Below are 282,995 nucleotides of genomic sequence, written 5' to 3'. Positions count from 1 at the left end.
AAACAACGTGCATCTCTGTGTTACAGACTTAGAGGCAAACTGTGAATTACTTCTCAGGAATAGGATAGGTTTGTTTTCAAAAGTGTCTCTCTGAGGTATTTCAGAGCCCACTGTCTTAAATAATATATCTTGGTATCTGATACCATGAACTCATATACTCATTGATCTAGCATTCAGAGGAGGATTAGAGCTGTTTTTGTGTGTATGTGTAGTGCTAGGAATCAAACTCACTGCTTCACATATATACTAGGTGTAAGTGTTATTTAAAAGAATAGAACTGATAGAATATATATAATATAATATATTATATATAATATATGGTATGAGTTATATTTATATATGACTATATTTATATTTATATATTTATATATTATATATATAATATATGGTATGAGTTATATTTTATTGGCTTGTAGATTGTGATCTGGATACTCCAACAATGCCTGTCTCCTGACAGAAAGGCTAAGAACCAGTTATTGTTTACTAACAAGACTGGTGTCTGAGACGTTCCAGTCTGGTTCTGGAGTCCTGGAGGATTTCTAAAGAGTCTTCCATCTACATTGGAGTCCCTAAGAAGTAGGTTCTAATACCAGTGAAGGAATGCACTCAGTAGCAATGGTTAGATGAACTTGCCAGTGAGAATGAGGGTGAGCAGGTTAAAAAGCAAAAGCTTCCTTCTTCCATGTCCTTTTAAGTAATTGCCACCGGAAAATGTGGCCCAGGTTTGGGATGGGTCTCCCCACCTCAAATGATCAAATCAAGGACTCCCTCTTAAGGCATTTGTCCAGCTACATGAATTTTAGTTAATTATAGATGTAGTCAGGTTGACAACCAAGATCAGCCATTATGCCAGCCAAGTGCTATTCCCCTGGAGCATTCTTGAGAAGGACATTCAAAATTGATACTGGCCTGGTATACAGGTAGAGGTAAAATTTTGCCATAACTTCACAGAGATTATTGTTTTTGTTTTGTTTTGTTTTGTTTTGTTTTAAGGCACCTCATGTCCCTTAGTACAACTCTAGGTGCCCTGAGACTTCCTGAGGTACCTCTTGACCTCAAATAAGCCAACAACTAAAGGTTAGGTCCCAGCTTAGGGGACCCACGGAATCTAGTCATAGCTCATCTGTATTATCTGTCAAGTCCCTGTCATACCAAGTGTCAGGTGTTTGAATGATGCTCTTGAACCTGAGGTGTTTGAAGTGGAAGGCTCTGACAGCAGCATATAGAGGGTTGGAGCAGACAGACAGATCCGAGAGCCAAGGAATTCAGCAAGCCTGGTGCCCTTAGGGAGGTTATGCTGTAAGTTAGCTTCCCACCCTATTCCAAAACATCAGACATAAGCTTATAAAGAGAAAAAAATGGCTTGCTGCTCAGTCTTGGAAATTCTAGTCTATAACTGAGTTTAGATCATGGCAGAAGCATGCATTCCTGGGAGGAAAAAGGCAGGAGAGAGATCCAGGTCAAGGAACACCCTCAGTCACCTGAAGATCTCCCACGTGGACCTAACTATTAGGCAGGCCCTAAGATTTCACCACCTCTCAAATGTGCCTCTGATACATGAGATTTGGAAAATACTTAAGATCTAAGCTATGGAACCAGACTAAGGAGTCAGAGGAGAGAGAGCTGATCTGAGTGGCCTGTTGGCACAAGAGGAACAAGGGCTCTTTCAGTGGATGCATGTTGAGGGCCATGTCTCTGGGGAACAATGACAAGTCAGAACTCAATCCTGTTTCCAGGCTAACAATGTCAGAACAGGACCACCAGCCACATCTGCCTAGTTTAGCTTATTACTGTGTATGGAAGATTAAGATTAGGAAACATGGCAAATTCCTAGTTCAGTACAGTGTGCCTTTCCAGGGCTAATGAGACTTCTGAGCAATGATCATTCTATCTCAGAGTTAAGGATGAAGAAGTAAAGAAAGGGCTCAGTTATGGGATATTTAATCACACTGTGAACTGTGACATTTCACTATTTAAATAAAATCAACCATAGGTCAAGAGGCGGAGCAAGCAACCACTTGACTGGAAGTAAACATAGGGCATGAGGGTAAGTCTAGAAGTTGGGGAAGGGAGGGAGGGACGGAGGGAGAGAAAAGGGAAAGCACAGGAAGTAGAAGGGAGGGACATCTGGTTGGAGGAGTTTTTCTTCAGACAGCATAAGAAAGAGCCCTCTTTCTGGGACCACGGCAGAGGAGGAAGGTCAGTCGGCTGCTTCCTCTGCCTCTCTGAGCTAGCAGGTTTTCACCCCAGCATCTGGTTCCTGGATCTTTATTGCTAAACTAAAAAGATAAGAGATGTAGTTAAAACAACGTTTGCCTCCTTACTTGGAGGCTGTGGCGGGACACAAAAGCTCTCTTGGCCGTGGCCTCAGCATCAAGGTGGTGGCAGCTGCAGAAGGTATAGTCAGCAGCTGAGGCAGAAACAGCATCAGGTGCAGTTGCTGCATCTCAGATTAAGAGGAAGTGGGTGGTCACCAGTCAAACCAGAAAAGCATGCCATCAATACAAGTGAAGATGGAAAACAGACACAAACTCTCCAATTCTGAGAGACAAGAAGAAAGGTTACAATGGGAATGAAGAAGAAAACTGAGGTAACATGCCCCAGGAACTACTGAATCTCCATGTACCAGGACTCACCAGGAAGAGGTGCAGAAACACCAGAAGCCCATACTGTCACCAAGTGGTTATGTGATGCATCAATGAAAACTCGGAGACAGTGTGCACAGAGTGGCTTCATGTTTATGTCCTTCTTGATCATCTTTAGAAATCCAATACTGAGAACTGGAGGGAGGGAGAACATTATTGCTTTTGTTTTGGATGACATTTAAATATTGGGCTGGGAGCAACAGCTTGGCCGGACAGAGAGCAACAACAAGGCTGAATTCTGCTCACGTGCCAGATGTAGATCCCAGACTCCTCTGGAATAAGAGAGGAGATGGAAAAATTTGGCCCATTAAGCAGACATTCTGTCATGCCAGGTGTCAACAGCAGGACATAGCCACAGAGTCACAATCCCACTTTCCTCTCAGAGGAACCATGAAAGTGTGAATTAATTATAGGAGACCTTGAGTTACCCTCTTATAGTCCTGGAAAATTTTAGGCCCATATTTTCCAGCTCTGTCTCCATGACTCTTTCATGATTCTTACATATACAAGAAGATGATCTTCCTGTTAGCATGGCTTTTAAGTTTCATTAGTGTGTTAGCCGGGCGGTGGTGGTGCACGCCTTTAATCCCAGCACTCGGGAGGCAGAGGCAAGCAGATCTCTGTGAGTTTGAGGCCAGCCTGGTATACAGAGTGAGTTCCAGGAAAGGCGCAAAGCTACACAGAGAAACCCTGTCTCGAAAAAAAAAAAAAAAAAAAAAGTTTCATCAGTGTCTCTGCTTCCACTGACCTTGTCTCTCACTCCCATACAAGTGTAAGTTTTACTAGGAATATTCGTGGACTCCTGGTATCATTGGTGGGAAGGGGGAGGAAGACCTTAGGAGAGGAGGGATAGAATACAGGTGATATGAAGAGGAAAAAGGTTTAGATAAGGACATAAGAGTAGAGCAGAGAACAGTACAGAGACATGGATGACACTAAGGGTGTTTGGAAAGCCATACAGAAACCTAGTAATTGAGATATATATAATTTACATAAAATAGTTTATACTATATAGTCACATAAGAGTTCAGTGTGTGTGTGTGTGTGTGTGTGTGTGTGTGAGTGTGTGTGTGTGTGTGTGAACTTAATTGGAGTTGTGCTACACAGGGGGTAATGCTCCTCCCAGAAGCCATTGGTTGCCAACTTAAAAGCCCAGTGCTATGTGTAAGACACCTCCTTATGATTTGCTGGTTAGGGATATCACAGAGGCATCCTCCCAATATAGGATATTGTTGTTGGTCTTGATTTCCCACCAGAGCCTGAGGATAAGACCCTGCTGCTGAAAATGCCCCATACTGCTGTGGGATGTTCTGTATGTCAAATGTGTTTCTCTGATTGGTTAATAAATAAAACACTGATTGGCCAGTAGTCAGGCAGGAAGTATAGGTGAGACAAGCATAGAAGAGAATTCTGGGAAGTGGAAGGCTAAGGCAGAGAGACACTGCCAGCCACTGCCATGACAAGCGAGATGTAAGGTACTGGTAAGCCACGAGCCACGTGGCAACTTACAGATTTATAGAAATGGGTTAATTTAATATATAAGAACAGCTAGCAAGAAGCCTGAGCCATTAGGGCAAACAGTTTAAATAATATAAACATCTGTGTGTTTATTTGATAAGTGGGCTGTCAGACTGCCAGGGCTTGGCAGGACCTGGAGAGAAAACTCTAGCTACACCATACTTTGGTCACAGGACTTGGAGAGATCAAGTTGGCACTAAACAGGATGCTTTCTTCCCACTGGCTAGTGTTCATAGTCCTGGAAAGTGCTAAGTAGGCTTCTGAGTGACGAAGTCATCAACAATCTTACCCACCTGTGTCCCTTCCTCCTCCCGTGTTCACAGTAATGGCTAGGGTAGCAAGATGTGCCCATGATGTAGCATGAATGTTATTGGGGCAACCAAACTCTTTCTAATTGGATTTAAGACCCAGTGTACAAGAGGAAACACATGTCTGATACTTTAAGTCCCATGGTTGCGGAGCTAATGATCCCTTAAGGGTGAACCTCATACTGCTTTTCTGCTAAATGGACATAATGTCAAACTTTCTAAACTTGTTTCTCTATGAATTTCTCAGACCTCACCAGAGAAGTTTCTTTGTGCATTGGATGGCAGTTAATTAAAACAAAACAAAACAAAACAAAACAAAAAAAACAAACAAAAAAACTCACAACCGATCAATGTGCAGAGAATAAGTGTCAGTAGAGGGCTCAGCAACAAACCAAACATCTGTAATTACCACCCCGCCCCTAGGCTCAGTGGGAAGCATTTCAGTAAAGGGGTAGGGGGAAATTGGGAGAAGCAAAGGTTATGAATAAGTAGAAGGAAACTGAAGCATCAGACATCATAGGCCTGTGGCTCTCATGACCACAGTGCTGTGCGTGCCTGTGTGAGACCTGTGTATGACCAGCTAACCAACATCCTATCATGGAAGGAAGAGAGACTCACAAGTTCCTGCCCCTAACTGAGGAGATACTGACATTGAAGGATTCTACAGGAGAGTGTTTTCTTTAAGGGTACGCCTGGTAGGCCAATCCGTGCTCTAGTGGGTAAGTATGTGGTCAACACGAATTTAGTTCAGTGAGTTGTTACAAAGAAAAGAAAGAGGACACAAGGTTGGGCGAGGTTGGGGAGGGTGGCAGTGGACCTGGGAGAAATTAGGGTGAAGGACTGGGAGGTAAATGTGATGGAATGGTGTGTGTAAAACATAAACTATCACATTGCTCTTCTGCCCCAAACTCTACAGTTATATGTCATCTCCATGAAAATCAAATCCAACCACTTGGCCATGGTTGGCATGGACACATTTCTGGTTCTTTCTGGCAACACTGCCTTCTATGTCCCAGGCCTCTGACTCTTGTCACTGGCAGGACAGGGTTGGTCATTGCTGTTTCTGCACCTCAGATATTCTTCTTCAAATTCCCTGCCAGTCTCCACTCAAATCTTATTTCTTAGAAAATGTTTTTTCTCTTCCCAGTAAACTAAATGGCAGCCTTAATCAAGGGAGGAAGGCCAGGAGTGGAGAGCAGAGCAGGAACACCGTGTAGCTGGGCTATCAATATCTAGGTAGAAGCTGTATTTCCTGGTCATGCTTCTGGCAAAGCCTGTCCAAGTGACTGTAGCATGTATAGACAGTGATTTAGGAAGCACACATGATTTTGGAGGAGGTTGGAAAGAAATTTCTCTGTGTCTACTATGCCATTTTTGGTTTTGAGTTATTTGAATATAACTGACCCAGAAACAAAATCAAACTTTCAAGCACAAATATACCACACACAGGGAGAAAGCTCTTGAAATAGTAATAAGGACCTTGATGTAAGAAATACAAGCTGTGTGTGAGAGAAGAGCTCTGGGAGGCACAGTGCCCAATCAGCAGGATGCTGCAGTACAAAAGGATGCAGCCAAAAAAGAGAATACTTGATTACTTCTACCTGGCTTGACATTTTTGCCATTTGTGGAAGTGTGGGAACATCCTTGCCTGGCAGGCTACAAAGTGAGGAGTGTGAGGAGGTGGGGCAGCCAGCTCTGTTCATTTCCTTGGGGAATTTCCACAGCCCTGTGCCTGGCTCCTCCTCAGCAGACTCACCAACAGATTTTTGTCAGCATACTGGATGACTGTCTCAGGAGCTCACTGAACCAAGCTTGTGGGTGTGGCCAAGTTATTATAAGAACCGTCTGAGGAACTGGACTATGGCAAATCTACATGGGTACCTTTTCCTTTATGGGTAAAGCTATATGGCAGGTCAAGTTATGTGCTTTGTCGGGAAGCAGGAGATCAGGCCAGAAGGAACCAATGCACTGGACTTCTTTCCAGGCTGCTCATGTCCCCAGTTCCCCAAGAACAGACTGGGCCTCCTCTCTAATCACACCCATGTCCTAGGAGATTCTGGTTAGCTCCATAGTTTAGACATCACGAGATGCTCACAATTAAAAAATTTTATTGTTTTATCCCAGACTTCTGAATTTACAACACCTATATCTGTATCTACCAAATACACAGAGGATTCTCCTGAAATAGCACTAAGGACCTTGATCTAAAGGAGATCTAATCTATCTATGCATAGAAGAATGGACTGCAGCCCTCTGGGAAATGGCCCAAGTTGTTTTTGCCTAGGTGTCATAGCAAGAAAAGAGTAACTAGGACACTCACAAAAAGAGAAGTCCAGTGAACATGAAATACTGCCAGTTAGCATTAACTAATTTTATTCACGTATATACACACAAACATGAACACAGAGATTGTTGAGCCATCTCAAAGCATGCCATAGACATATGTTTTCCCCAAACTGCAGTGTATAAGTCTCATAAGCAAGGATCTCACCCTATATCACTAAATGGTTCTTGGGAAATGCAAATCAAATTATGTAATTCCTTTGCTAAAAATTCTCCAAAGGTTTCCCTCCACGTGGAATGAAGGAAGAGAAGGATTTGGGTAAGAACAGGTGTTAGGCTCGAGGGAGTGCATGGGAAGAACAGGTTGGAGAGTGTTGGGAGCAGGGCACAGCAGGGAGTGAATGCAAGGAGACAGGCATGCACTGCACATCTAACCCCAGCAAAGCATGCTGTGTCCACTAACAGGAAATCAGCAGCCAGCGGGACAGGGGCAAGGACATGAGGGAACTTTGGGAAAGGATGGATTTTTGTGTATCTTGATTATGATGGTTATGAAACTGAATGTGCCTGTTTAAACTTAGCCCCATAAAATGAAGGAGCTATGCTTTATAACTACGTGAGAATTAAATCTCAATACACAGGACATTTAAAAATATTCTTTTTGTGTTCGCCAGCTTGTCTTGGTTTCATTTCTGTTTTTATGATGACATACCCTGACAAAAAGTAATGTAATGGGAGGAAAGGTTGGTTGGGCTTACAACTCTACGTGGCAATCTACCGTGTGGGGGAAGCCAAGCAGGAACTTGAGCAGCACATCACGTCACATTCACACCCTAGATCAGAGGGAAATGAATGTACTCCCACTCCCCGCTTGCTGCTCATCTAGTTTTCCCACTGTCTTACATAATTCAGCACCTCCTGCCTAGGGAATGGTGCCACCCACAATAGGCTGTTCTGCCTACATACATGAACAGTCAAGACCATCCCCTACAGACAACCCCATAGACCAACCTGATGATAAAAAGTACTCTGTGAAGACTCTTCCCAGGTGATTCCGAGTTGAGGCAAGTTAACATATAACTATCATAGCGGCTTTCTGTTACTGTAACAAAATGCCTGAGGCAACTGACTTTAAAAGAGAAGTTCACTCTGGCTCATTGTGGTGGAGGTTTCTGTCTGAAGTCAGTAGCTGGGGAGAAATCAAGAGAGAAGGAAGGAGCCAGAGTTGGTCCTAGTCTCCCTTGAGGAATGCCCTTGAGAATATAAAAACTGCCACCTAGATCCCACATAACAGCTCCACAACCTCCCTACAGCGTCAAGTTGGAGACTAATTCTGATCCAAACATTAGCATTTTTCCTACAGAAATTTTAGTGTCAGTGCATTGTAACTGAATTTTTCTATAATGTGTTTTTCAATTCAAACAGCATCCATTCCCACTGTATCAAAAAGACTGCAGCAATGAAGTTTAATGCATATAGTGATTTATCTACAGTTAGGCCCTAAGTTAGTGTGAGGGGTGTGTGTATGTATGTGTGTGTGTTTGTGTATGTGTGCTTGTGTGTAGGTGTGTGTATGTATGTCTATGTATGTATGTATGTATGTATGTATGTATGTGTGTATGTATGTGTATGTGTGTGCATGTGTGTGTATGTATGTGTATGCATGTGTGTGTGTGTGTGTGTGTGTGTGTGTGTGTGGTGTGTGTTGGTGTAAAATCAGCATCTATCAAAGTAAACTAAATACAATGGTTTTGACATCAACAGTAACGAGCTCTTACATCTATGTAAAAATCACAAAGGAGCGATATTTTGGAGGTAATAAATCAAGGAATTGAATGTGAAAGCTGTGCTTATGTCCTACTTTATTCTGAGAAGCTGTTACACTGGGAAAAGAGGTCTAGCATAAAAAATCGAAGAGCCTGCTGCTTTGTTTCAGACTTCTTACCCATGTGAAACAAGGCAGATGTTTCCTGACTCTGAAACTGAAACAGTGGTGGGGGTGCCATCCTCAGTGAAAGAGCTGATGTCTTGAGCTTTTATTTCAAGAACAATGGTGGCTGCACCGGATTTAATTTTCAACAGCTGAGCTCTTCAGAATTTCAAGATAAGGTGCTGTTTATGAAAATATGAAATAGGGAGAGAGGCCAGTGAGAGGTGCCTTTGTGAGTAAAGACATCTGCAACCAAACCAGGGGACCTGAGTTCAATCCCCAAGCCCCTCATGCTGGAAGAAGAGAACTGATTCCCATAAGTTGCCCTTTGACCACCACTGATGCGCTGTGGCACCTGCGTACATGCAGGTGTGCACACACACACAATAAATGAAATGTAAAGACATGAAAAGAAGATAAAATTGATAGTATTCCATTGTGCAAACGTGCACAGTGCACCTGTGGGTTACAAAGCAATGGAGAGGAACAACCTTCAACAGCAGCTGTGCACAAAATATCAAATGGCTCTCACAAACAGAAAGACCAGATGCAGAAGGGCACCATTCATCCAGCAGACGTGTAAAACCTGGAGAAACTACTTCATGTTACAATGTGTCTGCTGCAGAGGAGCTAGGTGGTGTTGGGGTTTTTTGGCTCTTTTGGGGGGGCCCACCACCCAGCTCCCAAATAAATCACACTTGGAATCTCATTATTACTTATGAATGCCCAGCTTAGCTTAGCTTAGTTTCTAGCCAGCTTTCCTTAAATTAGCCAGTCTGTCTTTTGCCTCTGGGCTTTTCCCACTCTCTGACTTCTGTAATTTTACTCTGTGGCTTGCTGGTTGTGTAGCTGGGTGGCTGGCCCCTTGATGTCCTCCTCTTCTCTGACTCCTAGTTCTTCCTTCCTCTCCCAGACTTCTCTTTCTATATATTCTCTCTGCCTGCCAGCCCCACCTATCCTTTCTCCTGCCTTGCTATTGGCTGTTCAGCTCTTTATTAGACCATCAGGTATTTTAGACAGGCACAGTAACACAGCTTCACAGAGTTAAACAAATGCAACATAAACAAAAGTAACACACCTTAAAATAATATTCTACTACAGCTGGGAGCTGGCTACTGAAGCAGGGCGTGATGGGGATTTCCTGGGATGGGCAGTAGTTACACAGATATAGTCTGTACTATTTGTTGAGCTGAGGAGGTCATTGTCAACAGATCACACCCTCTCATATCATACTTTAGCTGGCCCACAGCTAAAACTCAAAGCATGCATCCTCTCCCTTTCCCATGCCTTCTCATTGACTAAGGTGTAGCCTTTTAATTTAGTGTCAAGGTGCCCAGGACCAAGAGTGTCTTGGAAGATCTTGGAGCTGCAGATAAGAAAGGTGTACTAGAAGGACTATCTACCAATACCATTAGTGTTCTCTCTGAATTTCTATTTTTGTGACTTGGTTCAAATTTGAGCAGTTTCTCTGGGCTCTGGTGTGCATGGTGCTCCTGTGTGTGGGCGTGCCAAGTCAGATGGTATTCCTCATTTCTAGCTTGTTTTTGAGACAGACTCTCTCAGCGGGACCTGGGGCTTGCTCTTTATGTTTGGCTGGCTGGCCAGCAAGCACCGGAGATTCTCCTGTCTCTGCCTTCCGAGTACAGGGATTACAAGTCCTCCCCACTATGCCCAGATTTTACACGGGCTCTGGGGATTAAACCTGTGTCCTCTTGCTTATGTGACAAACACGTTAGCAACTGAACCCCCTCCTCCGCGCCCTTTCCCCTGCCCACCGCCATGTTCTTCCATGTTGCATTGGTTATTAAAGTCACCAAGTTGGGGCTACCTGAACTGTCAACACAGCAGCAGGTCTCCAGGTCAAGATGTTCAAAATGGCTGACAGGGTGTGGATCGGCATGCTTTTCCTCCCATGATCCCTTCAAATGGTAAAGACAATTTAAAATAATAACTCAGAAGTGCTGGGGACTCAATAGAGATGAGGAAAAGCCTTTGAGAAGCCAAAGATGTTGAGAAACTGGCAAAGAAACAGTAGAGGGGTTGGATTGGCTGAAAGAACCTAGGAACCCTAGTGAAGCCTAGCCTCGAGGTTTTACCTGGGGCCATTGTTTCCTTGTTGTTGAGCTTTAATAGATCTTTGTATATTTTTGGTGGAAGTCTTTGATGAGACATTTGCTTTGTAGCTATTTTGTCTTAGTCTGTAACTTGCCTTTGATTCTTACAGAGTTTAAGTTGATCTAAGTGTAATGTACCATTGTTTTACATTGATCTTAGCTATACAGGTTTCCACCCATCTTTGCTTGGAGACATTCTATAGTACTGCATATAGTATGTCTATGATTAAGTTCAAGTAATCTTTGGGGTATCTATTGATGTTTTTCAAAGACTTTAAAACTTTTAAAATTCTGTGTTTGGGTGTGTCTGTGTATGAGAGTGTGCACATGAGCTCCAGGTGTCTGCGAAGGCCAGAAGCCTCAGATCTACCCAGAACTGGAGTTACAGGTGGTTGATGAGCCACCCAGTGTCAACACTAGGAATTGAACTCAGGACCTCTGCAAGGGCAGTGCAAGCTCTAACTGCTGAGCTCTGTCTCCAGGCCCCTGTCAATATTTAAGGAAGAAAAAGCAGGAGAAGGAGTAGAGTTTCTGCCCTCCAGGCCCAATGAGAACACTGGGGCGTAAATCCTCAGGATTTGTGAAGCACTATCCATTTCATAACCACTCTCCTAAGTTAATTATCTAATTAATCTCTAAGGATGATAATTGATATGACTTCTTTTGAAAACTTTCATTATTTATTAACAGTAAAAAGCTGATGGAGAGATTTTTGTCTGGGTTTTTGGAGGCAAACTGGAATTCTTTGGAAACCAAATTCCAGTCCTCTCCAGGTCTATTTACTGAAAATCAACAGAACCCAAATTCACTGCAGCAGGTGGAACTTTGGGAAGATTACCTCCCTGCCACAGTCTCCTCTGGATAAGATGGGTATCATGAGAGTCAAGATGGGGTAATTAATTTTTCATTTTTATTTTAAAAGTGTGCGTGTGAGTACCTGAGAGCAGGAGCCCTCAGAGGCCAGAAGAGGGGGTTGGGGCTCCAGGAGCTAGAATTACAGGCTGTTTTGAGCCACTGCAGGTAGGTGCTGGGAACTGGACTTGGGTCCTCTGCAAGAACAGCAAGCGCTCTTCACCACCATGCACCTCTCCAGTCCAAGGTAGGGTAATTCTGAATGCTATTGAAAAGGACTTAGCCTGGATCCAAGTACATGGTAAATGCTCAGGAAGTTATACATGTGCTCCACAAAGAACTGAGGTATTTTGTTAGAATGAAAAAGAGACACAGACGTGTGCTTGTATTTTTCTCTATGTCCAGATGGACACGCAACAATGGTCTTATACATGGTAACTGCTCAAGGTTCTCTTTCTTTTGACCTCTCCGTCCTTCTGTTTCTTCGTCTTTTTACCCTTTCTTTCTTTCTTCTAGACTTTCACTGCCAACTCTTTCTTAGATTTTCCTTATTACTCAGAACAGTGAGGGAGCCCATAATCGGCTGACTCATCTTGTGGGAACTCTTTGTTCTAACGAAGTGTCAGAAACAACCCTGGCCTCCCGAAGGCCTCTGGATTTGCTGTTTTCACCAAATTTATATCATGTCTGCATCTTTGCCATGATTTTTTAAAAAGATTTAAAAAATTATGTGTATATGTGTACGTGTGTATGTGTGGGTATGTGTATGGAGGTGCCCAAGAAAGCCAGAGACATCTACTTTCCCTGGAGAAGTCAGTTGTGGAACCATGGAGGAGAGTTGTGTCCTTCTTGATAGTCCCTAAATGATAGAGACTTTGAGCTACGTGTCTGTGAACAGGTGATCATGGTTCTCAGAGTCAGAGCAGAGTGCCTAAGAGCAGAGGTGGGATCTAGCCAAGCCTGCTTATATGGAGTGAGGTGGACACCTAGTGATACACATGTCTGTAATTGTGTGGCATGGTGATTAAGAGTAAGTGGTGAGGGGCAGGTACAAATGAGTGTAATCACTACACTAACAGCTCATTTTTATTTCCCCTTGCAACAATGCCAACTCACTATTACCTATGATCATAGGCACTGTTAACAATTTTCTGATGTCACGTCCTGTTTAAGTACATCTCATGAGCATACTCAGATGCAGGCACACACAACACACACACACACACACAATGTAACATACACATTCACATGGGCATCCATATGGGTGACAGCTTGTATTGCCTGCAAACCACAATAATCACCAACATAGCAAGCTACTGCTAAAGGCCCAACAGCGGCACTCAGATCCTTGGAGTAACCAACCACCACCTAATTGGACTTAAGGCCTGCTCCATAGGGAGGAATTCACGCGTGGCACTGTAAACTTAGCCAACACCATGGCTGGGGTGGTCATGGAGCCCTAGAAGAGAACCTGCTACCGCAGCTTCCCCAAACCAGTGTAATTTCTAACTGCATTATGAATACTTGCCCCTGTACCCGCAGTGTGGCTCTCAGCCTTCATCAAAGATGCTTCTTTTTATGGCAGATGGAGACCATTAGAGAAAGCCACAACTGGTCAAAATGCAGAGAGCTACTGACTGTGGGGTGCCTGGCCTGAATTAATCCACTCACAATACGGCTCCTACAGCTAAGGCTCAGGGAGCAGGAGAGAATAGGGGCAGGCAGAAAGACTGTCGGAACCCAGGGACAGGACATAAGCCATGAGATACTTTCTTCTGAAAGAGAGGGTGGGGGGGAGAAAGAGGGAGAGGGACACAAAGGTGTTGCGGCAGAGAGAACGGGTGGGCCAGGGGAGAGTTGCAAGGGTGAGTTGAGGGAATTTGATCAAGACTGTATGAAACTCTCAAAGAATTAATGAAATATTGTACATACATACATGTGTGTGTGTGTGAGAGAGACAGAGAGACAGAGACAGAGAGACAGAGAGACAGAGAGAGAGAGAGAGAGAGAGAGAGAGAGAGAGAGAGAGAGAGAGAGAGAGTTAGTTAGTTAGCTTTCTGAGCTCCTTCTTACCCCCAAAGAGATGCTTCCTTTCTGGTGGACAAGGTGGCTAGGAGGAAAAGGCCCTGCTAAGGGCCAGTCCCGGGCTCCTTTCTCATGGGGGAGGCAGGAGGGAGGAGACCATGAGGAACAGGATCAGGATCCCCATCACCTCCCCCATCCACACTCTGATCAGAACAAGAAGCCCCCCCCCATGTCCCCTTTGGAAAGAGGAAAAAGTAAGATGCTTGGATCAGAGAAGGCATACACTCCTTGGTTCCCTAAGAGTATCCAGGGAGTGCAGAACTCCAAGTGGCTAAACACTTGCTAAGGAGCCGGGCCAGGCGCTAAAAGGATAGCTCACTGGTTAAAGGTAAACTACTCTTGAAGAGGACCTGAGTTCAAATTCAGTCTCCAGCACCCACATCAGTCACTGTCATTGAGTGCTGACAATCTACAACCCCATCTCCAAGGGGATCTGATGTCTTTGGTTTCCACAGGAACCTACACACACACACACACACACACACACACACACACACACACACACACACACGGGTGGGGGGGACATATAATAACTAAAAAAAATTTTTTTTAATTAATCTTAAAAATATCCAGGCCCTGGAACTGCACACAACTTTCAATAGAGGAGAATATGTTGTTCTTGGTGCCTCAAAAGCATGTCTAGAAAGTGGCAGCGTCGTGGCATCTGAAGTGTGTGGAGCAGGCAAAAGCTCGGTACCATAGCAGCTTCAGATCAAAACCCAGAAGCCATTTTTACTTGAAGTGTTTTCATTAAAATATATTTTACAACCCAGTCCCCCAAAACCTCCAAAGCAAAGCATCTTGGAAAAAACTAAGTATTGAAAAAAACTGATAAAGTCTGAAGCTAGATGGGTAGTTGTTTTGCTATTTCAAAAATGTATAGTTATTCGTACAGCCATGGCGGAGATCTTTTGCTGGCATAAATGTGGAACTGCCATAACAAAGAAGCTCCAGGAGGCAGGGATAAATAATGGCAGTTGACGTCACCCTCACGCAAGTCTGGAGTGTAGAGTCCAGGGGGTTGGAATGACTGCTCAGTCATGCAGGGATCCAAGTTCCTTCCCTCATTCCTGGACCTTGCATCCCCCAGGGCATTGTTGTTAACTGTGGTCAAAGCTCTGCTACAGACAAGTCCATATTCCCAGTCACAGGTAAGACTGAATGCAAACCTCATTTTCTCTGATGCCAGCAAACAGAAGTTGCATATATCCCTTTTTGGGGAGAATGAGCAATTCCTGATCATGCTTAAAGTGCATTTGTTAGACCCAGTCCTTTCGTTTGAAACATGGATACAGTGACATCTCTTCCCTGTGTCCTATGAGTAAATAGCTCTTTTGGCTGCAGCAGTTCAAGGATGCTCAATTATTTAATTCTTATTGCTTTGAAGATAAAAATGGCTCACGCAAGCTCAAGAAAAATAAGGTTGATAAGGATCCTGGAGGGTGTGTGCTTGTGGGAGGCAGGTTTACATGAAACTTTACAAAAACCCAGCAGAGGAGACACATTTGTTTTCTTTTCCTCCTTGTGGGGTAGCAGACTGCATTTTCGAAGACAGCTGCCTCTACATATCCACTCCAACACACTGTTCTTACAATGTGACAGCAACACTCTTATCATTGAGCAGTGAGGCCTGAGTTCTCTTCCTGCACCTTGGCTCATCCCGTGACTGCATAGACGAGGTCCAGGTGAGCTCAGCCAACCCCAGAGCCCTGGAAGGAATACAGGGGGCTATTTATCATGTAGCACTAGAAAATGAGAAAATGATCTTGATTTCAAATTGTCTCCATATCCCTTTGTCCCCATTCTTTATTTCAGGTTCTTACCATGGCTTGGTTCTTATTACAGGTCCCTTCAAATCCCTTGCAGGATTTAATTTAGTTACATTTAAAAAAAAAAAAAAGACAAAAACAAAAAACCTGGGATGGGAACATGAGCAAACAGGTTGGTAGGTGGAGGAGGGGACAGCAGAGGGGGAGAATATTGATAGACTACTTGGAATGGGATGGCATTTCCAGGTCAGGTAAAAACCTGGCACAAGGGAATCTCCCAGGAATCTGCAAGGAAGACCCCAGCTTAGACTCCTAACAACAGCAGATACACAGCCTGAACTGGCCATCGCCTGTGACCAGACTGGTGCCCGGTCCAATTGTCATGAGAGAGGCTTCATCCAGCAACTGACAGATAGATGCAGACCTTCAGCCAGACATTAGGCGGAGTTTGGGGAATCCTGCAGAGGAGGAGGAGGAGAAAGGATTGTAGGAGCCAGAGGGGTCAAGGACACCACAAGAAAACTCACAGGGTCAACTAGCCTGGGCTCACAGGGGCTCAGAGACTGAACTGACAACCAGGGAGACTGCATGGGACTGACCTAGAAACTCTGCATGTATGTTACTTATGTAGCTTGCTCCTCTTGTGGGACTCCTAACAGCAGGAACAAGGGCTGACTCCAACTCTTTCACTGGCTTTTGGGACCTGAAAACTCACACTGGGATGCCTTGCCCAGTCTTAATACATGGGAAGGTGCTTAGTCTTACTGCAACTTGATGTGACATGTTTTGTTGGTACTCATGGGAGATCTGCCCTTTCCTAAACAGAAATGGAGGAGGGGGTTGGAGGTGGGAAAAGAGAGTGAAAGGAGGGAGGGACTGGGAGGAGAGAGGGGAGGGGAACTGCGGTCAGAACGTAAAATAAAAATATGTATTTTTATTTTAGGAAAAGGGTTTAAAGCCAAATATGTAAACACTCTAGTTTTAACCGTAAAAATTACTCATCCGTTTCAGCAATCAATGAGGAATATACTTTCATTTTGTATAGAGCAGTTCTACATCTCTTTCCCTTTTCCTTCCTATCTCCTTCCCCATGCCTCATTTATGAGATGGTCTCATGGAGCCCAGGCTAGCCTTGAACTCCTGACCCTTTAGTCTCTAACCTTCCAGGGCTAGGGTTACAGGCATGTGCACAGTGAGTGCTTTGTTCGACGCTTTCTGTCCTCCCCCAAGTAGATCTGTTGTAGATTATTTTAAGATGTGTTATATTCATTTATGCTGTGGAACATCTGTTTAATGATGCAAGGATGTGTTGCATTCCTTTATGTTGCATTTGTTTAACTCTGCGAAGCTGTTACTTTGCCTGCCTAAAACACCTGATTGGTCTAATAAAGAGCTGAACAGCCAATAAACAGCAGGGCAGGAGAAAGGACAGGTGGGGCTGGCAGGCAGAGAGAATAGGAGAAAAGAGAGGAGTGAGAAAATAAGGGGCCAGCCACCCAGCCACAGAGTAAGAGTGATAGTAAGATATACAGAAGAAAAGGAAAAAGCCCAGAGGCAAAAGGTAAATAGGGTAATTTAAGGAAAGCTGGCTAGAAACAAGCCAAGCTAAGGTTGGGCATTTATAAGTAAGAATTAAGCCTCCCTGTGTATGATATATGTGGGAGTTGGATAGTGGACCCCTAACAGAGCTAAAGAACTCAAAGAATAAAATAACAACCAACAACTTGGTCTTTTTCCTGAGGACATTTCTAAGAAAATTATGACACTATGGGGTTCTTGATAAGCACCATGTGACTAATTCATTCAATAAATATGTCGTGAGCACACACCTACTGGAAAGTCACTTTATGCAGACTGGAACACCAGGTGGCAACCTTTCCAAGACAAACTTTCAGTTTACCAAAGTCTAACTACTGACCTTTGACCCAGATTAAAAGATAACCCATACAAACCAATGGCACATCAGCAAGTCCTTCAGCGCTTTCAAAGACTGAAGAATATCTGAGGCAACAAAAGACAAAATAAAGCAGATAACCTGACGGGCAAATTAAAGCTCAACAGAAAATGTGTGCAGGAGTTTAATGTAGGTTCATTCATCTGTGAATGAATGCAGGAAGAGGTTATTCAAGGAAAAGTCACTCCTTTTGGAGAAATGGCCACTGGTAGGTTGTTGATGCTCCAGCAGGTGGACTCACACACATGGGCACATGGGCAACATTAAGTGGACTCAGAGGATTATTCACAACAAAAACAGAATGCATGAAGTTGAGAAGATGGCACCAGGGACCTCTCCAGGGAGTTGTTGATGGGATGAAACTGTCAATGGATATAATCAAAATATATTATCTAAACATATAAGCTCTTCAAAGAATAAAAAATATTTTAAAAGGTACTCGTTGAGATAATGTGGTGGTTTCAATAAGAATATCCCCCATAGGCTCATATAATTGAATGCTTAGTCATCAAGGAGTAGCATTATTGAGAGGATTAAAAGGATTAGGCAGTGGGGCCTTGCAGGAGGAAATGCATCACTGGGGGTGGGCAGTGAGGTTTCAAAAGCCCATGCCAAGTCCAAAGACTTTTCTCTCTGCCTATGGATCAGCATGTAGTTTCAACTACTGTTCCAGAGTCTGCCGGCATGCCACCATGCTTTGTGCCACAATGATAATGGGCTAAGCTCTGACACTGAAAACAAGCCCTTGATTAAATGCTTTCTCTTGTAATGGTTTCCCTGATCATGGTGTCTCTTTACAGCATTAGAACAATGGCTAGATAGTTAGGCTGTGGTTCAAGTCATATAGTTCAAGTCAGGAATCAGTTGTAGGCCAAATTTAACATACACACTATCTGATGTATTTTTTTATTTTCCCAAAATATTTTTATTAATTATTTGAAAATTTCATACAACATACCTTGGTCACACTTGCTTCATATTCCTCCCTGGTCCACCCACACCCTTGTGCCATTCTCCCCCAGAATAGAAAAAATACACTACAACAAGTCAAATATGTGTTGCCCATATCCTCATTGGAGCATGGTCAGACTTGTAGTGGCCAGCCACTTAAAAAGGAGTCCTTCCCCAAACCCCCACCTGAAGCCATGAAATATGAAGAGCTACAATTAAGCATATTTATTACAATTTCCAAGGACTCTCTTCAGTTAGGTCCTGTCTAGAGAGTGGCACAGAAGCCTTCAATGTCTGTCATTTTCAGTTATGATTCTGCAGTCATGGACACTACTACAAAAGAAGCTTCTTTGACAAGAAATGTCAGTGGCAGTACAGATCACAGACTTCCACATGCTTTCCAGCAGCAGAATGGATCAAAGACTTCCACATGCTTTCCAGCAGCAGCACAGGTCATGGTCCTCAAGATTTCTGGTGACAGCTTAGATGACATCCATCTGGTCCCTAACTTCAACACAGATCACCAACAAACATGTCTGCAGGAGGCATCACTGATCAATAACACCAGGATGCCTTCTTGTGGCAGTACTGACCACAGACAACAACACAGTTTCCATCAGAGGCTGGGTCATGGATATCTAAGTGGTCTTCAGCAGGCGGCCCAGAGCACGAATATAAACGTGGTTTTTGGTGGTAGCAAGGACAAAGATGTCAACATGGTCTCCAGCACCAGGATGGCTTAACGACATCAAAATGGTTTCTGCTGGCAGCTTGGATCATGCATATCGACCTACTCCCCAGCACCAGCACAGAGTACAGTCATCATTGTCATCATTATGGATTCAAGTGGCAACGTGGACCATGGACATCCACAAGGTCTAAGATTCCAACACAGACTATGACCATAAACATGGTTATAAACGGCAGCATGGATGAGTGACATCAACATAATTTTAGATGTTAAGTCAGATAATGAACATCAACATCGTTAACACAGGCAACAGGGATCAGTGACATCAACATGGATGGAAGTCTGTGGCAGATCATGTACATCAACTTAGTTTCCAGTGGCAGACTGATCACAGAAATCAACATCGTATGCATTGTCAACACAGGACACTTACATGAACTGGGTCTCAGGTGATAGCATGCACCACTGATTTCAGCATTGTCTCAGATGATTGCAGACTACAGACTACAGTATGGCTACAAGTGGTAGCAGGGTTCAGTAACATCAAACACGCAGATCAGTGACGTCAACAAAGTTTCAGACGGTAGTTCGAATCATGGATACCAGCAAGACTAAGAGAGGCAGTGAGAATCAGTCACATCGATATGGTTGCCTATGTCAGTACAGATCAGGGATATCAACTTAGTTTCAGGTGGCAGTCAGATCATGGAAATCAATATTGTACAGATGGGCGACACAAGAAACTTACTTGAACTGGGTCTCAGGTAGTAGTATGGATGAATGACTTCAACATTGTTTCAGATCACAGTGTAGATTGCAGACATCAATATGGTTACAGGTGGTAGCAAAATTAAGTAACCTCAACATGGTTGACAGCTCCAACACATCAGTAACATCAACAAAGTTGTGGAGAGTAGGTTGGATGATGAACATCAATGTGGTTAGAAGATGCAGCAAGAAACAGGGACATCAACATGATTTCCTGCAGCAGCATGCATCAGGAATGTCAAATTAGTTCTGGATGGCATGTGGGATCAAGGAAATCAACATTATTCATGTTGGCAGCACAGAATACTTACCTCAGTGTGGCCTCAGGTGGCAGGACAGAACATGGACAGCAACATCGTATCCAGGGGCAACAAGGACCACAGGCATCAATATGGCTTCCAGAAACAGCAGGGATTGAGTGGTAGGGCAGATCATTGGCAGCAACATAGCTAACAGAGGCAGCAATGATTGGGGTCAGCAAAGTGTTTGCCAGTGGGCATACAAATCAGTGATATCAACATAGCTTTGGGGGGTAGATCAAATCCCAGACAACAACATGGTTAACAGAGGCAGCACAGATCTGGGACAGCAGCATGGTTACTGGTATCAGTATGGAACAAGGACAATCACCTGGTCTCTAGTGGTGGCAAAGGCAAAATGTATCAATGTAGCTTTCAGAATAAGAAGGATCATGGAAATGACAAGGTGTCCAGCACAAAGAGAGACTAGATGCATCAACATGGTTACCAGTGGCAGCATAGCCTCTGTTGGCACATTGAGACAGGGACATCAACATGCTTACCAGAAGTCAGAAAGATCCATGACATCAGCAAAGTTTTGAATGGAAGATTGGATCATGGATATCACCATAGTTAAAACATGCGGCAAGGATCAGTGACATCAATATGGTGGCCTGCAGAAGCATGGGTGATGAAGTACAACTTAGTTTGGGATAGTAGGTTAGATCAAGGAGAAGAACACACTTCACATTGGCAACAAAAACATTTACCTCAGCATGGATTCAGGAGTCAGGACAGAACATCGACATCAACATCATATCCAGGGGCACCAAGGACCACAGACATCAACACGGCTTCCAGAAGCAGTAGGGACAGCATGGTCGGTCAGATCATGGTAATCAACATGATAAACAAAGATGCAAGGATCAGTGATATCAACATGGTATCAGGGACAGAATGAATTATGGATATCAACTTAGGTTCAGACCATAGGTCAACTCATGGAAATCAATAGTCTTCATGCTGGCAACACAGAAAACTTACCTCAGCATGGTCTCAGGTGGCAGAACAAACCATTTAACATCAGCATCTTATCCAGGAGCAAAACATACCACAAGGCATCAACATGGCCTTCAAACCAATAGGAACAGCATGGTAAGGCTCACGACAGACATCAACATGGAAAAGGAGGCAGCAGGCAGCAGTGACATCAACAAGGTTACAGGTGGCAGCATGTACTATAGATAGCAACATAGTTTCAGATGGCAGCTGAGATCACGGAAAGTAACATTCATGAAGATGGCAACACAGAACTCTTGAATCAACATGGTCTCAGGTGACAGAAGAGATGATGGACATCAATGTCATATCCATGGGTAAGAAAGACCACAAGCATCAATAAGGCTTCCAGAAATAGTAGGAATACCATAGTAGGTCCATCTGATAATGGACATCCATTTGGTTAACAGAGGTACTTGGGATCAAAGACATCAACATAGTTTTAGGTGCCATCATAAATTATGGATTTCATCTTACTTTTGGATGGTGAGTTGAATCTTGGAAATTAGCATTTTGCATATTGGCAACACAGAACACTTACTTTAGTGTGGTCACAAGGGACAGGAGAGATCTTGGAAATCAACAATGTATGCAGTGGTAGGAAGGACTATACACATCAACATGGCTTCCAGAAATAGTAGGAATAGCATGTTAGGTCCTATGTTAGACATCAATCTGGTTAACAGAGGCATGTGGGATCAATGGCATCAACGTGGTTGCAGGTGGCAGGCAGCATGAATCATGGATATCAACTTATTTTCAGATTGTAGATTAAATTTTGAAAATTGACATTTTCCTCATTGGCAACAGAGGCAACAGGGATCAATAAAATGAGCATGGATGCAGGTGACACCAGGAATTATGGGTATAAAATTAGTTTCCAAGACTGATGAAATCTTGGAAATTTAACATTTCAATGGTTAAATCTTGGAACTTAACATTCTTCAAGTTGGCAGCACAGAATACATAATTTAACAAGGTCAAAGACAGCAGGAGAGATCACAGGAATCAATATGGTATCTACTGGTACAAAAACAATGGGCATCATCGTGGATTCCAAATGTGGTAGGAATATCATTATAATTCCAATCATAAACATCAACATGTCTAACAGAGGCAGGAGGGATCAATGACTTCAACATGTTTGGAGGTGGCACCATGCATTGTGAATAGCAACTTAGTTTCAGTTGGTATTTCTTTTCTTGGAAATTTATTATTCCTCACGTTGGCAACACAGACACTTACATTAGTATGTTCATAAGGGGCCAGAGAGGTAATGGCCATCAAGATGTTATCCCATGGAAACAAGGACCACAAGCATCAACATGGCTTTAGAACCAATAGGAATGCATGGGAGTCCATTCATAGACATTAACAGTGTTAATAGAGGCAGAAGGGATCAATGGCATCAGCATGGGTATAGATGGCAGCATGAATTATGGATATCTGCTAAGTTACCAAAGGTTCATTAAATCTTGGGAATTGCCATTCTACACATTGGCAATAAGGAACACTTACCTTATCTTGGTCACTCATAGCAGGAGAGATCATGGAAATCAATTTGGTACCCAGTGGTAAGAAGATCATGAGCATCAACACTGCTTCCAGAAGTAGTAGGAATAGCCTTGTACATCTGATCACCAACATCCACATGTTTAACAAATGCAGCAGGGATCAATGATATCAACTTATTTGGAGGTAGCAGCATGCATTTAGGATATTAACTTAGTTTCTGTTGGTATTTCAATTCTTGGAAATTTACATTCTTCACGTTGGCAACAGAAAAGTTATTATGGTCATATGAGGCAAAAGAGGCCATGGCAATCAAGATGTTATCCCATGGTAACAAGGACCACTTATATCAATATGGATTTCAGAACCATTAGGAATGCATGGGAAGTCCATTCATGGACATCAACAGGGTTCACAGAGGCCCAAGGATCAATGGCAGCAGCATGGTAGCAGGTGGCAGCATGAATTATGTGTATCAACTTAGTTACCAACGATTGGTTAAATCTTGGAAATTAACATTCTACACATTGGAAACAAGAAACACTTAAATTAACATGGTCATAGGCAGCAGGAGAGATCATGGAAATCCACCTGGTACCCAGTGGTAAGAAGATGATGAGCATCAACACTGTTTCCAGAAGTAGTAGGAATAGCATTGCAGTTCTGATCATGGGACATCCATAGGGTTAACTGAGGCAGCAGGGCAAATCCACCTGGTTTCAGGTAGTAGCATGTAGAATGGATAGCCATATAGTTTCCAATGGTAGTTGAGATCAGAGAAATTAACATTCTTCATGTTGGAAAGACAGAACTCTTGCATCAACATGTTCTCAGGTAGCAGGACAGATGATGGACTTCAACATCAGATCCATGGGCAAGAACAACCCTGGCATCAACATGGCTTCCAAACGTAGTAGTAATAACATGGTAGGTCCACTCACTCATGGACATTCACATGATTAACAGAGGCAGCAAGGATCAATGACAGCAACTTGTTTGGAGGTGGCAGCAAGTATTCCAGATATCAACTTAGTTTCAGCTGATATTTCAATTCTTGGAAATTTATATTCTTCACATTGGCAACACAGAACACTTACCTTAATATGGTCATAAGGGGCCAGAAAGGTCATGGCCATCAAGATGTTTCTCATGGTAACAAAGAGCACATGCACCAACATGGCTTACAGAACCAACAGGAATGCATTGGAGGTGCATTCATAGACTTCAACAGGGTTAACAGTGGATACAGGGGTCAATGGCATCAGCATGGGTGCAAGTGGCAGCATCAATTATGGATATCTGCTTAGTTACCACTGCTTGTTAAATCTTGAAAACTAACATTCTACATGCTGTCAAGAAGGAACACTTACCTTAACATGGTCACTAATAGCAGGAGAGATTATGGAAATCAACCTGGTGTCCAGTGGTAAGAAGATCATGAGCATCAACACTGCTTCCAGAAGTAGTAGGAATAGCATTGTACTTCTGATCATGGACATCCATAAGGTTAACAGAGTCAGCAGGGATCAATGACATCAACTTGTGTGGAGGTAGCAGCATGTATTCAGGATATCATACTAGTTTCAGTTGGTATTTCAATTCTTGGAAATCACATTCTTCACATTGGCAATAGAGAACACTTACCTTAATACGGTCATAGGGGTAGAGAATTCATGGCAATCAAGATGTTATCCCATTGGAAAAAGGACCACATGCATCAAAATGGCTTGCAGAAGCAATAAGAATGCATGGAAAGTCCATTCATTACTATCAACAGGGTTTGCAGAAGCAGCACTGACCAATAGCAGCAGCATAGGGGCAGGTGGCAGCATGAATTATGCATATCAACTTAGTTACCAACAGTTGGTTATTCTTCGAAATTACCATTCTACACACTGGCAACAAGGAACCTTAAGGTGGTGACTAGTAGCAGGAGTGATCATAGAAATCAACCCGGTGTCCAGTGGTAAGAAGATCATGAGTATCATACTGCTTCCAGTAGTAGTAGGAATAGCATTCTAGTTCTGATCATGGACATTCATATGATTAACAGAGTCAGCAGGGATCAATTAAATCCTCATGGTTGCAGGTGCCAGTATGTAGAACGATAGCAACATAGTTTAGATGGTAGCTGAGGGATCAGGGAAATTAACATTCTTCACATTGGCAACACAGAACTCTTGCATCAACATGGTCTCAGGTAACAGGACAGATGATGGACATCAACATCAGATCCATGGGCAAGAATGAATCCTGGAATCAACATGGCTCCCAGAAATAGTAGGACTAGTATGAGAGGTCTGCTCATGGTCATCCAAATGCTTAACAGACACAGCAAGGATTGAAGACATCAACTTGTTTGAGATTGCAGCATGCATTCCGATATCAACTTAGTTTCAGTTGATATTTCAATTCTTGGAAATTTATACTCTTCACATTGGAAACAATACTTACCTTAACATGGTCCTAAGAAGGAGAGGTCATGGCCTTCAAGATGTTATCCCGTGGAAACAAGGACCTCATGCATCAACATGGCTTTAGAACCAATAGGAATGCATTGGAGGTCCACTGATAGACATCAACAGGGTTAATAAAGGCAGCAGGGATCAATGGCAGCAGCATGGTAGGAGGTGGCAGCATGAATTATGGATATCATCTTAGATACCACTGCTTGTTAAATCTTGGAAATTAAAATTCTACACATTGGCAACAAGGAACACTTACCTTAACATGGTCACTCATAGCAAGAGAGATCATGGAAATCCACCTGGTGTCCAGTGGTTTAGAAGATCATGAGTATTACATTGCTACCAGAAATAGTAGGAATAGCACTCTAATTCCAGTCATGGACATCCATATGGTTTACAGAGGCAGCAGGGATCAATTAAACCACATGGTTTCAGGTGACAGCATGTAGAATGGATAGCAGCATAGTTTAAGATGCTAGGAGCTGTCAGCAGGGAAATCAACACTCTTCACCTTGGTAAGATGGAACTCAACATGGTCTCAGGTAACAGGACAGATGATGAAAATCAACATAAGACCCATGGGCAAAAAAGAACTCTGGCATCAACATGGCTTTCAGAAATAGTAGGAATAGCATGGTAGGATAGCTCCTGGACATCCAAGTGTTTACCAGACACAGCAGGGATCAATGACATCAACTTGTTCAGAAGGGATAGCATGCATTCTGAACATCAAACTAGTTTCAGTTGGTAGATCAATTCTTGGAAATTTACATTCTTCACATTTGTAATATAGAACACTTACCCAAATATGGTCATATGGGGACACAGAATTTAAGGCAATCAGGATGCTATCCAGTGGTAAAATGGACCATGTGCACCAACACGGATTACTGAACCAATAGGAATGTATTGGAGGTGCATTTGTAGACATCAACAGGGTTAACAGTGGATTCAGGGATCAATGGCATCAGCATGGGTGCAAGTGGCAGCAAGAATTATGGATATCTGCTTAGTTACCAACATGTGGTTAAATCTTGGGAATTACCATTCTATATATTTCCAAAAGGGAACACTTACCTTAACATGATCACACATAACAGGAGAGATCATGGAAATCAATCTGGTGTCCATGGTAAGAAGATCATGAGCATCAACATTGCTTCCAGTAGTAGTAGGAATAGCATAGTAGTTCTGATCATGGACATCCATATGGTTAACAGACAGCAAGGATCAATTAAATTCACATGGTTTCAGGCAGCATCATGTAGAATGGATAGCAACATGGTTTCTGCTGGTAGTTGTGATCATAAAATTAATATTCTTCATGTTGGCAACACAGAACTCTTGCATCTACATGGTCTCAGCTGATAGGGTGAATGACAGACTTCAACATCAGATCCACGAGCAAGAAGAACCCTCATCAATAAGACTTCTAAAATAGTAGAAATAACATGGTAGGTCCACTCATGGACATCCATATGTTTAACAAAGGCAGCAGGGATCAATGGCATCAACTTGTCTGGAGGTGGCAGGATGTATTCTGGATTTCAACTTAGTTTCAGTTGGTATTTCAGTTCTTAGAAATTTACATTCTTCACTATGGCAACACAGAACACTTACCTTAGTTGGTCATAAAGGGCCAGAAAGGTCATGGCATTCAGGATGTTATCCCATGGTAAAAAGGACCACATGCATCAACATGGCTTTAGAACCAATAGGAATGCATGGGAGGTCCATTCATGGACATCAACAGGGTTAACAGAGGCAGCAGCATGGTTGCAGGGGGCAGCATGAATTATGCATATCAGCTTACTTACCAATGCTTGGTTAAATCTTGGAAATTACCATTCTACACATTGGCAACAAGCAACACTTAAACATTAACATGGACAGGTAGAAGGAGAGATCATGGAAATCCACCTGGTATCCAGTGGTAAGATGATCATGGGCATCAACATTGCTTCCAGAAGTAGTAGGAATAGTGTTATAATCTGATCATGGACATTCATATGGTAAACAGAAGCAGCAGGGAACAATTAAATCCACATGGTTTCAGGTGGCAGCATGTAGAATGGATAGCAACGTAACTTCATATGGTAGTTGAGATCAGGGAAATTAACATTCATTATGTTGGCAACACAGAACTCTTACATCAACATGGTCTCAGGTGCCAGGACAGATGATGGACTTCAACATCAGATCCATATGCAAGAAAAAACCCTGGCTCAACATTGCTTCCAGAAGTAATAGGATAGCATGTAGGTCTGCTCATGTACATCCACATGTTTAACAGAGAGAGCAGGGATGAATGACATCATCTTGGTTGAGGTGGCAGCATGCTTTCTGGATAACAACATAGTTTCCCTTGGTATTTCACTTCTTGGAAACTTACATTCTTCACGTTGGCAATAGAGAACCATTATCTTAATATGATCATAAGGGCTGGAGAGGTTATTGCAATAAAAATATTATCCTAATGTAATGAGGATGACTTGATCAACATGGCTTCCTGAAGTATTAGGAAGAGTAAGGTATGTCCATTCATAGACATCAACAAGGTAAACAGAGGTATCAGGGCTGAATGATATCAACACGGTTGCAGATGGCAACATATAGTTTGCATATCAACTTACTTTTGGATGGTGGGTTAAATATCAGAAATTAATATTCTTCACATTAAACACAGAAAACTTCCTTTATATGGTCACAATGGCAGGGGGAGATCATGGAAATTTAAGCCAGGAGTAACAGTTCAAGGTCATCTCATCATGGCTTCCAGAAGCAATAGCAATTATGTGTCCATTTGTGGACAACATGGTTAACACAGGCAGCAACGGTCACAGAAATCAACACGGTTGCAGGTGGCAGTATGAAATAAGGATATATACATAGTTTGGATTATAGGTGAAATCACAGAAATGAGCATTCTTCATGTTGTCAATGCACAACACTTACCTTATCATAGTCACAGGTAGCAGGAAAGATCCAGAAAATCAACATGGTATTCAGTTTTAAGAAGGACCACAGGCATCAACATGGATTCCAGAATCAACAGGAAGAACATGATATGTCTGATCATGGACATCATCATGGTATACAGAGGCAGCAGGGATCAATGACATCATCTTGGTTGTAGTAGACAGCATGAAATACAGATATCCACTTAGTTTCTGATGGTAGGTTAAATCATGGAAATTAACATTCTTCATGTTGGCATCAATGAACACTTCCATCAACATGGTCTCACATGGCAGGATAGATCATGGTTACCAACATCATTTCCAGGAGCAACAAGGACCACAGGCATCCACATGGCTTCCAGAATCAGTAAGGATAGCATGGTAGGTTGGATCATGTACATCAGCATGGTTTGGCAGCAAAGATTTGGGACATCTACATGGTTGCCAGTGTCAGCATGGATCCTAAATATCAACTTAATTTCAGAGGAGTTTGGATTAAATAAATCAACATTCTTCATATTGGCAACAGAGAACTCCTGCATCAGTTTGGTCTCAGCTGACAGAACATAGCTTGTACCTCAACATCATTTCCAGGGGCAACAAGGACCACAGGCATCAACATGGATTCCAGAAGCATTAGGGACAGCATGGTAGGTTGGATCATGGACATCAACATTGTTAAGAGGCAACAGGGATCACTGACATCAACATAGTTTTGTGTGACATCTTGAATCCTAAATAGCAACATCATTAATAGAAGTAGCAAGGATCAGTCAGATCAACATAGTTACTGGCAGAAGCGTGGACCAGGAACATCAACATCGTCTCCATTAGTAGCAAGGACCAAGATCATTAACATGGCTTAGAGAATCAGTATGTATCCTGGATATTACATGGTCTCTGGTGGCAACAAGAACTATGGGCATCAACATGCAGCAGCAGCAAAGATCAGTGACATCAACATAGTTTTGGATGGTAGTTCGGATAATGGACACCAACATGGTCTTTGGGAAGTGGCCTGATCAAGGACATAAACATGGTGCCTAGCAACAGCATAGACCGTGGACATCTCCATGCTTTTTGGTGGAAGCTTGAATCATGGACATCACTCTGGTGGCAGCAGGCATCATGGACATTCTTTAGCACTCATATTACTTCAGTTTTAGCCATGTTATTGTTAACATTGTCAGTGCCTTTCAAAAGGATAAATGTAACATAGCAAAATGTATTTTTGGTTATATGTTTGATTATGTTTAATATAAACATACAATATCAAACAATTTTGTCATTTGAAAAATTTTTTCTGACATTAAAAATCTAGACTTAAATAATCTCTTCCTCCAGGCAGTGGTGGCGCATGCCTTTAATCCCAGCACTCAGGAGGCAGAGCCAGGCATATCTCTTGTGAGTTCAAGGCCACCCTGGGCTACCAAGTGAGTTCCCGGAAAGGCGCAAAGCTACACAGAGAAACCCTGTCTTGAAAAAAACCAATAAATAAATAAATAATAATCTCTTCCACTTAAATTAACTACGCATTTCTTGCTTTCCTTTTTTAAAAATCTCTGCATTCCACATATGTACAAACCATCTTTGAATCCTTGACATGACTATCACTGAGGCTCATTCTTGAGGACTTATTCCTACATTACCCATGATTTCAAATTACAACAGGGTGTAAACTGTTAGTTCTACGTGCAGATCAAGTATAAAAAAATATTTCCAGAGATTTCAAACTTATACTCTTTTAGTATCATTTTCAGCAATGGTAACAACTAGGAAAATATATTTGCCTATCAAATTCATCTAAAGAAAACTGTCAATTTTTAATTAAAATTGATAATGAGAACCTGTATAAAATAAATTTAAGAAAGCAGCTGTGTGATAACATGACAATCTGTGTTTAGGCAATTTATTATCCATGTAACTTAATAACTGAGAACAGAAGTAAAAGTGCTATCTATATACAGCTTCCCATGGGCTTACAGTCAATGTTCAGAACTGTATGTTCTTCTTGTTCTATGTCTCTTACTCTTCCTACAAATGAAAATGTACTAAAACACATAATGTGTAAATTTATTGTTTTGCTTCTCTAAAGTTTTCTTAGAAAAATTAACCAGCTTGATATAAATGCTAGATTTTCTTCTATACAGGTAATCTATTTAATATTTGTTTTCCAAACATTTGTGTTTCACTTGTATTATCTGAGCTGTTCCCTTATATATAACCCTTCTTTGTGCTTTATATTTATTTGTTTCACTTACTTTCCTTTCCTTTTGTTGCTTCATATGGTCTTGTATTTTATGTTCATTCTGGTAGTCTTCCAGTTTTTCCTCTGTTGATCATTTGTCAAATGATATACTGCCTCAAACATCTCCCCTTGACTTCAAACACTTGACTTTATGTTGAGAAAATGCTAGTAGAGAACAGTAGGTGAGAGCTCTTGTTTTAGAGAAAGGGCAAGGAATTCAGAGAGTGCTAACAATAACTAACAGTGAGGGCCTACCAAATGGCCCCTAATTATAATGTATCCCCTTGAGAATGAGGAGATGTTTATCTCTGTGGGTAAATTTCAGTACAAATCTGAGGAATACTCAGGTAACTCTGGCAAGCACAACTTACAAAATGTTTTCAAACTTCATGTCTGATTCAAAAATCATAGTACAACGAGAAAAGTAAATCAAGGATTTTTATGTTTAATAACTGAAATATATCAGAAGACAAATAACCTGGTGTTCTTACCTTACTAAGAAATTACTCATATGAAAGTTCACTGCTTTCATTATCGTTCACAATTTTTAAATTTTATTACATTTCAGGTACTGTGATAAATATATAATGACACGAAATTTTAATTCTCAAATAACTAGTTTAAGCAAGGTAACTATTAGAAAGATACGAATCTTGAGTTATTCAATGTTAGGGAAAGTTTCTCAAATGTTTATGGTGATCAGATTCCTTTATATGACTATTTCTGTGGTCTTTGGGCAACCACAGAAACTGGATATCTATATATTCGTTTTAATACAATAGAAATACTGTCCCTACCACAGAGAATTGTTCTGAAAGTTAACTAAAATGTAGACATTTATAAGGCATGTTTTATAATACCTGATATGTTGGTCAGCACTAATTAATCAACCCTTAGGCAAGCCACTCACCTATGAGATACTGTCTAAATTAAGATTAATCTGAGATTGTCTTTGAGGGAGTAACTTGATTATGTTACTTGATACAGGACAAGCCAAGAGTGAAGAGACAAAAGAGTAAATATATATATCATCAGTGTTAGGCTCTTGAATTTCCATAGGGCCTGATAAAGCTTAAAAAATGGATATGGCTCCTTTCAGAAGTTCTGCTAGAAGAGGCAAGTGACTCTTCTCCACCTAGAGAGTCCTGTCACTAGGACACAGGTCTGGGGGTACAATCCATGCCCCACCACCCCACCCAGTGCTGCCTCAGCTGCAGGCCAGCAGGGAATACTCCTGCAGGCAAGCCTCCCCACCGACACCCCCCACCCCATGAGACCCCACAATCTACAAGATCCACTCCTTACCCCAAATCCACCCATCCTCCTACAACTTCAGTGGCTCCCTGAGACACAGAATCTGCCAGCTCTGACTGGACCAAGAGGTGAGTGACTCTTCTCCCATCCAGAGTCCTGCCTCTATGACCTAAGCCCTGAGACACAATCTGTGCTCCCCACTCCCACCCATTGCTGCCCCAGCTGTCAGCCAGCAGAGAGACTCCTATAGGCAGGCAGCCCCACCAACACCCCCACTGGTCCCTGCAATCTACAAGACCCACTCCCTACCACAAACCCACCCAACCCCCTACAACCTCAGCTACTCCCTGAGACACAGAATCCCACCAGCTCCAATTAGACCAAGGGCTCCAAATGGACTGAGAGTGGCCCCCTCAGACACAGATACAGCAAGCACAGATTGGACCAAGAGCAGCTCCCTCAGACAAAGATACCTCTTGCACCTATTGGAGGAAGAGATGGGTAGACACCAGTGAATAAATAATACAACAACATAAAGAGCACAATGGTACCACCAGAACCTAAAGTTCTACAACAGCAAGACTGAACATCACAACACAGAAGGAGCAGAAGAAAGCAACCTTAAAATAATTTTCTGAAGATGATAGAGGCCTTTAAAGAGGAAATGAAAAATTCTCTTAAAGAAATTGAGGACAAGACAGACAAAAAAAAAAAAAAATCGGAAGAAATCAATAAATACCTTCAAGCAAGCCACGAAAACCAAGAAAAAGCAATTAAACAGGTGAAGGAAAAGTTCAAGACCTGAAAATTGAAACAGAAAAAATGAAGACACAAACCGAGGGAATGCTGGAAATAGAAAATCTGAGTAACTGAAAAGGAACTACAGATGTAAGCATAATCAACAGAATACAAGAGATGGAAGAGAGACTCTCTGGTGTGGAGGATACAATAGAGGAAATTTATTTGTCAGTCAAATAAAACACTAAAGCCAAAAATGTCATAACACAAAACATCCAGGAAATCTGGGACACCATGTAAAGGCCAAACCAAAGAATAACAAGAATAGAAGAATACTAACTCAAAAGCACAGAAAATATATTCAAGAAAATCATACAAGAAAACTTTAGCAACTAAAAGAAGGAAATGCCTATGAAGATACAAGAAGCTTACTGAACACCAAATAGACTAGATCCCAAAAAAAGTTCCCTCGCCACATAATTAAACCACTAAACATACAGAATAAAGAAAGAATGTTATGAGCAGCAAAAGAAAAAGGCCAAGTGATTTATAAAGGAAGGCCCATCAGAATAACACCTAAATTCTCAATGAAGACTCTGAAAGCCAGAAGGTCCTAGACAGACATTATGCAGACACCAAGACACCACAGTTGCCAGCCCAGACTATTATACCCAGCAAAACTTTTAATCACCATAGATGGAGGGCACAAGATATTCTAAGACAAAACTAGATTTCAACAATACCTATCCACAAATCCAGCCCTACAGAAAGCACTAAAGGAAAACTTCAACCTAAGGAAGTTAGATGCACCCACAATAACACAGGCATAGATAACCCCACAGAAGCAAATCCCAAAGAAGGTAAATACACACACACTACCACCAAAAGATAACAGGAATTAACAATCACTTGTCATTAATATCCCTTAATATCAATAGACTCAATTCATCTATAAAAAGATACAGGCTTAAAAGGACACAGGCTAACAGAATGGATACAAGGTGCATATAAGAAACACACCTCAACTTCAAAGACAGATACTATCTTAGAGTAAAAGGCTGAGGAAAGACTATCCAATCAAATGGACTTAAGAAGCAACCTGTAGTAGTTATCCTAATATCTAATAAAATAGACTTCAAACTAAAATCAACAAAAAGAGATCAGAAGGACATTACATATTCACCACAGTAAAACTACACCAGATTGAAGTCTCAATTCTGAACATTTAGGCCCCAAATACAAGGGCACCTACATATGTAGAAGAAAAAAATACTAGAGCTTAAATAGCACATCAAAGACCATACACTTATAGTGGGAAACCTCAACACCCAACTCTCACCAATGGACAGATCTGCAGACAGAAACTTAACAGAGAAATAAGGGATCTAACCGATGTTACGACTTAAATGGACTTAATAGATATCTACAAAACTTTCTACCCAAACAAAGAAGAAAATACCATCTTCTCAGCATCCCATGGAACCTTATCTAAAATTAATCACATACTCAGTCACAAAGCAAATCTCAATGGATAAAAAAAATTGGAATAATTCCTGTATTTTATTGGGCCACCATGGCTTAAAGTTAGATTTCAACAGAAAAAATTATAGAAAGGCTACAATCTCATGGAAACTGAAAAATGATTCATCACCACTGGTCAAGGAAGAAATAAGAAAGAAATTAAAGACTTCTTAGAATTCAATGAAAATGAATGTACAACATACCCAAACTTATGGGATACTATGAAAGCAGTGCTAAGAGGGAAATTCATAGCACTAAATGCCTACATAAAGAAGTCGGAGAAATCTCACTCTAGTGACTTAACAGCACACCTGAAATTATCAAATTGAGGGCTAAAATCAATAAAATAGAAACAAAGAGAACAATACAAAAAATTTAATGAAACAAAGAGTTGGTTCTTTGAGAAAATCAACCAGATAGACAAACCCTTATCCAAAAGGCAGAGAGAGCACATCCAAATTAACAAAATGAGAAATGAAAAGGGAGACATAACAACAAACAATGAGGAAATGCAGAGAATCACCAAGTCATACTTCAAAAAAACAAACAAACAAACAAACAAACAAACCTGTACTCTACAAAATTGGAACATCTACAAGAAATGGGTGACTTTCTGGATAGGTACCACATACCAAAATTAAATCAAGACCAGATAAACCATTTAAATAGACCTATTACCCCTAAGGAAATAGAAACAGTCATTAAAAGTCTCCCAACAAAAAAAAAAAAAACAACCCAGGGCCAGATGGTTTCAGTACAGAATTCTACCAGAATTCAAAGAGCTAATACCAATACTCCTCAAATTGTTCCACACAACAGAAACAGAAGGAACATTGACAAACTTTTTACAAGGCTGCAGTTACCCTGATACCCAAACCACACAAAGATGCAATTAAGAAAGAGAACTACAGACCGATCTCCCTCATGAACATTGATACAAAAATACTCAATAAAATACTGGCAACCGAATCCAAGAACACATCAAAAAAAAAAAAAAATCCACCATAATCAAATAGGTTTCATCCCAGAGATGCAGGGATGATTCAACATAAGAAAATCTGTCAATGTAATCCAATATATAAACAAACAGAAAGAAAAAAAAACATATGATCATCTCAATAGGTGCTGAAAAAGCCTTCAAAAATCCAACACCACTTCATGATAATGGTCTTGGAGAGATCAGAGATGCAAGGAACATACCTAAAAAAAAAAGTAAGCTATCAGATGGAAAGTTAATACCAGGTGAGTTTATAGTAATAGTCCTCTAAATATTGTACAGACTTTGATATAATGGTCATGAAAAGATAATGCATTTCTTAATAACGAGATTCTCCTGATCTAGTGAAAGTTATAGAGGCTCTCCACACACAAACATTTCCAATGACCTACATTGGAATTTTTTTTCCTTTCTTCACTCCTATACTGTTTTGAGTTAATGTGGTTCCCATAACAAGGATATGTAGCCCAAGGTAGAAGGTAGGAATCACATTAAACTAAAATCTATTGTTGCTTGCTGGGGACTTTGGGATCCTAGTACTGACACTAGCAATATAGAATGTGGTGTACTGAACAGGCAAGAAGGAGGCATTCTTGGAACATGATAATATAGGGCTTTGTCAATTAAAGTGGCAGGGGCAGGAAGGGGTATTTCAAAACTTGGAGAAGGTGTGTTATTGTTATACTCTAATATGGTTAGTCTTCATTATGAAGTTTAATAGTATCTGGAATAATGTGAAACCATGCTTTTGAGTGGGGTTGTGAGTACATTTCAAATCATCACTAATCAAGTACTCTCTAACAGCAGCCCAAATGCAAGGAGATCTAAGGAAAAAGCAGTACTGCTTGCCTACCAGGCTTCACTCTTTGCATGTAGGTATGTATGTATACTGGATGCTTGGAGAGCATCAGAATCCAGATTCACCAGGCTCCAACACAGATTGAAGACCAGAACCCTCTGGAAAAGTTCCAGATTGGGACTGCTGCTGAAAACTGTTCCTGAACAGTTTTTGGGATTCTTTTAAAACTACCCAGTCATTATCAGTTGTAAGCAATTCTAGTCCATATACTTTATAATAAATACATATTTTATTGGCTACGGTCTTCAAGAAAACCTTGAATAATAAATTGTTATACTATGTTGTATCTGTAAAGTAGAAAGAGCAACCATGGACTGATAAGAATCAAGCCACTGAGAAAGTAATTGAGTCTAATAAAAATGCTAACAATAGGGGAAGGAAATGTCAAGTAGGGTGAAGAAAAGTGTCAATTATGACACCTTGGTCATCCTTGAAGCACTGGATGCTATAGTCTGCCTCAGTAGACTCATTTTTAAAATAAAGTATCCTATTTGCTATGACAAACGAATATCCTAAAGATGTACTTAAATTTAACAAAACTAATTTGGGAAATGAGAATGCCCATCAAGGTACCCTTTATCAGGTGGTGCACTCCTTCATCTACCGATTAATAATAAATTGTCAGGAGTCCCCCTGCCCATTTTCTCGCTGATCCAATGACAAGTTTCTCCACTTGTTGAGACTGTATTACACATACATAAGGGGCTAGCATTTCTCAATGATGAAAAGACAGGAAATACCAAAATGTCTGACCATTTACTCTAAGGTGGGCTCAAATATGTGGTTCAATTCTTTGTAGCATGAATTCTAATTGGTCTTAATAATAAAAACCTGGAGCAGACATCAGGGTAAATGAAAGATCAGAGACAAAGGAGCAAGCCACAGACACCACTTACCTCACCAACTACTCAAACCAAAAAAGTGGGGGTTCCTGTCTCCTCCCACCTTATATTTCTCTCTTCACACTGCTATATCACTTCCTGTCTCCACATCCCTAGTACTGGGATTAAAGGCGAGTGCCTCCCAAGTACTGGGAACAAAGGCATGAGATCCCAAGTGCTGGGATCAAAAGTGTGTGCCACCACTACCTGGCCCTATGGTTAACTAGTGGCTAGCTCTGCACTCTGACCTTCAGGCAAGCTTTATTTGTTAGGGGACAAACAAAATATAACTACAATTCTTGCCTTATAGTTTCCTTCCTTTTCCACTGGAAACCTGACTGCATCTTTTATCTCTTGGCTCTCCTGTTTCCCAGATACTGCTTCTCCTAAGACAAATGCCAAATACATTAAAACCGACATGTTCACGGCTCTGCTTTTCAACAACCCCACTCAAAGCACCTTTAATATACTACTTATAAAGTCCCCCAGATGCCATCAATCTATTATAATCACTATTTAGAAAAGAAGTGCCCATTTTTCCTGATTTTCCTTGTTAATTTCATCCATGCATATGAAACTAAACAACACTCTACTCCAGAATTTTGTCTGCTTTAAAAATGGAAGTAGTGTATTAATAACCCCTGTGGGTAGATATTTCTGATCAAGATTTTATGTTACACACAGACATTTTCATATTAAGTATATAGTACTGCTTTGTTTTCACTATTATGTAATGTTTTTCATAAATACATTAAAATATTTTGTTCATTTTTGCTAAAAACCAAAATTTTATTGGAAAAGCATGGATTAATTCTATTTTTCTACTACAATGTGATGGATATTGTTATATTCATCTTGGTACAAAAACATGCAATTTCCCTCTAGTGGAAACACCTAGATCATGTCATCATAGGATAGAAAACATTTTATCTTCACAATGTAATTCCAAATTATTCAAAACTAATTGGAGGGCTGGAGAGATGGCTCAGTGGTTAAGTGCACTGGCTGTTCTTCCAAAGGTCCTGAGTTCAATTCCCAGCAATCATATGGTGGCTCACAACCATCTAAAATGAGATCTGGTGCCCTCTTCTGGCAGGCAGAACACTGTATACATAATAAATAAATAAATCTTAATAAAAATAAAATAAAATAAAAAAGAAAACTAATTGGAGTAACTAAACTCATAAAAAACATAAAATCCTCTTTTCCACATAATTGGCAGTATTTATTTTTCGAATAACTTCTATATGAGAGATTTTCCAAATTAGCTTACATGAAACTGTATTTCATAGTTTTAATTCCAATTTCCTTGGTTATTAATGAGCATTTTGTAGTTTTACATTTATTGGTATCACTCACATTGGTGAGTTCTTTGATACCTTTGAAATACTTATTTTTATTGCATTTCTGTCAATTATTCATGATTTTTGCTGGTAACTAGTGAAAGCCAAAAGGGGGCCTTTAGGAGGGTACATTAAGTGAGGGAGTATGGGGAATTCTAGGAAAAATTAGAGTGTCAGACTTTGGTGATTAGAAAGACTTAGGCAGGTAAGAAAACTGAAATATGAACTAAATTGGGGGTGCGGAGAGATCTCAAAAAAAGGGTGGATAAAATCTATATCAAAGCTTGTGATCCCATAATCCAATTAAAATACAATTGGAGGGAGAGTAAAATTCATGGGATATGAAATGAAAAAGAAGTATAAGGGAGTTAAAAGATTAATGAGGGTCAAGGAAATGAGGGAGAAGAGAGAATACTGTGGTGATTTAAAAAACTATGGAGGCACTAAAAATATTTTATGGAAACACATCTTAGGTGATTTCCAAATACAACTTAAAATGAGTTCAAACAGAATTACCCTGCACGCATCAACAATTTCACTCCCACAAAACACAGGTTATGAAATGAAAATCACAACGTAAGAAATAAGACACCTCACCTTGAAGGACTGGCCATGGAGGCCTCAATACCAGGCCTTTAACCCCAGCACTTGGGAGGCAGAGCTAGGCAGATCTCTGTTGAGTTCGAGGCCAGCCTGGTCTACAGAGTGAGTTCCAGGACAGGCTCCAAAGCTACACAGAGAAACCCTGTATTGAACAACCCCCCAAGAAAACAAAATGTAATAACAAATATTTTTCCCACTGTCCTTGGTTACCCACCACAACTTCACAATAAACTCCCAATGATAAAGGTGCCACACAATTTAGCTAAGACACAGAGAAATCCATTTCAAAATCACTGGAAAACTAGCTTCCTGCTGGCTAGCTTTCATAGAGCCAGAATGGGATTGGGGATCAAAGGCACCCATGTACTTACCCAGTGCTGGGGACTACATGCTCTAACACTGACTTGCCAGACAAGATTTGCCCACTGTTGCTATGGTTCCATCACTATTATGAGGTAACCACCTGCTTTCTTAGTGCATTGGAGACCTGCCCAACATAAGGAGATTTCATGCTTGGTACTGTAACCATAGTCAAAGGCTCATGGCTGGGGAGTTCATAGGTCACAGGATAGGACCTATTGGAATTTTTCTCAGAAGTGATGCTATAAAATTGCTCTCTAAATATTTCTGTTTATACCCATAGATTGCTCTCTACCTTGGTCAAAAACAAACAAACAAACAAAAAAAACCAACCTTTTTGAAGTGGTCAACAATCATTCCATAGACCAACAATTTGCCAATGGGCAGAGAATTAAGTGACAGTAAAAGCAAAATCCCAAATGGACAATGATGCCACTTCCCACACCCTCCTAGTCTTAGGGAACATCACACAAAGAGGAAGTAACAAGAATGTCAGAGACAGAAAATGAGGAGTGTCCTAACATGCTCTCTTCTGGACATGATATGGGTATTGTGCTTATGAACCCACAGTATCTGTGGTTACCTAGAAACCCATATAAGAACAAGCCATCCAGAAGTTTGGCATTGATAGGGGAGTGTGTTCTCCATGCTTTGCCCCTTATGAAGAGCACTCCGCAGTTGGTAGCAGTTAGAGGAGGATGTTCAAGGCTCTAGTGGCTATCCTCACATCAAGGCTCAGATGAGCAGTACAACCTAGTTTTGGATATTAGGTGCAAGAACACACTTCACATTGGCAACAAAAACATTTACCTCAGCATGGATTCAGGAGTCAGGACAGAACATCAACATCATATCCAGGGGCACCAAGGACCACAGGCATCAACATGGCTTCCAGAAGCAGTAGGGACAGCATGATCGGTCAGATCATGGTAATCAACATGATAAACAAAGGAGCAAGGATCAGTGATATCAACATGGATATCAACAAAGGGACAGAATGAATTACAGATATCAACTTAGGTTCAGACCATAGGTCAACTCATGGAAATCAATAGTCTTCATGTTGGCAACACAGAAAACTTACCTCAGCATGGTCTCAGGTGGCAGGACAAACCATTTAACATCAGCATCTTATCCAGGAGCAAAACATACCACAAGGCATCAACGTGGCCTTCAAACCAATAGGAACAGCATGGTAAGGCTCACGACAGACATCAACATGGAAAAGGAGGCAGCAGGCAGCAGTGACATCAACAAGGTTACAGGTGGCAGCATGTACTATAGATAGCAACATAGTTTCAGATGGCAGCTGAGATCACGAAAGTAACATTCATGAAGATGGCAACACAGAACTCTTGAATCAACATGGTCTCAGGTGACAGAAGAGATGATGGACATCAATGTCATATCCACGGATAAGAAAGACCACAAGCATCAACAAGGCTTTCAGAAATAGTAGGAATAGCATGGTAGGTCCATCTGATAATGGACATCCATTTGGTTAACAGAGGTACTTGGGATCAAAGACATCAACATAGTTTTAGGTGCCATCATGAATTATGGATTTCATCTTACTTTTGGACGGTGAGTTAAATCTTGGAAATTAACATTTTGCATATTGGCAACACAGAACACTTACTTTAGTGTGGTCACAAGGGGCAGGAGAGATCTTGGAAATCAACAATGTGTGCAGTGGTAGGAAGGACTACACACATCAACATGGCTTCCAGAAATAGTAGGAATAGTATGGTAGGTCCTAGGTTAGACATCAGTCTGGTTAACAGAGGCATGTGGGATCAATGGCAACGTGGTAGCAGGTAGCAGGCAGCATGAATCATGGATATCAACTTACTTTCAGATTGTAGATTAAATTTTGAAAATTGACATTTTTCTCAATGGCAAAACAATGGCAGCAAAGATGGGCATAAACTTCCTATCGAGGAGTAAGAAGGACCACAGGCATTGACATGGCTCCCAGAAATAGTAAGAACACCATGGAAAATCCAACCATGGATATCAAAATACTTAACAAAGGCAGCAGGGAACAGTTGCATCAACTTGTTTGCAGGCAGCAGCATGAACCATGGGTATTAACTTAGTTTTAGATGGTAGTTTAATTCTTGCAGATTTACATTGTTCACTCTATTAGCACAGAACATTTACCTTAATGTAGTCATAAATGTCCAGACAGGTCATCCATTTCAAGATGTTTTCCAGTGGTAACAAGTGGCATGATGGGCATTGTAGTTAAGAGTTTTTCTGCCTGGCCCACAGTCAGGACAAATCTCTCTCACCTGCCAGGCCCATAGATGCTCAGAACCAACCAAGTAAACACACAGAAACTTATATTGCTTACAAACTGTATGGCTGTGGCAGGCTTCTTGTTATCTACTTCTTCTATCTTAAATTAACTCATTTCTGTTAGTCTATACTTTGCCACATGGCTTGTGGCTTACCAGTGTCTTTACATGCTGCTTCTCATGGCAGCAGCTGGCAGTGTCTCTCCCCCAGCCTTCCACTTCCCAGAATTCTCTTCTCTCTTGTCCCGCCTATACTTCCTGCCTGGACACTGGCCAAACAGCATTTTATTTATACAGAGTGATATCCATAGCAGGGCATCAACATTGCTTCCAGAACTAATAGGAATAGCATGGAAGTTCTGATCATAGACATCAACATGGTCAACAGAGGCAGTAGGGATCAATGACATCAAGTTGTTTGAGATGGCAGCATGCATTCCAGATGTCAACTTAGTTTCAGTTGATATTTCAATTCTTGGAAACTTACATTCTTCACATTGGAAAAAATAATACTTAACTTAACATGGTCCTAAGGAGATGGAGAGGTCATAGCCATCAAGATGTTATCCCATGGAAATAAGGACCACATGGATCAACAAGGCTTACAGAACCAATAGGAATGCATTAGAGGTCCATTCATGGACATCAACAGTCTTAACAGAGGCAGCAGCATGGTTGCAGGTGGCAGCATGAATTATGTATATCAGCTTACTTACAATTGCTTGGTTAAATCTTGGGAATTACCATTCTACACATTGGCAACAAGCAACACTTACATTAACATGGTCACAGGCAGAAGGAGAGATCATGGAAATCAACCTGGTATCCCGTGGTAAGAAGATCATGAGCATCAACACTGCTTCCAGAAGTAGTAGTAATAGCGTTATAATCTGATCATGGACATTCATATGGTGAACAGAGGCAGCAGGGATCAATTAAATTCACACGGTTTCAGGTGGCAGCATGTAGAATGGATAGCAACATGGTTTTCAATGATAGTTTAGATCAGGGAAATGAACATTTTTCATGTTGGCAGCACAGAACTCTCATATTAACATTGTCACAGATAGCAGGACAGATGATAGACGTCAACATCAGATCCATGGGCAAGAAAGAACCCTGGCATCAACATGGCTTCCAGAAGTAATAGGAATAGTATGATAGGTCTGCTCGTGGTCATCCAAATGTTTAACAGACACAACAGGATCAAAGACATCAAGTTGTTTGAGATGGCAGCATTCTGGGTGTCAACTTAGTTTCAGTTGATATTTCAATTCTTGGAAATTTACATTCTTCACATTGCAAACAAACAATACATACCTTAACATGGTCCTAAGGAGACAAAGAGGTCATGACCATCAAGATGTTATCCCGTGGAAACAAGGACCACATACATCAACATGGCTTACAGAACCAGTTATTTTGAGAGTCTCACTGAATCTAGAGCTTGTCAATTGGCTAGATTGGCTGGCAGGAGAGCCTCAGGGATCTGCCTGTCTACTCCCGGCAATCCCTCAGCTGTGGGGTTATAGAGGCATGCTGCCAAGCCTGGCTGTTAGGTAGGTATTGGGGATTCAGAGGTAGGTTCCTCATGCCTGTGCAGCCAGTTTCCCAGTCATCTTCCCAGCCCACTAGCTTACACATTACTAGTCAGAAAACTTTCAAATACAAAGGTGTTTATGTTCTACTTTTCCTAAATGCAATCACAAGCCAATGTTTATCTATCTATTAATCTCTCAAGGCAGTGCTTGACAGCACATCAGAGCCAGCATCTAACTGAGTATTTGCATAGTAAGGATTTACTGAATGAATGAAGGAGAAGGTATTTAGGGGAACCGGTGTGATAACAGTTACTTAACAAGCACATTTAAACACTTGGCATGAACAAAACATTGTTTTGGGTGTTACAGAGAATCACTAAAAGTAGAAGACACTGTTCTTATTCATGACTTGACACACACTATGTTGTTTGCACCCAGAAGCTCTTAAAGTGATATGCAAACACTTGTCAACGTACAATACACAATTGTCAGTTTGCTGCTATTGAATTCTGGCCATGCACCCAAACTAAGAAATACTAGCAACTGCATTAAATCCTTCCAGGGCTTTCGGAGCCAGGAGAAAATGAAAAGTAAAACTTCCCATCTTTTCTGACATTAACTTCTAATTATAAAAGGTGAATTCACAACGCAAAGTCATTTTTGAACAAGTATTCAAAGGTGCAGATTTTGAAACTTTACCATTTGTGTGTGCATGCAAAGTGCCACAGAGTCCACATGGAGACCTGAGGACAACTTTGTGGTTCTCCCCTTTAAATTCAGGGTGGCAGGCTTAGGTGGCAAATGCTCTCCAGCTGAACCATCACCCCAGCTCCCAACCAGCTGTTTTCAATAGAAATAAACAAACCAAATGACACACCAATGAATTTATATGCTTTTACAGAGATTTGACTTTATTTACTGCTTTACAAATTTTCTCATAGAAAAACTATTTTTTAAAAAAACATAACATTTTCATATTCATGTTTATAAACAACAGGGGCAGCATCTGAAGAACTTTCAGGTTGGGAGATCACATGACTATGAAATACAGAACGTTCAAGGAAAGGAAGTAGGAAAAAATACAGAAAGGGGAAATACAGAGACATGCTCCCTTAGACACAGACAACACAGACCTGAGACAGATTATATAACATAGGAAAGAGACGTATTTAGCCCAATCTTTGTTCCCTAGAGCTGATATTTGTGTCTGAATGGTCTGGGACTCAATGCACTTAAGGTAAATACTGGATTGCCTTCAAAGTTAGCCAGAAGCCCGTTTTGATTTTTAGCTTGAATTGAATATAGCTTTTTCCTATATGTAGTGTGTACATCTGAAATGTGTGTGTAGGACACAGGACAAGCCTCAGGACTCCATCCTCTCCTTCCAGCCAGTGAACTATGGCCATTGACCACAGGTCCTCTGGTTTACCTTCTCCCTCGTCCCAGATTCAAAGTTTGAGCAACAAAAAACTGACAGTGTTAAAGTTCATCTTCTGAATCTTGGTCACCGATATTCTGAGGTTGTCTCTTAATTTTGATTATTAAATCAATGGTTAGTATTTTCGTCAAACACTGAAAAACTGAAGTTAGTAACTGGTATTTACCAGCTACTGGCTCCAAGCCTGACTGACCACTTACCATAGGTTGGTTGGTCTGCAGTGCATGGAGAGATCGCATATACAGGTGTGGGAAGCTGTCCTTTCCTTTCTTAGACTTGTAAAGGATTTTCGGGATGCCTAAAAGTGCATTAGCTATTAACCTACTGACCAGGGCTTCATCTGACTGCCGGCATTGTTTGGCATAGTTGAGAAGATAATAATGCAGCAAGATCTCAAAGTTACCACCCACTGGCAGAGCACAGCCTGCTGGGATAGTTGATGAACAATAACCCTGGGAGGTGTCAAGTGACTTGTATATCACTGGCAACGTGTACCCCTTGCCAGGATTATTGGTGACCTGTACATTTTCAGAAGTTTCTGTTCCAGTGTCTTCTGCTGTAGGATTGCCAGTGGAATCATTCTCAATTAACAGTTCAGGGTTATCAATTACCCAGTTTTTTTCTGGAGACAAGCACTTCAGTATTTCATCTGTGTGAGATGTATCTATTGGTGTCTCCTTGTGTGCCGACCATGGCATATGTGTTTTTACTTCAGTATCTGAAGCCACCAAATTTGAATATACTTTTAAATATGTCTGAGTGTTTTCCAATTTATTCTGGCTTTTTACTCTTGTGTCCTGATACTTACCATTACTTTCTCTGCTACTGGTAGAAGTAAGAGGACTTGGGTCACACTGGTCTTTGGTTTGTATAATGTAATTTAGATCAAGGTCAGAAAATAAGTGCCGAAGCATCTTTGACGCTCCATGGAAAGCACTCTCGTGTTGTTGAACAAGACCCAAAACCGGCCCACAAAGGATCATACAGTGAGGTATAAACGCGCATGTGCTAATCAAGCCAAGATGAACATACCTTTTGGATCTAAGGATGAGGGGCTTACAAAATTTCACCGAAGTCATATCAGAAATTTCACACAGTGAGGTGACCTGTGGTAGAGCACATGGAAGGAGACCAGTGATCCTCTGGACAAGAGAAACCTCTTCAGATGACAAGCACTCCACCACCGATATGCTATTTAATCTTGCACAGTAAATAACCAGGTCTGGTTGCTTCACACTAGACAGGAGCAGTTTTATATTCTGACTATGCAAATGTTTCATCACTGCCTCTGTCCTTTCCATGATCCAACACTGAGATGCCTGAAACTGTGCTTCTGAATTTAGACTAAACTCTGATCCGGACAATGAGAACAGAGGCTGGAGGCTTTCCGTTACCAACACCATCCTTATGTCACCATCTGCTGGGCAATACACAGAAAAGTCTCGGTGCAGCACGAGGCCATCCACAATTCTAGAATCTGAAACAGGAAGGCCTGTCACACCAACAGTCAACTCGAAAAAACAGTTGTCCACCAACTCAAATACTTCAATCCCCCTTTGACAAGCCATACACTTGAAAACGTAGTCACACGTCAACTGTGAAATAAATTTGCAATTGTTTCTTCCCACTCTTCCACAAAAGTACGCCTCCAGGAGTGACTCTAAAGAGTGCCTGCACAGTGTTCTTCCTTTAGCAGACGAAGAAAAGACAGACAAATAGTGCCTGCTTAAGTCCTGGTCCACGATACAATCTAGTATTTGTGTCTGAAATGTCAATAGAGCCTGAGAAATAGATTTCCACTGACAACAGTTTCTCCAATGCCTTTCATGGGTCTGAAGATTTGCAGAAGTGAATGCATCTTTTTGTTTTTCTCTGATTGCATGAAGTCCTCTGAGTAAATGGCAAAGAAAAATAATAAAGGTTTTAGCACCATCTCCTGTTTTTTTAAGGTGACTGGAAACACACGCCACTATCATCCTGTATAGGGAGGGGAGGGAAAAAAAGTAACTCAGATTTTATACATTGGTGCCACGTTAAACTCATGTTTTCCTGGCTACAGACATAAAGACTATCGTCTTGTTGACCCACAGCCTCCTTATCTTTACTTTTTACTTTTCTATACTACTTTGTTCTGTTCTGGGCCCCCAGGGGTGGGGAAAGAGAAATGTTCTAGGCAGTGGATGAGGTCTGGGACCCAGGACTGGTCGTTTGGGCGGCGCTCTGACCTGCCGTCTACTCTGGTCTTACAGTGTTTGTATTCCAGGTCCGCAGCCTCAGGACCGGATGAGAGGCTGAGGGAGCCTGCGGGCCCGGCGGGCGGCGGGTGGCGCGAGGTACCTGGCCACGGGATGCTCTAAGTGCAGCGCCTCCAGGAGGCGGCCTCCATCCCGGCTGAGCAGCACCTCGCCGGTGGCCTTCGTACACAGCACTTGCCCGCCCTCGGGCCCCACGCAGCGGCTGGCGATGGTTTCCAGCGCCTCGGCCACCCGCAGCGCCGCGGTCACCGACCCCAGAGACGCCATGGGTCCGGGACCCCGCCAACCGCTTGGGCTACCCAGAGGGCGGGAGGTCAGGACCGCCGGAGGGCGGAAGCGGAAGAGGCGGGAAAAGAGCCGGAAGTGCAGTCGGACGGCTGGCGTGCATTGGCCATCGCCTCGCGTGGCGGACGAGCCCCCGGGGCTCCGCAGTGGGGCGGAGCCCGCCGGGCGGGGGCGGAGCCTGCAGGCCTCCCTGGCCACGCCCCCTAGGTCTGCCCCGGGAAAGGCTGGGGACCAAGGCACCTGGGTGCTTTCTGGTCCTTCTCCTGCAGGGCCCAGATCTATTGCTCTCCTTCAGGCAGACAGTTTTAGGATGCAGGGCGGACGCGGAGAGCGTGGCCACCGCCATTTTTAGGCTGACTTCCGCTGGGGTGTGCGATCTTTCCTGCCTTCTGGTATCTGAGAAATGCCAACTAGTTTAACCACTCCAGCAAATTAGATGTTTGCCCTTTCTTCACATCGATGACTAATAATACGATCCAACACTCATTAACCTCGCTATTGGATACAACCCCCAAACAGAAATGTTCCCTATTAAAACACAGGCTTCAGGGAAAGCATGAGCTCTGAATTCACAGCTGAGGTGGTCCTTCCAGTCAATCATCTGTGACATTCAGCAAATAACTTATGTGGTCCCTGCTTTCCTCATTAAAAAAAAAAAAGTGGATACATATACTTAAAAAAAAAAGTTCTGAGGTAGATACACTAGAAAGTACTTTGTACAGTTTCTAACACGGAGCAAGTAGTCAAGTACTTGTCATTTACTCACAACATTCTTAAGGCGGATCATAACTCTTGGGCTGTTATATCCATAAGAATGCAAATCAAACATGTCAATATTAGCAAAGAAGTGGTCTTGTAGATACACACTGATGTTTAACACTGAGGGTTTTTTTCCTAAACCATATTCCCATGCAAGGCAGAACATTCTCCTGTTATTTCTAGAATCAGCAAACGGATTCTGAGGGGTAAGCTAGAATGGGGAGAGAGGAGGAGGAAATCAGGAGTAAAACTGTCCTGGAGCTTATTTGAGGTTTACTCAGTATGGACTCCTCACTAACAGGTGACTAGAGGGGACAACATTTAAATGTTCAATGGTAATTTTTTCCTGGTTGCATTCATCACTTGTCATTATCGTAATACAGACTTAAGTAGTGGGTTATTTCAAACATTTCAATACTACAATCAAGCTTCTACTTGAGTGCACTGTGTAGGTATGATTCAAAACGTTTTTAGCTTTTCAGAAAGGTTGTGCTTTCATTCTTACAGTTTAGTTCTTGAGGTTACCTAGAAACTCTGAGTCTCATTTTTAATATATGAAATATGTATAATTTCCACTTATTTTGAAAAACATACATTAGGGATTAGGTTAAATCCCTGTCAAGTCTGCCACTTTGCATACACACCCCCAAACAAAGCAAAATAAGAGAGGATTAATTTAGTTACTACATTATAACGAGTCACTGGATCAGATTGCTTTTAAAAAAAAGTTTATTTAGAATACCTACTTATAGAAGTTAACATAATTTTACAGATCATTAGAAAAATTCTTTTCTCTCTGCAAACATGACAGGTTAGGAATAATAGATTAGAAATGTATACATTACAAAACCGCCTGTTACTATCTATACATTTACTGTGCACCTTAAGAGAATTGAACTGAAACTGCAGGTAACAACACACTTATATCCTATCATACAAAACTGACCAGTGGTAGTGCTTGACTTTATAAACAGCCATTAACTGATGTATTTAAAATTAAATGTGTATTTAACATGCCAAAAGGTGAATATAAACCCAACCGAAGGTCTGTGGCTCATCATTCAAATGTTTCATGGCAATTTTTTTCAAATAAAGAATTTCAATATTATGGTAGTAAAATAACTTTCATGATAAATGAAGAGGCTAATTTTTCTAAATACTTCATAAAGTATAAACACATTCATTTTTGTCAAGGTTTTCCTGTGGCTCTCACTAAATATGTTAATCTTATGAATAGACCCTGGTCCTGCACAATTTTAACAGTCCATCTTCAATTAAAAATTATAACAAAATAGTATTGTAATTGTAACAAAAAGTGGATATACTAAACCCACAAAGTACGTAACAAAATGAAACCAACTTATGCAGCGGTGGCAGGTTTACATTTTAAAGAATCTCTTTATACAGATAGTCAAATAACAAAGAGGTTGAAATGTAAACTCAATGAATTATGGGAGGTTCCCCCCTATAGGTCAAATTGGAAAGTTTGATATAAACATGAATATTTTATTTATATTTAACATAATTCAAAGTAACCTGTAGGCTCATGTATGGCTCTTATGCCATCATCCCTGTACATAAGACAAAAAAAGCAAAACAAAACTATTTACTGCTGACTAGAAATGCCAAACACCGGAAAAAGATGGAATTTTACACATTTGTTTTTTAAAATTTTGATGAAGATATTCTTCAAAAAGTTAAAACTGCCTTCCACAAAGTTCTGTGAATATGGCACATGTTGACACCCAAAACAGTGTGAATTCCATCAAAAAGGCACTGTTTACAATACTCAGAATTAAGTTTACTTCAATGACATCTGAGTAAGAATATAGTTGAAATCGGTAACTAGACAACCCCTTATAAAAGCACAGCATGACTGTTTACAGTCTTCAGCTATAGAAAAGGAAATAAAGTGACACACAGAAATGACCTTTTGTAACAAATAAGCCCATGAATACTTGGAACACACTATAGTTCTGTAACACAAAATAATAAAAGTATTTCCTTAAAGGCACAAAAGCATGAAACAGGAAATGAGGATTGTATCTTACAAGGCCAACTGCTCAATGGAATGCAGTTGTCAACTGATCTGTGACAAAGATTACCACTGTACCTTTCTAAGTCATACCAAAAAAAAGCAGCAATAAGAACAGCCAGTTAAATATCTATTACTGCAGCACACTGACATCTCATATGCCTATGACTATATTTCCTAACCAGCAACATCTCTCTAAATGGGGGACAACTCAAGACATTTAACAACTGAAAGATGAAAATGTCAATAATTATTACTACTCATCTAAATTTTCATGTGAGAAAACAAGGTTTTAGATAAATGAAGAAAACTGGACATAGCGTCACAAACCACATGGAGTTTTCAGACAGTTTGGAAGAGTGAGTCATACACATTATGAAACCATTTCTGAAGAAAGATAACCCTCAGATCAGAATGTTCAAAGTCAGGTCACACAGCCTGGCTAGACTCAATGTCAACTCTACACTGTTCGAAGGAATTCTAGAAGAATCTACCGGTTCCTGAGTTTTGTATTCAGTTCACAGAAAGAAACCCCTACAACTAAAAGCGTCAGAGAAACATCTGATTGAACATAAGCTTTCAGTGTGTAAGAAACAGTCACCCTGTTCACTAGCTTCTGACTCCTTGGGTAAGGACTCATTAACATCAGCTCTGAAGTGAAATTAAAAAACAAAACAACTACCTTTCCAGCCTCAAATACCAATACAAATAAAGTACTGTTCAGACCACATGTGACAATACAAAAGAGTAAGACAGAGCCCTAAGGCAGGTCACCAACAATCTAACATTTCAGGGTTTAACGATGGAACAACTTTGAGTGATCAACCAATTAAGTTATATATAATATAAATTAATACTAATTTAAAATCATATAAAGGTCAAGTTGTACAATATTTACAAAATATCACATCAATGAATAGGCAGTTGAGCAAAATATTGGTAGTAGAATATGAATACAAAAAATGTATTGACAAATATGAAATATAACCCCAAACTCCATAAGAATGAAATACCGGAGACAGGTACACCTTGCTTATGCTGTTTGAAGTTTAAGATATTTTCCTATGAAGTACAGCACTGGTTTACTAAACCCAACCGTGTGGGAAATGGCTTTTCGTGGGACCCGAAGGGACTGCAGATAGTCCTAAGCAGCTGTAGCACTGGGGCAGTCTCCTCTCGGCTTTGAGTCCTCACACAGAGTTGAGTGACTGCAGCTCCATCTCAGCTGACTGACTTGCACCTAAGCCTCTCCCTAGCTGAGGGCAGGTGTAGCCAGACCAACAGCTCTTTCTGAATTTTTCACTGTATAAACTCTCTGTAACCTGTAGTTTGGAGGAATCTAAATTTTATGACATGTTCCAAAACTTAATTAACCTTTTAAAGAAGTGGTTTTTTTTGACAATAATAAAAAGTCAAAATATTAAACTGAAGAAATAGGCAAAAACCTTTAGTAACAAAACCTGCCTGAGCCTGGACAAAAGGACTTGTACAGAACTGTGACTGGGAACAGGACGATGGGAGGAGATGCTAAATTCCCTAACTTCATATTCTCAAAGGCTCAACTTATTGCACATTTAAGCAAGTGGATTTGAATGTTCTTTAAATAAAGGCCACTGCAGTGTCTTTTCCTACTGCCCCCCCCTTTTTTTTTTTTTGGCTTCTAAAGTAAAATATTAGTTAGAATTTTTCTATTTACTCACTGAGCACTCCAGTGTCAAAATGAATGCTAAAATGTTTTCCATAAAGAAATACCAAATGATCAGGATTTCACATACCCTATAAACACTAAATCCTGGACGACGTCCTAGACTAGCTGACTTAATAAAACCAGGAAAGGAGGGCAAACAAACTTGACCATTTGTTAGCAAGTGCTTAAGGTGGGGCTGTAACACACAGACCCATGTAGCTCCAGACCAGTCTTCAATATTGGTGTGTGTGTATATATATATATATATATATATATATATATATATATATATATATATATATATATATATAACTACGGATATACCTACATCTGTAACATTAAGTTCTAGAGGTTAGAAAATCCTGTGTAAACTCTTAAAAACTTTCTACTTGTTCCTCACAATATATTAATTCTGACCACTCACACTTCTTTCTTGGTGTTTCTAAGACAACCGAGCTAGATACCTTGGAGATTGTTTTAACAGTATAATATATTGAATTAGTCATACTATATCTATTATCTATCATTTCCCCACTGTAATTCCTTAATAAAGGTTGTATGCCAGTCTTCTGAAGAAAATAGTTGACTATACATATATTTATAAGATTGATGGCATTTCTGTTATGAACAATGCTATCAGAATATTTCATAACATACAGCAGAACACAGAAACTACTGTCAGGTAAGAGTTCTTGTGTACACATGTGGATTTATTATACACACATGTAGGCACAGTCTCACAAAAGTGTTCTGGCACTTAACAGGTAGTCAATTTTAACACCCAAACAGAACAGCTCTTGTTTCTGCTTAAGGATAAAGACTTGAAAGTAGCAGTCACTTCTACATTTATCTCCTAGTTTTGTTTGTTGGATTTAGAAAAATTGTGATACTTTAATAAAGAGCAAACCAATTTGAACACTGGTCCCAGGCCAAATCTGATCTTTCCAGTTCATTGATTCAACTGTTAGAACTTCTACTTAAACATGAAGTTTATTATGACTTGAAGCAAAATCAGAAGGAAAATGACGAAGTAGTCTTTCTGTTGCAGAAAATAATCTGTAGCCGGTGTACTTGAAAGTAAATGATTTCGAAGAGCCATAAGGTTTCTACAAAATAAACAATAAATTTGATAATTATTTTTCAGAAATGTTAGTACAAAACATCATTATTATAGTTATTATATTGTTACAAAGTGTCTATCTATATTACCTCAAGTAACTAGTTCAATCAATTACTACTCTAAGATCTGAGATGCCACTGTGCTTTTAAGTACATGTATTTACTTTATGACATTAAAGAGAATCATCACAGTGCATGTGAAGAGTCCTGGTCTCAGAGCAAGCATTTCAGTTATTTTAAGAAGTGAGACATTACAATTACATATTAGCCAAACACAAAGGGGACCACAGGAACAAGCAAGTCCGTCAGCTTTCTCAGAAACAACCCTAGCTCCACACCCAACACAGCTACATTCCTAGCATGTTACTAGCAGTGAAACATTTTACCCTCAGAAAAAAACCCTCACAACTCCATCTCCCCTAGTGGTTCAGTGTGGGAGGAATCTGTAAGCTTCAGACTCAGGCACCAGAGGCCAGGGCTTTGTTTTTAAACCTGCGCAGTGTCTAGAATGTAAAGTCTGCATGATCTCCCTTCACGGTGTCTTTACTCCTCTGGACACAGACAACTGTCTCTGTCAGAACACATTACCTTTTGATCTCTTCCTGGGTTTGTTTTATGGACTCAATGGAACTCTGAATGTCTCCCAGGTCTACGCCCTTCTTTCTCCGCGTGCTTGGTTTTACAGACTGAGCTAAAAGACATTTAGCATGAAGTTGAAGTCACAATCTATAGTTGAATTCAATGACTTGTACAATAAAAATTGTTCTACACATTGAATTGTCTACAGATTAACAAAATAAATATTCTGCATTTTTAAAGTCTCGAACATATCAAAGCAAAACTGGAACACTGCATAGAGTATTCACAAATTACTTGTAGAATCCGTTTTATTTTTTAAATTTGTTAAAACAGGCGAAAAGAATTCATTTCAAATCCGTATTAGTTTTGGGAAAGGAAGTCTCCTCTCCCCAGGCGCTGGCCCAGACCGGAAGTACTCAGCTTTGTGAGCACCTTTAACTCCTGCTACTCCTAACTTCAGTCCCACTCCAGCTGTGCTCCCATCTCTCGCTCCAGCTTTCTCTTTTCAACTACGGTTAACGGGACGCCCCAGTTCCACACAGCTGTAAGGCATCAAGTGGCCGATAAACACCATCCGACATATTACAGGAAATATAGTGGTATTGAAAAGAAAGCCAATGAAGGAATTAAAACTATCTCTGCATCAGGTACCATTCCGCATACCTATCCTATGAGCTCTGTGACCTTGTACAGGCTGATGAGTTCCAAGGTTCAGAGTTCCTGTTTGGTCTCCTCTGTTGTAAAGGACAGTAACACTGTCTCTTTCTGCTATCACCCACATCCCTGTACTGCCAGCCTAGTTCGGGATGCTTCCCCGAACCCAGACTGAGCCCCTTTCATCTAAGCCCGTCCTCACTTACCATCTATGTCCTTATATTTACTATTTATTACTCTGGTGTTGCCTCTGAAGGTAAATTAGGCTCCCTAGTTTAGTGTGAACTCACAGACACTGTGTTTAAGCAGATTTTTAAAAATTACTTTTCCACTTTCCTGCCATGTTGAAGACGTTACCTTAATCCCTTCTTAATTGTATCTCTATATAGTTTGAGACAGTTCACACAGTATCTGACTTGGTCAAGACACTATTTAATCTAGTAGTTCATGAGTTTTACATATTTATATTCTCACTTGTCTGCATCTTCCAAACACTACTAGTTAATTTAGGAATGAGAAACTCTTGAAACACGAACTGACTCAAAACTTAAAATCTGCTTCTTCAACTCAATCCACAGGTTTTCACAGAAAAGCCAAAGGGTCGGCTCTGTAACGCTTTTCTCTCTGCACCCGCCCGTCTTCATGCCTTCACCTCAGAGTCAGTTCATCTAGAGTCCGAAACAGCATCCCACCCACCTCCTGTCTCCATACAAATGCTCACATTCTTGAATTAATCTGAAGACCGACCGCTTACATACACCTCACAGCACAGCAAAAGACTTCTTTAAAGTGTGCTCACAGTCAACAGTGTGTGCTAAGTATCTTTACCTTCACTTCCAGATGAGTCCTGGAGGTCGGGCTCTGGGGAAGAATAGCCTTTCGCCACTTTCTTCTGCTGCCTTGTTGGTTTGTGCTTCAGTTTTGGAACACTGACCTGAAAAGAATCTCATTGCTGTCAGGTGAGTTCGCACTACATCCTGTAACTAAACCACCTGTACAACTGTCGGAACCACTGATGGATTGATGTTTGGGAATCAAAGCACAATCTAATGATATTTAACAAGTAAGACACACTGCACTTAGCATTCCACTGTCTTAGTGGGTTTTAACTGGGCACAAAGACTAAAAAGAAGAAATGTATGAAGTAATTTCCCTCCCATTCCGGACCGGTATACACTCAATCTCTCCTTCCCAGAGCAGGTGCCATGGCTACTAGTTTGTATATTCTTCCACTGATAACCTGAAGCGTATACAAACTACCACAAATACAACCCCCAACAGCTGTATCCATTTTATATAGCATCTCCAGTGTTTTCAACAGCAGTGCTGAAAAAGCATTCTTATCTTGTTCTCAATGTTAGAACATTCTCACTGGGCGATGTTAGGTATAATTGGGTAGTTTACGGCAAACAGAAAATATGCTACCATTTTGCAGTACACCTAAACTTACTAAAAACATCTATGTGCAGGCAGGCACAATATTCAGATGTGTATTAAACATTAACTGTGGAACAATAAATTGCAGAATAATATGTAATAGATTTATAACTTTGGTCACCAGCCCACACTTAAAAACCTAAATGCAAGAGAAGAAAGGAATCGCAAAGGTGAGGTAATGTGCATGCTTGGAAATAGAGGAAGTCGATGGTCACACATCTGTAACTTCATACGGAACTTCACCAATCCAACACAAGGATCCCTGGTTACTCCTTGGACTAACTGTATAAAACTGTGTAGCTGAACCTGCAATACATGTGGATAATGTACACTAAGAAAGCACGACTCAGCCTACCCTGCTGTAAATACTGGAGTCCTCAAAATGACAAATGGGGTCAGCAGTGAGAGATGGATGAAGACTCACTGTGACCTATAGTCTATTTAGAAGGAAGTACACATCTCATGTGTCTCCACCATATCAGTGAAACATGATTTAAAAACATTGTACACCCCAATCTCAGCAGAAGCAGAGGCAGGTGAGTTTCTGTATTTGAGGACAACATGGTCTACAGAGTGAGATCCAGGCTAACCAGGACAACATAGTGAGACCCTGTCTGAAAAAAATAAATCCAAACACAATTTTTAACTTGAAATTGTGATAGCGCGTACGTATGATAGAGTTCTGCCATTTTGAAACTACTCTATACACTCTACTAGCAGTAATTATCTCAACGTTGACAACAGCCATCTGCAAGAGTCTGTAACTGCTCACTCTCTTCTTCCTCAGGTCTCTGGGAGCCTGTAATCTACTTTCTGACTCTGGGAATGTGCCTGCTTGGAAACTGTAGAACATTTGTCCTTCAGAGTTTGTCCATGTGGAAGCATGGAGCAGAGTATTTTATGCACAAATAACATCCCCTTGTATGGACAGACTGCTCTGTTTATGCATCTATCTGCTAATGGGTCCTGCCCTGCTGCTCTCGCCCAGCCACTGTGAATATTCTGCAATGAATACTGTTACATCGCATTTCCAGCTCTGATTTTCAACTCTTTTGGAGCAGAAGAGCTGGGTCACGTGGTAATTGTGCGTTCTATACTCACTTAGGACCTCTAAACCATGTTTCCCCCTGGCTGCAAAGTTTTACATTCCCATCAGCAACATACTGGGCTCTGGTTTCCCCTTATCTTCACCAACACTTTATTTTCTATTTTAATTTTTTATCACAAATTAAGTGGGAAGAGACAGACTAATTGTGGTTTTGAGTTGCAGTTCATATACTAATTTTTATGTGGTTTTGGCCATTTGTGTATCTAGTTTATGTTTATGTTTTGTTTAATCTAGTCATTTGTCTTTTTTTTTTTTTTAACCAGCATGTCTTTCATTAAGTCAGGGATTCTTTTTCTTCTTTTTTTGAGCTGAGGATCGAACCCAGGGCCTTGCACTTGCTAGGCAGGCGCTCTACCACTGAACTAAATCCCCAACCCAGTCAGGGATTCTTTAAATATTTTGGATATTTAAACGTTGTTAGATAAATGATTAGCAAATTGTTTCTTTCGTTCTGCAACTTGTCTTTCTGCCTTCTGCACGGCATCATCCGACGTTTAAAAATGTTTACGGAAGATTCACTGACTTGTTGGTTTACTTGTGTGGGGGTGCTTTCCTGAACCTACATATGGACCACACGTGTGCCTGGTGCTGGTGGAGGGCACATGGGGCATGAGAGCCGCTGAAACGGGAGTTCTGGACAACGGAGGGCTGGTGCTGGGAGCAAACCCAGGTCCTCTACAAGAGCAGCAAGTGTTGTTGACTGCTGAGCCGGCTCTCTATCGCCACAGTTTAGCTCTCTGGTTGCTGTTGCTATTAGTGCTTTTAGTGTCTTATTAAGAATCTATTTCCAAAGACAAGGTCATGATGACTTACACTGTTTTCTAAGAAGTTTATAGTCTTACCCCTCATTTTACATATAGATCCATTCTGTACAGTTGCTTTCTGTACAGAAGAAGTCAGGTGGCTAGGCTCAGTACCGATTGTTCAAGAGACTAGTGTTTTTCCAAAGAGTGGGAGAAATAGTTGTCTAAAATAATTTTCAACACTTTTTTGAAATTTTATTTTATGTGTGAGTGGTTACTTGAGGCTGTCTCCACACACACATGCAGTACCTGAGGCAGCCAGAACAGAGTGCAGAGGCCCTGGAACTAGAATTGTAGATGGATGGAGCAGCCGTGTGGGTGCTTGGAATGGAACCCAGGCCTTCCGGGGAAATACCAAATGTTAACTACTGAGCCATCTGTCCAGCCCCTCACACGTAACTTGTACGGGTTTAAACTGGACTCACTTTATGCCACTGGCCTCTCTACGAAGCCTATCTTTATATCAAAATGACTGCTTTGATTACTGTGGCTTTGGGATAAACTCTGAAGTGGAATATACGTCTTACAACTTTGCTCTAAAACAAGCAAACAGAAGAGATTGTTTTACAATTCCAGTGAATCTGAGGACCAGCTCTTCCACTTCTAGACTGTTTTAGGGTAGCACTGTTTCGGGGTAGCAACATGAACTCTTCTAGCCTAAGAAAATAGGCAATCTCTTCTCTTACTCGTGTCTTACTGAAATTCCTTGGCAATGCTTTACAGTCCTCACTGTACCAGCCTTCCCCATCTTAGTCTCATTTACTGACAGGACTGTACTCTTCCGAATGCTGTTGTAAAGTGAACGGCTGCTTTCTTCATTCCCTTTTGCAATTCCTCACTACATAGAAACACAAGTGTTACTTGTGTGTCCATTTTAGACCCTGCGATGCTGCCAGTCATCCATGGGTGGTGTTGGCATCTGGAGCCTTTAATTAAGCATGTTTCATCCATTTCTGGCCCTGATCTTGTGGACTCCAAAATTCATGCGACTCACCAGAGGGTGCTCCTGCGGACTCTGAGGGTCTGTTTACTTTTCATCCATTTCTTCCCCCTCTCTCACGCCGGGTAATTTGAATAGTTTTATCTCTTGCATCACTGATTCCGCCTTGTACCTACTTAAATCTATTGTTAAATTCTCCAGCACCATCTTCCTACTTCTCTACTTTTCAGCTCTCATATTTTGTATAATTTCTTCTTGTTGACACCGTCAGAAATGAGGGTCTCCACATTTGCCCTCTAGGTACCCCAGAGGTGGGGTGTGTGCACGTGCCTGCGTGTGCGTGTGCGGTCTGCTGTTCCTTCTGGCACCAGGGACTTGCACTGGAACACAGACCTCACAAGACTGTAGCTGTGTCCAGGAAGAGGTGAGGCAAGGACTTCTACAATGCTACTGTCTTCCTGCTGCTTGGAAGCCCCTCCTGGTCCTTCCCTCCCTTAATTGCTGCAAATGTTTCAGTATTTGGAGAGTTCTGGTAGATTCTGGTTTTGTTTTTTTGGGTTTTTTGGTGTTTGGGGTGTCAAGAGCTTGAAGCTGCCTGTGATGTCACTTTATTAACCTAAATTTTTAAATTTTAGATGTAATTGTCATGATACTAAAGATTTAGCAAATTTGAGCCAGGTGGTAGTGACACACACCTTTAATCCCAGCACTTAGGAAGCAGAGATAGGTGGATCTCTGTGAGTTTGAGGCCAGCTTGGTCTACAGAGCAAGTTCTAGGACAGGCTCCAAAGCTACAAGGTTTTGGAAAACCCTGTCTCGAAAAACCAAACCAAACCAAACAAACAAACAAATAAAAAAACAAATCGAAAAAGGAAAAAAGAAAAAAAAAAAAGACATAGGAAATTTATAAGCCCATCAGACCTACCTACTTTTATGTTACATACCATTGGAGTGCGATGTTTCACTTTGGTCTGGATAACACCATCTTTTTCAAATTGTATCATATCATTAAGTGGGTCCCATGGTCGGGTACTAATTAGAAAAAAGATATTTAAATAGCTACAGAACTTTATTTCTTCTTATTAGATTATCATTAAGTAATTATAAAGGCTGTTCTAATCTTAAGATTTGTCTATATCTAATCTTCCAATTCTTAGCTTATTTGGAAAACTAACTACTGTGATAGAATGTAAAGTAAATAATTTCACACTCTGAAGCCAGGCATAATGGTACACACCTTTAATCTCAGCACTGGGCAGAGGTTTGTGGAACTCTAAGTTAGAAGTCAGCCTGGTCTATATAGGAAGTTCCAGGACAGTCAGAGCTACATAGTGAGACCCTGTCTCAAATAAATAAACAAAAGAATAAATAAAAATAAAATTTTACACTATGGGCTGAAGAGGTAGCATAGTGGTTAAGAGCACCTACTGCTCTTGCAGAGAAACAGAGTTCAGTTCCCAAAACCCACACAGTGGATCACAACCATCCATTTCTCCAGTTCTAGGGCCTGACTTTCATGGGTTCCTTACACGCATATGGTATTCATAAACTCAAAAAAGCTGGCATACACACACACACATAAATTGTAAAAGTCTGTAAAATAAAAGTTCACCCTAATTCCTATGTTGATAATAAATATACTTGAAATATAAAGGCAATAAATTATGCTAATATATTTTTTGAAATAAACGTTGACATTACTTACTCTGAAAACTTATAGTGCCATTCTCCTGTGAGTGGATCAAGTTCAAATAACTTACAAGCCCACTCTTCATTTTTTGTTTTCCGATCCCTGGCAGCTTGTCTTTGAGCTTCTTCCAAAACATACTTTTCTTGAGTAGCTTCTGTTTGGTCTTTGGCATTTATAGCTCTTGTTACTCGCTGCCAGAGTCTATTATACATGTAAAAATAATGTTTCAGAAAATCAGATCTCTATAGATTTTAGTCTCTGTTGGGAGCAAACACTGCTCACGTGGATTTCTGCCTTTGACCATGCTTATGCTCATACACTTAGAAACGAGCCAAGAAACAAAGCCCAATGCCCCGAACCGGCAACCACCACTAAGTGAGGGCTGATTTCTTCTTGGCAAGATCCCATGGTTCTTAAACACAGTGAAAACTGCTGACTGAGGCTGACAGGACTATAGGGAAGAAGTCTTCAAAGTACATTTGAAATCACTCTTTAGACGACTCTGACGCACACTACTTAGGATCACAGGATGATCCACAAGAGGGCCTGGCTGCATGAATTATCAGAGAACTTTTAAATTCAGTCTCTAGGAATAGGAACAGACTCTAAATGCTTCCTAGATTTAAATACACAAATACTATTAAGAACCACTGATGTACCAAAAAATAGCATGAGAAAAATTATTTCCCCTATTAAAACAGCTTTTTCACCAGCTAAATGAGAGTACAACATCTGTATCTCATCTGAGAGGGCAACATGTCAGAACTGAAACAGGCCTTGAAATTTGTTATACATAGGTTATTAATTTTCTATGTCATCCACTTAGCTGATGAAAAAGTTTCCTTTTCTAAGTCTTATTACCTCGTCCTTAAAATATGTAGAGCTGGACTAGGTAGAGGATGCCTATGGTCCCAGTACTGGGAAGTAGAGGCAAGAGGATCAGTAATAATAATTTAAGGTCAATCTCAGCTATACAGCAAATTCAAGGCCACTTTGCTCTGCATAAAACTACAGATTAAAAAATAAAAATTGTTCAACTATATACATACATCAAAAATGGCTGCATATCCCTTTGGACAGGGAGCATCGTGTGGTTACACCTGAAACAGGACTTTAAAAATTGATGCATACACATTTTCCAGTGCTGACAACCTGTATTTTATGTAGAAAATAAAGTCATGTAGACTTGGTTCACAGAGTAAGGACTCCCGGGTATCAACTGCAGAGTAAGCAGTGTTTATACACAAAGAGATATAAACAGCAAGTTTACTCCAAAGTGTTAGGAGTTCTAGAAAGAGTGTCATGACTGAAAAGCAGAAGCAATGACCTCAACGACGGTATGGCCTACTAATTCAAGTCCTCGGAAAGCAGGGCATGGAGTAGCACTATTCCTGTCTCAGAGGACAGAACAAGAGTAGCTGTTTTCTCTCCACGTCACCTTCCCACAGTGCACAGCAGACCAGAAAGCAGATGCCAGGGAGAAACTGACAACATGAACTGTTCTATCACTTTATGCAAACCGAACTCAGAGCACTGGAGGGGAAGAGAGAAAGAGCAGCCCGTCGGAGTTTGGAGCCGCAGAGAAACAAGATGATCTGTGCAGTCTTTATGTCACCTTCACCAACACAGAATGCTCTCAGTCTCACAAATGGCAAACTCTCTTACTGAATTAACTCAACAGCAGATAAACTAGTGTGACTACACTATTATACAATTTGAAATACTCCTTAATGTTAAGGTTAGCTTAAAAAAAAATGGTAGACTTACTTCTCTGATTCAAAATCATCCTGTTCTTCAAATTTTACAGTGTGCCTTATTAATCGCCACTGCTTAATGTCAGGTGTTGGATTCCAGAAAATCTCTGAGTTATCAGTCTTTTTGTCATTAATGAAAACTTCACTATCCTATATTTAAAGGAATTAAACATCAATATAGTTATTTTTGTTTAGAAGACTACAAAGTACAGCAATACACTAATAAATTCTTTCTGCTGTTAAATTTGAAAAATATTTTAAAACAAACATAACTAGTCCATTTCTCAAAGTCCCAAATTCTTTCCGTCTGCATGAAAACAGTAGTTTAAATATGTAATTCTAATCCATTAGGAAAACCAGCTGACTACCTAGAACGCTCATGAGATGTTATAAGTTTCATTTAACAAATTTCAAACGGACAGGCAAAGTCTCAAGCTTCCTGTCTGAACTGTTGTAGAAGAACACGGTGTGCTGCTGTGGGCAATGCAGAAAATCAAATTGCTGAAAAACTTCGGAGACTCTTAGCATTAAAAATTGAACTCAACCTTAGACATTTGATGGTTTTAGAACATCTGTTTTTCCAGGTATGGTGGCACATGCCTTTTATCCCAGCACCCAGGAGGCAGAGGCAGATAGATCTCTGTGAGTTTGAGGCCAGCCAAGGCTGCAACGTAAGAGACCTTGTCTCAAAATAAAATAAAATGACAAAGATGGCTTTATCATTGTTCCAAATAATAATCAGATAGGAAGTCAATTAAAACATCTTCCAGGGACCAGGAAGAGGACTCTCATGCTGATGACCTATTCCTGAGACCCACACAGTGAAAGGAGAAAACACACACACACACACACACACACACACACACACACACACACACACTCACACACAACATTCTCACTCCCCCACACACACACACACACCACATTCACACCAATTTTAAAAACATTTTGCAGAACCTATGTAGCCACTGGCTGAGTCTCTAAACCTGGCTTCCTTTTCTTTCTGTACTTGCTTACTATAGTGCAGAATAGCACTCAGTGTTTGTAGTGAAAATGCACCTAAGAAGTAGACCATGACCCGTCTCAGTCACATAAGCTCCTTGGAAGAAGGTACACAGATGGGGACCTGGGTTGGCAGAGATGAGGTCATAGCCACTGCTGCCACACACACTGCACCTTCCCACCTTCCTCCAACAGAAACCCGACTCTGACTGGACCAGCAAAGTTCTGCGCAGCCATGGGCCCAGGGCTCACTGCCTACTATCCAGATGCTCTGGCTGTGTCTCCTTCCTTTTCAAATGGGCACATCCTATTTATGTGTCAGCAAGATAGCACAGCTAGTGAAGGTGCTTGCTACCAACTCTGATGGCCTGCACCTGACTCCTGGAACCCTCACAATAGAACGGGAGCATTGGCTTCAGGAAGCTATTCTCTGTCTTCCACATGTGTGTCATGGCACATGCACACACACAGATTAAATAAACATATACAATGAAAAATGGGTATCTATGTACCAATTTCATCAAGTCCAACTAAATAGTAAATGATAAATACGAGCTACATTCTTAATAATGTACACAGCACGTATCATACGACTTCTACTCATTTAAAAGTCTTACAAACATAAAACATTTATAAAACAAAGTGTCATGGGCAGCAGAGCAATACCAAAATATCCACTTTTTAAAAAAACGTATTTACTTATTATATATACAGTGTTCTGTTTGCATGTCTGCCTGCAGGTCAGAAAAGAACACCAGATCTCATTACGGATGGTTGTGAACCACCATGTGGTTGCTGGGAATTGAACTCAGGACCTCTGGAAGAACAGCCAGTGCTCTTAACTGCTGACCCAAATATCTCCAGCCCCCAAAATATCCACTTTTAAGATGAAGTTTATTTAGTGATACTTTTACAATAAAATCGTCCATTTTCTCCATCAGATAAAATTATTTTTGCAATATAATATATAAAAGTACTTACCCAATGGCCTTCCAAAGTAGCTAGGACTTCTTTTCCCAATTTAAGTTTCCCTGATATTTGGTTAACATAATCACTACTTCCTAGAAATGGCTTTAAAACAGAAAATATTGAGCATTTTAGTTTATATTTGCAAATATTATAGAAAACCAAATATCAAAGAAAAAAATAATTAAATAGTTACCATATTCTTGAAAGGAAAAACAGTGAAATTTAAATTTAAATTAGAGACTTTTAAAAAAATTAATTTGAATTTTGACTATGAAAAATATAGCTAAGACAGACTATGAAATCTAAATAATTCAGAAAGAAGACCCAGGGGTATGAAGACCTATGACCTGTGCAATCTGAGTGCTGCTCTTCAGGACTGAGCCCCATCAATGTGGCAAGACACCAAGAAAAAGAACTGAGAAAACAGAGGGAATTTAAAAATTTGAAAACAATCCTTCAAAAAATAAAATCACAAGGAATACACTTTGGGTCCCTATAACTGGCTTACTAATGTCTTTCCTTAGGGACACAGTTTTGATGCTTTGGCATTTAATGACATGAGTAACTCTTTAAGACCACTTTTATCAAGCAAAGGGCACAGTATCAAATAATCCTTAAGAATGCCTTTTCACTAGAAAAGAGATTCTGGTCACTGGAATATCAACAAGGAAGTAATTAGCAACACCTATTATTATAGTCCCTATTTTTATCTGAACACAATGAACTAAGTGATAACTGACATTGTCACAAGGTTTCAAATTTCCCTTTTGTTGAAGCAGACAGAATTTTCCAAAGATGGCTTCTCTTGAAACCTACTCACTTCCTCTCCAGCCCCCCACCCCCCCTTGCTCTTTTTCAAGGAGACCTTTGCCAGCCTCCCACAGAGAAGTGCGTCACCGCCCCACCTCCCGAGCCTGGGTGGGTGTGTGGCTCTTCAATGAAGACATAGGATGTGCTGTAATTTGGCTTCTAGACTAGTGATGATGGGGGACAACTGAATCCTCAGCGTGCTGCCGAGACCTGGTGCTGCTAAAGACCTCCAGCTGCCTCAGAGCTGACATGCTATCAAGCAGCCAAGTCACATGAAAGGCCACATCAACAGGTCCTCCCATTAACAACAGCCCTGGCTCCAGGCATCACACTCATAAGTGTACAAGTCTTTCGTGGATTCTGGTCTCAACTAAATCACTCATATTCTTCAAGATTTCCTCATGTTCAACCTTTTTCAAGAGAAAAGCCATCTCCAATACTCCCCATGTAATTTTTTTCATTAACATCTGATGAGGATTTATTCTTAAGCATGTGAGCTAAAATAATTTTTATACAGAAATAATTTTTTTATACAGAAATAGTAACTAATATGAAATTGTCTTACTGTATGCAACCAGAGTCTCTCAATCCATATCTACCTTCTGGAGTTTTCTAAAGCAATGTTTTAATTCACAGAGATGCTTCAATCATTGCTTCAGTCTTATTTGCTCTATAGCACTGTTTTATCATTAACACTAAGAAGAAATGGTGGCTTTCATGTTGATTTGTATCTTCTCAGGCTGTCTGTCTCAGGCTGTACCAAGACACTCACAGAGAATGTCCCTGGACCTATTTCTCTCGGACCTGGCAGAAGCCATGTTTTTATATTTAGTTCTTACTCCAGAACTAATCTGTATTTTTTCTTCAGTATTTGTAACACAGCTTTCCCTTAAGTAGACGACACCATCATTTACCAACCTTTAGCTTAAACTCAAGTACTGCGCTGTACCCAGTCTTCTGACAGGTGATGTTGACAGTTCCCCCAAGCTCCAGCGTCATTGTGCCGTAGAGGATACCTAAAGAAAAGAGAAACTTGACAAAAGCTGAGGACAGGAGCCGGTGACAGAAATAAGCAGCTCTGCAATTTGATATACAGGAGAAACCTGAGATCTGAGGCCTCCTGCCTCAGCAACAGAAACTTGGAATACAGACACAGAGTGTTAAGGACCTACAAGCGCATACTCGCATCATGCATGCTGGCAATGTTACACTCTTATTTAAAGTGCAGAGGTGGGCCAATGAGATGAGTCTGAAAAACCAGTCCTTCTTCGGCAGGATATTTTGTTCATGTGTTTTGTACTGTTGTGCTGTTTGGTTGTGGTTGTTGATGATGCTTTTGCTGTTGGAAGCTGACCCAGGGCACACTGAAGTGCTGTGGTACAGTGTTCTGAAGTGTAAAGCTATGCTGGACCTTCCACATGCTAACACTTCACTCAGTTGAGGGACGGTGTTAGCCGACAGTTCAATGGCAGTAAGTCAGTAACACATAGTGACTCCTACATGTCCTTCAGTGTCAGCACACACAATACAAGGCCGCGTGCCCACTGGTTGGTGGGAACACTGCAGTAAGTATGTACCCTCACTACCTTCCCTTGAAAGCACAGTTCAGTATGAGCCAATTCAGCGTCAGTTGTCACTTTATACGACATAATCACTACAAATCACAAGGCCCAACTCCAGATAAGCAAAACAACAAACAAACAACCACCACAGAAATTTCAAAACTTTCACACAAGATAAATGCAAGGAAATTCCATTATTATAACTGAATTTCTTACAAGGTATGTATCACAAAAATAGGTGTGACTATTATGTGTGAATTAATTCACCATAGAAATAGTCAGAAAACAGCAATACTCTGAAGTAACTATGGGTCAAGGTTTTCAAACAAATATGTCTGACTATCTCAAACAAAACAAATTCTATTCACATACATTTACTTACAAACAAAAACAAAACAAAACAAAAAAGCAAGAAGCAGCTGCTCTAAGTCTGGAAAAGACTTACCTTTGCAATGAGCATATGGCATTGTCATTACGTAATCTTCACCTCGATTCAAGAAAGTCAACCGTGCTTCTCCCTCTAATATCGCGGAAAGAGAGTTTCCTAAAAAAAATATTGTTAAATTTCACAAAACTAATACGACCAATTCAAAACAAAGTATATTTGGGAAATTTACATTTCTCCAGGAGAAATATTTAAAATACTTCAATTGTAATTCATGTGTGATAACACGTATTCATCACCTCATAACTAAAACATTACTTCATTCATATTCCCAATCTTATAAAATTATAAAATTTTCAAAAGGCATTCAGAGGTATTTATTTAGGAAAGTCAAATGAAAAAAAATCCAACAGCCAATAAAATACTGCTCTATTGGAGCTCACTAAGTTTCCTGGGGGCTGTACCCAGCAGGACTGCATGAGAGGTTGACTGGACCACGGGCCTGGGTACCAGGTGACCGTAACTAGCAAGGGGGAGGTCTATTGTTCCACCCCTTGGCATTGTTATGAATAGACCTCTGGAATAAAGTTATGGGCCGGTGAATAAAGGTCCAGGCCCACCCGAGTCTCCCCTGTGTTTTCTCTCCGTTTCTCTCCCCTCCATTTCTAACTAAGTCACTTATACCTCGTTCCTCAAGAGTCCCTGGGGTACATAAATGTGGGGGCTGGTCTCCCACACTGCTTCATTGTACAATTTATTTGGACTCTTCTGAATCAAAATATTAATTCTAAGTCACATATAGGTAAGTCTCAACTTTTAAATGTTTATAATTGATTCAATAATCCTATTAATGATTTTAAAATCTGCATAATCCAGGTGATAAAATGCCACAGTGACTTCTTTTAGCTTGTCTCTATGTTTTTTCTTTCCTTAACATCTGCATCTTTAATGGAGTATAACTAACATACAACAAACAGCCTATTTCCAGCATTAAGTGTGATAGTTATGTGGTACCACATAGAGGATCCCTAATTATACCACGAAACTGGCTTGGTGGCACATACCTGTATCTACATTGGGGAAGTAGACACAGCAGGACTGGGGCTTCTGCATCAGCCTGAACTACACAGAAAGACCATCTCAAATGACTGAGAGGTGGGAATGTAGTTCAGCAATGCAGCACCTGTCTGCATTACTAAGACACCCACCCACCCGCCTGCCTGCCTACCTACCTACCTGCCCACCCACCCACCTAAACCATCATCCTAAAAGGTCCTCATTATCCCCAGGGAAACACTAACATTTCCTATCATTGCATTTTTACCAATTCTAGTGAGTATTGTAAAATATGCCATTTATATTTGGCTTATTTTCACCTAGCACATATTTTTCAGATTTGTCTATGCTATTGTGTCAAGCATACTTTTTTTTTTTATTGATAGTCAGTATTCTATAGTTATAAGAGGTCTATAGGAGTTGATGTTAGGTTCGGTTTATCAGTGAACTATTATGAGTTAGTATGAAAGAATGTTGTGATATGTATATAAAAGTGCAAACATTTATGCACAACCATGACTTTCCCCTATCTCTACATCAACATGTATAGATTCCAACATGAGAGATACCATGAGATATATGCCTAACAGGCTACTTCATAAATTATACATCATCTCCTCAGATGTCTTTACTCAAAGAAAAATAAGTATTTTTTTTTAAAGCTTTAAAGTACCCTTGTGAACTCTGGATTCTTTCACACTATAACGAGCTAGCCCTGGTGCACATAAGTCATATTAATACATAAGACAAAAGAGAGCAAAGTGCAGAAGCTGCACCTGAACATACACCACGCACCTGGTGCTCAGTAAAAAATGTCTGTAGTCTGTAGGGATGGAACAAATACCCACTAAAGTCACCTACACTGTAGCTGGGGTGGGGTAGGGACTGAAGCCAGAGACAGAAGGAATATTATCAATAAAAAAATATGTGGAGCTTTTGAAGAAAAAACATCCAACCCAAATCAAAAGAAAATTAAGTAGGGGGAGCATCTTTAAAAACCTAAAGGTGGAGCTGGAGAGATGGCTCAGTGGCTAAGGGCACTGACTACTCTTCCAGAAGACCTGGGTTCAATTCTCAGCACCCACATGGCAGCTCACAACTGTCTGTAACGCCAAGATCTGACACCCTCACACAGATATGCAGGCAAACACCAATACACATAAAATAAAAATAAATAACTTTAAAAAAACCATTAAATTAGAGCAGGAGAGATGGATCAGAGGTTGACAGCACTGACTGCTTTTCCGGAGGACCCAGGATCGATTCCCAACATCCACATGGCAGCTGACAACTGTCTGACACCCTCTAAGATCTGACACCCTCACATGGACATACACACGGGCAGAGTACCAGTGCACATAGAATACAAATAAATAAAAAACAACAAACAAACAAACAAAAAATGTAAAGGCGTGTGCCGTGCTCCTGATGGAAAGCTGTTGCACTTTACACTTCCTGTCACAGACTAGTTTCTGACTCGGCCCCTCCCCTTTAGGTTTGTCTTCTCTCAGGTTTAAAATTCTTTAGTTGAATTTAATTCTCTGAGTTTTTAAATATCTTTAAAATTAGAAAGCCAAATAATAGCATTTAAAGAAACATTCTGCCACTCCATCGTTTTGACTGTGCTTTCTTTCAACTGTCAAAGGCCTTGTATTAGGGTTTCCTACTAACAGCCCCGATTTCTACATTCCGGTCCTGTGCTCACAAACATCTTCAACAGTATGTTACTTGGCCTGAGGTTAAAGACCATTTTTGAATGACTGAGGGCCAAACTGGATTCTTTCAATACTCAACGACTCCAAGAGAAGCTCAGTTCCCTCAGGTGCGCTGCGGCCACACCGAACAACTGATGATGGTGCCTACAAGAGAGACCGTCGTGCACGAGAGAGATGGAGGCACGACGGTGTCGTCCGTAGGTGATGCTTTCCGACTATGGGATGAGGTCAGGTAAAATGTGCAAGAATTAAACAGCAATCAGGAGTAAAACTGATGCCTAGGTGACATCACTTCCTTGCCAAGATGACAAATAAAAACTTACCAGAGAACACTGCATTCTGGAAAAGCACAGTTTAGAAGAAGGAAAAACTCACCATAAAACTTGGACTTTGCCAGGATGCTACCACTGAGGCAGAATCCATCTTTCCGGTTACTAACATAGAAGGCAGATATTGGTGGGTGATGGGACACCTATTGAACACAGGAAAGATCGTCACATTTATAAAACAAGCCTACTGTTAGGCTAGCATCAAAAGTTCAAATCTAAGAATGAGTAAGAAGGAACAGTTGGAAAGCAACCAATGAATGTTAATGACTACAGTCCAGATTTCTGTCTCCAAGGAAATCCACCTCCTGGCATTCACACCCCAAGGCAAAGTGTGAATCAACAAGTTCGTGTGGGAATGATAATATAGCATTTCTAACTTGAGATTATAATATATCTTCCATGGGGGAGGCTTTAGGACACCCTCTCCCTCTCCCGACTCCGACCCCTCTCTCGCATGCATGCACACACAAGCGCCCAAAGTTCTGAGTAACATGTTTCTGAGCTATAAAAAGCAAGGATAAGTATAAACTGGCCGATATCTTGACTGCAGCCACACAGGACAGCCAAACCTGATGGGTTGTGAGAGCAATGATCACTAGTGTGTTATGGAGTAGCATTCAGTACTTGAATGTTCAGTGCTTAGCAAACCCTCCCTAACAGGAAGCTAAACAACAGTGATTTACCAAGATAGCATTTCTCATACCTGTTCAGCAATATAGAACGTTTTGCTGTTTGTTCTGGGATGAATCCATAAACAACGGAAAGTCTCACCAAGTATAGGATTATATGGTTTCTTCAGTCCCTAGTTAAACAAATAAACAAACAATAAAAACTACAAGTTAAAAATTACAAATACAGCCAGGTGGTGGTGGTGGCGGCGGCGGCGGCGGCGGCGGCAGCACATGATCCCAGCACTCAGGAGGCAGAGGCAGGCAGAACTCTGTGAGTTCAAGGCCAGCCTGGGCTACAGAGTAAGGCCTAGGATAGGCTCCAAAAGCTACACAGAGAAACCTGTCTCGAAAAACCAAAAAAAGAAAAGAAAAGAAAAGAAAAGAAAAATTACAAATAAGGGTTTAAAGTTAAATTGTCTTGTCTGAAGACCACCTTATAATGGTTCATAGTAATGAAATTTACCTGAAATAAAAATATAACTTTACTCAAGATATGATCTAAATAGAAATTTTGCAATTTCTGCCAACAAAGAATCTAAAGATTACACATAAAAAACAAACAAACAAACAAAAAAAAAAGGAGCTCAAGAACAAATGGGGTGAAAATGATCAAAATATAGTATAACATTACACATGTGTGAAAATCTCAGATAAATAAAATTTTAAAAAGTAAGAAAATAACTCTTAGAGATGCAGGACACTCCTGTAAGATGTTACCTCAGGAGAGCAATGGTTGCTTTAAAAACCCTGACAACTGACTGGTTCAACGTCTCTACCCATGTTCACCTGCCAGAGGCTGAGCCTCGTCTATATTTTGGTTACTGCAAATGGTGCATCAATGAACATGGGGTGCAAGTGTCTTTTGAATATAGAGACGCCATCTCTTCTTGGTATTTACCCAGCATTGAAAAGGTCAAGTAACACAGTATTTGTACATCAACAGCTCCAGATCTTTTGAGATAGGCCTAAAATTTAAGTGGTTTGCCCAGGTTCACACAATTAGTTCACAATATTCTTAGAAATAAAAACTACATTTTCTAATTTCCGTTTTAAGGTTCCTTCCAGGAAGTGCTCTCGTGTAACAGTGCTCACTTCCTGTTTGACCAGCACACTGCAATCGCACTGACTCCTAACAGGAGGAGGGTGACACCCCTTTCAACACCACACTTCTCCGTGGACTCCGCGACGCCCATCACTAGGGCAGTGGTGGAGTTCTGACTGGTGGTGGCTGCCCTGCCTCCACTGGTGCTTCCCCTTTCCAGATTCAAGCATTTTATTCTAGTCTCGTCATCTTTGCCCGCCACTGCCACTTCAAACCCGTTTCTCACTCCGGCTCTCTGACTATATTCCTTGCGATGGAGCAGATAAACTAGAACACAGAGGCTACTTTGACTACAGCTACACATAAATGCTGTTTATGGGGTTGGGGATTTAGCTCAGTGGTAGAGCGCTTGCCTAGCAAGCACAAGGCCCCGGGTTCGATCCTCGGCTCCGAATAAACAAACAAACAAACAAACAAATAAATAAATAAATAAATAAATAAATAAATGAATGAATGAATGCTGTTTGTCGTAGGTGCTACTTAGGTAGCACTTACTGGGCTATTCTAATGATTAAGAAAACAAATGAGCGGGGCAGTGGTGGCGCACGCCTTTAATCCCGTACTCGGGAGGCGGAGCCAGGCAGATCTCTGTGAGTTCAAGGCCAGCCTGGGCTACCAAGTGAGTCACAGGAAAGGCACAAAGCTACACAGAGAAACCCTGTCTCAAGAAAAAAAAGAAAAAGAAAAAGAAAAGAAATGATCACGAACATGAGGAACTGCTCGGACACTCTGGGCAGTGGGGTGCCACAGCGGGTGAAGGCGCTTGTCTCCAGGTCTGATTGATGACTTGCTGGATTCCCAGACTCACATGATCTAAGACAGAACCGACCTCCTCCACGTGTGCACCACGCATGGCACCCAAATACCCCCACAAACATGTAAATGTAAGTAAAAAGGAGCAAAAGATAAACATTACCTTTGGCTTTTTATAGAATCCTGACAAATACCATTTCACAACTTTCTTCAAACGGAAATACGGATTTTCTTCAAGAGCAGCCCTAAAAAAATGGTAAATATAATCATCTAATGCAACCACAAATTCTCTTTCATACTTACTGTGACTTTTACTTGGAAACCTAATTCATGTTTAAATAAACAGTAAAAGAGTCATGTAAATTTACTTCTAGAATACTTTTCTTTGCTGCTGGAGAGATGGCTCAGAGGTTAAGGGTGCTTACTCTTTTCGTAAGGGACCAGAGGTTTTCCAGCACCCTTGTCCAACGGCTCGCCTCTGGCCTCTGTGAGTTATTGCATTCAGGTGCATATACCCACGCCCCCAACAAATAGACACATAATTTTTTTAAAAACTAATAAACTTTTAAAGAATCACTTTTCTCTTTTAATCTGGTTACCTTACCCCATTTTTCTGATTCTTTCATGTACGTCCTGGACACTGCTGAAATGTTTTTGGAAGTTCCAAACCAAAGTGTCCAATATGGGGTTCTGTAGAACCCAGGATTAACAAGGAGCTCTGTGAATAACTCTGATTAAAAAGGAAACACTCTCTGCTTTTCAAGTTGGCTGGAGATGTAATCTCTCAGCTTCCTGCTCAGGCCATCTGCTGCCACAGCTCCCCAAGATTATGGATTCCCATAAGAACTGTAAGCCAAAACACAAATAACCCTCTTCCTTCTACAAAATCAAACATAGACTTTCGAGACTCATGCACTGTGTGGTGCCTTGAAGCCCATCAACAGCTTGATTAGAGGTCCTCAGTCTGACTTGCCAGTGAAGGAGCATCAGTCCCTGCCCACCTGGTTGCATCTAATTTGAACGGTGTTGTAAGAAGTGAACAGTACACAGAAGAGAGGAGAGTAGGCTGACGCAGGCTTCAGATGGAGATTGTGTGGGTTTGCGTGCCTGCTGCGAGGCTCATGTTTCACATTCCAAGTGTGAAGGAAGGGTTAAGATCATTTCAAACCACAGGGTTTTCCCAGTCACAGTCCTTCACCCTTCCTGGATGTGCCAAAATGTCTATCCACAAGGTTTTGCCAGTCCTCCAGTATATGCTGCATTACCAGATGATTCATTAATAAGACCATTTAAGATTCCTCAGCTGTTACCTACCTTGTTTGTTGAGGCAGAGTCTCTCAGTGGCCTTGCTGAGCTCCAGGAAGCCACCTTTGCCCACCTCCCTACTGCTGAGATTACAAGTGCATGCCACCACAGCTTTTTGTTAAATTACTGAGACATTCTAAAACCATGCAGGGATCTTCTATTTCTAGAAGACTCTACTTACTCAGACAGGAAATCTGCATGATAGTAGTAATCTGAAAGTTTATCCAGGAAAGAACGGGGCTCCAAAATAAATGTAGGAAGAACCACCCTGGACAGGTCCATGCCAGGACGGACTTGTTTGAGCAGAGTCCAGATAAGGCTTTTGTTCTCTTCAGACACAGTTTCCGTTTGAGAAGCCTCACCTGCCTTTAACAATTATAACACAGCACCCTGAAACATTTCATCTTTGACAGACACATAGACAAGACACTGACAGATAAAACAGGACCTTCCAGGACTCTCCCAAGCACTATGAAAATGTGCAAACAACCATTTAGGTAATCAAGTCCAGGCTCTAAAAGCACCAGGAGAGCTCCAAGAAGCACCAAAATAACAGCATATGCAAAAGAACCAAAGTCGATTGTTATTTTGTTCAAAAAATTTACGTTTCTATGGAGATAAGGTACCCTAGGCTGCCTGGAAACTTGCAAGCTTCCTGCTTCATTCTCCCAAGTGCTGGGATTACAGGCATGTGCCACCATACCTAACTGTGTAGTTTATTGTTTTATGTGCATTGGTAATAACTGGCAACTTTTCAATTTATGCTACTTCCAATTTACTTTATACCTGGCAATGATATCAAGTAATATCCTATTTCAAAAACACACTTGAAAATGTAAACTTGAAGTTTAGCAGACCACACTGGCATTCGGGTATGTTTTTGGTTGCTTATAAATATGAATAACTTTCACAATACAATTTTGAAGAAACATATGGCATATAAGTATTCTTTGGGGAAAACAATAAGCCAGACAAATAATACCTACAGGTCCACGTGGAGCTTTCTAGAGTTAGTAAGCAGAGAATCTGCCACTAGCCAGTGCTCACCTCGCCCAGCTCCTCGTGGCTCTGCTCCATGTAGGTGGTCTCCTTCAAAGGCTCGATGGGCTCAGGTTCAATGTAGGAATCATCTTGCCTTTCTGATGTGTCTGTATCGCTTTCTTCACTTTTCCCCATCACCTCATTGTCAGATTCATCATGCTCTTGATCATTTTCTTTGTCAGATTTATCCGAATACAGATCTTGGTCCTTAAAGTGCTGTCTTTCAATTTCACTATCGTTCAACCTTGTGGAATACCAACAAAGCGGCTAAGACTACAAATCCATACATTAGAGCACCATGTGGCGTGCACTGGGAACTCACTACGTGCTGTGCACAGTTCTAAGGGCTCTACTTGGTTTAGCTAACGTCATCTTTGGGATTATCCTATCTGGCAATCCTGTTGCTCTTTCCCAGATGAGTGAGCGAAGGCACACAGAAATGAACAGAAGCCTGCAATGGAAGACCAGCTGAGCCTGTGCCTCTCTAACTCTCGTAATGAAATGTTCTCCCAACAGAATGCAGACTGCTTCTTGGTAGGTCCACCCACCTACTGTTTTAACAAATGCTTTTACCAGAAGCAGGATCACCACCACATCTGGTTTGAAGAAAAACACTAAGTCAAGACCATCATGTTCTCAGCTTAGTGAATTATGACTTTCCACTGTAAAGAGCTCCAAAGTCATCCAAAAATAACCTCTTAGAACAAGAAGGAAAACACGCTTTGAGATATATTTCACATTTATCTGATAGGTTTACCTGTGAGCAGAAAAATGACAGTGAACAGTGGAAATGACAATTTCAGCTTAAGGAAATAAGTCAATAGGCCCAAAGTGAAGCTTTAAATGATAAAAAGAGGGAATGTTTTTATACAAGCAATAAAAAAATGCCAGCACCTGAGAAACATCTGTGTATTGCATCCGTTTTGTCAGAGAAATATTATATTAGTATTAGCTACAATGATGCTTCAGGAGACAAAACCCATAAACCAGATATAGTTTCCACTCAAAATGTGTCCACAGGGCCTGGAGAGACAGTACAGTGGTTAAGAGAACTGGCTCCTCTTAGAGGACCCAGGTTCAATTACCAACACCAACATCATCTGTTAACTCCTGTCCCTGGGGGCCTGACACCCTCTTCTGGCATCTGAAGGCCGGCAGGAATGGGATGCTCAGACATAAATGCAGGCAAAACATTCACACACATAAAAATGCTTCATATATGGCAGGCAAGAGCCAGTTCCGTTATAAAACATGCTAAGAGAGGAACAATGGAGGAGAAGATGTATCTCATTGTGTTGAGGCAAGAGAGCTTCACACGGGATCTTGAAATGGGATTATGACAGAAGGAGACACAAGAAGTAGAAACCCTTCTTAATGCAAGGTACACTGTGCACAAAGACAAAGCAGATACTCCATTCACTTGTGCCTGGAAAAAAGAATAATTCAAACTGGCTAGAATAAAGAAAATAAATCTTTATGCCTGATTTATAGCAAGTAAATTAACTTTAAAGGCCTATAATAATCATATAATATAATAAGCCTTATAATAATAAGACAGGCAAATCTCAACACTATACACATTACTAAGGTAGTAGAAATAAATGACAACCAATTTAATGAATAGGACAGACTCCAAAAGCATTATCAAGTAGAGGCAATAGCCACTTACTGGAAGTTGTCACCACTGTGGAGATTATTAGCACGCAGTAAACCGTACAGAGTCACGTGTGAGTTATCTGATGAAATGCTCAGGTCATGCTCCTTTCCTTCCCTGATCATTGTACGTTTAAGAAGACTAGAACATTTCAAAGCCAACTCCAAGGCATCCATCCAGCACCTTCCTAGAAGAACATGGGTTTACAAGCAAGAAAATTAATGAAACCAGCATTCATTTAATTTAACCCTCTTACCTCTAAACATATTGTTTCTTTGAGAAACTAGCACTAGAAGAGTTAATTTAAATATAAAATCTTGTCCGGATTTTAATGCAATCTTCTTTAATAAATGCTTTTTAAACAATAAGCATTTTAAAATTACAATAAATAGGAGACAGAATGTATTATGGAAGCATATCTAATCTAAAACAAACTTTTTTTTTTGGTCTGGAATTTTTTTTTAACTTTTTTTTTTTTTATTATATTTGTGTTTTAATTTTACACATCAGCCATGGGTTCCCCTGTCCTCCCCCATCCCGTCCCCATCCCCACCTTTCCCCGACCCCCTCCCCTCCTTTCCCATCTCCTCCAGGGCCAAGACTCCCCTGGGGATTCATTTAAACCTGGTGGATTCAGTACAGGCAGGTCCAGTCCCCTCCTTCCAGGCTGAGCAAACAAACTTTAGAATGCTAACATACAATTTTAAAGTATCGAACAAGGGACATAGAATACACTGAAAAGAGTAGGTTTCTACTATAAACTAACTGAAACAATGTTCCCTGGTTGACAAGAGCCCTATCCCCAGGCTTAGTATCCACTCTATGTCCATGTAGGAAAAGATTTTGTTAGCATGCATTAGTCGAGAACAGGCTGTGCTGTGGTATTGTCTCGTGTGCTCTAATGGACAGAGACCATATCCACCCCACCCCTCTTAACAACTCCTCCACTGCCTTTCCTTCCTAACACTTGCTTCTACTCTCACTTTGTCTCTGCTGTTTTATTTACATCCCACATATAGAGAAAACATGCAGCACCCATCTTTCTGAGCCTTGGCTGTTTGGCTGAACACAAAAATTCTAAGCCAAGAAAATACTTATACAATGCTATCATTAACTGCCGTGACTGTCGATATTAATAGCTTTCTTTTATAATTTAAAGTTGTAACAGTGGAATTATGAAATATATTAATATATTTAAGCACTGTTAAAATCCATACATAATTGTTTCAAAATCTGGCAGAAAATTAAACCATATAAAACATTTTCATATTGAAAGCTCACGTCTATATTTTAATATAAACAGTAATTCTCCAGTATAATAAGAGTCAGTACTGAAAGGTTGTAAGATTTCCTACATCAAACTAATCTAAACTATAAAGGCTGACAGTAAAGAAAGATCCATTATCACTTATTTTAAGTTACGCTGCATATTTATACGTGTGTGTGTGTGTGTGTGTGTGTGTGTGTGTGTGTGTTGTGTTTTGCTCTATTATTTGCAAAATGAATTATATATCTGGCTACAGGTAGGTTGTTGATAAGGTTACTTGTATTTTGCTGTCTTACATCAAATCAAATCAAATCAGTGTTATGTGCTCCACAACTGTTACTGTATGACAGCTCACAGGTTGACTATCTCTCTTCAAATGACAGTGTTTAATGAAGAAAGACAAAGAAAATACTATTAAGTCCCAAAGCATTGCTGTGTCAGTGGAGAATGAGAGAAACCCTGAGCTGCAGACAGTGTGCAGTGACATGTGTCTTTCCTATTAGAGTTCTTCGTTGGCAAAGCTAGGAATGTATTTAGCATTCTACAAAGTTTATGGTTACAGTATTTTGCTTCAAGTGTTCTACAAAAATGTGACTTCCTCCAAGGTTAACACAAAGTAATACATAAAATAATCCCTGAAAATGAGAGCGAGTCCATCAAAAAGTATTTACCATCTGACTCTGAAGTCGCTCGGATAATCAAGTAACTGCTAGGTAAGGGTTGAGTTATGGATCCCACTGCTTCGCCCTTCGGACCCTTAATAAGAAAACAGATGGTACAGGGTAAGTACTGTGATAGACCAACAATAAGTTAGCATTATTATTTGTATCAGATGTGGGTTAGATCAGGCACAATTATAATCTAAAAGCAAACCAGCTTTAATTACGTCTGTCTTAAGAATGCCAATTTTAATATTCAAGGATTCTTTCCCAACAAATATGCCTCTGTAATAAAGTTGAATAAATGATAACATTTATCACTTAAATATTATCTGTAAATAGTTCTCATATACTAAAGAAAAAACCTAATATTTAATACACTGACACAATTACAAAGAATATCTATTTTATAATACGAAATACAGTATTTCTACAAGCTTGAAAAAAGTCACTGGAAATATAATTCACTAGATAAAGGAAAATGAATTTTGACTAGATCTATGAGAAAATAAGGATACACTTTATAATCAATTACTATCTGTTTTAAAGACTAATCTCAAAAACTTACTTTTTCTGAACCAAGAAAGAAAAGAGAATTGCTTCATTTACTGTGGTTATTTTTTTTATTTTTTAATAAAAACACTAGAACCTAGAATCAAACTACTTAGATTTTAATCTTTTCTCTACTGGGAAAACTACTACAGCAAAGACCTCGGGATTCAATTTTCTCTGTATCAGGAGAGATCTGTATCCTTCTACTAAGTGTGGGGATGAAATAACAGACTCCCTGCAAAACACATTATCCATGGGTTAAGTTCTTCAGTTTGTAGATCGTCCACATGTGTTGTTCACATAGTAAGAAAACCTAAAATTTACCATACTAATACAATTTTAATGTTAACAAGAATTTCCATCCTTTAGGTATCCGGTAGTTGGACATTTAATTATAACTCACTAGTAAAAAAAATTGAATTCCAAAACAGAAATAATCCCGTAATACTAAATTTATTCTTCAATGAATCTAGACTACTGTGACAAAAAGCCCAAATCCTTTCCTAGGGACATCAATATTGCCTGGTCTACAGTTAGTCCTTTATTCAAGGTGAACTTATTAATCACCTTAGAGACAAAAGCAATGATCTCGCAGTTAAAACTTAAGATTTGGGGCTGGAGAGACGGCTCAGTGGTTAAGAGCACTGACTGCTCTTCCAGAGGTCCTGAGTTCAAGTCCCAGCAACCACATGGTGGCTCACAACCACTTGGATTGAGATCTGGGGGCCTTCTTCTGGCCTGCTGGGACACATGCAGGCAGAATACTGTATACATAATAAAGAAATAAATCTAAAAAAAAAAAAAAAAAAAAACCTTAAGATTTGGTCATCTGGTTAATGTAAACTACATTGTTCATGGTTTGTAGAAGTTCTTGATGATTAATCAGAGAACGCATTTCTGTTTCCTGCTTATTGCTGGTGTTACAGCACGCAGGGATCAAACTGATACTTTCAGTTATAAGAATTAGCTCCCTGTCTTTAAGGACAGCCACATCTCCTAAGAGCAAGTAGGAGGCTTCTCCTCCCAGGCATCCACCACGCACCCCCATCACTACAGGGAAGGCCACAACAGTGTGTCCGCCTCTGTTCTAGGCAGCCATTCTGATGAAGAATGAATCAGCCAACATCACACAAAGTTACAAACAAGAAGTAGATAGGACCCATAATTAAGGAAAAAGATAAATGTAATCTTCAATGACAAAAGAGAAAATAAGATGTAATATACTGGGGAAATGTTCTCAGGAAAGTTGTTTCAGGTCTTAAAAGCAAGCAAAAGGTTCTTTTGGTATCCAACTGAGTACAGCTAGAGACAGAAGGATAAATAAGGCTATGGAAGACACAAACAATTTATGAGTCCTGTCCAAGGACACGAGGTAATTGGTTGACTTACCTTACCTCTGCCACTTGTACCTCTTACCTCAACAAGTGCTCACATACCTTCACTGCCCAAATAGACTGCTCCAAAGGATGGAAGAGCTTGAAGCAAAAGCCATCCTTTTTTGATGGCCGTTCAATGATCTCACAGGCATTCAGAAGGACTGTGCCAACCCACTGGCCATTTTTCTGTGTTTTATAGATCAGAAGCACCCCAGGCTTCAGCACACACCACAACTTGGTCCAGCTCTTCAGGGTGCCACGAATCTACAGAAAAACATACTTATTTTTAAGATTGGCATCTCTCTAGATGTCAGAGGAATAAGCTAAATCATGGTTTAATCTAACGTGATATTGCACATGAACTGACACTGAATGGGTCTTTAGTTAAAAGGCTACTTCACAGCATGCAGTGCAGACAAATGTGGAGCCAACATGGCCCCTGATTCTAAGTTGTTCAAACTGTCATAGAATGGTAGGCCAAAGTTTCCAAATTATACAATAAGTAGAATCTGAATTGCCTTCATCACCTCAGGGGTCATTAAAATAAACTTCCATAGTACTGAAATTATTTTTTTTGTAGCAGTTGTTACAAATGATTTATGGGAATAAGTGATTATTCTGCCTTTTCTAATTTTCCTTTCTGAACACTTTTGGCACATCAAGACCTTCCCTTAAATCTTTGGGAAACAACAGGAAGAAGGAACCTCTACACAACCAGAGAGTTACCTAGTCCTCACACTGCACTCCTTAGGTAACTGCTCCAGCTGGTACCTAAGGTGCGCTATATAAATGACTAGGAAGAAGCCTTTAAATGTAAGCACACTACTTATTTTTATGAAATGTTTCAAGAAGCAAAATGGGCAGAACCACAGTAATCTCAGGATACAAGATGTTACGGAGACTCTGGAGCCAGGAATAAAAAAAGAGAAAAATATTTAAGAAAAGGGGTGTGTGTGTGTGTGTGTTTGCGCGTGCGCACGCTCGCATGCATACATCTCTCTCTATAAAAGAGATGGTAAGCAAAAAGAATCAAAGGAAAGATAGTTACCCTGACACATAACACACTTGATCTTGGAGATGAGACAACAGAAAAGAGACAACCGTCAGAAATGAAGGTAAGGTTTAAGAGGCCAGCCACAGAGTCAGGTGTGATAGTGAATATCTATATAATCCCAGCATGGAGATGCTGAGGCCAGAGGACTGCCATGTGTTCAAGGCCAGTTGGGGTTACTACAGAGATGTGGTGATATTTTATTTGTGCTGAAATGTGGTGATTTTTTTGGGGGGGGTGCTTTAATAAATAAAGCTTACCTGAAGATCAGAGGAAAAAGCCAGCCACAACCCAGAAATCATGCAATGTTAACACACGCTCTTAATCCTATCACTTGGCACGCAGGGATCTGTCTGGATCTCTGTGAGTTCAAGGCCACACTAGAGAACAGAGCCAAGCATTGTGACACATGCCTTTAATCCCAGGACCAACCATAGAGTTCTGGAGGTCTGTACAGACAGGAAGTGACAGAACTGGCCAGGAAGAGGAAGTGATGTAGCTAGACAGAGAGCAAATCAGATGGCAGAACAGCACGGCATATAAGCCTGGGTAGACAGGAAGTCACTCTTTGGAAGCTGTGGAGTTGGTGAGGTGAGGGCGGCTGTGGCTGGTCCTATCCCTCGGATCTCTCTAAGGCTTTCATCCCTATGTGTTACTCCGTGATTTTATTTGATAAGACTATTCAGAAACTGTACACATAGCAATACCATGTTTCAAAATAACAAAGTGGGTGGGGGTGGGGGGAGTGAAGCATGACCCTTCCACCCTAAGAATGTCTGGGGACTTGGAGAGGAGGAGTTTGGCTCTGGAAAAGAAAAAAGTGGGATCCAGAGCTAATACGTTTTTCAGAAGAGACAAGGTAAGTCGGGATTTATCTCCAGCACAAAACTGAAGAAAACCCTTGTTGTATCGGAACTGCGTACAATCATGATTAGGGTTCTCACTGTAGCAGAAGAACTTTAATGTTTCTAGGAATCATTTGGTAACAGTTTTGCCAACTCAAGGAAAAAGAAAGCCCTTAGGACTGTGGTAAATGTCAGACGCCAGGGCTTCCTGGGAGGAGGTCTGACACGTTCACTTCCAAAGGTGGGAGGAAAGATTCCTGCAGCTATCCCTCAGGAACGACTGGGAAAGACCACAGAGACTGGGGTGAGAAAAACAAAGAACAACAGCAGCGTGTACTAGACAGTGCTTCGCGGGGCAACGTCTCCATAACTTGTCCTCATTTTGTCCTAATAACACAAACTCCAATCTGCAATAATACCTGATGATAAGTGGAATAGCATAGTTTTATAAAGCGTTATATTAGACAGCACAGTACCACACTAATCAAAATGTCTTTTTAACAGATTTGCGGCCCATATGTGATGCTCCTAGAGTTCCTTTTTGTGAAGAGTGGCATACAGAACACAAAACACTTTCCCTCTCACTGAGAATGTAGCTTATTTTGTGTTCAACTTTCTCATCCCAGTGAGGAAGCACTCAGCGAGAGTTCAAACCCAAGCCCTGACCTTCAGCCAGTCGGCCATGACAATGACAGAGGGGTCTGTGATGGTGCTGAGCAACTCCTTCGTGGCTCTCTTCTTCTCTTCACGGTAATTTTTCTTTTGTACCTAAGTCATCAGAAATAGAAACAGAACACTCAGGAGAGGAAACACCTTCTTAGAACTCCAGGATTTAAGATAAACAAATGGACAGGAGCTTTTGACCACACAGGTGGGAATCCGGTTTCCATGACCACTAGTCAATCCTCCACACCATTTTAAATCACTTTTATCCTTTCAGATACAATCTGAAGAAATGCACAGCTTCTGGGTTTTGAAACGCATAAAAATCTCCCACTTGATTTTTTTGTTCGTTTGTTTTTCTTTTTTGAGACAAGGTTTCTCTGTGTAGACCAGGCTGTCCTAGAACTCAGAGACCCACCTGCCTCTGCCTCCCAAGTGCTGGAATTAAAGGTGTGTGCCACCCCTGCCAGCTCTGGATTTCTGTTTGTTTGTTTGTTTGTTTGTTTGTTTGAAGAATTTCTATGTCTACCATATTTTTTTAACTGTGCTACAGGATTTCCAGCATAAATAAAATATTGGTAGTGTTAACATGGACTGCATTGGTGAACTGTTATTTTTATAAACTCATATCTATAATATCACTTCATTTAATGACCACAATAAGCTTTTCAAGTAGAGTTATTATTAGTCTCATGGCATCCAAGAACACTGAAGCAGAGAAAGCAATGTGCCCAGAACCACAGCGCTATCAAGGTGTGAAGCAGGGTCCCAGCAAAGGCAGACTGGCTTCCAAGGCTGTGATCGACATCGCCAGGCTGGTTTTTCCTACCGCATCTCTCCCTGGTAGCAATCTTCTCAGTTACTTCCTAGCTTTTGTTTCTTATGCTGCACCTGCTCCCACATGGAAGATGTGCCCTTTTGTTTTACTAAAATCTAAGACTGAAATAATTAAGAAAAACAATTACAAGATCAATTTGTTCAAAACACTGTTTTACTTTCATAGATAAATTACTTCTATGAAATAACCCAAGGAAGCAGAAGTGAACTAATAGTTTTATTACTGTCTTGTTATTTGAATGGGGAAAGAATAATAACCTGCTAGTGTCTGTATTTTTTCTTAAATGGTAAGATGAAAATCTATCAAAGTTAAAATTGAGATTACATACACATAATAAAGTTTAACTATTATGCATCTCTAATGCCTTAGACCTATGGGCTTTTTTTTTTTTTTTTTTAGATTTTATTTACTTTTGTGTATGGATGTTTTTCCACCCCACACGTATATCTGTGTATCACATGCATGCAGTGCCCATAAAGGCCACAGGTAAGTCCATCAGATTTACAGAGAGCTGCTAGCTGTCATGTGGATGCTAGGTACTGAACTCGGGTCCTCTGGAAGAACAGCCACTGAGCAATCTCTCTGTCCCCCTGGGAGACTGCCAATACAGATGCACACAGGACCATCCAAGAACAAAGACAGTTGAGATGGATCAGCAGGAACCAGAACCAGTAGCGAGCAGTGTGTCCTGTAGGCTCCAAGTTCTATGGCCGTTCAGGAAGGTAGCCCCAACACTACACATTTCTTAAGAGAAGTTAAAAATCTGGACTTTTATTGTCTCAAAATTTAAAACATGATTAAAGTCAAACAAAATACATATTCCTATGGGCCTGGTAATTAGCGAACTAATTTAAATGGATGCCAGAAACACCCCCTGGGTGTTCCACACACAATTAGGTGCTCACTCTACTGTTAAAGCTGTGAGGAGACACTGACCCCTGAGCCTGTGCTTTGGCTGGCTGTGGCCTGAAATGGTGTGCTCTGGGACAGTTGTCAAAAACTATCACCTGCTGACCTCACAATACCACAAGAACATGAATGCTGTTCATGAGTGCTTGCCTTTCCAGCCCCTGGAGTTCTTCCTTCCCCTTTGGGGCACACACAGAGGTACTTTGTATTAGCCCACGTCAAAGGCACATATAAAGCACAATGTGACCAGATCAGGGAGTTCCACCAGCCCGACCGTCCAAATGTAAAGGGGACAGGAAAAGCCCACAAGGCCTCAATCCCACAGGAACAACTACAAACAACAGGAAAGCTGGGAGCAGGAGAGGTGGCCTTCCCCAGGGAAGACACCCCAAGTGGCTATCCAGTGCCAAATGGTCAGCCTTGAAAACATACCCACAAGTCACATTCTATATGGACGGAGTAGATTATATTAAGGAATACATATACACACACACAATAACAATTAAAAAAAGAAGAGGCCATGAATTTAGGAGAGCAGGGAAGGGCATATGGGAGGTTTTGGAGGGAGGAAAGGGAAGAGAGAAATATTGTAATTATAATCTTAAAAAAAGCTTTAAAAAGTAACTACAGAAACTAACCTTAAGAGACTCTTTCTTAGTGAGCTTACTCGAGGTTGAACTGTCCTTTTCTGAGCCGTTATAAAGTTTGGATTCAGACTGAGATGAAAATGAAATAAAGAGACCATCAAAACTTAAATTTATCTTACATACCACATAAACTTAATGCTATGTTGCTCACACACTTCCCATTTGCTGCTATGAATTAAGCAAATAAAGATTTTCAATACAAGGCTTCCCCTACTTGGTATTTGTGTTAACACACACACACACATATACACACACACACACACACACACACGCACGCACGCTCAAAAATTAATCTGCAATGTGAAGTTATTATTTCTAAATTTACAGTGTATTTCTCAGAATATTTTTAAGAAAATATATACACCCACACTACCCGCCACCTCATCTCCTCGGATCTTCAAAAACTAAGACTAAGCCACTTTAATTGTCCAGTGCTTCAACATCAATACTCCCAGGATCTATCTTCTCCCACCTTTCCAATGGACTGAAATTATGATTCATGACAAAAGGTATAGGTTCATAGTTTATAGTAATTTAATCTTTATAAAACCTTAAAAATTGAACAGCACATGTTTTTATATTCATTTTACATGATCAAAAAGAGAGGCTCAGAGAGGTTGAGTAGTCACAATCAACAGCAACCAAAACCCAGGCCTCCTGATCCTGTGCCCATAATCTTTCACTAGGTTGCAAGAGCACACATTTGCAAGCCATTTCTATAAATCTCCGGACAACAGTATCCATCTACCTCTTCAGAGTCCTCTAATTTTTCACTGTTACCATTGTCAGACACAGGAAACATACCAGCAATCTCAGCAATACTCCTAGGATCAAGGATTACATGGGACCTGATCCAAATGGTGGCTTTCAATTGTTAAACGACCAGACCTGCAGCATCACTAGCTCTAATCAAAGATAAAAAGGCTTGAATACAAACTCCTTCCCATGGTGACAGCACCAAGTTATTCACGGGTAATAGCAGTGTACCAGCTGAAGAAAAGGAATGAGTTAAACGTTTTTTGATAAACCAACTAAATGAAAATGTCATGAGAGCTTATTTTTCTTGTCTGTGGTTGGTATGAAGTACTTTCCATAAATGGGGAATGAATGGGGTTATGATGATGGTAGTGACTGCAGATACTTTTCAGTGCAGAAGACAGACATCAGCCTGATCAAACGTTGACACTGCTGGCCTAACTTGGCTTGAAATACCCTATTGTTAGCTCTCGTGATGACAACATACACTGTGATACCAAAACAATTTAGGAAGAGTGCATGTTAGATATACTATCTAATGAAGAACACTCAGACTGCTGGCCTGAATGTTGATGAAGTTGATGGTTGCTTATCATTCACAAAGTACTGTGCTAAACACTGTGTATGTACCACTTCACTTTATGCCTAAAGCAACCCTGAGACAGTACCCTAGATAGTATCCCCTTTACTAATAAGGAGACTATACCTACAAACGAAATAAATCTCTCTCCCCGAATCATACAGACACCAAATAGATAAGCAGGACTTTGTATCTTGAGCCTCAGAATTAGTAACTGAGTAATCTCACTATATTGGTTTATTGCTTTTAAAAGCTCCTCATATAGTATAGCAACCAGAATCAAGTGGAAAACTTATCTTTATAAACAAGAGAAAATTCGCCCCCCAACAACTCCAAGTGACAAGGTCTGGTTTGGTTATTACAAGATTGCACTGTCACAGGAATAAGCAGGCTAGAAGCATGTGGGACTGGCAATCGGGACACAGGCACCTTCAGCAGACTCTGACATACTGAACAGTCTAGCTGTGGAAAACGGTGAGTCAAACATCACTACCTCAGCTTTCTGAAGCAGCACCTTATTTTTCTTAACCTTTGGTGTTGGGGTTGAACCTATGGCCTCTTGCACGTGCCAACAATTGCTCTACTGTAGGCACTACACCCACAACTCCCTTCTTCCTTTTTGAAATTTTGATATATTTTTCTTTTTTCTTTTATTCAGAGCTGAGGACCGAACCCAGGGCCTTACTGAGCTGAATCCCCAACCCCTTTTGAAATTTTGAAAAAGGGTTTTACTAGACTGCTCAAGCTGGCCTTGAACGCACAGTCCTCCTGCCTCAGCAGTCTCCTAAGGAGCTGGAGTTCCAGGCATGTCCCACCAGGCCTGAATTAACACACTTCAACAAACTGGAAAACACGACGTCTTTATTTCTTTGTTGAAGACATTCACTAGAGGAGGCTTCTCTTCCTTCAAACATGAGTGGTTACCAGCTTCATAATGACCACAGGTTTTTAATACATAGAATTTCTTTATTTAACTGTTTTATTTATTCTTCGTGTCTTTCACATCATGCCTCCCTATCCCACCCCTCTCCCTCCCCGCCAGAATAAAACAAAATAAAATTTAAAAGGAAAAGAGGAGAGAAAGGGAAATCTCATCATAGAAGCTGCAGGGTGGCACAGTGAGCCACACAGCAAACCCCTTTATCTGTACATTTTTCCATGCAGGTGTTCTTCACAAAGAATTGGTCTGGTTCTAGGTCCCTGGTCTCTGCGACACCATTGATGACGCTGGGCCCTCACTGGGACTCTACCTGGACATCTGTTGCTGCCCTGTGTCATGGAGATCCTGCAGCCCTGGGTCCAGAGGACTGACCCCACTCCTGTGCTCCAGCAGATGACAGATGGGGTGAGCACTGGGGGTGGGCTAACACACAGCCCTGGTTCCGGGCCTGGAGACAGGGTTGGTCAGCCTGCCAGCTCTCCTGTCTTCACCACCAGAGTGAATCCCTTGCAGCATGAGCAAGGGGCGGGGCCAGTTCTGCTTTCAGTTCCCCCACACCTACACCTTCAGGGCCAGCTCTACTGTGCTGCCCAGGAGAGGTATAGGGGCCACTCTCCTGAGCCCACAGCTGAAGAGGGGCAGGCAGGCTCTCCCACCTGCCTCAGGTGCTATGCGTAGGACTGGGGAGACACAGGGTTGAGCATTTCCCTCCCCCCACACCGCCTCCAGACAGATGAACAATGGGGACAGCTCTCTCATGCTCTTAACTTCAGGGTTGGCTCACTCACACCTCCGACTACAGGGTCAGCTCTACTGTGCTGCCCAGGGAAGTACAACACTCTGCTCTCCAGAGTGCTGCAGCTGGTGGGTGCCAGAGACAGCTCTCCCACCTGCCTGAGGCGTTTTTTTTGTTTTGTTTTGTTTTGTTTTTTTGGTTTTTGGTTTGTGTGTGTGTGTGTGTGTGTGTGTGTGTGTGTGTGTGTGTGTGTGTGTGTGTGTAGGGGCCATCTCTCTCCGGCCCACAAATTTTCTTGAGTCTGTTAAATGGCTTTTAGAACACTGGCATGCCCTCGCCCCACCCCACCCTCCCATACACACTTAACTATTACGGCCTTACAGGCTATTCGACTTCAAGAAGCTATTGATCTCTCAGGTCTTAATGTCCTCATTAGTAAAATATCCTCATTTACGGCTAACTCACAAGGCTGCTTTGGGGATTAAGTAAGGTAACACACATGAAGTATTTAACATAATACTTGGTATGTGCTCTGATTCAGGTTTCTAATTGTAGTCAAAATCTACCTTTCAGAGTAAGGCCTTAATGTAGAAGATGTCTTGTCATTTCCTTTAGAAACTACAAAACACTACATTTATAAGGAACAATAGTAAGTTACTGTGATTACAAAAGTACTTTGGGTTGGAAAGGAATTTTAAACACTCAGGTAAGCATATCTTTTTCAAACAAATAGTAATAACTTATGAACTTATAGGCAGATCCATAGATGTTGGAGGATCAAGTTAAGGGATCTATGTTACAAAAACCTCTTATCCTAGCAACAAGATTCCCTTATCTTACTACACAAATTACTCATAATGGCCATTCCTGTCATGGACATGAGATATTTAAAAATGCTGTTTGGGTAATGGAGATATCTTGGCCTTTAAGAGCACTGGCTGAGTACTGGCTGATCTTCAAGAGAACCAGAGTTCAATTCCCAACACCCACATGGTGTCTCACAACTGTCTGTAACTCCAGTTCCAGGGGATCCAAAGCCCTCCTATGGCTTCTCTGGGCACCACACATATGGTACACAGATATATATCCAGGCAAAACACCTACACACAATGTTTAAATTTTAAATTTGTTCTCCTGAAAAACTTGCAGAAGAATAAAAAACGAGTAGGTATACATTAGCATATTTAAGAACAATCTAGTGCCTATAGACCTCTTGAAAAACAGCAGGATAAGTATAATGTTACCAATCCCAAAGGTTCCCATGTTAAGGGCTGCTCACTCTAAGTTCTGCTTGTTTCTCCAGGACAGGGTCACAGAGAGCCAGATTGCTCATCAATTCACTACGTTTTAGTTGTCTGACCCGGCAGCCACTAGCCATGTCGTTACTGAGCATTTGAGATGTGCCTAGTATAATGGAGACTTTAACTTCCTTTAACTTCATTTTAAAGGTCAACACTCTAAATATTCTTTTATACAAGGCATAGGTGTAACAAGGCACATGTCTGTCTTAGTCATTAGTGTCCATCAGCGTCTGCAAAGTTTGGTTCCCTAGTCCCTTCCCAATCCCTACAACTACACAGTCTTGGCACATCAGTCTTGGTGTTTATGTTTTAAAGCTTCTGAGCAGGGATATTCCTACACCATATATTCGATGATTCTGGTACTAAGTGTGTAAAAGTAAACTTTAAAAAATAATTCTACTCTATTTCTAGCTATAGTGCTTGGGGTACACTTTTCTTTGATTTTTAAAAATTACAGGTTATATGCCAGGCGGTAGTGGTACATGCATTTAATTCCAGCACTTGGGAGGCAGAGGCAGGAAGAGCTTTGTGAGTTCAAGGCCAGCCTGGTCTACATCGTAAGTTCAAGGAAACAGAGAAACTCTGGCTCACAAAACACCACCCCCACCAAACCAGGTTATATAAAATGCCCAGCACACAGTGCTCTTAAACACAGCATCTGAGCAATCTGCTTATTTTAAGATGAAGGAAACGACAGGACAAGTACAGAGACACCAAGAAGAATCTCAGCAAACAAGCCTGAGGGCTGCCCCTCATTCCCCTCTCTGCTGGGGGGTTTTGTCAACTGAACACAAACTAGAGTGGCCCAGAAAGAAGGAGAATTACGGCCATCAGATTGCTTGTGGGCATTTCTTGATTACTGACTGACTGCAGAGGGCCCAGCCCACTGTGGGCAGTGCTGCCTCTGGACTGGTGGTCCAGGGGTATATAAGCAAGCAGCATTTCTTCAGTTTCTTCTTCAGTTCTCGCCTCCAGAGATCCTGCCCTGACTTCCTCAGTGACGGACTGTGACGTGGACGTGTAAGCCAAATAACCCCCCACCCCCACCCCCACCCCCGAGAGCTGGCTTGGTCAGTATTTTATCACAGCAATTAAAAGCAAACTAGAAAATTCTCTTTATTTGTTTGTTTCTTCTTAATGGAGCTGGGAACCGAACCTAGAACATTGCATTCTAGACAAGGAGTGTGCAACTAGTTCAGACCCTTTTGTTATCCTTTTTGCTCAATCATACCTGTACTCTCCATCAAACCAAAACATAAAAATAGACAGGATTCCTATTTGGTTTCTAGGGAAGGGTTGTCTTCATTTCTGAAGGCTCCAACATTACATGGCACCGAATGTTAAATAAATATGCATATTTTTATCTTGTTAATATGCCTGTTATCTGGGACTCAGCTATGAACCTTGCAATGAGTAAGAAAAGAAATGTTACGTACTACAAGTCACTGGAACTGGGAGATGCTCATTTGGCAAAACACTTGCTTGGAAAGCATGAGGTCCTTGACTTAGATCCCCAGAACCCACAGAAAATAGAGGCAGGGCGGGGACAGGCATGACCACGATGTGTGCTTGTAATTCTAATGCTAAAAAGTCGGGAGGCAGATTCTCTGGGGCTGGCTGTAGATAGTCTCACCTACTTGGTGAATGAATTCCAGCCAATGAGAGACCCTGTGTATTAAAAACAAGATAGATAGTGCCTAGGGAAAAACAGTCATGGTTTTTCTTGTGGCTTCCATATGCACATATGTACACGTGTCTGCACACATGTACATATGTACCGGCACACATACGCCCAATAATACAATGTTAACTATGAATAGTATGGACAAAGCATGCATCAAAACACTATATGATCCTCTCAACTATTCCTAAGAACAGGAGAAGAACACATAGGGCAGGGGGAGCAAAGGATGCTGCTGTAAACAGCACAGAGTCAGTTCACTGGGCTAAGGAGGAGAGTCTTCCAACCACTGAAGTCGATTCCAAAGTCTCTATGAAAGCTCTTGTTGCTGCTACTAAATCTTACCAGAAAACAAGTCAAAAGTCAAATCCCTTGACAAATTTCGAAAACTCACTCAACTTTTATCTATCTATAGAAGGCCACCACATCATTATAGTGGTGTTTTTAAAAATACTGATTTAGAATAGCCATGCCCTGTTTTAATTATAGGATAGCACTACAAAGATCTTTGTTCATTATCTGGTAAATGTATGTATTTTGACTGTCACATAAATACATTTAAAATAGTTAAAGGTGTTTGGTTAGAATGACGAAGCCTGAAACGTCTCTGAATGGCACTCTCAGATTCCAGTTTGAGAAGTTCTTGTAGCCCACATACCAAAGCCAGTGTCACCAAAGGGAGCAACAGTGACCAACCAGAACTTTCCAAGCACTCAACAGCACCTCAGTCAGTCCAAGACCTTTATACTTCCCACGTATACTACACGGTTCAACATACCAACATCAAAATTCCTATAATTTCAGTCCAGTACCCCCTTTTGAATGTAGGGAAACGTCCTACCACATATTAGGAACAATTTACCTACCTTGCTCTTTGACATTGAAAGTGAAGAGTCATCTTTATTTTGAGAAATATCTTCTTTTCCTCTTTCAAAACCTTTGGGGGAAATGTCAATATTCAATTATTACAACTTTTGAATATACAATCATTAAACATAAGAACAAACACGAGCCATTCAATTTAGACATACTTGATACTCATCTGTGCTTACAGAGCTCGGACTACTATAGCTTACCATCAACTCAGAGCATTTCTTTAAAATGAAGGTGGAGCCAAGCTAGATTCTGAGGGGTTTTAAAGGGGGCAGGAGCCTGGAGAGATGGCTCAAGGGTTATGAGCACTTGCTAGTCTTCCAAAGGTCCTAAGTTCAGTTCCTAGCACCAACATCAGGCAATTCACAACTGCTTGTAAGTCCAGCTCCAAGGGATCTCTCCCTCCCTTCTGGCCTCTGCACCCCCAAACACATGGCACTCATCAATTCAGTCAATCACATGAACACGCTAAAATATGAAAAGAACAAAGTTGGGAAGTGGAGGGAGGAAGAAGGGTGTGTATCTGGGAAGAGCTGGGGGGCCTGGAGGGTGAATATGATCATATGTAGAACTATATTGTGTGCACTGTGAATCTCTCAAAGAATAAAAATAAGGCTTTTATTTTAAATTAATGCAGAGAGAAGCAATCAAAAGTTCCCCGAGTCCACCAATGTCAAGCTGAATACTGTTTTTGTGCTACTCGACCAAAAGCAATGCCACAGACATGCTAGAAATGCTCTCTACTACTCAAGATACATCCATCCCCAGAACACTAGTGAGCTGATCTAACTTTTCTGACTGTCAAACTGGGATGACATTCCAGAAGGTCTAAAGACAGGTGGGAAAATAACTCCTCGCTGAAGGAGAAATCAGAGAGGGAGAAGGCACAGGAGAGGACACGGGGCGGGAGGGAAAGAAAGAATATCAAAAGAAAGGGAGAAAAGGGGGGGAAGGCAGAGGTGAGGGACTCAACCAACCATCCATCCATCCATCCATCCATCCATCCACCCATCCATCCATCCGGTCCTGGTGTGGGGCAGGGGCCTGCAGTACCAGCTATTGGGGAGGCTGAGGCAGGAAGAACAGCTGAATCGGGGAGCTCAAGACTAGATGGGGTAATACAGTGAGACATCATCTCTAGTAATGTGTTTGATATAAGAATTAGATGAGTGTGTATATAAACAGTGGGCACAGAAATTTGCATGTAGCTTACACTGCATTAATGTTGACCCTTATCATTTCTAAATAGTCTAAAAGCAGGAATCAAGTTCATCAACAGGGCTGGAGAGGCTGCGGTGAGGAGCATGTGTTCTTGCAGAAAGCCACATGGTGGCTCCCAACCATCTGTAATTTGAGTTCCAGGAAACCCAACTCCCTCTTCTGACCTCTGGGAAATACGGCACACACAAAGTACACATACATACATAAAGGCAAAAGGTAGACATACAAATAAATAAATCTAAAAATAATGAAAACGTTAAATGCATGAACACAGTGGGACAAACATGCCTGTATCCCAATTCAAATATAGCCTTATCCAAAGAGCAATTCAGTTATTACTGCAAGAGTCCCATTAGCGAATTGACAATTCTGAAATCTGTGAGGCAGGTGCAGATGATACAAAACTTAATAAAGTTCCTTTTACTTCTAAGGGCAGGTAATATTAGCTATTCCCTATACTGACTCTGCCTATACATCACCAAGCTGTATCAACAACAGAACCAATGCCTGAAGCATTTCAAAATAATTTTTAACACATCAATGATAATATAATTTATTCTCCTTGGGATTTATAATTAAAAATGTATTTGATTCAGATATTTTAACTAAATTAAATCTGTAGTATGAGAAAATATTTCTCTAGAAAAAGTAAAGATTACTCAGCTCCAATATAGCGAAGGGGAAATTTTCATGAATGCAACATGGATTTTCAGATGAAAACTTATAGGAATTTGGGACTTGAATATAAAGTACACCAAAAGTTACAAAATTAAACTTGAAAATTTTAAAATGTATTCAAAGCAACAAATACAGCAATTAAGAATTCTCAATACTAATGACTAACATAACTTCAAAGACCCTCTAAATACACACAGGAAAGAACACATTCTCCATAAGTACAACTTTGTAAATAGAAAAACAATTCTTCTTTTGCTTTCACATGAATAGAATTCACTTTCTCCAGTGTTGTTTTTGTGTCCGCTCAATCAATAGAAACCTATTTACTATGTTACAAAAAGTGTCCAGCTAACTGCCTATTTAAAAACAGAACAGCAACGAAACAAAGCTGTAAAGGAAACTTGGGGTTGTGTACTCGTGTGTATGAGTGAATACATGTGTGCTCATATGTATGTGTGAATAAGTTTCCGTATGTGTGTTCAGAGGCTGATGTCATCGTCTTTCTAATCACGCACTCTCTCTGAACCTGGAGCTTGCCCATCTGGCTAGGACCAGAAAACCCCAGGGATCCTCCTGTCTCCACCTCCCCGCACTGGGATTACAAGCCTGTTCTGCAGTACCGAGTTTTTACAAGGGTGCTGGGATCTGAACTCAGGTCCTCATGTTTTCACAAGAGTAAATTACCAACTAAGCCATTCTCCAAGTCCTAAAGCAAACTTAAAAAAAAAAAAAAAATGTAATGACATACAACATTTCAAATGTTGGGAAATGACATTCATGAACCTAGATCACATATTACTTATCAAATCAAAAAATTCCATTTTAAAAGTCTCATACTTTGAACGTGCAAATCATAATTAGCTTTATATCATGAGAAACTGCAAATTATAATTTTAACTATAAATGAGTGAAGTTAAGTATACAAAATCTGACCAATTCCTTGAATTTCAACTAAATTTCTAAAATATACAAATATTCTTTCTAAAATATAAAAATCTGATGAATTCCTTCAATTTCAACTAAAGTTTAAAAAAATGACCAATATAAAACACACAAAATGTATTAAAAACCTCCTCTAAAAGTCCTAAAATTTAAAAATTTCCAAATCACACACTGGATTTCCAAGAGAAATCCCAAGGCAATAATGTAAAATAGTATTGCTAGTGTTTACACTAGGTCTTCCCATGAGACTGGATAGATCTGAACTCCTAAAAAGGTTCAAAATAATCTCTTTTAAAAAAAAATAATCTGCCATAAAAGTGTATTTATCATGACCTTTTCTTTAAAATTTAGGCCACGAAAATATATTTATTAGGACCTTTGGGACTTTGTCAAAAATATTTAGTAGTGGCCAGGGATGGTGTGTTTAATTTCAGCACTTGGGGACAGAATCTGATGGAACTCTATGAGCTTGAAGTCAACTGTCATTTATTTGTCAGAAAAAGCTGGTGCCTAGAGAGGGGCCGAGTCCTCCAGCCTAAGCATGTAATACTGTGCGATCTGTTGATGAGGAAGGCAGAAGAACAGTCAGTAAGAGAATAGGGACAGAGTCCGGGCACTGGCTCCATCACTCATCAGCTGTAGACCTTGGACAAGGAAGCGAGTTAACCCAGTGCTTCCGCTTTGCTGGAGGGAAGAACACTAGAAGATCTAAAGAAAGTACCACAGACACTCTCTAAAACCAAAGCATACTGACGCCTTTCCAAAATGCTCTCATCTTCAAAGCTAATACAAAAGGATTTCCTAATTACAGTTCCCCAAAACAAGTTAATCAACGTAACTTGGCATTTCAAACACCTATCATATCCTTTATTTCTAATATTTGCATATTTGCCTCAGTCATGGGCTCACAAGCATTCTACTGACCAGAACTCTTCCAGCATGCAGTCAGAAAGGCATGTCAAGCTCTGCTTAGCTTCTATGACTTTAGTTTCTCATCTAAATAAGTTACATTAGAAAATTCCTTATTAGTACATAGTGTTTTCTTCTAATAAAATAGAATGCTAGCTCTAAGTAAATCAACTTTCTAAAGAACAAGAATGCTAGCATCATTGACCAGGTTCACTCCAGGAGCAAACTTGGCTTGTTAATCACTGATTAGATAAAACATGAGAGCACATTTGATGTTGCTCGGTCCTTTAAAAATTGGGTCTACTACGAATGTAGGTTGAAGAGCCATCTACTAAGTAAATGCAGAATTGCCACAACACTCACCATGCTGAACACCCAAGAACTAAAAACTGTTTGGACACGAAAGCTGCTGAGAGAGCGGGAGATGGGTGACAGGTAGCGGGCAGCAGTGTCTGCCCTCACATTGAGCATGGCAACCTGTGGGCAAGCTCTAAGGCCGCAGGGTGCAGTCAATCAAATCCTGCATGGTCCTCTCTGACCGCCACACAAGCCCAGAGCATGCTCCCCTCACCAACCACATGTAAAAATGAGTAGCTGTTATTTTCAAAATGTTATTAGATACGTGTGGGTACTTTGCCTGCATGTATTTACGTGTACCATGTGCAAGCCTGGTACTCATGGAGGCCAGAAGAGGGTGTGGGAACCCCTGGAGTTGCAGGCATTATCAGCTGCCACGTGGTGCTGGGTATTGAATCTGTGCCCTCTGCAAGAGCAGCCAGTGCTCTTCACCACTGAGCCATCTCTCCAGCCCCAAATAATTATAATTTTTTTAAATAGAAGAAGTAAAAAAGTACTTCCAACAACATCTTGGGGAAAAAAGTACTTTTAAAGCCTGCAGTGAAGTTTATAGCCTTTTATAGGTGAGTTCTTTGCTAAAGGTTTCCTACAACTCTTAGGTAATACTCTAGAAACAAGTACAATGACCAGAGCCATAAAAAAGAACTGAGATTTAGAGACATAATCAGACTCAAACTAAGCAAAAACACACTGCACCCAGTGGAATTGTTAGTACACAACAGAGGTGGAGCTCTAGGATACAGTTCACTATCAGGGCTAAGACAAGACATTTCTTTAGTTAGAAAGGTTTGGGGAGAGAAAAAGATGGAAGCAGAAACATATCAACTTTCCTATGAAAATTAAAATGAAAAAAATTGACATGTAAAACAGTTGAAAGATCAATAATGTAGAACTAATTTCTACTCCAATGCTATTAGATGAAAGCAAATGCATTTAGGATAGTTTTTCAGTACAATAAAATATCTCAGAAGACATCAGATATATATATTTTCCTTTTACCTTTAATTTAAATACACAACAAAAAAGCCCTTTCTCTAGAGTACCTGATTCTACTGAATAACTAATAAAGCTGATATTTTTGAAGAGCCTTTATCATGTAGGAAGCATCCCTGCATGACTTTCTATACTGGGAGAATTGAGAGACACAGCAAATCATGTATTACTCATCTACTAAAACAAAACTATCAAAAAATTATTTTAAATACATTCTTTGACAAGATAAACTCACAATTATGCCTTTAGTCACCTAATTAAGTATATGTCAAACTTTCCAACAGTGAAGTTTTCTATTGTTGAAATACTAAGATCACTGATTATTCATTAATACTAAGCAGATGTGTGGTATGGAGGTCAACAAATGGCATGTACTATTATACTTAGCACTGATTTAAAAATACAGGCAAGAAGATAATATAAGAAGAACCAAGTCTCACTGGACAAGCAAAGGCAATACTTAAAGAGTATCTGGAAGCTTCGGGATAGTGCATTTTAAAGCCACTTCTGAATAAAAACACACCAAAACTGACACTACTTAAGGACATTAAAAAAAAAAAAAAAAAAAAAGGCGTGATCATAGCCACACTGTGTTAAGAAAACAATATGGATTAAATACTGTTCAAAGCTGTACCTAGATACAGCTTAAAACTGTGGATTTTTTGAAAACATTGTTTAAAAAGAATGTGAAATTAGTGAATTTATAATTATTTAATTGCTTAGGTATCTCAAAATAATGCATAAACTTATCATCATGATTATTCACAAAGAGCCAAAAATAAAGGTTAGGGATAAAACAGAAACTCTATTTCAAATTCAACAAATGTAAATGTCAGAAAAATACATATAAATTCTAGTCAACATTTATTTACCATGATTATTAAAAAATTTTAATGTAGGGGGAAAGGCTATAATTTTAATTTTCATAATCTGAAAATATAAAAATTACATTAAAATGTATAACCAAATATTTACCTCAATAAATCATTTTTAAATAAAAGCTCAAGTTGTCTATATCTTATTAACCAATCATTTAATGCCTAGATGATAACTGTAAAGCATCTAATTTTATTTAATATTACTGTATATGTAACATAATTTTCTTAGAAAAAATTATCTTTGCATAAATAAGCCTAGCAACAAATTTATACTTAGATGGAGAACTTCACTCTAGTCAAGAATTAAAAGACCATAAGACTAGCACATGTGCTAAACATCAATTATAATTACTACCTTACAGAAACGGCTATTAGTGTTAAGGATTTGGGTTTCATCGGATACATCCTCTGTCAATACCATTTCTTTATAGAAATACATATGCATTGTATGTCAATTCAGACATGCTCTAATTCATTTCTACAATTCAATCAAAAGACACACAATGGAAAATGAAGGTTCTTATTTCTCTGACCCGTTAGCTCTCAAGTTTTAGCTGGAGACTATTGAGAGAGACCATGGGAAAGCGTAGTCATAGAGAGGCAGTTACGGGAAGCTAAGCTTTCAGAGCAGAATTGTTTACATGAAGCACAGCATTCTCATTTTAAGATTCCCTGGCTTATTTTCAGTAAGAATATACAAGAAATGAAGGCAAGAACGCAAGCTTAGACAAACAAACCTTGCAAGGAAGGAGAAAGTTCATTGTATCCTCCAAATGAAGCATTCCGGACAAGCTTTCGGCCATCAATTCGTGGAGGAAATAAAACCGACGAAACCCCAGCACATGAAGAAAATCTACGCTGCTGTGAACTCCCTTCTTTCATGGTTTAGAAGGTCTGTTGAGTATATGTGCTCACCCAGAAGGCTAATTAGCCCAATATGGCAAAGGCAGCTTTTCTCTCACGTCCAAATGTAGCAAAGCCCACCAGCCACACAAACAAAGGACACACACATTTAACAGCAAAGGAAGACTAGAGACCGTCAAATCAGCAATAAACAGATAGGGAGGCTGACAGGAGAGGCATTGAGCCAAGCTCCTCTTTCCTTTTCACAAACGAATTGATTAAAGGGCTACTCCACTAATGTTTTACGCTTGTATCAGGAGAATGATGCCCTACTCTGAACTGCTGCTGCTGCCTTAGAAAAACAAAACAAGATCAATACTTAGCCATTTTGGATGAAGTAATAGGGTCTCTTCTCAAAACGACGACGAGCCTTTTACCACATCTATTATGTTTCTGTAGTATCTGGCCACACTTCCCTCCTCTTCCGACTCTTTTCTTTCCGGCTTTTGGTTACTTCAAAAATAGATCTCAACATTATACTTTTTATCTTTCCTGAAGCTTCTAGATTTATATCTAATCTGCTGCTTGTCTTGGCCATGATTAAGAATTCATAAGGAACGATATTCTTTCAAGGACAAGTCTGATGGGTCACAACTGCTACAGCAGAGAATTAACATGTACATTTTACTTCTAGGAGGAATACAGGAATCATCAAGACAAGGTTAATGAGAACCAGTCGACACAGCAGATTAAAATGACCCATAACAACGCCGTGCACTCTAACACGCCCCCTTGAAGCCTTAGCTGCTACAGTCCCTCTCCATTGTGCTGGAATGGTCCAAAATACGTCCTCTACCAACAACCTCTGCCCACTTAAAAACAAGTCGTTTCCTATTTCAAAAGGAATAAACTATACCATCTCCTCAGGCCTGTTAAAACTCCCAAGAATTCTTCTCATTTTATTCAATTATTTTTGCCTGACTCTACCTTACTTCATTCCAATTAAACTGGATGGTTTATTCTTACGAGGACTTTGCTCTAAGATTCAGTTTTTTCTTTACCACGCACACACTTCAAGACTGGCTCCAGGTTCATATACAATGTCTTTCCATATCATCTGAGAGTGTTTCTCCTTATTAGAAAAGGCATTTAAAATCTCAATTTCTCATAGTCATGGTGGTACATGCCTTTAAGCCCAGCACTCGGGGGCAGAAGCTGGTGGTCTACATAGAGTGCCAGGCTACCCAGGGCTACTTAGCAAGACCCTGTCTCAAAAACAAAGATACAAAACACAACTGGATTCCCTGTGTGATGATATGGTTCTTTTCCTTAGCAATGGCAATTCAAAATTGCGAGGGCAGGAAGTTTACAGCTAACCCCAGCAAGCTGCAGCTGTGCTGTCTGATTTTGTATTGTTTGACTCCACCCATACCATACGACGTAAACTATTAATTGTAGACAATAAGAGGATTATAATTAATTCATGTAGCTGGCGCTTGCCTTTCAAGGAATAAAGCAGCCGGGCGGTGGCGGCAGTGCACACCTTTAATCCCAGCACTCGGGAGGCAGAGCCAGGCAGATCTCTGTGAGTTTGAGGCCAGCCTGGGCTACCAAGTGAGTTCCAGGAAAGGCGCAAAGCTACACAGAGAAACCCTGTTTCGAAAAACCAAAAAAAAAAAAAAAAAAAAAAGAAAAAAGAAAAAAGAAGATATTATCACAAAAGACATTATCCTCTAACAGTCAGATAGGGTTTAAGTTTAATGGGGTCTCCATTTCCTTAAATATAAAATGCTAATCCCATAAAATATAGGATTATTATGTAAAGTCTACGAAGGCTCCAGGTTGAAAATGGCAAGGTGAAAATATTAGAATGTGTTCTCTCCTAAAATTCAAGGAATGATAGAAGAAAGGAGTTGTTCTAAGGAATATAAACAAGTATGGGAATACATCTGCAACACAAATCTGACAACTGACCCTGACATTCACAAGCAGCCATGGTCTTGTAGAGGCACAAAAGCCAAGTCACATGTCAGTATTTATGTCAAATAGTCCTTCTGTACATAATTCACAGCAGCAAATTACTCTGGACAGGTGGCAAATGGGTTACTGATGAATAGTTTTTAAATATTCATTATTAATACTAGAAAAGGCCAGACCTACAAGGCAATGTCTTCAATATCTCAAGGAGAATGATGCCTCATTTAGAAATCCCAACCCTGCCAAACTCCTCATTACGTATTAGAATACACTAAGATATTTTTAGACACTATATAGAACTTAAAATCGAACTTTTAATGCATGTTTTTACTGTCTTTGCCCTCCATGCGTGCTTTTTAAAGAGTTCCCTAGTGCACCTCTTCTCAATTCAGGTTCTACAGTAGAATCCATCTGCACAAGTGTTTTCATTGTCCAGGATGAGCTCACAACCTCCCAGGTCTCTGCAACATCTCCAACCACATACTGTTTCTTTTGTGTGTGGAGAGAACTGAGAAAATACTCATGTAAACAAATTCCTCTAGGGCTACTTCTGTGTCAGGATAGCAGGCTGGAAAGACAGTACCAGCATCTATACTGTGCATGAAGTGACAATAAATCTCCACTGTGTGGCTTGTAAGAGATCATCAAATGGAAAAGAGTTGCTGTCACCAAAAAGGCCCCTCCAGAGCATCCTTGTTCTCAAAGAGAACTGCCTGGGTCAGCTTCGCCCAAGTCCTTCTCTGACCTCAAGCTTGTTCTAGTGTATAGTAGAATCTTGTCTCTTTCCCTAAACCCACATTTGAATTAGGGAATACTTCTAGTACACTGAAGTGTCCTACTTTTCATCTACTCTTGATGGGATATTGTGAGCTACACAGCACAAAATACTTCTGCCATATCCCTGCTGCTGTCCAGAACCAAACTGCAAGCAATGCTGAACACCCGTGTTCTCCAGGCCTCACTAGTAACGATTCTGCCCAATCTTCGCCACAGAGCCTATGGCAACTGAAAAGGGAAAGGAGGGCTTGGGCTCCTGGTTTCGGAGCTTTAGTCCTTGTGCGTTTTGGCTTGTCCTGTTGCTAAGGTATGTAGTGAGACAGACCATCATGGTGGTCGGAGCATGTGGTGAAACCTGCTCACTTCACAGAAGCCAGCAAGCCAAGGGAGACAAGAGGAAAGGCCTGCAGACAAGCTATACCTTCTACTCGTCTATCCAGAACCACTGATTTCTCAAGGATTTAATCCACTGATGACGTTCAAACCCTCAGGAGTCAATTTCCTGTTAACATCACCAATACCTGGGGACCAAGCCTGAAACACATGAGCCTCTGGGTTCATTTATGTCCAACCATAACAAGACTCTTATGAAACTCTCAAAGACTTCCAAGCCAAGCTATGACCCAGAGAGGCTGTGGGCTTAGTCTTCTCTGGTAATACTGCCCCTTCCTTGCATAAGTAAATTTGTTAAACAGGCAGAAGATATCTGGACTGCGGCTATCTCTGTACTCGAGTTCCTACAGAACAAACTATAAAACAACTTGCTTACAAGTGGATGCAAACTTAACTTGGTCTAGTTTTCCAACAGAAAGCCAGATCTCAGCCAAGGTCATAAAGCCACTGAGCTTCAGCCAGTCACAGGAAACCAACTGATCAAGCCATGCTCAGGTAAGGCAAAAGCTAGTCAGTACTCTGAGTTCTGTCTATCAACAGATGGCCACATTGCAGAGCAGAACTCTTTGAAATCTCTTTCTGGTACCAAATGCTGCCTGATACATGAATTTATCCTTGCTCAAATAAACTATTCAATTTATCTAAAGTTTTTCTTTGAATACTACTTAGTGCCTCCAAATAAATTTTTCCCCCTGAAACAGGGTTTAACTATGTAGCTCTGAAACTCACTCTGTAGACTAGGATGGCCTTGAACTCACAGAGTACAGGGCTAAAAGGCGCACACCACCACCGCCCAGCCCAAATTTCTTAGAGATGCACACATGACAGTATCATTACTACAAATACAAGGCAAGAAAACCCAGAGGTGGGAACTGTGGCCATCTGGTGCACAGGTGCAACAGCGAATGGGGATTGGGGTCATAGCTGAGGACTTCTAAGTACTAGCAGTGATCCCTTCTCAACTTGCCGTCCTACGTGAATAAGTAGACTTTACTCTTCTGTAAATGTGAAGCATATTTTACACATTTACATGGAATAGTTCATAGTCCATAAAGGTATTAATTTCCTTCTAACAAAGCTGTTAAACTGTCACCAATGAACAGAAAACTAACAGAAGCCACTATGGTGACCAGAATTTAAATCGTGTGTGTGTGTGTGTGTGTGTGTGTGTGTGTGTGTGTGTGTGTGTATCTATAAAATATATAAAGGAGAGTACATTTAGCTTTTCCTAACAAAGAAGATTAAGTCCCAATAGCAAGAACTAGTATCTGATAATCCTTCAAGTATCTTAAGTTAAAAATACACTTATAACATCTTTTCAAGAAAAATATCCCTTATTATTCTTATATTCCTCTTTTAACTTTGATAAAGAAACAATTTTAAAGGCCTGGCAATGATGAGCCAGACCATCTCCACCCCTAGTTTAAAACAAAGCTGGATTAGTCATTTTTAATTTTAAGTAAATGCTTTCAAGTTATTTTAGTTTCCCTTGTAAAAGCAGTGTTAAACATAGATACTGCAACATTTTACAAGGGTTTAAAAATTCTTATATTCCTAATTTGCAAAGTATGATGCTGACTTTCAATCTGCTATGAAGCAACTTCCTAAACGCAAGGAACTACAAGCCAGAAAATAACCTCATCTTCGGAAGCATCGGCAACTTCAGAAGCGAATGCATTAAGGCTCAAAAACTCGGAAGGTGCACAGCCTGTAATTTACTCCATTTCTAACTAAACTACTTGGGCTGGAAGTCAGTGCAAACACTGGGATGGGGGGGGGGGGGGGTTGAAGATGGGGGAAGGAGAAAATCAGAGTGCTCTTTAGACAATACAACTTTCCTGAGATATATTAGTCAAGAACATATCTGTGTGTTTATGGTCCAATATAGGTTCAGATGTTCAAATGTCTTACCAAGAAAGGAGGAATTGCTTCGATTCATGGAAGAAAATGACTTCTAGTGTCTTTATCTGTGAACCACCTTAGTGAAGGTTCTCTTGTGTTTGTCGTCTATGATTATACCAGCAACACCTAACACGGTCACCTGGGGAATATGACACAGCCCTTTACCGCAGAAAGCTGCTTCAAAGAAAACCTGCCTTCACCCTCATGTTTTGTATTAGCTGTCGGTGTAGACTCCTGTCATTTTTTAATGCTGCCAGAACCAAGAGGGAACTGACTTTCGGTTGAAGAGAATTTACTGTGAGATAACAGAAATGTAATACTCAGACAGTCTACGTTGACTTTAATGAAACCAGGAGAGTCACTTTTGCTGTGAAATAATTCAAAACTTTAACATTTAAGAATTAGTTCAAGCCAGATATAATGGTACATGCCTGTAATTCCAGCACTCTCAGGAAGGTGAGGCAGGAGGATTATAAATTTCAAGCTAGGCTGACAGGTATGGGGAGCCTGTGTTTCAAAAAAAACAAACCAAAAATTAGTGTAAAATGGGCTGGTTTCAGCAAAGAACACAGGCTATTCTAACACAAAATAATGTCCTACGAGGCAGCTTAGAAATAAAAACATAGAAAATGGCTTTTTACAACAAAGAAGGTTAGCTACCAATCACAATGCTCGGTGAAGCTTGGTAACACATCTTAACTATGATGCCGAGGGAATGAGTCTCTCTCAGGAGATGAGCCAAGACTCAGTGCCATCCTCCTTTGGCACTCCTGCTCTTTAAAAACAGACAGAGGGAGAAAACAATAATGAGCCAACATGTCTGCCTCTCCCGACACACAAGCAGGTCAGAATGAAACGAACCCTACACCCTTTCTAGACTGCACCAGTATTCAGCTACTCGGAAGGAAGCCGGTTCAAAAAACAGGGGCCGGGGAACCGAAGAAATGGTCCCGGGGTACCGAAGAAATGGTCCCGGGGTAGGCAGCACTGGCTGCTCTTCCAGAAGCCCTGCATGCGTCCAATGCCTAGCATCTACTGGTGCCTCTCAACTGTCTTTAACTCCAGTTCCAGAAGATCTGACGCCCTCTTCTGGCCTCCACAACACCAGGCATGCACTTGGTACATGGACACACACACACACACACACAAACAAAATACCCATATACATAAATTACTGAACAGTATTTACTAAGCATGCCACTGAAGACATTTAACTCCCTTTACAAGCCTCCTTGTTGAATTTGAAGCTAAACTCTAATAACCACACAGAGGATTTTGAAAATGAAGACAGCAGTATCTTTTCAAAAGGTCTTACAGAGGAGTGAATATTTAAACTGCAGCTTCCAGTCAGGAAGGGAAGTGTGCATCAGGATTCTCAGCACTTGGGAGGTTCCTAGGTAGGCGCTCAAGACCTTCCATTGTTCGGGACCATCCTGCTTTCCATGAGTGAAAGACTGGATCAAGGAAACAAACCACATGTTTAGAAATGATCAAGCAACTCCAGGGAAGAAGGACACTTTACAATGGAGACCAAGAAAAGGCACAGTCAACTGAAGGACAGTGAAGGAAACCAGCCAGCAGGGTTATGGAGAGAAATCCAAGACGGAATCGGGAGACTAAAAGTGGACACACTTAAGAGCCTGGACTACCAGATAAAGAAGTTACGACTTAAGCTCTCGGTAGTCAGTTACTGCTTCCCATTGCTGGTTCAAATGATGAGGCATGAGACGGACACACTTGGAGATCCTTATAAACATGTGTTACTATGCTTCACTCCAGAGATGCTAGCTGGAGTAGACGCTGTGGCTAGGCAAAGCTCCTAGGCGATCCCAGACACAGCCCAATACATGCCACAGCTCTTAAGTGACAGGGAGCCATTGTCTTTTCACTAATGGGCATGATAAAACGGAAGACAAGTCATCTAAGCAATTTTCAATCAAGGACTGAAGAATTAAGAAGTGCTATTTTGAGTTATCATTTTCTATTTTTATTAATGTTATTTTCTTGGAGATCTACTTTATACACCCCATGCACTCTCTGGCCATATGCACACATCTGTAGAAGCCTCTATGTCACCATAACCTCACTCAATACTAACAACTTTTTGTTTTGGTGTTTTCTAAAGACAATGGGTGGACCTGATATACTAGAAGGCAAGAAGAACAGCAGTAGGCCACACAGTTACACAACATGGACGCCCTGACCTCAGACACTGACCTGAGAAGGGCAGTGCCGAGGGAGATGAAGCCATGGTGGCACACGACCCGGCACTAGGGAAGCAAAGGCAGGAGCATCACGAGAACACAGGGAGTTGGAAGTGGGCCTGAATTATAGGAGACCCTGTCTCGGAAAATACATGAAGGGGGGGGGGGGGAAGAGAGGAGAGAATGAATAGATCCTGACACTCTAAAACTTGTAAAATAAAAAGATTTCTTTAATATGAAGGAAAAAAAAAGCTTGCGGAAAATTACAAATCTGGCCTCATTAAAATTAAGAACATCTGCTTTGTCAAGGAGACCATTATACACTGATAAGGCATGCCAAGATAGGAAGAAAATACAGTACAGAGCCATCAAAAGATGGCACAAATATATTTAATAGCTCTTAAAACTCAGTAACAATGCAAGAAGCCAAGTTGTTAAACGGGCCAAATAAGAACTGATCCTTCATAAAAGGTACACAGTAGGCATGAGAAAGCATGCTCAACACGAGCCAGTATGGAAATACAAAGCCAAACAAACAAACAAAAGCCCCACGTGATTCCACTACACAGCCAGCAGAAGAACTGAAATGAGAGAGACAGGCACATGGACAGTCCTGCTCACAGGCTGCTGGTGGGAACGTGGAGGTGACGAACTACTTTCAGAGCAGTGTGTGGTCTGTAACCCCAGCTCTCAGAAGGCAGAAGGTCAGTGCTGGGCTAAATGGGGAGACCTGCTCCCAACCTTCCTGCCACCCTGAAAAGGAGTTTGGCAACTTTAATTAAAATGTGATGGGTTAAGAACTGTATCTTTGTTTTAACTATTCAAACAACATGGATCTATAGTAATACTTAATTTCTTCATGATATTAATAAAAACAAAAAAAAACTGCCGGGCGGTGGTGGCACACACCTTTAATCCCAGCACTCGGGAGGCAGAGCCAGGCGGATCTCTGTGAGTTCGAGGCCAGCCTGGTCTACAGAGTGAGTTCCAGGAAAGGCACAAAGCTACACAGAGAAACCCTGTCTCGAAAAAACAAACAAACAAACAAAAAAACCCTTAAACCAAAAATTAGACATTAGCCAGTAACTAGACTCTTAGGTACTACCCAAAAGAAATGAAACATCTCTCTACAAAGCATTGTGCACATACTAGACTGTTACCAAAAGACAGCCACAATTATTAAAGTTTGGAAAATTTAAGTCTTAAAACATATACCAACTAAATTGATCAAAACTTAAGCAAGCATGTGCCAGTAAATCCAGACGAAAATCCTTTCCCAGATTAAAGCTGTTTTCCACACTGTGTAGAGTTGGTCAAGGAAAATCATTCTTCCCAACTGATCAAGTTCCTCATTTGTAAAAGGGGGAAATGAGTTAGACACCATGCTCCTGTAAAAATCCTATGAGCTAACACATGTAAAAGCACTGGAAGATATTTGTCTTAAGCATTAATCACTGTACTTTTATAACTAATTCTTCCCCCTCAGAAGCAATTATTGGATTGAGTATCTGACATATTGTGGGCTCTCAGGGTTTTCTGGATGTGTTTCTCTGCTATAGCAGATCATCTCATCACAGACTTAACATCTTTGTTTTTATGGGGTTGTTGGTTTCAGACAGGGACCCTCAATTAAGAAAATGCTTCCCTAAGATCCAGCTGTTAGGCATTTTCTTAATTAGTGATTGATGGGGGTGGGAGGAAACCAGCCCATTGTGGGTGGGGCCATCCCGGGGCTAGTGGTCCTGGGCTCTTTAAGAAAGCAAGGTAAGCAAGCCAGTAAGTAGCTGCCATCCACGGCCTCTGCATCGCTCGGGCCTCCGGAATCCTGCCCTCACTACTGTTGATGATGAGCTGTTATATAGAACTGTGAGCAAAATAAACCTTTTTCTCCAAGCTGTTTTTGGTCATGGTGTTTCATCACCTCAATAGCAATCCTACCTACGAAAATGATCTTCTGGTAAAAAGATTTACAAGTAGTTAAGAGCATTCACTACGATTTCAGAGGGCCTAAATTCAGTTACCAGTACCCACACCAGGCAGTTCATAACTGCCTGCAGCTCCAGCTCCAGGGAATCCAGGCAACGCCCCTCTTGACCCCTGCAGGTACTCCACTCACATGCACATACCCACATACAGCTACACACACACACAAATCAGCCTTGCAAAGTCATAAAAAGATGTATGTAGATACTGTGGGGTAAAAAGCTGATGGAGAACAGGATGTTTGCAGGGTGCCAAACATAGCATTTCTGTTTGACTCAGTCAGAGGAAAAGCTGCAACTTCCAATAAAGTGCCACTCAATCCTACAATTCAGTCCCATGCCCCCACTAGGAGAACAATAAGAATTAAGTGAATCCTCATGTGTGGTGGAACATGTTGTAATCCACCTCCTCTGTAAAACACTACTTTTCAAAAATAGTCCAAATTCATGTGATCAAATCTTGATGTTTCTCCAATTTTACAGGAAATACAAAGGTCAAGGAACAAACTGAACAATACATGAAGGAATCCCAGTGCCAACACTGTTCGGACGCTGGGCCAGTTTACTGAAAGGTCAAAGGCACACGGGACAAGAACAAACAAACAGGTCCTTCTTCGGGATTGAAGATATGAAGAGCATAACATCCAAATCGTTTTGACTTCAACAAGCCTACCAAATAAAGACCTGGGGCTGGGATACAGCTCAGCGTTAGAGGTCTTCCCTAGCATGCCGAAGATTCTGAGTTCAATCCTTAATACGACATAAACTGGGCAGGTGGTCCCCACATGTCACCCTGGCACTCAGGAGGTGAAAGCAGAAGGATCATGAACTCAAGGGCATCATGTCAGATTACATAGTTTGAAGCCAACCTGAATTTCTCAGGACTCTGGCTCCAAACCAAGATGGGCTGAACAAGCCTAATCTCAAAAGGTAATTTATAAAGTTATGGTAAAACCTGACACAGGGGATTGGGGATTTAGCTCAGTGGTAGAGCACTTGCCTAGCGAGCACAAGGCCCTGGGTTCGATCCTCAGCTCTGAGATGAGAAGAGAGGAAAAAAAGAAACAAACACACACACCTGCCACAGCTAGTGTAATTATGCTAGACAGGTGTCTAAAGGTAGTTTTAAAAACTACAAGATAACTAAATCATAGTTCCTTTTCCCCTTATCCATGGATATTACATTCCAAGACTCCAGTGGATTCCTACAACTATAAATAGTACTGTTGTTTTTTTTTAAAGATTTATTTATTTACTATGTTCTGCCTGCCAGAAGAGGGCACCAGAGCTTATAGATAGTTGTGAGCCACTCTGTGGTTGCTGAGAACTGAATCCAGGACCTCTGGAAGGGCAGCCAGTGCCTTTTTTGTTTGTTTGTTTGTTTGTTTTTCGAGACAGGGTTTCTCTGTAGCTTTTGAGCCTGTCCTGGACTCGCTCTGTAGACCAGGCTGGCCTTGAACTCACAGAGATCCGCCTGGCTCTGCCTCCCGAGTGCTGGGATTACAGGCGTGCGCCACCACCGCCCGGCAACAGCCGGTGCTCTTAACGTCTGAGCCATCTCTCCAGCCCCAATAGTACTAAGTGTTACACAGACACACCTAATAATGTGTAGTTCTGTAAGTGGGAACCATAAAAGATCAACAATAATCAAGACAATAACTACACCAATATACTGTCGTAGAACTTAGAGCGATACCCCTCCCATGCCATGGCGTGAGTGTTGCATCGAGCAGACCAGCCTGGACAAAGGAACGATTCACATTCCTGGAAGGACAGATAAGGGCCTTGGACAAGAGTTCGTCACAATACTCAGAACTGAGTACAACTTCAAACTGGAATTGCCCATTTAACAATTTCAAACCATTATTCAGAGCAGATAACTGAAATCAGACAAAATAAAAACTGGAACAATAAATTCAAGTTCTTAAGTCTTAAAAGCAAAAGCCCTTCCACACAGCTATGGAGTGCCATGGGGAACCTGAGAACATGCAATAAAACTAATTGACTACCAGAACCCTCCATAAACTAGAAAGTGCAATTTGTGGGTTTGTGGGAGTCTCTAACACCCTTTTATAGGGTCTGCAAGGCCAAAGCCAGTTTCGTAATACTACAATATTAGTCACCAAATTCTTGCTGCCATATACTCATGGAAAAAGAATGTGTTCTGTTGACAAACGTCATCAAAGAAACACTGAAACTATTAATCTTGAACCTTTTATACAAATAGGTATAAATGATAAAATGAGAAATGTATAGACCACTACCGTGTAGTATATTTTTAATACAAAATTCAAAGCATATCAGTTTTAATTTAGTAAAGTGCAGAAAGTTCACAAATGCATTTTCAAATTCCATTTTGCAGCCAACATTTAAGAGTACTATTCATCAGGTTTTGCTGGACAACACAAAAGAATGCTTGATTTGATACATGTATATAATTGTATGTCCATATTTTATTCATATACTTTACATTATCATATCATAACACACTGACTATATAGAAGCAGAAATAAAAACACAGGGGTCTTTTTATTAAGCTAGACAGTAAAAAGACTTACAAAAATACCAAAGAGTAAGGGAGGGGGCATCGTTTTTAATTTAAAAAAAATTATTCATGATCCAGCAACTCCAAATACTCAAATGAAGGAAGTCAGTGTTCGAGTAATATTTGCAATCCAATATTTACTGAAGTCACCATAGCCATGATATAGAATCAACCTACACGCTCATGAGTGGATAATCAAATGTGAAAGAAACGTGTGTGATGTTCAGCCACAGAAAACTAGATCTCATCACTCCTAGCAACACGAAGAGAGCTGGAAGATACTGTATTCAACGAAGTGAGCAGGCACGAAACCCAAGCACCCAGAGGACGGGAGCTAAAGAACTGGTCTTTCAGAAGTGGTGGAAAACAGCAGCTATAAACTACTGGAAATGGGGAGATGCGGCTGTGGGGCAGAGAAAGAATGGCTACCACTCACCAGCTGCAAGCCTCTCAAAGTACTTCCCTGCTTCTGCAGACAGTTTATCACTGTGTAGCCTGGCCTGGCCTTGAACTCACACTGCTCTCACCTCTGCACCCTGACTGTTATGATCATGAGTGTGTACTCCTGTGCAGCAACAGGGGTGACTCTAAATGTTCTATGACACAGGACAGTGACTGTGCATGACTATAATTAATCATGTCTCTCAAAATAGCCAGTAGTGCGGATTTTGAAAAATTCAAACACTAAAGTATATGAAGTGATGTTAAACAAAAATTCATTAACATTAAAATGTATTATTTTAATTCCATTAATAATAATTTTCTAATTCCATAGAGTTAATTTATATTACAGTAAACATCAGCAAATGTAATTCACATAAACAGAATCTCTGAAATTTTAAGTATTTTTTTATGGATGTAAGGAGGCCAGAAGACCAAACAGTGAAAGAATACCTGGTTTACAAGAAAAAAACAACAAAATACACTGGTAAGTCTGACAGCAGTCATGTAACTAGAAAGGAAGGTGCATTCTAAGTCCACTGCAAATGATACCAGCAAAATAAACAACAACAAGTCTGCACAAATCCAGGTAGCAATGCGCTGTGGTACGACCAATGTCAGCTTTCCGCAAACGGACAAGAACTCCAAGCCTGCGGCGTCTTACCCTGACTGTGAAGACTGGCGGGACTGAGAGATGGCTGGTACGGCTCTTTAGTTGGTGTTGGATAAGCTTCTTTCCCTTGGCGCTGACTCATCTTTCCTGGGGTCAAAAGCTGAGATTCGTCACTATTTGCTGCTACAACAGCTCAAGGAAAGAAAAGAAAAGTCATTACCATTAAAGTCCTGGGCTTTATGACATAATTAATAACTTGGACTAAAACTGAAATTCTTTTATGATCATAGTAATCTTACTACTTTAACAGGCTTACGTAATCCTTTTGTTTTTATGTTCATTACCATAAATCCAAGAGGACTAGACAGCAAAGTCTCAGCTAAGTTTATACATTACAGACATTGTCCATATCCACCTGGTAGGGCCCCTATGGTTTACTGTGTGTGTATCTTTCCCAGGGTAACCTAACTTCTCATTATCTGCCAATGCAACAGGGAAAAGACAAGTCATTTCAGAGAAGAGTCACAAACGGAAAGACGGACAGCTGTACGAATGATCAGAAAGTACAGATGAGCAGAGGAGAAAACCAACCTGTCCGTTCAACTGAATTTCTACTCTGGTTTCTAATTTCTGATGGCAAGATTTCAGTTTCGGAGACAGTGACACTTGGGTTCAGAGACTGCCTTCCGCAAGACTAAACAGCAAATAACAGGCGAGATTCACTCTCGCACTAGGTCCCAAAGTCTGTCTTCAAAAGGCTGCTGGGCAGGCACGCAGCAGTTGGGAGCACCTGTTGCTGTTGTAGGGACCCTGGTTTGGTTCCCAGCTCCCACATGGTAGCTCATAGGCATCCATAACTTCAGGTCTAGGGGATCCAGTGCTCTCTCTAGACCTCTGAGGTCACTAAGGCATACATGTGGTGCACAGACATACCTACAGGCAAAACACTGACACAAAAAAGCCTTTTAAAAAGCATGTTTAAGAAACAAAACAAACAAAACAAAAATGCCGCCATCCCAACCATCCGTTTGTAGAGAACTGTGCCCTGCTTCTCACCCTCCTGGGCACGCTACCAATACATAGGGATCGGCCAAAAGGACCAAGAGAAACTGAAGATGATGGGGGAGGGGAGCAAACCACATCCACAGTCCCTTTACTCCACATTTCTCATGTGTCTGTGCTCGCGAGGGAGTTTAGTTTCATCTTAAAAATGAACATTTGGCCGGGTGGTGGCGGTGCACGCCTTTAATCCCAGCACTCGGGAGGCAGAGCCAGGCAGATCTCTGTGAGTTCAAGGCCAGCCTGGGCTACCAAGTGAGTTCCAGGAAAAGGCGCAAAGCTACACAGAGAAACCCTGTCTCGAAACCCGCCCCCAAAAAAGAACAATTATTTCATTTGCCAATTAACTAGAACCTCTCATTAATATTTTTACCACTGTATCTTTTAAAAATCAAATAGTTTCACATATTTCCTATTGTGCTAAAGTTTTCAAAATTATATTTTAGCTCCTTATATTTCAAAACCAAAATACAAAGTACTCATTTATTATCCAAGTAAAGGTATGAAAAACATTTACCATAAAGTTAAAACAAACAAAAAACCTATAGACAGATAGCTCCTAAATTTCTATCTCCACTTATAATATCTCCCGTATCCAACTGCCAGCCTATGGAAAGAGAAACTGAAAATGAAAAGAGAATGGAAAAAGAAAATGAAAACAATACCCACTGCTAAATGGACCTGGAGCACAGCCGTGGCTCGGCTTCTGGTACCTGTCTCTCCTCTGCCTCACTGCTCTTCTGTCCCCACTTTCCCAGGGCAAATGCAGAGATGTTCTTTGATTTTTCCTTTCTCTCAAACTTCATATCCAGGAGTCCGTGGAATATTTAGACTCTCCCTTCAGACTTTACTGGAATGCTACGGCCTCCCCCCAGTTCCACAATTCCTACCCTGGGCTGATCACGTGCCCTTTGCTGAGTGGAGTTCACTTTTCGCCCAAAGGCCTAAAGAGTCATTATAATCTGAGTTGGTAAACCAGATGCACATCAACTGGAAGTATTCTTAATAGCTTTCCATTTTATACAGTGCCTGGTGCCACAGCCTATAATTCCAGCTACTAGCAAGACTGAGTCTCTATGCTGGCCCAGGCTACAGAGCCCTGAGTGCAAGGCAGGCCTGCCTTCGCAAGTCAGTGAGACTGTTCCAGCTCGTCACTATAGCTCGGATGGAGTGGTGGTGCCATCTTAGTGCAGGGCCCTGGGTTCAATCTCTAGTGAAAAGAAGAAAGGAACAAAGTAGGAGGAGAGGGGGAAGAAGAAGGGGGAAAGAGGGAGAGAGAGAGGGAGGGAGGACTCAGAAGAGCAAGCTTGCTTTCCTTTCTTCATAAACCCATTGCCTCAAGAGCCAAAGGGTCTGGCATCTTTTCATCTTTTCAATTTCCACTCGGCTCCTGCAGTAATGGCTACCTTAGTATTCCTCAAAAACGTCACCTTGCAGTTTTCTGAGCCTGTTCTACTTCTTCTTTAAGATTTATGTTTTAGTGTGTGTTGTATCTATGTGAGTGAAAAGGATGTCAGATCCCTCTTCATAGTGGTTCTCAAAGCTCCTAATGCTGTGACCCTTTAATACCGTTCTTCATGGTGTGCTGACCCCCGCCCCCCCACCCCCGCCCCAAGCATAAGTTTATTTGGTTGCTACTTCATAACTGCAATTGTGCCACTACTATGAATCATAAGATAAATATCTGATATGCGGGCCATCTGATATGCGACCCCCAGAGGAGTGGCGACCCCCAGGCTGAGAACCGCGGCTCCAGAGCTGGAGTTACGGGGTTGTAAGGCAGCCCCTGTTGGTGCTGAGAACAGAACTCGGCCCTGGAAGAGAGCTCTCTCAAGTGCTGAGCCATTTCTCCAGCCCGTGGGGCCTCTTTCTTGTTCCTTCTAACTGGAACACTCTGGACCCAGATTTTTACTTACTGTTTCCTCTTGCTCACTGTCTGTATTCAAATGCTATCTGTTGGGGAGAGTCTTTAGGTGTCTTCATGGTGCTTTCTCATCAACAGGCCTTGGGTTACCACAGCACAGTTCATCAATCTCTGCTAGTGTCCACCCATCTCAAGTACTGTTCTGTCATCATAACTTCCCCAGTAGCTCGTATCACTATCAGGAATATGTAAGTATTGCCTCTTCTCCTCCACCACAACTTCAATTTCATGAGTACAAGGCTTTTGTCTGCCTCATTTCCCCATAAATGCTTAATCCTGATCTGCTTCCTGACATACTAAAGCTATTGCTTCCTGTTAATAAAATTTCACTTTAAAAAGTCAATCAAACTAGCTTTCTATTTTTATAAGCCTTCATTATCATAAAGTATATATTCTGGCTCCTCCAGCTATCTGATTCATTTGATTGATTAAAAATAAATAACAGATTTATAATGAACAGTTGGAATGCACAAACTCGAACTCATTGAAATACCATTCCAGGAAAACAGTAACAGACGCCTTCAGACGTGTAGTCCAGATACCTAACAGGGAAGAGACGAGGCACCAGGACAACGGATTGGGCGAACCCGACACACGGATTCCATCCTCCCTCGTAACACACTCGAGCAAGAGTCCCATGAAAATTAAAGAAACCAGTGAAAAAACAAAACCTGAAAACCTTTAAAATGTAAGAGTATTTTTATAGATTTGGTTGGGGTAGGCAATGATCCCTATATAAAGATGTAATAGCACTAATAAAAAAGGAATTGATAAACACTATCACTCCAACATCTAAATTATGAATTCAGTCATCAGATAATCCCATAATGAAGCTGAAGAAACCCTGAACAGGAGACTATATTCACAGCCACAGAGTTAACAGAGGTTGTATCTAAAGTGTTTTAAATCTATAGCGCCTATACATCAATTAGAAAAGACTGACAGCATCATAGAAAAATAGAGGAAGAACTGAACAGTATTTCACAGAAAATGCACATGTCCAGTAAGTTCATGAAAAATCTTCTTTCTGCTTAATAATCAAGGAGGTAGAAATCAGTTTCATAGCATGGTATTTTATAGTAATCAGAACTGAAAAAGTTAATAAACTTGATAATATCAAATAAGGAAGATGGCATCATCAAGATCTCAGGGGCTGGAGGAGTATACATTGATACTAGCACTTTGGAGAACAACTTGGGACTAGCACACACTTGATCAATGCCACATGATCTTGTTCTTATACCTAGAAAAACTCTATGTGTTCTAAGAGACAAGAATAAGAAGTTTCAAACAACACTGTCAAGCAAACAAACAAAGCCCTTCAAACAGCTTGAATACTCACCAATTACAAATAAAATGGAGTGGGGTAAGGCATGCTGGAGAAACAGCTCAGTCAATAAAAGCACTAACTGCTCTTCAGATGACCTGGGCTAGATTCCCCTACACACATGACAACTCACAACCATCTGTAATTCCAGGTCTAGGGTACCAACAGCCCTCACCATACCTCTGCTGGCACCAGGTGCTCAAACTCACACGCAGGCAAAGCACACACAAGAGAACACAGCAATGATATGTCTAAAATTACAGGATGTTAAACAATTTAGCCAAGTGTGTGGTGTGCATTGTTATTCCCGGCACTTGGAGGGCACCGGCAGGAGGATTTCTTTAAGAGCAGCCATTCCCCACAGCAGGTTCCAGCTACATGGCAGGCCAGTGCCACACAGTAAGACTCTGTCTCATAAAAATAAGACAATAAGTGAGTTAATAAATTGTGTCACCAGCATAAGCTAAAATAGTATATGGTACCTATTTCTGGATCAACAGCACAGACGAATCACAGAAATACATCAACTACCAAAAGCAAGTTCCCAATATACTGCATAAACTATGATACAGTCCTTTAAAAAACGGGGTTGGCAGGGCATTTGCCTAGCATGACAGAGGTGCCCTGCATCCAATCTCTCATATTATAAAAGAAACAAGTAAGAAATCAAAAACCAGCAAAACTTGGGGATACAGGGACCAGAGAGATGACTCAGTGGGGTAAAGGCACTTGGACCCAAGCCGGTGACCCACGTTCAGGACTCCCACAGTTGTCCTCTGACCACACGGCTGCTAACACACACATGCACACACGCACACAATAAATGCTAGATTAAAAACCTTAGAGATACATATGTAATTTAAAATGTTTAAACCTGAAAATGCAATCCTTTTAAACAAAAATTAAAATGAAGAAAGATAATAAATAGTCATCACGTGTGAGGAAGGCCACAGGTAGAGAAAAGGAAGGAATAGACTGAAGCATGCGTTAGCATTTCATCAGTAATGCACAGGTCTGTGTCTTAAATAGTAGCTCTACTACATAGGAAACAGTTCAGTTCCTCTTCCCAATCCAGTGCTCGTGTGATTTTTGGAGACAGGATCTCATCACAGAATCCAAACTGGACAGAACTCAGAAAATCCTGTCTGCCTCCCTGATGCTGGAATTACAGACCTGTGTTCGTCATGCCCAGCTCTTAAGTAATCTGTCAGAGTGCCTGACAGCAAGACAGAAAGCTTTCTTCTTCCTATTTGCTTTGTTTCAACCCATTCACAAACATGAACCATTTACAGATGAAGGAAGCTCTTCATAATACAACTCATTCAATGTCCTACAGCAAGTGCACAACAGTGGACTTTCTGAACGGAAGCTTAAGAAGCACACAGACTTTGTTTTTGTGTGTATCCACTGACACAATTGATAAATATTTGCTGAATAACTGAAAAGCTATTTGGCAAATGAATCACCATTGCAGCGCAGTTTCTGACAAGTGATTCACCTGCCATAGTGGCATTAGAGTGCCCTCTGCTGGTTCCACTTACAGTGCAAGCAGCCTACTTTGCATCTATTACTTAACAAATCACACTGGAATAATTCATACTGTGTTTACTGTACCATGTGTGAATCTATCACCTTCCTTAGTTGCTGAAGTCAACTCAAACATTTCAAGAATTTTGCAGATTCTGGTGTTTTCCCGTAGGCTACATGGAAGCCAAGATAAGATGCCTAAGTAACCTGCATGTCAACCTGACTCCCCTTAACGATTATGAAGTCTATCTTTTCTAAAATTATGGTAGTGATGGGATATAGTAATATCTGTAGAGGGTTTTTTAGATTTAAAAATATTCTTGGCAAAATAAAAAAACTGGGTAACAAAAGAATTATGCTCTACTTTTTTAAAAAATATATTTATTAAATTTTTTTTCATTTTACATACCAACCTCAGTTCCTCCTCCCTCCCACTCTGCCCCCATCCACTCCTCAGAGTGGGTAAGGCCTCCCATGGTAGTCAACAAAGTCTGGCATACCAAGTTGAAGGAGAGCCTAGCCCTCCCCATTGTATCAAGGCTGAGCAAGGTATCCCACCACAGAAAATGGGCTCCAATAAGCCAGTTCATTATGGTCTACTTTTAAATTTTCTACTATCTGATAATATTGCTGTGTAATACGCAACATAGTTTAGATAGTAAGGACTGTTGCAATTTTAAAAAATTAGTGTTATTATCTTAAATTGTCATTTTATAAAGGAAATAAAATATGCTTTCTAACCAGTATTTGAGAAAAAACTATCATAGACTAAAAATTATATATATTCTACTTTTTATTAAAATATCTTAATTGTGGAAAAGAATGAGTTTCATTATGATATAATGTATGTAATCATATTCAAGCCACCAATTACCCTGTCTTTAGAATACCAACAACAAAAAGACCCTCATTACGAAGAACTTCTGCGTTACCTTGCACAGTCCCTTTCTTTGAACCCCAAAGCACGGGGATGGCTTGCAACAGTGAGGTGACTTTTAGACAGAAATTCTAAAACTTGTAAATCAGTTTCCTATGTTGCTACTCAACACAAATCAGAACCTCTGTCCAATTTATGATCGAATGAAACTTTAATAATTTTGATAGACAGCTTTCAACCAACCACATTTGGCTCTCACTTTTTCGTAGCAGTAACACTGGTATACAGTGGATGAGTAGCCAACGTAGCTCCCCGGATGTGTACGCTTTAGCTTTAGTCTCTTCGTCTGTGAACCTGGCATTTTATTAACTGATCTAGGAGGTCCTCTGTAGTCCAGTGCTGCTATGATTGTTAACGGCACAGCCACCCCCGTCCCTGTTTGGACTAAAACAATCCTGCAGTGTCGGGCTCTATTTGTTGCACTTACTCAAAAGCTTCCGCGATGTGCAGCCCTATTCAGAAAACGAAAACTTTGTTCCAATAGACTGAATATAGTTTTATTTTAAAAGATGATCTTCTAGATCTCTAAGATAAAACATATTTTCAAAAAACAAACAAAAAAACACAAATTATATTAGAACTCTACAAACTAAAACACTATTTCTCAGTTTGACGAGGCAGTGAGTTCCGTCTATCATCTCTTATGCCTGTGATGATTGTACAGGAGTCTTAGAAGGAGGAGGAGGTCCTAAATAATGAATCATTCTCTAGATCAGTGGTTCTCAACCTTCTAATACTGTGATTCTTCAATGCAGTTCCTCATGCTGTGGTGACCCCCCCACCAGAAAATTATTTTTGTTGCTACTTCATAACTGTAATTTTGTTACTGCTATGAATCAGAATGTAAATATCTGTGTTTTCTGATGGTCTTAGGTGACCCCTGGGAAAGGTCATTTGACCCGAGAGGGGTCACAACCCACAGGTTGAGAACCACTGCTCTGGATGCCTGTGATGTCAGTACAGATTCTGTCCATGGCTCTCATGTGGACAACAGCAACAGACGAACAGTGGGCACTGAGCATTTCTACAATCAAAACTGAAATGTTATCTGTCATTTTTAAGTAACACCAAAATATTAGCATGTCCTCAAAACATGACATTCCAACATTAGCTACTTACTTGATGGCCCAAGGACATCTTTGCTATCACCAAGAAGCTTTTAATGCAGAGGGATTGATTGAGCAGCAAACACACACAATCCAAACCAGGAAGAAGCAGACACCGGACGGAAGCAGCAGTGGGACAAAAGGACAAGAGGAACAGCGTTAGTCTGTGAGTAGGAAGCGCATGCACAGTAGTGTCAATCGTCGTAATTTATAGGACATTTCCTTCTCTACACCCAAAGACTCTCGGCTTAGGCAATACCAAATACTTGTTTTAACTCGGGGAAGTGAAGAGAAAATGGAATCACCAAAGGGTGATGCTTTGCAATGACTCCAGTCCAAAGTTCCTTTGATCCCAATCAAGGTAGGGATTAGCAGTACAGCTTGTTCAGAGAACTAAGAGCACTGAGCAGTCATCCTTTTAAATTGAAAGCCTTAAAACTACTTACCACTCATACTCTACGAAATATTAGCTATGATGCCATCAGAGCACTCTCTACAGAGATTTAGTCTTATACAAAAAAAGAGAATCTTTACTTGGTGCTTATTATATGGCAAGTATGGCAAACAGTTTCTACAAAGACAACAACAAAATACATCATTTTTAACCAAACAGCAAAAATAAAAAGGAAAGAGAAACAGTTATTATCCTTGGGGAATTTATATGACAAGTTTTAAGTCAGACATAATTTTCTTAGGACCTGCAGCATCTAGAGCTTCTCCTCTTTCAGGAAGTCAGAGGACATTCCATACCTCCCAACCACAACACAGCCTCCCTAAGTAACCTAGGCTGGCCTCAATCCCACGGTCCTCCTCCTTCAACCTCCCATGTTCTACCATCAGGAAAAGGCTACATCAACAGGAAAAGGCTGCAGATGTCTATCTGGAAACACTTTTAACCTACAGTATCACTCGGCCTCTCTTAGTGAGTACCCAGCTCTCAGCCATCCTGCACTTCACACACCAAACTGAAAACATCCCACTGATTGCATTGTTTCTGAGCACAGTGACTGAACAAGGTGTGCTGTTTGCTTCAGGCCTCTGTCATCATTTTGGAGAAATTCTCCTACCTGTCACTTTCTAAAGTGACAGCTATTGAGCAACTCTGGATCTCATGATCTAGTGTCAGGTTTTCTTCAGATGCTAATCCATGGTTATTCTTCTATGAAGCGATTTCAGTTCCACACTATAGCTCTGCTAACAATGAACTCATTGTGCTCAGGTCCTTATTAAAACAGCAAGCTTGAGGGAGAAGATTAAAAGGGGTGAAGGATTAAAGTATTTGTGAATCAGGGATGGAGAGATGGCTCAGCTGTAGAGAGCATCTCAGTCCACAACCACCTGTAACTCCAGCTGCAGAGAATTCACTTCTGGACTCTGCAGGCACCTGCCTTCACACATGCACATACCCACAAATAAAAAGGTACACACATAAATACATATTTTACATGAAAAATAAATCTTAAAAATTAAAAAAGCTAAAGTATTTGTGAAGACGATCTAAAATGGCAGCACAGTGGTCCTTATTCCCTGGTGAACAATCCCTTTCTCCCAGAGTGTGCAAACTGCTGCATTTCCTTTTGTTAGTTTTGCTCTGGGAACAGGAGGTGTAGGCTTGGTTTGAACACAGTGCCCAGGCTGTTCTGAAACCCTTCATCTTTCTGCCTCAGCTCCTAGACTGTAAGGAGTACACCATGCCTTGCTCACTACTCGTAAAGAGAAAATGGCAAAAGGATGGTGGCCTCTTGCGATCAGCTCTCGGTTCCAGTACTCTCTCATGGCCAGTCTCTAAGATGGCCCTCCTCTTGGTGAGGCACTAAGGGATGTTGAAAAGGATCTCTCCTCTCCAGCCAGTCAAGTTTTCAGTGGAGTTAACAGCAGAATTCTCCCCCTAATCCTAACTGTAACCAACTGCTCTTGGATTCCTGAGTCATAAAGTTTAAAAGAAATGCTGTTAATACGACTTAATTCTGGGATCACTTATGAGACAATAAATCTATAAATAACACTGGGAAACTGTAAGAAGCCAGGAAGCTGACAAGAGACAACTACAGCCAACTTTAAAAATGCTTCAAATGCATCCATGTTTAAAAATCTTCCTGCAATGAGAAATTTAGAGAAAATTTGTATTTGTCTTAAAACAACCCCCTCCAAAAAAACCTCTAAAACAAAAGGAAATACAGCAGTTTGCATACTCTAGGAGAGAATGGGATTGTTCACTAGGGAATAAGGACCAGTGGGTGTCATTTTGGATTATCAAAAATATTTTTGTCTTTTTATTTTCTTAGATTTTTATTATTATTATTATTTATTTTCCCCTAGATTTACCAGTAACTTCACAAAGGAAAATTGTCGTTTTAATCACACAAAAACACACAAGAGCAAGAACATGTGTGCACATGTACACGTACCAAAAAAAATTTAATTTTACAGACCTATGTATTTGAAGGTTTTAGAGTCCATCTTGTATTTGGAGTAACAGGTTAATAAGCTTATTCACTGTACAGTTTTGTTTCATAGTCTCCAGTTCTGTTGGTTAACAGGCCTGTCCTGACTTTTGTACCCTTCCTGTTCCTTACCTGTTCACTCTCAAAAGCTAATTTCTAGCACAGACAGTAACGGTTAAGTATTGTTCCAAAAGTGACATTATAATATCAACATTACACCTTCAGCATGTCTGTATCATTGGTATCTTATCCACTGGATCAATCCTAACTTGTTCAGTTTGACACAGTCACTGCTGACCTGAAACATATGCTATCAATATATCCAATAAATGTGTACTGGAAACCACTATGGACATGTACCATTTTAAGCACCAAAGGATATTAGCAGTAAACAGACAAAAATCCTGTCCTGGGCTGGGGTTTGTACCTCAGTGGTACAGCGTGTGCCTACCTCTGGCCCTGGGTTTGACCCACACACCACCAAAATCAGAATTCTGTCAAAGTAGTATTTAAGTTTTAGAGGAGAAAACATAGAAGACCATAATAAACTCTACACAGTTTAAAAGCAAAAGGAGAAGATACGCACAGAGCAGGGGCATACTGAGCCTCAGAGGAAGGGAGCTCCAGACCAGACAGGTAGCCTGAGAGCACCCTACCACAGCACTCAACAAAGAAGAAAAGGAAAACTGCCAGAAAGGATTCTACAGGGAACAAAGAGTAACTACAGAGGGCTGGGATGTGAGCCAGAGCCAAAGGTCTGGCAACAGTGTGACTGCAGAAGCTAGGCTGCACCAGGAAAGTAAAGAGCAATTACAGAGAAGTCAGTGAGGTAGAGATGCCAGATTATGGAAGTCTTTGCATGGCCTTATTCAGACTTTGGTTGTTTTGAATGGGATTAGGGAAGCGATAAGTGGTTTTGAGAAAGGGACTGACTTGGTCTGATTCTATTTTAGCCGGACTGTTCCAACTTGTTATTTTGAGAATACTGTAAGAACAAGAGTATAAATGGAGTTTCCTGAATCAATCTGGGCTAACACAGCAGCAGCAGCACAGGTAATGAGAGGTTATTCACTTCTACAGCAGCAGGGTTTCCAAGCAGACCAAGTGGAAGACAAGAAAGAAGGAACCAAGATTGTTTCTAGTGGTCTGAACTGAGCACCTGCATGATGGAAATGCCATTAGCTGACCAGGTGTGTTATACAGAGAACGCCAAGGAGCCCGGGAAGGCTACATGTGAGACGTCTGTTAAGATATCCAAGTGGATGCCAAGAAGGCAGCTGTGTATATGAAGTCTGTCAGAGGAAGGTTCAGGCTGGTAGAAGCAGCACAAACGGTGGTACGTGTGAGTTAGGTTTATGACCTGAAGGCCTTGTCCACTGACGATTGACACATGTCACAGTATAAAGCAACAGGCACCAGAAAACCAACTTATAGTGGACAATAAATCTAAGAGTCAAGTGAAGGCGCTCCACACCAAAGCTGAAACACTATGAGGACAAAGCATGTCTTCAGAACATTTCCCAGGAAGGTGTGCACAGGAGGCATTCCATGCGATGTCAGCAAACCATCCTTCCCAAGCCACCTGTGAATGATGCTGAAGGGAATGGGGAGCAAGCGAGCACCTTCCTGTCAAGTAAGTTTCTTCACTGAGGGGACACTAATGTGTTAGCTTTTACGTTTGGGGGACACAGTACCATGTCGTGTAATACAGAAAGATCGTGAAATAACTAATGTGGAATAACTCTATACAAGTATCTGGTACCTTGTTTATAAGCTAGGCACTCTGTGGTGGGTATTGTGTTCCCTGAAATATTGAGTGTTCCCCGAAATAAACATATCTGGGGTCAGAGAACAGACCGCCACTAGAACAAAGCCAAAAATGGTGGCTAGAAAATGGGAAGAGTAAGCCATAACAGAAGTTGGGCGGTGGTGGTGCATGCCTTTAATCCCAGCACTTGGGAGGCAGAGCTAGCTGGATCTCTGAGTTCAAGGCCACTTTAGAAACAGCTAAGCATGGTGACCCACGCCTTTAATCCCAGAAACCCAATCTTTAATCCCAGGGAGCGGGGGCAGAAAGAGAAAGGTATATAAGGCGTGAGGACCAGGAACTGGAGGAGTAAAGCATGCAGATAGTTAAGCATTTAACTGGAGAAGTATTCAGGCTTTGGAGCAACACAGTTCAGCTGAGATTCATGTGGAGGAGGACTCAGAAGCTTGCAGTCTGAGGAAACAAGACCATCTGAGGAACTGGTGAGGTGAGGAAACTGTGGCTTGTTCTGTGTCTCTGATCTTCCAGCATTCACCCCAATACCTGGCCTCAGGCTTCATTTTTATTAATAAGACCATTTAATATTCCTGCTACAGCACTCTATGGCTTTAACTAAAGTGCTAAAATACTACATACATCTCAGAGAATCCAGAAACTTCTTAGAGTGAAAAACCATTAAGACAGGACGAAACAGTTTCTTTTTAATCAATAAATAGCCAAACTCATTTCAGTGATTTGTTACAGAAATAAATCTTCTAATATGACTGAAAATAGTTTTAAGAAAACTAATATGACTGAAAATTTTTATTTAGGAATTTGTGTGCTACAAAGTGATTCACTAAAATCACTTAACATTTACAAGAATTGTTTAAATTAGTCTGACTCTCATAAAAAGAGTGCTATATGGAAACCATGATCTAATTGAGTTGTATATCTAAATGCATGCCACCTAATCTCTGCGTATTCCACCTTTAAGAAACATAAAGGACAAAGTAGAAGGCTATGACCGTGCCCTTCAACCTAAGTCTCAGTCAGAGCAAGACAGGAGTCACCCCGTGGCACAGAAGATCCCCTGGACTGTGGTTTTGACCCTACATCTTTAAGCGGTCCTTTCTTCCTTGTGTATGCACTAGCTTGACTTCAGCCATTTGGTGGGCACAGGGGAAGCACAGAGAGCAGCGCATGCAGCAGGGACATAGCTGGGGGCACCTCTCCCCATACAGTCGCTCATCAGTCATTCTCTGAAGCAATCCTGCTGCGGCAGCTCAGAGCCCACACTTGCAGGGATTACACAAAGCGTCTCAGGGCGTTCTATTCAGTGTTATCTTTGGCTCCGAGAATAAGAAACTTCAGTGGAGGATAATGTTGCAGCTGGGAGCTCCTTGTTCTTAGAATGGGAGTCATCACTCTATACTTAGCTTGAATTTCTCAAATTCCTCTAATCTGCAAAAATGTGCCCGTTTTATACTTGAGTTTTACATGAAAGACTTTAAACTTTTTATTTCCGCCTGGGAAATTATCACTGATGGCTACAGAATATACTGTGGTCCACTAGGTACTTTCCCATTTTTACAAGACTTCATGTAAGACATACAAACTTAGGAAAGATAGACCAAAACATTAACAGTGGTTTATTTAGGGGGCAGAGCTTTACTTATTATGGTTTTATGTATTATTTAATTATGGCACACTACTGTGCATTACATTTATAGTAAAAAATAAGAAGTGGGAAGAAAATTTTAAACTGATTCTTCCGTCTTCACTTACTGTGCTGTATAATGACAATGAACAAAGTGTAGTGGGAATATCCACTTCCAACTTGAAATCACAGAAAACAAATGTTAGCATCTTAAACACAGGATCATACATTACTCACTGTCTCTTGAACTTCAGCAACTTCTGAGTATGGCATGATCTAAAAAACAAACAAATTTTCTCAGGAGCACTGTAATCTCTAATACCTGAGGTCTGGAATGAAAGAGTACCCAGAGTTTACAAAGGACTGAAGTGAGGAAACAGTATTCCATAAAGTAACATTTAGAGGACGGTAAGGAGGTTCAAGAGTACTTTCACACTAGGAATTAAACCCTTCACTTTTCTTTTAAGTTCTGTGGCTTCAGGAAATTGCGATCTGCCGAGCTATGGAGTTCTCCAGAGCGTTCCAGAAGGAATTCCAGTTCTGGTATCCCGCTTGTACTGGTGTGACCCTGTCCTGCTGCACTGTGCCCTCTCACTCAGTGGGTGAGCGGTCCCAGGAGGCCTCCAGGCCTGCTAGTCTCCTCTGCAGACAGGGCTGACCTTCCAGCACGTCTTCTACCATGCATTTGACACTGTGGGGATGCACTTCCAGCTCCAGAAGTCTGCTAGAAAGGAAAGCTTCGGGCTATTTTAGAAAGCACTTTTCTGTCAAAAGCAGCACTGACGGCCTCTCTCAGAAACCCTTCCCTATGCCATTTACCCTCCACGTGACCTGCTCCCACAGCTCACCCCACCCAGCTCTAGTCAGTCATTAGGTTCTCATTCTTCTCCTCTGCCATGTTCTATGTCACATCCGGTCTTCTCTTTCATTTCCCACTAACATACCCTGTTACTTCTCAGCTTTTCCCTCCCCCTTTCAAAAGCTGCACCCACAATGACTGCTAGACCACTCATTCATTTACCTTGCTAGATACTGAAATTCAAAGAGTCATAAAAACATGCTTCCCACGGCCAAGACTAACCATATGTGTTGTATTCTCTTGACACTGAGATGCGCTGTAATTGGACCACTCAATTTTAACCATTCGTCAGGCCGGCCATGAACTCCGGTGACGTTTCTTTCTCCTCTGTGAATGCATTAGTCATTCAACTCTCTCGCTCTCACAGGAGCTACTGTGACGCTTCCTAACAATCTGTCTAAGTGTGCTGTCTGCTGTCCTACGACAACACAAAGAACTGATCCTAACAATCTGTCTAAGTGTGCTGTCTGGTGTCCTACGACAACACAAAGAACTGATCCTAACAATTTGTCTAAGTGTGCTGTCTAGTATCCTACGACAACACGAAGAACTGATCTGACAGTATTCAACCTAAGATGATTTCTAAACGATCATGCTGACTGTGCTAACCCCCCCACCCCACCCCACCCCGTCAAAAACATTTGATACACTGTTCTTTACAAAATAAGCCTCAAACTCTGGTATTTAAAATCTACAATTCAGCTAAATGATTCATCCCACAGAATATTTTGATCTCCTATAAGAAAGCCTGGAAACTCCACTTACTCCACTTTCAGGCAGTTTGGGCTGCCAGAACTAACTGCACAGTGATTTGTAACCTGTGCCCCCCCACCCCCAACACAACTTTTCTTTTTGTTTAGCTGTCTAAGTTTGAAAATCCTCTCATCTTGGGGGCTCACTTTACATAACTGATTCTGTTGCCCAAATCCAATCTGGAGGAATCCTCCCCAGTCTCTGGCTTCTTCGGAGAATTTTCCTTATTGCTTAGTGTATAAACATGGCACTCCATCTGTATTGCCACTGCATCCTTCTGTTGTCACCAGACAGGATGTGACAGAGCCCAGTGCCATCTATCCCTTGATAGATGCACCGAGCAGTTAAACCCAACCACCAAGCTACTCAACACACGCTCACTGTCACTTCTCTGTGCTTAGAAAACACCCGTGTAACCAGGCTTGGTTGTGCAGACTGTAACTCCAGCTACTTGGCAAGCTGAGGCAGGAGGATTTCAAATTCAAGGCCTGCCTAAGCTACAGAATGAGTACAAGGACAGCCTGGGGAACTTGAGCACATTCAGATCTTATCCCAAAATAAAAGGTACGAGAATGGACAGAGCCGTTTCCTAGCATGCATAAGGCGCCATGATCATTCTCCACCAGAGAAGGAGGGCTAAGGGAAGATAGGTAAGTCCTTAAGATAAGTCCTTAAGATTCTGTTTGAGGGGTTGGGGATTTAGCTCAGTGGTAGAGCACTTGCCTAGCAAGCGCAAAGCCGTGGGTTCGGACCTCACAAAAAAAGATTCTGCTCGAGAGCTGCTCCATTAGAAGACATTCTTGCTGGGTGGTGGTGCTCGCCTTTAATCCCAGCACTCGGGAGGCAGAGCTAGGCGGATCTCTGTGAGTACAAGGCCAGCCTGGTCTACAGAGTGAGTTCTAGGACAGGCACCAAAGCTACACAGAGAAACCCTGTCTCGAAAAACCAAAAAAAAAAAAAAAAAAGAAGAAGAAGACAACGACATTCTTTAGAGTCCACTCTTCAGTCTACAGTCTATTACTCTCTTCTTCCCATCATGCTTTAGTTTTCATCACACTAACACAGGACATAGTGTTATCTTGTGCCATTCAGATACTCCACTAGAGCGAGAATTGGGTGTGTTTTGTTCACTGCTGTATTCATTAAAGCAACAAGAAAACCTAGCACATTAGAGACAAACAACCAATGAATAAGTGCATAAGTGAAAAGAAAAGGCGTAATAATTACTATGAACTCAATAAACAGTAACATTTCTAAAATATTATTATTGGGGAGTATGGGGGCTGTTCTTCCACAAAGTTCAGGGGGACTAGAGGACAACTCTGGAGTCAGTTCTCTCCTTCCACCTTTCCATGGGTTCTAAGGTCAAGCTCAGGTCATGAGGCTCATGTAGCAAGACCTTTCTCCAGTGGGCCGCCTCACCACACCCATGGGAGAAATCCCTTACGTGTAGTTTTCGGCATTCCTGACTACTGAAGGGCTAGTTCAATCTCTCTAAGACCAAAGTGAGTACTTGGCTTATGTTTCCTTATCACTGGTCATCACTGAAGCAGTCAGGACAGAAACTCAGACAAGGCAGGAACCTGGGACCAGGAGCTGATGCAGAGGCCATGGAAGAGTGCTGCTAAATGGCTTGTTTCCTATGGTTTGCTCAGCCTGCTTTCTTACAGAACCCACGGCCACCATCCCAGAGAAGGCACCACTCACCATGGACTGGGCCCTCTCCCCATCAATCACTGATCAAGAAAATGCCCTACAGGTTTGCCTACAACCAGATCTTAAGGAAAAGTTTTCTCAATTGAGGTTTCCTCTTCTCAGATGACTATAGCTTGTGTCAAGCTGATAAAAAACTAGTAAGCATACCTAACATGACACACAGGAACAAAGAATTAACATCGAGTGTAAGTATGAACTCTTTTTATGTCTTAAGACAGGCTAGCCACAAACTAGTAGCAGAGTGTGATAAGTAGCAGAAGGTGGCCCTGAACTTCTAATCTTCCTGCTTCCACCTCTAGAGTTTATAAAGTCTAAACTATAAGCCAAACTTTATAACAATGTAAAAGTTATAGCCTTGAAGAATTATCTTGAATTTAGTTTTTCTTATTTGCTCAAAAGATCAAGTTGATTGCTAAAATGTTGTTACCACTAATATTTCAACACAGAAACTGGCCCAATCCTGACTAAGAACATCCTTAGTTTTCATGCACGACATGGTCAAATTTTCCCCCATTATTACTCTTCAGATTCTATACCGATTTATCAAGCCATCCCCACTTTTAGTAATGGAGCATAAATGGCAATTCTTCTGGTGCTGGTAGCTTCCTGCCATAACTAAAACTCACCTCCTTCATCAAAGTCCTTATACAGAGAGCAGCTCAAAACTGATCAACATGATTTTCATCTGTAACTTGTGCCATTCAAATGGTGGGAACAGGAAGAAAACTGTGGTTATAAAACAAGGAAAATGTGTTTGCTGTCCATGGAATGACTAAACCTGTGAACCTAGCCTTTGACCTCATGAAACATTTTCCTCTAAATCTGACTCAATCAACCAGTTATCTGGAAAGGTTATGGAACTAATACAACCCAAATTGTATTATCATACCACAATCACACCAGGTGAGATATGAGAACCGGTTATATCAGAAACGCAGGTAATATTTCAGAGTTGATCTTACAACATAAGCTTAATCTTACAATGGGTTTAAATTATTTTAACTTTCAGTCTGAAAGAAGAACTTGCCTAACCTTGATTTTCACCCGGCAAATCATTTGCCTTGTTTACAGGAATATATGGATTTTATGTTTGAGTGAGTCAAGACCAAGATGTGAAAGAAGATGTAATAACAAGAATCTTCTCAGCTTCTGGAAGTCTGTTCTGTTTCTAAAGATTGCTGCATACATGAGTATTCTCATCCATAAAATAGTGTACCTTACTGAATGTTATCAGCCACAGACAGGACTGTTAATGCTATGGGAACGGTGGTCTCTGTCCTCACAACTCCACCACAGATAAGAAAGCGGTTGCTTGTTCTTCAGGTCTCAGAAACAATGTAGTGCCCAAGGATCAACATGAACCTCAGACACAAAGTCACAATTAGCTACCAGAGCAACACCCTGGAAATGATCATGTACCACATCACTTTCAAAGTGTGCATTATAATAATACAAAATACTTTAAAAGAATGCTTAAAAGAGCAAGTGCAATACAAAGTTTCTGACATGGTATCTGTCTTCACACGCAATGACAAGAAAAACAGAATTGAGTATCTGTACTCAAATCTCAAGATTATCCTCTTACCTGGCTAAGAGACCCTACTCAAATGGCCCTTTGCGAGCCTCATCATCTTCATTTCCACAGAGAATACCCACACTTCATGGTAAAATGGAGATTCCCATGGCAAGTGTGTGAGACAAGCAGCTCAGGACAGAGGACATAGTTAAGAATGCAAGAAATAATTTTTTCCCACAAAGTATAGTAGTACAACAGTCTAAAATTCAGAGAAACAGGGGTGCAGAAAACTATTAAATGTTATAACAGCTACTAGAGAAAGCACGAGGAGGTACTTAACAAAATTTTCACTTACTCTTGGATTCTCTTGATTTCTGTAACTAGGATGGCTTTTGACTACAGAGACCAATAAAGCAAATATAAGAAAAGCCTTGCAGCAAGATGGAATGTAAAACTCCACTAGGCCCACCTCTCTCAAACAGAAATAGTGGCCAAGTTATTTAACTACTACACTATAAAATCATAGAAGTCCTTTCTAAAAAAGTGCTCAGTAAGTACCAATACACGTCAGAGGCTAAACTGAACTTTTGTGTGGACTGCCGTAACTCCACTGTAGTCTAGCCTCTCTAGACAAACATCGCTAACCAGAACGCAACTGAAAGGTTCTGACTAAGAGAGGATTAAGAATGAACAGTATCTTGAGCAACAGAGAAACAAGTGATGGAAGACAAGGATGAAAGAACCACTGTGGAACTAAGAGCCAGGTGTGATGATGCCGGCAACTGGGTCGTGAGGCAGAAGCCCAGGAGTTCAAGGCCATCTTATACCTAGTGAGTTTAAGACCTGCCTGAGCTACATGAGACCCCATCTCAAAATAACAAACAAATAAAAACAAAGAGAAACATCTGTCTCTAAAACACATCACAAAGCATTCTTCCCACCCCCATTGGTCCTACTACACCTTACAAACGAGCTTCACTTCCCTGAATATGCCATGTTGTACTGTGTTTTCTTACACCGCTCCTCTGCCTACAATGGCACTCTTACCTTCATAAAGCCAGTGAAGGCCTGGGTTCCATTCAATACTCAAGTCAGGCATTATCTTAAAGACATTTTCCTAACAAAATTTTCTCTCCTTTAAAATAATTGACTCTTCCAGCCCCCTCTGCACCATACACTGTCATCTACCCATGCATTATCACAACTACTATGAATTGGTACATGTATAAATGCCCTAAAACTCACAGACAGAAAATACTATCAGATGTGTAAGCCTGGAGTCCACTTTCTACTTGCTCTCCAACTTTGGAAAAGGTACGTACTACTTTCCCCTAATATTAGTTTCTGCATCTATAAACAAATGGTGCTGCCTTGGACTCTGCGGGTCCTATAGATTCATATCTTAACTCCTTCACGTATTTTCCGTATGGCTATCACTGCCCTACCGGCCTTCACTGCTGTTCGATAACTTACTCTCCAACCTGACCAGGAGCCTCTACTCCTATTGTCAATCTCAGCTGCCACGGCAATCACCTAGACAACCTGAAGGACCTGGGCCTGCATCTCACGTGAACAAAGATGCAGCTGTGCACTGGAGTTTCATAAAGCACACCAGACAACTCTAGTGATTAGTTTCTGGCTCATGTGAACAGGGTCTTTGTGTGCAGCTCTCCTGTCCTAGAACTCTCTATGTAGAGCAGGCTGAGCTCGATGGCCTGCCTCTGCCTCCCAAGTACTAGAATAAAAGGTGCACATTACAAAGCCCTGCACTGGATTTAGTGGTCACTCACAACTATTGGCACATTCTCTGAAAATTCCTCTATTGCAACAACTGGCATTGCCCATGAGCTCTAAAATCTATTCTCAACAGTGTAGGTGTGAGTGCAGCAAGACACTGGGATGGGTGATGGTGCTCTGTGTGCCATGAATGTGCTGCTCTGATTGGTTGATAAATAAAACACTGATTGGCCAGTAGCCAGCAGGAAGTGTAGGCGGGACAAGAGAGAAGAGAATTCTGGGAAGAGGAAGGCTGAGTCAGGAGACGCTGCCCGCCGTCCAGAGAGCAGCACGTAATGGGACGAACATGTGGTGACATAGAGATGAACAGGACTGGGGCAGTTTGAGTGTGAGAGCTGGTCAGTGGTGAGCTGAGCTAGGGGCCGAGCAACTTTTTAATAAATGCTGTCCTCCTCACGACTGCACACTAGTCACTAGGCCTGGGACTCCTCAGCTCTGGTTACGTCCTGCTCATGGAAGCTCCTTTCCGTAAGCCTGAGACTTCTGGAAAACAGTTCCTGGTGGAGATTATGAAAACCCTTCAATCCATCCACCTAAAACCTCAGTAACTGTATTATTTATAAACACCGGAAGAAATCATCCTTTAATCCCGTTCTCCTCCAGTCCAGTTCAGCAGAACAAAAAGCTTTCTATTTCTGTGTTTAATCCCAGCACTCAGAAGACAATGGCAGGCAGATCTCTGTGAGTTCAAGGCCAGCCTCATCTACAGAGAGAGTTCTAGGATAGCCAGGACTATTATACAGAGAAACCCTCTCTCAAACCAACAGGGGAGGGAGGGAGGCAGGGAGGGAGAGAGGGAGGAAAAAAGAAGGAAGGGAGGGAGGGAGGGAGGGGAGGGAGGGAGGGAGGAAGGAAGGAAGGAAGGAAGGAAGGAAAGAAGGAAAGAAGGAACTCCAAGTAAGAAACAACTTGCAAAAATACCTGGTTGAACCCTTCAAAACTGTAAGGTGAACCAGGCGTTTCACACCTATAATCTCAGCACTGGGGAGGCTGATGAAAGCCTGCTAATGGTATGTTAGTCTGGGTTACATTCCAAGCCAGCATTGTATGAGATTCTCTTAACAACAAGCAACAAAGTAAAGGTTTATTAAAACCGAGTCAAGTATAACAACCTGCCACAGCCTAGACAATCCCAGGGAAACATGACAACCATGCACTGTGGCAGCCCGGGTGAGACAGAATATGAACATCAGGCAAAACTAAGCAAATGGGAATCAAGAACAAACTTCAGTTAACAGTAACTGACTGGGTCAGAAAGACGGCTCACGAATTCAACCTGGCAACCTAAATTCAATCTTCAGGATGCATATGGCGGAAGGAAAGAATGAACTTCTACAAGGTGCTCTCTGATCTCCCTAAGTGCACCACAGCATATGTACACATACAATTAATTAAATATTTATTATTGATAATCAGGGTAGAGTGCTTGCCTAGCATGCCTGAGGTTCTGTATTTGATTCCAGACCTCCATCACAGAACATGCCATTTCTTAGGAGATGGGGGCAGGAGTCAGAGCAGACGTTCAAGAGCATCCTCAGCTACACAGCAAGTTCAATGCGAGTCCCTGTATTTAAAAAGAGATCAGAACTAGAGAGATGGCAGAGAGAATGAAGTGCTTGCCTGAAAAATATTAAGATCCCCAGCACCCACATTAAAAAAACAGGATAACACGATGGCAGGAGCCTGTAATCTCAGCTCTTCCAATAGGGCCTTGAGAAAAGCTCACTTGGCCATTCAGACTAGCAAATCAGTGAGCTCCAATGAGCTCTTAGTGAGAGATCCCATCTTAAATAATGTGAATAAAGAAAAACATCACACTCTGGCCTACACACACACACACACACACACACACACACGAACTTGTGTGTGCACAGCCATAGACGTATGCCAACAGGAACACATGCATATCCCCCACACACAAATGTACAACTTTTTATATGCATATATGCATTCATACATGCCCGTGTGTACAAAATTAGTATGGGTTCATTATGTCAAATGTACCATACTAAATATAAGATGATAGTAGGGGAAAATGAATACAAAAGTTACAGAAACTATCTTTGTAATTTTTCTGCAATTCTAAAAGAAACTTTCAATGTCAAAACATTGGAGCTGGAAAAAAATTAAGAGAACTTGTTCTTGCAGAGGATCCAGGTTCCATTATCAGCATCCACATGCTCACAACCATTCGTGATTCCAGTTCCAGGCGACCCAATACTCTCCTCTGATCTCCTTGGCACCAATGCACAGAAATACATGTGAGAAAAACCCACTCACTTAAAATAAAACACATGAAAAGAAATTTTAGCAAGGTCAAAATATCCTGTGGAAAAGAATTAAACAACTGAAATCACAAGATTTCACAAGCATACCGTCAAATAAATAATACCAAATCAGTGTACAGGTACAAGAAGATAAGAAGCAGAAAGTATTAAATACCATGCATGGCATTATTACAAGCATAATTATGATCTCACATTCTGTGAAAGCTTTTTTGGAACTGGAGAGTCCTGGGAACATACATAAGGTTTCCAAGCAGGACTGGGGATGTAGTTTAATAATAAAGCACTTGCCCATCATCCTCAAGGGGGGAAAGAAACCTCCAAGCAAAAACGCAAATCAAAACACACAATTTTTAGCTAGGAAATCTGCTGATATACTATGCAGAGGACTGGCTATTTTTCACACTTTCTTGTTAACTAACTCTTCCTCTTACTGGCTTCCCCAAATTTACTGAACAGTCTCACTGTGAACCTGGAATGTTTTATTTTTATGTAGGTAGACCTACTTTAAATGTCAACATAAAATTGTGTAATTCTGAGACATCAACTTTCAATTGCATTTTGCTTTTTTAAATCCAGTGGAGACAGGGGGATCCAGTGAGGGACCCTGTGGCAGAAAATAAGGTGGCAAGCAATGGATAAAGATACTTGACATCAGCTCGGGTCTTCATATGTTTCAGATTCCTCATTCTCCAAATTCAAGGATTATCATTATCTGAATATCCAGTCCAAAAATCCCTGTTTTGGCACCTGATCTGTACGTCTGGTCTTTATCTGCTGTGGCAATCATTTTCCACATAAACACTACTGATTCCAACCTAATATATTCAACTTTTACCTCCAACTTTAAACAACTTATTCCCTAGTGATCTTCACCTCCTATTTCATCCTGAAATGTTCTACTGGCTCATTTTCAATCCAAAGAGACCTCCTGACTTCTGTTTTCACAATTAATATTCTCTTCAAGCTTTTCCAGACTGGAGAGACGGCTCAGTGGTTAAGAGAACTAGCTGCTCTTCCACAGGACGTGGGCTAGATTCCCAACACCTACCTGGTGGCTCTCAACCATTTGTAACTCCAGTTCCAGGGATCTGGTGCACTCTTCCAGCCTCTACAACACCAGGTATGCATGTGGTGTACAGCCATACGTGCAGGCAAACATCCATACACATAAAATAAAAATCTTAAAAAATAAAGCTTTTTCCGACTATCCAATGTATACAAATAGACTTCACAGACTTCTCTTATTGGTCTTTTTGGGGAGAAGTTTTTTAAGTAAAAGCCATACTAAAAAAAAAAAAAAAAAAAGATGGTACCTTTTATTTAATGGATTTTTTAAGTACTCTCTTTTTTTAAAGATTTATTTATTTATTATGTATATGGTGTTCTGGTTTGCATGTATCCCTGGAGGCCAGAAGAGGGCGCCAGATCTCATTACAGATGGTTGTGAGGCACCATGTGGTTGCTGGGAATTGAACTCAGGACCTCTGGAAGAGCAGGCAGTGTTCTTACCCTTTGAGCCATCTCCCCAGCCCCCTTAGTGGATGTTTATAATGTGTGGAGCATTGTAATAAGCAACAGAAAGTCTTGGTTTCAATTAATACTCAAAATCACTCTGGAAGGCAGACGTGACAGTTATCTTGACGCATTTCATAGGGAAACTGTAACCCTGGGTGTTTGTACTCATTGCCCACATCACACTAGGTGGCAGAGCTCTTCCGTCTTGTTTTCTTCCTGACACGGTCTCCCTAGGGAAAGCGGCCCTCAAATCCATGGTCCTTCTGCCTGAGCTTGCTGAGCAATGAGACTGCAGAAGGACCCAACCCAGGCTGGCCTGCTCAGATCTCTAGCTGCACGTCTTCAGAACCAAGTTCTGGGCCACCTCTTCTGTGTGTCAACAGTAACTAGCTCCAGGCACGAAGTCCAATGGAGCTAGTCTATAAATAGTTAACTCAAAAGTGAACCATAACACCAGTTTGAAATTCACATTTCTGTAGTTTAGACTGAAATTATCAGTATTAAGTCTCTTACAATAAACTATATCACAGAAGAAACAATGAATGGAACAAAACAGTTTCCCCTAACCCCTACGTCTTCAAATCTTTGCTCCAACTTCTCAGGGAACAGAATTTAGAATTTAAAAAAAAAAAAAAAAAATCACTGCAGTTTCATCTGATTCTGGCACAGAATTTAATACTATATAGTTCGTATTTAGTGCCCTTTCTGTTGCTGTAATAAAAGACTCTGAACAAACAATTTGAGGGAGGAAAGGATTTATTTGGCCTAGACTTTCAGGTCACTGTCCTTTTTTTTTTTTTGGTTTTTCGAGTCAGGGTTTCTCTATGTAGCTTTGCTCCTTTCCTGGATCTCACTCTGTAGCCCAGGCTGGCCTCGAACTCACAGAGATCCGCCTGCCTCTGCCTCCTGAGTGCTGGGACTAAAGGCGTGTGCCACCACCGCCCAGACACTGTCCATTCTTAAGGAAACAACTCATTCACAGCCAAGGTGTTCAGCAGAAACCATGGAGGAATGCTGCATGATGGCTCGCTTAAGCCCATTCTCTCTTAATAGCTCAGGACTACCTGCTCAGGGAATGGCGCTACCCACATGGGCCTGGGCCCACTGTATTCCAAGTCCTATTATTGACAATTCTTATCATCACTAGGGCATCAAAGACATTTCAGCCACAAGAACAGTGAAATAGCTTTTCTAAAGGTGATTATGGTCAAGTAATAAAACAAGGTAACTTTTTCTGAAATCACAGTAAAAATAAAACAACCATCAGCTGCCCATTTCTAGCCAGCTACCATGCCCTGTAATAAGCCACATTATTTTCAAGGTCATTTTATTCCCTATTAACAAGTGATCACTTTTAAGTTTAACTTTTTTTTTAATGTTTAAGGAACCAAAACAAATCTGAACCAGAAATCAAAAAAGGTTTGATCAAGTTAATCCAACTCAATAAAACTGCATGTTGCTATTAATTATCACACTGTCCCTACACTGGGGCCTGAACAAAGGACATCCACTCAATTAAAATTTACAATCACCTTGATGAAATAGTAACTCATCTCCGTAATAAAATCAAAGACAGGAAGCTGGCCACTGCTTTGCTCCCACAAGGGATTTTCTTTAAGAGAAAAAAAGGCTTGTAGGGATGATGATTTAGCTTAGTGGAAGAATGTCAGTTCCATTATCACCACCAAGAACCACATTCACAAAAAAACGAACCCCCTGACTACATTTCACAGAGGAGACCTTTACTTTGGGTAAAAGCAACACTGCTAACAAAAATTCTATAAATCAATATTTAATAGAATCACTCAAATATAAGAGCTAAAATGATTATTCTGGAGTAAAGCCTTTATTTTATAACAACATATCAGCCACTTATTCTATACCAGGGGTGAATTTTTTAAATTATTGGATAGTATATACTTTCCCTGGCACCCACATTTACTTTAACTTCAGAATCTAATTCAGGAAAGCATTGTTGATTAAACTTTCAATTTTCCATACACTATATAGTGCAGTTGCTTTTAATTTTTTATTACTTTAAATGTTTCATTCACTCTCCTTACTCAGAGCTGCACTCAATTTGAGATTTAGAGGTATTTAATTTCCTCAATGATTAATATTCTCTTGATTTTACTAAGATCCAAAAAGGGTTTGAGAAAGCAAATACAAACCATTACATCAGTATGTCTGAGACAATATGACTGGGAAGGAACAGAGAAGTAAAGGATCTGAAACAGAAACACCAGGAATTTGGCAGGGCTCTGCTCCAACAAGCTGTAAGCAACCTGTGATTCTCGTGACAATGTGGGAGTTAAAGTATTATATTTAAATACTTCAAGTAATTTGCTTTTGCAAGGCATGTGACATTTGCCTTTAATCCCAGCACTTAGGAGGCAGAGGAGACAGATCTCTGTTAATTCAAGGCCAGCCTGTTCTACAGAGTGAGTTCCTGGCCTGCTAGGGCTACATAGTGAAACTGTCTCAAAAATAACCCCAAACCAACCACCAGATAAACAAACCTTCGCTTTCAATGAATTGTCATGAAGGAAGTTCTGGCTCACATCACGCACTCTAGAGCTGGAGGTGACGCGTCCTTACTGTACTGTGTTCAGCTACTCACCGAGGCCCTGTCAGGGTCTCCGTCTGCTAAGCCTGCCTCCATAGTGGAAGGTCGGTTTATGCTTCTCCCTCCATTAATGCTTAGCCATTCTAGAAGTCTGGAAACCCTAGAAAAAGAAAATCGTATGTATTAGGACTGGCTAACAATTAAGGCAAGTAGAAAATAAACATTAATTATAGTAGAAGGGGAAAACATTTTATACTAAGGCTACTGGAAAATTAAACAAACAAACAAACAAAACGGATTTTGACTAAGTTTTTTTGTTTTATGAATTAATCTTAGTTACTAATTAGATGGCCCAGTGGTTAAAAGGACTTGCTGCTCTTGCAGGGTACCTGAGTTCAAGTCCCAGCATCCACTTGGCAGCCAACAGCCATCTATTACTCTGGTTACAGGGGACCCAACACCCTCTTCTGGATTCCATGGTCACTGCACACATGCAGTACAGACATACATGTAAGCAAAACACCCATAAACATAAAATAGCAAAATAATAATCATACGTGTTTTTTAAAAGAATAAAAGTTCGAAGAAAAATGAAACAGAAAATTTATCTCAGGTGAAAAGAAATACCTAGAGCCAAGCTTTAAAAAAAATGCAGCTGAGCCATATAGTGGTGGTGCACACCTTTAATCCCAGCACTTGGGAGGCAGAGCCAGGCAGATCTCTGAGTTTGAGGCCAGCCTGGTCTACAGAGTGAGTTCCAGGACAGGCGCAAAGCTACACAGAGAAACCTTGTCTCGAAGAAAAAAAAAAAAAAAAAAAGGCAGCTGCCCAACATCTGGGAAGCAGAGGCAGGAAGAGTAATGAGGCTCCATCAAATTCTACCTCAAGAAAACAAAACCAAGGATATCTCCTGGTTTTCTACATGCTGTATTTTAACATAGTTTTGTTTACGCCAATGTAATAAAGAAAAACTATTTTATTTCACTAATCATATATAGACTAGAACTAAAAGACTTAGGCATCCCTTCAAAATAATACTTTATATACAAATATAAGAGGAAACATTATATATAAATATAAAACACTAAAACGGTGAACGGACAGCCTGAAGTCAAAGCTGGCGGTCTTGGGAGTACAGGTGGTATGGGATATGCACAGACGTGCAAATAAACAGGACTTGGACATCGCAGATGGAACCCAAGAAGCACAGAGGTACAGCATCTGCCCAAGAACAAATCTATCGTGGTCGGTCAGGTGTGGTACATGGGTTAGTACTCAGCAGACTGAGGCAGGAGGATCACCAAGAGTTGAGTTAAGAGGTCACCCTGGGATACATTAACAAGGAAAACAAAACAGAAAACCCAACTCCAACAGTTAGTAAACAATACAAGGAAGAAGCAATTACCAAAAGAAACAGAAGAAACAATCTGCACTGGAAAAATATAGGTCTTCATAATGAGAAGAATTATTCAATGTCTCAGCCAGTCTGTGCCAACTTCATAACTAAACCCCTGCACCTTCCAAATGCCACCATGTAGACAGAAGAGGAATTTTAAAAAAGCACTGGGTGACTTTTCTTCATTTAACTTAGTGGAGTAGGTGTAATTATCCTTTTCCTTTTCTCAATGACATTTCAAACATCTAGAGAAGAGCATAACATAAATATTGCTGACACTGACCCTTTTTCTCTGTTTTTAATCATGGACTCCAAATGAAAGTAATACCTCCCTATAAATGTCTTATCATCCAACAAAGTGCGGTAGAAAGATAAAAGCTATGTTGAGGTGAGTTACAGAAGCCTGAGAAGTCCCAAAATCCATCCTTCTTTAACCCTGGCTAAAAGTCAGTGTGTATTCTCCCCAATGTAATTTGCACTTAGAGCAGGGAGAAGACTCACTCATAAAGTACTTGACATACAGCATGAGGACCTGAATTGTACCCCAAACCCACAGTGAAAGGCATGTGTGCTGGCACATGCATGTAATTCTATTACTGGGAAGAGAGCGACAGCGGGATCCCTAAGGCTTACTGACTAGCCAGTTGGGCTAAACCAGTGAGCTCCAGGTTCAGTGGGAGACACTGTCTCAAAAACAAGGTAGAGAGTAATAGAGGAAACTACCCTGTGTCAACCTCTGGCCTACACACACAAATACACACATGTGCATACACACTGAGAAAGATAATACACACACAAGCTCACAAAAACTTCATGTAACTGAACCTTATAAATTTAAACTTTTAATTCAGGGGTACAGGGCATGTGATTAAACCATAGCACATCATCTAGCAATGATCTTTAAGTTTTAAAGGGTTATAAAGGGAAAATAGAAGAGTTGTGAATAAGAGGACAAAAATAAGTAACACAAGACACTATGTAGACCACAAAGCCTGAAGTCCTAACTAGCCTTGACAATGACAACAACTGGGTCTCACATGAATGTTTCATCCAAGGGTGACCTCAATAGTGGGAGACTTTAATGATCAAATGGATAGCGGCCCATTCTGTGATGTCATCAAAGGGTGACCTCAACAGTGGGAGATTTTAATGGTCAAATGGATAGCGGCCCATTCTGTGATGTCATCAAAGGGTGACCTCAACAGTGGGAGATTTTAATGGTCAAATGGATAGCGGCCCATTCTGTGATGTCATCCAAGGGTGACCTCAACAGTGGGAGATTTTAATGGTCAAATGGACAGCGGCCCATTCTGTGATGTCAGGGACTCTTTCCCCCAGGCATTCCTGTTTGCCCAATAGATTCATGAACAAAGTGGTCATGGTGGCAAGGATGAAATTGGGATCAGGAATATAGCTTTCTATTTACCAATTAGGTAGGCAGCAATAACTTCCTGGAGCATGCTCACCAAAAGCTTACACATTCATATTCTGAAAAAGACATCTACTATATGGTACTGCTTCTCCACTAGTTAGGATACATACTTCTAGAGGTGCTATTTCCGAAGGGAGGAATGCCACATTTGGGAGACACAATAATGATCTCACTTGCCTAGAGACTGAAACTACACCCTAGCCATCTTGGAGTATCTTCAGTTACTACAGAGACATCACACTGGTGGTCCACAACGAAGGTAAGGAAGGCTACATCCAAAGTATAGGAAAACCCCTATTAATCTCTTTGTATTACCTTTTCTCGTGACTAATGTTAATGGAAAACTACAGTAGTATAATCCAAACACTGTAACTAGACAAGATGCTTGCAGAGAGTAAACAATATAAAATGGATATACTAGAAGATAAAATATATGTGTGCTGTGACTATGAAGTTACAGAGAACTGTACTTTATTTTGAGCATGTCCATGTGCAAATCTAGTAAGTTTGATTTCTTCCCTCTCATTGGCTTATAATGTAAGATATACTGACCTCACATTATATTTAAAGCCATTGTTAACTCTGTGTCAGTGGTGAAGTTACAAGCATGAACATCACTCACATATTATGCATCCTATTCTGGAAATCACATATTATGCATCCTATTCTGGAAAAAGGAAAGGATTATTATGCTGTTTACAAGGAAGTTGTACCATGTCAAATGGAAGTATGACCTTGTTATTTATTGCCTTTGGGATCAAGCATACTATTAGTTTACTAGGGCTGAATGGTGACTGGCTATTCTTGGCTGTCAACTTGACGACATCTGGAATTAACTAAAACCCAAAGGGCTGGACACACCTGTAAAGGATTTTTTTTTCCTAATTAAATCATTTGAAATGGGAAGACCCACTTATAGTCTGGATCTCTGAGGTGTGAAAATCCACCTTTAATCTGGGCCACACCTTCTGTGAGCAGTCTAAAGAAAAAGGAAGAAGAAAGCTTGCCTCTCTCTCTTTGCCTGCTTGTCCTCACTCTCTCTGGCAAGTCCATCCCTTCAATGGCATTAAAGCCTACTTCTCCAGGATTCCAGCATATACTGAAGACCAGCTGAGACATCCAGTCTCATGGACTGAACAACTACTGGATTCCTGGACCTTCTGTTGGTAGACAGCCATTGTTGAACTACCTAGACCACAGCCTGTAAAACATTCTAATAAATCTTATATATACATATACATATACATGTGTATGTGTGTGTGTGTGTATACATACACATATATATGGGGGAGAGAGAGAAAGGATTCATTCTATAAATGCTATTCCTCTAGAGAACCCTAATACAAGCTGTCATAACAAATTATCACAGACTGGGAGGCTTAAACAAGAATAGAAATCCAAGGCAAAGGTATAAGGAAGTTAGGTTTCTTCCAAGGCCTCTCCTCTTGGCTTGCAGGTAACCACCTTTTCTCTGTACATGTTTGTAGACACTCTTATTATAAGAACATCAGAAACACTGAATTAGCGCCTACTCTAATGACCTCATTTTACCTTTAACTTTCTTGTTCTCTTAAATAATTATTATTATTATTATTATTATTATTATTATTATTATTACTACAAATGTACACATATGATGGGAGGGATGCACAGGTTATGATGTATATGTGGAGGTCAGAGGTCAGCATATGAATGGGTCCTCTCCTTCCCATGTGGATTCCAGGGATCAAATGCAGACTGTAGGGCTTGTGTGCATGCAAGCCCTTCTTCTACCCACTGAGCCCACACTGACCCTCAACTTCACATACAGATATATTCTCAAGTACTAGGGTTGGAATTGCACTGGGCATTAGTGTAAGTGTGGTTTACAGAAGCATATACGGTGCAAGCTGATTATACAGGACCACTTGGCTGCACTATGGTAACCAGATATTCTATCATGTACAAGTCTAGATGATGCTGAAAGGTAGCTTTCAGATGTGACTAACACTAAAACCCTCAAAGTGAAATAGGTTAATTTCCATAATGGGAGTGGAACTCAGGCAATTAGTTGAAGGCTGGAAGAAAAAAGAAAAAAGGACTGACTCTCTCTAAAAAGAAGCAACTCTGCTTCCCGACCCCTTTCTTTCAAGTTTCCAGCACCAGCTCCTAGGTTTCCAGTCTGCCTTGCATATTTCATAAATACAACTCCTCACCAATGCAATGAGCCAGTTCCTCAAAATGGGCAGAATAAGGGGCTTCATTTAATCAGCTGAAACCTTGGGGAGAACTATGATCCTCTAAAGAAGGAAGGTGGCCTTGTAAACTTTAGAGGACTGTTCATTTTTATTTGTGTGTCTGTGTTGTTGCTGTTATTCAGTTTTAGACAATCTCTTGGAGTGTTGTGGCTAGAACACCCTATGTAGCACAGGATGACCCTGACCTCTGATTCTTCTGTCTCCACTTCCCACATATTAGGATTACAAGCAAGCACTCTCCAAAGCCTTCTATATGCTAGGCAACTACTAGTTATTCTGCTAACTAAGCTATAACCCAAGTCCACAGATTTTATCTCTGAACCCCAATAATTACATTAGCCAATTCCTCAAAATCAAACATTTGATATCCTTCCCCACTCCCCTTCACATACACATACAAAATTGATTATGTTTTTCTGTAGAATCCCAAGTCCAAAAATAAGTAGGCATATGTGATAGTTTAAACAAGATGTACCCCATATTCTCAGGCATCTGCAGACGTGGTCCCCCAGTTGGTGACAATGTCTGGGTAGGGCGTGGCCTTGCTAAGGAAGTGTGTTTTGAGGTCTCAAATGCCATGCACTGTTTCCAGTATGCTCTTTCTAATCTGTGCACATGGTTCAGGGTATGAGTTCTGAGCTCTTTCTGCTGCCATGCCTGGTGTTTACTGCTATACCTCCCTACCATGAAGATGGACTCTTATCCTTCTGGAACTATCAGCCCGAAACAAACCTTCCTTCCTATATGTTGCTTTGGTTTTTAATTGAAAAGTAACTAATAGAGCATATGTCACTTGCACAGGCACACATACATTTCATCATCTATTCTCAGTATCTTTGTGCTTTCCTCTGCATCACAGACACGAAAGGCAAGAGAACTCCACTTTGCAAACATCTTTGCCTTTGAGATTCGGAATGATTTACATTAAGACAATGCAATGCTATGCATGCTGTTTGGAAGGTCCAAAAGAGATAGGAACCAATCCACCCTTCATCTGAGCTCAGCGAACATGGATTTTGATAGGTATGAGGTTTTGAAGTGATCACCAAATGACTCCGTGTCAGCTACCACTTGGCATGGCCAGACAAAAACAGTGATCACCAGTGACAAAATTAAAAAAGCAGAAAGTGTCTTCTGTTTTCACATCTCTAGTTTTCTGAATAAACTTACCAGTATCTAATTCCTCAGACTAATTTTCCTTGGACTTTAATTATCTTCAGTAATTTGCTTTCTCAAAAGCTATCTAACCGGAATTTTTTTTTTTTCCAAGACAGGGTTTCTCTGTGTAGCTTTGTGCCTTTCCTGGAATTCGCTTTGGAGACCAGGCTGGCCTCAAACTCACAGAGATCCACCTGTCTCTGCCTCCCGAGTGCTGGGATTAAAGGCGTGCACCACCACCGCCTGGCCTGATAATTTTTAAATAGTATTTAGTGCAAACGAGAAAAGTCAGGCAGGGAAGAATGCAGGAGCTGGGCAGGGAGAATCACGGACAGGAGGGAAGGCCTCAGAGATGATTCCGAGTCAAGACCCGGGAACATGAGGGAACATGTGGACAGCCCCACAGCTGTCCAGGCAGAAAAGCAGGCGAGCGCAAAGCCCCTGGAGCAGGACCCTGGCATGCCTGCAGAACTGCAGGAATTCCTGCTGCAAGTGGGTAAGGAGAATGGGGAGTAAAGAGGAGAGAAGGGCAGCTAGTTCCCAACCACAGTGAGTCCTTAGTGAGTCCGGCACCACAGACAACACAGCTTTACCCTGAACGAGACGGGAAACCCAAGACGGCTGCCGAAGACAAAACAGGACTTGACTTCTGTAGGGTCGGTCGCTCTAGCTGCCAGCTCTGAATACAATAACAAATGAGTACTTGCTGTGCGATACAAGAGACAGCAGTGGCCTGCACCAGAAAAGCAGCAGACATGGTAGACGGTGCCAATTTTTATATACTTCGTATACACTGTCAATTATTGACAAGCTTCATATATAAGATATAAACTACAGAGGAGGTTGGAGAAACTGGCAAGGATTTTGCTTTAAGCAACTAAAAATAAAAACTGGAGTTGCCACTAACAGGTACTGTAAGAAGACTTGGGAAGAGCATAAGCAGATATGAACTCATCTCCAGATGGACACTCATGGGATGCCACTTAGACCTCTGAATGGAGCCATCACGGAAGCCACTGAGGAGCTGGAGAGATGGCTGAGCTGTGAAGAGCAGCTGTGCCTCTTGCAAAGGACGTGGTTCCATTTCCAGCACCCACATAGTGACTGACAACCATCTGAAACCCCAGTTCTAGAGGCGTCAAGACCCTCCTCTGACCGCAGGCAGCAGGCAGGGACGTGGTACACATACATACGTTAAGGAAAAACATTCAGACAGTAAAATAAATCCTCGAATTTAAAAAAAGAAAAAAGGAGGAAGCTGAACATGCAGACCTGACTCTGAGGCGGGTCAATCTAGCAATCTAAAGTGACAGTCTGCACACGCAGCAGAATTTAAATTAGATGAGATCGTAGTGAGACTGGGGAGGTGAAGCTCAGTCCAGGGCCATGTGATACTCACATTTGAAAGGATCAATGTTTATTTTTTAATCACATTTTTAGTTTTCAATGTGGAGAGTTTTCTGTTGTTACTCTTTGCAAAGGCAAACTCTCTCTATACAAAAGGACAGATCCACACAAACTAAATCCTAACATGTAACAACAATGGGCACAGGAGAAGGAAAGGAAGCCCGAGATTAAGAGTCTGTGCCGTAAACTCATCACCTCTGAGAACAGAGTTAAGAAACACTGCTAACAGCAAAACCCTGGAGGGAGAAGGAGGTGGGGGCTGTGATGGTTAACCTTCATTTCAACTTGATGGATTAAGAAGCATCTCTGTTACATACCTCTGTGAGGGCGGAGGCAGGTGTTTCCAGGGAGGTTAAACTGGAGGTGTGGGGAGAGCGCCCCTGACTGTGAGTGTCTGCATACATGGAGTAGGAGGAGCCAGACAGAGCTGGAGAGATGTAAGCTAAGCTGCGGCTTTCATCCTTCCCTGCATCCTAAGTGTGAGTGCAGCACACCCGTTCCTTTACGGTAGTAAAGAAGTCTATCCTCCAAACATGAGCCAAAATACACACACTTCCTCCTCCCTCACGTGGGCTGTTTCGTTACAGCTACTAGAAAAGTAACTAATGCAGAGGTTGGGGCATTAGAGGTGAAAAGTTAAAGACATTTCTATAACCCCAACATAGAAGTGTGTGTTGTTTTAACTAACACGGAAGTTCAAAGAAGCTCACTGGTAGTTAATAAGTTTAAAAAGCAGGCTTGAGGAAGACAGTCCCTCTGTCATTCAGCAGCTTTTCAGAGTTGTGTTGCTTCAACACCAAAACAAGAGTTTCAGGCCTTTAAAATTAGAGTTCTGTATCAGAACACTCAGGTCTGCTTCTCAAAACTGCCGAGTGAAGCGAAGGCGGTATGTTAATTTCAACATAGTTATAGCTGAATTCAAAGTTTAAAAAAGGCATGTTCTCTCTTCTGTTATCAGTGCTCTAAAAAGACTGCTCGGAAAACTGGTCCCTCAACCTCTATAGTTAATCTAACAAAGTTCTTACAGAACCTAAGTGTAACAAAACTTCTTCTGTATTTTGGGTTTAAATTACCATTTTGGTCACAGAGAAAAGGCACAGAGAAACAAGTACCAAGCAAGGCTAATGCCATTTGCTGCCATCCTACAGGATACCCCAGAGGTTTTTTGTTTCGTTTTGATAAATACATATGTAAGAAAAACAACAGCTCTTTCATTTTGATAACTAAAGCCACTGTACTCTAAAATAACATATTTTTATCTCTCAAGAAAATTTCACTCTGTCAATTTGACTTAAAGAAACAATTTAAGGTTACCCACAAGCACTGAGGTTTAGCGTGTCTGCACGACTCTTCAGAATCGACGGTGCAGCATGAGTGTCTGGGGCACAGACCGTGAGTTGGAGAGGGCTGCAGTGAGGGTCTGGGGCACAGACCGTGAGTTGGAGAGGGAGGCAGTGAGGGTCTGGGGCACAGACCGTGAGTTGGAGAGGGCTGCAGTGAGGGTCTGGGGCACAGACCGTGAGTTGGAGAGGGAGGCAGTGAGGGTCTGGGGCACAGACCGTGAGTTGGAGAGGGCTGCATGAGGGTCTGGGGCACAGACCGTGAGTTGGAGAGGGCTGCAGGGCCTCTGAGGCTGAGGGAGGCCGAGGAAGCGGCCCTGGGCCAAGGAGCAGGAAGCGGCTGGGAGTTTACCAGTGGTTTGATCTACAGAGACTGTCTCAAAAAAGGAACCTGACACACTTGCATCTACTCGTCACAGTCTTTAGCTAAGAAAAGGTAAACCTCTGAACTGAACAAACCTGCAGAGGACACCACATGACCAATGACCAACGACTTTCCTCCCACTGTAATATGGATAGTGTCAACATCCTTTCCATTTAACTTCACAGTAGTCAGGGACCCTAACTAGTGTAATAAAGACAATTTTGAATTCTAAGAAGTGAAAGAAAAGAAGTTTTATTTGCAGATAACGTGACTGCACACAAAAGAATACGAAAATTGGTACATTCTGTATAACAACTAATCTTGATCGTCAACCTGATTGGATAGAGAGTTGACTAGGAGCTTAAGTAAACACAACACTAGCTGTGTCTATGAGAACACTTCCAAAGATGAGCATGCCCATAATGGCTCTAACAGAAATCAATGCTTTAATCCTTTGACGGATCAAATTCTTGAAATCAGACTACTCAGAAACGATGGCACTGTAGAGGGTGGGACTGAATCCGAGGAAGCAGGTCAGCAGGAAGGGCTTCTTCTGGCCTAGGCCACTTCCTGCTGCTGTGGCCTGCTGGCAGGCTGCCAGGAACTGAGACTCATGTCCTCACGCTCTCTCCATCATGCAGCTGAGGCCCAAAGCAATCGAGTGAGCTGGCTATGGACTGAAGCCTCTGAAGCTATCAACTAAACAAATCTTTCTTTTCAGTTGTCTTCTGACATGACTATCACTGAGATCAGGTTTAACACAGTACAGCTAGCAAGATTACGATACATAAAGAAAATCATTCCTACAGATAGGAACTGTCACAAAATGATTCCATTTGCAAATGAATATATTTCACGTACTTAGAAAATAAACCCAATATAAATAGGAAAGACTTCTATAATGTATAAAAAGTTGCAAAATGTCACAAAAGAAAAAAGAAAATCTAAACAAAGAAAATATACTATGTTCCTGGCCTAGAATGCCTTGACATTTTTGAATTGTTAATTCTCAGGCTGGAGAGATGGCTTGGTAGTTAAAAGCACACAGTGCTCTGACAGAAGACACAGCTCAGTTCAGAGCATCCATATGGGGAGGGTTCACAACAACCTGTTTCTCCAGCTCAGGGGGATCTGATCTCACCGGCCTCCATGGGCACCTATACTTCACAAGCATATACCCATAAACAGACACACAGAGAAACATACACACAATTAAAAAGCAAATTAAATGCATTAAAAGTTATTAATTCTCGGGCTGGAGAGATGGCTCAGAGGTTAAGAGCACTGGCTCCTCTTCCAGAGGTCCTGAGTTCAATTCCCAACAACCACATGGTGGCTCACAACCATCTGTAATGAGATCTGGCGCCCTCTTCTGTATATATAATAAATCTTTTTTTAAAAAAAGTTATTACTTCTCAAATTAATTTATATACTCAAAACTGTAACCAATCATCCAACAGACTTTTTCTCCTTTTTTTGTAACTAAACATATTGATTTCATAAATAATATGTAAAATCAAATGGGAAAGGAGGACCAGAGTTAACTCTGAACAGATATTTGTTATTGTTCTTGGTATTGGTAAATAAAAAATAGGAGGAACTTCCAGTCATGGTGGTGCATGCCTTTAATCTCAGCTCTGAGGAGACAGAAAGAGGCGTTCTCTGTGAGTCTCAGGCCAACCAGAGCTACACAGTGACAGCCTGTCTTGAAAACAAAAATCAGAAACAACCCAATCATCCTAAAGCAAAACTAATTTCAAAGGTACCAGGAGTAGGATGCATCTCAGTGGCAGGGCACTTGCCTGTCATTTGTGAGACTCTGGATTCAATCCCTAACACTTAAATAAATGGAGAGGAATTTTAGAGTCCTTTTATAGGACTCAAATTCTAAAGGTCTAACAAAATCACTTCTGCAACAGAGTGGCCCACCAAACCTAATACCACCATACCACTGAGTTTTATTTAACTTGACAGAAGCCAGAGGCAGCAGAGAGAGGAGGGAGATTCAACTGAGAAAATGCTTCAATACGATGTAGGGCATTTTCTTAACTAGTCATTGATGGGGAAGAACGCAACCATTGTGGGTGGGCTGGTGGTCCTGGGTTCTATAAGAAAGCAGGCTGAGCAAGCCAGGGGAATCAAGCCAGTAAGCAGCATGCCAGGCCCCTCCATGGCCTCTGCATTGGCTCCTGCCTCCAGGTTCCTGCTGGGTTTGAGCTCCTGACTTCCTTTCATGATAAATAGTGTGATATGGAAGCTTAAGCCAAATAAACCCTTTCCTCTCCAATTTGCTTTGGTCATGGTGCTTCATCACAGCAACAGAAACCCTAACTAGGGAAATAACATAGGAGAGCTTAGCAGCATTCTTATACTAGCTGCTGTTGTAAACTCAACTTGTGGATGTTGAAGGACCTCTTTTGAAGTATGATCACTCAAGATTTATTTTTATTTTTTAATTCTCTCTCTCTCTCTCTCTCTCTCTCTCTCTCTCTCTCTCTCGTGTGTGTGTGTGTGTGTGTGTGTGTGTGTGTGTGTACTTTGAGAGAGAAAGAGACAGAAGGAGGGAGAGTGTGTGTACTTTGAGTGCAGGGACCTTCAGGGACCAGAAAAGGGCACTGGATCCCCTGGAGCTGGAATCACACAAGGCTGTGAGTCACCCAGTGTGAGTGCTGGGAAGGAAATAACCCCGTCCTCTGGAAGGGCAGCAAGTGCTCTTAACTGATAAGCCCCAAGTGCAATCACATGAAACCACGGCTGAGTCATTAAACAGAGGATATCTCAGATCTTCTCAGACTTCTGCTTGCTTGACTCCTCTCACTGCCAAGTTCATCTACTCCACTGCTGCTGATTTATCTACTTCCCTAACCGACCTTCTTCAGAAAATGCCCTTTATTCGTCACCTGAACAGTCTCTAACTTCTCTCATTAATGGCTTGCAATACTGTACTTGGTGCTAGAATTCTATGTACTCCTGGAGCTATATCAGACTGATACATTGAAAAATTCAGTCTCTTTCTCACTTTTAAGGGCTACAATTTACTTTTTAACTATGTGTATACATTTGCATCTTTGTATGGGCACATGTGCTTGAGTCTCTGGGTGGGTGTGTGCCCATGGAAATCCAGAAGGATCAAATGCCTCTGGAGCTGGAGTCACAGCAGGTGTGAGCCTTCTGACATTGGAGCTGGCAACCGAACCCATACCCTCTGCAAGAAGCACCTCTTAACTGCTCAGCTACCTTTCCAGTCCCCAAAAAACTACAACGGAAATAGTTCAGTAAATTAAAAATAGGATCATTATGCAGGAAACAAGAATAGGTGATGCTCCTGAATATAAATTGTACTAAATGCTTTATTAAAATTTACTTTTATTTTATGATGAGTGTTTGCTCAAATGTATATCTGTATACCACATGTGTACCTTGTGCCTGTGGAAGCCAAGAAAGAACATTGGACCCCCCTCAAACAGGCAGTGAGTTAGCCACCATGTGGGTGCTTGGAACTGAAACCAAGTCCTCTGCAAGATCAACAAACGCTCTAAACCGCTGAGCCGTCTCTCCAGCTCCAGCACTGAATGCTTTCCAAGATAAGATTTTCTTAAACCATTAAATTAACAGACACAGACTTTCATTATTTGTCTCAAAGCCTAGGGGAATTGAGTTCACAGCGCTGTCACCCCTTTAACACTCTGTTCCCCAGCTGTAATAGAATGTTTTGTGTTTTTCTCCGTATTCCTCTGGTGTGCACTTCCCAGCTCAACGAAGCCTGCCTGTATCTCCTTCCTGTCGCTCCAAACACCGGTGGCTTCAGCCTCATCACAGGCTGATTAGTCCCAGTCCTGCATCTATTCTGAAGGGCTCAGCCTACACCCACTACGCAGCTTCTCCAAAACAGGGCCTCCATGTCCACATCTGTGCTCTCCGCAGCCTACTCCATGCCCACATCTGTGCTCTCCGCAGCCTACTCCATGTCCACATCTGTGCTCTCCGCAGCCTACTCCATGCCCACATCTGTGCTCTCCACAGCCTACTCCATGTCCACATCTGTGCTCTCCACAGCCTACTCCATGTCCACATCTGTGCTCTCCGCAGCCTACTCCATGTCCACATCTGTCCTCTCCGCAGCCTACTCCATGTCCACATCTGTCCTCTCCGCAGCCTACTCCATGTCCACATCTGTGCTCTCCGCAGCCTACTCCATGTCCACATCTGTCCTCTCCGCAGCCTACTCCATGTCCACATCTGTCCTCTCCGCAGCCTACTCCATGTCCACATCTGTGCTCTCCGCAGCCTACTCCATGCCCACATCTGTGCTCTCCGCAGCCTACTCCATGTCCACATCTGTGCTCTCCGCAGCCTACTCCATGTCCACATCTGTGCTCTCCACAGCCTACTCCACGTCTATATCTGTGCTTGCCACAGCCTACTCTGCAGTCTTCCCACTTCCACTGCCAGTCTTTACAGGACAATCGTCTTTGCTGTTTCCAATTGTATACTGTGTTCTTCTTCAGAAATATACGGCCTATCGTGTCCTTCCTTTCTCAAATCAATTAAAGGGTTTGGCCACCTGTCATCCCATTAGATCTCCTCATGGTCTCCTCTGGCCCTTGTTCTCTGGACCTCAATGGACGCTGTGAGAACCTGGCCACTCCTCCTTTTCCTAATGCTTGCCTGTTGTCCAAACCGATCAAGAATCCCCTCTTCTGGGAGAAAGACGGTTTCCTCAGCCTGAGACAAATACTCTTCAATGGGCTGGGGAACTTACCTTTATCACAAATCACAATAACCAGATGATGGCCCATGCCTGAATCTCAGCCCTCAGGAGGTGGAGGCAGGAGGAGTGCTGTGAGTTCAAAACCAACCTGGGAGATATATATAATACAGCCTGGGTTACAGAGTTAAACTCTGCTTCAAAATTTTTTTCTCTACACTTCTGTTTCTTCTTTTATATTTTTAGCATATAGATCTCATTTTAATGTTTAGTAACAACCCTGTAATTTCCATAAATGGGAAAAGCTCACTAAATAATACAGAGGAAAATATGTAATTAAATCACTTACTCAATTAAGAGTAGCAATGGGTGTAATAGTTAAGTGCACTGACTGCTTTTGCAGAGGACCTAGGTTCAGTTCCCAGCACCCACATGATGGCTCACCTTCAGTTCCAGGGAACCCAATGACCTCTTCTGGCCTCCAAGGACAACAGTTATGCATGCAGGCAACATTCATACACATAAAATAAAAATAAATCTCTTTTTAGGAATATTCACAAAAGACAGGGACAAGTCATTGGTATATAAAGTGGGCCAGCCTTTAGGAGCCTTTAACCAATGTCATTTCACTGTGAAGGCCAATCTCTACAGACTGGAGCATCTGGGCTGGGTTACACCATCAGAACCTACAGCAGCAGTTCTCTCGTACACAAGATGCCTCGGGAAAGCCATCCGGGAGGAAGAGTTTGAGAACACAGTCCATCCTGGCAGGGCAGGCAGCAGGAAGATGAGGTTACAACATACCCACAGTCAGGAAGGAGAGAAAGAGGACCTGTCTGCTCAGCCAGGGCACCACCCCATGAAATGATACTGCCCACCCCAATTAATCCGATCTCTAATCTCCCTCACAGGTATGTCCATCTTTGTCTCCAATGTGATTCTACAGCCTATTGGTCAGCAGCCAACATAATAATAAACCTTTACAGAGTTAGATTTTGGTTTTCATCTGCCCGATCCAATTCCTTTGGTAACAAGAGCTAAGTGTTATCTTCCCTTGAGGAAAGCAGCCCTTTTCCTGATGTATGCAGTCATGAAATGTCATCTTCTCCCAGCTATTAAAAAAGAAAGAAAAATACACCTCGAGCCAGAACCTCAGTCTGCACCGCACTGGAAAAACTATCTGCTCCACAAACAAGGTGTGGACACAGTAACTGATGACTAACCTTCCTTGACCACAGCCTACCCCACATCAGCAACTGTAAAAGGCAGTGCAGCTGAGACTCCAACCTCACAAAATAAAGAGGGGAGGGCTCACAGAAGACCTGGTCTTAAAAGCAGCAGCAGCTTGGGTGTTCGGAACTCAAACTACTAACCTCCTGGCTACTTACATCTACACATTCTTTTAATTCCAAGTTGTATCAAACACCAAGCTTAGAAATGTCTTTAGCAGGAGAAATGTAAATTCAGCAGGAAGAAAATGCACTCCAAATTTTTTCTCTAGCTTAGCAAGTATTAGTTCTTCTGAACAAATTAAAGTGGACATCCAAGCTCTATCAGCATTTCCATTATGTGAAAGATTAAGAACAGCAACATAAAATAACCAGACTATAAAGTCCCTATCTTCTTAACAACTTAATTGGAGGGACCAAAAATATGTATGAAAAAAGCCAGAAAAAAATCATCACTCCCATAATCCCAGCGCTTAGGAAGTTGAGGCACAGGAACGCCATTGAGCTTGAGGTTAGCCTCGGCTGTGTAATTTCCTGGCCAGTCCCAGCCACACGGTGAGGTCCTGTCTCAGGAGGCAAAACAAAAAACAACTGCAAGGGCTGGAGAGACGGCTGTGTTTAAGACACCGGCTGTCTTCTAGGGACCTGGGTTTGAGTCCCAGCACCGACATGGTGGCTCACAACCATCCCTAACTCCAGTTCTGGGGATCTGGTGCCCTCTGCTGGCCTCTACGGACATCACAGTGGTGCACAGACATACTTGCAGGCGAAACAGCCAGACATACAAAGTAACAACAATAATAATAATAATGATGATAATGATGATGATGATGATGATGATGTGTTGGTCTTCCTGTTCCTTTTGTGGCTTAGGTCAAGGAGAAAGAACAAAGTATTTGGGTGATCTTTGAAACCATGCTGGGTGTTCATGCTGGGAGTCACAGTGGCTCTGGCCTGCAAGTCCAGCATTTCAGCAAGACAGGTAGACGACTGTGAGTTCCAAGCTAGCCTGGGCTACACAGTCAGACTCTGTCTCCACTCTCCAGCTAACCCTTCACAAAATCCTCACTAGTCTGGATCTGTCCCCTTCTCATCCCCACTCCATCTGTATCTAACAGTCCCCACTAAACACCGTCCAAGCCACCGTGACCGCCACACCTCTAATGCGCACACCAAAGACGGGCTCAGGGAAAACTAGGGTGCCTCTAGGAAGACAGAGAGGAAAGTGAGGAGAAGCAGCACATGGTTCTAAAGTAACTGAAAAGTTACAAACTCATTTCTTGACAAATATCAGGTCTTCTCATGGGAGGACAGAACTTACGGTCTGATCTATGACAGGAAGGTTTCTACCACCGATCTATACCAAGTCCCAGATTCAATATTTAAAGACCACATTTCTGATACACAACTCTAGTTACCGCAGCCCCAAACGATGCATCTTCCTAAAAATTAGTAAACTAGTCAGGTGTAGTGGCATATGCCTTAATCTAGCACATGGGAGGCAGAGACAGGTGGATCCCCTCAAATTCAAGGTCAGCCTGGTCTACAGAGCGAGTTCCAGGACAGTCAGGGCCACAGAGTGCAACTATGAAAAAACAGAAACAACACAAAAAGCAACAACAACAACCACAGCCCGGGAAGCCATACCTCTGTAAGCTTTGGTTAGTTGCTCAGACTGAGGAAACACAGCTAAAGACCAGCGGCTGCCGGCTAACCCCCACTGAACTTGGCCTTCCTTACTACAAGCAGTACTTAACATCCTAGAAAACAGCAAGCGTAAGTCTCTGTTGAAGAAACTGGTAAAAACAACTACTTTCCAGGAGATCAAAAATACAAACCATGCCAGGCAGTGGTAGTGCATGACTTTAATCCCAGCACTCGGGAGGCAGAATCAGGCGGATCTCTGTGAGTTCGAGGCCAGCCTGGGCTACAGAGTGAGATTCAGGACAGGCACAAAGCTACACAGAGAAACCCTGTCACAAACAACCAATATATATAAACCATGAGGAAGGAGTCCCTGAATGTCATGTACCAGACATCATAAAAATGATACTTATATTCAAAAGCATAGTTTTCGGGATGGAGATGGAGCTGGTAGAGTGCTTGCCAAGCATGCATAAAGCCCCTGGGTTTAATCCCCATTACCATAGAAATCCAGGTATGACAGTACACACCTGTAATTGAACACTTAGGAGGCAGAGGCAGGGAGACCAGAAGTCCAAAATCGTCCTCAGTTATGTAAGGGTTTGGTGTCAGCCTACTCTACATGAAGCATGTCTCAAAAAAAAAAAAGTATAAAGTAATTCTTAATGGAGAGGGAACTGGAGAGGTGCAGTTAGGAGCATTGGCTGTTCTTTCAGAGGACCTCGGCCCTGTTCCCAGTAACCACACGGTGGCTCACAACTATCCGTAACTCCAGTTCCAAAGGCCACAACACCCTCCTGTGGCCTCCCCACTCAGAGCACTACAGGCATGTGGTGCAAACATACATGGAGACAAAACACCCACACACATAAAATAAAAATAAATAAAATCTCAAGAAAGAATTGAAGCCAACACAAGAACTGAGTTGAAAGAAAAACATGATGAGAAGCACTAATTGGAAAGCAGATGAAAGACCCTAGAGCCAGACTGATGTCTATAATCCAGCACTCAGAAGGCTGAAGCAGGACTGCCCTGGGTGCAAAGCATCAAGAACTACATCATAAGACACTGTCTCCAAAAAAACAAAAAATTCTATTGGTTTACAAAAAAAAATTAAGATATATATGGAATTCAAGCAAGATGCTCAGTTCCACTAGCCACCCAAGAAAGGCACAGAAAGGCACAATGACATACTACTGAAGGGTGACAAGGATAGCTAAAATATCCTTAAGTGACAGTGCAAGAATTGAGGATAAGTGAAAACCAAATAAAACACCCCGACACTGTAGGCCCAAAAGAGATGGAAAAGTAGCCAGCCAAAGACCTGTAACGCAGATTTCCTTCTGTAACAGCTTCATTTGTAATAGCCAGAAACACAAACTAAGCCAAATGCCTATTAACTGGTGAGCAGATAAATGAATTGCAGCACAGTCACATTTCAGTCAAACAGTCCCCAGCCATAACAAGGAACAATCTCAAACTTCTGCTGAACAAGTGAAGCCGGAGTGGAGTATATCCTCTAATTCTAACGGTAGGAATTGAGAACAGAACCCAGGGCAGCTGTTACCTGGGAAAGAGTGGGAAAGAAGAGAAATCAAGGAAGGAGGCATGTGGGGATCTTAAAGGGCTACTGGAAGAACTGTCTAAATTGTGGTGCTGGTGACAAGGGTGTATACAACTAACTACAAAACACAAACTGTTGTTTAAAATGGGTATGTTTTTAAATTTCATGCACACCATATCTGAATAAAGTCATCTGGGGTTTTCAGTTGTATTTTAACATATGAGAACTATTACAGAAAGAGAGAAAAGCAAGATTATACTATCACAAACAATGCTGTCGGGCATCCTGGACACACTTTTAATTCCAGCACTCCAAAAGGGGATCATCATGACTTTGAGACCAGCTTGCAGCCTGGGTTAATAGTGACTTAAGGCAACCTGGGCAACATAATGAGGTCCTGTCCACACACACACACACACACACACACACACACACACACACACTCACTCACACTCTAAAATGAGGGGAAATGTTCAAGTTTTAGCACAGCTGACCCTAAGAGTATGCCTCAGGAAAGGCTGCAGTAAGGAGAAAGAGCATGTGCTCTGTTGGCCTCTGGGAAATGGAAGTAAGGTGGCACAGAACAGCTGTGAAAATCAGAATTAATGTGCCTGGCTGCTAGCAAGTCACAGCAACGCAGCCCACGGACTTGAATCCTGTATCTGTACTCAGGTGAGGCCGAGACAGTAAGAGTTACATGGAGGAAATGATGAGCAGCTTTCCAGAGGAAAGGATTCTGGATGGTAGTTTTGAAGGGAGAGAAGGAAATGGACTGAAGGGAGGGGGTGCATCACAGGTAGAGGGCTGGTGCTGTGCAGAAGCGGAAAGGAGGCGGAAAGAAGGCGTCGCTGTGGAGAGATGGCAAAATTAGTGTGCCTATGGCACCAAGTCCATATATGGGAGGAAAAAGTCAGTGTCTTCCATCTGATGGAAATATCCATTTAAATTTCACAGTAAGATCCAGAATTGTAACTTCTTCTTCTAGTGGATGCTACATTATGTAGGAGAGCAGGATATTCAACTGGGAGAGAGCTCTTCCTATTTAAAAAAACAATGTGAATGCCCATATTCACCAGTCTCAGGCTCTTGGACGTCAGCCACAAGCAAAAATAATGATAAACTGTAATAATAGATACACAGCATATGGACCTGCTGTGCATCCGTCACCATGTGCTTCAGAATTTTTGAAAGCCTTTACATTGTTCAGAATCTCCATTCAGTTTATTTGGAAATCAACATGGAAAAACTCTCCCCAGAAAACTATTCAGACATGGTGGCACATGCCTGGGATCCCAGCATTGAGGTAGAAGGATCAAGAGTTTAAGGACACAAACTCCTTTTCTTACACAGAAAACTCAAGGAAAGTCTAAGCTACAGGATACCCTGTTTACACATAAATAAGAATTAAAAACTAAATAAAACAATGATCTCATCACATCACAACTATATTTCAGAAACCCAACGGATTTTATGATTTTGGAGCAGAGTTTTTTGGTTTTGTTTTGGAGGGTTTTTGTGGGTGTGTGTGTGTGTGTGTGTGTGTGTGTGTGTGTGTGTGTGAAGATTTGAGACAGCATTGCTACATATCCCACAATGACTTTAAACTCATCATGTAGCCCAAGCTGACCTGGATTTCTAAGAGATTCACCTGCCTCAATGACCCAAGAGCTGGAATTACAGGTGTGAGTAAAATAATGTAAAAAAAGTTTAATTTTGAAGTATTTTTGTATTAATATACTTGAATGATTACTTCTCAGTCATGGACATGTTCAACTGTAGAACTGATGAAAGAATACAGGATTGTTCTTCTTACAATACTCAACTAGCAGATTTTCATTAGGATTCTGTACATACAACAGTGATTCTTTTCCACACTTTATCTAAAAAGTGTCCTTTTTAAAGTCCTATTTCTTCAAAAGAACAGCTACAGTACCTAGTTAAAATTTGAGCCATTCCATTCTCCACATAAGAGAACTGTGTGCTGAGAAAATGAGGCACACAATGAGCATTAACTTTAAGGATCAATAATGCTGACCTTTCAACAAAAGAGGGGCAGTGGAGCTGCCGCAGGAAGCAAAGGTGCAAGGTAGGCTCTGTGCTGGTTTCCGGTCACCTTGGACAAGCTACAGTCACCTGAGAGGAGGAAGCCTCCACTAAGAAACGCCTCCAGAAGATGGGAACGAACACACGAAAAGGGCATTTTCTTAACTGGCGGTTGGTGGGGTTCTACCTCCACCACCAAAACAAACAACAGAGAGGACGGACGGACGGAACTGAGCATGCTAGTGGGCAAGGAGCACACAGACAAGAAATATGAAAGCTAACCAGGCTGAGCCAGGGAGACGACTCAGTGGATGAAGGCATTTGTTGTTAGCCCCGGGCCAGGACCCACGGGATAGGAGAAAACCACTCCTGCAAGGTATCCTCTGACCTTAGCATGTGCACTAATGTGCACACACACACACACACACACACACACACAAAGAAATGTACAAGAAAAACTGAAAACAGAAAACTTAAGAGCATTCAAAGATGAAAACTGAAAGGAAGTTAAATCAACAATTTACAATAAAAAGGCAAGAAACCAAAACAGACCTTTGTTTGTTTCAGACAGCCTCATGTAGTCCAGACTGACTTCAAAATCCTCATACAGTCAAGCAGGGCCTCCAATCCTGATCCCTGTTGCCATAATGTGCCCAAGTGCTAAGATTATAGGTATGTCCACCTTACACCTGTCAGAATGGCTAGGATCAAAAACACTAATGACAGTCAATGCTGGAGAGGATGTGGAGCAAAGGGAACACTACTCCACTGTTGGTGGGAATGCAAACTTGTACAACCACTGTGGAAGTCAGTATGGCGGTTTCTCAGAAAATTGGGAATCAAACTACCTCAAGACCCAGCCATACCACTCTTGGGCATATACCCAAGGAATGCTCAATCATACCACAAAGATACATGCTCAGCTACATTCATAGCAGCATTATTCGTAATAGGCAGAACCTGGAAACAACCTGGATGCCCATCAACTGAAGAATGGATAAAGAAAATATGGTACATATACACAATGGAGTACTACTCAGCAGAGAAAAACAATGACATCATGAGGTTTGTAGGCAAATGGATGGATCTAGAAAAAAATCATCCTGAGTGAGGTAACCCAAACCCAGAAGGACAAACATGGTATGTACTCACTCATAAGTGGATTCTAGATAGAAAGCAAAGAACAATCAGACTACAACCCACAGAACCATAAGGATATATATAAAACATGGAGGACCTTAGGATGACTGTTGCTTATAATAAGATCTGGTTTTACTCAATTACTAAGCAACCCTCAATGAAACATCACAAATTAAGAGCTGCCAGCTTGGGTCATGCTGGGATCAAGAATAATGGGCCTTAGCGGTTCATGTTCCTAGAGTTGTGCCCATGCCAATGGCTACCCACATGCTCCAGAAGAGAATTTGACATCACTGCTGCCATTGTTGCTGTTAGAACAGTGACGACCATGCTACTACTGTTTCTGGGATTGCCATTTCATAACTGGTTACTACAGCTAGCACAGTGGAGACCCTGGCAGCAAAAGTAGCTACCACAGTTAATTTATCTTTCATCCTATTGGGCATGACAAATTGAAATCAATAGTTATATACATTTCAATTGGCCTTAAAAGCTATAAATTTACAAACTCAAGTTCCACTTGCTCTCAGGATACCATCTTACAAGGTCTCCAATTTGCAGTAAGACTCATTAAGGAAGGGAATGGCTCAGTTGCCTTTAGCCTACCGGCTATGGGTGGATTAAGACTTCTGTTGGTCTTTTCTGTGTTGAACACACAGATTGCAAGCCCAGCGCCACTTAGAGATCTTTGACAACAGTCAACTCTACATCTCTCACACAATTGAGCCTGTATGATAATGAGCATTCAGAGATGGGTAATGCCTAGGGGGTGCTCACCAACCTAAGACAGAACACCTGTGTGGCCTGGACAAGTGCCTCCATGACGGGTAAGGTGACCTGCTGATGTCCCATGCAACCTAAGTCAGAAGCTAATTTTTAGTAAAAGGGGGGAACCTGTAGGTCCCTGACCCCCGTTTTAGATAACTGTTGCCTTGCTTGCCGACCTTGACCTTGATATCCTCCCTATGCTAATTCCCTGAGAGATTCCACCCTCCTGAATGCTTAAGGGAAGCTCCTTGTCTGTGAATCCAGCACATTGGACGATAACTGCTTAGATGCAAGATTGTAAAACATCAGGAGCGGGGGTGGGGATTTAGCTCAGTGGTAGAGCACTTGCCTAGCAAGCGCAAGGCCCAGGGTTCAATCCTCAGCTCAAAAAAAAAAAAAAACCAACAACATCAGAAGTGAACTTCTGCCAACTGGGGTTCCCCCATTGTGCTGTAAGTTTGTATTTAAGACCTCCTCCCTCCTTCAATAAATAACCTTCGACATTCAAGAGGAGGAGGAGGAGGAGGAGGGGAAGAAGAAGAAGAAGAAGAAGAAGAAGAAGAAGAAGAAGAAGAAGAAGAAGTAGTAGTAGTAGTAGTAGTAGTAGTAGTAGTAGTCAAGATCATGATGGGAAAACCCACAGAGACAGCTGACCGGTGCTAGTTGGAGCTCACTGACTCTGGACTGACAGCTCGGGAACCTGCATGGGACTGAACTAGGCCCGCTGAATGTGGGTGACAGCTATGTGACTCGATCTGTTTGTGGAGTCCCTGGCAGCAGGACCAGGACTTATCCCAGATGCATGAACTGGCTTTTTTGGAGCCCATATGCCAGACTTTGTTGACTACCATGGGAGGCCTTACCCACTCTGAGGAGTGGATGGGCGCAGAGTGGGAGGGAGGGGGAACTGGGGTTAATATGTAAAATGGAAAAAAATTTTAATAAACATATTTAATAATAAAAAAAGATTATAGGGATGTGCCCTGGCCCACAGCCCCAAAGTTATGTTTACTAACCATAATCAATAATTAATAAACCAGCAATGGTAATTCAAAAACAACACCTTCACCCAGCAATTCTTAAAGCTAAGACTGCTTTCCCAGGCAAGCAGAAGCCAGAGACTGGGAGGCACACTCCTGGCTTTCTTCCATCAGTGCTTCCTAGGCCTGGACTCCCACCCTGCTTTCCCAAGGCACTCACTTCAAGAAGATGACAGAACTCTCAAGAAAAAAAAAAAAAAAAGTTGAGCAGATCGGAGATCAAACTAGTCTGACCTTCCGAGAGCAGTCAGTGATACAATCATATTCCCAACACCTCCCCCAAAGCATGATTTGAATTTTCCATCAAAAATATATAAGGTTAGTATAGTAGTGCATGGCTATAATCCCAGCATCTGGGAGGTAGAAGCAGGGGGATTGGGAGTTCAAGGCCAGCCTTGACTATCCAAAATAATGCCCCCACCCCCAGTGGCACTCTCTCTCTCTCTCTCTCTCTCTCTCTCTCTCTCTCTCTCTCTCTCACACACACACACACACACACACACACACACACACACACACACACACACACCCCACCTACCCTAAGTTTCAATGAAGCTACTTTTTCCCATGTTAGGTCATTGTTATGTTAAAAGTAGCAGACCCACCTACTGGGTACACTAGAAAAGAAGTCGTCTTTTTGAATCCTGTTCATCTTGTTTCCGACATCCACTCTGCCCCCTTCTCCTCGGCACTGTCATTTTTAACTTGCCATGAGTTTATCCCTGTAAGTGTTCACAGCTGGATTGAGATAATCACTTTCTATATATAATGCAAAGCCTGCTCTTTAAAGCCCTAGTGTTCCTCAATAGCATTTTAGAGCAATTAGGAAACTTCAAATCAACCCTTCAACACCATTTATTTTACAGATGAAGAAACCAAGCACAGAGTGCCGATGTCATCTGCCTAAACCATAGGGCAGGAGGCCAGGTCCTAAGTCTCTTCAGTACTACGCTAATGTTTTAAGACAAAATCAGTATGAGGACTTACTAAGAATTAAAACTGATTGGTAGAAAACTGAAAACTAGCATTATAACACAGCTCTGGCTCTGCTTCTAAAATATCCCCCATACAAACATGTATATGCATTCGCTGTGTTCTCAGAAAGAGAGAGCAGGAGAGAAGACTAACTGGGAGTCTTCCAACTATTTCAGACAATAGAGTCTGGTGGCCAAAGAACCAGTCTCCATAGCTACTGGATGTTACACTGAGTGTGTGCTGGTATAGAACCGAATCTTTTCCCTTGAAGAAAACCTGCTGCACACCATTAATCCCAGCACTCAGGGGGCACAGGGAGAGGCACAGGGCAGCAGATCCTGTAGCTTGGTTTTCAAAGAGATACTGTTTCAAAAAAGAGAGAGGGGTGTAAAACTACGAAATTTGGGGGTGAAATCAGAGATAGTTTAAGTTCACAATCTCTTCACCCCTCCCTCCTCTTTATCAAACACACAAGCTCACCCTCTCACCACTGCAGGGTATTGCTTTATAACCAGCATTGACCCTGAAATGATCTTAACTGGTCTGCACATTAAATGTGGTCTTCCCAGCTGAGTGTGGTAGCATTTAGGGAGGCTGAGGCAGGAAAACTGTTTTAGTTCAAGGCTAGCCCTAGATAGAGTGAGACAGTCTCAAAAACAAAATAAAATGATTTTTAAAAGTGCCTTTCACTGTCGACTATCACAACCTCATCAAGGTGTGGTCTGTGCCTGCAATCCACATTCACACATGCAGGAGTCCAGCACTCGGGAGGCAGAGACAGGCAGAGACAGGCAGATCCCTGTGAGTTCGAGGCCAGCTACAAAGTGAGTTCCAGGGCAGCAGGTAAACAGAGAGAAACCCTGTCTCCAAAAACAAGAGAGAGAGAGAGATAGCATAACCTTTATTAGAATTATTCTAACAAGATAGATTAATGAAAGGAAGGTCTGAATTATAAAATAGATTTAAATGTATTTTGTAATCTACACATTATTTTTTAAACAGACACTAACTATTCAAGTGTTTTGTTTTGAGACAGGTGTCATGTAGCTGGTGAGGCTCTTGAATTCCTGGTCTTCCTGCTGCTATCCCAATTCCCTGGTGCTGGGGACTACAGGCCTGCACCACCATGCCTGTTTGTTAAACGGGCTTTACTCATGTTTGTTGGTGTTTGTTTTGGACTTTTTTTTTTTTTTAAGATTTACTTATTATGTATACAGTGTTCTATTTGCATGTGTCCCTGCAGACCAGAAGAGGGCACCAGATCTCATTACAGATGGTTGTGAGCCACCATGTGGGTGCTGGGAATTGAACTCAGGACCTCTGGAAGAGCAATCTGAGCCATCTCTCCAGGCTGGCTTTACTCATTTTTAAGAGTATTTGTGGCAGGCCACACATCCATGCCTGAATCTCCTCTGTACGTTTAAATGTTGTTATGGTGTGCCATACCTTGAAGGCTGGTGAAGACAATGGTGAACGAGCTCACTTCTAGGAGTAAATTATGGATTTTAGAATTAGCAGGCACAACAGTAAGAGAGTATTACACACGGTCTTAGACCAGCAGTTCTCAAGGTCAAGACCCCTTTGGGGGTCGAAGGACCCTTTCACAGGGGTTACCTAAGACCATCAGAAAACACAGATATTTACATCATGATCATAACAATAGCAGAATTACAGTTCTGAAGTAGCAATAAAATACTTTTATGGTTGGGGGTGGGGGGAGATCACCACCCCACGAGGAACTGTATTGAAGGGTCACAGCGTTAGGAAGGTTGGGACCACTGTCTTAGTCTATTTTCTGATTCCATAACAAAATGTCTGGAACTGAGGAATTAAAAGAAAGTCACTGGGAAGTCCATGATCAGTTACCCACGTGTGGTGAAAGCAGAAAGCGCATCAGCACACGGTGGGAAAGGGCAGGTGGGGATGCCCAGGGAAAGTGGGAAGGGCAGCCTGACTCTAACCAACCACTCAGGAGAATGAATCTGATTCCATAGGAACGATATTCATCACTTCTAACTCTCTCTTAAAGGTCCCATCATCTCTTACATTCATGACCACATTTCAACATGCATTTTGGAGGCAACAAACTATACTCAAGGCACAGCAGTTGTTGATAGACTCTTACAGTGGGATGTCTTCAAGGTTACTTACTTCTCACAGTTTAAAGAGTAAGAGATGTCTTAAGTGAGAAAATTATGTTTTCTTCCAATTCCCTTCTAAAGCATGGAAAAATAGTACCCATCCTTCTAACTTTTCTACTATTCACACAAAGCTCATTTATCACCAAATCTAATGCCCACTTTGCCTCTCCATCCTCTAGAGGCGTTCTTGATCCTCTAAACTGGAGCTCACCCTGTAGCCCAGAGGCTGGCCTTGAACCGTCAAAATGCTGGCCTCAGCCTTCAGGTGCCTGGACTACAAGAGTGTGAGAGCCTCGGCTCTTCATCGTTACTCTCTTCTACACTATTGCTCTTGTGCAGGTATTTTCTCTCCTTACCACCAGCCGAAACTTGTATTCAAAAACCATACATCAAAAGGCCTACAGCAATGATTTCAAAATCTTTCTTTAAAAGACCGTGTGTGTGTGTGTGTGTGTGTGTGTGTGTGTGTGTGTGTGTGTGTGTGTGTGTTGGATCACCTGGAGCTGAAGCTGCTGGCAGTTGAAGCTCCTGATTTGGGTACTAGAAATTATTCTCAGTTCCTCTGGAAGAACACAGACCTCTTTTAACTGCTGGGCCCCAGGTTAAAAATCTTTTAAGATGAATCAGAAACATCCTCCAGTTTCTGACTCTGTGGGTCTTCAGTGGAACCAAAGACCTGCTTTTCAGTCTGGAGCTGGGAATCAAGCCCAAGGCCTTGTCCATGTTAACTGAAGCAGGGGCTTCCCCGTCTCACCACACTGCTAGCTAACCTCTTCTGGTTTCTTACTTGCTCCCTTTAAACTCTATTTATTTATCTACTCTAGTTGGAAGGAGCACGGGGTTCACAGGACCTTTAAAATATACTAAAGGAGACATCTAGGAGTTCCCCTCACACATGTCTATCAAGAAACCTGCAGGACCCTGATATAAATGATAACCTAAGAAAGGGCCTCTGGAAGGCACTGGAGCATTCTGACATTGAGAAAATGAGAGTTCCAGACAGAGTGTATGGATTTTACCTGTTTCGATTTGTCTGACCAAGGTGACCTAGCCCCAGCTGGAGATGGAAGAGCCACACTGATCTGAGGAGGGAAGCAGTCCATGCCTGGCCATAAAGACACCCATATGGCTAACCAGGCCCACAGTGCACACTGTGGGGATAAGTAAGACCTCTTGGGTTTATGAGAAAGAGAGGAACCCCACTCAGGCTTCAGAAGTGATGTAGATTCTTCCTAAAGGCAGGTGGCAGGTGGCAGGTGGCAGGGGCCCCTCCTCTACTTGGTGACCACTGGAGGGGCCCCAGCCAGGTCTACTGTTGGGTGGTTGTCATGTCTGTGGGAATGCTGGTGTGGCCGACCCCCAGCTCCCAGAGTGGTGAGGGCTTTGGGCACTGGACTAGGATAACCTAGGCAGCTCCCCCAGACCTTCCCTGAATGCAGCTTCGATCTACTCTCGACGAGGCCAGGGGCAGTCCACCTCAGTGTCTGCTGACAGTTCTATCAACTTGTTCCTGGATGTGGAACAAGCATCCAGGCCCTGCATTGTAGCTCCTATGCAGCCTATGCCAACACATGGCAAAGGAGTGATCAGTAGCACAGAGGTCCAAAAGGTCTAGGTGTGCTTTTAGATAGAGTCAGTGGAAAAACGGGGCCAGGAAATCAGATGCCATCACTGCATCGAGGTCCTCCTTGAGCTTCCTTCCCCAAGACCTGCACCTCCCATCCCCACAACTGACAGGGAGACACTGCCTGGCCTGGGTGGATGTGTGGTCTTGAACAGCTTAGAAGACAGCAACAGGCGAACTGTACCAGCGAGCTGTGACTGACTTTGTGACAGGGATGCAGGGCAGGTAGCAATCCAGGTAGTTTGTGGCCAGGGGGAGACTTGCTCCTCACAGCACTGCTCCTCATCACCTCCAGGATCAGTGTGCCAGCATCTTCCACATGTGCTTCTCTGGCTGTTCTGACTGCAGCATGAAGCGCAGGGCATGCAGCGCTCCTCCAGGCACAGCAAGCTACAGCATATGCTGGGTCCCTGGACAGATGCTATTCCAGAAACAGCCAAGGGTCTGCCCAGCACGGACTGCCATAAAGGGTACCCTAGCAACACAGCCGCTCCATACTGAGGTAGTTTACAGGTAGAGCAAGAATGTGGACTTGTGCCGGGCGGTGGTGGCGCACACCTTTAATCCCAGCACTCGCCAGGCAGAGGCAGGCGGATCTTTGTGAGTTTGAGGCCAGCCTGGTCTACAGAGCGAGATCCTGGAAAGGCACAAAGCTACACAGAGAAACCCTGTCTGGGGGGGGGGGGGGGGAGAATATGGGCTTGTGAACCCTTAACACAGAAATCACAACTCTTAAAGTTGGGTGTGGTAACACAGATTTGTAATGCCAGCACTTAGGAGTCAGCGGCAAGAGTATCAAGAGTTCAAGGTGGCCAGGGATAGAGGTACACACATTAAACACTGCACTTTGGAGGCAGAGTCAGGCAGGCTGATCTCTGTGACTTCTAGGGCAAGCTGGTCGACATACCAAGTTCTAGATGAGCCAGGGCAACACAGTGACACCCTGACACCAAAAAAAGAAAGAAAAAGTCAAAGTCATCCTTGGCTACATGCAGTTTGAGACCAGCCTGGTCTACTGGACAACATGATACCCTGCCCTGGAGCTCAGGAGTTAGGAGTCAGGAAGCGGACAGAACTCTAACTCTTAGATGCTCTCATGCCGCAGATGATCCAATCCCTTTCCTGAGCACTGTCTTTTTCACACATTTCCCCCTAGGTACAGTGAATTCTGTCATCTCTAGCACAGGCTGAGTCCCTTGCTTTTTCTGGGTCATTAAACAAGAAATATCCTTCAGTTCACGTCACCTTCTTTGGATCCCCTCACCCTCTAGGTCAGCAAATCCTTATAGCATCCTACACTCCTTCCTATTAGGAATTCCCACAAGGTGAGTTTCCGTGGGAGAGTTGGTTTGCCAGCATTCCTTCCCTCCTGCACACACACAAGCTCAAGGAAGCCGGAGCACATATCCACCCAGCTCCTACGCAACTGTCAGCTCCTGGTGAGGTGATTTCCACTCAAACTGATTTGTGGTCTTGTAACGGTGACTTATCTTAGAACCACAAGAGGAAACTGATTACTGAAAAAGTAATAGAAGGCTAGGCATGGTGGGTGTATGCTTATAATCCCAGCCAGCAGGAGGCCAAGGAAGGAGGGATGCAGTAGGTCAGTGCCTGCCTGTGCCAGAGGACTCCATCCTGAGTTACAGAAACAATCCTTGTCTCAAAAACTAACAAAATAAATTGATAAATCAAAACTAGAAAAACACTAGAGGTATTTTTCTTATCTTTCAATTCTTAGAACTGAGGATACACCATTAAACATCTGGAAGGTTTGAAGGGAAAACAAACACCTTCACAAGATAGATTAATATCACAAATTCCTCCACAATCCTATCTATTTATTATTATTATTAGCTGAACTTAGTACACTGATATCCAAATGCTATGCATTTAGGGATAATGTAACCTATAAATCTAAAGGGGATGGTTGTCTAGTTTTTGTAACGGGGTTTCAGGTAGCTGAAGCTAACCTCCAATGTGCTATGCCGCCACAGATGACTCTGAATTTCTCATCCTCTTCCCCCTACCTCCAGAGTGCAGGCAGGCATATGCACCAGGCCTGCTTTATACCATGCCGAGGACTGAATGCAAGCCAAGCACTCCACCAGCTCCATCCCCAACCTCCATTATCTACCTAAAGTTCTTAAGAAAAAATGAAATTTAGATGTAAGACACTCCAATGGAATAGCTGCTCGGATTTGTACTAAGCCACAGACCATCAAAAATTATGTAACACTAGTTATATTTAGCCAATAATTATCATGCAAACTTCTGCAAACTGTTCTACAAAATCTGACAGTCTTTAAAATGGAAAAAATTCATTCACCAACTTATTTCTCTAAAGCGTGGTGCCAGATCAGCACAGCATCAACCTAAATAGGAAACAGAACTAACAGAAAAATCTCAGGGCACATTGTAACTAATGCAGCAGAATTTGCATCCATATAGAGGTTTCCTCAAGCAAGGCATGGGAACACAGGCCTATAATCTATAATCTCAGCCCCTCGGAAGTGGAGACAGGAGAAGCAGGCGGTCAAGGTTTGAGAACAGACTGGAGTACACGGGACCCTGCTCACAAAATAAGACAAAACAAAAACAAAAAGTCACCTCCATTCAGAGGAGCTACATTTAGTTGTTTTGTTTTCTGAGACAGGGCTTTATGTAACCAGGCTGGCCTCAGACTCCTGACAGTCCTCTCTCTGCCTCCAGAATGCTCTATTATAGGCAGGAACCACCATGCCCAGCCAGTCTATTCCTCTTTAGCGACTACTCAAGCTGCCAGTGCACAAAGCAATTTGAAAACGACTCTCCTCATCACCTTATAAGAGACACCAGAACACGTGTTCTTCCTCTAGTCCTGCTTATGTTTAACTAAACTGACAATTCTCATTGTATTTCCTAAGTGCGCTTAAACATGGTCTGTAGAAATTGAAGTAATTCCATTTGCAAAATGGCAATAACATTGATTCCAGAATTGTTTTAAGGATTACCTAGTTCAGCACATTTCCTGATATGGATTCTAACCTCTAACATCTTCCTCAAAAGACCCCTCAAGGCCATCTGTCCCCAGTGCTCTTCCTTACGAAGACCCAGAGCAGCCAAATGGTTGTCAAGGGCACACATCCACTTAGAAAGGTAACAGTCTTCTGGCAGGATTCTTATTCCCCAGTGTGTCAGTTTCTGAATCAGTACCGAAATGCTAGGTTCCTCTGGCCTATCACAGAGGTCTCAAAGGGTAACTCAAGTCTTCTTAAGGACTGTGCTCACAATTATGTGCTATAAACCACAAATTAATAATTTAGTTCTATACAGTAAATGTTTAAATTTTTAAAAGATACATAGTTTAAATGAAAATCAAAATTCACCTGGCTCTACTTATTTTTTCTATTTTCTTGAAAGTTTTTTTTCTAAGAAAAGTATTAACCTTGTTTTCACTTGAGGAACTAGAAAAAGTAAATGTGTTTCTCATTCATTAAGTATGGCAAACAGTTATAATAAACTTAATTAGTTACCCAGTTTCCCACAAGTAAAAATTCATACCCATACTTAAGTTGAAAATCTATTAATAATCAAATCTTGAAACGTAAGATCTAATCTTAATTCAAAATAGTCTTTGTGATTTTATCACTAATATTCTACTCCAAAAACAATTTCTTCAGACTTAATAAAGATTTAGAATGGCTTTCTGACTTGGCCATAAAAGAAAAATATGTAGTTGAATACCTACCAAACCATGGCCTAGATGTTCCTTGGTTTTAATTCTAGGTATAAATTACTACAACCAAAGTACTCATTATCCTTAATTTATAATGCAAATAAACAAGATACTTAATAACGCTTGTATAAGCCAACTCAAAAAAGATCTATGAAAATCAACACAACTTTTACTATTTAAATTAAGAATAACTACCAAAAATCAGCAATACTGGAGATGACGGTTACACTCACAGTCTATTCCTAAAAGAAATTCTGATCAAGCAAAAGGGTAGAAAACTTGAGTGTGTGATGCTGGGGAGGGCGGGAGGTGCACACTGTCGCAGCACATCCGTCAGAGGACAACTTCCGGGCTCGTTTCTCTCCTTTCGCTGATAGTGTGCTAGAGATCAAACCCAGGGCAGGCTTGCACATCAGGCACTCTGAGCCACTGGGCAGTTCATCTGCCCTAAGTGAATGATTTGGGCAAGAATGTATCTTCTGAATTAAATTAAAATCACAAAACTATACTTTGAGTTGAGAAGTCTGAAGAAGCTACTATCATCAGTTACAAAGTCCTCCGCAATAAGCAATAAGCCACAGCTTACGAGTTAACGTACTGAAGGCATCAAGCAACCAAGCCCTGAAAACCAGGCTCTAAGCACTGTTCCTCGGAAACGACACCTCTTTTTCTGTGGGTTGCGTTTGGGCTGTGGTGGTCCTAGGGATAAAACCCAGCACTTCACACCTGTGGCAACCACTCTACTTGTTGTACTTAGAGTTTTTATTTTCGCCTTCTTTCATTCCTCCATCTTTTCTCCAAAAAGAAAAAGAAAATGAGGCAGGAAGGCAGGTCGACAGCCCTACCAGCTAGCTCCTAACTACAACCTCCCTGCTAACCTACAACCCCCCTTCTAACCTAAAACGACACTGGCCAGAGGACAGACTCAAATGCTCCAACCAGAGCACCTACTCAAAAGAAAAGCCTAACACGGGTGATAGTTCAAACACGGCAGAAGGGAAGGATGCCCAGCCCTTGCAAACGCTAGGTCAACCAGCAATCACCAGGCATCTAAGGGAAAAACTGAGCCTGAAGAAGGACGACTACAAAAAGACAAACTGACCACAGGGGATAATGCTAGTACAACATAAGAAAAAAGAAAATCTGCCGATTAACTCAGGAAAATGCTACGAGTGGGGGCAAAGGAAGCCCCCCAACACAGACAAGGATCCCAAGTATGAGAGGAAAAAGAACCAGCAGGATCATTCTAAGAACCCACCAAGCAAGCAGGAAAAGAGCAGCACCGAGGACACAGTAGACAGGCATTCCATACGGTGGGCAAGGCCTAGGGTTCAGACTGCAAAGGCAACTGTGCATCAGAAAGTCACACTCCACCTCTCTGGGGATGGAGCAGTTTGAACACACAAGTCACAGCCAGGCTCTGTGATTCACAGGCAAGGGGCAGGGAGGGGACATGGATATAGGATGAAACAAACCTCCTTTGATGAAATTCACTAGCCCACGTAAAAGATCCTGGCGTCTTGGAGTCTTTTAGCTCGACTCTCACCGACCATGTCTCAGTAGGTACCTACTGGTGTCTGTGAAAGGGAAAGGCTCTGTGAACTGTGGCCAGGGCCAGAGCAACAGCTAGATTCTAACATTATATTCTTACAGAAAGTTCACGGCCATCCTGGGCTGTAAAGTGAATTCAAGGAAAGTGTGGACTGCATGGGCCCTGTCTCAGAAAGCACAAAAGTGAGCTGAGGACAGGGCTCAAAAAAGCAAAGAACACTTGCTGAGCAAGCATGAGGACCTCAATTTGGATCCCCAGCACCTAAAAAGCCAGGCAGTGTGGCCTGGGCTGAAGGGCCTGAAACCAGAAGACCGAGACAGAAGACCACTGAGCTTGCTAGATAGCCAGCTTAACCAGAACAACAGTACGATCCAAGCTCAGTGAGACCCTAGCTCAAGGACAAAAGGTGAAGAGCAATTGCCCAGGACTCCCAACAACTGTCCTCTGGTCTCGGTCTGTCTCTGTCTCTCTGTCACACACACACACACACACACACACACACACACACACACACACACACACAGAATGTATACTTCAACAAGAATACAGAGGGAAGGAAGCCATGTTATCCAGTTAAAGAGTTGGAGAATGAGGGCTGGGCATGCTAGCTCACTCCTGTAAGTTTAGCACTCAAGAGGCTGAAGGGAGAAGGGCTGCTCTAAGTGTGGAATCAGCTGGAGTTCTGGGTTAGCCTAGGCTACAGTGTGAGGCCCTGTCTCACAACAAACAAAAAAGTATAACAAAGAAGTTAGAGGAAGAGACCTAAAGGCTAGAGGCTGACAACTCAATTGCACACAGTACAACAGGGAATGGACGGAGTAAGTGGACAGTAGTAGAGGAGACTATGAGAGAGGCATATACCGTAAGCAAAAGGACGTAGTCTGTGCCTACTCCCTGACCTGCCTTAATAGTATTTACATAGTCATACTATCAACATCACTTGCTTTCATCACTTGTAAACAACCTCAGGACGCCATGCAGAGCTGAAGTTACATAGCAGAAACTGTTTATATAGGAAATAGAAAGTGGCCATGATTTTAGGAGTAGAATAAAGAAAGGGAAAGATGGAAAAGTTTTGTAATGTCTCACCTGGGCTGACAGTTAACTGGTAGCGCTCTTGCCTAGAGTATTCAAGGTCCTACATTTGACTCTTGGCTTCACCGGGGTTAGGAAAGGCCTTAAGTATGAAGTTGATAGAATTAAGTACGGGTCAAGATTGAACAGCAGTTAGACATGGTGGCACATAGTTATATCTCAGCACTGAGAAACAGAAGGAGCGTGTCAGCCTAGTCTAGACAGTGAGTTCCAGACCAGCCATAGCCACACAGTGAGAACTTGTCTCAAAAGGAAAAACTAAATGAATAAATAAAAAACCAATAGAAACTAAGATCCTTACAAACACAACACAGCTTTCCTTCCCTCCATATACATAAAGCACCTCTCATGAACCCGCACCTATTCCCTAGCAGAAGGAAAAGTTCTTTAAATAAAGAGGGTGATTCTTTGTAGCTTAAAAAGTCTTTTTCCTTCAGGTTCACTCTGTCTTTAAGGCACTAATTCTCTACTGAAAGTGAGCTCACTTCCCCCAGAGGACATTTTGCAATGACTTGAAACATTTTCCAGTTGTTACAATTAAAAGAAGTAATCCTGGAATCTAGTGGGTACAGGCATGGGGTTACCCATTCTAAAGTAATCCTGGAATCTAGGGGTGCAGGCATGGGTTACCCGTTCTAAAGTAATCCTGGAATCTAGTGGGTGCAGGCATGGGGTTACCGGTTCTAAAGTAATCCTGGAATCTAGTGGGTGCAGGCATGGGGTTACCCGTTCTCTAATGCACAGGAACTCACAACCAAAAACTTAGCCAGCTAAAATACTGTATGCCAAGCTGAGAAATTCTTCTTTAAGAAACTCTTCTAGCTTTTGGTTTTCTCTTCCTACGTCTTATGATAATGTCTGCATACAAGACAAAGCTTTCATGGGCATGGAGACGGTCAGGATTCATCTAAATACAGACTCAAGGACTGCCCTCTGCATCTTCATAGGCCTCTCAGGTCTGGCCACTGGCTCTCCTAGAGTCCATGGCATATGCTATGTGTATGATGTAACAGCATCATTTCAGCACCACCCACCTCAGCCACCGATCTTAACAGATATTCTTAGGACCTCAAACATGTCATCTATTTGATGGCTTACAGCTGTTACAGCATTAGCTACCTAACCCCAAATTTCCAGTAGCTTCCCACAATCAAAATTACAGTCTATTGTTGTGTGTTCCTGTTTAGTGCACAACTTTCTTCCACCTGGAACCAGTTTGTTTACTTTGCAGGTGTGTGTGGGAGAGGGTATAGGTGTGTCTAAAGTAACACATGGACACTGGTGTGTGGAGGCCAAGGACAACCTCGAGTGTTATTCTTCATACACTGTTCACCTAGTTTTGCTGAGACAGTCTATCTGAGCCCCGAGGCTTACTGATTATTAGGCTAGGCTAGCTGGCCAGTAAGCCCCAGGCACTCACCTGTAATTGAACTCAGGTTCTCAAGCTCGAAAGGTCCTCACGCTTGTGCAAGCATGAGCTAGCTACCTAAGCAGGCAGCCCTTGCAAGCACTTCACCTGCTAATTTGGGGACTCTAGAGCCTTTAAGCCTATGTCTATCACCCATAGGAACGCCAGTCTCCAGACCTGGCTTTTCAACTGAAGAGAAAGTTTAAAAAAAAAAAAGAGCGCCCACTTCTGTCCCTTCAATCCAGCAGTGACAGCACAGCATTTCTACCACATTCACTAGACGACAAGGAGGAAGCCAATGTAAGCAAGAAACGGCATCTGCCCTTCCTACCTCTCTCCAGCTGGTCTCCTCCCTCCTAACAGCAGCCTCAAGACAAGCTTTTGCTGGTTCTCACTGCTAATTGTTTCCTTCACTTTCTAGTAAAATATTCCATCTCTCCCCTACTAAGTAAGAACCATGAGAAACTAACTCCCGGGGTGTGTCCACGGCCTTCACATGGCTTCCCTTTCAACCTATCGATTCAGCTTAAAGATGCATTTTCTTCCCCTGTGGCCAGCCCTGGCCGGTGTAGAGATGGTAAGTAGTTCCGAATCCACTCTGGCGCCAGGCCAATGCTGTTTTGCTCCTCTGTATTTCCAAAATAATGATGAGAAGAGAATGCACTACTAGCAATATTTGTAAAGCATGCACGAGGCACCGTCATAAACGCCACGCTACGATGCACAGTGCTGTTTTTCTTTACATCTCAACCGCTCATCTTAAACGGTAGGACAGACGGCCATAAGACACTAAATGACACACTTAGCACACCTGGTTTCTGGAGGTCCTTACTCCAGTCTCACTTGAACAACGGACCCAAGCCCTCTAGTCACCAGCTTCCCAGCTCATCACTGCTGCTCCCAAACGCTGCTGAGACCAAGCTCCTCTTCCCAGAGGGCCGCACTCCCACCAGAGACTCCGTAACTCACACAGGGCTGGGTTTCTCTGCAAGACACTAGGAAATTGTATAAACTGCTGCTCATATGAAGCATCTGGCAACCAGAAATCCAGTGCCTTGGGTGGCAGTCATTAGAGGTAACTGCAGTGAGCGCTTAGACGCAGGGCAGAGTCCACTGTCAGCTTAACTTCAAGTTCAAACCCTTCTGGTGGCCTCCACTACCCATCCTCAACCTCTGAGTGTCTTTTAAAGAATAACCTGGTTTGGGAGGGCGGTGGTCCTTGTGAGGATTAGATATGGTATGTGTCAAGAAGGTTCATAGACAGGAGTCAATACACATTAGCTACTATTATCACAAGCAACTAACTAACTATTCCTCAAAGACACCCGCAGGAGCTTTAATTCCCTTTCAGCTTATCAATTTTTAACAACCCTAAAATAAGAAAGTTTCTTTTTTATTTGAAAAGAGCCAAGATCTAAAACCATAACCCCTTCCTTCAGGCTCTTGTTAAAAGAGGAGATTTGTGGTAACCAACATTTTACCATTTAGAAACTCAAAGTCTATCCCAAGCAATGGGGTGTGTGTGTGTGTGTGTGTGTGTGTGTGTGTGTTCCCAAACAGTAATATATATATATATAAATAAAAAGAGGGTTCAAGAGTTCAAGTGAGAATAGGATAAGGACTTTTAGAAACTAAGAGTGCTAAGTGTATTTATATATATATATATATCAGAGTGTTCCACAGATCACAAAGAATTCACAAAGTATAATGAAGTTTTGAGATTCATAAAGAACAAGAAAGTACTGGAGCAAAAAGCTTAGCTAAGAAACACTGCAAAGTCTGCTAGGGAGATAGTTGGACGTTAAAGGGCTTGCAAACAAGGAGCCGAGTTCAGTCTCTAGACCTTGGGTAAAAGCTGGACAGTGGCCAACATTTACAGTCCCAGCACTGGGGAAGAATTCAGTACATACATAAAGCTTGCTGGCAGCTAACCAGTCTAGCTTCCTCAGCAAGCACAACACTGGCACGCATGCATGAGTATATTCAAATATGCTCGTACACACAAGTGCACACCAAGAGAAATATGTTGTATAAGCCTATTAACTCAAAAACTACTAAATTCTAGAATAAAACAGAAAGTAAACATCTTCATGGTTTACACTCATCCATATCACTAAAAATAGAGAATTTTTTTAGTAAATGTTACTGTAACGTGAAAAATTCTTGTCTTTTGTTTTTCAAAACAATGGACAGAAAAATATAGTGATAAAGATAGTTTCTTTAAACAAAGTCTAGGGGCTGGAGGGATAGCTCAGCAGTTAATAGCACTAGCTGCTCTTCCAGAGGACCCAAGTTTGGTTCACAGTACCCATATCAAGTGACTCACCACAGCCTACAAACTCCTATGAACTCCAGGTCCAGGGGATGGATGCCCTCTTTTGGTCTCCATGGGCAACTGCACTCATGTGCACATACCCACACACTGACACACATATATACACATAATTAAACAACATATAATATATATTTTAATTATACAGGAAAGAAAAGCCTAAAGGGTCAGATTTTCTGTCACTCGTGTCCCTTAGTTAAAGCTTTACAGTTCTGAAGAATCTAGCATTCCTTGTGATCTGTAACAAGACAGTCATACAATTAAGATTCACTCCTATCAAAAAACATTGTTTCACTCAAAGAAAACTACCTGTGGGGCACAGTAGGGAATACCTGTAATGGCAGCACCAGACTGAGGGTCAGGAATTCAAGGTCAAATCTGACTACAAGGAATCTGAGGGTGACAGACACAGCCCGAGGAAGCACAATCTGTCTCAAAAGGTATTACCATTAGTCAACGAGGCAAATCAAGTACATAGGAGAACTCAGCATAACCAGCCTACTTAGTTCACTAACAGTCCAGTGATAGAGCACTTACCTAGTATATGCAAGGTCCTAAATTGAAATTAATGATACATGAACTAAAATAGCATTTAAAAATCTAGAGGCAAAGAGAATATTTTACGTAATTTTATAATTGCTGAAATTTCTCCACATGCTAAATACTGAGGTAGACAGTTGAAAGTACATATAATTTCATTCTCCCAACCATCATGCAAAGCAGTGGTTCTCAACCTGTGGGTCATGACCCCTTTGGGTTCAAATAATCCTTTCATGGGTGTAGCATATCAGATATCCTGAATATCAGATATTTATAGTTCATAACAGTAGCAAAATTACAGTTATGAAGCAGTAATGTAAATAATTTTATAGTTGGGGTCACCACATCATAAAGAATTGTATTAAAAGGTCACAGCATTAGGGAGGCTGAGAAACACTGATGTAAAGTAAGAATATTATCCCATTTTACAAATAAAAAAGCCAGTAATTTGCTCAAGGGGACATTACTGGTTTAAGATATAATCAAACCTCCCTCTAAAATTTTCTGATATTCAGTCCAGTTTCCTTGGTCTAACTGTAATACTGACATTCCCGAAAACTCAAGTATTCTTACAAAATATGCTGACTTTTTTTTCTTATTATTATTCTTAGGAGAAATAACCACTGGGGTGGGAGAAGTTCTCCCTAATGTAATAGGAAAAATTTTTTTAAACTGTGTTTATTGTGACATTATTTAAAGTGTGTTTGTGGGTTTTTTGTTGTTCTGTTCTGTTCTCTGACTCATCTACATCCATTTCCAACATTCTTTTTTACCTTCTTTTTTGGGGGGTGGGGGGGTGAAGGGAGCTGCTTTTTGAGACAAGGTTTCTCTGTGTAGCCCTAGCTGTCCTGGAACTCAGTCTGCAGACAAGGCTGGCCTCGATCCCACAAATCCGCCTGCCTCTGTCTCCAAATGCAAGGTTAACAAATCACATGCCACCACCGCCCAGTTCCCTCTTTTAACTAAAGTTGCTAAGGCCAGTCTCTCTTGTTTTGCATTTATGTGCTAATTTACAGGGATGGGTAGTGCTTGTGTGACAGAGGACTACGTAAGGAAGTTGGTGGTCTCAAACTCAGAACTCAGGTTATCAGGCTTGGCAGCCAATGCTTTTACTGGCTAAGCCATCACGCCAGCATGTCCAGGCTAATCTTGAACTCACTCTGCAAATCAAGTGGGCTTTGACCTGGTCTCAGACTCCCACGTAAGTGGGATTACAGGCCTGCAGCACCAGGTCGGCTGTGGCTCACTCTGTCTCACCCTCTTAAGATACTAAGTTACCTTCAGATACACAACCTACACCAAAACATAACATAAAACTCCTCTTCTCCAAGAAGTTCCCAGATCAAATGACTCCCTTCAGTGTCTCGCCACTTGTATCTACTCTGAATGACACTATCACACACTCCATTTGTCCTCCAGCCATCTATCTGGAATTACAGTTTTACTCATACAATAACTGATAAACTAAGTAGACTGTTGCTATTTTGGAGAGTTTTCAATGCTGGTGAATAGCAAAATGAATTGTTGCTATTTTGGAGAGTTTACATCACCTAGAATGATAACAAAGGTGAATTTATAAAAGAATAAGGCCTGGGAGTGTGGAACTCCAGGTTAAGGACTTCTTCCCTACCAGCTGCCTGACTCACAACATGTTTTGGAAAGAGAAATCCCTATTATGATGTCTTCTAGATTCCATCTTTGATTTCATACTTTTATGAAGGGTCTGTAATACAGACTAAGGTAGAAAGGATAAATCTAAAATCTCTGGTCTGGTTCTTATATACTGACATGAGAGCTGCACACACTAGTCCATAGATCTACACATGGTTCCATCCACAAGGAACCGTCAACCACAATTGCTCGAAGTACTTCTGGGGATCTCCTTGCATTCAGCCACCTACATTAAAAGTTTCTCAGAGGTTTGTGGGGGTTTTGTTTCGTAGGTTTGGGTTCCCTTTTTTGTTGACAGGATCTCAAGGCTAGCTGCAAACCCAAGGTAACCCTCCTTCCTCTATCTCCCAAGTGCAGGATAACCAGCAAACACCACGCCCAGCATCTCAGTAGCTCTAAGCTGTATTTATGCCCCATTTGTAGATCATATTTGTAAGAATAAGGTATGATCTTATCCTCTACTTTTGATTGCCTGGTATTCCAAGATTATTGTTATTCTTGTTTTCAACTTTGGATATAATATAATCATAATATAACACTTCAAGTTTTGCTATAAGGACAAATATTTTCAAAAATAATTATTACAACATCTATAAATTCTGTATCTGTTATCAATTGCTGATGGACTAGTAATTACCCAAACCAAGTTGAAACATACTAAGACCACTCAACATTTAGCTAACATCTTGTAATTTATCCCTAAAAACAAAGATATTTTGTGTAATGGCACATTTTATAAATTCACAATTTTATCAATTTTCTTAAAAAGCAAGTGGAAAGAGAACTTCATCTCACAGGATTGCAGAGCTAACTCCAAAATAGATAACTCTCAATTCAAAAACAAATTCAGAACGTTTTTAAAGTTTTCTAAATATATCTAAATTTTATATTTTACTTAAAAAAACTAAAAAAATTAGATATTTTACCAAATATCTAAATCCTAGGACTGTGTTAAGAAACATTCACTTGCTTCAAAAATGTAGCAAAAGCCAGGCACAGTGGAACACACACGCAGTCAGAAGGCTGAGGCCGGAGGATTTTGTCAAGTTCCAAGGCCAGCCTTAGCTACATAATGAATGCCATGGCCAGCTAGGCAACACAGCAAAACCCTATCTCAGAAAATGAAAGCAAACAAACAAAAAATAAAACTGAAAAGAAAAAACATCTGCACAGATGACATTCAGTAATGACCACAACTCAATGAAAGAACTAAACCCTGCCCAGTTTTAATTAAACAGGCATTTCTAGGCACCTGTGTTGATCTCTGTGGCTCAAACTGTTCACATGGAATTTGACCGCAACAACTTAATCTCCATAATTAAAGACCTTTAGGTAGGTCTTAGGTTTCATCTATCCCCTTTACTAAAACTTTGAACAAGCATATTGTATTGATTCTACATACTTGCTACCAAAAGAATGAGTTACATATTTGAAGTTAGGGGCACTTTTAATAGAGTGCATTTTAAATTGCAGGGCCTTTTCCTTCCTTCTCCAACCTGTTTTATAAAATTAGCATCTTAAGAATCTTACTGCAAAACAGGTTCTAGCAAGCTTAGCCACTGATCCCCAGTCTCTCTGCATGATCAAATTCAGTTGAAACCCTAAGGGAGGAGGAAATGTAACAAGCAATTTACCTGTTCCTCACTTGCTCTCTTCAAGAGGCAGAAACTGTTTTAAAAGGTTATCTTAAAAGACCTTAAGGTGCACTAATTTGGGGCTGTTTACAGTGAAATTACTTTAAACAAAACAAGCCCTGCCACATCCAAGATATTCTAACACTACTAAATGTTACTTAAGTCTTCCAGCAGCAAAAAAAAAAAAAAAAAAAAAAAAAAAAAAGGCAAAAACTTCATTGAGTTACTTAAAGCAGATATGCTCTTATCATCAGCCAGATAAGTTTTCCCATATGTTTAGAGTGTAACCTAAGTTCGTATTTCTGACGGCATTTAGTTAAAACGAAATTAGGTTATGTTTCCCGGCGCAGATGTCGCTCATCAAGAAGTGTTAGATGACTTTCGTGAATGGAAAAATCTGCACCTACTGTTGCTTCGCATCAGCTGCTCTTGAGTGGGTTGCTCAATGAACTAAAAGCATGCTCATGCTCCCTTCTTCGCAAACTCCCTGGAACCTGACTGCACTTTCCACAGCGGTAGCAGCAAACAAAACGGAAAAGGTGCCACGAAGACCCCACCCCACCCCACCACCACCCCGCTGCGCGCCGCCTTTTCTCCGGTGCTTGGCGAGCAGGCCACCGGAGGTGAGGTTTAGGGAACACCGCGACACTCTCTGCAAAGGCGGGTGCGGTCTGCAGAGCGCGGCACAGCCTCGGGGGGGGGGGGGGGGGCCTGTCACAGGAAAACCTCAAGCCTTGCCTTTAAACCGCCCCGAGAGCGACAAAGCGCCAGGTCTTTCCCCCACCCGCCCCGCCGCCGCCCTCCCCGCGCGCGGGGGGCTTCCGGCGAGCCCCCGCCATCGCCCTGTCAAACTTCGGGGAGGGGCAGACGCTCGGGACCCCGAACGCCGAGCCGCCCCCGCCCCCATCGCAGGCAGGTCCCCGCCGGGCTTTGTACCGCTGCAGACAGAGACGCACCTACCGTGGGCCCCAAAACACGCCACCCCCGCCGCCAGCCTGGCCGAGCTCCCTTCCACCAGGGACAAAGGAGCGGGAGAGGAACTCGCGGCGCGGGGTGCCCGGGGAGTGTCCAGGGCCCGAGCTCCGGAACGCGGGATTGAGGGAGTCCGGTCACCCCCTACCCCACCCCCGCCCGCGCGCTCCGTCCCCCCCCAAAAAAAGAAGGCACGACTCCGCTGGCCCCCCAACTCCGGGGACAAGCGCCACTCACCGATGCGGAGCCCCCGGGGAGGCGGCTCTCCGGGAGCAGGCTTCCGTGCGATCCCGGGGACGCCCGAGTCCGGGGTCCTCGGGTCCGGTGGGACCCCGCGCCCCGCAACTTCTCTCGGTCGCGGTGGCCGGCAGCAACAACTGCGAGCCAGCCCCGGCCGAGGGCGCAGTCTAGCTGCGGCGGGGGGCTCGCTCGGGCCGGAGCGGCGCGGGAACTCGGGGCCCCTCGGCCCCTTTCCCTCCCCTACCGCTGCCGTTCTCGGCGGCGGCGGCCAAGTCGGACGCCGCTGCCGCTGCTGGCCGCTGCTGCCGCCGCTCGGGCTGCCGCTGCTGGCCGCCGCTGCCGCTGCCGCTACCACCGCCGCCCAGCTGGGAGCGCGTCGCAGCCGAATGCTGTCATCCGCCCTGGCGCCGCCTTTCTGGGCGCCGCGAGCCGCCAGGAGCCGGCCCACGCCAGGCCCCGCCCCCTCGCGCCCAGCCACGCCCCCCAGCGCCCGCCGCCAGGCCACGCCCCCTTCCCGTCACGTGGCCCGGCGGCCCCCGGGTACCTTTTTTTTTTTTTTCTTTTTGCAGACCCGCGAGCTTTATAGCTGCGCTGGTGTGCTGTCGCGGTCACCTCGCCTCTGCGCCCCCCGGTTTCCCTTCGTCCCCGGGGTCCGCCGGGTCCCCTGGGGTGAGAAGCTTTGTGGAAAGGCCTGGCTCACCTAAGGAGGTCGCCTCCCGAGCTCCGGCTCGGTCCAGATCCAGCCCAGCCAGCCTTAGAAAAGGAGGCTTCAAGGCGAAAATCGGGGCTGGAAAAGCATTGGGGAACTGCCGCCTCCTCTTTGCAATAGAACGTTCACTGTTGCAAACGTTCACTCGTTTGCTGTGTTTCCCCCTGAAAAGGTTTGAAACGTGGATTTCAGTCACGCTGGGATGAAAATAGCCTAGCAGCAGGCTTCCCCCCCCCCCCCCCCCCGCCGCCCCTTTTTTTACAGTCGTTAAGTTTTACAGTGAGGCTGGTGGGCAGTTTAAACAAGTACGTGGCAATTTGGCACTACCTCTCAATTGGAAAATAAAGCCTAGTTTATTTTTTAAGTACCTCAACTCTTACTCTTTGGCTTTTTTAACCATGACCCCGCCCCAGGAACCCCTTTCCATCCTGTGGATGAGAGAATGAGGTAGACAGAGCTCATCACGGGAGGAAAGCAAGTTAGAATACAGAAGAACAGAAAGAGGACACTAAGCCCCGCTAACAAGGCGGTTTTCTGAGATAAAAATTCAATCCTTGGCTTTCCCTTCTACTTTAGAACTGTTTCGTTGTTTCAAGTGTACCCAACTCCCATTACATTGTCTGGACAGGAAATCGGATGACATCCACATCATCAAATGATACTTCAAAATGAATAGGACACAGAGTTTGGCCTGTTATTGATAGCTTTCATTAGCAGCTCTAAAAAAAATTACAGACTAGACTGGCCATTACGTTGCCCAAGGAAAGAGCAACTGCCTTCCTAATTAAATGATGCCAAGCTACTGATCTTTCAGACACGTCTTGAATCAGATATGTTTCAGCTTTTGACAAACAATGAGACTCTTGTCATGAAGTGCTGACCCAATGGGGGAAAGATTCTGCCGTGTCCTGTTCACAAACCTGAGCGATAGTACTTCTCATAAACCTAAGTTATGTGAAGATAGTAACTTTGCAATTTGATACTAGATCAAATTTGTCACCTACTATCTGAATTTTTGTTGTTGTTCAGACCAACTGAAAAGCCAATTTCATTTTTAATAAATTAGGTTTCAACAGAATATAATTTAAAGGATAAGAATGTATAACATCCAAACCAAGCAAAAATTAGTTTGTGGGAGGCTGGAGAGATAGGCTCAGCAGTTAAGAGCAATGTTCTTGTGGAATCCGGTTTCTCTTCCCAGCACTCACACGGTGGCCCACAGCCATCAATTCCAGGGAATCCCACCTCTTTTGACCACCTCTTTTGACCACTTCAGGCATGTACATGCAAGCAAAACACTTATATACATAAATATTTTTTTAATTACTTCCTAAGTACTTGGGTGTGGTAGCCCATGTCTGTAGTCTGCACTTGGAACGCAGAGGCAGATATCCATGAGTTCAAGGCCAGACTCTTCTACATAGCAGGTTCCAGGACTACGCAGACACATAGAGAGACCCTGTATTTAAAAAATAAATAAATCAGGGTAAAAGCGTGCCCCCCTGCTGTTATTTAAATTGCATTTCTTCTGTGAGCTGCAGTCAAGCCTATTTAAACAATGCTCCTAAAATATTAGATAACAAGGAAAATACACGAGCTCAGCTGTTTCCTTTGTGCACTGATTTTGCTCTGGTAATTGAGCCTGAAGATTGCGACAAAGGAGGCAAATTGCTTTGCATAATTTTTTCCTGCCTCAGCCCCAATTCCTCCAATTGGCCTTTGGAAATCTGGCCATGTGCTGCAGTGGAACACAGGGTCTGAGAAACTCGGAGATCTACCTTACAGACATAGCTGATTAGATGTGAGTCAAGATAAATTAGTCTCTGCATTTCCAGTTCTGAAAAAGAAAAGTGGGTTGGACTACATATTCATATTAAGGACTGACAACTTTTTTTCCCTAGTAGATAATGCAAGAGCAAGAACTGCTCTTAACCATTGAACCATTTCTCCAGACCCCTACATTTGCTTTGGGGGTTTTTGTTTGTTTTGTTTTTTTAATTGTTTCTTTAATCTCTTCTTACATAGGCAAAAGGAAATGTACTATTTTAACATATTTAAACTCAAAAAACTTAATCATTTCCTGGGAAAGGTAAAACAATCTCCAACAAGCTTAACCAGGATGCCAATTCATCTGCCAACACCAAGACAATGTAAATGAACATAACAGACTGTCCCCATCTGCACCTTCATTAACTACCATTCAGTAACCCTTGCCCAAGCCTCGATATGCAGCACACTTCTTTTTCTTTCTTTTTTAAAAATGTTTTTGTTTGTGTTTTCCTTTTATCAAAACTAGACTCTTTTTTTCTCAAATAATGTATCCTAATTATGGTCTCCCTTCCTCTAGCCCTCCCAGCTCCTCCCTACTCTCCATCCCATCTGGTTCTACCCCCTCTGTCTCTCATTAGAGAACAAACAGGCTTCTAAGGGATAATTATAAAAGATAACCCGATAAAACAAAAACTAGCACATCAGAATTGGGTAAAACAAACAAACAAACGGAAGGAAAAAAGCCCAAAAGAAGGTACAAGATACAGAGGCCCACTGGTTCACACCATCAGGAATCCCATAAAAACACTAAACTGGAAGCTATAATATATACTCAGAGGACCTGTAGGGGGAAAAAAGAGCAGAAAAATATATGTGTAAAGAAAAAATTTTAAAAATAAGATAAAATTGGGAGGGGAGGGAAGGGAAGATCCCTGACAGAACATTATGAGACAAGGAACCCCCAGGGATGCTGAGGTTCATTTCTGTTGGCTGTCGACTGCTAGGCTTACAGCCTACACTCAAAAGTAGTTTGTTTCCCCCAGTGAAAGGAGGAAACTAAATTGACTTTTCCAAGTGGTTATCAATTGGAGACAGCTTCAGGGTTAGGTACAGAGACATGTGTCCACTTCTTTCAGACCACATCTAGTGCAGACCTGTGCAGGCCCTGTGCACGCTGTCTCCGGCTCTGTGAGTTCAAGTGTAAGTTGACCATGTTGATTTAAAAGGCTTTGTTATCTTGGTGTCCTTCATCCCCTCTGGCTCTAACAATATTTCCACCTCCTCTGCTGAGGGGTTCCTTGAGCCCTGAGGGGAGAGACCTGACACCCATTTCGGCTTACGGGTTCTGAGGTTTCTCACTCTCTACATAATGTCTGGCTGAGGGTTTACGTATTTGTTCCCATCTGATGTAGAAAGAAGTTTCTCTGATGATGGCAGAGCAAGACACTAGGAGTATATACTAGGAGTGTAGCAGAATGTCACTGGGAGTCATTGTATTGCTATGTGGTTGTTTTAGGACAGTAGTATTTTATTTTACCCTAGGTCTCTGGACTATCTAGTCTCAAGTTCTTGGTTGCGCAAGCAGTATTAGGTATGGGTTCCATCTCATGGAGTGGGCCTTAAGTCAAATCAGATATTGCTTGGTTACTCCCACAAACCTGTGCCACCATTGACCTAGCATATCCTCCAGGCAGGAAACCATTGTAGATCAACAGGCTTGTGGCTGGGTTGGTGTTTACATTTCTCTGTTGGTGGTGTGCGGACTACCTTCCTATACCCAAGGTGCTAGAATGTGGAGGTGAAGGGTCTATGAAGACACCAGCTCAACTCCTCCATGTGCAGTAGGTGTTGTCTTCAGCAACAGGACTTTCCCATCAGTTTGTGGGGAGCAACCTATAGTCTTGGCAACAGCCAGGGTTATTTGGGGATTCTCATGGGACCCCTTTGGCCAACAACTCAATTACATGTAACCCAACCCCAGTACTAGAAGTTTTATTTGGTGACAAGAGATGTCCAGCAGGGGCTTGGTCTCCCCCATTATTTTATTTGGTGATTTCATTTAGATGGTCTACATACATATATGAAGCTTCTACTGCATTGAGTTTCCACACTACCCCTCATTTGGCCCTTAATTTTAGCCATCTCGCCACGGATTACTTCATCCTATCCACACTCTTTCCTTCTCCTCTCCATTTGATCCTCCTGTTCCAGTCTCCACCCACTTCCAATCCATCCATAACTATTCTATTTCCCTTTCCTAGGGAGATCTCTCTCCCCCAGTCCCTTACTCTATACCTAATCCTTATGTTCTATAGATTGTAGCTTGATTATCATTGACTTAACAGCTAATATACACATATAAGCAAATATATACCATATTTCTCTTTCTGGGTCTGGGTTACCTCACTCAGAATGATTTTTTTTTTTCTAGTTCCATCTGTTTACCTGGGAATTTCACGATTTCACTTCTTTAACAGCTGAGTAATACTCAACTGTACAAATACACCACATTTTCTTTGTCCATTCTTCTGTTGAGGAACATCTAGATTGTTACCAATTTTTGGATATTCTGAATAGAGCAGCAGTGAACATGGTTGAGCAAGTATCTCTGTGGTAGGATGATGCATCCTTTAGGTATGTGCCCAAGAGTGGTATAGCTGGTCTTGAGATAGATTGATTCCCATCTTCCTGAGGAACTGCCGAGCTGATTTCCATAGTGTTTATACAAGTTTGCACTCCCACCAGCAATGGAAAAATGTTCTCCTTGCTCCACATCCTTACCAGCATGAGCTGTCACTTGTTTTATTGATCTTAGCCAATAAATCTCTCAAAGTCGTTTTGATTTGCATTTCCCTGATGACTAAGGATGTTGAATATTTCAAGTGTTTCTCAGCCACTTAAGTTTACTCTTTTGAGAATTCTCTGTTTAAATCTATAAAATTGGTTGTTTTCTTGATACAAAGTTTTGGTTTTTTGTTTGTTTTTTGTTTTGTTTTGTTTTTTTTTTTTTGGTTTTGGTTTTTTGAAATAGGGTTTCTCTGTGTAGCTCTGAAGCCTGTCCTGGAACTTGCTCCATAGACCAGGCTGGTCTCGAACTCACAGAGATCCACCTGCCTCTGCCTCCCGAGTGCTGGGATTAAAGGCATGCACCCTTCGGGATATCCAGTTTTTTGAGTTCTTTATATATTTTAGATATTAGCCTTCTCTCAGATGTGTAGTTGGTAAAAATCTTCCCATTTTATAGGCTGGTGCTGTGTCCAAATGATGGCATCCTTTGCCATGCAGCAGCTTTTCAGTTTCATGAGGTCCCATGATTAATTGTTGACCTTAGTGCCTGTGCTGGTGGTGTTCTGTTCAGAAAGTCTTCTCCTGTGCCAGTGCATTCAAGGCTGTTCCCCACTTTCTCATCTATCAAGTTCAGTGTTGTGGTTTTACACTGAGGTCTTTGATCCATTCGGAGTTGAATTGGGTGCAGGGTGATAAGTATGGATCTATCTGAATTCTTCTACATGCAGACATCCAGTCTGACCAGCCCCATTTGTTGAAGATGCTTTCCTTTTCCCAGTGTATTTCTGGCTCCTTTATCAAAAATCAGTTGTCTATGGGTGTGTGGATTTATGTCTGGGTCTTTAATTCCATTCCATTTTATCTGTTTTGTACCAATATTGTGCTGTTTTTTATTACTATGGCTCTGTAGTACAATTTGAAATTGGGAGTGGCGATTTTTACTTCTCTTATTATTCAGGATTGTTTTAGCTCTTGTTTTTTTCTGTTTCCATCTAAGGCTGAAGATGGTCCTTTCAAGATCTGTGAAGAATTGTTTTTGGAATGCATACAGCAACTGCATTTAATCTGTAGACTACTTTGGGTAGGATGGCCAATTATCTATATACATCCTACTGATGAAAGGGCATGGAAAATCTTTGCTCTTCTGATCTCTTATTTAATTTCTTATTTCAGTGGCTTAAAATTTTATCATACAAGCTTTTCACTTGCTTGATTAGAGTTACCCCCAAGATATTTTAATTATCTGAGGCTATTGTGATATTTCCCTGGTTTCTTTCTCAGTCTGTTTGTCATTTGTGTACAGGAGGACTACTGGTTTGTGTTGGTTAGTTTTGTATCAAGCTCCTTTGCTGAAAGTCTTTATCAGCATTAGGGGTTTCCCAGTGGAATTTTTAGGGTCACTTAAGTGTACTATCATATCAACTGCAAATAACAAAACTTCGACTTCTTCCTTTCCAATTTGTATCCCCATTGATCTTTTGTTGTCTTATTGCTTATAGAACTTCAAGTACTATAGTGAATATGTATGGAGAGAGTGGACAGCCTTGTCTTGTCCCTAGATTTAGAGGAATTGCTTAAATGGGTTTCTCTCCATTTAAGTTGATGTTAGCTAAGGGCTTGCTGTAAATTGTTTTTTATTATGCTGAGGTATATTCCTTGTATCCTTAATGTCTCTAGGACTTTTATCATGGAGGGGTGATGGATTCTGCCAAAGGCCTTTTCTGCATCTAATATGATGATCATATGGATTGTGTCTTCCAGTTTGCTTATTTGGTGGATGACATTTATTCATTTACTTATGGTAAATCAACTCTGCATTTCTCAGGTGAAGCCTACTTGATCATGGTGGATGATCTTTTTGATGAGCTCTTGGATTAAGTTTGCATGTATTTTATAGAGAATTTTTGCATCTATGTTCATAAGGGAAATTGGTCTGTGATTCTCTTTCTTTGATATGTATTCATTTGGGTATCAGGGTAACTGTGACCTCATGAAATGAATTGAGCAATGTTCCTTCCGTTTCTATTTTGTGGAATAATTTGAGTAGTATTAGCATTAACTCTTCTTTGAAAGTCTGGTAGAATTCTGCACTAAAACCATCTGGCCCTGAGCTTTTTGTGGTTGGGAGACACTTAATGACTGCTTCTATTTCACTGGAGGTTATAATCTGATCTTGATTTAACTTTGGTAAGTGGTATCTATTGAGAAAATTATCCATTCTGTTTAGATTTTTCCAATTTGATGGAATACAGATTTCTTTTTTAAAGATTTATTTATTATGTATACAGCATGTGTGACTGCAAGCCAGAAGAGGGCACCAGATCTCATTACAGATGGTTGTGAGTCACAGCGTGGTTGCTGGGAATTGAACTCAGGACCTCTGGAAGAGCAGTCAGTGCTCTTAACCCAGAATACAGCCATCTCTCCAGCCTGGAATACAGATTTTTAAAGCAGGTCCTTATGATTCTCCAGACTTCCTTAGTGTCTGTTGTGATGACTTTGTTCATCTGGACAGTCTCTCTCTGCCTTTCCTTCATTTGAAGGACCTGACAATTTCACTGATTTTTCTCAAAGAACCAACTCTTTGTTTCATTGATTCTTTGTATTTATTTTTTCTATTTTATAGATTTCAGTCTTGAGTTTGATTATTTCTTGCCATCTACTCCTTTCTAGTGAGATTTCCTCTTTTTTTTTTCTAGAACTTTCAGGTGTGTTCTTAAATTATGAGGGTGAGAACTCTCCTCCTGCTCTTTTTAAATAGAGCCACTTAGTGTGATAAATAGCCTCCTAGAACCCTTTTCATTGTTTCTTATAAATTTGGGTATGTTGTATATTTATTTTCACTCAATTCTAGAAAGTTTTTCAGTTCTTTCCTAATTTCTGTCCTGACCCACTTTGCATTCAGTAGAGTTGTTCCGTTTCCATGCGTTTCTAAGCTCTCTGTTGTTTCAGTTGTTGATATCCCGAGAGGATGCAGCACGTTATTTCAACTTTCTTGTACCTGTTGAGACTTGCTTTGTGTCCAAGTATGTTAGTTTAGGAGGAGGTTTCATGAGGTGTTGAGGAGAAAGCACATTCGTTTGTGTTTAGGTGAAATGTTCTGTAACTATCTCTTAGGTCTTCTGATGTTAGCGCCAGCATGACTCCATTTAGTGTTTGTCTGGATGACCTCTCTATTGGAGAGCGTGCAGTCTTGAAGTGCAGTATCGATAGTGGGTCTTGACCCTACCAGTGTGTGAGGGGCAACGTGTGACTTAAGCTGTAGTAGTGTTTCTTTTATGAACTTGGGCCCTTGGGTTTGGCGCGTAGATGTTAAACTTGCATTGCCTTCTTGGTGAGGATTTGGTGTCCTTCCCTGTGTCTTCTGATGAATTTTTGCTTGAAGTCTGTTTTGTCAGACATTGAAAGGTCCTGGGTGCTGACAGGAATGGGATGGGTGTTGTGGGCCTCCACAGGAGGAAGGAAATCAAGGTATTCCAGGGGACAGGGACAGAGAGTGAGGAGAGGCCACAACCGTTAGTCTGCTACAGAGCTGGGGAGGAGGAGGTGGGGGAGGAGGGGTGGGGAGGAGGGGGGGCAGGCGGGGGGGTGGGGGGTGGGGAGGTGGGGGTGGATATGGAGGAGAGGAGGGAGTGGGGGGAGGAGGGGGCGGGGGGGTGTAGGGGGGTGTTGGATATGGAGGAGAGGAGGAGAGTGGAGATCTGAAGCTTGCCTTTGAGATGCAGCAACTGACATGAGAAAAGAGTAAAACAAGAAGATTGGTTGTTGCAAATCACAGAGATTTTAAACTGCCTTTTATATAACATAATCTCATACACTGTCTAAAGTGAGCCCACCAATTAGTGACTTCAAGGCTAAGAATAACATTTAGACATCTATTTAATAAGATTAAAAAAAAATCAGCAAACTACTCAGACAGATGGCAAATATCTAAAATATATGTTTAATAACGTGGCCGGGCGGTGGTGGCACATGCCTTTAATCCCAGCACTTGGGAGGCAGAGCCAGGTGGATCTTTGTGAGTTTGAGGCCAGCCTGGTCTACAAAGTGAGTTCCAGGAAAGGCGCAAAGCTACACAGAGAAACCCTGTCTCGGGGGAAAAAAAAAAAAAAGTGAGCTCATATACTTATAATGCTAGCACTTAGGAGGTGGACTCAGGAGGGTCAGGAGTTCAAGACCAGCCTCATCTATATAACCAGTTCAAGGCTGGTGTGGGCTACCCGAGATCCTGTTTCAAAAAAATGGAAACAAACAGAAGGAACAGGATAGTGGTGTGCACCCATGGGTAGGGGTGAGCGCCTCCAGAAAGAGACAACAGTAGTTTAAAGCCAGGCATGGTGATGGCCACCTGTAATCCCAGCACTTGAAAGGCTGATGCAGGAGGATTGGACCCGCATGACCAGCCTGTGCTACACAGTGAGTTCTAAGATAGCTTGGACTGTATAATGCAACCCTGTCTTAGGAAACAAAATCAAACCCAATATTTAATTTAATGACCTTTCAGTTTACAGTGTTCAAAAGATTTAAAAAACAGAATATATATATATATATATATATATATATATATATATATATATATATATATATTGGTTTTTCAAGACAGGGTTTCTCTGTGTAGTTTTAGTGCCTCCCCTGGATCTTGCTCTGTAGCTCAGGCTGGCCTCGAACTCACAGAGATCCGCCTGACTCTGCCTCCTGGGTGCTGGGATGAAAGGCGTGTGCCGCCACCACCCGGCAGTGTATTTATTTTATCTAAACAGCTCTTTAGTAACATTTTAAGAGGGGCTATGAGGTTCACTATACAGGTTTACAAGCTGGAAAATAAAAACACAGGTCCAAAAAGTTCAAAGGACTAATCACCATTCATGGGTCCCACGGAAGCAAAGACCATTTTTGACTATAAACCAGGTCCATAATCTTGCTTGTGAGGCTTTTCTCAGGAAAGCGATGATAGCCCTTGGCAAGCAGTTTGGAAATTCTTGGCAAGCTGCTCTGACAGATGGCCGGGTAAGCAGTTCTTTTCCCTTCCTGTCTCCCCTCAACGTCCCCTGTGGTTTGATCTGACCCCAAAATGGGCCTTGCTTTCCACGTGTCCTCATGGGAGAAACACACAAGAACCGAAGAACCAAGGATGATTCATTAGCTGTAACGGTAAGTTAAAAAAAAAAAAAAAAAAAAAAAGTGTGTCTTTGCTAATGCTCTCCTCTGGAGTTTACAAGTAAGAAAATCGGTGAATAACCTTAAACCCTGGCCCCCAGTGGACAGGGGGAGAGCAAAGGCATATGTGAGCGTTTCCAGCCACAGTGCAGCCTCACAAGAGGACCTGGGTAATCCCAAGGACCCTTACGCTGATAATTATTGATTCTGACTGACTGCTTCCTCAGACACCTCCAAAGCAAACAGCAGTCCTCTCTGGAGGAACCTATCCTCCTCTGGAGCCTTAAAAGAGATGCTATCAGTGAAACTCTGAGAGAAAAAAATGACCTGCTCACATTTTAAATGTAGTAAGTATAAGAGAAGTAGGTTGCCCTGACTGGCTAGCTTCAGGTCAACTTGACACTAGCTGGAATCACTGGAGAGGAGGGAGATGCCATTGAGAAAATGCCTTACTAAGATCACACTATAGGTAGGTCTGTAGGGGATCTTCTTAATTAGTCAGGGATGGGGGAGGGCCCAGCCCATGGTAGGTGGGGCCATCCCTGGGCTGGTAGTTCTTTCTGGCTTCTATAAGAAAGCAGGCTGTGCTGGGTGGTGGTGGCACACGGCTTTAATCCCAGCACTCGGGGAGGCAGAGGCAGGTCGATCTCTGTCAGTTCGAGGCCAGCCTGGTCTACAGAGTGAGTTCCAGGAAAGGTGCAAAGCTATACAGAGAAACCCTGTCTCGAAAAACAAACAAACAGACAAACAAACAAAAAACAGGCTGTGCAAACCAGGGGGAGCAAGCTAGTAAGTAGCACCCTTCCGTGGACTCTGCATCAGCTCCTGCATCCAGGATCCTGCCCTGTTTGGGTTCCTGTCCTGACTTCCTTTGATGATGAACAGTGATGTGGAAGTATAAGCCAAATAAACCCTTTCTCCCCAACTTGCTTTTGGTGATGGTGTTTCATCACAGCAATAGAAACCCTAACTAAGGAAGACATCATTAGTGAGACGCCATTCCAATATAAAACAGTAAGATTTACAAGGAACTAAGATATTGGATTTATGAAAGACAAGCTGTAAATACCAGTAGTAAAGTATGAATGAAAGACAAGCATGAAGGCTAGCAGTGCTGATACATATCTTTAATCTCAGCACTTGGGAGGCAGAGGCAGGTGGATCTCTGTGAGTTTGAGACCAGAGTGAGCTCCAGGCCAGCCAAGGCTAAATAGTAAGATCCTATCTCAAAAAAAAAAGATGGCATTATGTGAAAAAAACAATAAACTATAATAATGAGTGAGGATATTTAGGAAAGAACGATTTTTCCCCCTGGGTGAACATGTGTGTATGCTGTACATACATGTCTTAGGGTTTCTATGGCTGTGAAAAGACACCATGACCATGGCAACTCTTATAAGAAAAACATTTAATTGGAGTAGCTCACTCACAGTTTCAGAGGTTCAGTCCATTATCATCATGAGTGAGGGGAGAACATCACAGCAGGCAGGCAGATGTGGTGCTGGGGTAGTAGCTGAGAGTCCTACATCTTGCTGGCAACAGGAAGTCAACTGAGACACTGGGCGGTATCCTGAGCATAGGAAACCTCAAAGCCCACCCCCCCCCAGTGACACACTTCTTCAAACAAGGCCACACCCACTCCAACAAAGCCACACCTCCTAATAGTGCCACTCCCTATGAGATTATGGGGGCCAATTACATTCAAACTACCACAATGTACATCTGTGTGCATGTGTGTGGTATGTGTGCATGTAGGGGTCAGATAACAACCTCAGGTGTTACTCCTCAAGAGCCATCCACCTTGTTTTTTGAGAGAGGGTCTCTCAGTGGCCTGAGGCTCAACAATTTGTCTAAACTGGCTGGTCAGCACGCTTCAGCAATCTGTTTGTCTCTGCTTCCCCAGCATTGGGATTACAATTGAGCATATATTTTATGTGGGTCCTGGGGATTGAATTCAAGTCCTGGCTATCTTCAAAGACTGCTAAGTAGAATTTAAGGGACTAAAATAAAAAATCAATGAAGAGGTGTAATAATCTATTTGACACAGCTGAAATACAAGGTGGAGGATGGAAGATAGAAAGGAAGAAGTAGCCAGGCAGTGGTGGAGCACGCCTTTAATCCCAGCACTCGGGAGACAGAGGCAGGCAGATCTCTGTGAGTTCGAGGCCAGCCTGGTCTACTGAGCGAGATCCAGGAAAGGCACAAAGCTACACAGAGAAACCCTGTCTCGAAAAACCAAAAAAAAAAAAAAAAAAAAAGAAAAGAAAAGAAAGGAAGAAGTATCCCAATGCAACAGGAAAGGTGACATTTGAAAAAGAAAGGAGATATGTAGTGGCAGCACATGACTGTGGAACCAGCACTCCAGAGGTACATGTGGGAGAATCAAGAGTTCAAAGCCATTCTCAGCTACACGGTGAATAAAAAGCCAGCTTGAGCTACCTGGGAACTTATATCAAAACCAAAAAGACGTGAGGAGAGAGCGATGTCTCAGCAGTTCAAAGTTCGTATTGCCCTTGCAGAAGACCTGAATTCAGTTCCCATCACTCACACTGGGTGAATCGCAATCCCCTGTAGCTTCAGCTCCAGGGAATCCACCACCTCTGGCTTCTGAGGACACCTGCACTCATGTGCGCACGCACGCACATATCATACATTCATTGTACACCCAGAGGTGGGGAAAGGGAGAGAGGCTTTTTTTTTTTAATTAAAAACAAGAACAAAAAGACTTCTTTGTAACTATGTGTATGAAATGCGTATGAAAGAGAAATCTAAGTGACAATTGAAGACAGTGTGAGATTTAAAATAAATCTAACTATGGGTTTGGAAGAACAGCAGAAAGACAAGAAGCAGAAGCAATTTTTGACAAGAAAACAGTTGAGAACTTTTCAGAACTGATGATAGGCTCCAACGCACAGACTTCGGAAGCTCTCCAAACACTAGGCAATTTGAAGAACAATAACTTTGCACTTTGATCCGCCACAGTGAAGCAACCGAATACCAAAACCACAGGGAAAGCCATCCAGTGGCAAAGAAAAGATGTTTCAGCAGCAGCAACAGAAACCAGAAGACTGTGTGATATGTTCAGTGGGCTGAAAGAAAATGTCTAGCCGGAGGCAGTGGCCCCCTATCCCAGTATTCAGCGACAGAGCCACAGAAACAGGAGGATTTGCAAAGCAGGGGCCAGCCTGGGCTACATAGTGAGTTTGGGGCCTGCTGGGGTTAACAATGAGACCTTCTCCCCAAACAAAACAAAACAAAAACCAGACAGCTTTAATTCTAAGACACCTTGAAAAGCTCTTTCAAGAATGAGGCTAGCTGGGTGTGATGGCAGAGGTCTATAATCCCAGAGACTTGGGAGAGTGAAGAAGGAGGATTATAAATTCAAGGTCAGCCTGGGCAACTCAGTGAGAGCCTGCTTCAAAAAACTACAGAGCTGTGGATGGAGCTCAGTAGTAGAGTATCTAACTCAAAGCAACAAGCTTTCCACCCCTACCATTGAAAACAAAACAAAAACCCTAATATCGCAAAAATTAAAAATATTTTAGAAAAAGCAAATGCAGAATTCGTGGCAAAGTTGCAAATATGGGCACTAAAGGAAAATCTAAAGAAATTAATTTTTTTGTTAGGAAAAAAAAAGATCCAAAATGAAAGGCCTGAGAATTGAGAACTAAAGAGCGTTGGAAGTGGTAAGTATTTTTAAAAGTCAGGGTTGGAGAGAAGGCTCAGTGATTAAGAACACCAGCTGCACTTCCAGAGGACCCCGGTCCCATTCCCAGCACCCATGTGATGATTTACAGCTGTATAAATCAAGTCCCAGGAGATTTAACACCCTCTTCTGGCCTCCAAGGACACCAGACCTGCATGGTACCCATAACTCAGTGCAGGCAAAACATTCATACATATCAATAAAAATAAGTCTTACAAAAGTCTTTAAAAAATAATTTTGAGACAGGGTCTCTTTGTGTAGCCCAAGCTGGCCTGGAACTCTCTATTTAGACAAGACTGGCTTTGAACTCACAATGATCCACCTACCTCTGTGTGTGCCTCCACACACCCCTCAGTTTTTTATTATTTGTTTGTTTGTTTTTGAGATAGAGTCTTAGGTATTCAGGCTGGCCTTGAACTCACAATGCAGTTGAAAAAGACCTTGAACTTCCGATCTTCCACTCCCCTGAGTGCTGCTATGACAGACATTGATGCTGAGGATCGATCGAACCCAAGGCTTCTCACTCAGTAAGCAAGCAGTGTATCAATAACTCTGAATCCCACCCCAACATCTGCAAAACTCTAAAAAGCATTCACTATACAAAACCACAATGTTTTTAAACATTGGTTTAGCAATAATTTCAAAAGAACAAAGCAACGTTAAGGAAATGCCTGATATCAGAAACAGATCTAACCAGATTCTTATTCCCCATTGATTGTTAAATAGACCTCATCCAAGTAGTTGACATTTGTACTATTTTTTTTCTATCTGGCATATGCCTTAAAAAGTGAAAATGTTGTGCACGGCCACTTGCTTCCTCTCCTCTCTCTTCCATGCGGGGAAAATTATGTTAATAGTCTCTAGGTGTGCTCTTTTGAAATAACTGTGCTACTCTTACATTTGAAGTGTTTTTCTTTATAATGACATCCTTGTTTCAAATTTGCACAGTGTACCTGTTGAAGAAGATTTATTATGCAGTCAGTAATTAGTATATATTTAGGAGCTGATGATATAAAGCCACAGAAATCAGGATTATATGAATCTCACATAAGCATTAATGATTCCTACCACAGAAGCCTAAAAAGGAAAATTCATCATAACAAATTACATAATTATGCATTCACAGCTTAAGAACAATTAAGTCTTATTGAAAAGCTCCGCCTACTCTTTCCACCCACATTGCCTATTCAGAATTAGGTATGTTAAGTTTTAACAGCTTGCCCCAAAATAGCCTGAATTTTAGGTTCAAAATATAAGGATTGACTCCTGAGTTTTAATTCAACTCATAAAACATCCTAAACTCAAATTCTAAAAAGAATAAGAAACCAAGTATGGTTGCTCATGCCTCTAACCCCAGCTTTCTGGAAGCAGGTGCAGGAGGGTCATCTAAAGTTCAAGGCCAACCTAGTCCACATAACCAGTTCCAGGCCAGCCAAGGCTACAGAGTCAGACTCCTTCTCAAATGAATAAAATAAACACAAAGATTAAGAATCCATTTTTTTCCCAGATTATTACATAGATCACATAGACATTCCCTGTTGTAAATGTGTTTTTCTTTCAGTTCTAAAATGGCAGATAAAAAAGCCGCTTGTCACAAATGTGACTACACATTGAAATATCTCAAAAAGCTAAGTAAACATAGGACTAGCACAACTCATATTTCTAAAGCTGTAATTGATTCTAGTGCAAAGAAATTGTACTTTGTGGGTTTTGTTTTTGGTTTTTTTGGGGGTTTTTTTAGTCTTACTGTGAAGCCCTGACTGGTCTGCAACTCACTTTGTAGACTAGGCCTCAAACTTGCAAATATAGATCCCCCTGCCTCCACCTCTCAAGTGCTAGATCAAAGGTGTGTACCACCACACCAGGCACCTTGCACTTTTTTTAGATTTTCTTTTTAGTTTAGGTGTACGGACGTTTTGCCCATATGTATACCTGTGCACCACATGTGTGCAGTGCCTGTGGAAGCTAGGGGAAAGAATGGGAGCCTCTGGAACTAGAGTTTCAGATGGTTGTGTTCCACCACGTGGGTGCTGGGACTCGAACCCAGGTCCTCTGGAAGAGCAGCCCAGTGTTCTTAACCACTGGGCCATTTCTCCAGCCCCACCTTGCATTTTTTTTTTTTCTAAATCAAAACTCTACTTCTTTTGTCTATATAACACTATACTTTTTCAAACTTTGCCTCCTTTTTTTTTCTTTTTTTCTGGAGCTGAGGACCGAACCCAGGGCCTTGCGCTTGCTAGGCAAGCGCTCTACCACTGAGCTAAATCCCCAACCCCTGCCTACTTCTTAATACATTACTGATAAAACCAAATCTATAATTTCTCTGCAGAATTCTCAAATTACTTTTATTTACCTCTTTTTGTTTTGCTTGGTTTAGTTTGGGTTTTTGAGGCAAGGGTCTCAAGTAGCCCAGAAAGGCCTCATATTCAATATGCAATCAAGCATAACCTTGAACTTCTGATCCTTATGCCTACATTTCTCTGACAGCTAAGAGTATCAACACATATCACCAAGTACAGTTGATTTATCCAGGGCTGATGATCATGCTCAAGGCTTTGTGCATACTAAGCAAGCATGCTACTAACTGAGCGATCTCTCTCGCCCCTCTATCTTTCAGGATAAATAAAATGTACATATTACTTATATTCTAGTTTGTTACTAAATATATTAATAATATTAATAAATCATTAATTTATAGCATTATTATTCATATAATATACTTATTAATTTATAATAGTATTTATGTATAATTATAATAAATAATATTATTTATTAAATTAATAACCGTTTCAGTTAGTTTATCCAATCTGTATTCATTCAAACCTATTAGCTCCTGAGAAGTCTTGATTATATAGCCACGTTGTATATACTTCTTCCAACTTATTAAGTTGTAGTTTTTACTGAGTCCTAGCCTCACCCTAGTCACACACAATTATCAAACATTTGTCTGTTCCTCTGCCTTTGTTCTGAAATAAATGCAAAGCCAGCAAGAAGCCTTCACTCTGTAAACCACCAGAGTTTAGAGTGCCAAAGCTCATGGATGCTGTTCTCTCAGAGTAAAGGTGCCAGGCAGGCTTGCAAAATTACCAGGGAGCAGCTGCTGTCTCTTTGCTTCTTGCAGTGACAAGCGTACATGCCTTCTACCAGAAGGGTATCTCTTTACCCTCCCAAACCCAGGTGAAATGGAGGGGGGATAGGTACGGGGGAGTTAGGGATTTGGAGGAGTGCGTTCTTTTCTTCTAACCTGTGGGTCCCAGGGATCGAATCAGCTTGTTAGGCTTAGAGGCAAGCGCCTTGACCCACTGCACCATCTCTCACCGGCCTGAGAAAGAGGACTTCCTGTTCCCATAGAATCCCTCTGCTGAAGGCTTTCAAGATCCATCCTCGTGCTCTGGACTCTCTGGATGGTCTCCCCTCTCTGTTTCCAGTGGCCCTCTATAGAAATCCTACTTTTTCCTCTTATTCTCACGTGCACAGCTTTAATTAGACTCCCAACCCCAGGCCTACGAACTACTTGCTGGAAATAGACTGGTTAATAACAACCCTCCCGAAACCCTGATCCTTTTGTTCTCTTCTGGCTTTTGTTTTGTTGTGCGCTGTTTTAATGTGGATATGTGTGTCTCTGCTCAAGCTCATGGGCACCGCCACGCACACGTAGGCGCCTTCAGAGGTCGGAGAGCTGACGATCTGCTGGAACGAACTTAAGTGACTGGCAGTTGTGGGTCGCCTGGTGTTGATGCGGGGAACTGAACCTCTTTCAAGAGCAGGAATCGCTCTTCACAGATGAGCCATCTCTCCAGCCTCTGGATTTTTTGCCTTGTTTCGCTTTTGAGACTTGTCTCATGTAGCTCAGGATGGTTTCAAACTCACTGTGTGGCTGGAGATGACCTTGAATTCCTGATATTCTTGCTTGTACTTTCCAAGTGCTGATATTACAGGTGTGGGTCACCATTCCCAGCTCAGAACTACCTTTGAAGGTCGACCGCTTTCTAGAGATCACACTCCATGGATACTTAGTGATCTCACAATGTTACAAATTTCGCTTTGCACTTAGCCAAATCTTTAGCTAAATATTTTCATCTAAATTTACATGTAAACAGCTGCCTTTACTTTCTTAAATTGCTTAAGTCTGACATTTGAATACATCTAAACTGAGGGCAAAGAAAATTCTATGGTGAAATGACCTTTATTAATTAAAAATATGAGCCAGGTGGTGGTGGTGCATGCCTTTAATCCCAGCACTCGGGAGGCAGAGGCAGGCGGATCTCTGTGAAGTCGAGGCCAGCCTGGTCTACAAAGTGAGATCCAGGAAAGGCACAAAGCTACACAGAGAAACCCTGTCTCGAAAAACCAAAGACAGGTGCACATACATCTGTATCACCAGCGCTTGGAAGATAAAAACAGAAAAGATTCCTGTAAGTTTAAGTCCATCCTGGTCTACATAGCAAATTCTGGGCCAGTTTATGCTACATAATGAGACTCTATTTTGGGGTTGGGGGAGAAAAAGAAAAAGACAAAAAGCACTATAAGGCTGAAGACATAACTCAGTTGGTAGAGTATTTGCATAACATGCAAGTGTGTGACCCCCAGCACTTAAACCAGGAGGGTGGTACATACTTGTAATCCCAGCGCTTGAGAAGCAGAGGCAGGGGGGAAAAAGCATTATCACTGTGATTAAAATAGATTCATCAGCTCAGAGGTTAAGAGCACTGACTACTCTTCCAGAGGTCCTGAGTTCAATTCCCAGCAACCACATGGTGGCTCACAACCATCTGTAATGAGATCTGGTGCCCTCTTCTGTATCCATAATAAATAAAATAAACCTTTAAAAATATACTCATCAGACCTGTCAACTAAATGCAGTGGATGGACTTTTATTAGATTCTGTTCAAACTGCTTTTCAGTCATGAATGGTAGCTCAAACCTAGAATGCTAACATTTAGAAGATTGAGGCAGGAGGATTACTGGGAGTTTGAGGCCAGTCCAAGCTACACAGCAAGTTGTAAGCCAGCTTGGACTACAGATTAAAATGTTATTTCAGAAAAAAATAGAAAGAGAAAATAAAACAAACAAAAACAATTATAAAAAAGACATTGAGGGTCAACTATGATGTTCTCCTGTAATTCCAGCACTTGAGAAGTGGAGGTATCATGCTCAAGAGTTCAAGGTCATCCTCTGCCACTCAGTGAGTTTAAGAGCAGCCTGGGCTACATAAGACACTGTCTTGAAATAACAACAAAAAGCAGGGCAAATAGAAATAATCAAGAAAGTCTTAATATGCTTAGGAGTGGCATGATATCAAGAAACTACATGTGGTGATGATACACAGTTGCATGCTTGTTAGTTGAGAGAGGGTCTCAGGTAGCCCAAGGTGGCCTCAAGCTTACTAAGTGTCAGAAGATGACCTTGATCTCCTGATCCTCCTGCCTCCATCTCCCAAGAGTTGAATTTACAAGAATGTGCCACCATATCTGTTCTAACAGTGCTGGAGACAAAAACCCAGGGCCTCATGCATGTTAGCCAACTAAGATACATCTCCAACCTAGATATACATGGTGTGTGTGTGTGTGTGTGTGTGTGTGTGTGTTTGTGTGTGTGTGTGTGCGGTTTCTTGGATCCCTTACTTGGGGGACAGGGTATGTCAATTTTCTTTTTCTGTACATGAAGGTCAGTCACATGGGGATACACTATAATTAATGCATATTTTTTTTTATCCTTAAACAAATAGAAAACTATAAAAAGCATTGCCTCCTTATCATTTAAAAAAATAAAGAGTGCAAACATTGCAAAAGAAATATGGTAGGTGAACACACTAACATGTTCAAAATTATTATATAAGGCAATCTACAAATACAGATTACTCTAGCGACGTGAAGAAACAGATGTACAGACTCTTCTGTTCACATGACTCGGCTACAAATAGAATTTGAACAGATTCCAAATGCACAGCTGTCAAATTCATAAAAAGTAGCAAAGAAAAAATCAAGTGCAAGCTTGGACTTTTTGACCAGTTACTGCTGTTTGAAGGGGGAAAAAAAGTATTCGGTTAATGTTTTATTTTTCCAGTGCTAATATTTGACAAGAACTGTACTTTGATTGCACTTTGGTTTTATGCATGGATGTCCCTGCTGGGTTAAGTGACAGAGTGCTAACCCAGAGCTGTTGGGAGTTAGTACGCTCCAAAGAAAATCTCTTTAAAAACCTTTCAATATCATGAAGTTCATTAATGTAATGTTTTTTAGACAGTGTTTCACTATATAGCTCATGCTGGCCTTGTACTCCCCAGATTCCTTCCTCAGCCTCCACATGAGGGCTGTGATGATAGGTGTGTGCCACCACACTCGGGTAATACAGAACTGATTGACTGGCTTGCTATGCTGAAAAAGAGTTGAACTCCCAGACAAAAGCTGAACAGGTCTTAGTGCCAGTCCTGTCCCTGCCACTTGCTAGTCATGTCATCTCACTTGTCCTTTCTCAAATGTAAAAATCAAAGGTCATCCCCGCACAGGGGCGGTGGTGGCGCACGCCTTTAATCCCAGCACTCGGGAGGCAGAGGCAGGCGGATCTCTGTGAGTTCGAGGCCAGCCTGGTCTCCAAAGCGAGTTCCAGGAAAGGCGCAAAGCTACACAGAGAAACCCTGTCTCAAAAAAAAAATAAGAACAAACAAACAAACAAACAAACAGAAAGAGGGGTTTATTTATTTACTTTATGTGCATTGGTGTTTTGCCTGCATGCGTGTGTGAGGGTGTCAGATCTTGGAGTTACAGACAGTTGTGAGCTGCCATGTGGGTGCTGGGAATTGAACCAGGGTCCTCTAGATGAGCAGCCAGTGCTCTTAACCCCTGAGCCATACTTCATATTGCTTAAGATACCTTGATGGTAAGACAGACAAACTAAAACTGAGGTAGAAGTTTCCTCCCTGCTGATTAGCTTCCATAGTACCAATAGGTGTTGTACAAGCTTCTGGGGAGAACTGTCACCAATATCTGACTCAGTGATAGACGCTGTGTGTTACACTACTGACCAGCCACAGAAAATGTGCCCATTGATACTAGATGGCATGACTGTTTGGGGAGTAACCAACCACATTTTCATTAGATCTGAAGTCTGCTCTACAGAAGAGGATTCATGACTGCCACTGTAATCCTGGTCAAAAGCCCCCATGGTTGAGACATCATAAGACCTTCCTATCAGGGAAAGCATTGCTATTGTGATATAATGTGCCATTCATATTGTCTCGTGTGTGTGTGTGTGTGTGTGTGTGTGTGTGTGTGTGTGTGTGAGAGAGAGAGAGAGAGAGAGAGACAGAGACAGAGACAGAGACAGACAGAGAGACAGAGACAGACAGAGAGATTAGTACTGCTGTCAGTGCTTTGGTCATCATTTTATACAAGCTTTTTTTTTGTAGTGGGCAGGGGTTACCAAAGAGAATGTAAGTAGTCAGAGCTGAGAATAAGTGACTAGTAAATGTTCATCCATAGAGAGAACACCTATAGTACCCTCTCCAAGATTTAAGAAACACTGAAGAAGAGGGTGTGGAAAGAATTTAAGAGCCGGAGGTGGAGTTCTGTGGAACGCCGTCAAACTCTTGAACTCTTAACCGATGCAATTACCTGCATGAGACTGGTATAGGATAGGGCCTCTTAACAATCCGCCGAAGAAGTGGGCGGGCCTCGTGAGGTCCTGCCCCTCCTGGACAGTGGATGGCTGCAGGAGAGAGAAAGATGTCTTCTTCAGTGATGTAGCCAGTAAGTTGCCCGTGCTCCTAGAAATAACCCCCCACCTGTGCTTACCTAAGGAATTCTAATTAAACCCGTTTACTCACCCCAAAATAAAAAGACAAGAAAGCAGAAAGGGGACTAGCTGGGGAGAAGAAGGGGGTCAGTGAGTGGGAGGGGCCAAAAGAGGGTATGTGTCGGTAACTATAATCAAAAATGTATGTATGTATGAAATGTCACAATGAAACCACTTGCTGTGTATAATTTTATGTTGATTTAAAACAGAACAAACAAAAAACCCTACTGTGTAGTGTAAGAGCAAGACTCTTAAGCTGTGTATGGTGGCACACACCTGTCATCCCAGAACTCATAAAGTAGAGGAAGGAGGAATGGATGAAAATCCTCTACAAAATCCCACAAACTAAATCCAAGAGCACATGAAAAGCACCTGACATAACAACAAAGTTGAGTTTATGTGAAAATCAGGGACTGCGGTGACCCACATTAGGGGAACACAGGGCCAAAACTTCACTGCCATCCCAGTAAGTGCGTAAAACCTGCCTGACAAACTTCAGTGACAGAAAAATCTCTCAATCCAGTAGGAATCGAGGAAAATGGCCTCGATATATTGGAGGTTATACATGAAAATCCCACAATCGATTAGGCCAACAAGCAAATTCAAGATGAGCTTAGATAACAATGCAGCAAAACCCTGACTCAAAAGAGAAAAAGAAAAAAGAAAAAGAAAGAAAGAAAGAAAGAAAGAAAAGAAGGAAGGAAGGAAGAATGGGATGGCTAGATGGTTCAGTAGGCAAAGGGGCTTGCTGCACAAGTTTGACAACTAATATTGATCCCAGGAAGCCTGTGAAAGCGGAAGGAAGGGACCAACTCCAACTCCACAAAGTTCTTCTCTGAGCACCACACAGCTCACATTATAATGAATGAGTGAGTGGATGAAATTGAAGGTGAAAGAAGAACAAGAAGAGAATGAACGAATGAGTGAATGAATCAAGACACTAGCCAATGGATGGACATTCCACTTTGACGGATTAGAAGAGTTCTTAGCTGCACCACATAGACTGATCTGTGATTCAATGCCATTTGCATTTCAGAAAAAAAGAGACCTGTCAAAGAGAAAGACAGGAGGGAGGGAAGGAGGGAGGGAGGGAGGGAGGAAGGAAGGGAGGGAAGGAGGAAGAGAGGGAGGAAGAAATAGAGAAGGGTGGAGGAGGAGAGGAGGAGGGGCTAAATTCAGCCACAATGTCGAAAAATATGAGGATCTGGCCAACATAGAGGTTTTTTTTTTTTTTTTTTATTCCTTCCTTCTTCCCCCCTTCTTTGTCTGGTACTGGGAACTGAACCTGGGGCCTGGGTTCGATTCCCACACAGTGGTTCACAATCATTTATAACCAGTTCTAGGGCTCTTCTGACCTCCATGGGCATTGCATGCATGTGATGTACAGACATGCAGGCAAAAAAACACCCATACACAAATAAATGAAAAATAAGTAAATATGCGAAATAAACTAAATTCTTAAGTTTAATATTTAGTATGTCATAAAAATCTATCTTACATGTACTGAAAACATAACCGGAACATAAAAAAAGTTTTCAAAATATTACGACTGTCTCAGCATGTTGGGGCTGCTGCCACAAACACCACCCCTGGGGTCTGGTGGTTGAACAGCTTTGGTTGCAGAGACTTATTTTTGATAGTTCTGAAGGCTGGAAAGTCTGAGATCAAGGCATCAGCAGATTCACGTCTCAGAGGACCCACTGCCTCATAAATAGCTGTCTTCCCAGTTTCCTAAGTGAGGGGATGTCTCTCAGGCCTCCTTCATAAGGAAACCAATCTCATTCATGAGGGCTTTGCCTACATCACCAATCATCCCCCAAAGACATAGCTCCTAACGTCAGTCACCATTCTGGGGTGTGTGCAAGGATGGTAACATATGAATGAAGGGAGAAGGTAAGCATTTATATCATAACAGCAATGATCCATCCATTGGTGTGGTGTTACAGCAAGCCGCCTAGTCTCTCTCATAGCTTCCCTATCTGGCTGTTACAAGACTGTAAGGAACAGTAACCCCATGTTTCTCTCCACTATCTTTCCCAAATAGGAGGATTTCAATTAATAATTAGGGTGGGGGCAGATAAGACCCAACCTCTTTCTTGTCTCTTTCCAATTTGCTTACCCATAATAAATTATGTTATCAGAGCCCAGTCTTGGCTTCCAATGTTAGTCCCAAAGATTTGAGGAGAGAGACCACTGACCCAAATCATCATGGCCAAATTAATTCAAGCAAGCAATTAAAGCAAGTTTTTTTTTTTTATTCATGTACATGAGCTGCCTCCCTCTAAGGCAGTGGTCAGCATCGGACACGGGGTGGATAAAGGTTTTATAGCTTGGGGTAGGGGGTTTCCAGTTGGGGGATTTGGCAGGCATATAGACGGGTTACAGACGCAGAACATAACAAGGTGGTCATAACAACCTCCTGAAACAAAGGCAGGGTTGCAAGGTGACGATAACAACGTTTTTAAACAAAGGCACAGTTGCCATTTCCAGGAAAAGGCAGCACAGAACCATTTGTAGTTAAAGTTACAGGTGCGCATAGCCCAAACTGTGAGAAACAGAGATTTAATCATCAACAGGAATGAACCTAGTTTGTCTTGACTATAAGATGGCTTTCAAACCCAAGATGGAGGCAGGCTGGCTCAACACTAAAGTAACCTGAGATCCAACTCTTATTCTTTCCGTTATTTACACCATCTGTGAAACAAGTTGATCCTACACAAGTCTATCTGACATCTGAGTTGATGAGTCACCTCCTATTTGCCCTCCCTCCCTCCCTTCCTTCCTTTCTTCCTTCCTTTTCTTTCTCTCTCTCTCTCTCTCTCTCTCTCTCTCTCTCTCTCTCTTTCTTTCTTTCTGAATTTTGCTTTTGTTATGCAGGCTAAGCTGGCCTGGAACTCACAGTAATCCTCATGCTTCTGCTGCCAGAGTACTAGGACAAAAGGCATGCACCATCACACCTGACTGGAATTTGTTCTTCAGGAGAACTAATTTTTTTAAAATGGTTGTGGTTATACATTGGGGTCATGTGGTTCAAGAAGCCTTATCAGTAAGAATAATAAGATTTTTTTCTGTTTTGGTTTGGTTTTTGTTTTTTATGATTTTTGTCGTGGTGGTAGTGATGGTACTATGGATTGAACACCAGGGCCCCACATATGCCAGGCAAGCACTTTGCTACTGAGCTGTAGCCCCAGCCCAAACATGTTCCTTTCATCTTCTTCTTCCTCTCCCTTCTTCTTTTCCACTTTCTCTGTACCTTCCTATTTGAACTCAGATTACAGTTAAGATACAGGACAACAGCTATTACTGCTGTTGTATGTGTGCATGTATGTGTGTGTGTGTGCATGTGTGATACACATGTGTGAGCACACACGTGCCACCTCCACATGTGTGGAGGTCAGAGGACAATGTTATGGATTGGAATCTCTCTTTCTACCTTCACTTGGGTTCAGGAATTGAACCCAATTATCAGTAAGCAGTTAGGGAACAATCAATGAGGTTATCAGGCTTGTAAAGCAAGGGCTTTACCTGCTGAGCCAACTTGTGGGTCCCATCCTCACTCTTTGAAATAGGATGATCCACTGAGTCATTGCCCCAACCTACTAAGACCCATGAAAAGGTTTTTCCCTATACTGAGAATTAAACTCAAGGCCTTCTTCATGGTAAGTAAGCACTCTTATCACTTAGCTAACATCTGTAGACCTTCATCATTTCTCTGTTATTTCATTTTGAAACAGGATCTTGCTAAGATGCCCAGTCTGGCCTTGAATGTGGCAATCCTCTTGCTTCAGGCTCCCAAGTAAGGTGGTATTGCAAGCGTGCACCTTCATGCCCGACTTCTGAATTTTTTAAATTCAATTGATTAATTGGTTGATTGGTTTTTTTATGATTTTGTGTGTGTGGATATTATGCATGGGGGCGTTTGTGCCACAGGGCACATGTGAGCGCCAGAGGACAACTTCGTGGACTTGGTTCTCTCTTTCTACCTTTCCTTGGCTTGTGGGAATTGAACCCAGGTTGTCAGGCTAGCCCAGCAAATGCATTTATCTACTGAGCCATCTCACCAGCCCCTACTAAAGCTTTTTTTGGGGGGAACAGGGTGGGTCTTACTATGTAGAACTAGTTGGCCTGGAACTATATAGATAAGCAGGCTAGCCAGGAAGTCACAGAGATCCACCTACATTTCCCTCCCATGCACTGGGAGTCAATGGATAAACCTCCATGCCCAGCTAGTGCTGCCATCTTCACAGGAATATTTGGCAAGGTAAGAAAAGACAGGAAGAAAGCCCTTGGGAACTCACACTGGCCTTTCATTCTTTCATCTTGAAAGTTACACATGTCAATTCTTTCCTTGGTTTGTTGGGGGGGGCATATTTGTTTTTTTTTGTTTTTGTTTTTTGAAACAGCATCTCATGAAACAGTAGTACATGACCTGGAAAACCCTAGAAGCTGAGCAGGACCATCACAAACTCTTGATCCTCCTGTCTCCAACTTCCTAAGTGCTGGGATCACCAGTATGGACACCAAACCTGGCCGATACAAGTCAGTTCCACAGCATTTCACCAATCAGGTTAAGTCAGTTACCAGCTTGCGGGGCCACTGAAAAATGCCACCCCACTGCATGTCCACACGGGGAAGAGCAGGGAAGGCTGCTCAATGAAGCAAAATGTACCTCAAGTAGCCATGATGGCTCTCTTTGCACAGGAAAAGAAATAGAGGGCTACATCAAAGCCAAATAATTCATCCAAATTGCATACAGGGTCAGCTGGGGAGCCAGTCGGGGAAGCCGCACAATCCAACCAGACCTTTCCCTTCATCCTACCTTCTCTTCTCCATCAGCAGCAGCACACCGGAAGCCTGGCAGAACCCAGAAACGTCCAGGGAAATTTTAACTCAGTCATATAAATTCAGCTCATACCGTGTGTGTGTGTGTGTGTGTGTGTGTGTGTGTGTGTGTGTGAGAGAGAGAGAGAGAGAGAGAGGGAGAGAGAGAGAATGAACGCCAGAGTGCACATGTGGAGGTCAAAAGACAACTTGCAGAACTTAAGCATTGTCCTCCCACCAAGTAGGTCCCAGGGATCAAATTCAGGTTACGAGGCTCGGCAGCAGGCACGTTCACCTAGCGAGCCATGGTGCCAGACTCATGTGCAGTTTAAAAGTCAGCACACACTTGCTGGATAGTGCTTGTTCTAGTACTGCAATTAAACCTAGATCCGGCTTGGATATTCCACCCACGGAAGATCGTTTCCAATTATCTGACTGTGGTATAAACAAGTAGGACAACTGTGATGATTAATTTCATAGACCCGAGTTGGCTGGGTCATGTTGCCCAGATATTTGGTTAAACATTATTCAGAAGGTTTCTGTGATGGTGTTTTTGGAAGAGATTAACATTTAGATGAATGGACTTTGGGTAAAGCAGAGTGCTCTTCATAATGTGACTGGGCCTCATCCAGTTGGCTGAAGGTCTTATTACATCAAAGACGGGCCTTCTCAGAGCCGGAAGAAATTCCGCTAGATCTTTGCCTCAAACTGAAACCCTACTAGCTCACCACAGTCACATGTACAAATCCTATAAAATAAATATTCACCTCTAGGAAGCTACATTTATACATTTTATTGGTTTGGTTTCTATGGAAAGGCTTAAAAATTAGTCTCTGTATAGTACAAGCCAAAGGGTGGGGGTGGGGTAGTTGTGGAACTTCCAGGCAATGATGTGGTTGCAGCACTCTTGGAACCACAGTAATTGTGAATACCCATGTTAAGACCTGCACATGACCTGGGCCTGTGGTGTAAGGAGAGGGGCTTATAAGGTCTACACACACACACACACACACACACACACACGCACGCACGCACGCACGCACGCACGCACGGTGCATCTATAGACAGTTAATGGTTGCGAAGACAGAAGTATTTTCTTCTGTGGTATACCCATCAGCAAGGGGCCCATACTACTGTAAACACGCCCTTACCAATGCTCCTGTGAGCCATGCTTAAAGCAGTCCATTGGGGCTGAGGGGTGGGGACTTGGAAGTTCCAAGGGGACAAGCTGAGTAGAGAGGAAGGAGGTAAGAGGAAGAGGTGGGAGGGAGGAAGAGAGGGTGATGGGGTGAATATGAGCCAAGTGCATTATGGAACTATCATAATGAAACATTGTTGTGTGACATATGCTAATAAGGACATAAAATTAGCCTCCTCAAAGAAGGCTAGAAAATTATTCAGAAACTTCCCTTTTTTCAAGATTTTTTTTTTTCCAAGCAGTTGTGAGCCCCCTGATATGGGTGCTGGGAACTGAACTTGGGTCTTTTCCAAAAACACCAAGTGCTGTTAGCCACGGAGCCATCTCTCCAGCTCTGATCCAGTAGGGTTATTTCCAGGTAGAGATTAAGTTGGAAATATCTTAAGTCAGAAGTACATTTACTATATCTAACCTGCTGGTCATTATTACTTAGCAGGATATATAGAGTTTTTGTCACATACCCCCACAGTCATTGTGCAACACCAGCCAGTATTGTTCTACATCTCACTAGTTCAGGAGATAAAATCAAAATTCAAAACCTGTAGCATAGGTTTGTTTTGTTTCTGTGGTGCTGAGGTTAAGGCCAGAGCCTCCCACATGCTAGTCAAGTATGGTTCCTACTGGATGAAGGTCCCTTTCACACTAGTAAGAAGTATAAAGTCATTAAGCTGAATGATTTTAAGTAAGACATTACTTGTAGCAGTAGTCTCTCCATTGCCTTAATCTTAGAATACCTAGTGAAATGTAGGACACATTGGAACACTCTACCGAAACAAGCCTATCTTTATTAATATTCTTTTTACAATACTGGAAGTTAAAAAAATAAACTAGTCCATTTTAAAGACATAAAACACTGAAAGTCCAACCCCAAAACTCTAGTACCTTGGAATGTGGTTTTATAATTTTTTTTTAAGACAGGGTTTCTCTGAGAAGTTTTGGCGCCTGTCCTGGATCTTGCTCTGTAGACCAGGCTGGCCTCGAACTCACAGAGATCCACCTGCCTCTGCCTCCGGAGTGCTGGGATTTAAAGGTGTGTGCCACCACTGCCCGGCTGTATAATGTTTTCTTAGAAGAGTGAATTACTGAAATTCCAACCCCCAGATTCTAGTCCAAATAGACCACAGAATGTGTTTTTCTTAGAAGAGTGCTTTCAATTATTTTCACAAATTCAACGTGTGAATGAATGTGTGACTAGGTCGGTTCCCCCAAGTGCCGGAGGGCTCAATGGGCTCTGTGAATGCAGGAGGCTCACCTCCCTGATGGCAGAGGGCTCAGCTCCCTGACATGGGAGAGTCACCTGAAGGCCGTGGCCACTTCGGGAGAGAAATAACTTGACATCTTTTGCTGTAAAGGACTAACGTGCCTTCAGCATGCTAACAGAGACCCAAAGGCATAAAGCAGATGATACAAAGGCACAATTCTTGGTTTCACAAGGGGGAAGAGAAGCCACCAGTTACCTTTCAGTTGGCGCTGTGGAGTCACATGACATGCGGACTGTATAATTGTATGGTGGTCAAACAAGGAAAGGTTGAAGTTAAACCACACCCCCTTTGTTACAGAAAGTGTCCCCTTCAGTGGCTTTTGAGGGTTGAGTGGCATCGTGTAGTGATCTTAACAGTATAAAAACATGATTTCGTTCCTAGGCCATTTTTAGAGTATATGCTCAAATACAGGCCTAGGCAAAAGCAAAGCGGTGGTGGCGCACGCCTTTAATCCCAGCACTCGGGAGGCAGAGGCAGGCGAATCTCTGTGCGTTCGAGGCCAGCCTAGGCTACCAAGTGAGTTCCAGGAAAGGAGCAAAGCTACACAGGGAAACCCTGTCTCGAAAAACAAACAAACAAAAAAAGCAAATTGGCTTTAAAAAATAAATAAATAAGGAGCTAGACTAGTTTCTCACTGGTGTAGCTGAAAATGGACTGAAGAAGTCCCATAGTGTGGTGAATGGGTACCATAGAAGGACAAGTGAACGGAAGGGCACTTGAATCCACTGTCTTTCCATCTCTCAATGTCTTGAACCATGTGTAACTATCAGAGAGACAGAGGGAGCTCTGGCAGGCTCCCATTTGGGCTTCATAGAGGTGGCCAGTCTGAGGGAGCATCAGAGCCCTGCGGGCATATGGTCAGCACTATCTAAGATACGTCTCATGCTGGATGACATTCTACTTTCAGAATTTTTATATTTGTATATAAAAATGGGTTGAATAACTCACCATGATTCTGATTTGTCTTATAGTCATCATTTCTTAAAACTCTCGTCCATGTTTTTATAATAAAAATTAAAAGCAAGATAGACCCATATGAATACCGAAAACCCAAACAGTGTAGCACAGACCGGCCGTAGCATGTGGTTTTATAATCTGTCTGCTTAAGAGTGCTCAATTATTTTCGCAAATTCGAAGTGTGAATGTGTGACTAGGTGTTAATTACCATTTTAAAAGGCATTCAGCTGTCTCGCACAGCACAATGCCAACAGACAATTCCAAATTTTAACTTTTTTTCCTTTGTACAGGGTGACTTTTCCAAGTATTTAGTTGCCCCCTGCTGGCCATATAATTACAGAATTCCTTTTTAAAAATTCCCAATAGATTGATTAAATGCAATAAAGATAAGCTTCTAAAGAGATGTATTTACCTTTTAAAAAATATGTTGAAGGGATGGAAAGATGGCTCAATGGTTATGAGCACTGGCTGCTCTTCCAGAAGACCTGGGTTTGATTCTGAGGATCCATTCACAACCACCTCTAATTCTAGATCTAGGACATCTGATGCCCTCTTCTGGTCTCCATGGGCACCAGGCAAGCACGTGATGCACAAACACACAGGTTAAATACCTGTACATAAAATGAAAATAAATGTTTTAAGAAAACAAATAAAAACTATGTTGGGCAATCACTTTGACAGCACATTTGCTAAAATTGGAACAACACCGAGATTAGCATGGCCCCTGTACAAAGAATACAAGCAAATTTGCGAAGTTTTTTTTTTTTTTTAATAAAAATCACTTCATTGTAGTGAATTCACAAATAGAAACACCACACAGCTCGAGCAAGGCAGCTACTCAAACTTTTGGCCAGCCTGACCTCTACACATCTTAGCGACCTTCAGTACAGTTAGAATGGACGTTCTGAAGCTGGGGAGCTTCACTTAGGGCTTTACACTTGGATGATCAGCTCAGCTACATTCTACATACTTATCTACCATAAAAAAAGAAAGGAAAACAGTAACTTTATATCATCTTTCATGACTATTTTCCTTCCTTGGTCTCTTTTTTAATTATTATACTGTATCCAAACTTACGGGCATCTACACACACACACACACACACACACACACACACACACACACACTATAAGCTAAGATCCATGTTTGAGAGAGAACATGTGTTTCTTTTTTATTTTTCTTTCTGAGATTAGGTGACTTCACTTATTACTATACATTCTAGGTCCATTGATTTTTCTGCAAACTGTGTGATTTCATTTTTCTTTAGAGCTAAATAACACTACACACACACACACACACACACACACACACACACACACACAGAACAGATTTTCCTTATCCACTCATCTGTTGAAAGACATCTAGTTTGGTTCCATTTCCTTAGTGTAGTAAACAGAGCAGCAGGCAAGATGGTTCTGCAAGTGTGTCTGTGGCAAGATATGGAGTTCTCTGAGTGGTATGCCAGGAGCAGAACAGCTGGGCCATATGCAGTTCTGTTTTCGTGTTTTGAGGAACCTCCAAATTGATTTCTGTAATGACTGTATATTCTGTGCTCTCACCAGCAGTGAATAAGGGTTCCTCTTACCCCAAGTTTAAAAATGTGTGTGTGTGTGTGTGTGTGTGTGTGTGTGTGTGTGTGTTGTTGTTGTTGTTGTTGTTGTTGCTGCTGCTGTTGTTGGGAGACAGGGTCCCACCTATTATCAAATTGACCTCAAAACCATCTGAGTAGCAGAGAGAGGATGGCCTTGATTGAAGTTCTGATCTTCCTTCCCCTACCTTCCAAATTCGAGGATTATAGGCATACACTATCTGGCCTGGAAGTGTTGTTATTTTTGTTTGTTTTGTTTTGAGACAGAGTGTTCCTCTGTAGCCCAAACCTGCCAGGAACTTACTAAGTAACCTAAACTAATGTCAGATTCAGGGCTGCCCTCCTGCCTCAGCCTCCTGAACAGGATGGCAGGTGAGATCCCACACCAGCAACTTTGTTCAATAATCTTAAAAGGCATATTGTGGTGTGGTTGGTGTGGTGGTGCACGTCTTTAATCCTAGCACCCAGGAGTCAGAGGCAGGTGGAGCGCTGTCATTTGGGGGCCAGCCTGGTTTACATAGCAAGTTTCAGGCCAGCCAAAGCTACATAATGAGACACCGTCTAAACAAACAAACAAACAAACAAAAACAAAAAGAGTTTATTACGCTGTATCGCTTGCATCTCTCTAGCTAATCTTGGACAAGATTGTTAACTTTCTCTTTTTCTTTTTTAGATTCCTTTTCCCTGTATGAGTGTTCGCCTGCATGTATGTGCACTGTGTGCATGCCTGGGCCTTTGAGCTTCTCTTGATACCTAACGCTGCCTTATTGAAAAATGGGTCGACCTAACATTAAAGAACCTGTATATAGGGCTGGAGAGATGGCTCAGAGGTTAATAGCACTGGCTGTTCTTCCAGAGGTCTTGAGTTCGATTCCCAGCAACCACATGGTGGCTCACAGCCAATTCTAATGAGATCTGGCGCCCTCTTCTGGCCTGCAGGCATACATTCAGACAGAGGACTGTATATAATAAATCTTTTAAAAAAAATAATAACCTGCATATATTTCAAGTTTATAATCTGACAGCCTTGATATGCACTGTGGAAACCATCCTGACAATCAACATAAGGTGATTACATTCATCACCTCCACAGTTTCTAATTTCTTTATTCTGTCTTTCAGACCTCTCCCACCCTCAAGGACCCACCTGTCTGCTCTCTGTTTCTGCAGACAAGATCAAATTTTCTAATTAAAAAAAAAAATGTCTAAATTCAGTAGTTTGAGAGTAAGATGAGATATGGACCTGGTGTCACGGGCCATTAATCCCAGCTTCTGGGAAAACAGAGGCAGAAGGATCACAAGTTTAAGTCCGGCCTGGGCTTCAGAGTGAATGAAGTACAAAAACTCTTTTAGTTGCTTTTCAACACACATACATCTATACACATAATGCAGTTTATATATAATGCATGTCTATATCAGCAATCAGGTTTCCCTAGCTTGACGACCCCGCCCCCCCAAAAAAGCAGTAATGTAAAGCTGTGGTTCAAAGCTCAGACTTCTGACTCATCGGCCATAAGCCTGGCTCTTAGCTCTTGTCATTTATGAGCTGTGTGACTTTGGGCAAATTACTCAACATCCTAACTGAGGCTGGTAGCTGCCCCGTGCTTCGAAAAACTAATAATAGCACTTCATCTCATGAGGATGTTGTGAAATGCCATGCAAGCGCTTGGCTAAGACTGGACCTGTCACTGGACCACCGGTCACCACCTGTCTTCAGTCATTTTGAAGAGCACCATGTCAACTCTAAGGAAAGAAAATGAGAGCTCTGACCATGAAGCCAGTGCTAAGCTCAAGGGAACATTTCTGAAACATCAGCGTCACTCATCAGTTTGACATGGTGTCCAGCTGACTCTGACTCAGGTCTTTTTCTTAAGCACCCAACAGATTTCCTTTCTCACAGCCCTTTCTCAAGTGTCATGCTATCCCTTTCTTCATAATCCCAACCTCTGAATTTGGGACCTTAGAGTCACTTCATCTCACCTGGCTGGACACAGCCACAGTTACTCAAACATTTGAGGGGGGCAGGCCTCTTGGAAACACAGACGTCTTGGGTTAACTTCCTATGGATGTGATGAAACACCATGACCAAAAGCAACTTAGGGAGGAAAGGGTTTCTTTTGCTCACACTTCCATGTAACAGTTCATCCTCTAAAGTAGGCAGGGCAGGAACTCATACAGGACAGGAACCTGGAGGCAGGAGCTGATGCAGAGGCCATGGAGGGGTGCTGCTTATAGGCTTGCTCCTCATGGCTTGCTCAGCCTGCTTTCTTATAGAACCCAGGATCCCCAGAGTTTTCTTGAGTGTGAGCAGCAGGAAATAGTAGATAGAAGGATTTATAGTGCAGAGATAAACAGATAGAAAATAAAGAATAGCCTCGAGAGGGCCTGGAACCTATTCCAACGGGCCTGACTGTCTCTGCCCCAGGGTATTTATAGAAACACCAAGGGGTGGAGCAAAAGACTTCCTCACCCCAGCACAGCCAAGTGCAGACCATTTCAGACACCTGCACTCAGTCTGGTGGTCCTAATCATCCTCTCTAGGTGGACCTGCTCCCACAAGGCTCCTTCCTCTCTGATGGCTTTAGCAGGTGTCAAGTTGAAACAAAAGTATCCAGCACAACAGAAAACTGAGGTAACTGGTGGTTTTTTGTTTTTTGTTTGTTTGTTTGTTTTTGTTTTTTGTTTTTTCAGAGCTGAGGATGGAACCCAGAGCCTTATGCTTGCTGAGCTAAGTCCCCAACCCCAACTGGTGGTTTTTATGGTAATATTCTTTTCTTTTTGTTGTTGCTATTTTTTTGACACATAGTCTCACGTAGCAGAGGCTGGCACTGAACTCACTATGTAGCAAAGATTTCCCATGGACCAGATTATAAGCATTTGTGGTTTGTGATAAACAGTCTTTAATAGTTTTTTCAAGCCGGGTGGGGGTGGTGGCGGTGGTGGCACACGCCTTTAATCCCAGCACTCAGGAGGCAGAGGCTGGCGGATCTCTGTGAGTTCGAGGCTAGCCTGGACTACCAAGTGAGTTCCAGGAAAGGCACAAAACTACACAGAGAAACCCTGTCTCGGAAAAAAAAAAAATCGTTTCTCTTTTACATCCACTACTATTGCTATTCTGTTTTGAACTGTCAAGAGCTGCCAAATTCACACGTGGTGAAGTTCTCTCCCTACAGCCTGAGCTACTTCAATCAAGTATGTAGAGATACAACCTGGCTGGAGAGGTGGGTCAGCAGAGAGCTGCTTTCTGTGGGAGCATGAGGACTTGAGTTCAGATCCCCAGAGTCCAAGTAAAAGGACAGGGGTCATGGTGTGGGTCTGCAATCCCAGGATCGAGGGTCACACAGGGAGGATCCCAAGACTTCGGGGGCCAGTCAGGTTAGCCAACCAGTGAGCCCTAGCTAGGTTCGGAGAGATAACCCTATCTAACAATGAAGAGCCATAGAGGAAGACACCTGATGTCCAACTGTGGCCTCCACATGTGCACGAACAGGTGTGTACACTAGCACACACAAACATGCACACATTTGCACATAACACACACACACACACACACACACACACACACACACACACTCCTACACACTCATATACACTGCTCTAGCCTCAGTAGGCCAAATGAATAAGTGCATAAATCATGCAGTAGAATTCACCAAGAACTGGCTGTGTGAATAAAGGAGAGTGGAACATTTATGCATTAGCTTCCTTCCCCTGTCAGTAAGTGTGGCAGACACCCTGAAGATAACTCTCCATGATCCCTTGTTTTAGGGACAAAGAACTTTCTTTAAGCCCCTCTCCCTGGGTCTGGGTGGAATCGGAATTGATTCCAACCCAAAGACTGCAACCAAGGTGGTGAAACTTTACTCCTGGGATTACATCACAGCATCTGGCCAGGCGATGGACGGTCGCGTTACTTAAGAATCCATCTCACCAGCAGATGCTCACATTCACGTCGACCTTGAAGAAGCAAGCTGCTGTGCCGTGGCCTGCCTGTGGAGATGACCACCTGGCAAGAAATTCAGCTTCTAGAAGCTCAGGCCAACTCCAAAACCTTGAAACTGTTATTGACTGTTTTCTTCCAAAAATCTAGGCGAGCCTGTAGTTGGGATTTTCTTTTGGCCACCAACCAACTCCCAATTAAAGACACAGGGACGTATTAATTATGAATGCTCAGCCTTAGCTTAGGTTTGTCTTACTAGCTCTTTTAACTTAATTTAACCTGTTTCTATTCACCAACATTTTGCTCCGGGCTTCTACTTTTCTTTCATTCTGTATGTCCTACTTTCCTGCTTCTTCCGTGTCTGTCTGTCTGGCCCCTGGTTTCCCCTGTCATTTCTTTTTCTTCCTTCCTTCCTTTCCAGCCTAAATTCCTCCTCCTACTTACTCTCTCTGCCTGGAAGTCCCACTTATACCTCCTCCCTTGCTATTGGCAATTCATCTTTTTATTAGACCAATCAGGTGCCTTAAGCAGGAAAGGTTAAAAAAAAAAATTCTTTGCACAGTTAAGCAAATATTCAACATTTCCTTTTTTTGTCTAAATAAAAAGAAAGGTTTTAGGTTTAACATAGTAAAATTATCTACAAAAAGAGCAATTATCAAGTAAGAATTACATTTACAATAGCCAGTCCATTTGCATTTGGAAAATTTAGAGAAAATACTCCGTTATCTATCCTATTTTGGTGAGTCCAAAGCTGTGTACCTAGTTTAGTTTCTATCCTAACTTGTATTACCAGCCTCAAGTTATCTTTTTAGACCTCAAAACACTTTTTTAGATAAGGAATTTAAACTTTTATGTTTCTCAACATCCTAAATTTTATATCTCTTATATAAGTTTCTATTCTGAATTTAGTAACAAGGAAAACTGTAACTGTCTCATCTTCAACTCCGTCAGAGACCCGAGAAGGATATAATATTACCTGAGTAAACAGGAAGTGCAGAGCAAGCAAAACTATAGAAATGACAGAAACAGCTGGCTGCCTGGACAGTTGTCCAAAGTTCTTCTGCAACGTTGGGGCATCCATCTTCAGCCTACAGGCCTAGAATACCTGACAGACTTTTATGTGAAGTAGAAATTTTAAAGGACTATCCTACCTTGTCCTGGCAAAGTTTGGCAGTCTTTTTCCTTTGTGGCTAGCTTTGCCACAGTGAAAGTGAACTCCATATGGAGGCTCTTCGATGCCCATCATCCTTTTATGAAGTAGATTGGTGCTGCCAGGAGCAGATTTGTCTCACTGTCATGAAAAGCCTTAGCTTATTAAGCACCCTAAATGCCATATTCTGTAGGTCTCTGAAGCATTGGAAGAGCATCTCTGTATCTCAAATAGATCTGTTCAACCTTGAAAACGTACTTAACATGACTACAAGTTTGACTGCTATAGATGACTAACTACTAGCCTGCATTTCTTAATTATTCTAAACAGTCTGTAATAACAGCTTTCAAGGACTAGAACTTTATATTACATTTTTAAATGGGCTGCATAGGTACAATACCTTCAACAACAGTAGAAACATATATGTGGTATAACAAAAATAACCTTAAATTTGTATCAGTACAAAAATCCATACCAATGTAAAATATTTGAGATGAATAGGTTGTCTTTTAATCCTATATTCCTGTATCTCCACTAAATGATGACAAATATCCATAGCTCACTGAATGACCGCAAACCATCCACCTCTCCTCTTGAGAATGTGGGTCTTGTGTTCTCTAGACTGCTTCCTGTTGTCTGGGGGCAACAACATCCCCAGGGGGCCCTGAGAAAATGGAGATAATAGTCAAGTCCTAAGAAAAGTAGCTGTAACATTTGTTGTCCAGTCTCTGTGTAATGGGAAAGTACAAGGCTTTTCTGAAGTCCTGGCTAGAACAGTCTGTGAGGCTGGACCATCTCAGCTAGCAGCCTTGAAGTTGTTCTGAATGAAGAACTCTGCAGAAACTGCAACAGAGGCACTCTGAAAGACTGGATCACCTGGGCTACCCATTTTCATTGGTTTCTGGTTCCTTTGCTCTGAAAACACAAACTTTCAAAGGTAACGTACATATCTGCATTAACACAAGTATAGACTGTGCATTGTACACAAGCCAGCCAAAGATAATTTTTTTTTTATGTTTCAGCAGATAAAAGACATCTGTCAACTTTATAAGTTTGTTTAGACTGTATAACCAAACCTCTATCCATGCCATCTGAAAGGATGGCATGTAATAATAAGTCATGAGGACTCTATAATCAACAAGATTCATCATGTCTCATCCAGTCTCAGAGCTGTCCCCATGCTGAGGGATCAGTGTATATATATCACCTGTCTTGTAGTTTTTCTAGTTTTTTTTTTTTTTTAATATCTGTAGCCAAGATTTTCAGGGAGTCTCCCCCAGTCAAATCTGGTCTATATTAATTTTGAAGGACTCCACAGCCTTTCATTTCCTATGGAAACAAAAGTGTAACCTCTTCCCTAACACAATATATTTTCTGAATTCCATTTTAAAGTTAAAACATCCCTATATTATCTAGGCTGGTTTAAGTCAGCAGTTCCTTTTACAATCCTATGTTTCTCAGCAGCTGCCGTTCACTCACAAGCATTCAAAAAATTCGAAGTCAACAAAACACCATATAGAATCCAGACTCCCTGTCTATTTCTCATTTTTATGTGGCTTATTCTTTGTGTATTACTTTACTTTTTCTTTAAAGACTTATTTTTAAGCTATTTATTTTTTCCTATGACTATACCCATTTTTTTTTCCTCCTTAAGCGCTATGTACACTATAGCCTGTTTAAAGTGTTGTTCTGGTCTGGACTTGTTTTTCTATGCACCTATAGTGTTCCCTGACTTCTTGAGCCAAACCTCAAACTGCTAAGAGGCAGCTAAGCCCTCTGCTGTGTGGCTCCACCCTTTCCTTGGCTCTGTGAGAGCTGAGCCTTAAGTCTACAGGCCTGGCTGAGACAGCTGCATTTTAACCACGAGCGGCACTGAACTGCCCCAGCTCCAGGAAGTCAGTGCCCACACTGTGGCAGGTGGGTTGTTGTTGTTTGAGACAGGCTTTCTCTGTGTAGCTTTGCACCTTTCCTGGAACTCATTTTTTGTAGACCAGGCTGGCCTTGATCACAGAGATCTGCCTGCCTCTGCCTCCCGAGTGCTGGGATTACAGGCATGCGCCATCACCACCCGTGGCAGGTGTTTTTACTCAGCTGGCTGTTTCTACTTAGTGTGCTGGCTGCTCAAGTGTGCTACGGCACAGCAGCACCTCTTAAAGGAGCCCCATTTGTTTTTTGTTTGTTTTTCAGCTTTCTCAGACACTATGTGGAAATGTGGGCCCCACCTTGGGCACCATTTGTAGTTGGAATTTTCTTTTGGCCACCAACCAGCTCCCAGATAAAGACACAGAAACATACTATTAATTATGAATGCTCAGCCTTAGCTTAGGCTTGTCCCACTAGCTCTTTTAACTTAATTCAACCTGTTTCTATTCAGCTACACTTTGCCTCGGGGCTTTTGACCTTTCTTTCATTCTGTATGTCTCACTTTCCTGCTTCCTCTGTGTTTGCTGGCTGGCCCCGGGTGTCTCCCTGTCATCTCTCTTTTTTCTTCCTTTTGAGCCTAAATTCCTCTTCCCATTTATTCTTCCTGCCCAGACGTCCTGCCTATATGAGCCTATTTTTATGTCCTATTTTGGTTTTTGTTTGTTTGAGACGGAATCACACTCTGCAAACCAGGCTAGTCATAGCAATCTTCTGGCTTCAGCCTCCTAAGACAAAAACCACCGTACCTGGCTCTCTATTCTCTGCTTCTTGTTATTCTGAAATATGAAGAGTTGAATGATCCCTGATACACATTCTTGTTAGCATGGAGGGAGCCATCTGCCTCTCTGCCTTCCCCCACCCTGATCTACCATATCCCCTCAAAACCAAACTAAGTTTTTCTTCCCTTAAAAAGATATGTGTAGATAGATAGATACATACATACATAGATAGATAGAAATAGATAGATGGATAGAAATAGATAGATAGATAGAAATAGATAGATAGATAGATAGATAGATAGATAGGTAGATAGATACATAGATAGATGGATACATGGATAGAAATAGATAGATAGAAATAGATAGATAGATTGATAGATTGATAGATAGATAGAAATATATAGATACATAGATACATAGATAGATGGATAGAAATAGATAGATAGAAATAGATAGAGAGATAGAAATAGATAGATGATAGAAATAGATAGATAGAAATAGGTAGATGATAGATAGATAGATAGAAATAGATAGATAGAAAGAGATAGATAGATAGAAAGAGATAGATAGATAGATAGATAGAAATAGATAGATAGAAATAGATAGATAGAAATAGATAGATAGAAATAGATAGATAGATAGATAGATAGATAGATAGATAGATAGATAGACAGATAGATCTCACCTAAGTTTTAGGTGATAGTCATACACCTTTCACACACTATGCCTCTCTGGAAGAGAGAGGCTGCACATTTACAATAATTCTGCCTTGGGTCACCACGATGGTGCAGTGGGGAAAGATGCTTGATATGCAGGTTGGTGACCTTGGTTTGACCCCTGAGAACCACATGTTGGAAAGAGAAAACCAATTCCAAAAAGTTGTACTCTGACCTCCACATGTGAGTCTGTGGCACACCCACCCCCCATCAATCATCTCTCTCTGTGTTTGGCTCTCTCATAATAATTAAGCTGAAAGTTTAAAAGACATCTTTGATTAATTATTGTCTCCCTGATATTTTCCGTTTGGTAATGTCATGACCCATTATACCCCGTTCTTAGTTCTAGCCCAGTTCCCAATCTCTAAATATCCATTCTTCTTGCTATGGTAAAAATTTTATATAATTGATTACATCTCAATCTTTAAAATTTTTTCCATTGATTTACTTATCTGTTTATCTGGGAGGGGAGGTGTGCACCTGCTCTATCTGTGGAGATCAGAGAACAACTTGCTGGAGCTGATTCTTGTCCTCTACTGCTTCCTTCTGAGGCTCAAACTCAGGTGGTCAGGGTTGGGAAGCCCTCCACCAGGCTGACTCATCTCAAGGGCCCCTTCTGACAGTCCTCAATGATGTGATTTTAACCTTGCTACTGTCGTAATCCATGAGAGAAAGGTACAGACAAGCGTGCTGATGAAGCCTATTAAAAATCCTTTATTAGCTGGTGACCAAGTCTCATGCCTCAAGATCTTTTGGTGTTGAAACTCAGGGGTACAGTGTCTTTTGGTTTTGTTTTTGGCTTTTTAATGTATTTAACTTTATTTTATGTGTATTAATGTGAAGGTGTCATGTCCCCTGGACCTGGAGTTACAGATAGGCGTGAGCTGCCATTCGGGTGCTGGGAATTGAACTCAGGTCCTCTGAAAGAACAGCCAGTGCTCTTAACCTCTGAGCCATCTCTCCAGCCCCCTCCCTGGGTACAGCATTTTTAAAGGCAAAAGTTACAAAGACCATAACTCACCCCAGTGTTAGGTGAGGGGCAGAGTAACATTGAAATGTTCATTCTTGGCCTATAATAGTAATTATTTCAGATATGACAATTATTTCTGCCTTATATAACCTTCTTCAGCTTCTTTAGTTTACATTCATTATTCTGGTTAATCCATCTGGACCATGGTCAAAGTCATAGAGACCTCAGGTGTGTTGCCAAGGCAGACATGATTGTGGTAGGGGTACAGGGCCAAGAGCTAAGTGAACACAAAATGGAGTCAGGACATGATGGCGTTATCTCAGGCACTTCAATTACATCTTGTCCTTCATGGAAGTTGTTTTTCATTATTCTTACATTTGTCTATCCATTCTAATTTATCAAAACCAGTTTCTGCAAATGTATTTTGGCTTCCTAGAGACAGAATTTACCTTTGGTCTTCAATGATGACACATTATTTGAACAAATAAAATGAGCTCAAGTTTTTTAAAGCAGAATATAAAATAGTCACAGATTTACAGAAGTTAAAAAATAAGGATATTATGAGGCTGGAAGAAGATCAAGTTTGAGACCAGCCTGGGCTAGCTATAAAATGAGACCTATTTCAGAAAGTCCCGGGATGTGGTGTGGGGGTTGTGTAAGGCCAGCTCACAGATGTGTTAGCCAGAACCATGTTGTTTTGTAAAATTCCACTTTGGTAGCATTGTGCCAATTCCAGTAACCACAAGTGGTTTAATTTCTGGAAATAAATTAACTTGTTTCCCTAGATGCTGGATTGCCCTGTGGACCCCAAATAATGGCCAGCCAGGAAAGACGTTTGTGGATCACCTGACATCCTTTAACTGACTCCACGCCAGCTACTCTAGGAACTACCAAACTCCAGCCAAAATAGGAAAAATTTAACCTTCTTTCCTGCCCCCGTTTCTGCCCTGTAAGTACCCTAGCTAAGTAAACAGAGAGACCTCTGCAGCGGCCACCCCCTAAAAAAAGCCTGGACTGTCTTAAGTCGGTGATTTCCTTGTCTGTCTTCCTTTTCCAACTGACATTTCAAGGAGGCATTGGATAGTCTTTGACAATCAGTGGGAGCTACTGGAGACATCTGCGTGGATACAGAGATAGCGTGGTAAAACATGCTCAAATGGTTTTGATTGGATTTAGTTGGCAACTGCATTTCCAGATAAAATTTGATGGGGAAAGAAAGAAAGCTGAACGAGAAAACCAAGTTGAAGTCCTGAACGAGGGAGGTGGTAGCCGTAGGCATGGGGATGGGTGGGGGCAAGTTTTGAGAATGATGTTAAAGATCAGTAGGTGATAAGACGGAAGTTGTAGGTCAAAAATAATTACTGTTTCAAGCAGTAACAGTTTCTGGGAGGTGGTTATACCAGTAATAGAAATCAGGAAGCCAGAAAGGGAACTTGATGAATTCAGTTCTCTGCCTGGGGAACATTTAAGTCTTTATATTGAAGGAGGAAATGTATACATTATTTATAACATTTGTGAGAACTATATCCTCACAGACAAGAGAAGATTTGCCTTACAAGGCCGGGGATGTAGTCAGTGGATGGAGTTTCTGCTTAACATGCATGAAGCCCCCCTCTAGCTGAGTTTGATCTTTAGTCCCACATAAACCAAGCATGCAGGTTCAGGCTTATGTATCCCAGCATTGGGAAGGTAGAGACAGGAAGATCAAGAGTTCAAAATCATCCTGGCCAATCTGGGCAACAGGAGACATGGTCTTTTAAAACAAAAAAAATTGTGTTTATTTGCAATATAAATGTCAAGGGGATTAAAAAACACCACTCAACTTTGTATTTTCTCTGTAGTTTCTCTCTATACAAATTTAGCAGTCACCTAGAGCTATCTAAGTGGTAAATATTTATTGTATGGCTGTGTCATTGGTGCTAACATTTCATATATTTTATGTTAATTAACCTTCTTTGCACCTCAGATATTATCTTGATTTTCATGAGAGAAATTGGTGCAGGGAAGCCCACTAAGAGATGAGAAATAGCAGTCTTTAATCCCCACTGGGAATTCTCCCAAGCATGGAATCCTGAATGACTTACCAGGGAATGTTGTAGGCGTGACACCCCCCCCCACACACACACACACAACTGAAAATGTGCACACCCCGATAATGGCTGTGCACGGCTGAGAATGGGCCCAACAAACTCTTCTTCCTCTCGTAGTCTAAAGGGTTAACTTACTTGCCACCTGAATGAACTGAAGACATGTCGGCTCCATAGTATACAGGTTGTATCTACAAGAGAGATCAGCCAGAGGCTCCTGGAAGAGCCCAGAGCAGAGAGAGAAAGAAGTAAACTGAACATGGCCAGCAGACTGGACATGGCCAAGGCCATCTGTGAGACAGGATAGAAGAGCAGGGTATAGAGAATAGCAGAAGGAGAACAGCAAGAGTTAGAAGGAGAGTGAGCAGCTGGGGGGAGGGAAGGGCCAGGAGACTGGCATGGGGTCTGTGAAAACAAGTCCTTGTGAGTAGGGACTGAGGGACCCTTGAGGCTAGCATGGACCTTGTTATGCTAATACACGCTGTAGGTCTGCGTTCATTGGAGAGCCATGTGTCCCTTTTGCTATGGGAAGGGAAATGACTCCTTTGGTAGACAGGCTGCACAAGTTCCTGAGGAATGTTGGCTTTTGTCTAACCGCCAGAAATCTTCCCAGAGTCCAGGTTGAGCTCATCTCTGGACATTAGGACTGCCTTTTGGAATCCGGGGAATTGGCATTTCCTTTGGACCTGACACCACCCTCCAATCTCTTCCTCACTGCCATAGTGGCAAGTCACCATTAAACAGCTCTATTGCTATAGGAAAAGCAGGTTTTAAATCCACCACAAAGAGGAAAGCAGGGTAGAGACTAGAGTACAGCTTCCTCCCCTGAGGGCTGGAGGAGAAACTGTGTACTGGAGAGAAGTACCTCCACAGCTAGAGTGACTTTCTTCCTAGCATGTGAAGCACATGCAAAGCTCAGGTCACATGACCTGGTGTGCAGTTCTGGGGGGTGATCTCGAGTTACTGCACACAGAATTGCCAGTTGGGCAATCTTGACCATGCAAAGCGGGGCCATGCAAATCCGAGCCATCCAAATAAGGGTTGTCCTGCTCAATCAAAGCTGGGTCCTGATCAAAAGGGTCGGAGCACAGGATGCTTCGTTGCAGGTTTACTGTGTCAGGGGACAGCATTCCTCCAAAAGCAGTTTGGGATTCCTGGGCCATGTTTGAGAAGATTCCTAACGGGGTTTGGTTCCATTTCCTGATCTCTCATTAACAAACTTTATGGGGTGTGTGCTGGCAGGATGTTAGTCTGACACAAGCTGGAGTCATCTCAGAAATTGACAAATTGCTTCCATAAGATTGGGCTGTAGGCAAGCCTGCAGGGCATTTTCTTAATTCGTGCTTGATGGGGGAGGACTCAGCCTATAGTGGGTGATTCCACCCCTGGGTGGATCTTGGATGCCATCAGAAAGCAGGCTGAGCAAGCCAGAGAGAGCAGGCCAGGAAGCAGCACCCCTCCATGGCCTCTGCATCAGCTCCTGCCTCCAGGATCCTGCCTAGGCTTCCTTCATTGAACTGATTCAGGATATGTAAACCAAATAAACCCTTTCCTCTCCAAGCTGCTTTTGGTCATGGTGTTTCATCTCAGCAATAGTAACCCTGACTAAGACTGGGCATAAAGAGGTCAACCAGCAAGTGTTGGCATGAGATTTGAACCAGGCTCTTCCAGAAGGGTTTTCAAGCCCTGTTTTTCCCTCTTTGTCACTGTTTACCTTCCTAGCCTATTTTTTTTTTCCCCACAGAATGAAAAAGAAAAACTGTCTGTTGAAACAATAAACATAAAATGTCTGTTGACACAATACTTGATCTTAATTACGTGATGGTGTCAGGGGACTCCTGCACTGCCCACTCAAAAGAACTATTTCAGGAAAGGCTGGTCCTCAGGGGGCTCCCCAGGAAACGACTTTCCCCATGACTGGTAATTCCTTTGCTTCTCTAAGAGAAGTAACTAATTTCTTTACTAAGAGGGCTATTAGCTAACAAAATAAATGCCAGTGAAGTCACCCTTTAGAAAGAACAGAGATCAGCCATGCTGCACGCCTTTAATCCCAACACCCAAGAGGCAAAAGCAGGTGGATCTCTAGAAGGGAGTTTGAGCCCAGCCTAGTTTACAGAGTAAGTTCCAGGCTAGCCCAGACTCAAAAAAGAAAAGAAAAAAAAGGAGGCAAAATAAGATTGATAACATACTGGAATGAGGCACGTAACTCACTTGGTATAGTACTTGTCTGGGTTTGATCCTCAAAAATGCATAAAATAACCATTGTGGTCCACACCTGAAACCTCAGCATTGGGAAGCAGAGGCAGGAAAATGAAGAATTCAAGGTCATCTTTGGTTTCAAAGCCAACTTGATCTAGAGATAATGTCTCAAAATAATAATACAAATAATATAGAAGAACGCTGGGTGGTGGTGGCGCACGCCTTTAATCCCAGCACTCTGGAGGCAGAGCCAAGTGGATCTCTGTGAGTTCGAGGCCAGCCTGGTCTACAGAGTGAGATCCAGGACAGGCACCAAAACTACACGGAGAAACCCTGTCTCGAAAAACCAAAATAATAATAATAATATAGAAGCCAATGATAATAAAGTAACAGAAAGCTAGTCAAAGTCCCTTGAAGTCACCATACATTTAGACAGATGAGGACTGGAGGCATGCCAGAGTGAGGGTCAGGCCCTGGGTTTGATCTCTCCAGCACTGAAAAAGAAATGTGATGAACAGCAACAAATTCCTTCACAGGGAGTTTCACCAATGAAGTCCGAGCACTTTGTCAGGAAGGAAGAGGGAGGACAAGGAATCTGGGAGATTAATGTCATAGGTAGAGACTCCAAAACAGAGCCGGGACACCAGTGCCACTGCCTGGCACCTGCTGAATGAGTTCCTGTTCTTGTCTCCTTTGGCACTTACAAAATGCCTTCCCACATCTCCCTCCTTTAACTCTGTGTGTACAACAGGATCCCCTGGGGAATCAACAATCCCTGTTGTGTTGTGGAAGTACCTGATGCCACTGCTTGAGGCTGAGAACGGTGTGGCTTGGTTCCTCCAACATGGTGATATTTTATTTGTGCTGGAATGTGATTTTATTTGTATGCTAATAAAGTTGCCTGGGGATCAGAGCTAAGAGCAAGCCATTAAGCAGAAGTCTGGTAGGGGCAGCACAAGCCCTTAATCCGATCACATGTCAGGCAGAGTCTCTGTATGTTCAAGGATACAGACAGCCAAGCGGTGACCCGAACTTTTAATCTCAGTACCAACCATAGAGACCTGGAGGTCTGTACAGACAGGCAGTGACAAGGAAGTCTTGTGGTTGGGTTTACAGCCAATTGAGAAGGCAGAACAGAAAGGCAATAAAAAGATAAGGCATAGGAAGAAGGTCTCTCTCTTACAGGGGAAGGACAGCAGCGAGTGGTAAGACAAGGTAGTCTTAGCCTTTGGCTACTGCTCGATCTCTGGGCTTTTAACTCTATATTTAGCTCTATGTTTCTTATTTAACAAGACCATTTAGAATTACACCTACACTCCAACCTGGTTGTCCCCTGTTCACAATCTTCCATTTAGAATTATTTTTTTCTTTGACCACCGAGCAGTGATAACAAGAGGACTCCTAGGAAGGGTCTTTCAGGACTTAGGACACTTTCTGGGTAACGTGAGTGAATGTTCCCTTGTGCCGCAGCTAAGGATGATACCGTTAAACCCTTTATGTTAAGAATTGCGGGTGTGGCGTATTGCACAGCAAAGATAAACGAGCTGTGTAATTTCAGAGTTATCAAAGGAAGCGTCAGAGAAAGTCTCAGACATGAGGTGAACGTTAAGGACTGGCAGGATTTGTGTAAGTCAGGAAAGCTCTGATGACTTGCCAGACCTGAAGAAAAGCAAAATTAGGTTTGGGGACAAACTCAGCTGGAGAGCCCTTGGCTACTACTATGCACAAAGCATAGTCCCCACTACCAGGCAAAATTGAACGTAAAGGCACCCACCTGTAATCCCAGCACTCAGGAAGCAGAGGCAGAGAGATCAGAAGATCAAGGTCATACTCAGCTAAATAGTGGTTTGAGACAGAACCTTGTCTTAAAAAAAAAGATGCAGAAATCATAGTGTGGCTGTGTTTCATTGTAAAGACTAGTGTAGCAACAACCTAAAGAGGAACAGCAAATCAGATTAACTCAACATTCAGAAGCAGATGATTGGGGACGTTGAGCAACAAGGTTATTATACATGTTGGCTATGATGTATATAAATCATGTGGGATTTTTTTTTTGCATATGTCTGTGTATGTGGTATGCACATTCACATGTGTTTGTGTGTGCATGTGGAAGTTTGATGCAGGGCCTCTCACTGAATCCAGAGCTCAGTGTTAGGGCTAGCCTGTCTAGCAAGCTTTTCCTGGCATATTCTGTATCTATTTATCATACTCTGGTATTTCAGGCCAACTGTCATGGCCACCTGGCTATTACATGGGATTTAGAGATCTAAGCTCTGGTCCTTAACACTTGTAAGGCAGATGCTTTCCCCAATGATCCATCTCCTCAACAACACATGGTTTTTCAGATGGGAGATTATTTATGAGTCAATCTACATTATCTCTGGCACACTCTTGTCTATTTCTGAACCCTCGTTCTGTAAAAGGAAGGGGGAGGTAACTCATCACCAGCAATGCCAGCCAACCAGTCCCCAAAGAGAATCCACACGGGTAGTCTCCAAACAGTGTGGGCAAATTGTTCTCCCCTCCTCTAGCACTGGACAAAGATCCTCAGGGTAAGTTCCTGACTGCACTGAGCTCAGGCTCTTACATGCTGGGTGGATGTTAGGGACCAGAACAAAGCATAACAGAGAGGGTGGCTTGAACAGAGGAGAACTTTATCACGGTCCCAGAGGGCAGAAATCTGAGATCAGGATGGCTGTATGGTTAGTTTCCAGTGAAGGAATTGGGATTCCCACCCCCCCCCCACCTTCCCCCACCCCTACCCTGGGACTGTAGATGCCATTTCTGACCTGGGTGCTCACAGAGCCTTTTGAGAGACAGAGACAGACACAGAGAGACTCAGAGAGCTACGGAGACACAGAGAGACAGACAGACAGACCAAGTGAGAAAGAGAGCGAGCTAGGTTCTTGATCTAGGCTCCATATATATGCAAAATATATACATATGTTACAATGCATATGTATACATGTAAAATATGTGCATATGTTAAATGCATATGTATACATGTAAAATATATGCATATGTTACAATGCATATGTATACATGTAAAATATATGCATATGTTACAATGCATATGTATACATGTAAAATATATGTGCATATTTATGTATATATGTATGTAAAATCACTAATCACACCCTGACAGCCATCCATGCAACTCTAATTGTTTCCCCAAAACCCCTTCCCCAAATGCCATCACACTGCGGGTTACATACAACCTTAGTGTACGAATTTGGTGGCAAACGTAAGTATTCAGTGCACACATTGTTGATCATAAGATAACAGAATAAGCTTCTCTAATTGCCTTCATACAATTCCCTATAAAAATACCAGGGAATCCCAGTGTATGCCCATAAGCCCACCCAGCACAGGGGAGCGTGGCAGAAGGGTCAGAAGATCAGAAGTTCAATGCCAGCCTCAGTGTCATGGCAAGGTTGAGTCCAGTCTGGACTGCATGAGATCCCATCTCAAAAAAACCAAGCCAACAAAGAAACCCAAACAACCCAAGATGGCATTTGGGTAACCCAGGATGCCTGGAATCAAATTGAGATGGACCTGTATTAGATATAATACACACAGGTCGTATTTTTTATCCACATTCTACTTGTTCGTTCAACAAATGTTTATGATGTCACTATTATATGCTAGGTAGGATGTCATTATTGTATGCTAGGTACAGAATTCACAAGAGAGACACAATTCCTAACTTCATGGAACTTGCAATCCCAGGAGAGAGAGGGGATTTAACATTAAATAATATAAGATTTACTGTATTTTTCTCTTAGTAACTTTTTTTTTTAGATGAGTCTCACATAGCCTAGACTAGCCTTGAACTACCTATGTAGGTGAGGATGACCTAGAACTTCCAAATCTTTGTCTCCTCCTCTAGAATGCTGGGATTACAGATGTGCCATACCTAGTTCATAGCGTGCTAGGGATCCCAACAGGGCTTTATGTACGTTAGGCAAGCACAGTACCAGCTGAACAACCATTTCCCAGCAACCCTTACTGGCCTGGAACTCACTGTGTAAAGCAGGCTGGACTCAAATCTGTGGCTCCTGGGTTCTGGGGTTACAGGTGTGAGCCACCATGCCATGTCCAGTATTACACATGTCCAATATTGTCTCCTTTGCCTCCAAATCCCATTTCTAACAGCATTCCATTTGCACAATTATAGCACATTATCACTCTGGCCAGTGAGAGCGATAACAGGATCTTTAGCGTCCTCACTGAAACATCTTCCTCTGTCATACACCTCAGGAGACACGGAACAGACCCTTTCATTCCTCTTTTAGAAAGAGAAGAGCGGCACTTTCTTTGACCAGAGAGTTTATGGAACCCATGAGGTCTGAAAAGCCTGTTTCTGAAGATGACGCAATGGAGAGCCGAATACAAAGACCCACTTGCTGGAGGCTTGGCGCGTTTTCTTTTGTGTTAATAAAAGATCTGGATTTTTTGAAACATGAATTCCCTCGGGTTTATAGCTTAGGTCCCTTTGAGGAGATGAAACCAAACATAAGGATGATCTCATCACACTGCCCTCAAAAGCATTAGAGAGGCTCTTTCTGAGCAGCCAGACAGATACAGTAAAAATTCTTGCACACCAGCTGGGTCTCAGGGTACGCATCTCTCCATTGAACATATACAGAACTTTCAGAGTTTTGGACCTAATTTGGGTAACATAATGTGCTTTCGTTATACCTCTGAGCTGACACTGTCATCAGAAATATGAATGCTAGAGTTGTTAACATTCTTCTAAAACCCTACAAATATGAGAAATCATATTACTTTTTATTGTGTGTGTAGGGGGTTGTGTGCATGTCACAGTGCTCCTGTGATGGGCAGAGAGCAGCTGGGTGTCAAATCCCTTCTTCCACCATGTGGATATTAGGAATCAGAGTCGGGCTGTCAGCTTGGTAGAAAGTACCTTTACAGGGCTGGAGAGATGGCTCAGAGGTTAAGAGCACCGACTGCTCTTCCAGAGGTCCTGAGTTCAATTCCCAGCAACCACATGGCGGCTCATGACCATCTGTGATGAGATCTGGCGCCTTCTTCTGTATACATAATAAATAAATAAATCTTTAAAAAAAAAAGAATCCTGGTGTAAAATAAATATTAAAAAAAAAAAGAAAGTACCTTTACTTACAGATCCATCTCATTAGACTGAAATCTTGCTTTTATGTGGTGGTTTTAGCTATGAATGATGCTAATTTATTCTCTGGGATCCTCTGACTAAAAGAATTAAAACATGTTTCCAAATACTATTTCTTAAAAGGTTCCTTTATTCTCCAGATTTGGAAATATGTCCTTAAATAAGAAGAATTGAGCTTCCTATATTGTCCTGCCTTTTCCTTTTCTTTAATTGACAGGGAGAAAAGCGGTTGGGCACTTGGGAAAAGAGCCCTCGAGAAGCAGAGGCAGGTGCGTTTCCGTGAGTTTGAAGCCAGTCTAGTCTACATAGGAAGTTCTAGACCAGCCAGAGCTACAGAGTGAGATCCTATCTCAATGCATCCACTAACAGAGGAGGGACATGCAGGGGTGAATGAGGAGGACGAGAGGGGAGGGGAGGGAAGGGGAGGAGAGGAAGAGAGGAGAGGCTTGGGGGAGACTCACGTGACTCTGACTGGCTTCATACTCATTGTATCAGCAAAGAGGTCCTTAAAGATCTGATCACCCTGCCTCTACCTCCCCAGTGTTGGGATTACAGCGGTGCATTTTCACGTCATCTGGTTTATGAGGGCTGGGGACAGAGCCCGGGGCTTCAAGCATGCTAGGCATGCATTCTATCAACTGACCTACATCCCCCAGCCTGTGTTTGTGTATTTATGTAGTGTGTGTGTGGTGTGTGTGTGTGTGTGTGTGTGTGTGTGTGTGTGTGTGTGTGTGTGTGAGAGAGAGAGAGAGAGAGAGAGAGAGAGAGAGAGAGAGAACATACATGTCATGGTGCACATAGGGACTTGGTTGGAGGGCAGGTTTGGGGAGTTGCTTCTTGTCTTCCACCTTTGTTTTGAGGCAAGGTCTCTCTTGTTTCTGTTGCTGTGCCGTGTGTTTCCGGCTAGCTGACCTGGGCTAGCTGGCCTGGGAGCTCCCACGTGGTTGGTACATTGTATCGCAACTACCATTTGACATAAGTTCTGGGGATCAGGTTTTCAGGCTTTTTACCCATAGAGCCATCTCTCAGACCCTGGAAAGTATTTTAAAAGCTGGAGTGCTTTGATGGGATTTAGATATAAATTAAAGATATTGAAGAGATTCCTGTGGCTTAACTTGGCATTGATGTTTCTGTTCCTTCCATGTCAGACTTGCGGTTTTTTTCTCACTACTGTCCACCAGGGGGCACAGCTGTCATGGCAACCTCACAAGTAAGCAAAATCCCCTTTATTTGTGTCGTGCTGAACTTGAAGATGCTTAAACACACACACACACACAGAGAGAGAGAGAGAGAGAGAGAGAGAGAGAGAGAGAGAGAGAGAGAGAGAGAGAGAGAGAGAGAGAGAGAGAGAGAGAGAGAGAGAGAGAGAGAGAAGGGCAGAGAAGCAACATCTAGTTCCTTTTCCTTCCCAGCACACATCTTTTGGAGCAGTCTCAAGGAGTCTATCCTGCTGTCCTCTGTTCTCTTGGATGTTTTAATTCATGGAGACACCCTCTCCACCCTCTTTTTTTTTTTTTTTTTTTCTTCTTCAGACAGAGCTTCTCAGTGTAACAGCCCTGGCTGTCCTGGATCTCACTCTGTAGACCAGGCTGGCTTCGAACTCACAGAGCTCTGCCTGCCTCTGCCTGCTGAGTGCTGGGATTAAAGGCATGCACCACCACCATGCCTGGTTGAGATGGCCAAACTTGAAAACGGCTAATCCAAACTTCTGATCTGTCTTTTCTCCTCAGGTCTATGATCTTCCAACCTCTCAGCTGCTCATCCAGAAAACTGGAAAAGCATCCTTGATAATTCTCTTTTCTCACCTTGCAGGTTCTAACCCATTGTCAACTCCTGGCTGACTCTTAGCTATAGGATTACCCCGTGATGACTGCAATAGCCTCTTGACTGGACTCTGTGTTCTCAACACCAGGGTTAGCATTATCCCCAAATATAAATCGGCTACATTGTTTCCCCATTTAAATGCTTTAATGATCTCCTTTTCATCTCTGGACCCTTTGTGGGTAGAATGAACTTTTTGCAGGAGTTGCCTAAGACCATTGGAAACCATGGACATATACCTTACAATTCATCACTGCAGCAAAATTACAGTTATGAAGTAGCAATGAAAATCATTTTACAGTTGGGGGTCCCCACATCGTGAGGGGCTGTATTGGAGGGTCGCAGCGTTAGGAAGGTTGGAAACCGCTGTGCTAAGAAGATACAGACTCTTTAAATTGGTTTCTGCAGCTAGGCAACCCATTTCCGATGACTCCCAACCCCCTACTGTGCTCCAGGTGGTCACTTGACATATTGGTTCCTCATCCATCTGAGGGTCTAGCCTAGTAACCGAAACAAATTCAAATCCTTCCTATTGATCTCAAAACAAATTTCTAAAGTTAGACCGCATATGAAACACCAAATTTAAGAAATTTCTGACATCTTGAAGAAAATCTTTTTTTTTTTTTTCCAGAGCTGAGGACCGAACCCAGGGCCTTGCGCTAGCTAGCTAAGCGCTCTGCCACTGAGCTAAATCCCCAGCCCCAGAAAATCTTTTTTTATTGAATTTAATTAACATCTCATTTATGATACCAGATTTTAGAATGAGGTACTCGATGTGAACAGAAGGCAAAGCAATACACTATATCGCACTGTCTCTAACTGCCCAAAAGTGAGGAAGAAATTCTCAATGGAAAATAAGTTGTGGGTTTAGCATCCTCTGGTTCACAATTGGCATCCCATTTACCAACAACACCCTCCCCCGACACACAAAATCCTCTGCTGTGGGGCTGGAGAGATGGCTCAGCAGTTAAGAGCACTGGCTGCTCTTCCAGAGGACCAGGGTTCAATTGCCAGCAACCACGTGGCAGCTCACAACTGTGTGTAAATCCAGTTCCCAGGACTTCTGATACTCTCACACAGACATACGTGCAGGCAAAATACCAATGCGCCTAAAATAAAAATAAATACATTTTTTAACTCCACTGCCATTCGTAGGGACATCAAAAGCATTATCTTTGGTATGGAGAAACAGTTCAGTAGTTAAGAGCACTTGCTATATAGTTCCACGTGAACCATGTTTGGTTTCCAGAAGTTCTGTAGCAGCTCACAGGCATCTAGGAACTCCAGTTCCCAGAGTTTGGATGCCCTCTTCTGGCCTCCTTGGGCACTGGATAAATATGGTTCTTGAAATATATCCACTTGGCATTCACACAAATACATAAAATAATAAACATTTAAACAAAACAATCTTATGTCAAAAGTTATAAAAATCCCTTGAGAGAGCCGGATGTGGAGGCCCATGCTGGAACTCTCAGACTCTCAGCCCTCGGTATGCTAAAGCAGGAAGGTCATGAGTTTGAGGCTAGCCTGGGCTGGCGTTCTCCCCATCCCCAATAATGTTTTTGTTTGCTTGTTGAAAATTTATACGATATGTTTTAATTATATTCTTTTCTCTCCCATCTTCCCCTCTTCCCAGATCCTCCTCTCTGACCCTACCCACCCAACATTCTCATATTCTCCCCCCCCTCTCTTTCTCTCTCTCATTTTGAGACAGGGTTTCTCTATGCAGCTCCGGCTGTCCTGGAGCTCACTCTATACACCAGGCTGGCCTCCAACTCAGAGACCCACCTGCCTCTGCCTCCAAGCACTGACATTAAAGGCGTGTGCCACCACTGTCTAGCTCCATCAATAATTCTAACTCCAGGGTATACTCTTCTGACTGCCTATATATCAGGCACACATGTGGCAAACATGCATACCTATAAACAGAACATGCAAACATATGGAACGCATGCTCTAAAATTACATTTTAACTTTGTGCGTGTGTGTGAAGCAATAGGGATTCCTGGGACCACAACCCCTTGGTGTCATAATAAATGGTTCCCTTGGAGGTTTTAGTCTCCAGCTTGGGCCGTCTTTGTTATTACGACGTGGCTTGAGGGTTGGTGCTGCAGAACCTGGAACAAAGCCTGGTGGGGAAAAGAGGGAGAACCTTCTCAACTTTCTCTGACCCCTAAAAACCTTCTCTGGACCTTGGACCAAAATAGAGAAGCCCTGTTGGAGGCTTTTCTGTTGGAATTCACTGAGCAATTCCAGATTCAAGGCCAGTTTGGTGTACAGAGTAAGTTTCAGGCTAACCAGCACTACATAGCTAGATCCTGTCTCTTGAACAAAGAACAATCCGTTGAAAATGTGGGGTAGGGAGCTGGGGATGCAGCTCAGTTGGTAGACATCCATGCCTCACATGTATAAGGCCCTGGGTTGGTTCCCCAGGAGAATATATAACCTGGGCATGGGGACTCATGCCAATCATCCCAGCTCTTGGGAGATGTAAGCAGGAGGATCAGGGGTTCAAGGTCACCCTCAAATACACAGCGAGTTTGAGGCCAGCCTGAGTTTAAAAACAAAAAAACAAAACAAAAAAACAAAAAACTGTCTTTAAGAATAAAAGACAAAAGCCAGGCATGGTGGCACATGCTTTTAATCTCAGTACTCAGGAGGTAGAGGCAGGTGGATCTCTGAGTTGGAGGCCAGCCTGGTCTACAGAGTAAGTTCCAGGACAGCCAGGGCTATACTGAGAAACTCTGTGTCAAAAAATAAAATAAAATAAATAATAAAAGACAAAACTCTATGGTTTGGGGACTGAGGATTTGGTTCAATAGCAGAATACTTGCACAGTAGAGCTGACCCTGTGGACGGGGATAAAGGTGAGAACTTGAGTATGGGAAATCTGGCCTCCCCCCCCCCCCCCATCTGCTATAGGGTAGCAGGGGCAAGGGAAAGATGCCCTCCTCTCCTCCTGCCTGCCGCTGCCTGTGGCTGGTGGGAGAGCAGGCCCTGTACCTCACTTGGGTGGCACAGTGGGGCCAACCCTGATGGTGGAGGCGCAGGTGAGCCAGTCCCAAAGGTGTGAGCGTGGGCGAGCTGGCTCTACTACGCATCTGCCATGAGGCAGCATGGAAGCCCCTCCCCGCCTTGATCCTCATTGCCAGTGGCAGGCGAGGGAAGGGACCCTCCCCCTTTACCAGCTGCAGCCCTGCACTTTGCCTGAGCAGCACAGTGGAGTTGACCCTCTTGACAGGGTTGCAGGTGAACCAGTGGGTGAGCTTGGAGGATCTGACCCCATCCCTCATACCATATAGTGGCGTGGCAGTTGGGAGAGCAGGCCCTGAGGTTATAAGAGTGGGAGAGCTGGCCACGCCCCTCACCAGCTGCAGCAGTCAGGAGAGAAACACCTACCTCACCTGGGCAACATAGGAAGTAGCGCTGGCCATGATGGTGTAGGTGTGGGTGGGCCTGACAGCGAGAAAGCAGGAGAACCTGCCCTGTATCTTACTCACTGCTGCATAGGGTGAACCAGCCGGGACAAGGCAGGAGAGCTCACCTTGGTAGTGAGGACAGGGGAGAGCTCGCAGGCTGACCAACCCTGTAACTACCCAAGCCCAGAAGCAGGCTTATGATTTGGCCCACCCCAACATCCACCCCAGCTGCTGGAGCACAGGAAGGGGCGGGCCAGTCCTGCAGACCCAAAGCTGCAGGATCTCCATGACACAGGACAACAGGATGTCCAAGAGGAGTCCCAGTGAGGGTCCAGCATCAACAGTGTAGCAGAAGCCAGAGGCCTCGAACCAGAACAATGCCTCTGCCGTGAACGCTTGCAAGGAAAGATATATGGATAGAAAGGATGTACGGTATGTGACCCACTGTGTCGCACTACAGCGTTTATGACGAGATTTTTTTCTTCTTCCGTTAAAATTTTATTTTATTTTGGCAGGGAGGTTGCAAGGGCAGATGGTGGATACGCAGGGACGGGGAGATGAACGGGATCGAGATGCATGATGTGAAAGACACGGGAATAAATAAAAAGAAAGTCTTAAATTGAACTATAAATTGGAGTGTCCTACCATAGATCAATAATATGGCCATCCATCTCTCAGCTATAAATAATACGAGTCGAGTGCTTTATGGAATAAGACGGACATTGAAAAGCTAGAGTTAAGCGAACAAGAATCTTGCTAAAATAAAAACCATTAGCGGGACAGTCAGGCAGTTCCCCGTGCTGGCCGACAGGTGTCCCCAGAGCCGCTCCGATGCCAACCCAAACAAAAGGAGGAAGGACCTAAAAGCCAACCAAATCCCAACAGCCTTTTGTTGAAAACCCGGCAACCCAACTGTGTGTTTGAGTGGTCTTATTTGTCTTCCTACATCGTCCACTGCTTGAAGTGAGGGGCACTTTAGGCACAGCCAGAAGCTGCGTGGGACCTTTCCATGCTTTGGATTCCTCCCTAAGAACAGATACAAAAATAGTGGGCACTTTATAGGTTGCTACAAACATGCAAATACGGCGGTATTGAATACAGAGCGAGCGGTCAGCAAGAGACAGTCACTTTGACGCGCGACAGGATGACCGGGAGGTGCGCCTAGCAGGAAATGAACCCAAGCAGACGCAGAAGCGAATGGGGTGCTTACAAACCTGGTGTTTATAACTCAGGGGTCACCGCATATCAAAATGTTCGTAAAATAGACCCATACAAAACAATCCTTTACGCTGGTAACCTGACTTTATTATTATTATTATTATTATTATTATTATTATTATTATTATTATTATCATTATCATTATTATCATCATCATCATCGTCATCATTATTAAATTGCATAATAGCCTCTCATGTGACCCAGAACGGCCTCAAGCTCACGTATTCTATTGCTAAGGCTGCCGTTTTGATCCTCCTGCCTCGGCCTCCCACGTGCTGGGATTATAGCCATGTACCATCACCCCCTTCTGGCATGTGGTTATTTTTTAATAAGTACATAACCTCAAGAGTTTGTAGCCGGGCAGTGGTGGCGCACACCTGTAATCCCAGCACTCGAGAGGCAGAGGCAGGTGGATCTCTGTGAGTTCAAGGCCAACCTGGTCTACAGAGCTAGTCCAGGACAGCCTCCAAAGCTACAGAGAAACCCTGTCTCGAAAAAAAAAAACCAAAAAAAAACCAAAAAAAAAAAAAAAAGAGTTTAGTCCATCTTTCCATCTTTGAGGAAGTCAGGACAGGAACCCAACCAAACAGGGAAGAAGCCTGGAGGCAGGAGCTGATGTAGAGGCCATGGAGGTGAGCTCCTGCTTATCTGCTTACTCAGTGGCTTGTTCAGCCTGCATAAAAAGCTTCCAGGATCGCCATTGGAGAAACGGCACCACCCACAGTGAGCTGGACCCTCCCACATTAATCATCAAGCAAGAACATGCACCACAGGGTTTCCCATAGGCTGATCTTGTTGGGGCAGTTTCTCAGACGAAGTTCCCTCTTCCCAAATGACTCTGTATTAGGTCCCATTGATGTTAAACTAGCTAGTAAAGAAAGCCACGTAACCCATCTCCTCAACTGCTCTTGTCTAATGCCCATCCTCAGTAAGGCCTTCTGTAATGACAAATACAATTAAGACAATCCCTTATCCTCAGCAACCTCTCTTCTCCTTCCCTGACCAGCTCCAGGCTGGTCACACATCACTGTCTGAACTTATTTTTTATTAGTGTAGCTATTTATTCTATGCCCATCTCTTGAGCAGAATAGGGCAACGGATGGAGGATTTAAGGTGAAAGTTTTAGATTTAAAAGTTTTTATTTTATATGTCCGAATATTTTGCTTGCATGTATATAATATGTGCCCTGCACGGAGGCCTGGCGCATACCGAGGCTAGAAAATGCCATCAAAGCCCACGGAACTAGACTTCTAGGTGGTTGTGACCCACCATGGGAGTGCTGAGAACCAAACAGAGGTCCTCCGTGAGAGGAACAAGTACTCTTCACTGCTGAGCTATTTCTTCAGCCCCCTAAAGCATTGTTTCCCATTATTACTATTTACCATTTCACACTTAAAACTCAAAACAAGCCTGCTTGTAGAAGTAAGGACTTAGTAAATATTTGTTCATGAAATCATCTTGAATTCTTCTATTAGCTCTTCAATCTTTCCTTCACGGAACGGAATTGGTCTTCCTCTTTCTCTCTCCCTGGTCCAGTTAGTGCCCACTCTTTGTACCTCGCTTCATCAGGCATATTCCTGCATGTTCTTGCTCTGGGTCCTTACCCAGCTCACTTAACGGGCATAGGGCTGGGTTCCTAATACAAGCCCTTCAAGTGACTATGGAGCCCTAGACTTAATCCAATCATTGAAAGAGTTATTTATTCTCTGTCTAATGACCTTGCTAACGTGACGGGATCTCTAAGCCGTTGGAGATCAAATACGTCCCCCTGAAGTAGAGAACTACTGATTTCTGCTGACTTCATTTGTAAACCTGGATCCAGCTGTGCCTGAGTCTGGGTTTTTGTTTGTTTGTTTGTTTGTTTTGTTTTGTTTTTCGAGACAGGGTTTCTGGGCGTAGCTTTGGCGCCTGTCCTGGATCTCACTCTATAGACCAGGCTGGCCTCGAACTCACGGAGATCCGCCTGCCTCTGCCTCCCCAGTGCTGGGAATAATGGTGTGCGCCACCACCGCCCACCCTGAGTTGGTTTTAATTCTAATTCCTGTTGCCACTAAGAGACTATGTGGGAGACCAGATTCTACTTCCGGTGTCCAACTCAATATAACACACGGCTGCTCTTCCTTGGGACGGCTGCAGCTTCTGTCATTTCAGCAGCCCATCCTTTCCTTGGTTGGCAGAAGCCAAAATCGGAGGACAAACATTGCCTCTTGCCTCCTGGTCTTTCCAGAAACGAAATCATCAGGGAGGCAAGCCACAACTAGATTAAATTCTTGTCTTCTAGTGGGATAAAACTTCATCTACAGACATGGTGGTCATTGCACCTCTTCCCTGACTTGCGTCTGTTCTGGGTTCACAGCTGGAGTGAAGAAGGGGACTCCAGGTCATCATCCAGTGAGGTAGCGTGCAGCTCTCCTGCAGTCTGTCACCCTCCTGCCTCTGTCCTTACCCTGATTTTCACAACCCCTGTCTTTGGGTCTCCTCCAGATATTCTTACAGGTAAGATGTATAAAGTCAGGAAAGGACTGGCTTATGTGTTATGTGGGGAACTGAGTCAGGATCTCATTCATCCCAAGCTGACCGCAAACTTGCTATATAGCTGAAGATGACCCTGAACTCCAGTTCTTCCCCCTTGCACCTCCAAGTGCTAGGATTACAGACCATGCCTGGCAGGAAACTCGCATTGAGTTCAACCAGATGCCTAGTACTGTGCCAGCAGCTATGGACATAAAGATGAAATCTTATTTTGTTTTCTATTCTGCTCTTTAATAGCTGGGTTGATAAATAAGTGGGTCCGTTAGTATGTAGAGCTACTTGGATATTCGTTGATGTTCATGGACATGTAGAGATACATTCACAGGCATTTCCTCTGAATAAGATTTCTCTTTCTATGGACACATGTTGATCTGCTTTAACAAGTCTGAGTGGTAGCTTAACAGCGGCTGCCATTTACAAGTTACCGGCAGTATATGCAGTGATTAATTTCTGTTGCCTCCATTTTAATCTGTAATATTTACATGGCTAGGAACAAAGTCTGCTCAAGTTGGCTCAAACAGAGCAGAGTTACAATGCAGTTATAATGAAAGTCCTGTCACATCCATCCAAGAATGCTCACAAATAACGGCTGGGCTAGAGGAGCCCAGGGGAGCTCTGCATTGCCAAGCAGCAGGAATTCATTAACCGTGACCTGTTTGCATAATCACTAATTAGCATGACTCCGTGGTATGCTACCAGACTGCTGCCCTCTCCTGTCACAGGCTCTTCTGGACTCAAGCAGCCCAGGTGAGTGCAGATACTGCTACAGGCAATTGGCGCTTGCTCAACGTGCAAGGGTTACTGGGGTCGATCAGACAAGGGGGATTCACGGACACGTGAAGCCTCATCTGAAGGGACTCTGACCAGCTCGAGCATGGCGACCATGGTTCTGACAGGCCTTGCCCTTCTCCCCCATTCCCTCTGCTTTGCCAACAACCATTAGATGGCATCCCTAAAGCTAGCCAGCAAGGTCTGTTCCCTTCTTTACCGACTTCCTCCTCCTGAGACTGACTACCAAGGTCCAGCTATCAACATATTAAAGTCCAGCAATCAGAAGCCCCCCTTTGGCTCACCTAATTAACACGTCCAGTGAAAATTAACACCTCATCTTAACACAGGGTTTCTCCCTTTATCTTTATAAACTGCCGTTTTCCTACCGCCCACATCTGTGGTCTGTCTCCTCTCTATCCAGAGGCAGCCCTTTGTTCCCCTCCAGGACAAATAAATACCCCTGCCCCCTATCTCTTGTTCCCTTCTCCTTCTCCCTTATCCTCTATCTCCTGTCTTGGCCTCTCATTCCCTGCCCTCTGTCCCTCTGAGGCGAATACATCTTCTTTGTGCTGATAGCTTGGTCTTGGGGATCCTGAGTCGATACTAATCCTTTTATCATTGATATGCAGTTATCAATTATTGCCATATGGGAATATGAATCCGTATCCCCTGCAGTCTCTGGCTTCCCGCAAGTTAGAGATCCTGACTGAAATTTCTTCCTTTTTAAATGAGATCAAATAGAACCCAATGATAATAACTCTGAGTTAACTGAAATGGCTTTGAATAAAACCTGGAAAGGGGAAACCCTCTGTAGGCCAGTGCAGAGAAGAGCTAGCATGATAGACTGGACTGCTTCTGCAGAGAAAGGCAAGCTCACAAAGCAGGCCCAGCTGGCCTGTGGGATGGCAGGTTTCAGAAGGGTTCCCACCATCCTCAGCCTGCTACGAGCGACTGGCCACTTGCCTTCCTTCTGGGAGTCTGGCGTTCAGGACACTCAGGACATGGAGTCTCTACTGGGCTTCCTATTGTCAGCATTTCCCAAAAGTTGTCTCAGTCATTAGTGGGGCAATTGAGTACATCCTGTATGACTCATGGGCGGGGACCTCTGCACCTGGTTTTCCGTGTACCATGTTCCCCGTGCCTCTTCTTTTGCTGATTTTGCTGTGTACCCTTTCACCGTAAAAATTCTAACTATAAACATGAGTACTAGCACACCCTGAGTCCTGAGTACTGCCTCCCTGAGTCCTGAGTACTGCCATGTGCAGAGTCCTGGAGCCCTGTCTAGTGATCAACCCAGACTGGGGTAGTCCTAGGAACCCCTCCAAACAAAGCTGGACGAAATATATCTTCAAGCCATATCCAACCCACAGAGTTATTACTTCAATCCCTAACATAAGAATCGGTCACAAGAGGGCCACCACCCATTAAGAAAACACCTTTGCATTCCTTGTTTCCCTTATTCCTCACAGCAGCTCTGCACTATTGCTGCGGCTGGTAGTTTTTATTTGTTTCATGTTGAGAATGGGTCTCTATCCCAGGCTGTCCTCTAGCTCCCTGAGCAGCCAAGGATGGCCTTAAATTCCAGATTCTCCTGCATCCAACTCCCAAGTGCTGGGATTACAGGTGTGTGTCACCAAGCCTGGTTACATAGTGCTGGGGACAGCAATCCAGGGCCTCACACATGCAAGCACTCTATAGACGGATCTATGTTCCCAGGCAGTTAGCTTGTGGTTGTTTTTTTTTTGTGTGTGTGTGTGTCCAGTCTGGATATTTTTATAAGCACATTATGTAGTTAGAAACTGGAGAGCCTAAGCTTGAATAAATTAGGTACCCTATAAGTAGAGAAGATGCCACTCACAGCTAAACCCCAATTTTATTTCACATTTTCTCACCATGAGACTGCATTTCCTCCCTCACTTCAAGACTCCAGAAGCACCTTGTTTCCCCTCTTCTACATAGAGCATCTTCTCTCTGGAGCAAAAGTGCTCTTACCTCTCCTGTTCCTTGTACAGTTTGCTTTTCTCTAATTCTGTTTCTGTCCACCTTTCCTAGAGACCATGAATGAAATTTTCTGAACTAGGAGAAAAAGAAAAGAAGAAGGTATAATGTAAAGGTGACACAGTGCAGTCCCTGGCCTGCCCCTTTGTGGAAACTCCTCAGGGCCAATAACAGACCAGCAATGATTAAGGGAGGCATAAAGCTGGGCTGGGACCATGTCTGACAGGCCATGTGACAGTTAGTGTCCCTCTACCCACAGTAGTGTTTGTACTCCGAGAATAATCACTCCAGGAAAATCTACATGGTTTAAAGCAGGATCCCATCCAATGTTTGAGGGGCAATGGTATAGTTCAAATATCAGGATAAGACATTAAAAAGTAGCAAGTAGTTAAGGCCTTGGTTGGGGTTAGGAACAGAGCCACATTCTCAGGAAAAAATTGTCATGCAAACCTTGATGCTAAGATCTGAAAGTCTGTACAAACTTGCATTCCCACCAGTAGTGGAGGAATGTTCCCCTTGCTCCACATCCTCTCCAGCATAAACTGTCTTCTGTGTTTTTGATCTTAGCCATTCTGACAGGTGTAAGGTGGTATCTCAGAGTCGTTTTGATTTGCATATCCCTGATAATTAGGGAAGTTGAGCAATTCCTTAAATGTCTTTCAGCCATTTGAGCTTCCTCTGTTGAGAATTCTGTTTAGTTCTCTATCCCATTTCTTAATTGTACTGGTGGGCATTTTGATGTCTAATTCCTGGAGTTCTTTATATATTCTGGATATCAGCCCTCTGTCAGATACCTCCGCTGTAGACTACTGGCAGTGGTTGAGATAAAGCCCGAACTGACCTAGTCTGGTGATCGGATGGCCAAACACCCTAACAGTCATGCTAGAACTCTCATCCAATAACTGATGGAAGTGGATGCAGAAATCCACGGCCAGGCCCCAGGTGGAGCTCCAGGAGTCCAATTGGCAAGAAAGAGGAGGGATTGTATGAGTGAGAATTGTTGAGACCAAGATTGGAAAAAGCACAGGGACACATAGCCAAACTAATGGAAACACATGAACTATGAACCAAAAGCTGTGGAGTCCCCAACTGGATCAGGCCCTCAGGATAAGTGAGACAATTGAATAGCTTGAACTGTTTGGAAGGCACCCAGGCTGTGGGACCTGAACCTGTCCTTAGTGCATGAGCTGGCTGTTTGGAGCCTGGGGCATATGTGTGGACACATTGCTCAGCCTGGGAGGAAGGGACTGGACCTGCCTGGATTGAATCTACCAGGTTGAGCTGAATCCCCAGGTGAGTCTTTGCTCTGGAGGAGATGGGAATGGAGGGGAGGGGCTGGAGAACTCATGGCTGATATGTAAAATTAAATTAAATTATAAAATAAAAAAAGAAAAGATCTGAGAGTCTGCCGGATGGTGGTGGCACACATCCTAAGTCTCAGCACTCAGGAAACAGGCAAGCAGATCACCGAGTTCTAGGCCAGCCTGGTCTACACAGGGAGACCCTGTCTCAAACAAATGAGTGTGTGTGCATACACATACACATATAAAATGGAGAGTCAAAAAAACTTGTGTTATCATAGTCCCCCAAGATTACAGAGTCAGGTAGGAAGAACAAGTTAGCTGGATTGTTGAACTAGTCCCCGGGTTTCCTGTCTGCCTTACAAAAGATGAAGCTTGTATGTGTAGAGCAGTGAAAGATCTCCCTGCTCCATCTTCTCACAGACCAACATCTTAAACAAATGACCTTCCAGTTCAGTGGTTCTCAGCCTTCCTAATGCTGTGGCCCTTTAATACAGTTCTTCATGTTGTGGTGACTTCCCAACCATAAAATTATCTTTGTTGCTAATATAAATTTGTACTATTATGAATTATAAGGTAAATATCTGTGTTTTCTGCTGGTCTTAGGAGACCCCTATGAAAAGATCATTTGACCTCAACAGGAGTCGCCATCCATAGGTTGAGAACCACCATTCTAGGTCATGCTAAAATGTGCTCACAAATTAAAAAGGTGTCTTTTTAAAATCTATGTCTGGCTGGGATTACAGGCGTGGGATTACAGGATTAGGTGGTCCGCCGGGCAAGCCCAACTGTGTGGACATGTAATCTCTATCATTCCCGACTCTCATGTTTTAAAAAAGAAAAAAAAATGTGGATAGATGGGTATGGGACGCCGTTTCTCTCAAAGACTGCTTCAAGCTGAATGGTGGACGTTGATTGGTTTTTTGGGGGAGATGGGGAAGCTGTCTCCTGAAGTTCTGGGATGAAATCCTGTAGCTGTGTTCATCCTCCAAGGTGTGGCTGGTCCTAGGATGAGATCCTGCAGCTGTCCGTCCTCCATGGTGTGGCTGGGAACCTTCTATCTGACAAAACACTGGTGACATAAAAGGCTTAGAAAAAGACTCATTATTATTTTGTTTTTGGAGTTGACATTTATCTGAGGTAGATCTATCTGGTTGGAGACATGTTAAAGGTGGCTGTGATGTTTCAGTACTCTGGTTGATTTTTTTACCTGAGTCATGGTTTATTTAAGGCACTTGTGCTGCCTAGAAAGACAACCAGTCAGCTGACTGCCCCCAGGCGCCAAGACGCTTGGGTACAGCAAGCTAAGACCTCCAGCAAACCTAGGCTTGGCTACAGACACAGCAGGGAACCCAGAACTCAGTAGGGAAGCAATCAGTTTCATTCCTTCTGGACACCAGAGCCATTGATTCAGTCCTGGGAGTTTTACGATGTCACTCCTCCTCTCTATTGTTGGGAACAGAGGACAGCCTTACTTACCTCACCAGATTTAATTGTACTTTCAGAGTTACTTAATGAGAAGGATTTCCAACTAAGATAAGAGCTCATTGTCTCATTTCAAAGTTACCACCTGTGTTTCTCATGTGCATACAGACAGGGCCATGATCTATAACAATCTATCACTGTTCAATACTCAGCAACTGATCACCTGTGTTTCCCAAACGCTAAACTAGCAAAACAAACAGGTGCCTTAAATAAACCATGTCTCAGGTAAAAAAAACCAACCAGAGTACTGAAACATCACAGCCACCTTTAACATGTCTCCAACCAGACAGACCAGATAGATCTACCTCAGATAAATGTCAACTCCAAAAACAAAATAATAATGAGTCTTTTTCTAAGCTTTTTATGTCACCAGTGTTTTGTCAGATAGAAGGTTCCCAGCCACACCATGGAGGATGATCACAGCTACAGGATTTCATCCCAGAACTTCAGGAGACAGCTTCCCCATCTCCCCCAAAAACCAATCATCCTCCACCATTCATCCTAAAGCAGTCTTTGAGAGAAATGGCATCCCATACCCATCTATCCACGTTTTTTTTTTTTTTTCTTTTTTAAAACATGAGAGTCGGGAATGATAGAGATTACATGTCCACACAGTTGGGCTTGCCCGGCGGACCACCTAACTATTTCCAGTTCAGAATAGCCATCTCCGGGTCAGACATCTCTCGGGACCGGGACTCTGTGGCCTTACGTGGTTGTGTAAAGCATGCGCGCAGCCATGTAATCTATGCCCATGCGTGGAGTACCCACAGGAGTCCCTGTACGCATGCACGGCCCAACCTTTAAAAAGCCGGTGCCATCTTGCATGAGTCTCTTTTCTCTCTGTCTCTCTCTCCCCCACGTGTGTTTCACACAGGCCTGTCACCTCTATCCTCTTTAATAAAACTCTTCTGTGGTCTTGTCGTGTTCGGGACATGTTCCTAGCGCCAAATAAATACTAACAGACAGGAACACAAACAGGGCAGGAACCTGGAGGCAGGAGCTGATGCAGAGGTCATGGAGGGGTGCTGCTTACTAGCTTGTTCCTCATGGCTTGCTCAGCCTGTTTTCTTCCTTCCTTCCTTTCTTCCTTCCTTCCTTCCTTCCTTCCTTTCTTTCTTTCCTTCTTTTTTTTTTTATAAGATCTTTATTGACAGATAATTCACATAGTATACAATTTTCCTGTTTGTACAATTTGATAGTCCAGCATCCTCATAGGCCCATGACTCACTCTTTCCTTTTTTTTTTTTTTTTGAATGCTGAATGCTGTTTATTGAAGGAGGGAGGAGGTCTTAAGTACGGGCTTACAGCACAATGGGAGAATCCCTGGAGGGCAGAAGTTCACTACTGATGTTTTACAGTCTTGTATCTCAGCAGTTAATGCCCAATATGCTGTATTCACAGACAAGGAGCTTCCCTTAAGCATTCAGGAGGGTGGAATCTCCCAGGGAATTAGCATAGGGAGGACATCAAGGTCAAGGTCAGCAAGCAAGGCAACAGTTACCCCCGTTACCCAAAACGGGGGTGGGGAGGCAGGGCCCTACAGTCCCCCCCCCTTTTACTAAAAAAATGAGCTTCTGACTTAGGTTGCATGGGACGTCAACACCTGTCCAAGCCACACAAGCGCTCTGTCTTAGGTTGGTGAGCACCCCCCAGTCAGCCTGCTTTCTTAGAGAACCCAGGACCACCAGCCCAGGGATGGCCCCACTCACCATGGGCTGGACCCTCCCCCATTGATCACTAATTGAGAGAATGCCTCACAGCTGGGTCTCATAGAGGCATTTCCTCTACTGCGGCTCCTTCCTCTCTGATGACTCCAGCTTGTGTCAAGTTGACACACAGATCCAGCCAGCACAGTGATGAAGTTGGCGCTTGGACCTTCATCTATCTGATTCTTCCATTCATCTCATAATTGATGCTAAACAACCTCCTATTCCGAAAGACGAGGCTATAAACCCATCTCCCCCATCTTCCTCCTTGCAGTCACATGATCTCTTCCGGGTCACGTGCCTCACATATGGTTATATTTTCAATGACGCTAGTGTTCATTGCATTGTTGTGAACATAAATATGGCCCTATCTCATCTACATGTGTATTGGTTCCCTGTGGTGATATTTTATTTGTATGTTAATAAATAAAGCTTGCCTGGAGATCACGAGGAAAAGGCCAGCCGTTTTAAGTAAACATGAAGTCAGGCAGTGGTAGCACATGCCCTTAATCCCTTAGCAGGCAGGGTCTCTGTGTGTTCAAGGTCACACTAGGGCACAGAGCCAAGAGTGGTGACACATGCCTTTAATCCCAGTACCAACCATAGAGACCAGAGAGAGATCTGTACAGACAGACAGAACATGACAGAGCTGTGTAGGAAGAAGTGAGGTAGCTGGGCCAATGAGAGGGCAGAACAGCAAGGCATAGAGACATGGGTAGACAGAAAGTAACTAGCATTTGGAAGCTGCAGAGTTGGTGAGGTGAGGTTGGTTGGCTGGTGGCTTTCCCTAGTTCCCTGATCTAAGGCTTTCACCCCTATGTCTGGCTCCATGGTTTTTTTGTTTGTTTGTTTGTTTTTGTTTTTGTTTTTGTTTTTCAAGACCAAGTTTCTCTGTGCAGCTTTGGAGGCTGTCCTGGAACTCGCTTTGTAGCCCAAGCTGGCCTCAAACTCACAGAGATCCACCTGCCTTTGCCTCCCGAGTGGTGGGATTACAGGCGTGAGCCACCACCGCCCGGCCTGTGTTTTTTATTTAATAAGACCATTTAGAAATTTGTCTACAGTTCCCTTTCTTTCCTGGAGCACCTTTGGCTCCTGAAACCTCTCTGACATACTCAACCATATGTGGCCACCTGTAGCTCCTGGTTTGCCTGTTGCCTTTGCTTCTGTCTCCTGCCCAAGCCTGGACTATCATTCATTGTCCCAAATGCTTCTCAGGTCCTTAACTTCACCACCATCCTGGCATGCGCCTTGTTTTTCCTCTGGTGCTGGGGTCCCCCCTCCCCTTTTTTTTTTTTTTTGTTTATAGAGACAGGGTTTCTCTGTGTAGCTTTGGAGCCTGTCCTGGAACTCCCTCTGTAGCCCAGGCTGGCCTCGAACTCACAGAGATCCGCCTGCCTCTGCCTCCGGAGTGCTGGGATTACAGGCGTGTGCCACCACCGCCCGGCCCCATTCTCTTCTTGGTTTACTTCAGTGGCATCCAACATCTCCTTGGAGATTGAGGGAAATGACATATGGGAGGTAAATTACCTTGAGTCCTTGCTCAATTGACAAATCTTTGTATTTTATGTAGCGTTAGACAGGCATAGAGTCCTACTTAGAAATTATCTTTCAGAATTTTAAAGTTTCAACTGTTTGTCTTTTTGTTCCTCATGGTTGCTGCTAGGAATACTGATCCCATACCCTTTCTTCATATCTTTCAATCTCATGCGTAGCTTATTCTTTCTGGTTTTTAAAAATATTTATTTATTTATTATGCATACAGTGTTCTGCCTGCATCCCTGCAGGCTGGAAGAGGGCACCAGATCATGTTACAGATGGTTGTAAACCATCATGTGGCCGCTGGGGATTCAACTCAGGACCTCTGGAAGAACAGCCAGTGCTCTTAACCTCTGAGCCATCTCTCCAGACCCATAATAATTTTAAATTTTAATTAGTTAATATATTTATTGGGTTGTTTTGTTTTGTTTTGTTTTTTTGAGACAGGGTTTCTTTGTGTAGCTTTCTGACTTTCCTGGAACTCACTTGGTAGCCCAGGCTGGCCTGGAACTCACAGAGATCCGCCTGCCTCTGCTTCCCGAGTGCTGGGATTAAAGGCATGCGCCACCACTGCCCGGCTTGTTTTTGTTTTTGTTTTCAAGACAGGATCTCACTACATAGCTCTGGCTGTCCTGGAATTCAGTAGGTAGGCCAGACTGGTCGCAAAATTCACAGACATCTGCCTGCCTCAGTATTCCGAACTCCATAATTAAAGACATGTGCCACTACACCCTCATACCTTGCCTTAAAAAACAAAACAAAACTGTGTTTATTTAGTGTGTGTGTGTGTGTGATAAGGTGAATGTCATTGGCCCCCATAAGTTCACTGGGAATGGCACTATTAGGAGGTGTGGTTTCATTGGAGTAGGTTTGGCCTTGTTGGAGGAAGTATGTAATTGTGGGGGTGGGCTTTGAGGTTTCCTATGCTCAAGATATGCTCAATGTCTCAGTTCACTTCCTGTGGCTTGCATATCAAGATGTAGAATTGTCAGCTCCGTCTCCAGTTCCATGTCTGCCTATGTGCCACAATGTCCCACCACAATAATAATGGACTGAACCTCTGAACCTTAAGCCACCCAATTAATTTTTTCCTTTATAAGAATTGCTGTGGTTGGGGCTAGAGAGATGACTCAGTGGTTAAGAGCACCAACTGCTCTTCCAGAGGTCCTGAGTTCAATTCCCAACAACCACATAGTGGCTCACAACCATCTGTAATGAGATCTGGCACCCTCTTCTGGTCAGCAGGCAAACATGCAGACAGAGCACTGTGTACATAATAAATAAATAAATCTTAAAAAAAAAAAAGAATTGCTGTGGTCATGGTGTCTTTTCACAGCAATAGAAACTAAGTGTACATGCACATGTGTGTCATGACACAGCTGTAGGGGTCAAAAGGGCAACTTTCTAGAGTGTGTTTTTATTCCACCATGTGGGTTCCAGAGATTGAACCCAGGTATTGATTGGCGAGTGGGACTAGCATTTTACCTGATGAGCCATCTCGCTGGCCCTGAGCATCTTACTCCTTATTTCTCTTGGGCCTTTGCCTTTTCTGCATTCCTGGAATTATCTTGAGGTTGACTCAGAAATTGCCTGCTCTTGGTCTTTTATGTTAAGCATTTCCTCAAAAATCTAGTAACGGTTGGTTCTTCTTAAACATACGGTACTAAAATACTGATAAAGTCCAGTTTCCAGGTCTGGAGCCCTGCACATTCACAGACTTCACTGTACCCTCATAGGACACTGAACAGTCCATTTATGAAGAAGCATTCTGCAAAAGCAACCAGCTTCCTTAAAGAGGCTTAATCCTGTCTTTGGCCTGGAAATTGTACATCTGAGACTCAGGCTAAAAAAAGGAAATGACCTTACCATTGTGTACAGAGGGGCCTGGAGGAGGGTAGCAGGGTAGGGCAATGGAGAAGAAGAAAGTAGGTATCACACACACACACACACACACACACACACACACACATACATATACACACACATACACACACACACATACACACACACACATACACACACACATACACACACACACATACACACACACATACACACACACACACACACACACACACACACACACACACACACACACACGTGAAGAGGCCACAGGTGAAGCCCACTGAGTTATCTGATAATCTGATAAATGAATTTAAAGCACAGGAAAATGTGGCTTGAGGTTCTTTCTTTAATGTGGGGATTGAGCAATTCACTGTGGAGCAGACAAGCGAGCCTTTCAGCTGTATTTGCCAGAGGTCTGCTGCATTGTTGAGAAGAGCTGCTGATCACTGAAAACAGAAGATTAAATGAGAATTTAGACACTGGATTCTGACAGATTCAGATCTGGATTCCAGTTCCACCCACCAGGGGCCGACCATTGGTGAATGGGCCTAACCCTCCCTGTGTTTACTGTGTTTATCTGGAGGACAATGGGGACCACATAGAGGACTCACCTTGTAAAGGTTTGTAAGGAACAGTGAGAGGTCTGTATTTAACCCAGTGCCTTGCAAATACTGATGAGCCACGTGTGGTCATTATATTAGTCAAATCTAACTCGGTAAGCCTATTTCTTTTTTATGAAGGTTGGCGTCTGATTACTAAAAACAGCCTTTTAAATATCATGAGATAGAGGCGAGCGATTCAGGTGCTTTCACAAAAGGAACTCTAGAAATAAACATTTTGTTTTTGTCTTTGAACATAGCAAATGGCAAATCTTGGCTGGTGAATCACCACCCTGGAGTCCACTGTGGGCCAGAGGAGCAGCTAACACTAACCAAAGTGAAGGTTTTAAAAGCCTGCCCAAGAGTGGGTGGTTCAGTTTCTTCCTTGGAGTGCATTGTCAGTGACCAACCATGAAGGAAAAAAAAAATCCCAAGATGAAAAATAATAACATTAGTGACTTAAAAAAAAAAAATGGTAACGAGAACAAATTGGTTTGGAAGCAAACTGGCAGATAAGGATATCGAAAAATCTGGTTTTATTATTTTGGAAGTTTCACACTTTCATGAGTATTTCTTGCCAGAGAGAAGTCACAGAAAGTGCAAAGAGGGGTGAGGAATGCTAACCCACTTTGAACCAGGATGGCTAGAGTATGCAAGGTCTCAGGTCAAACTCCTCTGTTTATTACTTATCTGAAAGAAAGGAGGAGGGGGTGGAGGAGGAGAAGGTGAGTGGAGAGGAGGCGGGGATGGAAGAGGAGGAGGAGGAGGAGGAGGAGGAAGAGGAGGAGGAGCCCTGCCAAATCTTCCAGACTTGGCAGAGTTGCTGGTGACTCACCTAGCAGCCAGAACAGGGTTGGGAATGCAGACAGAAGACTCAAGGAGTGAGTGAGAGGCTCCCTTCTTGCAGAGGCAGTAACACATGGTATAGATATAGTATAGATCAGGACGACAAGCCGCCATCTTTGATGTAGGCCGCTTACCATAGAAGACAGGACAAAACCACAGGCTGAGTAGAAATACATGGCTCCCCAAACCACTGTTTTACCAAGACTGTTATATTTTTGTATGTGAACGGTAACTGTCTTGTAGAGGGGAGTCATCTTCCATGCACTAAAAAAAAAAAAAAAAGGCTCAATTGCTAATAGCACATCTGAGAGCAGGCTGAGATTACAAGCATGGACTCCAGAGTCCTGCCTTCAGGTTCAGGTCCAATGTGCAGCTATAACCTTGACAGTTCTGTCAGTCTCTCAGTGACTCGGTTTTCTCACCTGCAGAATGGGCGTGATGACCACAAAACATACTTCCTTAAACTTTTGTGAGGAAGAAATTCGGTAACAAAGTTCAAACACTTAGAATATCATTATCCTTGACAACCCAATATAGATCATAATTGCATGTCTTTTGAAGTTCAGAAGTCCAAATAATGATCCTATAAATAAGTATTTATTAACCCCATTTTATAGATGGGATCTGTTACACTTTGGCCTGGAAGATATCGATTTGAATTTATTTATTTAATTATTTGCTTGTTTGTTTGTTTGTTTATTTAGTGCAGGCAGGGTCTCACTATGTAGCCCTGGCTGGCCTTGAACTTATAAAGATCTACCAATCTACCTGACCCTGCTTCCCAAGTGCTGGGTTTAAAGGCCCCACCATGCCTGGTTTAATCAGGAGTTTTTAAAAAGGAAAAAAAAAAGCCTATATTGATACAGAGAAGAGAACACCTGCCGTGCAGCCTTGCCCTTAGCACAGAGTGAGCCTGTGAATGACGGCGTTCCATCTCTAGAGAGCATAGTTCACATCATAGTTTATATGAATGCAACCCCAATTTTCTTCTTGTTGCTTCTGTAAATAGCTTGTAAATAATGATATTTAACTTCTTTTGAATGCTTTCAGTGATGACAATTTCACTACTTCATGAAGTGGACTCTTTTGAGGATTTTTTTTTTAATTATTGGAAAGTTCAACTTTGGAGCTGGAGTGATAGAGCGCTTGCTTCATAGGCACAGCACACAGGGGCCGGGGATAGGTGTTTACACAGCGTGAAGGTGTGTCTATGTTTTGCCTCACCTGCCTAAGGCACCTGATTGTTTTAATGAAGAGCTGAATGGCCAATAGCTAGGCAGGAGAGAATAGGCGGGACTTCCGGGCAGAGAGAGGAACTCAGGGTTAGAATCTGGCATGGCAGGAGATGCCATTGGGACACGGAGGAAGTCAGATATACAGAATGGAGGAGAGGATAAAACCCACATGACAGAACATAGATTAATAGAAGCAGGGTAATTTAAGTTACAAGAGCTAGTTGGGAACAAGCCTAATCTACAGGCAAAGCCTTCATAATTAATAAGAAGTCTTCATGTCATTATTTGGGGGCTGGTGTCCCCAAAGAAGACTTAGAACAGACAGGACTCAACCTTGAGCTGAAATTAGCTGACGCCTTATGCAGACTCACAGAAATTGGGCCTATTCTATGGAATGGCTCAGGTGAGCCTAAAAACAGGTCTTAAAAAAGATTTATTAATTTTATTTTATGAGTATGTGCTGTGGATAGCGCTCTATATAAATAAAATGCTGTTTGGCCAGGCAAGAAGTATAGGCAGGACAAGCAGAGAAGAGAATTCTGGGAGGTAGAATGCAGAGGCAGAGAGACACTGCCAGTCGCCGCCATGCATGACATGCAAGATGTAAGGTACCAGTAAGCCACGAGCCACGTGGCAACTTATAGATTAATAGAAATGGGTTAATTTAAGATATAAGAACAGGGGGTTGGGGATTTAGCTCAGTGGTAGAGCACTTGCCTAGCAAGTACAAGGCCCTGGGTTCGATCCTCAGCTCTGAAAAACAAAACAACAACAACAAAAAAGATATAAGAACAGTTAGCAAGAAGCCTGAGCCATTAGGCCAAACAGTTTAAATCATATAAGCATCTGTGTGATAATTTTATAAGTGGGCTGTGGGACTGCCAGGGCTTGGCAGGACCCAGAGAGAAAAACACAAGCTACAAGTATGCATGTTCTGGTTACAAGTATGTATGTGCACCATGTGCATGACTGATGTCCGTGGAGGTCAGAAGAAGGCATCAGACAACTGTTATAGATGGTTGTGAGCCACCATGTGGGTACTGGGAACTGAACCCAGGTCCTCTGCAAGAGCAACATACTCTCTTAACTCCTAAGCCTTCTCCAGCAGGTCTTTAGAGAGTATATTAGGGAGGCAGAGGCTCAGATATTTAAGGCTAGGTTTTAGGGATCTGAAAACTTAAAAAGGGAGCGGGGGTTGATTTTACTTGTCTCCAAATTTAATTTTCTTTCAATTATTGAAAGGAGGCAAACCAGGTGGTGGTAGTGCATGCTTTTAATCCCAGCACTTGGCAGGCAAAGGCAGGCAGATCTCTATGAGTTCAAGGTTGGCCTGGTCTACAGAGCTAGTTCCAGGATGTCTAGGGCTATTAAACAGAGAAACCCTGTCTTGAAAAGAAAGGAGATACAAACCACAATAGTATTAACAGTTTTTATGACTACCTGCAACAGAATTTACAAGCCAGATGAAGTGGTGTATCCCTGTAATTCCAGTACTTAAGAGGCTGAGAAAGGAAGATTGTTGTGAGTTCAAGGCCAGCCTAGGGCACATCTTGAGACTCTGCCTCAAAAACAAAACAAAAATCAAAGATAATTTTGTGTCACATCACAGCAATACCAGAAATCTTGACATATCATCTGAGCTCAGAATAACTTTGTAAGTGCAGATGTTACTGGGCATGCTTATTATTGTTAATTGAAAATGTGAATGAAGACCAAGCATGGCAGTGCACGCCTTTAATCCGAGCACTCAGGAGACAGAGGCATGCAGGTCTCTGTGAGTCAGAGGCCAGCCTGGTCTACAGAATGAGTTCCAGGACTGCTTGGGGTACAGATTGAGACCCAGTCTCAACAAAACATAAGTGACCAGGGGTGGTAATGAACATCTGTAATCCCAAATTCCTGGGAGGTGGAAACAGGATCAGAAGTTCAAGGACATCACACTGAGATCAAGCCAGTCTGAGCTCCATGAGACCCTTTCTCTAAAGAACAAAACCATTTATATGTTGCTATGTGACAATTTCATTTTAAAAATATTTTAGTAGCTGTTCTTTAACAGGACTGGTTTCTTTGTAATCCCATGACGCTGCTCACATATTATTCTAAAAATGTCCATTGGCATCACTGGTCCATGGCAATAGACTTTTAGGAATCCCAATCAAATTCCTTGTTTATGGTCCAGGCCATCAGCTACTTGAAGGCAGTTTTAGCTTTGTCTTTTGCAACTGAAAGTCCCTACCATTCTATTTCAGGATAGAACTTGTCATTAAGAAGGACAGAGCAGGAAATGGGATCTTCCTGCTCACAGGGCAGCAATACTGTCCAGTAGCAGAGTTTCAGTGGGGGAGGGAAGGCCAGCAAAAAGGGATGATATCTAAAGAGCATAGTCCAGGTTCCTGGGTGTGTATGGGAGGTGCAGTTGACACCATTACAAGGAAGCAGGAATCCTATGTGTCCTTATGCTCAGTGATTTACATATGTTCCTGGTTACCTCATAGTAAGCCACTTTGGTGGGTCTTATTTTTGCTACTCTATCCGAGCAAACCAAAGTCCAGAAAAAAGATTTGCTTAACTAACCTAGTTCATCCAGACATAAAACTAGACAGAGGGCTGGGAAGCATTTGGAAAATTCATTTTGCTAGGAAGTTGGATCCCGGGTGAGGTGAAAGGGTGTCATGTTTTTGGTGGTAGGGGGTGGAGAGATGCCAAGTGCCAGGCAAGCTTTAGTAGTAAATCGGTGGTCCTCAGGCTCCCTAATGCTGCGACCCTTTAATACAGTTCCTCAGGTCACGGTGACCCCAAACCATAAAATTATTTTCATTGCTACTTAATAACTGTCATTTTGCTACTTTTATGAATGGTAAAGTAAATGTCTGATACACATGATATCTGTTATTGTGACCCCAGTGAAAGGGTCATTCAGCCCCAAATGGGTGATGACCTATAGGTTGAGAAACATTGTGTTAAAGTAACTTGGGGAGTTAGGGAAGATGCCATGAAGCGTGTAGGCCCAGGAAAAAGCAGGGCCTATACATTCAGAACTCATATTCCAAAAGGTGCCTAAATCCCCAAACCAAGTGTACCAGACCCTATACCCCCTCTATGTCTTTTCTTCTGGCTGACTCTCCAGAGCCTCCCTACATCACATCCAAATCCCACCCGACGTTCTCCTCTGAATACAATAAATAAATACCCATCAACAGATCTCTGTCTCTAGAGACCTCAGCTGAGCCCTCTCTGTTCCATAACCTTTTCAGTAACTTCCCCTCTTAACTGAGTACAACTTAACAAAAGCATCAGGGCCCCAACATTCATCTTCAACTGAGATTTCCAGCTCATCTACTGAGTCCCAGGAGGATGGCTTTAGCATATGTGCTGATGACTATGTTTCAAAATGAGACAACGCTCTCAGAGAAAAATTACAAATACACAATAGGAAATACTCAACTCAAAAAGATGAATGTTTTTTTGCGGTATGTTTTTCCTTCAAGTGATATGAAGGCACTTGCATAAATCCTTGTTTTACATGTTTGCTTGTCTTTCATACAAAGGTTAGCTGGACACACATCAGTGACATTTGAAATGGTATGTGAAAGGTCAGGCTATATACAAGAAGCATTTTCTAAACAGATGCCATTTATGGAAAGAACTCTGGGAGATAAATCAGTAAGCAAGATATGTTCTCTAGCCAGGCTGATGGTGCACGCCTTTAACCCGAGCACTTGGGAAGTAGAGGGGGGCAGATCTCTGAGTTTGAGGCCAGCCTGGTCTACAGAGTGAGTTTCAGGACAGCTAGGGCTGTTACACAGAGAAAACTTGTCTCAAAAAACAAAACAAACAAACAAACAAAACAAAAAGAAAAATAAGGTGTGTTCTCTGCCTCAAAGAACTACTCACTGAATGGTAGGGACAGACAGAATGCAGATGTGCTTACAGAGGCTTAAACAGTGTCATGACAGCTAGTTTGGGGTTAACAAGAACCGTCCTTTTCTTCCCAACCTTGTTCTTCCTTCCTGTGGTTAGTTCTTAAAATCATTTACGGCATCTAAGATACAGCTTTCCTGTATAAGATTTCCAATAAACTTAAGTGAATGGGTTGAACTCAAGTATTCTCAAGATGATGGGTTTTTTAAATAGTTAGGCAGTATTTGGTGTTGTATCTAGGTGAACATTGGAGGGTTTTGTAAGTTATGAGTTATTTGTTTATTCAAGTTAAAAGATTATTCAAGACAATCTCTTGTAGCTGGAGAGTTTCTCTCTGGGTCCCGCTGTAAAGGCTCCATTTTAGGCTCTATCCCAGTAGAGAAATGTATTTCTGCTTAGTGGAAAAATATTCCTGCTTAGCTCGTACAGAAGGCTTCCACGTTGTAAAGCTAGCTCGCAGCTCTTGGAAAAACAAGCCGGATGGCTGAACTCTGAGAGACCCTCACTCCCCAATCCATGTGAAACAAGCCAGATGGCTGAACTCTGAGAGACCCTCACTCCCCAATCCATGTGAGCCAGCCGGATGGCTGAACTCTGAGAGACCCTCACTCCCCAAGCCACGTGAGCCAGCCGGATGGCTGAACTCCGAGCGACCCTCAACTCCCCAATCCATGTGAGCCAGCTGGATGGCTGAACTCTGAGCGACCCCACTCCCCAACCCATGCGAAACTGCCCTATAACAAGCCTGCGAGCTTGAGCTTCGGGGTCTTCAGTCCTAAGCTTGACTGATTGACCCGTGCGCACGTAAAAAAGAAATAAACTGTTTCTGTGTGACCCGATATCGGAGTGAAGCTTCTGGTTTCAGCGCCGACTCTAACATTGGAGGTCCCACCGAGATTGTCTTCACGTCTGGTGGTGAGTCGGCTTGGGAGGGTGAGCAGCTGTCCAGGCTGCCCGTGAGGACTCCTGGACGGTGGGGGACAGACGTGTCCGGAACCCACAGGCTGCAACTCTGGAGGACGCTCTAGAGTGTGGGGATCCTGTAAGAAGGACCCCTTCGGACACCCTCCTGCCTAGGAGATTTTTTAGAAGGCCCGGGCCGCTAGATACTCTTTTGGTTTCGTTTTCTGTACCAATTTGCCGGCTTGTCCTGTCTCTGTGTGTTGTGATTTCGTTTGTGTCCTTCGGTGTCTTACTCTATCTGTTCGGTATGGGACAAACTGCCTCTACACCACTTTCTCTCACTCTCTCTCATTGGTCAGAAGTGACGGCTCGTGCATCGAACCTGGCAGTTCGAGTGAAAAAAGGAAAGTGGCAGACTTTCTGCTCATCTGAATGGCCCACCTTCGGTGTGGGGTGGCCCGCTGATGGCACTTTCGATCTGAACCTTATTAGGGCAGTTAAACAAAAAATCTTCATTCCAGGTTCACATGGGCATCCGGACCAACAAGCCTATATTTGGATTTGGGAAGATTTGGTACTGGACCCGCCTAAGTGGGTCCGGTCATTTCAGGTCGGCCCGTCTGCACCACCTACTGATCATACCTCTCTCCTTCTAACCAAAACCTCTGATTCGCCTAAATCTTCCCCTCCCTCATTGATCCCGACACCTGCACCCCTGCCAGAGTCTCAGGCTGATCTCATTTCTCTTGACCTAGACCCCCCACCACCTTACAGATCGCCGCCGCCGCCGCCGCCAGCGGGGGCAGGATCCGGACCGGTCACAGTCTCCCCTTCGGGCCCCGCACAGGGCACCCGCCAGAGAAGGGCACGCCCTCATGATGAGGCCCCACCGGCAGTCACACTGCCCCTACGGCCCGTTGGGGGAACTATTGATGATGGGGCTGGAGGAGACATGCCTGCCCTCCAATACTGGCCATTTTCTTCCTCAGATTTATATAACTGGAAGAATAATAACCCACCCTTTTCTGAAGACCCCTCCCGCCTAACTGGACTCCTAGAGTCCATCATGTTTTCCCACCAGCCTACGTGGGATGATTGCCAGCAGCTTCTGGGGGTCCTTTTCACCACAGAAGAAAGGGAACGCATCCTCCTGGAAGCTAGGAAGTTGGTCCCTGGACCGGACGGGCGGCCAACTCAGCTCCCCAATCTCATTGATGAGCACTTTCCCCTGCGGCGCCCAACGTGGAATCCGAACACTCCGGAAGGTAGGGAGCATCTGTCCCTCTATCGCCAGACTCTAATGGCAGGTCTCCGTGCAGCGGCCAGAAGGCCCACTAATTTGGCTAAGGTAGGCGAGGTTCTTCAAGGGTCTGAAGAGACCCCCTCTGCCTTTCTTGAGAGACTCATGGAAGCATATAGAAGGTATACACCCTTTGACCCACAGTCAGAGGAATTGAGGGGGGCAGTGAGCATGGCCTTTATAGGGCAGTCTGCCACAGATATACGGCGGAAGCTGCAAAGATTGGAGGGGTTACAAAGGATGAGCCTGAGGGACCTGGTTAAAGAGGCAGAAAAAGTCTATTATAAGCGGGAGACCGCGGAAGAAAAAGAGGCTCGGTTAGAAAAACAAAGAGAGGAAAAAGAAAAAGAGCAGCGGAAACGCCAAAACCGGGATCTAACACGGATTCTTGCAGCCGCGGTAAGAGACGGGCCGGGGCCGCGGGGGCGAGGAGGAGGAGGTCGGGGAGGCCGTCCTCCTTTGGGACCAAATCAATGCGCCTACTGCAAAGAGGAGGGTCATTGGATCAGAGAATGCCCGAAGAAGCAGAAAGGGCGGGGCCGGCAGGTCCTCGCCCTTGGGGACTGAGGGAGTCAGGGTTCGGACCCCCTCCCCGAACTCCGGGTAATGTTTGAAGTGGAGGGGACCCCAGTGGACTTTGAGGTGGACACGGGGGCAGTCTATTCAGCCATCAAGCATCCACTAGGCCCTCTGTCTACCCGAAAGTCACTGGTCCGAGGAGCAAATGGAAGCAGAGAGAGACCCTGGACCACCCAGAGAACAGTCAACTTGGGAAAAGGTACTGTGCAGCATTCTTTTCTGGTCTTACCTGACTGTCCGGCACCCCTATTAGGTAGAGACCTCCTGACAAAACTGGGAGCTCAGATCTCCTTTACCTCTCGGGGCCCGGAATTAAAATTTGCCCACCCGAAAGTAGGGGACCTCCATCTCCTCACGCTAGAACTTCCAGCTGCTGAGGAATACCGTCTGTATGGAGCAGTGGCAAAAGCCTCTGTAGCCACTGTTTCACCGTACAACGAGGAATGGATTCATAGGTTCCCTAATGCGTGGGCAGAGACGGGGGGCCTCGGACTGGCTAAGGAGCAACCCCCGGTGGTGGTCACCCTCAAACCCACTGCGGTACCCGTGCGAGTAAGACAATACCCGCTTAGTCGAGAAGCCCGAGAAGGCATAAAACCCCACATCAAGAGGTTTCTGGAACTGGGCATACTGAAACCATGTCAATCAGAGTGGAATACTCCGCTCTTGCCGGTAAGAAAGCCAGGAACAGATGACTACAGACCAGTCCAGGACCTGAGAGAAGTAAACTCCCGGGTAATTGACATTCACCCTACCGTGCCCAATCCTCATAATTTCTTGAGTACCTTACCGCCAGGGCGCAACTGGTATACTGTTCTGGATTTAAAGGATGCTTTTTTTTGCCTCCCCCTCCACCCTGATTCTCAAAAGCTCTTTGCCTTTGAATGGTCAGACCCTGAGGGAGGGGGGACAGGGCAACTGACATGGACCAGACTTCCGCAAGGATTTAAGAACTCTCCAACTATCTTTGATGAGGCTCTACACCGAGACCTTCGGGAGTATCGAGAGACCACCCCTGATGTCACCCTCCTCCAGTATGTAGATGATCTACTCCTGGCAGCTGAGACTCGGGACGCTTGCAAACAAGGGACTGAGAAACTTCTGGATACCCTGGCCAGCCTGGGGTACAGGGCGTCCGCCAAGAAGGCGCAGATCTGCCAAAACAAAGTCATCTTCCTCGGCTACTCCTTGGAGGGAGGCAGGAGGTGGCTCACCGATGCTCGTAAGCGAACCGTAGCCAGCATACCTGCTCCAACGGACCGCCGGCGGTTACGTGAATTCCTGGGTGCAGCTGGGTTCTGTCGGCTCTGGATTCCAGGGTTTGCTGCAATCACAGAGCCTTTTCTTCCCTTGTTAAAAGAAAAGACCCCCTTTGTCTGGCAGGAAAAACACCAGGCTGCATTTGAAAAGTTAAAGAAGGCACTCTTATCTGCTCCAGCACTCGCTCTCCCGGATGTGAGGAAGCCATTCACTTTGTACTTGCATGAAAAGGGTGGGGTGGCGGTCGGCGTCCTAGTACAAGCCCTCGGTCCATGGAAAAGACCAACTGCTTACCTATCCAAGCGGCTAGATCCTGTGGCCAGGGGATGGCCAATCTGCCTAAGGGCGGTGGCCGCGGCAGCCATGCTGGTGCGGGACGCGGACAAATTAACTTTGGGACAGCATCTGACTGTTATAGCTCCCCATGCATTGGAGAGCATTGTCCGCCAGCCGCCTGACCGATGGCTTAGCAATGCTCGGGCCACTTATTATCAGGTAACTCTGCTGGACCGGGACCGCATCACCTTTGGGCCCCCAGCTATCTTAAACCCTGCCACGCTCCTCCCAATTGCTGAACAAGGAGAGGAGGGAGTGCCGGTTCATGACTGTGGTGCCATTCTGGCGGAAGAAACCGGGGTCCGGACAGATTTAACGGACCAACCGCTGGCCAACCCTGACCTGATATGGTATACAGATGGCAGCAGTTTCCTAAATGAGGGCCAGCGGAGAGCGGGAGCGGCAGTAGTGGACAAAAATAAGGTCATCTGGTCTAGCAGCCTCCCAGAGGGAACCTCGGCTCAAAAAGCCGAATTGATTGCACTCACCCGAGCACTTACCATGGCAGCCGGAAAACGGGCTACCATCTACACAGACAGCCGGTACGCATTTGCAACCGCGCATGTGCATGGGGCCATATACAGGGAGAGGGGACTGTTAACTTCAGCCGGAAAAGAAATTAAAAATAAACAAGAAATCAAGGCATTATTAGACGCTGTCATGCTGCCTCGCGCACTGGCCATCGTGCACTGCCCAGGGCACCAGAAAGGTGACTCCCCAATTGCGGTCGGAAACCGGAGGGCTGACCAGGAAGCGAGGGAAGCAGCTCTCCGAGGCACCAGGCACCTGGTAGTCCACCTATCACCCCCTGAAAGCCCGGTCTCTGAAGAACCCCCGTCCCCCGAATCCCTGAAGGACACGCTGGAGCGAATCCACAAGCTGACCCATCTGGGTAGCCGAAAGTTAGTTCAACTCACTGAAGAAAATAAAACTCACTCCCCGTCTGAAAGGAAGCGGATGGCGGAGAAAGTGATAGCGGACTGCCAAGCCTGCCAACAGGTTAATGCCTACCCTAGTCGGTTGGCTCCTGGAAAAAGGCTACGAGGAAGTCGGCCTGGCCAACACTGGGAAATAGATTTCACTGAAATACAGCCGGCTAAATATGGCCTAAGGTATTTACTAGTGTTTGTAGACACCTTTACAGGATGGGTAGAAGCCTACCCCACCAAAAAGGAGACTGCAGCGATAGTCGCTAAGAAAATCCTGGAAGAAATCTTCCCAAGATTTGGACTGCCTCAGGTAATTGGGTCAGATAATGGCCCAGCATTCGTGGCTCAGGTAAGTCAGGGACTGGCAAAAATATTGGGGATCGATTGGAAGCTGCATTGTTCATACAGACCCCAAAGTTCTGGACAGGTAGAAAGAGCCAACAGAACCATTAAGGAGACCTTAACAAAATTGACCATGGAGACTGGCTCTAGAGATTGGACGATGCTCCTACCGTATGCCCTCTTTAGAGCTAGGAATACCCCTTCCCTTAAGGGCCTTACCCCTTTTGAACTACTCTTTGGTTGTGCTCCCCCAGTTAAGGACCTAGCTTTCCAGAAAGGGGAAATCATGCCTTCCTTCCTATCTGACAGACTGCGAGCCTTGGCGGTGGTCCAGCACACCCTGTGGAAACAGTTGTCTGCTGCGTACCAGCCCAGTGGAGATGGTCCTGCCCACCGGTTCCATGTAGGGGACTTCGTGTACGTCCGCCGGCACCAGCATCAGACCCTAGAACCTCGGTGGAAGGGTCCCTATCAAGTCCTGTTGACCACCCCGACGGCAGTTAAAGTTGACGGAGTTGCTGCGTGGATTCATGGCTCCCACCTTAAGCCCGCGCCTGCTCCAGATGTGGATTTGGACTGGACTGTGGAACGGACTGACAATCCCCTCAAGCTTCGGATCCGATGTGGAAATCAGCCGAACTAATCCGCACCAACCTGTGAGCCAAACATGGCAAGTACTGTCGGGGGCAGGGGATGTGGTTTGGGAGAAAACCGGTAGGCACCCTCTTTGGACATGGTGGCCTGCCCTGGAACCCGACCTCTGCCACATGCTGGCAGGAGCAGAAGACTTTGACATCCCAACCACTGACCCGGCAAACCCAGGTGAACCAGAAGTGTGCACCCAAAGTGGACGCTGCCCCTGTTCGCGTTACCCGGCAGGGTGCCGAGACCCGAGGGCCCGGGCGGCCCTGACAAAGAGACCGTTTTATGTGTGTCCGAGGGACGGGAGAAGCAGGTCGCTAGCGCGCTCTTGTGGGCAGCATGAAAGTTACTATTGTAAGTCATGGGGATGTGAAACTACAGGAGACGCTTGGTGGAAGCCGAGCTCATCCTGGGATCTGATCCAGGTAAAGAGGGAGACAGGTGGGAATGAACCCCCACTCTCTCAAGATTACTGCCGGAGCACACCTAGGACAGTCACGACCCTATGGTACGGGTCGGGACCTTGTACAGAGTTTGCCTGCAACCCCTTGAACATCACTTTCACCCAGGCAGGAAAAGCATCAAGGGATTGGATCAAAGGTAGACTGTGGGGCCTGAGGGTGTATCACCAGACGGCCTATGATCCAGGAGTCCTATTCAAAATCAAGTTAATAATAAACGCCAACCCCCAGCCGATAGGCCCTAATAAAGTATTACAGGACCAGAAAGCTCCTCCTCCTAAAACAAATAATAAACGGGTACCCCCAAGGCAAATACCCCCATCTAACTCAACCCGCCAGAACCCCTCCATCCTCCCGCTGACCACACCGGCTGTCACGAATCCCACTCTCCCAGGGTCAGGAAAACGGTTGATAGACCTAATCGAAGGGGGATACCAAGCCCTCAACTCTACTCAGCCCAACCTTACTGAATCCTGCTGGATTTGCCTCCAAGCAAGCCCCCCATACTATGAAGGGATAGCTGTTAATGGGAGTTTCACCTATAACACCTCCAAGAGCTGCGACTGGGGAACAAAGCATATGCTAACCTTACCTGAAGTGACCGGTTTAGGAACATGCCTAGGACACTCCCAAGTGCTGGGAAGCAAGCTCTGTGCACGTACAGTGAGTGTGTCCTCTTCTGACACATCCCAGTACATAATCCCCTCATCAGGTTTATACTGGGCATGCAATACTGGGATCACACCGTGTGTCTCAATTGCTAGCTTTAGCCAATCTAAGGATTTTTGTGTGTTAGTCCGAATTTACCCAAGGTTAGTTTATTATTCAACAGAAGAATTTGAAGGACATTTTCTGGGCAGAACTCGGTTCACACGAGAACCTGTCAGTGTCACCCTGGCTGTTCTATTAGGAGCAGGTATATTGGCGGGGGTCGGGACTGGAACTACAGCTTTGATTGAGGGCCCTAGACAGCTAGGGATTTTAGAAGCCGCAATACAGCAAGATCTAAGGGCAATAGAAACATCCATAACTGCTCTGGAAAGGTCCTTAACCTCCCTGTCAGAGGTAGTCTTGCAGAACAGACGCGGCCTAGACTTACTATTTTTAAAAGAAGGAGGACTTTGTGCCGCCCTAAAAGAAAACTGTTGTTTCTATACTGACCACACAGGGGTGGTAAGGGAATCCATGACAAAACTCAGAGAGAGACTAGATGCAAGGGAAAGGTCCATACGCGGCTCCCAGAGCTGGTTTGAGGAATGGTATGAAAAATCACCCTGGATGACTGCCCTGCTCTCAGCCCTCACGGGGCCCCTGATTGTCCTGCTCCTAGTACTAATGATTGGACCATGTGTCCTGAATCGGATTTCAGGCTTTGTTCGGTCCCAAGTAGATGGGGTTAAAATGATGGTCCTGAGACAAAGATATCAGCCTATACCAGAGACCGACCTTTAGGATTAAAGGTCAGTACAAGGAGAGGAGGGAATGTAAAGGCTCCATTTTAGGCTCTATCCCAGTAGAGAAATGTATTTCTGCTTAGTGGAAAAATATTCCTGCTTAGCTCGTACAGAAGGCTTCCACGTTGTAAAGCTAGCTCGCAGCTCTTGGAAAAACAAGCCGGATGGCTGAACTCTGAGAGACCCTCACTCCCCAATCCATGTGAAACAAGCCAGATGGCTGAACTCTGAGAGACCCTCACTCCCCAATCCATGTGAGCCAGCCGGATGGCTGAACTCTGAGAGACCCTCACTCCCCAAGCCACGTGAGCCAGCCGGATGGCTGAACTCCGAGCGACCCTCAACTCCCCAATCCATGTGAGCCAGCTGGATGGCTGAACTCTGAGCGACCCCACTCCCCAACCCATGCGAAACTGCCCTATAACAAGCCTGCGAGCTTGAGCTTCGGGGTCTTCAGTCCTAAGCTTGACTGATTGACCCGTGCGCACGTAAAAAAGAAATAAACTGTTTCTGTGTGACCCGATATCGGAGTGAAGCTTCTGGTTTCAGCGCCGACTCTAACACCGCCAGCCCCGGCAGTCAGACAGCCCACTTATAAAATATAAAAAACACAGATGCTTATATTATTTAAACTGCTTGGCCTAATGGCTCAGGCTTCTTGCTAACTATTCTTATGTCTTAAATTAACCCATTTCTATTCATACTTTGCCATGTGGCTCATGGCTTACCAGTATCTTACATCTCCCTTCTCATGGCAGCGGCTGGCAGCGTCTCTCTCCTTCAGCCTTCCGCTTCCCAGAATTCTCTTCTCTGCTTGTCTTGCCTATACTTCCTGCCTGGCTACTGGCCAATTAGTGTTTTATTTATTAACCAATCAGAGCAACACATCCAACATACAGAACATCTCACAGCAATCTCTTGGATAATTCTGTTAGTATGCTGCTAGGATTTGCCTTTAGAGATGGGCTGAGCAGTATTGCGTAGGTTCAGTTTCTCTGAACTTGGTGTCTTTGCTAGTAAATGGCATGCCTGGATAGGTCATCCCTGAGGTCTCACACAGCTCCAACATTCCTGTACTTCTTTGATGCCTACCAGGAGAGGCCCACCTTGCTTGTGTAGACCATCACTCGGTTTCATAAATGGTTATTAGTTTCCATGTGATCTAATGGCTTAGCATTCAGAAAGTGTGTGTGTGTGTGTGTGTGTGTGTGTGTGTGTGTGTGTGTGTGTTTCATTGGTTAAACCAGTCTTGAAAAAATACCCACATGAAATAAAAGCACACTATAACTTTAATAGCTGATTATAACCAGTAAGTATCTATTTGGTATAACTCTCCAGGCTTTTATTGAATTAAAGTAATTCCCTCATCTGTATTAGCATATAAACTTTCAACCCCACTAGTGAAAATTCTTTTCAAATGTATTTTGAGATGGAAAGCAGACGTGGCTTTCATATTCAGATGGTTTAAATATACATTGTTAAGCTGTAAATTATGAGTAGTTTTAAAATTGAAGTTTCTTTCTTACAAATTCATTTTGTTGAATTAAACCATTGGGTACTTTGGAATAAAATGGAATATATGCTTCACAATTAAAGAAAGTTCTTTTCATTCACAGAATTGCACAAGTGTGAAAAAATATAGACAAGAGCATTAACTCAGCTGGCTGTTCATGACACTTCTCTAAGGGAAAGTAAAATGGTGGAGTTCAAAACATTTTGTTTAGAACATTCAAGTTCCTTAAGGATTGATAGTGAACGTCTCTGCTAAGTGCCATATTTTTAGGTTAAGCCTGTTGTGTGTTTAAATCTGAGAGCAAGATGTACGCACAGGCAAAGTGTGCCCCTCCACTCAGGATGTGTAAGTGACAAAGAGTCAGCTAGCTAGAAAGGACATTGGCAGCCTTTACCTCCACCCTGGATCCTTTAGGATTTACTCCATGGGCCCCAGCAGGAGATACCCAGTCCTTCAAAACACACCCAGGATTGCCAATTGCTTCCCCATGCCCGTAAGTCCGGGTGTTCAAAGCTGTGAAATATTCAAATGTAATAACGATGACAAAGACATGTAATTTGCTGAAGCCTGACTCTGCCTTAGGCGTTGTAAAAATGTAATGAGTCACACCATCCCGGCAGCACGATTCCTTTAAAGCTTCACATTTCTTTACTTGCTTGCCCCTCGTCATTTTTCTACCAGACACCCTCAAGAGAGAAGAAAAACAGACAAAAACATTAAGTTGTTGTTCAAACAATATTAACACACAGTCACCATTGATAGGAAATCACAACATGTCCACACGGTTGGGCTTGTCCGGCAGGCCGCCTAATTATTTCAGGTTCAAAATAGCCATTTCCAGGTCAGAACATCTCTCGTGGCTAGGACTCCGTGGCTTTACATGGTTGCATAAAGCACTCTCGGCCATGTAATCTATGCCCATGCGTGGAGTAGCCACATGTGGTCCTGTACGCATGCGCGGCCCACTCTTTAAAATGCCGGTGCCATTTTGGACAGGTCTCTTTCCTCTCCTCTCCTCTCCTCTCCTCTCCTCTCCTCTCCTCTCCTCTCCTCTCCTCTCCTCTCCTCTCCTCTCCTCTCTCTTCTCCTCTCCTCTCCTCTCCTCTCCTCACTCACGTGTGTGCTGCACACAGGCCTGTCACATTCTCTTTCTGTCCTATATTAATAAACAGCTCTTCTGTGGATTTGTCGTGTTCGTTACATGTTCCTCGTGGGGTAAGAGTGCCAATGAATAACTAACAATCATCAGATGGAATGATAGCTCTAAGTAACAGCGTGATGTTGACTTGGTCTAAAGGGATTCATTCACAAGTATAGTTTGTGTAGCAAACTTTCTCAAAGTTTACAGTCCTGGTGATAACTACATATACTGTCCACAGATGTAGATAAAAACAACAGGAGAACTACCCTCCCACCCCCCCACCCCCCACCCCGGGGCCAGAGCTCTCTGTTGAGGGCTCTATAATTACGTAGGCTAAATGAGCTCTAGCTTGAGCTAATAATACCACACTGAGTACTCGAAAGCCATAATTATACAACAACACGATGTGCACTTGGCAAGATTTCCAGTGTGAAGGAATCTCTTGTCAAATGGCGTCTGGTGGAGTTAAAAGTCTGATTTGGGGGTTAGAATAATTGGTCTAGACTGAAGCACTGTGGCTCAGTTGGAGTAAGCTGTATGCCTTGGTCAAACCCCATGTTGATGAGTATGTCCAGCAATAGCTTAAAATCCTAAATTGCATATCGGGTTTTTTGTTTGTTTTTTTTTTTGTTTTTGTTTTTGTTTTGTTTTGGTTTTTTTTTTTTTTTTTTTGGTTTTTCGAGACAGGGTTTCTCTGGGTAGCTTTGCGCCTTTCCTGGATCTCACTCTGTAGCCCAGGCTAGCCTCAGACTCACAGAGATCCGCCTGCCTCTGCCTCCCAGTGCTGGAATTAAAGGCGTGTGCCACCACCGCCTGACTCATATCGTCTTATTTTAAAACACAAAACACAAAGCCTTTCCAGGCTTGAACACCTGTTTGTTTGTTTGGTTAGGGTTTTTTTGGTTTGTTTGTTTGTTTTTTTTGTTTTATAAAATCTTTATCAATAGATAATTCGCATAGTATACCATTTTCCTGATAGATAATTCACAGAGTATACCATTTTCCTGATAGATAATTCACATAGTATACCATTTTCCTGTTTGCGCACTTTGATAGACTTTAGTCCAGCATCCTCATAGGCCCATCCCATGACACTATCACCACTTCCTGTTTTAGAATCGCTGTCTTCGATTTCTTTCTTTCTTTCTTTCTTTCTTTCTTTCTTTCTTTCTTTCTTTCTTTCTTTCTTTCTTTTGAATGCCCAATGCCGTTTATTGAAGGAGGGAGATCTTAAATACAGGCTTACAGCACAATGGGAGAACCCGGAGGGCAGAAATTCATTTCTGATGTTTTACAATCTTGCATCTAAGCTGTTAACGCCCAATATGCAGGATACACAGACAAGGAACAGCATTCAGGAGGGTGGAACCCCGCAGGGAATTAGCATAGGGAGGATATCAAGGTCAAGGTCAGCAAGCAAGGCAACAGTTATCCAAAAGGGGGAGGGCGGGTGTGTGTGTGTGGAAATGAGCTTCTGACTTAGTGGGAAGTCAGCAGGTCACCTTACCCATCATGGAGACACCTGCCCAGGCTAGAACACCTGTTATATACCTGTGTGCCTCAACGCACATAGACTGTTTTAAAAAACAAAAATGCAAAAGGAGAAAGAGGGAATAACCTTACTGTTAGTTGCTCATAGTGATACATATGATTGTGACACAGGGTATGTTATCTAGACATAGGTACAGTCTCCAATGAGTTGGCAATACCAGCTCTGCTGTCTTTAAAAAAAAACAAAACTTTACATTAAACCACACTACTCTATTGGTTGGTTTGAAGACATTTCCATTCTGCCCCATCCTTTTCCTGGTAAAATAACAGAGAATTGCCTTCGCAAAGCTGAGTGTTGTTGTTATAAGTTAGTCCTTTTTTGATAAACCACTGTATTTCATATCGTGTGCCACCTTTTCTGTGGGTATTGCGTTCATGCAAACTGGTCCTTCCTTCTTCCCTATGGACACAGAGAATTCTGTTCCCTCTAAAAGAGCCCGTGGCTGCATTTCCATTGTATAGTTTATCCCTGAATTCCACTTAGCTTATGAAAAGCCTTATGTAGAGATCTGTTTGGTAGTGTTTAAGGTATATTTGCTTAAATTTCACCAAGTACCACCCACTTTTCTGGTAGAAATTACCTATGGATTAACTGAGTTTTGGACTTTCTAGGAATGCGTTTTGATTCTGTGAAGGGGCCCCCAATTAGCTTGACCACACAGCAGCCATGACAGGATTAGGGGCCTAGACACAGCTTCTGTGACAGGCTTACTGGCAGGCAACACCCAGATCCCCCAGATCCAAGAAAAGCCTTAAGCTGATACCACCCAGGGTTCTACCCAGGGATGGAGAAGTACCTAACATCCCAAACATTCCAACCATTAGATAAGGTGGCCAGATGTCCCTGAGTCTAGCACACACCTGTTTTTTGTTTGTTTGTTTTACAGATCCCCCTAGACAACTGTCAGCCAATCAGGGTCCTGGACCCTGGAAATCCCCTCACCCCAACCTCTGTTATGATAAAAACTCTGCCCTACCAAAGTTCAGGGCTGTCTGCTCTCACCACTGTGTCAGACAGACAGAGGGACCAAGCTCTGGAGCTTGAAATAAAAGCTCTTTGCCTTTACATGTAGGACTCTGTCTCCGTGGTGGTCTTTTGGGGGTCCACGTGATCTGGGCATAAGAATTCCAACTGATTTTGTTCTTCCTTCCTTCCTTCCTTCCTTCCTTCCTTCCTTCCTCCCTCCCTCCCTCCCTCCCTCCCTCCCCTCCCTCCTTTTCTTCTTTCCTTCCTTCCTTATTTCCTTTCTTTGTTCTTCCATCTTTTTTCTTTCTGAGTGTGTGTATATGTTGGTGTTGGTGTGTGTGTGTGTGTGTGTGTGTGTGTGTGTGTGTGTGTGTGTATGCTCAAGCATGTGCATGTCAACCTTGGATGTCATGCCTTGTTTTTGGGGACAGTTTCTCACTAAGTCTAGGGCTTACCAATTAGCCTGAGCTGGCTAGACAGTGAGCTGTGTGGCTGACAAGTCACCCGCTAAGCCAGCTCCTGTCCCTCCTTCCAGACTGATTATTTTCAAGAACTTGCCTCTCAATGCACCTAGAATTCTCAGGACAGTTGTGAGTCATATCCAACTTGTTTATGTAGAAATCTTTTCCAAGTTTTTTTTTTTTTCTTTCCGGAGAGAGCATAATTTGATTTTGTACAGTTTGTTCAGTTCAGGAAATGATGTGTGTATTTTGATGAAATTAATCTCTTAGCGGTGAATCTGGATCATCCAGAAGCCATGGTCAATCTGAGTTGATCAGTTTTGAGAAGTCACCATTCCAGAAAGCACTCAGGAGATTCATCCCTTCCTCCTCTTTGATATGTGGGTTTAATTTTTTTTTCCCCATTGTGAATACTGGTGAGGATATTGGGAGGTTAAATAGAGCTGTTCAAAAGAAGAAATCAGGCTGAAGAACACTAGTTATCACCGTGCTTGCCAAGGCGAAGGATTACAAGTGCTTTCTCTCTTTGGTAGCAAGCCACATTCCAAAAAGCCATCTTAATCATATATCTCAAAGGAATCCACATAGGGATGTATTGGGCAGAATTGAACAAGCTGATAATTGAAATGCAAAGCAGAAACTGTGCCATTAAAACCGACCAAGTGATTATTAGAACATGCTCCACCGAGGTTCAGCTCGCTGTGGCTCTTGCTAATGCTGACCGATGCTGTTGGCTTACCCTCTGCTATTTCAGAGAGAGTCCCGTTTCTCTCTCTCCTTTTCTTTTTTACTTTGTCTTTTCCTCCCTTCTTCCTTTCCTCACTTCCCTCTTTTATTTCAGTTTTGAAGATGAGATAATCCGACGGGAGCCATACACCTAAGTGACCCTTGACGCACATGCTGCCATATTTGGGCTTCTCTCCTCTTTTCCTGGAGAAAAGCAAGCCTAGGCCTTGCTTAAGTCTCCATAGCACCAGAACCTCTTCTCAGAAATCAGGTGACCGCGCTGAAGTTAGGCAGTTAGGCAAGAATAGATAATCCCTATAGCAACATTCCCTGCTGGCTGAACAACCCATGATTGAAGTCCCCTCCCTGCTTGCACCCCCCTTTGCCCCCACCTATCTATGCCTTAAGAGGAAAGTAAAATTTTGGAGCTTGATCAGACGTCCTGTCTTGCTCTCATTCATCGTGTCCCTTGTCCCTCTCATTTACCAGCCCTCCTTTCAGGCCCCTGTTGAAGACTCCACTGGCCAGGGCAATCATCTATAAGAAAGGCAATAGATCTGGTAAGAGAAGTTAGCAAGAATGCTCAGATAATATAAGATCCACTCACAAAGAAACCATCATGTTCCCCCGCATCAGCAATAAGCAGCAAGGACTAGACTAGATTCTGTGATGCCACGCATGACAGCAAACAACTTCACAAATAGACCAGCAATGGGGCAGAGGTTAAGAGTACCAAAGAGATCGTAGAGTCAAGACGTCGGGGTATTAAGGTTGGATGCCTTCCACAAGGAAGTGTGATTCGACGGTGCTAGCTTTAGACAAAGCCGCTTAGGGGGTAATACTAGAGAGAGAATATTACATAGAAAGATTCTCCCCCCAAAGGCCTCACGGGTTTTTACTATCCTTGCAAAGCAGGCTGCACTGTCTTGGACTACTTACTCAACCGTGTCCTGTAATGAACTGCTTTGGAAGACAGAAATAACAAGGGGCACATAATGTTTCCAGAACATTAGAGTAAAAACAATGTCTCCTTTCAGGGCAAAGATCAGCTGAGCTTATGAGTAGGAAATCACCCTGTGAGATGTGTGTGATTAGCACTGTTGGCCTGTCGAAGGCAGATTATGGTACATGAAGGGGTAAAAAAAAGAGCCCACAGAGTTCTAGATCTCCTCCTCATCCAGGAGCACAGGTTGTTTCCCTCACTTTGATGAATTCACTCCTAACTAAGAAGCTGCAGAGTCCAGGGAAGGTGGCGAAGGGACTCAGAACTCCTTCAGTTTAGTATTTTTTCTCAGGATTATTTGCTTATATTTTTAATCTGTAATTTACAAATGCAAAGTAATACCATGTTTTTACATGGCTATAGATACGTTCAAGGGTCTATATGGCTGACACACTAGGATGAGTTCTTATAAACAGAATAGGGGTCAATCGAAGAACGAGGGACAAAGAAGCCATGTCATCAAGGGCAGCCTGCCAGAAGTAACGAATCCCCAGACCAAAGCCACATAGGTCTGTCTGTCCATCTGTCTGACTCTCTCTCGCCAAACATCAAAGGATGAATTAAGTCTCAAAGGAATAAAAAGATAAGGAAATTAAACACTGAACAGAATTTATAATACCCCACCACTAATAACTGGCATACTTCCTTCAGTGGAATGAGTCTTCTCAGCAGCCCTGACAATTTTTTTTTTTTTTTGGTAGCCAACTTGGTGGGTTATAGCTCCCTTAAGTCTATGGCACATTTTATTAGTTCTGTGCCAAAGAATTCCAGGGACCAGTGTTAACCCCTCTGTACTATGATGACAGAGTAATAGTCAAGAGCATTTGGAATTAAACCTTAGCCTCTAAGAGCAAGACCACACTTAGGGAGAGAATTAACACAAGCCCTTGGTTTCCTTGGCCCTTGCCCTCATCCAAAGAGGCCCTCAGTTTTCTCTAGAAGCCTCAGAAAAACAACCCACCAGCCAAACACAAACAAGTATTTAGAAAGGTCCCCGTGGTATCTCTGTTATGTGTTCCCAAACAAGGCCACTCAGTTAACTCAATGTAAGATTCAGTTTCTATTCTTTCTACTCCAGTGGACATGGCCACCTCTTTCTCTAGAGAAAGCTGGTCTGTGATACCCTGTTGTCCCCTGGCCCTGGGTGCCTCCTGTGTTCCACTGTCAACTCATCCCTGATGCTTCCAATGACGAGGGAGCTTGGCTCCAGGGTCTGCATTACACTGGTAACACAGGGACATCTGTGCAATATCTTTCTGCCTGTAGCAGCTCATCAGTTCATCACCTTCTTACCAAGTTTGGGTGGCAGAACTCTCGGCTTTCACTTTAAATGTCTATCAACTAGCCGCCAGCCAAAATGTGGGTCTGCAGGGTCTCATCAAATGGTTAACTGACCTGAGAGCATCGTGTAGTAATGAGGATTGTCCCACTGGTTTGACATCTGTTTCCTCTTCCAGTGACAATTCTCTTCCCCTTTGACTCTGCGAGTAGACTTCTTGGAAACACACCTCACTGCTCACCTGAAAACCACAGTGTAAACTAGAATGCATGGAAAGATGCTACCCCCGTGGGCTGATCAACTGATAAAACCTTCAGTGGATGTGGAAAGTTTGGAATGTTGCTGATCCTGTGGCTTACCTATCATTTCTTTGGGCTAGCCTTTGCTCCCTGGATAGCCATTTTTCTTACCCACCTCAGTGTTAGAACTAACATCCTGTGACTAATAGATTTAAGAAAAAAAAAGCTGGGCGGTGGTGGCGCACGCCTTTAATCCCAGCACTCGGGAGGCAGAGCCAGGTGGATCTCTGTGAGTTCAAGGCCAGCCTGGTCTACAGAGTGAGATCCAGGACAGGCACCAAAACTACACAAAAAAACCCTGGGGGTGGGGACCAAATCAAAAAAAAAAAAAAAGAAAAGAAAAAAGAAACCATATTAGACTCTATTAACTTAACAAACCTCTAGTTCCTACCAACTAAAAAGTGAGGAATGTCATCATATAGTGTCTGTGGCTGCAGGAGAGACCACCCCCCATCTTTCTGTAACCATCACTCTGAATTATGCACCGACTAATATTGAATTGCCCTGACTTGTGACTTTCCCTGATCTGCTACGGCTAAACTTCATTCACCTGCTTCCTCGTTGGGAACGTGGAATCTGGGGCATGGTCACCCAAATTTGGCTCTGGAATAAACTGTCTTACTCCCTTTATGGTTGAGAGTCTGTTTTCTGGTGCCAACAACAGGAGCGTCTGGATTCCACTTATGTTCAGAGTGGGACTCTCTCCAACATAAATTATCAGAGCAGGAAGAGGAGCATGGCTACCTCCACTTCCTGTTTCCTGACACCGCCTCTGGGCTCCCGCGGCCCCACCCGCACCCCAGCTATAGATGGTAGGTTTCCTTTGAAACTCTGAGGGCTGTCTATGTTGTCTGGGTACAGACCAGTGACCCAGAAGAGGAACTTTCCAGAGCAGTAGAGATTTGAGAGCTTCACCTTTTCATATTCATATTGCTTTTATTCTAACTCGAGGAAAGTAAGTGTGTGTGTGTGTGTGTGTGTGTGTGTGTGTGTGTGTGCAAATAGAGGAAATAACTATTTCTGTGTCGCGTAAGAAAAGGAAGCAAAGGTTACACCATCAGATGGGAGTGCCAGGTGCAGGGAGAGAAAACAGTTTGGAATAGTTTATTTCGCTAACAAAGCTAGGGGAAGCAAGACTGCAGTAGATTCCAAAAGCCTTGTGTCTCTTTGGTTTTGTTCGTATTAATGGGCACTCTGCTGGCTGGTGCTGGCGGTCCTCTGATGCGGTCACCTGATCCGGTTCTAGCCGGAGTTATAGGTGTCTGGCTCTTGCCTGGAACAGGGGTATCAAGGCAGACACCCCTTGTTGCTAGTTTGAGTGATGTGGAGGCCAGAGAGAACCCACATGAGTTTAACAATGTGGATTCAGGACTTGCTTCAGGGGCGTAATTCATGCTGGCAAATAAAAATTATCCATCTGCTTGGGTGATGTTAGAAGTGACTTACTGGGGGAGCATCAGTTCTAAGTACCAGTGGTAGTGCGTTAGTTAGTACTGTGCAGAAACGCCACAGTTGAAGGCAGTAAATTTCAAACAGCGACTACACACTCGGCTGTGAGCTTTTAGAGGCCAGCAGGCATGTTAAACCACCACACACTCTTTCCAAGAAGCTATTTATTCCACGGTTCATTTGGCAGGCTTGGGTAGCAGGAACCCTTCGCCGAAAGGAAGGGGAAGATTGACTCAATCTATTGTTTTATTCCTGGTGAGGAAGAAAGGCGCTGTATTCATGAGTTCGGCATTGAGGAGCTGAATACATAATGCTCCCTCACTGAAACAAAGAACGGTAATAGCAATTTCACCTGTTCGGAAAGCCTTGTTTTCTTCCTCCTCGGAGGATTAGAAAGGACTGTAGCTTTACCAGATAAGGAGAATCTGAATCCTTTAACTAGAGCAAAGAGGTAATGAATTTCATCAGCAATCTATATTCCCAAAATAGCACAGAGCTGCTTCCTATAAAGAAAAATGTTGACTGGATGGAAATTTTATTACCTGGATATTGCATCTGATGGCACCAAGGGCATTCTTTGCAGGCAAAGATTCTCCTGCCCAAGCTTGGTCTGGATCCTTTTACTAATAGATGCAATCAAACAAAGTTTTTGGAGTACAGTTCGATTTTTGGGGGGTGGGGAGTTGAGACAGCATTTCTCTGTGTAGTTTTGGTGCCTGTCCTGGATCTCACTCTGTAGACCAGGCTGGCCCTGAACTCATAGAGATCTTCGTGGCTCTACCTCCCAAGTGCTGGGATTAAAGGCGTATGCCACAACTGCCGGGCCGATTATTTTTTTTTTTTAAAAATGGGATTAATATCTAAGACTTTTTTTTTTTTTTACCATTTCATTCAGGGTATCAGTTTGACATAGCAACAGTAAAGGAAAACTAGTTTCTTCTGGTCAAGAGGATGAAAGGGATTTTTCTGGCCTTGGTGCAGACCTAACATTCCAAGCTTCTCACATGATAAATACATTAATCCAGATATTCATCCAGTTATGCCAATCAATTTCCTGGCCCAGTGACCAACCTTTAGGAAGACAGGTGCACTCTGGCAGAGGTTCTGAACCTTCCTAATGCTGCAACCCTTTAATACAGTTCCTGATGCTGTGGTGACCCGAGCCATAAAATTATTTTTTGGGGGGCTGGAGAGATGGTTCAGTGGTTAAGAGCACTGACTGCTCTTCCAGAAGACCTGAGTTCAGTTCCAGCACCCACACGGCAGCTTAAAACTGTAACGCCAATTCCAGAGGACCTAAAAATCCATGGCAAAACACTAATGCACATAAAATTTTTTTTAAAAAAATTATTTTTGTTGATATTTCATGACTGTAATTTTGCTACTTTTATTAATCATAATATAAATATCTGTGTTTTCTGATAGTTCAGGATTATGACCCACAGGTTGAGAACCACGGCTTTGAGGCCATTAAAAAAAACAGGTGTGGTAATAATTCATTTAATAAGATGCTTTTCCTCCCCAAAATTCCTGCCCCTAGCGTGGGCTCTTACAATAGAGCCATGCAGCTTTGTAATTCTGCCTGATCCTCCAAATGACTCAGATAACCAGTTTTCCCTTTTCTTCTGTGTCCTTTCTAGGCATGCTTTCTTTGCCTAACACTTTGGGCTGCTTCTTCTAGAGATCCCTCTGCGCCATGCAGCTGCCTGCTGCCAGAGGGCTGGCCTCTATGCCCTCTTAATTCAAGCGGTCCGCCCCCTCCCCACTCCCCTTCTCCGTTCTCCCAGCTCTGCTGAGATCGTACTTGACTTGCCCTCTGGGTTTTTTTTTTCTTTCTTTCTTTTAAACTCTAATAAAACTGACCTCTTTGAATAAACTTTGGCTTTGATGGACTTTCCAACTTTCCCACCTTTTAATTCTTTGACCCGTTGAGAAAACAAACCTGCTCTTGCAACTCCTAGATGGCATCAAGTTCTTAGAATACATTGGACTTCTTCACCCTCTCCTAAACCGATTTAAAAGGAGTCAGATACTTGGAAGCAGGAGAATGGAAGAAAGCTCCATCAGGGCTCAGCCTTTAGACACAGTTGTTTCTGTTCTGGGGACAGGATTTTGCTAGGTAGCTCAGACAGGGGCTGCCCTTGAAGCAATCCTCCTGCCTGAGTGTGGTGGGTATTGTGTTTCCTGAAATATTGTGTGTTCCCTGAAATAAACATATCTGGGGCCAGAGAACAGACAGTCACTAGAACAAAGCCAAAAATGGTGGCTAGAAAATGGGAAGAGGAAGCCATAACAGAAGTAGGGCAGTGGTGGTGCATGCCTTTAATCCCAGCACTTGGGAGGCAGAGCTGGCCGGATCTCTGAGTTCAAGGCCACTTTAGAAACAGTTAAGCATGGTGACCCACGCCTGTAATCCCAGAAACCCAGCCTTTAATCCCAGGGAGTGGGGGCAGAAAGAGAAAGGTATATAAGTCGTGAGGACCAGGAACTAAGTGAGTAAAGCATGTAGTTAGTTAAGCATTTGGTTGGTTAAGTGTTCAGGCTTTGGAGCAACACAGTTCAGCTGAGATTCATGTGTAGGAGGACTAAGAAGCTTCCAGCCTGAGGAAACTGTATCACCTGAGGAACTAGCAAGATGAGATAGCTGTGGCTTGTTCTGTGTCTCTGATCTTCCAGCAATCACCCCAATAACTGGCCTTGGGTTTGAGTTTCATTAATAAGACCTTTTAAGATTCATGCTACACCTGAGTCTCTGGAGAGCAGAGATTACAGGGATGCGTCCCGAGGCCCAAAGTAAGACTCTTGAATTTTCCTTGAGACTTGGGCACTGACTGTTTTTTCTAATGTGTGTTTGCCATCGTCTCAAAAGCCTGCTCCTTCAGTATCTCACATACTGATGAAAACAAGTCTCGGGGGAATGGGTTAAGGAGGCACCAGATTAGATTACTTCACCTCTGATGCCTCTGCCCACCGCCCTCCTGGCCCACCGGAAAACAAACCTCACCATCTGTTTTTTTCTTAGCATTGGTGTTGTGGAATATCGCTTTAACTGTGTAAAGATGTGTTGCATTTATTTATGTTACAGAATATTACTTTAATTGTGAAAAGGTGTGTTACATTTGTTTATGCTGCATTTGTTTAATTGTGTAAAGATGTGTTGCTGTTTTACTTTGCCTGCCTAAGGCATCTGATTGGGCTAATAAAAAGCTGAAAGGCCAATAGCTAGACAGGAGAGGGAATAGGTGGATCTGGCATGCAGAGATAATAAGTAGGAGGGGGAATCTAGGTTTGGAAGAGAGAGAATGAAGAAGAGAGAGAGGCCTGGGGCCAGACAGCCAGATAAGGAAGAAGCCAGAAAAGTAGGATACACAGAAAGGTTTTAAAAAAGGAAAGAAAAGAAAAGAAAAAGTAAAAAGCCCCGAGGCAAAACATGGATGAAGAGAAACAGGATAAATTATAAGAGCTAGCTAGAAATGAGCATAAGCTAAGGCCGAGCATTCATAACTAGTAAGTCTCTGTGTCATGATTTGGAGGCTGGTGGTTCAAGAAAGCCTGTTACACAATGGTTTAGTCACTAGAGAGCTAGGATGATTTACTCTCTGGTTTTAGTTTTGTTAAATTGTGGGAGCGTATTTTTCTCAGCCGTATATATCTGGTCCTGCTGAGGGGAGTGCAGGGACATTAGTCAAGATGAGATTAATATTTCACAGGCGTGTTTTAGAAAAATTACAACTGAGTTCACAGAATGCTGGAATTTTTGTTCACTTAATGAAATATTTCTGGTAGTCCTGGAGCTGCCTATGATTTGTATCTTGAGTGTGTATGTGTACACTAGAGGTCCACCTGGGTGTCAGTCTTCAGGTGCCATGCCATTCACCATTTGTTTTGTTTTGGGTTCTTGAGACAAACTCTCACTGACCTAGGGCTTGCTGAGTAGGCTAGACTAGTTGGCTCATGAACCCCAGAGAGTTACCCATCTCTGTCTCAAGAACCCAATCTACCATGGGTTCAGGGGATCAAACTGAGGGTCCTCATGCTTGCAAGGCTGGTACTTTCTGATGAAGCTATCTCCATCCCCTCTCCTTGGGGTCTTGGTCAGTACTATTTGAAACCCATTTCTTTCTTTTTTTGGTATGTGGAGCTGAGGATTGAACACAGGGCCTTGCGCTTGCTAGGCAAGCGCTCTGCCACTGAGCTAAATCCCCAACCGGTTCTTTTTGTGCTCCTCTGTTGCTCAACAGTGGCTACAAAGTGGATATTTCTTTTACTGAGTTCTTATCTGTTTGTGGGTTTGTGGGTTTTTTTTTCTTTTTGTTTATTTGTTTGTTTGGTTTTGGTTTTTCAAGACAGGGTTTCTCTGTGTGGCTTTGCACCTTTCCTGAAACTCACTTGGTAGCCCAGGCTGGCCTCGATCTCACAGAGATCCGCCTGGCTCTGCCTCCCGAGTGCTGGGATTAAAGGCGTGCACCACCACCTCCCCACTGTTTGTGGTTTTTAAGGTTCTCTCCAGAGATCAAAAGTCAGTCATCTCTGTGATTTTTCTCGGTCCAGAGAAGTGTATCCTTTCTCTTTTCTGTTTTGTTTGTTTGTTTGTTTCTTTTTCTGCCCCCTGCCTTCCTCTGTCTCCCCACTCTCCTTTCTCTGAGAGCTGGAGACTGCTGTGCCTTACCCCACTTCCTGTTTCTGCCTCCTCACTTCTCCTCCTAGGCCCCTCCATAACCTTTGGAACTTTCTTCGAGCTGGGTGGGATGCCTGAGCCGTTTCCGGTAGATGAGACACATGATGCTTTTTTTTTTTTTTTTTTTTTGAGCTGAGGATCAAACCCAGGGCCTTGCAGGGCTCTACCAATGAGCTAAATCCCCAACCAACAGGCTGTTTTTAAACCTATTGATTTGACAAGAAATGGTTAGAAGCCTGAATTATATCCCCCAAAAGGAGACCCCCGCATGACAAGAGAGAAAAACCTTTTAACGTATTTAAAGATTTTAAACAAGCCTTATTGGTAGCATTGGTATGCATCAAGCAATTGCTAGAGAATCATCCCATCACAGAGGCATCTCCCTAGGCCCGTGTCAAACCGTGTTGAGCTCAGCTTTGGCTGGTGCTTTTGATTACAACTTCTCTTTGCTGGTAGCTCAATCCTATGTGTTGGCCTCCAGGCCCCTGAGGAGGTGGGGAGCGGTACAAAGCCACAATGTGCCACACCTAGCTAAGATCCACAGTGATGGCAGGAACTTGACAGTATTGATTTCCTTGAGCTAAATGTGCCCAAGGACACTTAATTGTGACTTTCAGACATCCGATGCCACTCTCCTTCTGGCCTCGGGAGAGGCTGAAGGCAAAGAAGGACATTTTCCTCCACGTTCCCTGCAGAGAATCCAAATAGAGAAAGGAGGTTGGAGAAGATGGTCGCCTTTAATCCCAGCACTCTGGAAGTAGAGGCAGGCTGATCTCTGTGAGTTCGAGGCCAGCCTGGTCTATAGAGTGAGAGCCAGGAAAGGCGCCAAAGCTACACAGACAAACTCGATCTTAAAAACAAACAAACAAACAAACAAACAAAAAACAAAAAACAAAAAAACCCAGAATCTTTCAGTTTCTGGGAATGGAACTAGTGAAATAAAATGCACACACAGGGCTGGTGAGGTGGCTCAGTGGGCCAAGGTGTTTGCCGCCCAAGCTTAGCAGTCTAATGAGTTTGAATCCCAGAACCCATATAAAGATGGAAGGAGAAAACTGAGTGAGCAAAGTTGTCCTCTTACACTCAAAAGCACACATTACCCCCCATCCCTTCACACACACACAGCACCCCAACACACACACACACACACTCGAGATAATAGTAAATATTCTTTCTGATGTGTTAGTTACAGGGCTGAGGTCTGGTCTTGAAGCTACTAGTGACCGTGAAGATCCTAGTTCAGAGTCTGGCTCCAGAATGGGTTTTACCAAAGCTGTGGCAGGGAAGGGCTCCTCCAGTGTGGCTCGACAGCACCCCAGAAACTGATATCACTCTGCTTCAAATAAAACAATAAAGCAAGGAGTTACTCTGATACTTTGACCTTACAGAACAATATAAAGATTAAGAATATGGTCTTTGGAAACAGTCAATAAAAGCTGAATTCCTGTGCCTTCATTATGATGAGGAGCCAAACTGTTCAGATACAATCCTGGCTCTGTTACTGTGAGAAAAGAAGTTTCTGATGTTTAAACCTCACACTGTGTAGAGGCCCCTAAAGGTCACTGTGAAAACAACTATACCCACACTTGCTATGGGTGATCCTGAGCTACACAAAGGACATTAGGGAGACAATTGGTAAAAGTTGAATAAGGGCTGTAAATTATTAATAATAATAGTATTATAATAATTATAATAATAATAATAATAATAATAATAATATAGCAACAATAATTTCCTAGTTTTGGTCATTGTACTATGATTATGTAAAATGCTAATATTAGAATTTTGAGAACTTCAGAA

General features: G+C 42.6%; 2 protein-coding genes, 1 long non-coding RNA gene and 1 other non-coding gene across 12 annotated transcripts; 1 reads left to right on the top strand and 3 right to left on the bottom strand.

Annotated features, from left to right (window-relative positions):
* Positions 1-18,421: 18,421 nt before the first annotated feature.
* On the bottom strand, positions 18,422-27,056 carry LOC118571207. 2 transcript variants are annotated; one of them, XR_004943299.1, is made up of 5 exons: positions 20,878-27,056; positions 20,671-20,781; positions 20,180-20,317; positions 19,849-20,082; positions 18,422-19,752 (listed from the first exon to the last, which is right to left on the bottom strand). It is a non-coding gene; the product is annotated as an uncharacterized LOC118571207 (long non-coding RNA). The 2 variants fall into 2 exon arrangements; XR_004943298.1 differs by having other exon boundaries at positions 18,422-20,082.
* Positions 27,057-41,503: 14,447 nt separating this feature from the next.
* On the bottom strand, positions 41,504-46,768 carry Bbs10 (Bardet-Biedl syndrome 10). Of its 4 annotated transcripts, XM_036169829.1 has the most exons (3): positions 46,527-46,768; positions 45,222-46,166; positions 41,504-42,542 (listed from the first exon to the last, which is right to left on the bottom strand). In XM_036169829.1, exons 1-3 carry the CDS (start codon positions 46,709-46,711, stop codon positions 42,458-42,460), a joined length of 1,215 nt encoding a protein of 404 aa, XP_036025722.1. In that variant the 5' UTR covers positions 46,712-46,768; the 3' UTR covers positions 41,504-42,457. The 4 variants fall into 4 exon arrangements, with proteins under 4 accessions (XP_036025722.1, XP_036025719.1, XP_036025721.1 ...); XM_036169826.1 differs by lacking the exon at positions 41,504-42,542 and having other exon boundaries at positions 43,632-46,166; XM_036169828.1 differs by lacking the exon at positions 41,504-42,542 and having other exon boundaries at positions 43,632-46,166; positions 46,415-46,573.
* A 1,431-nt stretch (positions 46,769-48,199) lies between these two features.
* Positions 48,200-181,499, bottom strand: Osbpl8 (oxysterol binding protein like 8). 5 transcript variants are annotated; one of them, XM_036169573.1, is made up of 24 exons: positions 181,085-181,499; positions 137,773-137,878; positions 118,871-118,907; positions 111,029-111,169; positions 91,316-91,386; positions 84,447-84,524; positions 82,065-82,166; positions 79,563-79,766; positions 77,587-77,671; positions 75,664-75,835; positions 74,001-74,238; positions 73,135-73,319; positions 71,812-71,893; positions 69,826-69,924; positions 69,169-69,265; positions 66,083-66,181; positions 64,994-65,091; positions 63,278-63,367; positions 61,308-61,444; positions 59,556-59,741; positions 58,795-58,882; positions 54,391-54,496; positions 52,918-53,020; positions 48,200-52,316 (listed from the first exon to the last, which is right to left on the bottom strand). In XM_036169573.1, the coding sequence occupies exons 2-24, from the start codon at positions 137,812-137,814 to the stop codon at positions 52,184-52,186; spliced, it is 2,673 nt and encodes an 890-aa protein (XP_036025466.1). In that variant the 5' UTR covers positions 137,815-137,878; positions 181,085-181,499; the 3' UTR covers positions 48,200-52,183. The 5 variants fall into 5 exon arrangements, with proteins under 5 accessions (XP_036025466.1, XP_036025467.1, XP_036025469.1 ...); XM_036169574.1 differs by having other exon boundaries at positions 111,029-111,160; XM_036169576.1 differs by lacking the exon at positions 118,871-118,907 and having other exon boundaries at positions 111,029-111,160.
* Positions 181,500-211,911: 30,412 nt separating this feature from the next.
* LOC118571296 lies at positions 211,912-212,017 on the top strand. The gene has a single exon (XR_004943332.1). It is a non-coding gene; the product is annotated as a U6 spliceosomal RNA (small nuclear RNA).
* Positions 212,018-282,995: the final 70,978 nt, after the last annotated feature.

The sequence above is a fragment of the Onychomys torridus genome, chromosome 20, assembly GCF_903995425.1.
Source record: "Onychomys torridus chromosome 20, mOncTor1.1, whole genome shotgun sequence".
Classification (NCBI taxonomy): Eukaryota; Metazoa; Chordata; class Mammalia; order Rodentia; family Cricetidae; genus Onychomys; species Onychomys torridus.
Note: the sequence above shows the minus strand (reverse complement) of the source record. Positions and strands in the feature narration are given on the sequence as shown.

Coding starts and splice junctions, on each gene's coding strand:
- Osbpl8 (XM_036169573.1), bottom strand. CDS start 137,814: ATGGAGGCAGGCTTAGCAGACGGAGACCCTGACAGGGCCTCG. Junction 82,167..84,446: donor CTAAGAAAGAGTCTCTTAAG/GTTAGTTTCTGT, acceptor CTGATGACTTAG/GTACAAAAGAAAAATTACCG. Junction 75,836..77,586: donor AGCGACTTCAGAGTCAGATG/GTAAATACTTTT, acceptor ATGTTCTTCTAG/GAAGGTGCTGGATGGATGCC.
- Bbs10 (XM_036169826.1), bottom strand. CDS start 46,711: ATGGCGTCTCTGGGGTCGGTGACCGCGGCGCTGCGGGTGGCCGAGGCG. Junction 46,167..46,526: donor TTAGAGCATCCCGTGGCCAG/GTACCTCGCGCC, acceptor CTCCCTATACAG/GATGATAGTGGCGTGTGTTT.